Source organism: Homo sapiens, chromosome 1 (assembly GCF_000001405.40).
Source record: "Homo sapiens chromosome 1, GRCh38.p14 Primary Assembly".
Classification (NCBI taxonomy): Eukaryota; Metazoa; Chordata; class Mammalia; order Primates; family Hominidae; genus Homo; species Homo sapiens.
In genome coordinates, this window is record NC_000001.11 from 32,536,974 (window position 1) to 32,810,101 (window position 273,128).

General features: G+C 47.0%; 6 protein-coding genes and 2 long non-coding RNA genes across 63 annotated transcripts in view, besides 45 other annotated features; 3 read left to right on the forward strand and 5 right to left on the reverse strand.

Moving 5' to 3' along the window:
• Nucleotides 1-2,453: 2,453 nt before the first annotated feature.
• On the forward strand, nt 2,454-68,968 carry ZBTB8A (zinc finger and BTB domain containing 8A). 3 transcript variants are annotated; one of them, NM_001040441.3, is made up of 5 exons: nt 2,454-2,599; nt 16,486-16,567; nt 55,958-56,781; nt 58,081-58,250; nt 63,114-68,968. In NM_001040441.3, exons 3-5 carry the CDS (start codon nt 55,959-55,961, stop codon nt 63,444-63,446), a joined length of 1,326 nt encoding a protein of 441 aa, NP_001035531.2. In that variant the 5' UTR covers nt 2,454-2,599; nt 16,486-16,567; nt 55,958; the 3' UTR covers nt 63,447-68,968. The 3 variants fall into 3 exon arrangements, 2 of the variants coding, with proteins under 2 accessions (NP_001035531.2, NP_001278425.1); NM_001291496.2 differs by having other exon boundaries at nt 63,295-68,968; NR_111980.2 differs by lacking the exon at nt 55,958-56,781 and having other exon boundaries at nt 63,295-68,968.
• Nucleotides 2,817-3,186: a silencer, noted in NCBI's record as "silent region_601". NCBI's record gives its function as "represses an Ori minimal core promoter by ATAC-STARR-seq in GM12878 lymphoblastoid cells {active_cell/tissue: GM12878}" and the evidence as "EXISTENCE:reporter gene assay evidence [ECO:0000049][PMID:35858748]".
• LOC124903952 (uncharacterized) lies at nt 4,603-14,653 on the reverse strand. The gene is made up of 2 exons (XR_007065669.1): nt 14,615-14,653; nt 4,603-4,856 (listed from the first exon to the last, which is right to left on the reverse strand). It is a non-coding gene; the product is annotated as an uncharacterized LOC124903952 (long non-coding RNA).
• Nucleotides 10,629-10,813: a silencer, noted in NCBI's record as "fragment chr1:33013203-33013387 (GRCh37/hg19 assembly coordinates)". NCBI's record gives its function as "represses an EF-1alpha promoter that drives an FKBP-Casp9 reporter gene in an ReSE screen in K562 erythroleukemia cells {active_cell/tissue: K562}" and the evidence as "EXISTENCE:reporter gene assay evidence [ECO:0000049][PMID:32094911]".
• Nucleotides 12,821-13,021: a silencer, noted in NCBI's record as "peak165 fragment used in MPRA reporter construct". NCBI's record gives its function as "represses an SCP1 promoter by STARR-seq MPRAs in K562 erythroleukemia cells {active_cell/tissue: K562}" and the evidence as "EXISTENCE:reporter gene assay evidence [ECO:0000049][PMID:32103011]".
• Nucleotides 35,042-35,242: a silencer, noted in NCBI's record as "peak166 fragment used in MPRA reporter construct". NCBI's record gives its function as "represses an SCP1 promoter by STARR-seq MPRAs in K562 erythroleukemia cells {active_cell/tissue: K562}" and the evidence as "EXISTENCE:reporter gene assay evidence [ECO:0000049][PMID:32103011]".
• Nucleotides 69,607-70,107: an enhancer, noted in NCBI's record as "H3K27ac hESC enhancer chr1:33072181-33072681 (GRCh37/hg19 assembly coordinates)". NCBI's record gives its function as "activates a minimal SCP1, AML or CMV promoter by ChIP-STARR-seq in naive H9 embryonic stem cells {active_cell/tissue: H9 hESC(naive)}" and the evidence as "EXISTENCE:reporter gene assay evidence [ECO:0000049][PMID:30033119]".
• On the reverse strand, nt 71,576-75,517 carry LOC102723870 (uncharacterized). The gene is made up of 3 exons (XR_426677.5): nt 75,070-75,517; nt 73,124-73,175; nt 71,576-72,354 (listed from the first exon to the last, which is right to left on the reverse strand). It is a non-coding gene; the product is annotated as an uncharacterized LOC102723870 (long non-coding RNA).
• Nucleotides 75,033-75,534: an enhancer, noted in NCBI's record as "H3K27ac hESC enhancer chr1:33077607-33078108 (GRCh37/hg19 assembly coordinates)". NCBI's record gives its function as "activates a minimal SCP1, AML or CMV promoter by ChIP-STARR-seq in naive H9 embryonic stem cells {active_cell/tissue: H9 hESC(naive)}" and the evidence as "EXISTENCE:reporter gene assay evidence [ECO:0000049][PMID:30033119]".
• Nucleotides 75,303-75,412: a silencer, noted in NCBI's record as "silent region_602". NCBI's record gives its function as "represses an Ori minimal core promoter by ATAC-STARR-seq in GM12878 lymphoblastoid cells {active_cell/tissue: GM12878}" and the evidence as "EXISTENCE:reporter gene assay evidence [ECO:0000049][PMID:35858748]".
• On the reverse strand, nt 83,847-113,959 carry ZBTB8OS (zinc finger and BTB domain containing 8 opposite strand). Of its 41 annotated transcripts, NR_158779.1 has the most exons (9): nt 113,460-113,959; nt 97,795-97,819; nt 96,978-97,099; nt 96,672-96,754; nt 95,235-95,348; nt 94,854-94,906; nt 90,804-90,892; nt 90,535-90,571; nt 83,847-84,975 (listed from the first exon to the last, which is right to left on the reverse strand). NR_158779.1 is itself a non-coding variant. In NM_001366257.1 (7 exons), exons 3-7 carry the CDS (start codon nt 97,048-97,050, stop codon nt 84,889-84,891), a joined length of 333 nt encoding a protein of 110 aa, NP_001353186.1. In that variant the 5' UTR covers nt 97,051-97,099; nt 97,795-97,819; nt 113,812-113,959; the 3' UTR covers nt 83,847-84,888. The 41 variants fall into 41 exon arrangements, 29 of the variants coding, with proteins under 29 accessions (NP_001353186.1, NP_001353193.1, NP_001353194.1 ...); NR_158774.1 differs by lacking the exons at nt 90,804-90,892; nt 97,795-97,819 and having other exon boundaries at nt 95,235-95,372; NR_158778.1 differs by lacking the exons at nt 90,804-90,892; nt 94,854-94,906 and having other exon boundaries at nt 97,729-97,819.
• Nucleotides 86,736-86,805: an enhancer, noted in NCBI's record as "active region_694". NCBI's record gives its function as "activates an Ori minimal core promoter by ATAC-STARR-seq in GM12878 lymphoblastoid cells {active_cell/tissue: GM12878}" and the evidence as "EXISTENCE:reporter gene assay evidence [ECO:0000049][PMID:35858748]".
• Nucleotides 104,913-105,672: an enhancer, noted in NCBI's record as "OCT4-NANOG-H3K27ac-H3K4me1 hESC enhancer chr1:33107487-33108246 (GRCh37/hg19 assembly coordinates)". NCBI's record gives its function as "activates a minimal SCP1, AML or CMV promoter by ChIP-STARR-seq in naive and primed H9 embryonic stem cells {active_cell/tissue: H9 hESC(naive and primed)}" and the evidence as "EXISTENCE:reporter gene assay evidence [ECO:0000049][PMID:30033119]".
• Nucleotides 105,673-106,431: an enhancer, noted in NCBI's record as "OCT4-NANOG-H3K27ac-H3K4me1 hESC enhancer chr1:33108247-33109005 (GRCh37/hg19 assembly coordinates)". NCBI's record gives its function as "activates a minimal SCP1, AML or CMV promoter by ChIP-STARR-seq in naive and primed H9 embryonic stem cells {active_cell/tissue: H9 hESC(naive and primed)}" and the evidence as "EXISTENCE:reporter gene assay evidence [ECO:0000049][PMID:30033119]".
• Nucleotides 110,588-110,657: a silencer, noted in NCBI's record as "silent region_603". NCBI's record gives its function as "represses an Ori minimal core promoter by ATAC-STARR-seq in GM12878 lymphoblastoid cells {active_cell/tissue: GM12878}" and the evidence as "EXISTENCE:reporter gene assay evidence [ECO:0000049][PMID:35858748]".
• Nucleotides 112,174-112,313: an enhancer, noted in NCBI's record as "active region_695". NCBI's record gives its function as "activates an Ori minimal core promoter by ATAC-STARR-seq in GM12878 lymphoblastoid cells {active_cell/tissue: GM12878}" and the evidence as "EXISTENCE:reporter gene assay evidence [ECO:0000049][PMID:35858748]".
• Nucleotides 113,447-114,034: an enhancer, noted in NCBI's record as "NANOG-H3K27ac hESC enhancer chr1:33116021-33116608 (GRCh37/hg19 assembly coordinates)". NCBI's record gives its function as "activates a minimal SCP1, AML or CMV promoter by ChIP-STARR-seq in naive and primed H9 embryonic stem cells {active_cell/tissue: H9 hESC(naive and primed)}" and the evidence as "EXISTENCE:reporter gene assay evidence [ECO:0000049][PMID:30033119]".
• Nucleotides 113,447-114,623: a biological region, named in NCBI's record as "hESC enhancers GRCh37_chr1:33116021-33116608 and GRCh37_chr1:33116609-33117197".
• Nucleotides 113,914-114,483: a silencer, noted in NCBI's record as "silent region_604". NCBI's record gives its function as "represses an Ori minimal core promoter by ATAC-STARR-seq in GM12878 lymphoblastoid cells {active_cell/tissue: GM12878}" and the evidence as "EXISTENCE:reporter gene assay evidence [ECO:0000049][PMID:35858748]".
• Nucleotides 114,035-114,623: an enhancer, noted in NCBI's record as "NANOG-H3K27ac-H3K4me1 hESC enhancer chr1:33116609-33117197 (GRCh37/hg19 assembly coordinates)". NCBI's record gives its function as "activates a minimal SCP1, AML or CMV promoter by ChIP-STARR-seq in naive H9 embryonic stem cells {active_cell/tissue: H9 hESC(naive)}" and the evidence as "EXISTENCE:reporter gene assay evidence [ECO:0000049][PMID:30033119]".
• Nucleotides 114,235-149,238, forward strand: RBBP4 (RB binding protein 4, chromatin remodeling factor). Of its 3 annotated transcripts, none has more exons than NM_005610.3 (12): nt 114,235-114,349; nt 114,941-115,088; nt 120,454-120,599; nt 131,252-131,425; nt 131,766-131,881; nt 131,999-132,159; nt 132,258-132,384; nt 132,513-132,590; nt 135,477-135,553; nt 135,669-135,726; nt 135,818-135,928; nt 142,667-149,238. In NM_005610.3, exons 1-12 carry the CDS (start codon nt 114,334-114,336, stop codon nt 142,730-142,732), a joined length of 1,278 nt encoding a protein of 425 aa, NP_005601.1. In that variant the 5' UTR covers nt 114,235-114,333; the 3' UTR covers nt 142,733-149,238. The 3 variants fall into 3 exon arrangements, with proteins under 3 accessions (NP_005601.1, NP_001128727.1, NP_001128728.1); NM_001135255.2 differs by having other exon boundaries at nt 114,944-115,088; NM_001135256.2 differs by lacking the exon at nt 114,235-114,349 and adding an exon at nt 114,383-114,459.
• Nucleotides 114,784-114,883: an enhancer, noted in NCBI's record as "active region_696". NCBI's record gives its function as "activates an Ori minimal core promoter by ATAC-STARR-seq in GM12878 lymphoblastoid cells {active_cell/tissue: GM12878}" and the evidence as "EXISTENCE:reporter gene assay evidence [ECO:0000049][PMID:35858748]".
• On the reverse strand, nt 142,933-166,620 carry SYNC (syncoilin, intermediate filament protein). Of its 8 annotated transcripts, none has more exons than XM_047431210.1 (5): nt 166,578-166,620; nt 157,892-159,071; nt 147,285-147,409; nt 147,037-147,116; nt 142,933-144,887 (listed from the first exon to the last, which is right to left on the reverse strand). In XM_047431210.1, exons 2-5 carry the CDS (start codon nt 158,858-158,860, stop codon nt 144,877-144,879), a joined length of 1,185 nt encoding a protein of 394 aa, XP_047287166.1. In that variant the 5' UTR covers nt 158,861-159,071; nt 166,578-166,620; the 3' UTR covers nt 142,933-144,876. The 8 variants fall into 8 exon arrangements, with proteins under 8 accessions (XP_047287166.1, XP_047287186.1, NP_110413.3 ...); XM_047431230.1 differs by lacking the exon at nt 166,578-166,620 and adding an exon at nt 165,977-166,006; NM_030786.3 differs by lacking the exon at nt 166,578-166,620 and adding an exon at nt 165,635-165,797.
• Nucleotides 151,869-152,369: an enhancer, noted in NCBI's record as "H3K4me1 hESC enhancer chr1:33154443-33154943 (GRCh37/hg19 assembly coordinates)". NCBI's record gives its function as "activates a minimal SCP1, AML or CMV promoter by ChIP-STARR-seq in primed H9 embryonic stem cells {active_cell/tissue: H9 hESC(primed)}" and the evidence as "EXISTENCE:reporter gene assay evidence [ECO:0000049][PMID:30033119]".
• Nucleotides 157,710-158,448: an enhancer, noted in NCBI's record as "H3K27ac-H3K4me1 hESC enhancer chr1:33160284-33161022 (GRCh37/hg19 assembly coordinates)". NCBI's record gives its function as "activates a minimal SCP1, AML or CMV promoter by ChIP-STARR-seq in naive H9 embryonic stem cells {active_cell/tissue: H9 hESC(naive)}" and the evidence as "EXISTENCE:reporter gene assay evidence [ECO:0000049][PMID:30033119]".
• Nucleotides 165,265-166,030: an enhancer, noted in NCBI's record as "H3K27ac-H3K4me1 hESC enhancer chr1:33167839-33168604 (GRCh37/hg19 assembly coordinates)". NCBI's record gives its function as "activates a minimal SCP1, AML or CMV promoter by ChIP-STARR-seq in naive H9 embryonic stem cells {active_cell/tissue: H9 hESC(naive)}" and the evidence as "EXISTENCE:reporter gene assay evidence [ECO:0000049][PMID:30033119]".
• Nucleotides 166,031-166,796: an enhancer, noted in NCBI's record as "H3K27ac-H3K4me1 hESC enhancer chr1:33168605-33169370 (GRCh37/hg19 assembly coordinates)". NCBI's record gives its function as "activates a minimal SCP1, AML or CMV promoter by ChIP-STARR-seq in naive H9 embryonic stem cells {active_cell/tissue: H9 hESC(naive)}" and the evidence as "EXISTENCE:reporter gene assay evidence [ECO:0000049][PMID:30033119]".
• Nucleotides 166,157-166,206: a silencer, noted in NCBI's record as "silent region_605". NCBI's record gives its function as "represses an Ori minimal core promoter by ATAC-STARR-seq in GM12878 lymphoblastoid cells {active_cell/tissue: GM12878}" and the evidence as "EXISTENCE:reporter gene assay evidence [ECO:0000049][PMID:35858748]".
• Nucleotides 166,257-166,346: a silencer, noted in NCBI's record as "silent region_606". NCBI's record gives its function as "represses an Ori minimal core promoter by ATAC-STARR-seq in GM12878 lymphoblastoid cells {active_cell/tissue: GM12878}" and the evidence as "EXISTENCE:reporter gene assay evidence [ECO:0000049][PMID:35858748]".
• Nucleotides 175,245-175,484: a silencer, noted in NCBI's record as "silent region_607". NCBI's record gives its function as "represses an Ori minimal core promoter by ATAC-STARR-seq in GM12878 lymphoblastoid cells {active_cell/tissue: GM12878}" and the evidence as "EXISTENCE:reporter gene assay evidence [ECO:0000049][PMID:35858748]".
• Nucleotides 177,355-177,649: a silencer, noted in NCBI's record as "tiled region #2185; K562 Repressive non-DNase unmatched - State 7:EnhWF". NCBI's record gives its function as "represses a minimal TATA promoter and a strong SV40 promoter by Sharpr-MPRA in K562 cells {active_cell/tissue: K562}" and the evidence as "EXISTENCE:reporter gene assay evidence [ECO:0000049][PMID:27701403]".
• Nucleotides 180,697-181,452: an enhancer, noted in NCBI's record as "H3K27ac-H3K4me1 hESC enhancer chr1:33183271-33184026 (GRCh37/hg19 assembly coordinates)". NCBI's record gives its function as "activates a minimal SCP1, AML or CMV promoter by ChIP-STARR-seq in primed H9 embryonic stem cells {active_cell/tissue: H9 hESC(primed)}" and the evidence as "EXISTENCE:reporter gene assay evidence [ECO:0000049][PMID:30033119]".
• Nucleotides 187,318-188,146: an enhancer, noted in NCBI's record as "H3K27ac-H3K4me1 hESC enhancer chr1:33189892-33190720 (GRCh37/hg19 assembly coordinates)". NCBI's record gives its function as "activates a minimal SCP1, AML or CMV promoter by ChIP-STARR-seq in primed H9 embryonic stem cells {active_cell/tissue: H9 hESC(primed)}" and the evidence as "EXISTENCE:reporter gene assay evidence [ECO:0000049][PMID:30033119]".
• Nucleotides 188,255-188,549: an enhancer, noted in NCBI's record as "tiled region #8469; HepG2 Activating non-DNase unmatched - State 7:EnhWF, and K562 Activating DNase unmatched - State 1:Tss". NCBI's record gives its function as "activates a minimal TATA promoter and a strong SV40 promoter by Sharpr-MPRA in HepG2 cells, with weaker activation in K562 cells {active_cell/tissue: HepG2 | K562}" and the evidence as "EXISTENCE:reporter gene assay evidence [ECO:0000049][PMID:27701403]".
• Nucleotides 198,213-198,738: an enhancer, noted in NCBI's record as "H3K27ac-H3K4me1 hESC enhancer chr1:33200787-33201312 (GRCh37/hg19 assembly coordinates)". NCBI's record gives its function as "activates a minimal SCP1, AML or CMV promoter by ChIP-STARR-seq in naive H9 embryonic stem cells {active_cell/tissue: H9 hESC(naive)}" and the evidence as "EXISTENCE:reporter gene assay evidence [ECO:0000049][PMID:30033119]".
• Nucleotides 199,263-199,787: an enhancer, noted in NCBI's record as "OCT4-NANOG-H3K27ac-H3K4me1 hESC enhancer chr1:33201837-33202361 (GRCh37/hg19 assembly coordinates)". NCBI's record gives its function as "activates a minimal SCP1, AML or CMV promoter by ChIP-STARR-seq in naive H9 embryonic stem cells {active_cell/tissue: H9 hESC(naive)}" and the evidence as "EXISTENCE:reporter gene assay evidence [ECO:0000049][PMID:30033119]".
• Nucleotides 199,788-200,311: an enhancer, noted in NCBI's record as "OCT4-NANOG-H3K27ac-H3K4me1 hESC enhancer chr1:33202362-33202885 (GRCh37/hg19 assembly coordinates)". NCBI's record gives its function as "activates a minimal SCP1, AML or CMV promoter by ChIP-STARR-seq in primed H9 embryonic stem cells {active_cell/tissue: H9 hESC(primed)}" and the evidence as "EXISTENCE:reporter gene assay evidence [ECO:0000049][PMID:30033119]".
• Nucleotides 204,857-237,997, forward strand: NHSL3 (NHS like 3). 4 transcript variants are annotated; one of them, NM_020888.3, is made up of 7 exons: nt 204,857-205,216; nt 230,814-230,984; nt 231,089-231,144; nt 231,679-231,802; nt 232,700-232,813; nt 232,907-235,468; nt 235,892-237,997. In NM_020888.3, exons 1-7 carry the CDS (start codon nt 204,982-204,984, stop codon nt 235,912-235,914), a joined length of 3,285 nt encoding a protein of 1,094 aa, NP_065939.2. In that variant the 5' UTR covers nt 204,857-204,981; the 3' UTR covers nt 235,915-237,997. The 4 variants fall into 4 exon arrangements, with proteins under 4 accessions (NP_065939.2, NP_001356482.1, NP_001185901.1 ...); NM_001369553.1 differs by lacking the exon at nt 204,857-205,216 and adding an exon at nt 217,026-217,207; NM_001198972.2 differs by lacking the exon at nt 204,857-205,216 and adding an exon at nt 228,654-228,854.
• Nucleotides 216,809-217,068: a silencer, noted in NCBI's record as "silent region_608". NCBI's record gives its function as "represses an Ori minimal core promoter by ATAC-STARR-seq in GM12878 lymphoblastoid cells {active_cell/tissue: GM12878}" and the evidence as "EXISTENCE:reporter gene assay evidence [ECO:0000049][PMID:35858748]".
• Nucleotides 217,192-217,705: an enhancer, noted in NCBI's record as "H3K27ac hESC enhancer chr1:33219766-33220279 (GRCh37/hg19 assembly coordinates)". NCBI's record gives its function as "activates a minimal SCP1, AML or CMV promoter by ChIP-STARR-seq in naive H9 embryonic stem cells {active_cell/tissue: H9 hESC(naive)}" and the evidence as "EXISTENCE:reporter gene assay evidence [ECO:0000049][PMID:30033119]".
• Nucleotides 222,430-223,312: an enhancer, noted in NCBI's record as "H3K27ac-H3K4me1 hESC enhancer chr1:33225004-33225886 (GRCh37/hg19 assembly coordinates)". NCBI's record gives its function as "activates a minimal SCP1, AML or CMV promoter by ChIP-STARR-seq in primed H9 embryonic stem cells {active_cell/tissue: H9 hESC(primed)}" and the evidence as "EXISTENCE:reporter gene assay evidence [ECO:0000049][PMID:30033119]".
• Nucleotides 223,313-224,196: an enhancer, noted in NCBI's record as "H3K27ac-H3K4me1 hESC enhancer chr1:33225887-33226770 (GRCh37/hg19 assembly coordinates)". NCBI's record gives its function as "activates a minimal SCP1, AML or CMV promoter by ChIP-STARR-seq in primed H9 embryonic stem cells {active_cell/tissue: H9 hESC(primed)}" and the evidence as "EXISTENCE:reporter gene assay evidence [ECO:0000049][PMID:30033119]".
• Nucleotides 224,831-225,051: a silencer, noted in NCBI's record as "fragment chr1:33227405-33227625 (GRCh37/hg19 assembly coordinates)". NCBI's record gives its function as "represses an EF-1alpha promoter that drives an FKBP-Casp9 reporter gene in an ReSE screen in HepG2 liver carcinoma cells {active_cell/tissue: HepG2}" and the evidence as "EXISTENCE:reporter gene assay evidence [ECO:0000049][PMID:32094911]".
• Nucleotides 228,669-229,561: an enhancer, noted in NCBI's record as "H3K27ac-H3K4me1 hESC enhancer chr1:33231243-33232135 (GRCh37/hg19 assembly coordinates)". NCBI's record gives its function as "activates a minimal SCP1, AML or CMV promoter by ChIP-STARR-seq in primed H9 embryonic stem cells {active_cell/tissue: H9 hESC(primed)}" and the evidence as "EXISTENCE:reporter gene assay evidence [ECO:0000049][PMID:30033119]".
• Nucleotides 229,562-230,455: an enhancer, noted in NCBI's record as "H3K27ac-H3K4me1 hESC enhancer chr1:33232136-33233029 (GRCh37/hg19 assembly coordinates)". NCBI's record gives its function as "activates a minimal SCP1, AML or CMV promoter by ChIP-STARR-seq in naive H9 embryonic stem cells {active_cell/tissue: H9 hESC(naive)}" and the evidence as "EXISTENCE:reporter gene assay evidence [ECO:0000049][PMID:30033119]".
• Nucleotides 232,502-233,417: an enhancer, noted in NCBI's record as "H3K27ac-H3K4me1 hESC enhancer chr1:33235076-33235991 (GRCh37/hg19 assembly coordinates)". NCBI's record gives its function as "activates a minimal SCP1, AML or CMV promoter by ChIP-STARR-seq in naive H9 embryonic stem cells {active_cell/tissue: H9 hESC(naive)}" and the evidence as "EXISTENCE:reporter gene assay evidence [ECO:0000049][PMID:30033119]".
• Nucleotides 236,035-236,329: a silencer, noted in NCBI's record as "tiled region #15696; HepG2 Repressive DNase unmatched - State 25:Art". NCBI's record gives its function as "represses a minimal TATA promoter and a strong SV40 promoter by Sharpr-MPRA in HepG2 cells {active_cell/tissue: HepG2}" and the evidence as "EXISTENCE:reporter gene assay evidence [ECO:0000049][PMID:27701403]".
• YARS1 (tyrosyl-tRNA synthetase 1) overlaps nt 238,266-273,128 on the reverse strand; it is a 42,120-nt gene continuing 7,257 nt past the window's right edge. For both annotated transcript variants that reach the window (XM_011542347.3, NM_003680.4), the window contains 10 exons: nt 269,509-269,638; nt 260,790-260,870; nt 254,189-254,281; nt 249,967-250,102; nt 249,389-249,474; nt 245,431-245,566; nt 244,075-244,172; nt 243,112-243,305; nt 242,409-242,550; nt 238,266-239,118 (listed from right to left, as the gene is read on the reverse strand). In XM_011542347.3, coding sequence (XP_011540649.1) covers nt 239,008-239,118; nt 242,409-242,550; nt 243,112-243,305; nt 244,075-244,172; nt 245,431-245,566; nt 249,389-249,474; nt 249,967-250,102; nt 254,189-254,242 — 957 coding nt within the window. In that variant the 5' untranslated portion in view covers nt 254,243-254,281; nt 260,790-260,870; nt 269,509-269,638 and the 3' untranslated portion in view covers nt 238,266-239,007. The remainder of the gene's footprint in view (nt 239,119-242,408; nt 242,551-243,111; nt 243,306-244,074; nt 244,173-245,430; nt 245,567-249,388; nt 249,475-249,966; nt 250,103-254,188; nt 254,282-260,789; nt 260,871-269,508; nt 269,639-273,128) is intronic.
• Nucleotides 243,781-243,950: an enhancer, noted in NCBI's record as "experimental_6796 CRE fragment used in MPRA reporter constructs". NCBI's record gives its function as "activates a minimal promoter by MPRAs in K562 erythroleukemia cells, with activity observed for both the introgressed and non-introgressed 1:33246440 variant alleles {active_cell/tissue: K562}" and the evidence as "EXISTENCE:reporter gene assay evidence [ECO:0000049][PMID:34662402]".
• Nucleotides 249,355-250,554: an enhancer, noted in NCBI's record as "BRD4-independent group 4 enhancer chr1:33251929-33253128 (GRCh37/hg19 assembly coordinates)". NCBI's record gives its function as "activates an origin of replication core promoter dependent on BRD2, P300/CBP, MED14 and CDK7 cofactors, and independent of BRD4, by STARR-seq in HCT116 cells {active_cell/tissue: HCT116}" and the evidence as "EXISTENCE:reporter gene assay evidence [ECO:0000049][PMID:35650434]".
• Nucleotides 262,315-262,444: an enhancer, noted in NCBI's record as "active region_697". NCBI's record gives its function as "activates an Ori minimal core promoter by ATAC-STARR-seq in GM12878 lymphoblastoid cells {active_cell/tissue: GM12878}" and the evidence as "EXISTENCE:reporter gene assay evidence [ECO:0000049][PMID:35858748]".
• Nucleotides 267,045-267,719: an enhancer, noted in NCBI's record as "NANOG-H3K27ac-H3K4me1 hESC enhancer chr1:33269619-33270293 (GRCh37/hg19 assembly coordinates)". NCBI's record gives its function as "activates a minimal SCP1, AML or CMV promoter by ChIP-STARR-seq in naive H9 embryonic stem cells {active_cell/tissue: H9 hESC(naive)}" and the evidence as "EXISTENCE:reporter gene assay evidence [ECO:0000049][PMID:30033119]".
• Nucleotides 267,720-268,393: an enhancer, noted in NCBI's record as "H3K27ac-H3K4me1 hESC enhancer chr1:33270294-33270967 (GRCh37/hg19 assembly coordinates)". NCBI's record gives its function as "activates a minimal SCP1, AML or CMV promoter by ChIP-STARR-seq in naive H9 embryonic stem cells {active_cell/tissue: H9 hESC(naive)}" and the evidence as "EXISTENCE:reporter gene assay evidence [ECO:0000049][PMID:30033119]".

The window sequence follows — 273,128 nt, forward strand, 5'->3', positions numbered from 1 at the left end:
CTCTCCCATCTTATCTCTTGTCTCTCTCCCTCACGTTGCACTCCAGTCTCATCAGCCTTTCAGGCTATATTCCCATCTACCAAGCACCATTTTGCTCCTTCTATCTGGAATGCTCCTGACCACTCACACGCTTGCCTGTTAATTCCTACTCCAGATTTCCAGTCAAGATAACCTCCTCAAGGAAGTCCTCCTTACACAAACCCTCTCCCTCATGAGACGGGTCCCCACTTCATCAATATTCTCATCACACGACATACCTTTCCTTCAGACTTATCCAATTTTCAAATTATACATTTATTTGATTACCATCTGTCTCCCCCACTAGACTGCAAATCCCATAAAAGCAGGGACTTGGTGAATTTTTTGCTCACCACTGCATTCCAAGAGCCTAGAGCAAAAACTTTACCCTTAGCAGGCACTGTTAAAATTGGAATGGGACCAGGTGCGGTAGCTCATGCCTGTAATCCCAGCACTTTGGGAGGCCAATGAGGCTGGATCACGAAGTCAGGAGTTCAAGACCAGCCTGGCAACCTGGTGAAACCCTGTCCCTACTAAAAATACAAAAATTAGCCAGGCGTGGTGGCGGGCACCTGTAATCCCAGCTACTCTGGAGGCTGAGGCAGAGAATTGCTTGAACCTGGGAGGCGGAGGTTGCAGTGAGCCGAGATTGCATCATTGCACTCCAGCCTGGGTGACAGAGCAAGACTCCGTCTCCAAAAAAAAAAAAAAAAAAAAAAAAAAAAAGGAATGGATTATCTTCCTCAAGATTTGAACTGAATAGGTGGAAACAGGGATGGGGGTTGGGTGGGGTGGGAGACAGAGTTTAAGAGACTAGCACTGGTTAATGGTGGAGCTCTAGCATACAGAAACGTGCTCCCAAAGCTAGGAGAATGAAGGTGAGGGACAAAACTCTCATTACCTCTTCCTTGCAACAAAGAGGTTATTTTTGTTTGTTGTTTTTGTTTTTGTTTTTGAAATGGAGTCTTGCTCCGTCACCCAGGCTGGAGTGCAGTGGCACGATCTTGGCTCACTGCAAACTCCACCTCCTGTGTTCAAGCCATTCTCCTGGTTCAGCTGCCCCAGTAGCTGGGATTACAGGCGCGCACCACCATGCCCAGCTAATTTTTGTATTTTAAGTAGAGATGGGGTTTCACCATGTTGGCCAGGCTGGTCTCAACCTCCTGACCTCGTGATCCGCCCACCTCGGCCTCCCAAAGTGCTGAGATTATAGGTGTGAGCCACCACACCCGGCCTCAACAAAGAGTTTATCACCAACCTGATGTGCTCTCTTGAGGAATATGTTTGTGGAACTCTTTTGCATGTTTTAATTAACTAAGGCTAAAATAAAACCTTTGGCTAAAACCATGTCCAGGTCTTTCTGGGGGAATTCTCAATGGGGGCGCTAGCAGAGTAATCTGAGTACATCCAACACACCAGACACCTAATGGTTTTCAAATATGTTTCTACTTACCTGTTCAGAAGGTGAGGAAATGCAACTAAATAGCAAAGCACCTCTGCAGTGACACAGAAGTGACATTGAGACAATTGTGAATATCTTGTATCCTCAAAATGCATAGCTAATTATTCCTGAAATCAAAGTTACAAACTGTCCAATATGAATGATTTTGAACAGGAGAGGAATCCATTAAAAGCTAAACGCAAGTTTTGATAATTTGAACCTTTTCCCTCCAGTTTTACTATAACACAGTACTTTTCAGTACCTGACCCCAGCATAAGGAACTAGAAAACTAATTTATAGAAGTAATGCTTCTACAGTAACAGTGAAAATCCATTGATTTACTATTTTAGCAAATGTATAACCTGATATCTGTACTCTAAATATTAGAGACGTAAATTTGTCAGAGGAAGCTTGGTGTACGATGAATGCTTGCATTGGAAAAGACGCAACTTGCTATTTTTACTAATTTTATATTTCTCTGGACTTAACTAAGAATTATGTTCTCTTATCTCAGCCTCTCTGGGTTTTCCTATTCAAATGAAATGCTTCTGACCTGTACAGGTTTAGAAAAGGTTATCCTCAACTAAAATAACTGCTTCAGTACAAGGGAAAATTCTGTGGAAATCTTTTGCATTTGACGTTGCTAAACTTAAGTACAATAATGTCACATGTACTTATACAGTAATTGTGGGCACGCCTAAGTCCCTCCCTCTTTCCTAAACCAAATCCCCAGATCCTAGAAATCCAGCCCTTCTGCCCTCCGGAGGCGCCTTTCCCAACGTAAAGTACAATTTTAAATTTCAGCTCCTGACTAAAATCATGATCCGCAGTCAACTGCTAGAGAATCTGGGCACCCCGGTGTCTCTGGAGCGTGCAGCGAGTGTGGGCAAGGGCAGGGGGAGTGGGCGAAGCTGCTGGTTGGTGCCTGAAATCTGTGCGTTGCCCCTTTAATTGTGTCCCCAGCCCTCGGGCGTTTCTGTCCAACGCCCACGTCAGCAAATACCTTTTGTTTCTCTCACGTTGGGGCTACTTGTTTTAGGGCGCAAAGGAACGGCCTCGAAAGGGGGTCCTTCCCCAGCCGAGAACCAGGAATCTTCCCTCGGCCCGCGCGCGCGACCGGCCGGTGCGCCGCGGCCCGCGGTAAGTGGCTGCACGCGGCGCCGGCGGAGGGCGGGCGGGCGTCGGGGCTGCCCGGGACCCGCCGCGAGCCTGGCCGCGGGCTCTGACGGCCCGGGCGGCGGCAGTGCTGGGATGCGGGCCCCGGGCGCGCCTCCCCCAGACGTCCCCGGGCCGGGAGCGCGGCGGGAGGCGCCCGGGAGGGGCTGCGGGACAATGGCCGCGCCGTCGCCGCCCGCGCCCGCCTCGCCGCCCGGCCCGGCCCGGGGAAAGGCGGGAAGGCGCGCGGAGCCTCCTGGAGGCGGCGGCGGGAAGGCGGCGGGGACGGCGCCGGGCGTGTCTGGAGCCGTCGGGCGCCGCGGACTCTGGAGGGGCTCGGGCTGCGCGGAGCAAAGACGGGCGGCCGCCGCGGGGGCGCGCGGGGAGGGCAGGGCAGGGCCGGGGCCGGAGTCTCTGCGGGCGCGGCCAGGGGCGCTGCCGGGGAACCTGGCTCCCAGGGCAGTAGCCCGAGTTTCTCGGTGCAGCCTCCATCCTTGGTTTTATGTCAAGATGCGACATCTGGGCTTAGAACCGAGGGCGAACTCACCGCGCCTAACCAATGTTGAGCTCCCAACTATTTGCTTCTGGACGGAACCTTACATGCTCATCTCTACCCATGCGGACCGCCTCTTTTGTGAGTTAGTCAGCGGCTTGTTCCCTTCCCCTTCAGATGCGCTTATGTATCCCCGATTGTTCCAATGGCCCTACTCCACATCATTCTAAGACGCGTTTGGAAGCGGTAGATTCACACACACCTGGTGGGCTTCTAACCACACACGTCAATATCACCTCTATGCTTGATAAACCTTTATAGTTGCACAACTTTAAATGGAGTGCTTTCACCTATATGAATTATTTCACTTAATTTCACATAAAACAACCACCTAGTCAGGCTGACGGTAATTCCACTTTGCAGATGAGGGAACACGTATGAAGCATGGCGTTTCACCTCTAGGCTAGGGTGACCATAGCCGCCCAGGGCCTCCTGTTCCCGCCCTGCCTTCCCTCCTAAGGCACCTCCAGAGGAGTCTTTAGAAGGGCCAGTCTTAACACAGCGCTTCCCTGCTCTAAAAACCTTAACTGATCTTTTTCAGGAAAGCCTCCAAAATCCTCAACAAGCTTCTGCTCCAGTCTTATCTCCTCCATGCCTCAGGTATGGATGCGTTTGTAGACTGGAGCAAGAGCCCCTCACTGATAAGCAGGGATCAGATGTCTTTATTCCTGGGAACCTCTCTGGCCACACAAGTGGCAACTGGGAAGTGAGAATCTGGCTTAGGGCCCTTGATCAAATGGGTGTCTGGGTGGATTGTGCTCTAAAATGTCAGCAGGAGGCATAATGAGTAGGGACTCCAGGAAGGAGGCCACACCACTAACCCTTATCTCCTAGCCCTGAAATCACCAGCTTCGCTGTTGATAATGATTTGGGGCCATCAAAAACTTTGTAAGATAGAGTAATTTAATTCATCGTATGTCATTTAAATCTAATTTTTAGATAAAACTGTGTAATAGACTTAACTCAGTGACACAATGATATGTTAATCATATTTAAAGATTTGATGTGTTTGATTCCCTTGAATGAAGCTTTTGCCACTTTTCTGCTCAAAATTGGTCAGTGGCTCCCCATCTTACGCAGTTTAAAAGCCAAAAGCTCCATAATAGTCTATGCAGCCTTACAAGCACCTGGTCTCACCATGTCCTACTTCTCTCATGATCTGCTTTCCCTTTCTGACTCCATATCCCATTGCTTCCCCCATGCCTCCTTGCCTGCTCACCTCAGGGCCTTTGCACTTGCCGTTCCCTTTGCCTGAAATGCTCTTCCCCCAGACACCCACATGACTCTCTTACTTCCTTTGGACTTTACCCAAATGCCATCTTCTCAATGAGGCTTTCCTCAACTATAGTTTTGATTCTCTTAAGTGTTTTTATTAATTCTAAATCTTTTCTGTCTCAGGCCATTTGTGCAGCTATAAAAATACTTTGGGACTGGGTAATTATAAAGAACAAATTTATTTCTCACACTTCTGGAGGCTGAGAAGTTTAGGCAGTTTGGTGTCTAGTGAGGGCTGCTCTTTGCTTCCAAGATGGCACCGTGTTGCTGCATCCTCTGGATGGGAGGACTGCTGTGTCCTCACGTGGCAGAAGGAATGGAAGGGCAGAAGAGGCTAAACTCACTCCCTCAGGTGCTTTTATAAGGGCACTAATTCCATCCATGAGGGCAGAGTCTTCGTGGCCCAATCACCTCCTAAAGATGATACCGTTGCAATCGGGATGAAGTTTCAACATGAATTTTGGAGGGGACACAAATGTTCAAACCATAGCTCTTAAATGTTTTTAATACAGACGATCACTGACTTACAATGGCTTGACTTACGATTTTTTGACTTTACAGTGCGTTTAATGGGGTATTAAATGCATTTTAAACTTACAATGTTTTCAACTTAAAATAGGTTTATTGGAATGTAACCCCATCGTCAGTTGAAGAGCATCTGTACTTAATTCTAAATCTTCCAAAGCTGAAGGATCATTTATCCATCAAGGAATACAGTTACCACTCTAGTTAGCTGAAGTTCTTTATGACTCAGGAACGTTTGCTAAGCAGGCTAACAAGATTAGTTTTGCTGACCCTGGTGGGACACATTAAATTTTAGATTAATGACTATATATCTTAAAAGAGTTGATCTTCCCAGCCGAGTGTGGTGGCTCACACCTATAATTCCAACACTTTGGGAGGCCAAGGCCTCGGGGGTCGGGGGGGCGGGGTGTGGATCACGAGGTCAGGAGTTCGAGACCAGCCTGGACAAGAAGGTGAAACCCCATCTTCTTTACTAAAAATACAAAAATTAGCACACAGTGGCAGGCACCTGTAATCACAACTACTCGGGAGGCTGAAGCAGGAGAATCACTTGAACCTGGGAGGCAGAGGTTGCAGTAAACCGAGATTGCGCCACTGCACTCTAGCCTGGGCGACAGAGCAAGACTCCGTCTCAAAAAAAGAGAGTTGATCTTCTCAACGACAACCTTAGTTCAAGTTACACTCGCTACTTAAATCTTCAGTCTACTCATAGAAATACATGTCATTGGCTTCTATTCCAAAGACTTTCGAACTTAATGGTTCCTAAAATGTGTAATTGTCTTTCCCAACCACCTTTTTAAAGATCATTGAACTTGATGGAAATCTTGAATTCTGTTATATTCTTGGGACTATTATAATATTTAACTCTTACAGATATTTAAAATGTTTCCATTTGGATTTTGGATGTCCCATATAAATTGATCTAACTTGCTGTTTCAACGTATAAAGTCACTCTACTGAAAGAAGAAAATCTGAAATGCATTACCGATTTCCATGACCTAATCACATAATTCTGAAAATAACTTAAACCTTTTTTGATGACTCAAGAGTACTACTATGAATGCATGTTATGTTAAAATCCTTTCAATGTGAATATCAGGTTGTAACTGACCCCAGTGTATAGGACAATTCCTATTTTTTTTTTAGATATAACTTTTTTTGAGACGGAGTTTCACTCTTGTTGCCCAGGCTGGAGTGCAATGGTGTGATCTGGGCTCACTGCAACCTCCGCCTCCCAGGGTCAAGCAATTCTCCTACCTCAGCCTCTCAAGCAGCTGGGATTACAGGCACCTGCCACCATGCCCGGCTAATTTTTTGTATTTTTAGTAGAGACGGGGTTTCACCATGTTGGTCAGGCTGGTCTCAAACTCCTGACCTCAGGTGATCCACCCGCCTCAGCTTCCCAAAGTGCTGGGATTACAGGTGTGAGCCACTGCGCCTGGCCTGAGATATAACTCTTACGCCATAAAATTTACCCATTTTAAAGTGTACAATTCAGTTTTTTGATATGGTCACAAAATTGTGCAACCATCATGACCCTCTTAACTCCAGAACATTTTCATCATTTGCATAAAGAAACCCCATGCCTGTTAACAGTCACTCCTATTCCCATGTCTCCCTAGCTCCTGATAACCCCTCATCTACTTCCTATGTGGATCTACCCATTCTGGGCATTTCATGTGAATAAAATCATAAATAAAATATGTATTTTTTATGACTAGTTTCTGTAACTTAGCATCAGGTTTTTTGTTTTTTAGACAAAGTCTCGTTCTGTCACCCAGGCTGGAGTGCAATGGCGCGATCTCGGCTCACTGCAAGCTCCGCCTCCTGGGTTCACGCCATTCTCCTGCCTCAGCCTCCCGAGTAGCTGGGATTACAGGCACCTGCCACCATGCCCGGCTAATTTTTTGTATTTTTAGTAGAGACAGGGTTTCACCGTGTTCGCCAGGATGGTCTCGGTCTCCTGACCTCATGATCCGCCCGCCTCGGCCTCCCAAGGTGCTGGGATTACAGGCATGAGCCACCACACCCAGACTTGTTTGTTTTTTAGAGACAGGATCTCACTGTCACCCATACTGGATTGTGGTGGCGTAATCCTGGCTCACTACATCCTTGACCTCCTGGGCTCAACCAGTCCTCTGCCTCAGTCTCCCAAGTAGCTGGGACTACAGGCTCACGCCACCGTTCCCAGCCAGCATGAGGTTTTTAAGGTTCACCCATGTTGTAGTATATACAGTCATATGTCACTTAATGATGGGGATATGTTCTGAGAAATGTGTTGTTAGGTGATTTTTGTTGTTGTGTGAACATCATAGAATGTACTTACACAAACCTGGCTGATATAGCCTACTACACGCCTAGGCTGTATGGTATAGCCTATGGCTCCTAGGCTACAATCCTGTATAGCATAATACTATAGGCATTTGTAAAACAATGGTAAGTATTTGTGTATCTAAACATATCTAAACACAGGAAAGCTGGGCACAGTGGCTCACGCCTGTAATCCCAGCACTTTGGGAGCCCAAGGTGGGTGGATCACCGAGGTCAGGAGTTCAAGACAAGCCTGGCCAACATGGCAAAACCCCGTCTCCACTAAAAGTACAAAAATTAGCCAGGCATGGCGGTGGGTGCCTGTAATCCCGGCTACTCAGGAGGCTGAGGCAGGAGAACTGCTTTAACCCAGGAGGCGAAGGTTGCAGTGACCTGAGATGGTGCTACTGCACTCCAGCCTGGGGGATAGAGCAAGACTTTGTCTACAAAAATAAATAAACAAATAAATAAACACAGGAAAGGTACAATAAAAATATGGTATTATAATCTTATGGGACCACCGTCGTATATGTAGTCAGTTGTTGACCAAAATGTTATGCGGCGCGTGACCATATCAGTACTTCATTCTTTTTATGGCCGAGTTACATTCCATTGTATGGGTATACCACATTTTGTTTACCCACCTGTCCGTCAGTGGACATTTGGATTGTTTCCACCTCTTAGCTGTTGCAAATAATGCTATTATAAACATTCGTGTATCAGTTTCTGTGTAGACGTATGTGTTCATTACTCTTGAATATATACCTAGGAGTGAAATTGCTGGGTCATATGATAACTCCATGTTTAATCATTTGAGGAACTCCCAGACTGTTTTCCAAAGTCGCTGTACCATTTTATATTTCCACCAGCAGTGTGTGAAGGTTCTTACTTATCTATACTCTGGCCAACACTTAGTATTTTCATGTTTTTTAAAAAATTATTATATCTCTGGAAAAACATGGAAAAAAAAGAAAATATAGAAAAAGAAGAAGAAAAAAATTTTAAAAAATTATTGTAGCAAACTATCCTAGTGGGTGTGAGGTAGTATCTCATTGTGATTTTGATTTGCATTTCTCTAATGATTAATGATGCTAAACATCTCTTCATGTGCTTATTTCTATTTGTCTTATTTAATCTTATTTATTTTAGCGATTATCTTATTTAATCCTCTTAACAGACTTCCTTAGAGCCTCTAAACAGTCAATAACCTCATTTTACAAAAAGGAAACGAATGCTTAGAGTTAAGTAACTTGACAAAGTCACACAGCTAATGATTGGTAGACCTATAATCCTGTGTTTCTTCTTTTTAAAATCCTTCAGAAGTGCCTCAGAACCCCCAAAACTGGAGGGGCTTCCAAGATCTAGCTCTTACATACTTTTCTAGTTTCATCTTCTGCCATCCTTCTGTAGGCCCACAGTCTCTAGCTATAGCAAACTTCTTACCATCCCCTAGGAGGCCATGCTGTTTAATACGCTGTTTTTGCCTTCCCATTTGGTGCTCTCTCTGGCTAGAACGCCTTTTGCCCTCTTTCTCATGTATAAACTTCTTTTCATCCTTCAAGACCCAACCTAAACGTTGAGCCTTTTGGAAATGTTTCTCAATACTACCAGGTACAATCATTTGCTTTCTTTGTTTTACAGTTCCCTTCTACTATGAGTATTTTCTTCATTGTATTGTCACTTTGTCTAGAAGTCTCTTCTCTTCCTGTCTCTTCTCTGACTCTCTCTCTCTCCTACTAGACAGTGAGCTGCTTGAAAGTGAGCACTGACCTTTGACATTTCATCACCTCTATATTCTCAGGACCAGGTATAGTCTGGTATAGAGTAGTTGCTCAATAAATATGTCTTGAATAAAATGCGTTTCACCTGCCAATTTGAGTATCTGCCCTTCTCATAAAAATAGAGTAAAAGGGCCACATACAGTGGCTCACACGTGTAATCCCAGCACTTTGGGAGGCCAAGGCGGGCAGATCACTTGAGGCCAGGAGTTTGAGACCAGCCTGGCCAACATGGCGAAACCCTGTCTCTGTTAAAAATATAATAATTAGCCAGGTGTGGTGGTGCGTGCCTGTAATCCCAGCTACTCAGGAGGCTGAGGCATGAGAATCACTTGAACCCAGGAGTGGCAGGTTGCAGTGAGCCAAGATCATGCCACTGCACTCCAGCCTGGGTAACAGAGTGAGACTCTGTCTCAAAAAAAAAAATAAATAAATAAATAAAAGATTTTTCTGTTAAAATATAGAAAGAGCCAGACATGGTGGTACACTGTTATAGTCCCACCTATGTGGGAGACTGAAGCAGGATCACTTGAGCCCCGGAGGCCAAGGCTGCAGTGAGCCAAGATCGTACCACTGCACTCCAGGCTGGTGGGACCTTGTCTCAAGAATTTAAAAAAGGAAAATATACTTCTGTGGAGTTCAGAACAATGTAAAATTAATGATTGTATCAAAAGATGAAGTTGTTTTCTTTCGGCTGTTTTTCTGACCCTTCAGAAAACCTCCATTGCTTTGAATCCTGTGGCTCTCAGCAGCATGTGAAACACGGAGGGCATAGCGGATGCCTTATATCACCTTCAGTTCCCTCTGTCTCCCTGGCGCTGTTGGACTAGGTCCAACATAAAATTCTTACAGTTCCAGAATATCTGGGGGAAGTTTTTTGTTTTTGTTTTTGAGACAGGGTCTTGCCCTGTTGCCCAGGCTGGAGTGCAGTGGCACAATCACAGCTCACTGCAGCCTCAGCCTCTCAGGCTCAAGTGATCCTCCCACCTCAGCCTACTGAGTAGCTGGGACCACAGGCATATACTACCACACACCTGGCTAATTTTTTAATTATTTGTAGAGATGAGGTCTCGCCATGTTGCCCAGGCTGGTCTCGAACTCCTGGGCTCAAGTGATCCTCCTGCCTGGGCCTTCCAAAGTGCTAGGATTATAGATATGAGCTACCATGCCCGGCTGGGGGAAGTTTTATTCCAAAATCTGCAATGTATTTTTCATCACCAGAAGATACCTCAGCAAACCAAACTAAGCCATAATTTTATCCATGACTTTTTAAATATATACATTAGAGTAGTATTCTAAGTATAAACAAATTTTCTTTTCTTTCTTTTTTTTTTTTTTTAGTAGAGATGGAGTCTTGCCCTGTTGCCCAGGCTAGAGTGCAGTGGCATGAGCATTGCTCACTGCAGCCTCGAACTCCTGGGCTCAAGGGATCTTCCCTCCTGCCTTAGCCTCCTGAGTAGCTGGGACTACAGGTTCGAGCCACTGTACTCAGCAACATTAAAACATAAACTTTTAGGTTGCAAATCTTATTTTAGGTTATAGATCTCATTCTCAGGCCACTGCACTCCAGCCTGAGTGACAGAGCAAGTCTGTATCTCAAAAAAAAAAAAAAAAAGAAAGAAAAAAAGGCAAAAATGGTTTCTCAAGAATAATTTGGCACACACTTGTATTCAGAAGGCTGAGGTGGGAGGATCACCTGAGCCCGGGGAGGTCAAGGCTGCAGTGAGCTGTGATCTCACCACTGCACTCCAGCCTGAGCAACAGAGAAAGATTCTGTCTAAAACAAAAAACAAACAAAGCAAAAAAAAAAAAAAAAAAAAAAAGACCAGGCGCAGTGGCTCACACTTGTAATCCCAGCACTTTGGGAGGCCGAGGCAGGTGGATCATGAGGTCAGGAGTTCGAGACCAGCCTGGTCAAAACAGTGAAACCCCCATCTCTACTAAAAATGCAAGAATTAGCTGGGCATGGTGGCCGGCACCTGTAATCCCAGCTACTTAGGAGGCTGAGACAGTAGAATCACTTGAACCCGGGAGGTAGAGGTTGCAGTGAGCCGAGATTGCACCACTGCACTCCAGCTTGGGCGACAGAGCTAGACTCCGTCTCAAATTAAAAAAAAAAAAAAAAAAAAAAAAAGAATAATCCTTCCTTAAGGTGAGGTCTGCAATTGACTAGTTGGAGTCGAGGGTTGCTATTCCCAGGTACACATGTAGTTTTGAAATGATCGCTCTCACTCTCTCTAGGTACATGAATATGATGAAACCAGTCAAAAAACATTTTTTTTTTCTGTATCCACATTTTTTGTTTTTGTTTTTGTTTTTGTTTTGAGACAGAGTCTCACTCAGCCGCCCAGGCTGGAGTGGAGTGGTGCAATCTCGGCTCACTGCAACCACCGTCTCCAGGGTTCAAGCGATTCTCCCGTCTCAGCCTCCTAAGTAGCTGGGATTACAGGCACCCGCCATCATGCCCGGCTAATTTTTGTATTTTAGTAGAGATGGGGTTTTGCCATGTTGGCCAGGCTGGTCTTGAACTCCTGACCTCAGGTGATAAACCCGCCTCAGCTTCCCAAAGTGCTAGGATTACAGGCGTGAGCCTCCTTTCTGTATCCCCATTTGTATAAGACAAGAAAATGTGTGGCAATAAAACTCTAAAATGTTTACATTTTGTACTCATTGAAAGCAGTGTTTTTAAATGTTTAGATAATTAATAATAATAATAATAGCTGACATTTATCAAGGGCTTGTTATAAGCCAGGCACTGTTATAAGCACGTTTCTTGGATTAGCTTCTAATATTCTCCATCTCGCAGCTCTGTAAGCTATAGGTATTATTATTGTCCCTGTATTAGTCCATGCTCTCATTGATAAAAAGAAATACCTGGCCGGGGCCAGGCACCGTGGCTCATGCCTGTAATCCCAGCACTTTGGGAGGCTGAGGCAGGCCGATCATGAGGTCAGGAGTTTGAGACCAGCCTAGCCAATATGGTGAAACTTCATCTCTACTGAAAATACAAAAATTAGCCGGGTATGGTGGCCCGCACCTGTAGTCCTAGCTACTCCAGAGGCAGAGACAGAATCGCTTGAACCCGGGAGGCAGAGGTTGCCATGAGCCGAGATCACGTCACTGCACTGCAACCTGGAGGGCAGAGTCAGACTCTGTCTCAAAACAAAACAAAACAAAACACCTCGCTGGGTGCTGTGGCTCATGCCTGTAATCCCAGCACTTTGGGAGGCCGAGGCGGGCGGATCACCTGAGGTCAGTAGTTCGAGACCAGCCTGGTCAACATGGTGAAACCCTGTCTCTACTAAAAATATAAAAATTAGCCACGCATGGTGGGATGTTCCTGTAATCCCGGCTACTTGGGGGGCTGAGGCAGGAGAATCGCTTGAACCCAAGAGGTAGAGGTTGCGGTGAGCCAAGATCACACCGTTGCACTCCAGCCTGGGCAACGAGTAAAACTCCGTCTCAAAAAAAAAAAAAAAGACTGCCCAACAGGCCCCCCAGGGAGGGAATCAGGAGGCTGCCAATGACATTGCTAGTGTAATTTAAGGGTCGACTAACTGCTATAGGCCATGCGCAGTGTAATCCAGCACTTTGAGAGGCCAAAGTGGGAGGATCCCCTTGAGCCTAGGAGTTCGAGTTTACGGTGAGCTGGGAGTGCACCACTGCACTTCAGCACTTCATCCTGGATGACAGAGTGAGACCCTGCCTCTGAAAATAAATAAAAGGAAACAACCCTGCTACCCCTGAACTTCCCCTGAACTCCTACCAAATAGTGACTCCTGTCTTCACCATGTTTGTCTTTTGACAATCATGAAGCTTTTGACACTGGAATGCTGCTATGAGAAAAAAATACAATGTTTCCATAAATGTGCTTGCCAGCATTAACAGCCAAAACAGAAGAAAGATGGTTCCCACCTCATTTCTGCCTTCCGGATCTCACAGAACATCTCATTGATAGGCCACATTTCACATGGGGAAACTGAATTGTAAAGGAGTCTGGGAAATGTACTTTTTAGTTTCCAGAAGGAAGTTAGGAAAGGATGTTGATGCCGGTCGTGGTGGCTCATGCCTGTAATCTTAGCACTTTGGGAGGCCGAGGTGGGCGGATCTCTTGAGCCCAGGAGTTCAAGACCAGCCTGGGCAATATATCGAGACCCTTTAAAAAAAGGATCCTGAGTGTCCATCCACAGATCAACTCTAATATCTGCTAGAGTGGAACTTGGTGTCATCTGAAAAAAATAGCATTCCATCAGCATGTAAAAATTGTTTAGGGCACAGACCATGCTCAGAAATCAGTTCTTTTGGCCAGGTGCAGTGGCTCACACCTGTAATCCCAACACTTTGGGAGGCCAAGGTGGTGGGTGGATTGCTTGAGTCCAGGAGTTCGAGACCACCCTGGGCAACGTGGTGAGACCCCATCTCTACAAAAAATACAAAAAAAATAGCCAGGTGTGGTGGTACACGTCTGTGGTCCCAGCTCCTCGGAAGGCTGATGTGCAAGCATCAGCTCCCTTGAACCTGGGAGGCAGAGGTTGCAGTGAGCCAAGATCGTGCCACTGTACTCCAGCCTAGGTGAGAATGAGACCCTGTAGCAAAAACAAAAAGAAAAAGGAAAAAGAGATCAGTTCTCTTAAAAAGCCACAAATTAGGCCAGGCGTGTTGGGTCACGCCTGTAATCCCAGCACTTTGGGAGGCCGAGGCAGGCGGATCACAAGGTCAGGAGTTCGAGACCAGCTTGGCCAATATGGTGAAACCCCGCCTCTACTAAAAATACAAAAATTAGGCGGGTGTGGTGGCAGGCTCCTGCAGTCCCAGCTACTTGGGAGGCTGAGGCAGGAGAATCGCTTGAACCCGGGAGGCGGAGGTTGCAGTGAGCCAAGATCGCGCCATTGCACTCCAGCCGGGGCAACAGGAGCGAGACTCCGTCTCAAAAAAAAAAAAAAAAAGCCACAAATTACCACCGTACACACCCAGTACGCTGGACAGTAGTTAATATGCCCTTAAGTGGCAGTGTTGAAGCAGTGAAGCAATCCAAGTAAATGCCATTCTCTGAATGCCCTTCTAACTCATTAGGGCTAGGTGACAGATGAGCTTTTAGTGTGGCAACGGGTTGTTCTCAAAAATTATTAATTTTGGGCCAGGCACAGTGGCTCATGCCTATTATTCCAACAAGGTGGGAGGATCACTTGAGCCTAGGATTTCAAGACCAGCCTGGGCAACATGGAAAAACCCTGTCTCTACAAAAATACAAAATTTAGCCTGGTAAACCTCTAGTCTCAGCTACTCAGAAGGCTAAGGCTGGAGGATCACTTGAGCCTGAGAGGTCAGGGCCATAATGAGCCATGGTCACACCACTGCATTCCAGCCTGAGTGACAGAGTGAGACTCTCTCTCAAAAAAAAAAGTGCTGGGTATGGTGGCTCATGCCTGTAATCCCAGCAATTTGGGAGGCTGAGGCGGGTGGTTCACCTGAGGTTGGGAGTTTGAGACCGCCTGACTAACATGGAGAAATACCATCTCTACTAAAAATACAAAATGAGCCGGGTGTGGTGGTGCATACCTGTAATCCCGCTACTCGGCAGGCTGAGGCAGGATCACTTGAACCCGGGAGGCAGAGTTTGTGGTGAGCCAAGATCATACCATTGCACTTCAGCCTGGGCAACAAGAGCGAAACTCCATCTAAAAAAAAATAAAAAGTTATTTCAGTTTGTTTTCGTATTTATTTATTTAGAGATAGGTCTCACTATGTTCCCTACGCTGGTCTGGAATTCCTGGCTTCAGGTGACCTTCTTGCTTCTGCCTCCTGAAATGCTGGGATTACAGGCATGAGCCACTGGGCCCAGCTCCTCTTCTTTATACTTACCTGTACTTTCTTTTTTTTTCAAGATATGTTGAATTTTTAAAGCTATTCTGTTCAGTTTTCTTCTAAAACACATTGATGACATTTGGAGGAAAAGAGCAATAGGACTTACTATCTTGGTATCATCTGCTGGCCTGCCTTTGAATAGTGTTGTCTTAAGTTTATTTTCTTGTCAAAGTTAAAAAGTATGTTTGGTCCAGGGACAGTGGCTCATGCCTATAATTTCAGCACTTTTGGAGGCCGAAGTGGGGGGATCGCTTGAGCCCGGGAGTTTGAGACCAGCCTGGGCAACATGACGAAACCTCATCTTTCTAAAAAATACAAAAATTAGCCAAGCTTGGTGGTGGGTACTTGTAGTCCCAACTACTTGGTAGACTGAAGAGGGAGAATCACTTAAGCCTGGGAGATCAAGGCTGCAGTGAGCCGTGATTGTGCCACTGCACTCTAGCCTGAGTGACAAAGTGAGACTGTCTCAAAAAATAAACCAAATGGCCAGGCGTGGTGGCTCACGCCTGTAATCTCAGCACTTTGGGAGGCCCAGGCAGGAAGATTGCCTGAGGTCGGTCAGGATTTCGAGACCAGTCTGGCCAACACGGAAAAACTCCGTCTCTACTAAAAATACAAAAATATTAGCCAGGCGTGATGGTGTGTGCCGGTAATCCCAGCTACTCGGGAGGCTGAGGCAGGGGAATTGCTCAAACCAGGGAGGCGGAGGTTGCAGTGAGCCGAGATCACGCCATTTCACTCCAGCCTGGGCGACAGAGTGAGACTCCATCTCAAAAACACCAAAACGAAACGAAAAAAAGGATTGCTTTTGATTTGCCATAATATATTTTAATATTGGAAATCTCTTATAAACTTTAATATTAAGATTGAGGTTAAAAAGTTATATATATAAAACATAAAAATATGTATATAAAATGTATATATGTCTTTAAAAAGAGTTCCAAGCCAATTTGAAGCCAAATGATCATTCTATTATTAATAATATTAATGATTTATTTATATTGTATATTATATTTTAAATCATATATTACATATTTGTTCTATATTATATATTAATATTAATTATTAATGATTTTCTATTAACTATTATTAACTATTACTAATAATAATTTGTGCCAGATCATCTATTTTTACATGTTAAAAATTGTATCTGACAGAGGCTCTTATATAATTTTTTTTTTTTTGAGACGAAGTCTTGCTCTGTCACCCAGGCTGGCATGCAGTGGCACAGTCTCAGCTCACTGCAGCCTCCGCCTCCCGAGTTCAAGCAATTCTCCCTCCTCAGCCTCCTGAGTAGCTGGGATTACAGGCACCTGCCACCATGCCCAGCTAATTTTTGTATACTTAATAGAGATGGGGTTTCACCATATTGGCCAGGCTGGTCTCAAACTCCTGACCTCAGGTTATCTGCCCGCGTTGGCCTCCCAGAGTGTTGGGATTACAGGTGTGAGCTACTGTGCCTGGCCCTTATATAGTTTATTTAAATAAATATTATGTACCTTAGCAGATCTTTCTGCCTCTTATGACAAAAGTACATTATAAATATCTGTTTTCTCTCTCTACAGGACAATCCTCCAAACACAGACTGTTTGACTTAGAATCTTCCCTTTTTTACTCCATTCAAGAGCAGCATTCATAAATTTCCAGGTATGACAAATTTTAATTCTTCATCTACCTCACTTAAATGCATAGATAAAAAGTAGAATTCTGGGGCCGGGCGCGGTGGCTCACGCCTATAATCCCAGCACTTTGGGAGGTCAAGGCAGACAGATCACCTGAGGTCGGGAGTTCGAGACCAACCTGACCAAGATGGAGAAACCCTGTCTCTACTGAAAATACAAAATTAGCCAGGCATGGTGGCACATGCCTGTAATCCCAGCTACTTGGGAGGCTGAGGCAGGAGAATTGCTTGAACCCGGGAGGTGGAGGTTGCGGTGAACCAAGATGGCACCATTGCACTCCAGCCTGGGCAACAAGAGCGAAACTCTGTCTCAAAAAAAAAAAAAAAAAAAGGTAGAATTTTGGGCCGGGTACGGTGGCTCACGCCTGTAATCCCAGCACTTTGGGAGGCCAAGGCAGGAGGATCACCTGAAGTCTGGAGTTTGAGACCAATCTGGCCAACATGGCAAAACCCCATCTCTATTAAAAATACAAAAATTAGCCGGGCGTGGTGCTGGGCGCCTATAATCCCAGGTGCTTGTGAGGCTGAGACAGGAGAATCACTTCAATCCGGGCAGCGGACGTTGCAGTGAGCCAAGATCACACCAGTGCACTCCAGCCTGGGCAACAGAGCAAGACTGTCTCCAAAAAAAAAAAAAAAAAAAAGGGTAAAATTTTGTAGTTGTAGATTTTATATATCAGAGAATGGATTTATTTCTTGGAAATTCACTGTCTAAGATGTTCAGCGTTCTGATTTTTTTGGTCTCCCTGTTCACTGATTGCTAATTTTTTTTAATGACATCTTTATTTTGAATACTCTCTTAAGGAGGTGTAGTGTATCCTTATGAATGTGGGCCGAATTTCTTTTTTTAACACCCAGCATACATATTTGAACTACATTTTAATCTTTTATTTATTTATTTATTTATTTATTTATTTATTTATTTATTTATTTATTTATTTTTGAGATGTAGTCTGGCTCTGTCGGCCAGACTGGAGTGCAGAGGCAACCTCCACCTCCCAGGTTCAAGCAGTTCTGCCTCAGCCTCCAGAGTAACTGGGATTACAGGCACCTGCCACCAAGCCTGGCTAATTTATGTATTTTTAGTAGAGACTGGGTTTCACCATGTTGGTCAGGCTGGTCTCGAACTCCTGACCTCAGGTGATCCACCCACCTTGGCCTCCCAAAGCGCTGGGATTACAGGCCTGAGCCACCGCACCCGGCTTTATCTTTTTTTTAAACTGGGATCCAGGCAATTGTATGGAACTACATTTTTTAATTCACTGCCTCTCTTGTGTATGTATTTCTCCCATTCTAACTTAATCACATACTCGTATTATTAAGAACTGGAGATTATCTAGATCAGTCCTTTTAATTTGCAGAGAAGGATGTTAAGCCTAGAAACATGAGTTACTTGCCCATGGACATAATGCTAATTTAGTGGTAGAACCAGTGTCAGAATTCTGACCTCCCACAGCTGCATCGTGCAGCCTTGGCGTCACTGTCTGGGTTAAAGCCCTTTTCTGTAAAATGGGGATAATAATACCATCTCCCAGCTAGGTGTAGTGGCTCACGCCTGTAATCCCAGCACTTTGGGAGGCCGAGGCGGGCAGATCACAAGGTCAGGAGATCGAGACCATCCTGGCTAACACGGTGAAAACCTGTCTCTACTAGAAATAGAAAAAATTAGCCGGGCGTGGTGGCAGGCGCCTGTAGTCCCAGCTACATGGGAGGCTGAGGCAGGAGAATGGCGTGAACCCGGGAGACGGAGCTTGCAGTGAGCTGAGACGGTGCCACTGCACTCCAGCCTGGGCGACAGAGCGACACTCTGTCTCAAAAATAATAATAATAATACCATCTCCCCAATAGGTTGCATATGAGGATTAAATGAGACAATGCAGGTAGCTGCTTTATTACTGCCTGTTGGCCCTTTAACCCCTGTACTGCATCTGTCTTGAAATTCTCCACCCTTGGCTAATGTGTCACAAAGCTCTCTTCATTCTCCCTGTAATTTCTTGTCTGTAACACTGGCATCTTTTCCCCATCCTGCCGCACAATCATGGGCAATCCTCCAGGTTCCCCTCTCAGCCCATGCTTCCTCTGAGCCCCTTCATTTCTGCTAACAGCCTAATTGCTATTTGCAGATTCTCTTACTCCTCTATCTTCAACTCTGAGTGTCCCTGTGAACTTCAGACCAGCATTTCTAGTGGCCTCCTGTCCATATCTACCTGATTTCCCATTCCTCTGAAATCCAACATACATAAAACCAAAGTTGTTGCTTTTCTTCTAAACCAGTTATTTCTCTGGACTCTGGACTTCCCAATTTCTTGTTTCAAATTTAAAAAAAAATTTAATTTTAATTTAATTTTTTTTTTTTGAGACACTTGTCTGTGTGCCCAGGCTGGAGTGCAGTGGAGCAATCACTGCTCACTGCAGCCTCAACCTCCTGGGCTCAAGTGACGCTCCCACCTCAGCCTCCCAAGTAGCTGGGACTACAGGCACATGCAATTTTTTATTTTTATTTATTTATTTTTTTCTGAGACAGAGTCTCACTCTGTCCCCCAGGCTGGAGTGCAGTAACGTGATCTCAGCTCACTGCAACCTCCACCTCCCGGGTTCAAGCGATTCTCCTGCCTCAGCCTCCTGAGTAGCTAGGATTACAGGCGTGCGCCACTGTGGCTAATTGTTATATTTTTAGTAGAGACAGGGTTTCACCATGTTGGCCAGGCTGGTCTCGAACTCCTGACCTCGTGATCCACTCACCTCAGCCTCCCAAAGTGCTAGGATGACAGGTGTGATCTACCATGCCCGGCCACAATTTTTTATTTTTTAGAGACAGGGTCTTGCTCTGTTGCCCAGGCTGACGTGCAGTGGTATTACCATAGCTCACTGCAGCCTCCAACTCCTGGGCCTAAGCAATCCACTGTCTGTGCCTCCCAAGTAGCTGGGACCACAGGCATGCACCATCATGCCCAGCCAATTTTTAAAAATCTATTCTGCCATCCTGGTCTCAAACTTAATTTAAGAAAAAGCAAGGTATAGGGCCGGGCACAGTGGCTCACGCCTGTAATCCCAGCACTTTGGGAGGCCGAGGCAAGGTAGATCATGAGGTCAAGATATCAAGACAGTTCCAGCCAACATAGTGAAACCCTGTCTGTACTAAAAATACAGAAATTAGCCGGGCGTGGTGGCGGGCACCTCTAGTCCCAGCTACTCGGGAGGCTGAGGCAGAAGAATCATTTGAACCTGGGAGGCGGAGGTTGCAGTGAGCCGAGATTGTGCCATTGCACTTCAGTCTGGGGACAGAGCAAGACTCTGTCTCAACAAAAAAAACAAAAAAGAAAAAGCAAGGTATAGACCAATATATATAATACAAGGGAACTTAACTTTCTTAATTTTCCGTGTCAGTAGAGTGTTTTCTTATTTTTGAATCATACGCATTCAAGGGTGAAAGGGAAGGGGAAAAGACCAGTTGCGGTGGCTCACACCTGTAATCCCATCACTTTGGGAGTCCAAGGCAGGTGGATCACTTGAGGTCAGGAGTTCGAGAACAGCCTGGCCAACATAGTGAAACCCCGTCTCTACTAAAAATACAAAAATTAACCGGGCGTGATGGTGTGCGCCTGTAGTCCCAGCTACTTGGGAAGCTGAGGCAGGAGAATCACTTGAACCTGGGAGGCAGAGGTTGCAGTGAGCCAAGGTCATGCCATTGCACTCCAGCCTGGGCAACAGAGCCAGACTCCCATCTCAAAAAGATGATGTGAGAACTATATAAATAATTTGTGTTTCTCTGGGATTTTGTTTTTGTTTGTTTTTGTTTTGCCTTGGATTCTAGGGCAAATAATGCTAAATGTAAATGTATAGAAACCATCTCATTAACATTTAATTTAAATAAACATTAAATAACATTTAATTTAAATAAAATGTTGCTTGGTCTGTCCCTGAGGCTAAAGGGCTAAAGGGCAGTGGCATAATCCGAACTCGCTGCAGCCTCCAACTCCTGGGCTCAAGTGATCCTCCCACCTCAGCCCCCAAGTAGCTGGGACTACAGGCCCATGCCACCATACCCAGCTAGTTTTTATATTTTTTTTTGTAGAGATGAGGTTTCACCATGTTGCCCAGGCTAGTCTCAAACTCCTGAGCTCAAACATCTACCTGCTTCAGCCTCCCAAAGTGCTGGGATTATAGGTGTAAGCCACCGCGCCTGGTCCATTTTACCAAACTCTTATCATCAGTTATTAAAATCTTTCAAATGCCACCCTCTGTTGATGATTTCTAAATCTTTATCTCCAGCCTAGATTTCCTGAGCGTATATCCAGACATCCATAATATACTGACTTCATGCTCAGTGAGCAACATTTTGATGACTGACTTTCCACATCACTTCCTCATAAGGAAAGGAGAATATGTTGGTCAGTGGAAAACAAATATCTGTCCCTTTGATGTTTACATATTTCATCATAATTTGTAAAATGGCCTTGTGTCTTTCTTGTATATATGGTATATCTGACATATCACATACACATATATAACATATATAGACCTATATATAAACTCTGTGAGCTTGATTAAAGACAGAGGATGGGGGAAAAGGAGGGAAGTAGGGAAGTAGGAAGGCATTTGCCTCTAAGAAACAGATCATCTTTTTGTGGAACAAAATTACGTTTCTGATCAGTTTCTGAAAATCAAACCTTAAACAAGAGGTAACAGTGTAAATGCTACCAATCATTTATCTTAGCATCTAGCCACCTGGCCATTTTCTCTTTTTTTCTTCCTGTCTCACCCCTCCCTCCTTCTTATCTACAGTAGTTAGCTACTTAGAGAAAAATTTAGATCTTCTCATCACACAGTACACCAAATACTTTCTAGAAGAGCTAAGTATTAAACACACACACACACACACACACACACACACACACACAAATGGAAGTAAATTATTCATCAAACATCTGGAGGTGGGAAGATATCCTGAGAGTAGACCACATTGAAAAGAAATCATGTAGGGAGCTTTCAACATGTGCCATTCATTTACTTATTCGTTTGTTAGTCTCCAAGTCTGAAGGATATAGATATGGAGGCAGAGAAAGGAAAGGTTTGGCCTGGGATGGTTCCTGGGTCCTGGATTAGGCACTGGAGGAAAATAGTGGTACTAATTCCCAAGAAAGGAGACACAGATGAAGGAGTACATTTCAGCGGTTAAGAAAAGGCTGCAATAAGAAGTTTGGAATTCAGTAAGTTTGAGGTTATCTTCTGTATCTAACTGGTGATTGATGACAATGATGATAAGAATTATAACAGCGGTTCATATATTATTGAGCAGCTACAATGTCCCAGGCGCCTGCAGAGTTCTTGACATTTACAATGTTGCGTTGAATCTACAATTCCTTGAAGTAGGTACTGTACTCTTATAAACCCCCATTTATAGGTTAGGAAATGGATGTGTAAACCACAGCAGAGCCGGGGTTTAGATTCACTTTGATGGCATAGCCCATGTGTTTACCCACTGTTATTTATGCTGCTTCCAAGTCCTGCTGATTTTACCTCTGGCTTATCTCTGTCTACTTCTTTCTTTTTTTGAGATGGTGTCTGGCTCTGCCACCCAGGCTGGAGTGCAATGGCGTGATCTCAGCTCACTGCAACCTCTGCTTCCCGGGTTCAAGCCTTTTTCGTGCCTCAGCCTCCCTAGTAGCTGGAATTACAGGCACCCGCCACCACACCTGGCTAATTTTTCTATTTTTAGTAGAGATGGGATTTCACCAAGTTGGCCAGGCTGGTCTCAAACTCCTGACCTCCAGTGAGCCACCTGCCTTGGCCTTGTCTGCTTATTTTCATCACCACTACTGTGGTTTAAATGTTGGTCCCCTTCAAAACTCATGTTGGAACTTAATCCTCAAGGTGACAGTATTTTTTTGTTTTGTTTTGTTTTTTGAGACAGAGTCTTACTGTGTCACCCAGGCTGGAGTGCAGTGGCATGATCACGGCTCGCTGCAGCCTCAACCTCCCCAAGCTCAGGTGATCCTCCTACCGCACCCTCCTGAGTACCTGGGACTACAGGTACATGCCACCATGCCTGGGTAATTTTTGTATTTTTTGTAGTAATGGGGTTTCGCCATGTTGCCCAGGCTGGTCTCCAACTCCAGGGCTCAAGCGATTTGCCTGCCTTGGCCTCTCAAAGTCCTGGGATTACAAGCATGAGCCACTATGCGTGGCACAATGTGGCAGTACTGAGAGGTGGGGCCATTAAGAGGTGATTGGGTTATGAAGGATTAATGGGTTATCATGGGAGGAACTAGTGGTTTTATAAGAAGAGGAAGGGAGATATGAGCACGCTCAGCCCCCTTGCCACCTGTACTAGTCCGTTCTTGCATTGCTATAAAGAAATACCTGAGACTGGGTAATTTATAAAGAATAGAGGTTTAATTGGCTCACAGTTCTGCAGGCTGTACAGGAAGCATAGTAGCTTCTGCTTCTGGGGAGGCCTCAGGAAGCTTCCAGTTACGGTGGAAGACATAGGAGGAGCAGGCATCTTCACATGGCTGGAGTGGGCGGAAGAGAGGTGCCACACATTTTCACACAACCAGATCTCATGAGAACTCACTCACTATACAGTATCAAGGGGGGATGGTGCTAAACCATCATGAGAACTCTGCCCCAATGGTCCAATCGCCTCACATTAGGCCCCACATCCAACACTGGGGATTACAATTCGACATGAGATTTGGCCAGGGACACAGATTCAAACTATATCACTACTGATCCTTCTGCACTGTCCCAGGACTCCACAAAGAGTCTCCACCAGCAAGAAAGCCCTCGCCAAGTGTGGACCCTTGACCTGGGATGTCTCAGCCTTCAGAACTGTAATACATAAATTTCATTTATTTGTCTTCTTTTCCTTTCTCTTCTTCCTGATTTTTTTCTGCTTTTTTTCCTTTTCTTTATAAATTACCCAGTTTCAGCGTTTTTTGTTGTTGTTGTTGTTATAAGTAACAGAAAACAGACTCATACCACCATACCACTACCTACAACTACTTCCGTTCTTTCTTTTTTCTTTTCTTTTCTTTCTTTTTTTTTTTTTTTTTTTTTTTTGAGATGTAGTCTCACTCTCACCCAGGCTGGAGAAGTTCAGTGGTGCAACTTCAGTTCATTGCAGCCTCTGCCTACCAAGTTCAAGCAATTCTCCCACCTCAGCCTCCTGAGTAGCTAAGATTACAGTAGGTACATGCCACTATGCCTGGCTAATTTTTCTATTTTTAGTAGAGACAGGGTTTCACCATGTTGTCCAGGCTGGTCTCAAACTCCTGACCTCAAGTGATCTGCCCACCTTGGCCTCCCAAAGTGCTGGGATTACAGGCATGAGCCACCATGCCCAGCCCAACCTCTTCCATTTCTACCCCTACCATTTTGTCTAGATTACAACTGCCTCCTGCCTGGTCTCACTGCCAATGATGTTCTTACTGCTCTCTGATTTGATCAAATACTAAATCGCCTCTCTCCTTTGCATAGAACCCCTTAATGTCCCCCACCCCCACCCCAATGCTTACAGGGTCTAATCCAAACTCTTTAATGAAGCAAATAAGGTGCTCCACCCATTTCTCACCATCTCTTTTGCACCCTGTGCTCCAGCCATATTGAACAACTTACTTCCTATTTTGTGATTATACCAGTCTGTGCCTTGGCTCAAACTATATCTTCTGCCTAGAATGCTTTTCCTCTTCTTTTTTTCTGAGTGAAAACCTACTTGCCTTTCAAGCATCTACCCTAGCATCACATCACCTACGAAGCAACGTACGTTGATTCTTCTCCCACAGTTCTGGAGGCTAAACTCTGAAATCAACGTGTTGACAGCGCCATGCTGCCTCTGAAGGTTGTAGGGCAGAGTCCTTCCTTGCCTCTTCCTAGCTTCTGGTGGGTGCCAGCAATCCTTGGCATTCCTTCTGTTGTAGCTCCATCATTCCAGCCTCTGCTTCTGTCTTCACGTGGTGCTCTTCCTTCTGTGTTTGTGGTTTTGTTTTTGTTTTTGTTTTTGTTTTTTTGAGACCAGCCTGTTGCCTAGGTTGGTCTTGAACTCCTGGCCTCAAGCAGTCTGCCCTTCCTTGGCCTCCCAAAGTGCTAGGATTACAGGTGTGAGCCACCTCACCCAGCCCCTGTATGTGTCTTCTCAGTGTCCTCCTTTCTCCAGATCTCTCCTTATAATGATACCACCCTAATCCAGGATGACCTCATCTTAACTTGATTATATCTGCAAAGACCCTATTTGCAAATTAAGGTCTCCAGTGTAGGTACCAGGTTTAAGACTTCAGCATATAATTTTGGGGGGCACAACTCAATCCCATGTCTCACATGCGGGAGCAGGAGCAAGAGAGAGAGTGGAAGGAGGTGGTACATACTTTTTTATTTTTTATTTATTTTTATTTGAGACACAGTCTCAGTTTGCCATCCAGGCTAGAGTGCAGTGATGTGATCATGGCTCACTGCAGCCTCGAACTCCTGGGCTCACACGAATCTCCTGCCTCAGCCTCCAAACTATAGGAGGCCACCACACCCAGCCAATTTTTTAATTTTTGTTTGTTTTTTTTTTTTTTTGTAGAAACGGGGTCTCACTATGTTGCTCAGGCTGGTCTTGAACTCCTGGGCTCAAACAATCCTTCTACCTCAGTCTCCTAAAGTGTTGGGAGTATAGGCATGAGCCACCCTGCCCAGCCCCTGAGCTATTTTTTAAAATTATTTTTTGAGATGGAGTTTTGCTCTTGTTGCCTTGCCCAGGCTGGGGTGCCATGGTGTGATCTCAGCTCACCACAACCTCCGCCTCCTGGGTTCAAGCAATTCTCCTGCCTCAGCCTCCCGAGTAGCTGGGATTACAAGGATGCGCCACCACGCCTGGCTAATTTTGTATTTTTAGTAGAGATGGGGTTTCTCCATGTTGGTCAGGCTGGTCTCAAACTCCTGACCTCAGGTGATCCGCCTGCCTCGGCCTCCTAAAGTGCTGGGATTATAGGCCTGAGCCACCGCGTCCGGCTTTTTTTTTTTTTTTTTTTTTTGATGAGACGAGTCTTCGCTCTGTCACCCAGGCTGGAGTGCAGTGGCGTGATCTCAGCTCACTGCAATCTCCACCTCGCTGATTCAAGCGATTCTCCTGCCTTGCCTCAGCCTCCCATGTAGCTGAGATTATAGGTGCCCACCACCACACCCAGCTAATTTTTTTGTATTTTAGTAGAGACGGGGTTTCACCATGTTAGCCAGGCTGGTTTCAGACTCCTGACCTCAAGTGATCCACCCACCTCAGCTTCCCAAAGTGCTAGGATTACAGGCATGAGCCACCACTCCCAGCCTTGAGCTATTTTTAAGTACTGAAATGTTTTTATGTATAAACTGTTATTTTGGTATTATAAAATGTAAATCATTTATATTATAAGACATGTCCACAGAGTTATATACTGCATTTGGGATTTAGGTTTCATTTCAAACAAGGGTACATTTTTAAAGTAGGTATACTGAGTACCTCATTCTTTATTTCACATCCTTACAAGGTACTTTATTGTTTTAACTCTTATTTTCTGTTTCTTATAAGATTAGTTATCTTTTTCAGGGATTATTAGTTGTTTGCATTTCCCCCAGAGGCAAATCATCTACTGCCAGAGGCTCCTGATAGAATCACGTGAGAATGAGGTTGGGGGTGGGAAGACATTAAGAGAAGCAAGACCAGGCACGATGGCTCACCCTGTAATCCCAGCAGTTTGGGAGGCCAAGGCGGGAGGATCCCGTGGGCCCAGGAGTTTGAGGTTGCAGTGAGCTATGATCACACCAAGGAAAGGGAGTTAATGAGGAAAAGTTGTAAGACCTGATTCCCCACCCTACAGGATTTCTCTCCTTTTCCCCCCTAGGGCTGACACCTTCTTTTTCTTTTTCTTTCTTTTTTTTCTTTTTTTTGAAACAAGGTCTCACTTTGTCACCCAGGCTGGAGTGCAATGATGTGATCTCAGCTCAGTGCAGCCTCCGCCTCCTGGATTCAAGCAATTCTCTTGCCTTAACCTCCCAAGTAGCTGGTATTACAGGCGCCCGCCACCACACCCAGCTAATTTTTGTGTGTGTGTGTCTTTTTAGTAGAGATGGAGTTTCATCATCTTGGCCAGGCTGGTCTCGAACTCCTGACCTCGGGTGATCTGCCCACCTCAGCCTCCCAAAGTTCTGGGATCACAGGCATAAGCCACCACGCCCAGCCACCTTCTTCCTAAGGATAATTTATTTTAGACAGGCTCTTCTTCCCCAGTCACCTTACTCTCAAGCCAGAGGGGTTGAGGAAGCCCCATCATAGAACCTAGTCATCTCTTAGGTGGAATGGCCTCTGAGACAAAACATTAAAGAGGATGGGGAGTACATCTTGCTTCTTAATAATGTTATTGATACCAGAGCTGTATTTTGACATTATGCAAAATTGATACTGAGATGCCAGCAAGGTCATTTTATCTCAGTTTTGCAACAGCTAATTTGAAACCATGGGCACGGTGAGCAGACTGCATGCTGTCACTGGTCCTGAGGACATTGCAGTATTTGAATGGTGAGAAGTGACAGCACTCAGAAAGGGACACACCAGATTTCTATGGCTTCTTTACCCTAGGGTCTCAAAGGACATTACTGCTTTATTTCTCATTCCTTAGAAAATAGTGCACCAGAATAACTCATCCCTAAGAACTCAAGATGATTGGTATTTTACCATTTTTACTCCATCCCAGTGCCAAGCTTCAGTGTTTCTCTAGTGTAATTGATACATCAGAATTTTTACGTTATAAGCTGTGATAAAACCGTAATACTTTTGGGCCACTTTAAGTCTGGAGCTTTTATGATTTCACATTGAAAAAAAGTCTGGAGCTTTATTAGGTAAGTGGAAATGTAACACAGATGTCTGGGTAATGGAAGCCAATAGCCTGTTTTTAACAGAATTATTCTTTAAAAGCAGAATGAAATTCCCTCTCTAGAATTTAGGGGTATAAATTCTCTATCCTCAGCCTTTGACCTATAACCTCTTCAGGAAAAAGGATTCATCTCTCTGTCTCTAATCTTTCACCAAAATACCAAATAATTAAGCACACATGTTCAATAGCAAAATATACCTAAAACAATTAATACACAAAGTAGAACCAATAGTTTCTCTCATTTTTAGAGTATCTAAAAAAAAAAACCCAACAACTTATGCTGGCATTTTATAGTATAACTTGATTTATTTCAGGATCTCATTGTAACAAACAGGAACACATGTAGTATATCATTTAACTGCAGCAAAATTGTTTAAAAGTGTTGAAGTTGGAACAATCCTCAGAGATCATACAGTCCCACCTCCTACCAAATGCAGTCACCCAAAATCAATGACATTCCACCTCTGCTACAATGGTAGCATAGGAAGTGTTACTTTGCAAAGTGACTAATTCTGTTGTTCATCAGTTTGGCCCAGTGTTTCTCAAATTTTTCTTACCAAAACCCACAGTAAGAAATACATTTTGGCTGGGTGCAGTGGCTCATGCCTGTAATCCCAACACTTTGGGAAGCCAAGGTGAGTTGATTGCTTGAGCTCAGGAGTTTGAGACTGCCTCGGTAAGGTGGCAAAACCCCATCTTTACAAAAAAACACAAACATTAACCAGGCATGGTGGCATGTGCCTGGAGTCCCAGCCAGGAGACTGAGGTTGAAAGATTGCTTGAGCCCAGGACACTGAGGCTGCAGTGAGCCGTGATCATGCCATTGCACTCCAGGCTGGGCGACAGGGCAAGACCCTGTCCCCTCCCCCCAAAAAAAGAAAAGAAAAAAAGAAATCCGTTTTAAGGCTGGGCACAGTGGGTCATGCCTGCCCATAATCCCTGCACTTTGGGAGGCCCAGGCTGGAGGATTGCTTGAGGCTGGGAGTTAAAGATCAACCTGAGCAACATAGCAAGACCGTGTCTCTACAAAATAATTAAAAAATTAGCTGGGCGTGGTGGCATGCCCTGTAACCCCAGCTACTCAGGAGGCTGAGGTGAGAGGACCTCTTGAGCCCAGGAGTCTGAGGCTGCAGTAAGCTGTGATCACCTACTGCAGTCCAACCTGGGTGACAGATTGAGACCGTCTTTAAAAAATTTTTTTTAATTAAAAATAAATAAATAGCTGTTCTTTATGAGCTCAAATTCATTTCCCTTTAGTCCTATATTTTGGTCCATTTCCTTTTTAGTGAATATTTATTCATTCAACAAATACTGACTGAGCATCTGTATGCTGGACATTATGCACTGTGCTAGGGATGCTGAGGTGGAAAAAACAGAGACTCATACCTTTTGGAGCTTAGATTCTAGTGCTTAGTCTAGAAGCCTAGTCTGCTAGACCAATTAAGAGAATAATTCTGGCCGGGCACCGTGGCTCACGCCTGTAATCTCAGCACTTTGGGAGGCTGAGGCAGGCAGATCATGACGTCAGGAGATCGAGACCATCCTGGCTAACATGGTGAAACCCAGTCTCTACTAAAAATACAAAAAAATTAGCCAGGCGTGGTGGCGGGCACCTGTAGTCCCAGCTACTTGGGAGGCTGAAGCAGGAGAATGGCGTGAACCCAGGAGGCGGAGCTTGCAGTGAGCCAAGATCGTGCCATTGCACTCCAGCCTGGGCGACAGAGCAAGACTCCATCTCAAAAAAAAAAAAAAAAAAGAATAATTCTACAGCTGGGCGCAGTGGCTCATGCCAATAATCCCAGCACTTTGGGAGGCCAAGGTAGTTGGATCACTTGAGCCCAGAGGTTTGAGACCAGCATAGGCAAAATAGTGAGACCCTATATCTACAATAAAAAGAAAAAGAAAGAAAAAATTAGCTGGGCATGGTGGCGCATACCTCTAGTCCCAGTTACTCAGGAGGCTAAGGTGGGAGGGTCACCTGAGCCTGGGAAGTCAAGACTGCAATGAGCCGTGATAGTGCCACTGCACTCCAGCTTGGGCGACAGAGCAAGACTCTGTCTCAAAAATAATAATAAAAAATACATAATAATAAAAACAAAATAATTCTAGTTCTTCCACATAATTGCCTTTCAGTATTGGAAGACAACTATCATGTTTCTTAATCTATACCTCATATGGTGTAGTTTCTATGACAATAGCTATTGAGCCATAGTGATTAACTAAAGCTCCCCATACTAAAGATGGGGTTGTCAAGGAAACCTCTGATGAAGTGACATTTAAGCAAAGACTTGTGTAGAGTTGGGGAACAAGTTATGTGAAGATCCTTCACTCCTGGGTGAGGAATGTTGCAGACACAAGGGATGCCAGGAATGAGCTTGGCACCTTGGGAGGCATCAAAAGCAGTAAGATGAGAGCTGCAGGTAGGGGAGATCTTTCAGAGATCTGGCAGCACTTTTAGACCAGGGTAAAGACTTTGGATTTCTTTCTTAGTGAGATGGGAGCCACTGGAGGTCAAAGTATTTAACTTCATTTATTTTTGTGAAAGGGATTGTATTAGTCCATTCTCGCATTGCTATAAAGAACTCCCTAAGACTGTGTAATTTATACAGAAAAGAGGTTTAATTGGCTCACAGTTCCACAGGCTGTAAAGGAAGCATGACTGGGCAGGCCTCAGGAAACTTACAGTGATGGCAAAAGGCACAGGGGAAGCAGGCCCATCCTACATGTCTGGAGCAGGAGGAAGAGAGTGAAGGAGGAGGTGCTACACACTTTTAAACAACCAGATCTCGTAAGAACTCACAATCACAAGAACAGCAAGAGGGAAATCCGCCCGCATGATCCAGTCACATTCCACCAGGTCCTCTCTCTAACACTGGGGATTACAATTCAACATGAGATTTGGGCGGGGGACACAAATCCAAACCATATCAGGGATCTTCTCTTGTATCTGCCACCTAGCTATTTTTGTGTATTAATTTTATCATAAACTGGCTCTTTTACCAAATTCTTTTGTTTCTAGGTTTAATTGGCTTTATTAAGATGTAATTTAGGCTGGGCATGGTGGCTCACACCTGTAATCCCAGCACTTTGGGAGGCCGAGGCAGGCAGATCACAAGGTCAGGAGATCGAGACCATCCTGGCTAACACGGTGAAACCCGGTCTCTACTAAAATAGAAATATTATCCTGGTGTGATGGTGGGCGCCTGTAGTCCCAGCTACTCGGGAGGCTGAGGCAGGAGAATGGCGTGAACCCGGGAGGCGGAGCTTGCAGTGAGCCGAGATTGCGCCACTACACTCCAGCCTGGGTGATAGAGCAGGATTCTGTCTCAAAAAAAAAAAAAAAAAAAAAAAAAAAAAAAACAAAAACAAAACAAAACAAAAAAAAGATATAATTTAGCCTGGGCACAGTGGCTCACGCCTGTAATCCCAGCACTTTGGGAGGCCGAGGCAGGCAGATCATGAGGTCAGGAGTTTGAGACCAGCCTGGCTAACATGGTGAAACCCCGTCTCTACTAAAAATACAAAAAAATTAGCCAAGTGTGGTGGCACACACTTGTAATCCCAGCTATTAGGGAGGCTGAGGCAGGAGACTTGATCGAACCTGGGAGCTGGGAGGCAGAGGTTGTAGTGAGCGGAGATCATGCCACTGCACTCCAGCCTGGGCGACAGAGCAAGACTCTGTCTAGAGAAAAAATTAAGATATAATTTACATACAGTAAAATGCCCCCATTGTAAATGTACAATTTAATGTTCGACATATGTTCATATGTAATAATCACCATAAATAATACATGAAACATTTTCATTACCTACAATTTCCCTCATGCCTTTTTTTTCTTATGCCATTTTGTAGTAGAGCCTCCTGTTTCGTTCCCAGTTTCAGGCAACTGTAATCTCCCTTACGTGATTATAGATTAGTTCTGCCTATTCTTTTTTTTTTTGAGATGGAGTCTCGCTCTGTCGCCCAGGCTAGAATGCAGTGGCGTGATCTCTGCTCACTGCAAGCTCCGCCTGCCGGGTTCACGCCATTCTCCTGCCTCAGCCTCCTGAGTAGCTGGGACTGCAGGCGCCCGCCACTACGCCCGGCTAATTTTTTATGTTTTTAGTAGAGACGGGGTTTCACCATGTTAGCCAGGATGGTCTCGATCTCCTAACCTCGTGATCCGCCCGCCTCGGCCTCCCAAAGTGCTGGGATTACAGGCGTGAGCCACTGCGCCCGGCCCTGCCTATTCTTAAGATTTCATATAACTGGACTCACACAGTAGGTGTTCTTTGGTGTCTGGCTTCTTTCATTGAGCCTAATGATTTTGAGAGTCATTCACATCACTGCTTGTATCAGAAGTTTGTTGGCTCTATTGTTCAGTAGTGTTCCATGGTATGGATATACTACAATTTATTTATTCACCAGCAGACGCACATTTTATTTCCAATTTGGGGCTAATATGAACAAAGCTGCTATGAAAATTCTTGTATAAATTTTTTTGTAGTCATGTGTTTTCATTTCTCTTGTATAAATACCTAGGAGTGGAACTGCCAGGTCTTAGAGTAGGTATAACTTTATTAGAACTGCTAAATAATTTTCCAAAGTGACTGTAGCATTTTACATTTCCACCAGCAATACATGAGAGAACCAACTTCTCCACATCCTTGCCAACATTTGGTATTGTCAGTCATTTTGTCTTTAGCCATGATGGTGGGTGTGTAATGACATTTCCTCGTGGTTTTAATTGGCATTTCCCTGAAGTGACATCTTTTCATGTGCTTATTTTGTTTGTTTTCTATTATGAAGTGTCTGTTCAAATCATTTGCCCGTGGGTTTTTTGTCCTAGTGTTGAGTTCTTTATGTATTCTGGGTACAACTCTTTTGTCAGATATATATACTGCAAATATTTTATCCTGGTTTGTGGTCTGGTTTTCCTTTCCTTTTTTTTTTTTTTTTTTTTTTTTTGAGACAGAGTCTTGCTCTGTTGCCCAGGCTGGAGTGCAGTGATGCGATCTCAGCTCACTGCCAGCTCTGCCTCCCGAGTTCACGCCATTCTCCTGCCTCAGCCTCCTGAGTAGCTAGAACTACAGGCGCCCGTCACCATGCCCAGCTAATTTTTGTATTTTTAGTAGAGACGTTGTTTCACCGTGTTAGCCAGGATGGTCTCTATCTCCTGACTTCGTGATCCACCCGCCTCAGCCTCCCAAAGTGCTGGGATTACAGGCATGAGCCACCGCTCCCGGCCAGCTTTTCCTTTCCTTAATGGTATCTTTAAAAGAGCAGAATTTTGATAAAGCCATTTGTCAACTTTTTCTTATAGTTCATGCTATTTCTTTTTTTTTTTTTGTCTGTAAAAAATAGAGATAGGGTTTTGCTATGTTCCCCAGGCTACTCTTGAACTCCTGGTCTCAAGCAATCCGTCCACCTCAGCCTCCCAAAGTGCTGGGATTATAGGTGTGAGCCACTGCACTTGGTGTACTTCACACTTTTTGTGTCTTAAGAAATCTTTGTCCACCCCAAGGTCCCAAAGACTTTCTCCTTTGTTTTCTTCTGAAATTTAGCTTTTACCATGATGTTTTTCTATGAACTTTTTCTATGATCCTTGTCAAATGAAAATTTGTATGTTGTGTAAAGTAAGAATCAAGATTGTTTTTTCTTCTCTAATGGATATCCAGTTGTTCTGGCACCATTTGTTTGAAAACATGAACCTTTCCCCATTCAGTGACTGTGATATCTTTGTCAAAAGCCAATTGATAAAGTAAACCTGACTAAAAAATCAATTGATAATATATTCATGTGTCTATTTCTGGACTCTATTCCATTGATCTATGTGCCTGTCTTACTGCCAATAATACACTATCTTGGTTACCATAGTTATAGTAAGTCTTGTAATTACGTAGGTTAAGTTCCCTTTTCCTCTTCTTTTTCAAAATTGTTTTGGCTATTTTAGGTCCACTGAATTCCCTTTAAATTTTAGAAGCAGCTTGATACTTTCTACAGAGATAAATTTGCTTGGATTTTGTTGGGATTACATTAATCCTGTACGTCCACTTGAATAGAATTGACATATTAACTGTTTCTTCTAATTCATCTGCATGGCTTATCTTTCCACTTATTTAGATTGTTTATATTTCTCTCAAGTATTTTGTGGTTTTGAATACATAGAGTTTGCAAATAATTTAGTTATATTGACCCCTAAGCATTTTTGGTGCTCTTACGAATGCATTGTTTAAAATTTTTATTTTCCAACTGTTCATTGCTAACATATAGAAATAAAACTGATTTTCATATGTTGATCCTGTATCTTGTGACCTTGTTAAATTCAGTTATTTGTTCAAGAAGATTCTTTATAGGATTTTCTGTATACATAATTGTGTCATCTATAAACAATAACAGTTTTCTTTTTCCTTGTTACTCTTTATGCCTGTTATTTCTTTTTTTTTTTTTAAGACTGAGTCTCGCTCTGTCACCCAGGCTGGAGTGCAATGGTGCAATCTTGGCTCACTGCAACCTCCACCTCCCAAGTTCAAGCAATTCTCCTGCCTCAGCCTCCTGCGTAGCTGGGATTACAGGTGCCCACCACCACGCCCGGCTTATTTGTGTAATTTTAGCAGAGATGGGGCTTCACCATGTTGGTCAGGCTGGTCTCAAAGTCCTGACCTCAGGTGATCCACCCACCCCAGCCTCCCAAAGTGCTGGGATTACAGGCGTGAGCCACCACACCCGGCCTATGCCTGTTATTTCTTTAACATCTCTTACTGCACTGACCAACACCTCTAGTACAGTGTTGGATAGAAATAGTTGAGAGCACAAATCTTTGCCCTATTCCCTGCCTTAGGGGGAAAGCATTTGATCTTTCACAGTTAAGTAAGATATTAGCAGTTGGCTTTTTGTAGATGGCCTTTAGCAGCTGAGGAAGTTTCCTTCTATTTCTGTTTCACTGGAGTTTTTATTATGAATAAGTGTTGGATTTTTCAAATGTTTGTTCTGTGTCTGTTGAGATAGCCTTATTTTTTTTTGTTCTGTTAATGTAGTGGATTGTACTGATTAATTTTCAACTGTTAAACATCTTGTATTCCAGCGATAAACCTCACTTGGTATTATCCTTTCTTATATATTTGATTTACAAATATAATTTTTTTTTTTGAGACAACGTCTTGCTCTGTCACCCAGGCTGGAGTGCAATGGTGCGATCTTGGCTCACTGCAACCTCTGCCTCCTGGGTTCAAGCAATTCTCCTGCCTCAGCGTCCCAAATAGCTGGTATTACAGGCGTCCGCCACCACGCCCAGCTAATTTTTTTGTACTTTTAGTACAGATAAGGTTTTGCTATGTTGGCCAGGTTGGTCTCGAACTCCTGACTTCAGGTGATCCACCCGCCTCGGCCTCCCAAAGTGCTGGAATTACAGGTGTGAACCACTGCGCCCGGCCACAAATATAATATTAGGTTGGGGGTTTTTTTTGTTTGTTTTTTTTGAGACGGAATCTCATTCTGTCACCTGGGCTAGAGTGCAGTGGAACAATCTTGGCTCACTACAACCTCTGCCTCCCAGGTTCAAGTGATTCTCCTGTCTCAGCCTCCTGAGTAGCTGGGACTACAGGTGCACACCACCACGCCCAGCTAATTTAGGATTTTTGTGTCCATGTTTACAAGGGATATTGGTCTGTAGTTTTATTTTCTTATAATGTCTTTGGTTTAGGTATCAGAGTAATACTGGCCTCATAAAATGAGTTGAAAGTTTTTCTCCTTGTCTATTTTATGAAAGTGTTTGCATAGATGAGTATTATGTCTTTCTTAAATGTTTGATAGAATTCAACACTGAAGCCATTTGGGTCTGGAGTTTTCTTTGTGGGCAGTTTTTAAGTTATATTTTAAATTGATTTAATATAATTTAAATTTTAAGTTTGATATATGGCTATTCAGATTTTTAATTTTTTTCTTGTATTAGGTTTTTTTTTTCTTTTTTTGAGACAGAGTCTCACTCTGTTACCCAGGCTGGAGTACAGTGGCGTGATCTCACCTTACTGCAACCTCCGCCTCCTGGGTTCAGGTGATTCTCATGTCTCAGCCTCCTGAGCAGCTAGGAATATAGGCACACACCACCACACCTGGCTAATTTTTGTATTTTTAGTAGAGATGGGGTTTCGCCATGTTGGCCAGGCTAGTCTCAAAACTCCTGACCTCGGGTAATCCACCCACCTTGGCCTCCCAAAGTGCTGGGATTACAGGCATGAACCACTATGCCCGGCCTCTTATACTAATTTTGATCACTTATATCACTCAGGAAATTCATCTATTTCATTTAATTTGTTGAATGTATTAGCATAGAGTTCATAATAGTTTCTTTTTATTCTTTCAATGTTTGTAAAATCTGTAGTGATGCTTCCCTCTTTCATTCCTAATACTGGTAATTTATGTCTTCTTTTTTTTTTTCTTGGTTGATCTAGCTAAAGGTTAATCAATCTTTATTGATAATGATTAATTTATTGATACTGATACAGATAACCAGCTTTTGGTTTCATTGATTTTTCTCTATCATTTCTTTGGTTTCTATTTTGTTCATTTCCTTCCTTCTACATACATTGGGTTTAATTTGATCTCCTTTTCTCTAGTTCTCTAGATTCTTTTTTTTTTTTTTTTTTGAGACTGGGTCTCCCTCTGTCACCCAGGCTGGAGTGCAGTGGCATGATCTCAGCTAACTGCAACCTCCCCCTCCCAGGTTCAAGTGATTCTCCTGCCTCAGCCTCCTGAGTAGCTGGGATTACAGGTGCGTGCCACCACACCCGGCTAATTTTTTTTTTTTTTTTTTAGTAGAGATGGGGTTTCAGCACGTTGGTCAGGCTGGTCTCGAACTCCTGACCTCGTGATCTGCCCGCCTCGGCCTCCCAAAGTGCTGTGATTACAGGCGTGAGCCACCGCGCCTGGCCCTTCTCTAGATTCTTAAGTTGAAACTTAACTCATTAATTTTTTCAGAACTTTCTTCTTCTTTTTTTTTTTTTTAATTGAGAAAGGTCTCACTCCCATCACCCAGGCTGATGTGTGGTGGCATGATCATGGCTCACTGCAGCCTCGACTTCCTGGGCTCGGGTGATTCTCCCACCTTAGATACCCAAATAGCTGGGACTACAGGCGTAAGCCACCACATTTGGCTAATTTTTTGTATTTTTTGTAGAGACAGGGTTTCACTATGTTGCCCAGGCTGGTCTCGAACTCCTGGGCTCAAGTGATCTGCCCATCTCAGCCTCCCAAAGTGCTGGGATTACAGGCAAAAGCCACCACACCCAGCTAAAACTTTTTTTTTTTTTTTTTTTTTTTAATATAAGAATTTAAAACTATACATTTTCCTGGCCGGGCGCAGTGGCTCATGCCTGTAATCCCAGCACTTTGGGAGGCCGAGACAGGCGGATCACCTGAGGTCGGGAGTTCGAGACTAACCTGACCAACATGGTGAAACCCCATCTCTACTAAAAATCCAAAAAATTAGCCGGGTGTGGCAGCGCGTGCCTGTAATCCCAGCTATTCGGGAGGCTGAGGCAGGAGAATCGCTTGAACCCGGGAGGCGGAGGTTGCAGTGAGCTGAGATCGCACCATTGCATTCCAGCCTGGGCAACAAGAGCGAAAACTCTGTCTCAAAAAATAAAAAATAATAAATAAAATAATAAATGAACTATACGTTTTCCTCTAAACTGCTTGAACTGCAAACAACACATTTTGATTTGTGTAGAGTATTCTATAAATGTCTATTTATTTAGAAGTTTAATGTTTAATTTCCAAGTATTTCAGGATTTTCATGTGCTATTGACTTCTAGTTTGATTGTATATGGTCAAAGAACATACTCTGTGTGATTTTAATCCTTTAAATATACTAAAAACTTAGGCCAGGTGCGGTGGCTTACGCCTGTAATCCCTGAGGCTGAGGCAGGAGGATAACTTGAGGCCAGGAGTTTGAGACCAGCCTGGGCAATGTAGGCAGACCCCTGACTCTACAAAAAACTTAAAAATTAGCCAGGTGTGGTGGCATGCACCTGTGGTCCTAGTTACTTGGGAAGATGAGGCTGGAGGATTGCATGAGCCCAGAAGTTTGAGGTTATAGTGAGCTATGATTGCAGCCCTGCACTCCAGACTGAAAGACAGAGCAAGACCCTGTCTCTAAAATTAAAAAATAAAAATTTTTTAAAAAATTATAACATGTTTTATGGCTCAGGGTATGGTCTATCTTGATTAATGTTTGCTGTGTACTTAAAAAGAATGTATATTTTGCTCTTGTTGTGTAGAGTGTGCTGTAAATGTAAATTTGTCCAAGTTGGTTGATAGTATTGCTCAAGTGTTTTATTTATTTTATTATTTTGAGACAGGATCTCACTCTGTCACCCAGGCTAGAGTTGCAGTGGTGCTGACATGGTTCACTGCAGACTTGACCTCCTAAGCACAAGTGATTCTCACAACTCAGCCCCATCAGTAGCTGGGACCACAGGTGCATGCCGCCATGCCAAGCTAATTTTTATTTTGTAGAGATGGGTGTCTCTCTGTGTTGCCCAGGCTGGTCTTGAACTGCTGCCCCCAAGTAGTTCTCCCACTTTGGCCTCTCAAAGTGCTGGGATTACAGGCGTGAGCCACCATGCCTGGCCTGATAATGTCCTTTTTAAATGGAGTTCAGACTATTAACATTTAATGTAATTATCAATATAGTTGGATTTAAGTGTACTGTCTTGCTATTTGTTTCCTATTTATGCCAACTTTTTTTTAATGTCTTTTGTTCTTTTTGTTTTCTTTTCTTTCCTTTTTTTTTTTTTTTTTTTTGAGACAGTTTCGCTCTTTCCCCGAGGCTGGAGTGCAGTGGCACAATGTCAGCTCACTGCAACCTCTGCCTTCAGGTTTCAAGCGATTCTCCTGCTCCAGCCTCCTGAGTAGCTGGGATTACAGGTGCTTGCCACCACACCTGGCTAATTTTTGTATTTTTAGTAGAGATGGGGTTTCACCATGCTGGCCAGGCTGGTCTCAAACTCCTGACTTCATGATCTGCCCGCCTCAGCCTCCCAAAGTGCTGAGATTACAGGCGTGAGCCACCGCGCCCGGCCCATCTTTTGTTCTTTTGCTTTTCTTTATCCTGCCTCAGTTAAAGAATATTGAGGTGGCTCACGCCTATAATCCCAATACTTTGAGGGTCCATGGTGGGAGGATCGCTTAGGGCCGGGAGTTCAAGACCAGCCTGAGCAACACAGCAGGACCCCATCTCTGCAAAAAATTAAAAAAAAAAAAAATAGGCATGATGGTGGTCTCCTGTAGTCCCAGCTACTCGGGGGGCTGAGGTGGGAGGATCACTTGAGGCCAGGAGTTCAAGGTTACGGTAAAGCTATAATCATGCCACTGAACTCCAGCCTGGACAACAAACCCAGACCCTATCCCTGAAACAAACAAACGAAAAGAATATTGAGTACTTTTTTAGTATTCTGTTTCATCTCCACTATTGGCTTATTAACTTAATCTCTGTCTTATTTTTAGTAGTTGCTCTCAGGATTACAATATGCATTTTCCCTCATCACAATATGCATTTCACTTATTACTCATCACATATTATAGAGCTTCATATATAGCAGATTTCACAAACTACAGCCTTCAAGCCAAGCCTGAATGCCTACCTGCTTTTGTAAATAAGGTTTTATGGGAACATAGCCATGGTCATTCATTTACATATTTTTTCATCAAGTCCAAAATGTCTACATAAATATGACACATTTTGTGCTATAAGAACAGGGTTGAGTAGTTGCAATGGAGGCTACATAGCCTGCAAAGCCAAAAGTATTTACTGTGTGGCCTTTTAAGTAAAAGTTTGTCAACTTCTCATGTATATTATAAGAACCTTACAGTATATTTCTGTTTTTCCCTTTTTCTTCAAATGTTTTTTCTGTCCCCACCGTTTCTGGAACCTCAGTTACAAATATATTAGACTATTTGATATTGTTCCACATTTCACTAAAGCTCCGTTCATTTTTTTTTCTTTGAGACAGTTTCGTTCTTGTTGCCCAGGCTGCAGTGCAATGGCGCAATCTTGGCTCACTGTAACCTCCACCTCCCAAGTTCAAGCGATTCTTCTGCCTCAGCCTCCTGAGTAGCTGGAACTACAGGTGCCCACCACCATGCCTGGCTAATTTTTGTGTTTTTAATAGAGACGGGGTCTCACTATGTTGGCCAGGCTGGTCTCAAACTCCTGACCTCAGGTGATCTGCCTGCCTCGGCCTCCCAAAGTGCTGGGATTACAGGCCTGAGCCACCACGCCCAGCCTAATTTTTGTATTTTTGGTAGACACAGGGTTTCACCATGTTGGCCAGTTTGATCTCCATCTCCTGACCTCAAGTGATCTGCCCACCTTGGCCTCTCAAAGTGCTGGGATTACAGGCGTGAGCCACCATGCACAGACTCTTTTTTTTTTTTTCTTTTTTTTTTGAGATTGAGTCTCACTCTGTTATCCAGGCTGGAGTGCAGTGGCATGATCTCAGCTAACTGCAACCTCCGCCTTCCAGGTCCAAGTGATTCTCCTGGCTAAGCCTCCCTAGTAGCTGGGATTACAGGTGTGCACCATGACACCAAGCTAATTTTTTGTATTTTTTAGTAAAGACAGGGTTTCACCATGTTGGCCAGGCTGGTCTCGACTCTTGACCTCAGGTGATCTGCCCGCCTTGGCCTCCCAAAGTGCTGGGATTACAGATGTGAGCCACCATGCCTGGCCTTTGTTCATTTTTTGTCAGTCCTTTTTTGTTTTCTTTTTGAGACAGAGTCTTGCTCTGTTGCCCAGGCTGGAGTGCAGTGGCGCGATCTCAGCTCACTGCAATCTTCACCTCCCAGGTTCAAGCGATTCTCATGCCTCAACCTCCTCAGTAGCTGGGATTACAGGTGTGTTTCACTCTGTTGCCCAGGCTGGTGTTGAGCTCCTGAGCTCAGGCAATCCACCCGCCTCAGCCTTCCAAAGTGCTGGGATTACAGGCGTGAGCCACTGAGCCCTGCCGTCAGTCTTTTTTTTTTTTTTAACTTTAGTTCAGATAATTTCCACTTCATGTCTTCAAATTCATGGAGTAGTCTTCTGCAGTTTATAATCTCTTATTAAGCCCATCTAATGCATTTTTAATTTCAGATATTGTATTCTTTTTTTTTTTTTTTTTTTTTTTGAGACAGAGTCTTTCTCTGTCACCCAGGCTGGCACGATCTCAGCTCATTGTAGCCTCCACCTCCCAGGTTCAAATGATTCTCATGCCCTAGCCTCCCGAGTAACTGGGATTACAGGTGTTTGCCACCACCCCTGCTAATATTTTTGTACTTTTAGTAGAGAGGGGGTTTCACCAAGTTGTCCAGACTGGTCTCAAACTCCTGGCCTCAAGTAATCTGCCTGTTTCAGCCTCCCAAAATACTGGGATTACAGGTGTGAGCCACTTCACTTGGCCCAGATACTGTATTTTTTGATTTCTATAAATTTTTTTTTTGAAAGGGAGTGTTGCTCTATTGCCCAGTCTGGAGTGCAGTGGTGTGATCTCAGCTCACTGCAACTTCCACCTCCTGGGTTCAAGTGATTCTCCTGCCTCAGCCTCCCCAGCAGCTGGGATTACAGGTGCGTGCCACCATCCCCAGCTAATTTTTTTGTTTGTTTGTTTTTTGAGATGGAGTCTTGCTCTGTCGCCCAGGCTGGCACAACCCTAGCTTACTGCAACCTCTACCTCCCGGGTTCAAGCAGTTCTTCTGCCTCAGCCTCCCAAGTAGCTGGGATTACAGGAGCATGCCACCACTCCTGGCTAATTTTTTTTTTTTTTTTTTGTATTTTTGTAGAGATGGGATTTTGCCATGTTGGGCAGGCTGGTCTCAAACTCCTGACCTCAGGTGATCTGCCTGCCTCCGCCTCCCAAAGTGCTGGGATTACAGGCCTGAGCCACCACATCCAGCCTAATTTTTGTATTTTTAGTAGAGACGTGGTTTCACTGTGTTAGCTAGTCTGGTCTCCATCTCCTGACCTCAAGTGATCCGCCCGCCTTGGCCTCCCAAAGTGCTGAGATTACAGACGTGAGCCACCAGGCCCGGCCCTAATTTCTAGAAATTTTATTTGACTATTTTTATATCTTTCAATATGTTCATTTTTAAAAAAATCTTTGAGTATATGTATAGTTAATGCTTTTACATCCTTCTTTGCTAACTCTAGCATCTCTTTCATTTCTAGATCTGTTTCTATTGACGAATTTTTCCTTCTGATTTAAAAAAATATTTTATTTATTTATTATTTATTTATTTATGGAGACAGGCTCTCACTGTGTTATCCAGGCTGGAGTGCAGTGGCTATTTACAGGTGTGATCATAGCGCGCTACAGCCTCTAACTCCTGGACTCAAGCGATCCTGCTGCCTCAGCTTTTCAAGTAGGCGGGACTACAGCCTCATGCCATTGTGCCCAGCACTAATCTTTTTTTTATGGAATGGTGGACACTATAAATATATATTTTTGAGTGTCTGAATTTTGTTGTCTGTCTTTAATTGAATTTTGGTTTACTTGTTAATTTGTTAATGGATCAGCTTGATTTGGAGGCTTGTTTTTAAGCTTTGGGGCAGTTCTAGAGTTATCTTTACTGTTGTGTTAGGTTAGTCGTACTACTAAGATATTACTCTTCCAGGGTCTCTACTTTATGCCCTGGATGTTCAGCTTCAGCAAAGAATGTTTACTCTGGCTGGTCAAAACTTAAATATCAGCCAGGCGCACTGGCTCACACCTAAAATACCAGCACTTTGGGAGGCTGAGGCGGATGGATCACCTAAGGTTAGGAGTTCAAGACCAGCCTGACCAACATGGTGAAACCCCGTCTCTACTAAAAAATACAAAAATTAGCCGGGGCATGGTGGCAGACGCCTGTAATCTCAGCTACTCAGGAGGCTGAAGCAGGAGAATCACTTCAACCCGGGAGGCGGAGGTTGCAGTGAGCTGAGATCACACCATTGCACTCCAGCCTGGGCAACAGAGCAAGATTCCATCTCAAAAAAAAAAAAAAGAAAAGAAAAAAAACAACTTAAATATCTTCCAACTCTGTGTGAGCTCTGGGAATTTTTCTGCTCATAGAAACTCAGGACTCCTGTGAAGAGTTATTGATCTCTTTGCATAGTTGCTTCTTCTCTGGTACTTTGCCTCAAACTTCCAGGCACCTCATGTTCCTGAACACTGATCTCTGCTCCATTCAGTGTGATTTTCTCTTCCTGTATTCCAGTCCAGAAAGCCAAAGTGATAGTAGGACATACCTCACTTGGTTCCATTCTCTCAGGGATCACAGTCGCATACTCACTGATTTCATTGTCTGAAAACAATTTTTTTCATGTATTTTGTTCAGTTTTTCTAATTGTTTATAGCAGAAGGCCAAGTCTAGTACCAGTTACTCCAACATGTGAAAAGAATTTTACTTTTATAGTTTTCTGATTTTACATTTTTTACTTTATAGATATACAGTATCACCTGCAGTAATAATAACTTATTATTTCTAATATTCACACGTTGTAGTTAGTTATCTTGTCTAATTCATTGGCTAGTACTTCCAGGACAATGTTAAATAATAGTATTGATATTTTCCTGGTATTTTTCTGTAAGGGTAGATGGGACAACATTTTAAAGGGAGGCCGGGCATGGTGGCTCACACCTATAATCCCAGAACTTGAAGCTCAGGCAGGTGGATTGAAGAATCACTTGAGCCTGGGTGGTGGACGTTGCAGTGAGCCAAGATCGCACCACTGCATTCTAGCTTGGGCTACAAAGTGAGACTCCATCTCAAAAAAACAAAAACAAAAAAAATTTTTTTAAAGAGAGCATTGACTGGGCACAGTGGCTCATGCCTGTATATAATCCCAGCACTTTGGGAGGCTGAGGCAGGCAGATCACTTGAGTTCAGGAGTTCGAGACAAGCCTGGCCAACATGGTGAAACTCCGTCTCTACTAAAAATTAGCCAGGCATGGTGGCACATGCCTATAGTCCCAGCTATTAGGGAAGCTTGAGGCACGAGAATTGCTTGAACCTGGGAGGCAGAGGTTGCAGTGAACCAAGATCGCACAACTGTACTCCAGGCTGGGCAACAGAGTAAGATTCTGTCTGAAAAAAAAAAAAAGAGAATTTTCAGGGTTAATGACAATACTGGGGAAAAGGGCACTGTCCTATGGTGTTGATGGAGATACAAATTGATATAGTGTTTTCGGAAGGCCGTTTGTCAGTACCCACTTAACAACTGGACTTCTAGGAATCAAATTATGTCCTAAATGCTTGTCTTAGTCCGTTTCTGTTGCTATAACAGAATACCACAGACTGGGTAATTTATAAAGAGCAGAAGTTTATTTGGCTCACAGATCTCATGCCAGCATCTGGCAAGGATCATCGGATGGTGGAAGGCATCCCATGGCAAGGAAGCACAGGAGCAACACAGAGAGACAACAAGGGGGCCAAACTCTTAGCAGGAGCCCACTCCCATGCTAACTAACCCACTCCCAAGATAACGGCATTAATCCATGCATGAATGAGGTGTCCACACGACCTAATAACTTCTTTAATCTACCTCTTAATACTGTTACCTCTTAATACTGTTACATGAGTTTGTAGGGACATTAAAACCATAGCAATGCTCAAGGATTATATATAGATAATATATTAAATATATATAATATATAATATATATAACTATATTATATATATTTATATATATTAAATATATTATAACTATATTATAATATAGTTATATTATAAATATGTTATATTATATATTATATATAATATAATATAATATATTATATAATTGTAATATATAGATATATATTAATATAATAATACAATATTAATATATATTTATATATTATATAATAATATATAATATATAAGTATATATAATATATAAAAATATGTATTATATATATATTTTTTTTGAGATAGAGTTTCCCTCTTGTTGCCCAGGCTGGAGTGCAATGGCAAGACCTTGGCTCACTGCAACCTCCATCCCCCAGGTTCAAGCGATTCTTCTGCCTCAGCCTCCCAAGTAGCTGGGATTACAGGCGCACGCCAACATGTCTGGCTAATTTTTGTATTTTTAGTAGAGATGGGGTTTCGCCACGTTGGCCAGGCTGGTCTCAAACTCCTGACCTCAGGTGATCCACCCGCCTCGGCCTCCCAAAGTGCTAGGATTACAGGCGTGAGCCACCGTCCCCAGCCTGCAAAAGTATTTGTTGCAGCATTGTATTAGTTTGTTCTCACACTGATACGAAGAAATACCTGAGACTGGGTAATTCATAAAAGAAAGAGGTTTGATTGACTCAGTTCTGCATTGCTGGGGAGACCTCAGGAAACTTACAATCATGGCAGAAGGTGAAGGAGAAGCAGGCATCTTTACAGGGCGGCAGGATGGAGTGAGTGCCAGCAGAGGAAATGCCAGATGCTTACAACACCATCAGATCTCGTGAGACTCACTCACTGTAATGAGAATAGCATGGGCGGAGCTGCTCCTATCATTCAGTTACCTCCACCTGGTCCTACCCATGAGGATTACAATTCAAGATGAGATTTTGGGTGGGGACACAGCCAAACCATATTAAGCATTATTTATCATATCAAAAAAATGTAGTCATGACCCAACTACCTTGTTTCAAAGAGAACAGAGGAATTATTATATTTTAACTGAGAGGATATGCTAGTACAGGTTGAGTATCCCTAACCCAAAAATTCAAAATCTGAAATGCTCCAAAATCTAAAACTTTTTGAGTACTAACTTGATGCTCAAAGGAAATGCTCACTGGAGCATTTTGGATTTTGGATTTTCCAATTAGGGATGCTGAACCTAAGTATAATGGAAATATCCCAAAATCCAAAAAAATATAAAATTCAAAATGCTTCTGGTCCCAAGCATTTTGGATAAAGGATACTCAACCTGGCTGGGTGCAGTGGCTTACCCATGTAATCCCAGCACTTTGGGAGGCCAAGGTGGGCGGATCACCTGAGGTCAGGAGTTTGAGACCAGCCTGACAAACATGAAGAAACCCTGTCTCTACTAAACATACAAAAATTAGCTGGACATGGTGGCACATACCTGTAATCCCAGCTACTTGGGAGGCTGAGACAGGAGAATCGCTTGAACCCGGGAGGCGGAGGTTGCAGTGAGATCGTGCCATTGCACTCCAGCCTGGGCAACAGGAGTGAAACTCTCTCAAAAAAAAAAAAGAAGGATACTCAACCTGTAAAAGATTAGGCATTGATTTAATGCTTCTGTAGCAATATTCCCAGATGTCTTGTTCCGCACTTGTCTGACATAACCATGCATATATTATGTCTCTGTTAGCACAGTATCCCGGGTTTGTCTGTACTCCAGAAACAAGGTCATATAAGGACTCAGCAAAAGCTGGGTCTTTGGGCGCATAATGAGAATGTCCAATCCCTAGCTAAGTGACTCAGTCTTTTTTGTTTAATAATTTCTGGGAGATTTGGGATTTCGAAGCCCATTACTAGTAGAACCTGGCCTATATATTAAACATGGAAGAAACTTCATTATAGATAAAACTCCTTGAGAACTAATTCATTATAGGGTCTTCATCTGTATATATGTTCATATTTATAACTTTCATAGAGTACTGAGTAGAAGTTAATGTATTTTTTAAATAACTGCTTAGGCCAGGTGCAGTGGCTCACACCTGTAATCCCAACACTTTGGGAGACTGAGGCAGGTGGATTGCTTGAGCCCAGGAGTTTGGGACCAGCCTGGGAAACAGTGAAACCCCATCTCTACTAAAAATACAGAAAATTAGCCAGGCATGGGGGTGCAAGCCTGTAGTCCTAGCTACTCTAGAGGCTGAGGTAGGAGGATTGCTTGAACCTGGGAAGCAGAGGTTATAGTGAGCCAAGATTGTGCCACTGGCACTCCAGCCTGGGTGACAGAGTGAGACCCTGTCTCAAAAAAAAAAAAAAAAAAAGTCAGGTTAAGTGACTGAATCTGGGGTGGGAGTTCAGATGGTGAGGCATTAATATAGTCTCACTCATAGGTTAAGACTAGATTAGATTATTCCAGTAATACAAAGGTCATTCAACATCCAAGAAATCCATTAATGTAATATACCATTTTAATAGATTGTTATGGGTTAAATTTGTTCCCCCAAAATGATATGATTAAGCCCTAATCTGCAGTCTTTTATTTGGAAATAAGGCCATTGAAGATGTAATTAAATTAAGACATGGTCACTAGGGTAGGGTGGGCCCTTAATCCAGTATCACTGGTGTCCTTATGAGAAGACAGTGTGAAGATGTGAGGAGAGAATACTTTGGGTTTTTTGTTTTTGAAATGGAGTCTCACTCTGTCACCCAGGCTAGAGTGCAGTGGCGGGATCTCAGCTCACTGCAACCTCCGCCACCCAGGTTCAAGCGATTCTCCTCCCTCAACCTCCCGAGTAGCTGGAATTACAGAGGCCCGCCACCATGCCTGGCTCCTTTTCGTATTTTTAGTAAAGACAGGGTTTTACCATGTTGAGCTTACCATGGTGACCATGTTGGTCTCGAACTCTTGACCTTAAGTGATCCACCTGCCTCGGCCTCCCAAAGTGCTGGGATTACAGGTGTAAGCCACCACACCTGACCAAGGAGGAGAGAATACTTTGTAAAGATACAGAGACACACACGCAGGGAGAAGATGGCCATATGAAGACAGAGGCAGAGATTGGGGATAAGCTGCTTCAAACCAAGGAACACCTAGGGCCACCAGAAGATAGAATGAAATAAAGAAGGATTCCTCCCTTACAGGTTTCAGAAAAACCATGGTCCTGTTTGCAATTTAATTTTGGATTTCTAGCCTCCAGATTGCAAGACAATAAAATTATATTTTTTTAAGTTACCTAGTTTGTGGTACTTTGTTATGGCAGCCCTAGGAAACTAATATACAAAGACGGGAAAACGTATAAATGCAGAATAAACACTTAATACAATTTAGCACTAATTTACGATTTTTTAAGTTTTAGCAAATTGAAAACAAAAGGGCACCAATCAAACTCCTATACTAAACGTCATCATTCTTTTTTTCTTTCTTTCTTTCTTTTTTTTTTTTTTTTTTTTTGAGATAGAGTCTGTCATTGTTGCCCAGGCTGGAGTGCAGTGGCACAAACAAGGATCACTGCAGCCTTGAGCTCCTGGGCTCGAGGGGTCCTGCCACCTCAGCATCCCATGTAGCTGGAACCACAGGTGCATGCCACCATGCCCAGCTAATTTTTTTTGTTTTGTTTTGTTTGTAGAGACAGGATCTCACTTTGTTGCCTAGGCTGGTCTCAAACTCCTGGGCTCAAGTGATCCTCCCGCCTTGGCCTCCCAAAGTGCCGCGATTAGAGGTGTAAGCCACCATGCCCAGCCTAAACATCATTGTTAATAGTTAAATTTTAGCAGTGTTTCCATTCAGCAAATGACGCCTGCTGTCATAGCCTCTTTTCCACACTTTATGGGAGATCCTAGCACATGCAATAGGACAAACATAAGAAATGAGACAGAAAAATGGGACTACATGAAATAAAACTCCTTATTTGCAGACATATAATTATCTACGAAGAATGTTTCAGATTTCTTTTTTTTTTTTTTTTTTTTTTGAGAAGGGTCTTGCTCTGAGGCTCAGGCAGGAGTGCAGTGGCACCATCATGACTTACTGCAGCCTCAACCTCCTGGGCTCAAGCAATCCTCCTACCTCGGCCTCCCAAGTAGCCAAGACCACAGATATGTGCCATTTTCTTATTTTTGTAGAGACAGTCTCCCTATGTTGCCCAGGCTGCTCTTGAACTCCTGGGCTCAAGCGATTCTCCCAACTTGGCCTCCCAAAGTGCTGGGATTATAGGTGTGAGCTATAGCACCTGGACTCAGAAAATCTCTGGATAAACCATTAGAATAAGAGACTTTAGCTAATAAGAGAGGTTGCTACATACCAGATTAATATACAAATATGAATAGTATGCCTATAAACCAGTAATAATGCAATAGGAAAAAAAATGCCCATTCACTATAGCAATAAAATCCATGAGCAGTAGGAATAAATCTAACAAAAATATGTAAGATCTTAACAGAGCAAATAACATTGAAGAGTAGGAAAGACCTGAATAAATGAAGTATACCATGTTCACGGATGGTGAGACTCAACATTATAAAGATGTGAATTCTCCCCTAAATTAATCTATAAGTTCAATACAATAATGAAGCTTGTCAAACTGATGCTAATGTTTATGAGGTAGAAGGGTCGACAGCATTTTTGAAAAAAATGTTACTTGAAGCCAGCCCTGGTGGCTCAACACCTGTAATCCCAGCACTTTGGGAGGCCAAGGTGGGTGGATCACCTGAAGTCAGGAGTTCGAGACCAGACTGGCAAACATGGTGAAACCCCGTCTCTGCTAAAAATACAAAAATCAGCCGGGCGTGGTGGCGGGCTCCTATAGTCCCAGCTACTCAGGAGGCTGAGGCAGGAGAATTGCTTGAACCCAGGAGGTGGAGGTTGCGGTGAGCCAAGATCGCGCCATTGCACTCCAGCCTGGGCAACAGGAGTGAAATTCCGTCTCAAAAACAAAAACAAAAAAAAAGAACGATTTCTGGCCGGGCACGGTGGCTCATGCCTGTAATGTCAGCACTTTGGGAGGCCAAGGTGGGTGGATCACCTGAGTTTGGGAGTTTGAGACCACCCTGACCAACAGGGAGAAACCCCGTCTGTACTTAAAAAAATACAAAATTAACCGGGGTGGTGGTGCATGCCTGTAATCCCAGCTACTCAGGATGCTGAGGCAGGAGAATTGCTTGAACCCGGGAGGCAGAGGCTGTGGTGAACCGAGATCTCGCCATTGCATTCCAGCCTGGGCAGCAAGAGCGAGACTCCGTCTCAAAAAAAAGAACTATTTCCTTATGTGTTTTAACATTTTTGAATCATTCATTCAACAGCATTAATTGACTATCTGTTGTCTAAGAGCTGTTCAAGGAGCTGGAATACATAAGTAAGCAAAATAGGCAAAGTCTCTTCTCTCTTGGACTTTACATTTTAGTAGGAGAAGACAGATAATAAACAAATACATAAAGGTACAGAGAGTGAGAAGGAGTGCTTATAGATTGTTAAAGGAAAGCCTGTCTGATAAGGTGACGTTGGAACAGAAACCTATAGGAAGTGAAAATGTGAGCTCTGTTTATCTGGGGGAAGAATGTTCCAAGTAGAGAGACTGGCAAGTACAAAGGCTGTGTGGCAGGAACATACCTTGAATGTTCAGAAACAAGCAGAGGTCCTGGTAGCTAGAATGCAGTGAGTGAGGAGCAGAGCGGTGGAGATGAGGTTAGAGAAGTACTGGGATGGGGAGCATGCAGATCATATAGGGCCTTTTAGGTTATGAGAAGAACTTTGGAGTTGGATGATAAACCATTGGAAGGTTTTGTGCAGAGGAGTAATGTGATTTCACTTACGTTTTAGAAGGATCACTGTGGCTGCTGTATTCAGACTAGGCTGAAGTTGCAAGGAAGCTATTAAAATAGCCTTTAGGGTCAGGTGCGGTGGCTCACGCCTGTAATCCCAGCACTTTGGGAGGCCGAGGCGGGCGGTTGAGGTCAGGAGTTCGAGACCAGCCTGGCCAACATGGCAAAATCCGTCTCTACTAAAAATACAAAAATTAGCTGGGCGTGGTGGCAGGCGCCTGTAATCCCAGCCACTCGGGAGGCTGAGGTAGGAGAATCGCTTGAACTCTGGAGGCCGAGGTTTCAGTGAGCCGAGATCACACCACTGCACTCCAACCTGGGCAACAAGAGCGAAACTCCATCTCAGATAAATAGCCTCTAGATGATAAGTGATGGTGACTTGGATCAAGGTGGCAGCAGCAGTCTTGGAGAGAAGTGGTGGGATTTTGCTATTCTGAAGGTAAAACCAACAACATGGAGTCAAAGACGACTCAATGTCTTTGATCTAAACAGCTGGTAGAATGGAGATTACATTTCCTAAGATGGATAAGACTGTAGGAAAGGTAGATTTAGGATGGAGGTGAACAAAAAGTATGGTTTTGCACATGTTAAGATGCTGTGATTGGCTGGGCGTGGTGGCTCATGCCTGTAATCCCAGCATTTAGGGAGGCCAAGGCAGGAGGATCGTTTGAGCCCAGCAGTTTGAGACCAGGCTGGACAACATAGTGAGACTGTATCTCTATTTATTTAAAATAAATAATTTTTTAAAAAAGATGCTATGATATTATGAAATATGTGTTTGGTCCTCATCCCTCTTTCCTGGGATACAACTAAAATCCTTAGAATCTCCAAAGTGATATCTTTTTGTATGCTCGTGAATTGACTGCTGGCTGGCTGGCAGCCTCTAGGTAGCTTCAGGTTTGGGGCTGGTCACCAGAAAGATCAAGCAGGAGTAGAGAGGTAGGACTTTCAGCCCACCCCCCAGCCTCTGGGGAGGAGAGAGAGGCTAAAAGTTAATTTGATCACCAATGGCAAATGCTGTAATCAGTTATGCCTACATAATGAAGTTTCCATAAAACCCAAAAGGACTGGATTTGGAGTGCTTCCAGATAGCTGAACATGTGGAGGTTCCTGGAGGGTGGTGCACTTGGGGAGGGCGTGGAAGCTCCAAGCGCTTCCCACGTGCCTTGCCCTATGCATCTCTTCATCTGTATCCTTTGTAATATCCTTTATAACAAACCAAGAAACTTAAGTGTTTTCCTAAGTTCTGTGAGCTACTCTAGCAAATTAATCAAACTTAAGGAGGGCGTTATGGAAACCCCAGTTTATAGCTGGTTAGTCAGAAGCACACATAAAACAAGCTGGGGCCTGCATCAGAAGTTGGGGGATGCCTTATGGGACCGAGCCTTCAACCTGTGGGATCTGATGTTCTCTCCAGGTACATAGTATTGGAATTGAATTGAGTTACAGGACAACTCGCTGGTGTCGGTGCAGAGCTGATTGCTTGCTTGGTGCTTGAAACTATGAGCCTGGATGGGATCTAAATACTCCCTAGGGAATGATATAGGTAGAGAAGATGTTTGAGGCCTGAGACCCAATACATTCCAAAATTTGGAGATTAGGAAAATGGAGAAGAACCAGCAAAGGAGACTGAGAAGGAGTAGCCGGTGAGGTAGGAGAGCCATGAAGGGGTAGTGTCCTGGTGGTCAAATGAAGAAAGTGTTTTAGGATGAAGACAATGATCAACTGTGTAGGCAAAATGAAGATAAAGAAATTATCATTGGATTTGACAACATGTGAGTTACTAATAACCATAAAAATGGTTTTGGCCAGGCCCGATGGCTCACACCTATAATCCCAGCACTTTGGGAGGCCGAGGCAGGCAGATCACCTGAAGTTGAGAGTTCGAGACCAGCCTGGCCAACATGGTGAAACCCCATCTCTACCAAAAATACAAAAATTAGCTGGGTATGGTAGCATGCACCTGTAATCCTAGCTACTCAGGAGGCTGAAGCAGGAGAATCTCTTGAACCCGGGAGGCAGAGGTTGCAGTAAGCCAAGATCGCACCACTGCACTCCAGCCTGGGTGACAGAGTGAGACTCTATCTCAAAAAAAAAAGTGGTTTTGATGGATGGTGATGAAAACCTGATTGGAATGGGTTGATCAAGAGAGACAGGAGGAGACATGGAGACAGCAAATACAAATAAAACAAAGCAAAACTGTTCCAATGAATTTTGTGTAAAGGGAGTTGAAAAGAAAAATGGAATAGAGGCCAAAAGTAGATGTGAAATCAAGGGGAGGATTTTTTTGTTTTTTGTTTTTGAGACAGAGTCTTGTTGTGTCACCCAGGCTGAAGGGGAAGTTTTTGTTGGCACATGTGTTTGTTTGTTTTTGAGTTGGAGTCTTGCTCTGTCGCCTAGGCTGGAGTGCAGTGGCGCAATCTCGGCTCACTGCAACTTCTGCCTCCCAGGTTCAAGCGATTCTCCTGCCTCAGCCTCCTGAGTAGCTCGGATTACAGGCACCTGCCACCACACCCAGCTAATATTTGTATTTTTAGTAGAGATAGGGGTTCACCATGTTGCTCAGGCTGGTCTAGAACTCCTGACCTCAGGTGATCCGCCTGCCTCAGCCTCCCAAAGTGCTGGGATTACAGGTGTGAGCCACCGCGCCCAGCCTGTTTGTTTGTTTGTTTGAGGTGCAGTCTCAGTCTGTTGCCCAGGCTGGAGTGCAGTGGCGCAATCTCTGCTCACTACAGCCTCCACCTCTGGGGGTCAAGCAATTCTCCTACCTCAGCCTCCCGAGTAGCTGGGATTACAGGTAGGCACCGCCATGCCTGGCTGATTTTTTGGTATTTTTAGTAGAGACGGGGTTTCACCATGCTGGCCAGGCTGGTCTCAAACTCCTGACCTCAGGTGATCCGTCAGCCTCGGCCTCTCAAAGTGCTGGGATTACAGGTGTGAGTCACCACGCCCGGCCTCTGTTCATTTTTAAGATAGGAGATATTTGATATCATGTTTATACAATATTGGTAATTATCCACTTTATGTACAGAGGGGAATGATTTTGAGTTCAGCTTAAGCATAGTTTATTTCTGCCTGGCTTGGATTCAGAGACCCACCCTTCCTGAGCAATGTTGCATTTGCTTCTGCAAGGTGCCCTGAAGGCACCACCAGCCCAGGACCAATTTTCACGTTAATTTTTCTTTTTTTTTAACTTTATTTATTATTTATTTATTTTTATAGAGATGGGGATCTTACCATGTTGCCCAGGCTGGTCTCGAACTCCTGGGCTCAAGCGATCTGCCCACCTCAGCCTCCCAAAGTGCTGGGATTACAGGCATGAGCCACTGCGCCCTGCCCATGTTAATTTTTCAGGTTGAGATTTCCCACACCAAGCAGGTAAAGTAAATCTGGTCTCCAGAATCTCACAAGGCAAACCACTGGGCTTCAGTATCTCACCTAAGGCCTTTTTTTTCCCTACCCAGGGCCCTGCAAAGACAAACTTTTTTACCTTCTCCTTGGACATACGGTCAGAATTTTTAGTCCCTTTTCACTAAGGTTGTGGTCCTCAGAGGTTTCTAACTTCCCAGCTGTCAGTTCTAATAGATCAGAGTTTGGTACTGGTAAGGACCTAGTCCCTTAGCCATTACTGGCCCACACAGCTTGGGCTGTGCTGCCTCCGCTTAGCTGGCATCTAGGGATTTCTACATCTTTCTTGCAAGTCCAGCCACACATTTAAAAAACTTCAGCTGTATTTTATCCAGCGTCTCTAGGAATTCGTGGCAGGAAAGTTTTCACCTATCTTGCTGGAACCAGAAATTTTTCTCCTCACTCTACCTGGCTAATTCCTGCTCACCTTTGAGGTCTCAGTTTAAATGTTACTTCTAAAGAGGTATCCCTAACTTTGTCCATCTCAGTCTAAACTAGGATACTACTCATAGCCCCTTTATGCTACTCATAGCACCTTCTTTCTTTCTTAGCACTTGTCATTGTAACTTCATACAAGTCTTTGTTGAATTTAATTTAACTTTTTTTTTAATACGGAGTCTCACTTTGTCACCCAGGCTGGAGTGCAGTGGTGCAATCTCAACTCGCTGCAACCTCCACTTCCTGGGTTCAAGCAATTCTCCTGCCTCAGCCTCCCAAATAACTGGGATTACATGTGTGTGCCATGATGCCCAGCTAAACTTTTTTTTTTTTTTTTTTGTATTTTTAGTAGAAACAGGGTTTCGCCATGTTGGCCAGGCTGGTCTTGAACTCCTAACCTCAAGTGATCTGCCTGCCTCAGCCTCCCAAAGTGCTAGGATTACAGGTGTGAGCCACCACTCCCGGCCTAATTTAACTTTTTTAGAGACAGAGTCTCTCTCTGTGGCCCAGACTGGAGTACAGTGAGTGGCATGATCATGGCTCACTGCAGCCTTCACCCCCTGGGCTCAAGTGATCCTCCTGCTTCAGCCTCCCAAGGAGCTAGGACTACAGGTGTTCTCCATCACACCTGGCTAATTAAAATATATATATATATTTTGTAGAGACAGGGTCTTGCTATGTTGAACAGGCTGGTCTCACACTCCTGGGCTCAAGCTGTCCTCCTGCCTCTGACTCCCAAAGTGCTGGGATTATAGGCGTGAGCTACCACCCTGGGCTGGAGTCTTTGTTTAATGTCTGATAACACTTTTAGACTGAAAACAACATGAAGGCAAAAATCAAATGTGTTGGTTCAGCATATAGCAGAAGGCCTGATTTATTGAAGATGCTTGGCTGGATGCAGTGGCTCATGCCTGTAATCCTAGCATTTTGGGAGGCTGAGGCCAGAGGATCGCTTGAGCCTAGGAGTTCAAGACCAGCCTGGGCAACATAGACCTCATCTCTATATTTAAAAAATGAAAGAAGATGCTCAATAAATTTTGCTAATAAAACAAGTAATTTTCTAAAATCTAATAACGGTCTAGTTGTTTTTTTGTTTTTTGTTTGTTTGTTTGTTTGTTTTTTCAGACAGGGTCTCACTCTGTCGCCAGGCTGGAGTGCATGGCGCAACCTCGGCTCACTGCAACCTCTACCTCCCAGGATCAAGCGATTCTCCTGCCTCAGCTCCCGAGCAGCTGGGACTACAGGCACGCACCACCATGCCCAGCTAATTTTTGTATTTTTAGTAGAGACGGGGTTTCACCATGTTGGCCAGGATGGTCTCCATCTCTTGACCTTGTGATCTGCCCGCCTTGGCCTCCCAAAGTGCTGGGATTATAGGCGTGAGCCACCACGCCTGGCTGATAACAGTCTAGTATTAAGTGATATGTTGAAACCTATTATCTTCTGTGTCTTGGCGATTATATTCTCCAACAAGAAAGTGTTCTTAATGGAATAAAAGAGGCTTCTGATTATTATTTTAGTTGACTCACCTTAGAAAAGGATTGTTCATTTTGGGAGGCTGAGGCAGGAGGATTGCTTGAGCCCAGGAGTTGGAGACCAGCTCGGGTACGTGGTGAGACCTTATCTCTATTAAAAACAAAAAAACAAAAAAAAACAGGCATGGTGGTGCACACCTGTAGTCCCAGCTACTTGGGAGGCTGAGGTAGGAGGATCACTTGAAACCAGGAGTTCAAGGTTGCAGTGAGCTTTTTTTGTTTGTTTGTTTTTGGGGTGTTTGTTTTTTGAGATAGAGTCTTGCTCTGTGGCCCAGGCTGGAGTGCAGTGGTGTGATCTTGGCTCACTGCAACCTCCACCTCCCAGGTTCAAGCGATTTGTCTGCCTCAGCCTCCTGAGTAGCTGGGATTACAGGCACCCGCCACCACGCCCAGCTAATTTTTGTATTTTTGGTAGAGACAGGGTTTCGCCATGTTGTCCAGGCTGGCCTCGAACTCCTGACCTCAGGTGATCTCCCCCGCATTGGCCTCCCAAAGTGCTGGGATTACAGGAGTGAGCCACTGTGCCCAGCCACAGTGAGCTTTGATCACACCACTGCACTGCAGCCTGGGCCACAGAGCAAGATCCTGTCTCAAAACAAAATAAAATAATTGTAATGTAGGTTTTGGTAACCACATGTGTCTTTTCCTCTTCAGAATGGAGATCTCCTCTCATCAGTCTCACCTCCTGCAGCAACTGAACGAGCAGCGCAGGCAAGATGTATTTTGTGACTGCAGTATTCTAGTTGAAGGGAAGGTCTTCAAAGCACATCGAAATGTATTATTCGCTAGTAGCGGCTACTTTAAAATGCTTCTTTCTCAGAATTCAAAGGAGACGAGTCAGCCAACCACAGCTACATTTCAGGCTTTCTCCCCTGACACTTTTACAGTTATCTTGGACTTCGTATATTCTGGCAAACTGTCTCTTACTGGTCAGAATGTCATAGAAGTGATGTCGGCTGCTAGCTTCCTTCAGATGACTGATGTCATAAGTGTATGTAAGACTTTTATTAAATCTTCCTTAGACATTAGTGAGAAAGAAAAAGATCGCTATTTCAGTCTCTCAGATAAAGATGCCAATTCTAATGGTGTAGAACGTTCCTCTTTTTATAGTGGTGGCTGGCAAGAAGGAAGCAGTTCTCCACGTTCTCACCTAAGCCCAGAGCAAGGAACAGGTATAATAAGTGGAAAATCTTGGAATAAGTATAATTATCATCCAGCCTCCCAGAAGAATACTCAACAACCCTTGGCCAAGCATGAACCAAGGAAAGAGTCCATTAAAAAGACCAAACATTTGAGATTGTCACAGCCTTCTGAAGTTACTCATTATAAGTCAAGCAAACGAGAAGTACGAACATCTGATTCTTCCAGCCATGTTTCCCAGTCTGAAGAACAAGCACAGATTGATGCTGAAATGGACTCTACTCCTGTTGGCTATCAGTACGGTCAAGGATCTGATGTCACATCCAAAAGCTTTCCAGGTACCCAAAAAGAGCATAAGTCCCCTCATCCAGGTTCCAAACTGCTATATTAATCAGTCTACTGTCAAAACACCCTTAGTTTCAGGTGCTCTAAGCAGTTGAAGCAAGTGATTTTTTTCAAAAGTTCTATTTTTGTAATGAAATTTATTTAGTAAGGATAGGCGTGGTGGCTCACGCCTGTGATTCCAGCAGTTTGGGAGGCTGAGGCGGGCAGATCACCTGAGGTCAGGAGTTCGAGACCAGCCTGGCCAACATGGCAAAACCCCGTCTCCACTAAAAGTACAAAAAAATTAGCCGAGCATTGTGATGTGTGCCTGTAATCCCAGCTATTCAGGAGGCTGAGGCAGGAGAATCACTTGAACCCGGGAGGCGGAGGTTGCAGGGAGCTGAGATTACACCACTGCACTCCATCCTGGGCGATAGAGTGAGACTCTGTCTCAAAAAAACAAAAAAAGAAGAAATTCATTTCATAAAACGTGGATTTAAATTTTTTAATTCAAAATAATATTGAATAAATATAATGACAATCAAAATAATAAGAATACTAAGGGTCAAAACCCATGATTTTCCAAACCTGTATCTGTGGGTGGTTAGATTACTCTTAAATGTTTAAAGCTCTTTTCTAAATAGTTCAATCCCTGAGACACATATTTTCACTTTAAATAGTTTTTTTTTTTCCTGTGTACTTACTCAGAGGAGTATTTAGCTTATTAAGATACAAATACAGGCCGGGCACAGTGGCTCACGCCTGTAATCCCAGCACTTTGGGAGGCTGAGGCGGGCAGATCATGAGGTCAGGAGTTCAAGACCAACCTGACCAACATGGTGAAACCATGTCTCTACGAAAAATACAAAAATTAGCTGGGAGTGCTGGCGCATGTCTGTAATCCCAGCTACTCAGGAGCCTGAGGCAGAAGAATCGCTTCAGGAGAACCCAGGAGGCAGAGGTTGCAGTGAGTGGAGATTGCGCCATTGCACTCCAGCCTGGGCAACAGAGCGAAACTCTATCTCAAAAAAAAAAAAAAAAGCATAGCAGTCTGAATTTACCCAACTTTCTAAATATATCAAATACCGAAGTTAAAGTTCCATACTTAGGATTACATTGACAATCTAGTCTTAATAAAATTTCTTTCGTCTCTTACTTTTTGGGCTAACCAACTCCTTGTGAATTCTTTTTATTTCTTTTTTTTTAAGTTTATTTTTTTCTTTCCTTGTTTCCATTGGGCTTGGATTGGATTCTTTCTGTTATTAGAATTGTTATGAACTTTCCAGTGATTTAATCAAAGCGTCTCTTGACAGATGATCTGCCTCGGATGCGATTCAAGTGCCCGTACTGCACACATGTGGTGAAGCGGAAGGCAGACCTAAAGCGCCACCTTCGTTGTCATACAGGAGAAAGGCCCTATCCATGTCAAGCTTGTGGAAAAAGATTTAGCAGGCTAGACCATCTAAGTAGCCATTTTCGAACAGTATGTATGATTTTTTTTCATCGTTTTACTAATTCTTTTTTGGTTTTTGTTTTTGTTTTTTTGAGATGGAGTTTCACTCTTGTTGCCAGGCTGGAGTACAATGGTGTAATCTCAGCTCGCTGCAACCTCTGCCTCCCGGGTTCAAGCAATTCTCCTGCCTCAGCCTCCCAAGTAGTTGGGATACAGGTGTGTGCCACCACGCCTGGCTAATTTTTGTATTTTTAGTAGAGATGGGGTTTCACCACATTGGCCTGGCTGGTCTCAAACACCCAACCTCAGGTGATTCACCTGCCTCAGCCTCCCAAAAGTGCTGGGATTACAGGCATGAGCCACCACGCCCGGCCTTGTTTTGTTTTTTTTTTTTGAGACAGGGTCTCTCTCTATCGCCCAAGCTGGAGTGCAGTGGTGCCATCTCAGCTCACTGCAGCTTTTGTTTTTTTTTTTGAGACAGGGTCTCTCTCTATCGCCCAAGCTGGAGTGCAGTGGTGCCATCTCAGCTCACTGCAGCCGCGACTTCTCAGGCTCAAATTATCCTCCCGCCTCAGCCTCCTGAGTAGCTGGGACTACAGGCCTGCACCAACATGCCAGGCTAATTTTTGTATTTTTATATTTTTTGTAGAGATGGGGTTTCATCATGTTGCCCAGGCTGGTCTTGAACTCCTGGGGTCAAGTGATCCACCTGCCTCAGCCTCCCAAAATGCTGGGGTTACAGGCGTGAGCCACAGTACCTGGCCCATCATTTTACTTCTTAAGAAATATGTACAGTTGGCCAGGCACAGTGGCTCACACACGTAATCCCAGCACTTCGGGAGGCCAAGGCGGGCAGATTGCTTGAGGCCAGTTCAGTTCAAGACCAGCCTGGTTGGCTGGGCGCGGTGGCTCACGCCTGTAATCCCAGCACTTTGGGAGGCCGAGGCAGGCGGATCATGAGGTCAGGAGATCGAGACCATCCTGGCTAACATGGTGAAACCCCGTCTCTACTAAAAATACAAAAAAATTAGCCAGGCGTGGTGGCGGGCGCCTGCAATCCCAGCTACTCAGGAGGCTGAGGCAGGAGAATGGTGTGAACCTGGGAGGCGGAGCTTGCAGTGAGCCGAGATTGCATCACTGCACTCCAGCCTGGGCGACTGAGCGAGACTCCATCTCAAAAAAAAAAAAAAGACCAGCCTGGCTAACATGGTGAAACCCCATCCACCAAAAATACAAAAATTAGCTGGCATGGTAGCGCACACCTATAATCCCAGCTACTCAGGAGGCTGAGGCACGAGAATTGCCCAAACCCAGGAAGTGGAGGTTACAGTGAGCTGAGATCGCGCCACTGCACTCCAGCCTGAATGACAGAGTGAGACACTGTCTAAAACAAAAAACAAACAAAAAAAATACATTTATGGGCTTTAGGATCATCTCATTTGCTGAGGGAAATGTTTTCACACAACTCTACCATATTTAAAATTCTTCCAACTTAGTGTTTTTACTTTGCACGTAAAGCATAATTATGTATATTGATTTTTAATCTCCTTCAAGACCTTGAAGTGGGGTATATTCTTTTGATGGTAAATAGTTTTATATTTCCATTTTAATTCACTTAGTCTAATATGTTTTTATATACTGGTCTGTTCAGAGCCAAAGATAATATAAACTGTATAAATGCTTTAAGTGTCTAGGTCAGAATCACCACTGTAGATACTCAGCATCTACCAGTGATTACTGAATCCTTGTCTGGTAGGATTTCAGTCTAGTTGCGGCTGTCCAACCAAAGGAGGTCTCCACTACACCTGCTTTCTTTTTTCTTTTTTTTTTTGAGACAGAGTCTCGCTCTGTTGCCCAGGCTGGAGTGTAATGGCGTGATCTTGCCCCACTGCAACCTCTGCCTCCCAGGTTCAAACAATTCTCCTGTCTCAGCCTCCCGAGTAGCTGGGACTACAGGTGCCCACCTAGTTTTTGTATTTTTAGTAGAGATGGGGTTTCACCATGTTGGCCAGGCTGGTCTTGAATTCCTGACCTCAAGTGATCCATCCACCTCGGCCTCCCAAAGTACTGGGATTACAGGCGTGAGCCACCACGTCTGCTGGTCTTATATTTTTAGATATCATATGGTCTCAGGAATTTGAGGAATTGTATTGGTTTATTATGTTTGGATCCACAATTATTATTCCTTTTGACACTCAAATTTTTAGTTTTATCCAGTGAACAGTCTCTACCTTGATGCTGGCTCTTGTCTCCTTTTGTCACAACTCCATTAAATTTTGAAAGTGTCCTTGTTCTCTGGCTCCAAAAGAGGCCTAGACTCACTTTGTACTTTCCCTACCACAGAGCTGGAATCAGCCATTTCTCAATCCATTTCCTTTAGTGGAAAGTGAAATTAGAGCCCAAAGTCTGGGCAGTCATTGTTACGGAGGTGTCATTTCTTTTACACTATTTCAGTGGATAGAGTTAGAAGATACATATTTTGGAGGGATGGACATGAATCTGTATCAGAGCTTGTAACAAAAACAATACCACATTTGATACCCATAGTTTTGTTTGTTTGTTTGTTTGTTTTTTGAGACAGAGTCTCGTTCTGTCATCCAGGCTGGAGTGCAGTGGCACGATCTCAGCTTACCACAACCTCCACCTGCTGGGTTCAAGTGATTCTCCTGCCTTGGCCTCCCGAGTAGCTGGGATTACAAGCACATATCCGGCTAATTTTTTTTTTTTTTTTTGTATTTTTAGTAGAGATGGGGTTTCACCATGTTGGCCAGGCTGGTCTTGAACTCCTGGCCTCAAGTGATCCACCCACCTCCACTTCCCAAAGTGCTGGGATTACAGATGTGAGCTACTACGCCCAGCCTAATACGCATAATATTACTATCTCAGGAGAAATCAGAATTCATTCAAATCATGTACTTTTAATGTTTACTGATTAATATGTCAACAGTTACACACAGGATAATAACTGTACTAGTGGTAATTCCATACATTTTCCTACATATTTTACCAGACTGTATTAGCTTTCTTGGATTTTTTTTTTTTTTTTTTTTTTTTTTTGAGATGAAGTCTCACTGTGTCATCTAAGCTGGAGTGCAGTGGCACAATCTCAGCTCACTGCAACCTCCGCCTCCCGGGCTCAAGTGATTCTCCTGCCTCAGCCTCCCGTGTAGCTGGGATTACAGGCGTGTGCCACCATGCCCAGCTAAGTTTTGTATTTTTTTTTAGTAAAGATGGAGTTTTACCATATTGGCCAGGCTGATCTCAAACTGCTGACCTCAAGTGATCCACTCACCTCAGCCTTCCAAAGTGCTGGGATTACAGGTGTGAGCCACAGTGCCCAGCTTCTTGGAGTTTTTTACTGTGTTTGGTGCCCTACTTCTGCACTGTCCTGACTTTATTTAAATGAATATTCCATAAACATTGATTCAACATTATACAATTAATTTTTATAATTTTTAGATTAGAACCCATAATCTACTGTTCTGACAGCTATTGAACAAAATTGTTTATTACTAATTATAATACGTAATTATTCCTCACTACAACTGTTTACCAAAGCATTTCACACATGTTAACTCATTTGGTCCTCACATTAACCCTGTGAGTGATATTTCCATTAGCCAAAGGAAGCAAGCAAAGATAATACTAGGCTGATATATAGAAGCAGCACCATCGTAGTTGTTTATGATGAATGTCCAGTAGAATTAGTCAGGCTTCTCATCAGTCTGGGTGGTGCCCATATCTTACCAGTTAAATATTTTAACTGTCACCCTAAAGCAGGTTTATATAATGTTTTAAATTACTTGCTCCAAGAAGATAGTAAATAACTAGAACCCCAACCCTTCCAATCCCTGTGGTCCTCTTTCCACCAGATCTTTTATTAATAAAAATGGCAAGTTCTCCTTCTATCTAAAATATTAATAAATTTAAATTTATGCAATATTTTTCTTTCTCTAGTAAAATAACAAAAAATTAATACACAAAACAAGAGAGATTGCACCCCCCGCCCCCACCTCAAATTAAGATATGTTCAGCCTGGAAAACATAGTGAGACCCTTTCTCTATAAAAAATTTTTTTTTAATTAGCCAGGTGTGGTGGCATGCACCTGTAGTCCCAGCTCCTCGGTAGGTTGGGATGGGAGGATTGCTTGAGCCTGGGAGGCTGAGGCTGCAGTGAGCCATGGTCACCACTACACCGTAGCCTGGGTGACAGAGCGAGACCCTATTTTAAAAATAAAAAGTATGCTGGGCGCGGTGCCTCACACCTATAATCCCAGCACTTTGGGCGGCCGAGGCAGACAGATGACGAGGTCAGGAGTTTGAGACCAGCCTGACCAACATGGTGAAACCCCATCTCTACTAAAAATACAAAAATTAGCTGGGCGTGGTGGCACGTGCCTGTAATACCAGCTACTCAGGAGGCTGAGGCAGGAGAATTGCATGAACCCCGGAGGCGGAGGTTGCAGTGAGCCGAGATTGCACTATTGCACTCCAGCCTGGGCAACAGAGTGAGACTCTGTCTCAAAAATAAATAAATAAATAAATAAATAATAAAAATAATTAAATAAGTACATGGCACATAGTGTTTGCAATTATTATTATCATAGGAAGTTACCTCAGATACCAAATGCTATTGGATTAAGGGATAGGTGAAATTATTATGTCATATTAATAATAAAAAACATGATAGCCACTATTTAGAGAAAGCTGATGTTTAATATTTCTGTGACATCAATTCACCACTAAAACCCTTGATCTTTCTCTAAATAATAGATGTTAATTTGAGTTTAATGCATGGCTTTGAACATCTTAAGTTTATGAACTGGTACCTAAAATATCAAACTGTCCTGCTTTTGAAAAATCACTTTTATCACTATTTAAATCTCTACACAGATTCACCAGGCATGTAAACTCATCTGCAGAAAATGTAAACGTCATGTGACAGATCTAACAGGGCAAGTGGTACAGGAGGGAACCAGGCGCTACAGACTGTGTAATGAGTGTCTTGCAGAATTTGGCATAGACAGCCTCCCCATTGACTTGGAAGCTGAACAACATCTTATGTCCCCATCAGATGGAGATAAGGATTCCAGATGGCACTTGAGTGAAGATGAGAATAGATCCTATGTGGAGATTGTAGAAGATGGGTCTGCTGATCTGGTCATCCAACAGGTTGATGATAGTGAAGAAGAAGAAGAAAAAGAAATTAAGCCCAACATTAGGTAGCTGTAATGTGAACCAACAGAGCTGGCATGTCTGCAATTTACATTGACTTCCTGTATCTCTCTCTTTCTATGGTCGGAGTCTAGTTAACAAATTTATCACACTGACTTTAAAGAAATGATCTGATATAACTTGCATGCTTTCTGAACAGGCCATTGTATCCATTCTGAACTTTGTTGCCCTAAAATGTGTTGCTGCACTGGAAAGAAAGAACTAGCTTGAGTTGGCTTGATGGATGAACAATTATCCTCTTACTTTCATTACAATCCTCTTACTTTATTCCAGAGATACCTTTTTCTTTTAATATTGGAGGATCTACTTAGCAAACTTTTTTCAAAGAAAATACTTTAAATAAATTCACCACAACCAAACTTTATGTAAGACAATTTCAAGGTGTTTCAAAAACACATAACTACCAATGTTTAATTTCACAGGGAACCAGTTAAGAGCACATTTAAGGATCTGGCAACCCACCTTACTAAACAAATTAGTCTTTCTATTAATTTGAGATCTGAAACAACCTGTCATTACTCTGATATCCTGAACGTTTAAGGATTATGGAAGAAGACTAAAGTGTTTGAAATCATTCATATTTGAAATTTTTATCATTAGCTTAAAAATTACTCTCAGTATTGTTAAAAAAAAAAAAAAGTAGAGGCTGGCCAAAGATTATATACAGATATTTTCTTAAAGCAGGAAACTAATGTTGCCTAAAAGTCAAGGTAGTTTGTGAAGACAATCTGTCAATATGGTTGTCCATCTCTCTAAAGAAAAGCAGGCTGGGCGCTGTGGCTCATGCCTATAATCCCAATACTTTGGGAGGCCGAGGCAGGCGGATCACAAGGTCAGGAGTTTGAAACCAGCCTGGCCAACATGGTGAAACCTCGTCTCTACTAAAAAATACAAAATTAGCCGGGCATGGTGGCGGGTGCCTATAATCCCAGCTACTCGGGAGGCTGAGGCAGGAGAATCGATTGAACCTGGAAGGCAGAAGTTGCAGTGAGCCGAGATCACACCATTGCACTCCAGCCTGGGCAACAAGAGCGAAACTCCGTCTCAAAAAAAAAAGGAAAACAAACTAGGAGGTTCTTACCATATGTGAGTGATTTCTAACGTTTATGTAGTGCTATATTATTTATAAAGTACTCTCTCATGTATTTTCTCAGTGAGGTGGATACTATCTCCGATTTACAAATGAGGAAATTAAGGTCAGAAAGTCTGAGAGAGAAAACTGATGATTGGACAGGATCTGATTTTAAACAATCCTCTTTCAGCCTTCTCTCCCTGTATGTCTCCTGAAATGGCAAAGAATAGAAGTCAAACCTCACCAGTTGGCAGTCATTATAAAAATAAGCCAATCAGAATTAGAAAGTATGAAAGGAGGAATTGAATCATTTTCAACAACATACAATATCTTGATCTAGAGATTTTCAAATAATGCTAAGTAATGTCCCTACAGTACCTATTGGTATGTTTTTATGTCACGTTATTTATATGTAAATTTAAAGTATAAAACTATTTGAACAAATTATTCACTTAAATATGTTGAACATTTTTGCTTCTCTTGTTTATATAATATTTTCAAAACAAACTTTTCTCCTAGTATACAAAGTTTAAACTTCTCCCCTTTGGGCTGGGCCCAGTGGCTCACGCCTGTAATCCCAGCACTTTGGGAGGCTGAGGCAGGTGGATCACCGAGGTCGGGAGTTTGAGACCAGCCTGACCAACATGGAGAAACCCCGTCTCTACTAAAAATACAAAATTAGCCGGGCGTGGTGGTGCATGCCTGTAATCCCAGCTACTCAGAAGGCTGAGGCAGGAGGATAGCTTGAACCCAGGAGGCAGAGGCTGCGGTGGGCTGAGGTTGCGCCATTGCACTCCAGCCTGGGCAACAAGAGCGAAACTCCGTCTCAAAAAAAAAAAAAAAAAAAACTTCTCCCCTGCATAAATTATGAAACATTCCAAAATTACAGCTAAATTAGAGAAGCATTGTTTCAGTTCTAAAGGTAAAATCTAAATATCCGAAGTAAAGAACTGAGCTTCATAAAGGTCTCTTCTGCAAGTTATCACAGTGAAGCTTGATAGAATTTCACTGTATATGGAGAGGCTCCATCTATTTTACTGTTTTCTTTTTTGTTTTTGTTTTTTTTTCGAGACGGAGTCTCGCTCTGTCGCCCAGGCTGGAGTGCAGTGGTGCAATCTCAGCTCACTGCAAGCTCCACCTCCCGGGTTCTCGCCATTCTCCTGCCTCAGCCTCCCGAGTAGCTGGGACTTACAGGCGCCCACCACCACTCCCAGCTAATTTTTTGTATTTTTAATAGAGATGGGGTTTCACCGTGTTAGCCAGGATGGTCTCAATCTCCTGATCTCGTGATCCGCCCCCCTCGGCCTCCCAAAGTGCTGGGATTACAGGCGTGAGCCACTGCGCCCAGCCAATTTTACTGTATTTTTAAATGCCATGACATACCTCAAAATTATCCTTTTTATGTTACTATTTTCTCTTGTTCTTTCATTAATTATTGTCCTTGATACCAATTTCTAGGCTAAATTGGTTACTTTCTTTTAAAAAATTTAAAAATAGATGAATAACCACTTGTTTCATGGTACTTAATTGAGACTTTTTCAAGATTCCCCTGATGGCACATTTGCAGTTGCTTCAAGACTGGATGATGTGCATTGAGTTCTCTGTTCTCCCAACATGGCTGTTCCTAAATCAGGATTCTGGTTTTTTTGAGATGGACTCTCGCTCTGTTGTCCAAGCTGGAGTGCAGTGGCGTGATCTCGCTCACCACAACCTCTGCCTCCCGGGTTCAAGCGATTCTCCTGCCTCAGCCTCCTGAGTAGCCGGGACTACAGGCATGTGCCACCATGCCTGGCTAATTTTTGTATTTTTAGTAGAGACAGGGTTTCGCTATGTTGGCCAGGCTGGTCTCGAACTCCTGACCTCGTGATCTGCCCGCCTCAGCCTCCCAAAGTGCTGGGATTACAGGCGTGAGCCAGCACGCCCGGCCTAAATCAGGATTCTTAACAATTAAAGTGTATCTGAATGAGGAAGGAAACGCTTGTCATTCTCTAGTCTTACCCAATTAATACTGACACCTTTTGAAATTAAAACCTGATTTTTTAGTTGTTGGAGCCAGTAGGAAAAATGGCTGATTTGAACTTTTTTCCTATAAATGAAGTAGTGCTTGCATGTGTGTACTCTAATGCACTTTAGTCTATGATCTAAATGTCCTTTTATGCTATTATCTTCTGCATGCAAACTTTACATACATCAGCATGAATATCCAACATTCACTGAACACAGTGCCACCAGCACTTGTAATTGCCTTTTCAGAAATAATGCTTTCTCATAATTGTTTATAACGAGCATCAAACTATCCCCACAAAATGATCAAGTTCACCAAACTAGACAAAGAATCTGTTGTATCATTTTAACATCATAGAAGAACATTTAAGACATGTTTGTAAGTTGTAAATAATGACTCCAGTTATAGCATATATATCTAAGACGTTAGAGACCAGTTATTTTCTAGAGTGAAACTGTCTATTGATGATTGAGAAAATTGAATTCTTTGGTTTTTACATGTGGGCAAATGTTACATAGGGGTATAATCTGTTTAAATAAGCTTTATTTATGCCAAGGATTTTTTTTTTAATATCAAGACTTGGTTAGACCAAAGTTTGCTCTTGCAGGAATGCCATTTATCAGCTTCTGAATGCCCTTCTAACTCCATTACCCTCAAGAGTGTCTGGGTATAGGATGAAGCATTACAAAAAGAAAGCACCACTGCAGTCATGCCTAGTGTCTGGGAGAAACAAAATGGACTAGACCTGCAGTTTAAAATAATTTAACCCGAGAAACTCTTCAAATGAATTGTTTCCTAAAGATGCTCAAATTTAAGGGATAAACTCTAAAATCAGAGCTGCTGTGGTTAAAGTCCCCCACAAACCTTTCCCCAGACACCTCTGCAGAACTCAGGTGCACAATGTTGAAAACCATGGAATTAGACAACTTCCTGAATTCCCTTTGAGCCTTGCAGCCTCATTTCGTTACTCCTGTTACTCACGGTGCTTATAAGCAGGTAACCATATGGTCTCTTAGTGAAGCAAATCACATCCTTAGCACATGATGTTCCTTCTATGGGTATCAGATCTTAAGACTTTTTAAAATTTAGGAACAAATGTTTCAATATTATATTTTCAGTAATGCAATCAAAATAAGCATAGTTACTGTTTTCTGTACGGCTAAGTACTGCCTAATGGATGAAAGAAGTTTGGTGCTTCAATTATTTATGAGCTCAGAACTCAATTCATTAAAGTTATTTTGCCAAGTCATGCCAAGATATATTGAAATTTCCACTCATATTGGTTTTTAAAATTTTTTTTAGTCCTAAAATTAATAAGTATGGAAAATCACTAAAAGCAGTGTAGGATAAGGTGTGTTTAACTGGCCGGGCACGGTGGCTCATGCCTGTAATCCTAGCACTTTGGGAGGCCGAGGCGGGCGGATCACTTAAGGCCAGGTGTTCGAGACCATCCTGGCCAACATGGTGAAACCCCGTCTCTAGTAAAAATACAAAAAATAGCTGGGCATGATGGTGGGTGCCTGTAATCCCAGGTACTCGGGAGGCTGAGGCAGGAGAATCGCTTGAACCCGGGAGGTGGAGGTTGCAGTGGCCGAGATCGCACCACTGCACTCCAGCCTGGGTGACAGAGCGAGACTCCATCAAAAAAAAAAAAAAAAAAAAAAAAGATGTGTTTAACTGGGAAGGGTGATAATAATAGAATAATAGGTACAGGAGGACCAAACTTTAGATTATAAACCAGAAAGTTTTGTTATTTTATATAAGTGTATCAGTATTACTATTTATCATTTATATAGCATTTTATATTTGCAAAGTGTTTAATAATTTTTGTTATTCTTTACATATATATGAAATAGGACAGTTATCCCACATGAACGGTAAATAAATTGAGGCACAGAACAGTAAAAAAACCTCAGGGTCAGGCGTGGTGGCTCACACCTGTAATCCCAGCACTTTGGGAGGCCAAGGCGGGTGGATCACTTTAGGTCAAGAGTTGGAGACCAGCCTGGGGCAATATAGTGAAACCCCTTCTCTACTAAAAATACAAAAATTAGCCAGGCATGGTGGTGGGCACCTGTAATCCCAGCTACTCTGGGGGCTGAGACAGGAGAATTGCTTGAACTCAGGAGGCGGAGGTTGCAGTGAGCCAAGATCACGCTACTGCACTCCAGGCTGGGTGACAGAGCGAGACTCCACCTCAAAAAAAAAAAAAAAAAAAAAAAAAAGAACCTAAGACAACCCAGTGAAATGGTAGCAAAAAATAGGAAATATAATGATCACATTTTCTGAATCCTAGACCATCAGCCTAATTCACTGAGGTGTGTTGTGTATCACTCTATTTTATAGATGATTTTATATAAGTAACAGTGGATTGTTTTAAAGCTGACGTCATTGTATGTGGATACATTCTATATGGAATAAATGTTATGTAAAGGATGTGACTTTAGTTATGTCACAGGATCCTTAGGGTGTTGCTTTGCCACCAGCCAGAAACCTCTTGGCCGGTGGCTCCTCTGCTTGGGTTTTGCTTGTGCCTGCTGGGCTCATTCCACCCATGTGGACTGGCAGGCTGTGGTCCACTGGTGGTACCAGCCTGGATCTCATGCCTGCCGAGGGTGAGCCAGGCACGGAGTGACGGGTGTGTGAGTGAGCTAGCGTGGGGTCCGGCCACTGCACACAACCAGGCACACTGGCTGCAGTGGGGTGGACAGCTCTAGGCGCTGGCACAGGCACCAGCTCCATGCCAGGCTGCAGCGGGACCAGACGTACTGAAAGCGGCTTCCGCTGCGGGCATCAGCATTTGGACAAGTGGAACGCAGTGGTGCCCGAAAGCTCAGAGATGCCGGGAACTGCAGACCCCCAAAGAGGGTGTTACAGCATGTCACACCATGGCTCAGGGAGCCCCGAGGTCTGGGCTGCCAGAAGGGCTGCAGCTCTTCTCTCCTTCTCGTCGCCCACAACGTGGTGAGCAGGGAGCATGTTTCAGCCCTGCTTGTGTTACAGCTCTTTCAGTCCACCATTTGGTGGGTCCCGAGTTCTTTTCCTGCATCCGAGAAGAATGAGGTACGCAGACAACTGGAGGGTGAGCAAGGCCGAAAGGAGCTTCACTGAGCAACAGAACAGCTCTCAGGAGACCTGAAGTGGGTAGCTCCTTTCCACAGGGCAGAGAGGAGCTTCACTCTGCAACAGAACAGCTCTCAGGAGACCCGAAGTGGATAGCTCCTTTCCACAGGCAGGTCGACCTGATGAGTGTCCAGATGACCAGCTCTCACCCAAGAGGAGACCTGCAGGCAGGTCCTTTTAAGGAGACTCAAAGCGGGTAGCTCCTTCCTGCAGCTGGTAGTCCTGACAGCCGGCTGAGTCTGCTGAGACCAGGGGTTTTTATGGGCTCAGAAGGGAGGAAGTGCATGCTGCTTGGTCTGTGGGTGTCCATGGGCAGCCCAGAAAACACCACAAGTTCTTACTCTAGCCCTGGACTCCACCAGGAACTGCCAGACCAACCCCCAGGCTTCAGGCATTCCCTGGCTTGAAGGGGGGATTTCACTGGGAACCCACCCTTTTCCACCCAGGAACCTGTCTGCCTCCTGCCATCAACATGCCCTCCATGGTGCCCAGACTGTGCCAAGGGGCGCCTGCAGGCCCAAACCAAGCCACCGTCATCAACCCCCTGACTGGCTTCCCTCCCACGCACATGGGTGCCCAAAGTTTAGAGGGGGCTGAGGTGGCAGGGGGCTGGCGTGTCAGTGCCACCTCTAGCATGCTCAACCTGGCCAGGTCACGACAACACCTAGGTTTGGCCCAACTTTGCTCTGCAACAGAGCAGGTGCAGGAGCAGAAAGAGGCCAGGGAATGGGAGCAGGCACTTCTGAGCCTGTGGGCGCTGGGAGCTTCCCAAGCCCTGAAGAGTGCAGGGATGCCCAGGTCTGGAGCCGCAGCTGGGCGGCTGCAGCTGTGCCCAGAAGTGTGGGACTCCAGCCCTGCCGATTCAGTAGGGGCAGGGCTCCTGCCTGTAGCCAGCCCCTGTGGGCTTCGTGGAGCCGTGAGCCTCAGCTGCGTTTCCCTCACTGCAGCTGGCATCGCAGCAGCGGCTGTTACAGACGGGCCACTGGTGCCTTTAGTTACAAGAGTTTTAATGATAAAATTCAAGTTATCACAGAAATGGTAGTATATAGCCAGCTGTTTTATATATTGTGAAGTATAAGTAACATATAATTTTGATACAGGAGTTTCTTAACTATTCCTGCTAATGGACCTATGAATAGGCCAGAAAAATGAAATCCACCGAGAATCTGTAAACTTCATTTTCACGTCAGCCTTCTCCCCACAGAACTGTATTAATGCCACCAAAAAAGTAAAATATTTAAATATAATGTTAACAAGTAATGAACCACACAGCAATAGAAGCAAAGGGACTCTTGAAGTCAAAATATCTTGAAGTCAAAATATTTTGCAATTACTGAAATAGTATAACACTTTTCCCTACTCTTTCTTTTTTTTTTTTTTTCTTCAAACCATCAAAATCCGTTGCATACTTTCTCACCTTTAAATAGGAAACCAGAGGCTGGGTACAGTGGCTCACACCTGTAATCCCAGAATTTTGGGAGGCCGAGGTGGTCGGATCATTTGAGGCTAGGAGTTCAAGACCAGCCTGGCCAACATGGTAAAACCCCATCTCTATAAAAAATACAAAAATTAGCCTGGCGTGGTGCCGCATGCCTGTAATCCCAGCTACTCAGGAGGCCGAGGCACAATAATTGCTTGAACCTAGGAGGTGGAGGTTGCAGTGAGCTGAGATCACGCCACTGCACTCCAGCCTGGGTGACAGAGCAAGACTGTCTCAAAAAGAAAAAAGGAAACCAGAGACCAGGGAAATACCCTTTACCTTTACCTTTGCGCTTAGCTAGATCATTTGCAAGCAGAATTTTATACTTTGCCTGCTTTGCTCTTTCAGATTTCCAGATACACAATTCCATTATATAGTTTCTTGATTTTCCCCTTGGGAAAATCATTTATTTCCTTGTTGATATTACTTACAACTACTTATTTTCTTTATTAAAGAGAAACTTATTTTTATTCAGCCCATAAGGGAAAAAGGGAACAACATTTCTGCCTAGACCAGAGATCCTCAACTTTGGTTGCACATTAGAATCACCTGTGGATCTTTTAAAATACAGATGCCTAGGCAAATCAGAATCTCGGGCAGGTGGGGCTTGGGTGTAAGTATTTTTGCAAGCTAGGCTGGCTGGGCACGGTGGCTCACACCTGTAATTCCAGCACTTTGGGAGGCCAAGGCGGGTGGATCAGGAGGTCAAGAGATCGAGACCATCCCGGCCAACATGGTGAAACCCCATCTCTACTAAAAATACAAAAATTAGCTGGGTGTGGTGGCGCATGCCTGTAGTCCCAGCTACTCAGGAGGCTGAGGCAGGAGAATCGCTTGAACCCGGGAGGCGGAGTTTGCAGTGAGCTGAGATTGCGCCACTGCACTCCAGCCTGGCGACAGAACGAGACTCCGTCTGAAAAAAAAAAACCTAGGCTGGATACAGTGGCTCATGCCTGTAATCCCAACACTTTGGGAGACAGAGGTAGGAGGATTGCTTGAGCCTAGGAGTTTGAGACCAGCCTGGGCAACATAACAAGTCGCAGTCTCTACAAAAAATTTAAAAATTAGGTGGGCGTGGTGGCACATGCCTGTAGTCTCAGTTACTCAGGAGGCTCGGGTGGGAGGATCACTTGAGCCTTAGGATCACTGAGTGAAGGATGCAGTGAGCTATGATGGTGCCACTGCACTTCAGCCTGGACGATACAGCAAGATCTTGGCTCTAAAAATAAAAATAAATAAATAAATAAATAAATAAATAAATAAATAAATAAAAGCTTCCCAAAGTTTGTGACATGCAAAATAGGGCCCATTCAAGGTTTCCCTCTGTCCTCCCCATATAGATGCCAAGGAGAGGCAGTAGGACTATTTGACCTTACAGTCCACTGGTTCTCAACCGTATCATTAAGGAAAAATTTAAAAATAGAGGTGTCCAGTCCAGGAAAATATTTATTTTTGTAAAATTTCAAGACACACTGCATGTTCCATTATCTAAGGTTTTTAATAGAGACAAGTAATATCGACACTCTAATAAAATAATGAGTAGTCTTAAAATACCCCATTTTTATTTTGGGATGCATTTGCATTTTATTTGATTATGGGTATTGCATTCTGGGAATTCACACAGTATTTCAAACCAATAAAAGAACTATGTAATGAATACGTGACTGAAATACTACATACTGAAATTTTACAAGCTTTAATATTTTCTTTTTAAAGAAAGGAACCAGAACACTCCAAGCTCTGTAAAAGCTCAATTGCTACACTTTAGAATTCCATAAAATAATTGAATTAAGTCATTCTTTAGTTCCAGTTAAATGGAATACTAGAGAGGCAGGAAAATACTACTGTATTATTTAAAGAAGACTTCAGACGAATTTGGAAACAAAGCAAACTTCTCTTTTGCTTTATTTCTTCAAGAATTACCATTTTTAAAAAAAGCTTTAAAAATAAAACACAACTTTTAGATAGAGTACCATTTTCATTCCCACCTTGAAGGTTATGTTTGCAATCCATTCATGACAAGTATATCTCTTCAGTCTCCTGCAAAAAAGAATTTCTTCCAATGACAAAATGGTACTTTCTTGCATAATTTTTTTTTTTTTTTGAGACGGAGTCTTGCTCTGTCGCCCAGGCTGGAGTGCAGTGGTGTGATCTTGGCTCACACCTCCGCCTCCCGGGTTCAAGCGATTCTCCTGCCTCAGCCTCAAAGCAGCTGGGATTATAGGCATGGGCCACCATACCCAGCTAATTTTTGTATTTTTAGTAGAGATGGGGTTTCGCCATATTGGCCCGGTTGGTCTCAAACTCCTGACCTCAGATGATCCGCCAGCCCCGGCCTCCCAAAGTGCTAGGATTACAGGCATGAGCCACCATGACTGGCCCATAATTTTTTTTCTTTTTATTTTCTTGCATAATTTTAAAAGGTTACATGCTGAGTCCAGGCACTGTGGCTCACACCTGTAATTCCAGCACTTTGGGAAGCCGAGGCAGGTGGATCACTTGAGGTCAGGAGTTCAAGACCAGCCTGGCCAACATGGTGAAACCCCGTCTCTACCAAAAATACAAAAATTAGCCGGGCGTGTTGGTGCACACCTGTGATCCCAGCTACTCAGGAGGCTGAGGCAGGAGAACCGCTTGAACCCAGGAGGCAACGTTGCAGTGAGCTGAGATTGTGCCACTGCACTCCAGCCTGGGCAACAAGAGTGAAACTTCTCAAAAAACAAAAGAAAAGATACTGTGCCTTTTGTTGCCTATCTGAATTGATTTTAAACTTTTTCTGTATACTGAGGAAAAAGTCCACAAAAAACCCAGGAGTTGAAAACCCCAGCTGAAAGTATTAGCACCACGTGTTAAAAAATGAAGGCCTTGAGATATGGCCACATTGGTTCACTCCTGTAATATCAGCGCTTTGGGAGGCTGAGGTGGGAGAATCACTTGAGGCCAGGAGTTCGAGGCCAGCCTGGGCATCAGTGACATTCTACCTCCACCAAAAAAACCCAAAAAATTAAAATTAGGCGGGCATGGTGGCACAGGCCTGTAGTCCCAGCTATTTGGGAAGCGAAGCTGGGGCGGGAGGATCCCTTGAGCCCAGGAATTCAAAACTGCAGTGAGCTATGATTGCGCCACTGCACTCCAGCCTGGGCCACATTGTGAGACACTGTCTATTAAAAAAGTAACAAATAGATAAAAAAGCCTGGGTTTTTTCTCCCTAAACAATGGATATCACGTTCAAGCAAGTGAACCCTCTATAAACCATGACTTTATATATTATTTTCAGGGATGACTATGCCAGTGAGCGAGATTAAGGGGTAGAAACTCTTCCTTTTCAGTCCTGTTTTTCGTCACAACTACTTTTCCTGGAAAGTTATTCAGTCTAACAGCTAGACCCCCCTTCCCCCACCGCCCCCGTCGGAGAGGCCTGGGATTTACCAGACACTCCTAAAGCTAGATTAGCTAGACTCTGGGGGCGATAGGGGGAAATAGGCATTTTTCTGTCGTGTGTAGTGGACGCCTTATAAAAAGCCCACATTTGGCCCGGCGCAGTGGCTTACGCCTGTAATCCCAGCACTTTGGGAGGTCGAGGCCGGCGGATCACCTGAGATCAGGTCAGTCTGGCCAACATCGTGAAACCCCGTCTCTACTAAAAATACAAAATTAGCAGAGCGTGGTGGTGGGCGCCTGTAATCCCAGCTACTCGGGAGGCTGAGGCAGAAGAATCACTTGAACCCGGGAGGCGGAGGTTGCAGTGAGCCGAGATCATGCCATTGCACTCCAGCCTGGGCAAAAAGAGCAAAACTCCATCTCAGAAAAAAAATATAAAAATAAATTAAAAAATAAAAATAAAAAGCCCACATTTGCCAGGCACCGACTAGATCCAGCACCGTCCTCATTTAAAACAGTTGGACTTGGGGGGTTGTGCACTGGAATGACTAACCTGGAAGCCACGCCACGACTCAGGGGCGGAGGGGACTCGAATCCGCGCGATCAGATGCCGCCGCAGGTGCTTAAGACCTGCAGCCTACAGAGCAAGCCTATCTTATCCCCACTTTAGGAAAAGTTGTCTGGTGTTACTTAAGGTTATGACATTGTGCTCTGTGAAGTCACTTGCGTCCCCGACACCTCCCAACTCAGCTGGGACTGGCCAGTGCCCTGCTCCCTGACCTCGCCGCGGCGGCCAGTAGGAGGTGTCGGCGCCCCAGGAGTCCGCGGCCGAGCCAATGGGAGCCGCGAGAAGGGCCGGGGCGGAGCCTGGACGCGTGATGCCAGGGAACCACTCCCGTGGGATTTGGCCAGAGGCATCTCACTGGCGTCCTGTCGCCCAGGCTGGGGTGCAGTGGCTCGATCTCAGCTCACTGTGACCTCTGCCTCCCGGGTTGAAGCGATTCTTCCGCCTCAGCCTCCCTAGTATCTGAGATTATGGGCGTGCGCCACATGCCCGGCTAATTTTTTTGTATTTTTATTAGAGACGAGGTTTCACCATGTTGGCCAGACTGGTCTTGAACTCCTGGCCTCATGTGATCCACCCACCTCGCCTCCCAAAGTGCTGGGATTACAAGCGTGAGCCACCGCGCCTGGCCTGAAGTGCAGGCTTTTGAATATAGATGCTCAACGAAGATATGGGAGAAAGAAAGCTAGATTAGCACAGGAAAAAGCCACAGTAGATAAGTAGGAGACGGGAAATAAGTCTGGAGAAGAGAAAGGAGAGGGAAAAGCAGAAACGAGTGACTCAGCCTGCCCAGCTTAATAAACTAAGATTCTAGCTACCATGTCACTTGTGCAGATGGCACGGGCTCCCAGGGTTGTCTCTAGAATGATGACACCCCTTCACCAAGCACTGTGGACCTTCTTTAGAATTAAAGAGGGGGCTGGACACAGTGACTGACGCCTGTAATACCAGCACTTTGGGAGGAGGAAGTGGAAGGATTGCTTGAGGCCAGGAGTTTGAGACCAGCCTGGGCAAAATACTGCCTTTGCAAAATTATGACTGAGACAGTGGAAAGAGATCTAACCTGACTCCATCTTGCTTCTAACCTCCAAGCTATCCTTGTTCATTCCTGGGTGGAGGCTGAACTAACTTCGGGAGAAACTTATAGTTTATAGTTTAAAACAAAGATGATAACAGCCCTTTCCCAAAACAAACCTCCTTGCCTGGGGACTAGGCTGCCTTTGTAGGACTAAGAAATTAGCCACAAGATTAGAAATTATGGTTTAGGATTCATGCAGCTGGAGGTTACAAAATCTTGACCCTCCCTAAACTGCTCTTCAGATCAGTGTTTGAGATATTTTGCAGACCCTGCACTTGATGGATCAGCTGGGACCACCCAGATCGATAAACTGGCTCATCTGATCTTGTGACCCCCCCCCCCCCACACCTAAGAACTGACTTAGCGCAAGAAGACAGCTTCCACTCCCTATGATTTCATCTGTGACCTGACCAATTAGCACTCCCGGCTCACTGGTTTCCCCCCACCCACCAAGTTGTCCTTAAAAACTCTGATCCCCAAATACTGGGCAAACTTAATTGAGTCATAATATAACTCTGGTCTCCCGCAGAGCCAGCTCTGCGTGAATTACTCTTTCCCTATTGCAATTCCCCTGTCTTCATAAATCGCCTCTGTCTAGGCAGCAGGTAAGGTGAACCCACTGGGTAGTTATACTGTCTCCCAAAAAAACAGCAGTCAGGCATAGTGACACATGCCTGTAGTCCCAGCCACTCAGGAGGCTGAGGCAGGATGATCACCTGAGCCCAGGAGTTTAAGGCTGCAGTGAGCTATGATCATGCCACTGTACTCCGAGCAACAGAGCCAGACTTTCTTTCTGAAAAGAAGGCTGGGCACGGTGGCTTACACCTGTAATTCCAGCACTTTGGGAGGCCGAGGTGGGCGGATCACCTGAGGCCAGGAGTTCCAGACCAGCCTGGCCAACATGGTGAAACCCTGTCTCTACTAAAAATACAAAAATTAGCCGGGTGCGATGGCACATGCCCATAGTCCCAGCTACTTGGGAGGTGAGGTAGGAGAATCACTTAAACCCAGGAGGTGGAGGCTGCAGTGAGCCGAGATCGCACCACTGTACTCCAGCCTGGGTGACAGACTGAGACTGTCTCAAAAAAAAAAAAAAATGTTATGCCAGAGTCAGATTGGAAAGTAAGTCATGATATATAGGGTTAAATAAAACTCATCTGATGAAAATTTATGGTTTGTAGGGCATGATTCCCCAGACCCCTTAGATAGGAATTTGGGCAAGAAAAAAAATCAGAGCCTAGTCCTCAGAGCCCATGACTATAATGTCTTTAGTGTTTATACTGGGAGGTAGTTTATTATTATATTATGTTATATTATATTATATTATATTATATTATATTATATTATATTATATTATATTATATTAATTTCATTTTATTTTTTAGACGGAGTCTCGCTCTGTTGCCCAGGCTGGAGGGCAGTGGTGCAATCTTGGCTCACTGCAACCTCTGCCTCCTGGGTTCCAGCGATTCTCCTGCCTCAGCCTCCCGAGTAGCTGGGATTACAGGCGCGCACCACCATGCACGTTTGGGAGGCCAAGGCAAGTGGATCACGAGGTCAGGAGATTGAGACCATCCTGGCCAACATGGTGAAACCCCATCTCTACTAAAAATACAAAAAATTAGCCAGGCATGGTGGTTGGTGCCTGTAGTCCCACCTACTTGGGAGGCTGAGGCAGGGGAATCACTTAAACCCAGGAGGCGGAGGTTGCAGTGAGCCAAGATCACGCCATTGCACTCCAGCCTGGCGACAGAGTGAGACTCTGTCTCAAAAAAAAAAGAATCTTGTGTAAATACATTGACTAGAGTCTGAAGTCCCAAGTCTGCCTCTTATAGCCAGATAGTCTTAGTTGTCACTAATTTCCTCATTAATAAAAAGTAGAATAAATGTACTACATGTAAAATTGCCGGTATGACAAATGGGTAACATTTTCCAGATGGAAGCACCTAGAAAAATGTTTTGTACAGTGGAGACCTGGATATGCATTTATGACAAAATAAATGTTGGTTCATTCTTTTTTTGAGATGGAGTTTCGCTCTTGTTGCCCAGGCTGGAGTGCAGTGGTGAGATCTCAGCTCACCGCAACCTCCACCTCCCAGGTTCAAGCGATTCTCCTGCCTCGGCCTCCCTAGTAGCTGGGATTACAGGCATGTGCCACCACGCCCAGCTAATTTTGTACTTTTAGTAGAGACGGGGTTTCTCCACGTTGGTCAGGCAGGTCTCAAACTCCCAACCTCAGGTGATCCACCTGCCTCGGCCTCCCAAAGTGCTGGGATTACAGGCATGAGCCACTGCACCTGGCCATAATGTTGGTTCATTCTAAAAGCACACTCTTGCATGTCCAGAATTTAACATTAAGCAATTACTTATATGTAAATTTTTTTTTTTTGAAAAGGAGTTTCGCTCTTGTCGCCCAGGCTGGAGTGCAATGGTGTGATTTTGGCTCACTGCAACCTCCACCTCCCAGGTTCAAACAATTCTCCTGCCTCAGCCTCCAGAGTAGCTGGGATGACAGGCGCCCGCCACCATGCCCAGCTAATTTTTGTATTTTTAGTAGAGATGGGGTTTCACCACGTTGGCCAGGCTTGTCTCGAACTCCTGACCTTAGGTGATCCACCTACCTCAGCCTCCCAAAGTGCTGTGATTACAGGCATGAGCTATCGCGCCAGGCCACTTATAGGTAATTAAACAAAAAAAATGTACATAGCACATTAGGAAATCATACTGATACAGTAATACAGTCACTAAATTCTGACAGTTTGCTCTGGAAGAGCTTTTGGAGGATATCTTTTCCAATGTCCTCGTTTCTGAAGTGAGGAAACTAAATTCTCAGTCTCATAGTTTCTCTGCGGCAAAGCTAGTATTGTTGAAATCATTCAGGGCTTCTTACTGGGCAGAATCTGGTAATCCCCAAGCCTTCTGCAGGTCAGATTGGGTGAGGGAGTAGCCCCAGTAGTTCATGATGGCACTGCTCCTGTCTTGAGAAGGGTATGAATGGTTCTCCTTGAACATTCTCTTCCAAACTGGAAAGAACTGGCAAAAGAGGCTGTGAATACAACCACTTAGCCATCTTAGATGGGAGGTACCAGTGATAAGAGATCAGCTGGGTGTGGTGGCTCACACCTGTTATCCTAGCACTTTGGAAGGCCATGGCAAGAGGATCTCTTGATCCCAGGAGTTCAAGACCAGCCTGGGCAACATAGTAAGATCCCATCTCTAAAATAAAAATAAAAATGTTTAAAAAGATCATTGGCTGGGCGCGGTGATTTACGCCTGTAATCCCACCACTTTGGGAGGCCAAGGCGGGCGGATCACGAGGTCAGGAGATAGAGACCATTCTGGCCAACATGGTGAAACCCTGTCTCTGCTAAAAACACACACACACAAAATTAGCTGGGCGTGGTGGCAGGCGCCTGTAGTCCAAGCTACTCGGGAGGCTGAGGCAGGAGAATGGCATGAACCCAGGAGGCGGAGCTTGCAGTGAGCCGAGATCATGCCACTGCACTCCACACTGGGCGACAGAGCGAGACTCCATCTCAAAAAAAAAAAAAAAATCATACCACTATTGTTACCCATAATACATAGATAAGGACCAAGGTCATCAGTAGAGCAAGGATTAGGAATCAAGGCTTGTGACTTAAGATTCCTTTTTTTTTTTTTTTTTTTTTTTGGAGGCAAGATCTCACTCTCACCCGGGCTGGGGTGCAGTGGCATCATCATGGCTCACTGCAGCCTAGACTTCCTGGCCTCAGGTGATTCTCCCACCTCAGCTGCCCAAGTTGGGACTACAGGCCTGTGCTACCATCCCCGGTTATTTTTCTGTATTTTTAGTAGAGGTGGAGTTTCAGCATGTTGCCCAGGCTGGTCTCAAACTCCCAGGCTCAAGTGATCCACCTGTGTTGGCCTCCCAAGCCTGACTTGAGATTCGTAAACTCTTGAGATTTGTTCAAGAAGTTGACCTGCAGTCTCTGCCTAAGAGATTTAAGTAGCCCTAAAACGCTTAATCCATTCATCATTAAGTAGCCAATGACCATTATGTGATCTGGGGGCTTGCTTTCTATTCAGAGAGACAAAACTAGCAAACGTTCGACAATTATAAAATTGACTAAGCTGGCAAATCTTTAAAACTAACTAGACAGGTGCAATTCAGAGAAGACCACTAATGGCTGAAATGGTTGGCAAGGTTTCTTGGTGACAGGCTTTGATGTGGACTTTATTTATTTATTTATTTTTTGAGACAGAGCCTCACTCTGTCACCCAGGCTGGAGTGCAGTGGCACAATCTTGGCTCACTACAACCTCTGCCTCCCGGGTTCAAGCAATTCTCTGCCTCAGCTTCCCGAGTAGCTGGAATTACAGGCGCCCGACACCATGCCGAGCCAATTTTTGTATTTTTAGTAGAGACGGGTTTCACCATCTTGGCCAGGCTGGTCTTGAACTCCTGACCTCATGATCCACCTGCCTCGGCCTCCCAAAGTTTTGGGATTACGAACGTGAGCCACCACGCCCGGCCTGATGTGGACTTTAAAGCAGAACTTGCAAGATTTTTGCCCCTCATTGTGATGACCATAGTGTTTTGGTTTTTTTTTTCCAAAAAATTGGGAGCTTTCACATAAAAATCCCAATTTTTGAGGTGTCATGAAAAACTACAAAACTCAGCTTGTATTCCCACTACTGACAAGGGCTATCGCTGAGGCAGCTGACCTCTCAGACACTATAAGCCCTGGGCTCAACACATAGCCAATCCCATTACCCACCTGGCTCCTTAGGCAGTGGGTTTTCTTCCCTTACTTTAGGAGGAAGGATAAAGGCAGCCCAGAAAGGAGAACTGGACAGAGAAGTGAAGATGAGTGGGTATGTCATGAGGTGAGAGATAATGTTGAGACGTTTATAACTAGAACAGAGTTTTCATGTGAGGATAAGGTTCAGTCCCCATTTAAATCAATTAGCTCTGCAGTTGGGGGAGAATCTGCTCCCTAGGCCAAAACACCTATTTGAAATTAGCAGAAGAATCTGGTGACAGCCAGTGCAGCCATTTCAATAAATAAACCAAAAATAAACTGTGCATTGCTGCTGATGGACTTAAGATGCCAATTTTCTATATAAAGGGTGACACACTCAACTTCCTTCTATTCATTACATTTTGGCATACTTAAAAACTAACACACATTTTTCTTTCTTTTTTTTTTTTTTTTTGAGACGGAGTTTTGCTCTTGTTGCCCAGGCTGGAGTGCAATAGCGTGATCTCTGCTCACTGCAACCTCTGCCTCCCAAGTTCAAGCGATTCCCCTGCCTCAGCCTCCCAAGCAGCTGGGACTACAGGCATGTGTCACCACGTCTGGCTAATTCTGTATTTCTTAGTAGAGACGGGGTTTCTCCATGTTGGTCAGGCTGGTCTGGAACTCCCAACCTCAGATGATCTGCCCGCCTCAGCCTCCCAAAGTGCTAGGATTAGAGGCATGAGCGACTGTGCCCAGCCAAAAACACATATTAAGATTTGAAATTTACATTAAAATATAATAGATTATAAGTTTATCATAAATTATAATTTGTATTGCATAATTACATCTCACTTGTTTTTACTTAACTCCATTATGTAGTGCTGGTAGTAAGCAATATTGAGGCAGAATAGGGTCTGGAGGCGGGGAACCTAAGGCAGATTTGTGCTGACTTCCTAGAACTGAATCAAGAGGATCAGACTGTACTCCCTTTGGCTCCACAGTCTTCATTCAGAACTTTACTTCAGCCTCTGATTGGTCACCTCCTACAACCAATCAGACTGGTCGTGGGCCACTCCTTAATTTACATACAGTATAAGCAAGTAACCAATGGGAAACCTCTAGAGGGTATTTAAACCCCAGAAAATCCTGTAACCAGCACTCTTGAGCCCCTTGCTTGAGCCTGCTTACACTCTGTGGAGTGTACTTTTTGTTTCAATAAATGTGTGCTTTCATTGCTTCATTTTTTTGCTTTGTGCATTTTGTCCAATTATTTGTTCAAAACGCCAAGAACCTGTCAACTCATAGTCAAAACCTTTCACCGGTAACAATATGGTTGCCTCGCATGCTTTTTGTCCTAGGCAAGTCTGTGCCTCACTTAGTTTTTGTTTTGTTTGAGACAAGGTTTTACTCCTGTCGCCCAGGCTGGAGTGCAGTGGTGTGATCTCGGCTCACTGCAACCTCTGCCTCCGGGGTTCAAGAGATTCTCCTGCCTCAGCCTCCCAAGTAGCTGGGACTACCGGTGCATGCCACCACACCTGGCTAATTTTTATAGTTTTTGTAGAAACAGGGTTTCACCATGTTGCCCAGGCTGGTCCCAAACTCATGGGCTCAAGTGATCCACCCACCTTGGCCTCCCAAAGTGCTAGGATTACAGGCATGAGCCACTGTGCCCAGCTCTATTTGGTTTTATTGTATTCCAACTCTCACCCTCTTCTTGCTCTGGATTTGGCCTTCATTGCCTTCATGGTCTTCCATTGTTCATTTTCACAATTAAGCCCCAATTAGCCCACGATATGCAAAGGTTCTGTGAAAAAAAAGAGCCCCATCACAGCCTGGCAATCAACCCTAATAAAAGGTAAAAGGATTCTGAGGGATGTGTTTGGCTTGGAGAGTAACAATTTAAATTTGTAAAATGTGCCTGAGTACAAAGGAGGTTAAAAAGCACTACCCAGTGTTCCTAATATATATTCATTTGAAGAGCTGCTTTTCAAACCACAGGCTCTTGGCCTATTCTTCATTAACCCTATTTTCTTTTTCTGTTTTGAGTCAGAGTCTCACTCTGTCACCTAGGCTGCAGTTCAGGGGCACAATCTCAGCTCACTTGCAACCTCCACCTCCTGGGTTCAAGCGATTCTCATTGCCTCAGGCTTTCGAGTAGCTGGGATTATGGGTGCCTGCCACCAAGCCAGGCTAATATTTTGTATTTTTAGTAGAGATGGGGTTTCACTATGTTGACCAGGCTGGGCTTGAACTCCTGACCTCAGGTGATCCGCCTGCCTCAGCCTCCCAAAGTGTTGGGATTACAGGTGTGAGCCACTGTGCCCAGCTTTCATTAACCCTGTTTTCTGTTAAATACCCATAGAAAAATAATTGCTAATCCGTTCCTTTTAGTTCAAGTTCGCCATACTATGATGATATTTAGCACCACCCAGTGGCAATTTTTTCTTATGTTCTTGGGAATAAATAGCAACTTTGCAAACTCTTGATCCCAAAAGAGAATACCTCAATCAATAGAAACAAGAAAAAAGGTGCAAATCAAACTAAATTTCATTTTTAAAAAGTCATCTACTTTAAGAGTTCAGATCATTTTAAGGTTGTTTTCCTGGCCTCCTGTCTCCTTAAAGACAAATAGCTAGGCCTGGTGCAGTGGTTCACACCTGTAATCCCAGTACTTTGGGGGGCCAAGGTGGATCACTTGAGCCCAGGAGTTCAAGACCAGTTCAAGACAACATAGTGAGACCCTGTCTCTACAAAAAAATTTAAAAATTAGCCAGGTATGGTGGTGCATTCCTGTAGTTCCAGCAATTTGGGAAGCTGAGTTGGAAGGACTGCTCGAGCCCAGGAGTTCGAGGCCACAGTAAGCTATGATTGCACCACTGCATTCCAGCCTGGGGGACAGAGCAAGACCCTGTCTCAAAAAAAAGGACGAATAGCTTAAGTAGTTAAACAAAAACAACAATAAAGAAATTTTTCAAAAATTCTCCTTTTATTCTCTAGTTATAAACATGTACTCACTTTCAAATAAAATTCTATATTAGAAGGAAAGGTCTCTTTGTAAGGCATAGTATTGACTTTTTCTTATGAGAAAACAGGAAATATCATTAGTGCTTTTAAAAAACTGAAAGCGTGAGAGAAAAATCAGGGCTCTATCTAGAGAAGTCTAATTGTTTCTCTACAAAAACCAACTGGAATACAGGATAGCTCTGTCCTATAGCAACCTAAACCAGCACCTCCCTTGATGTGCATATAGAAAATCTATGTCTTGTGGCCGGGCATGGTAGCTCATGCCTGTAATCGCAGTACCTTGGGAGGCCAAGGTGGGCGGATCACAAGGTCAGGAGATCAAGACCATCCTAGCTAACACAGTGAAACCCCGTCTCTACTAAAGATACAAAAATTAGCCGGGCATGGTGGCGGGTGCCTATAGTCCCAGCTACTCGGGAGGCTGAGGTAGGAGAATGGCGTGAACCCGGGAGGTGGAGCTTGCAGTAAGCCGAGCTCACACCACTGCGCTTCAGCCTGGGCTACAGAGCGAGACTCCGTCTCAAAAAAAAAAAAAAAAAAGAAACAAAATATATGTCTTAACCAACTTGGAAGAAAAACAAAATTCTGTGTGTGGAAATATATTTTTTCAAGTTATTCTTCTTTCAACCTGGATTCAGCCTCAGGCTGCTGCTGACATCAGTGATCCTCTCTGGGGTGAGGCTGGAGGGCTTGCATTGCACTGGAAGGGCATGAGGCACACCTACTGCCACAGCAGAGAATCAAAGGACCATAACTGTCCCTTGGGGGGTTGAAGAATTCTTTAAAGTGTGAATATTTGGGGAACACAGACCAAGGCTGTGCCCTGATTTTCCCTTTCTGAAAGTCACACTTTAACTAAAATATTTCTGTTCTACAAATTTCCATATATCAAAAAAAAGCTGTAGAATTTAATTCATAGTGTCTTCTCAAAAGGAAGAGGAAAACAAAAACAGTTCTTCGTAGGAGTCTTTTATTTTTTGGTGTCTTAAATGTCAATGATCACAAAAACTTCCGGGTTCTCTTCATTATAGACCTGCATTGCTGAATATGTTATTGCTTTGACTTCTGTTCCCTAAAGTTGGGGTTAGAGAAAAAAAAAAAAAAAAGGAAAATAGGATATTGAAATCATAATCATTAACTCTAGCAACAATCAGCAGAAAGTAAAAATTTTAGTATTTTGAAAATGAAAAACTCACATGAAACAATTAGTTATCAAATTAGGAGAATATACAGGGATCCAAGAAAAATGAGAGGCAACACATGCACAATGGAGTTGGGACATGGAACTCTAATCCTGGCTTTGTTTCCACCTGGGTGTATAGAAATTGTCTGGCCTGTCTGGACATCAGTTTTTCATTTATAAAATGGGTTAAATCACATAAAGACACATCCATGGGTATGTTCACTGCAGCACTATTCACAATAGCAAAGACATAGAATCAATCCACATGCCCATCAATGGTAGACTGGATAAAGAAAATGTGACACACATACACCATAGAATACTACACAGCCATAAAAAAGAATGAGATCATGTTCTTTGCAACAACGTGGATGGAGCTGGAGGCCATTATCCTAAGTGAATTCATGCAGGAGCAGAAAATCAAATACCATGTTTCCATATATTTATTTGGGACATAAACATTGAGTACACATGAACACAAAGAGGGAAACAAGACACCGGGTCTATTTGAGAGTTGGGGGAGGGTGAGGATTGAAAAACTGCCTATCAGGTATTATGCTGATTACCTAGGTGACAAAATTATCTGTACACTAAACCCCCACAACATGCAATTTACCCATGTAACAAACTCGTATATGTACCCCATGAACCTAAAAATAAAAGTTGGAAAGAAAAAAAAGTAAAAAACTTTTGAGGATGATTAAAAAAAAAAAAAGAAAATGGGTTGAATCAAAGAACACAAGCTTTTCTACTATTTGGCTCAGGGCTCTTTCTGAAATCAAAACCACCTCCTTATACTCTGACCTAGGCCCTAGGAATTCAACTTATTCTCTTTTCCTCAGTTGACAACACTCACTTCACCTCTTGGGACTCTTCTCTTTCCAAGTCTAGCTGAAGAATAAGATATAGTTTCCCAGGTCAAAAGCTCTCCACACGTCTCTGATACATGACATTGCCCAACCCTGCCCCAGTTTAAAACCACAGAATTAGATGTTCTCTTAGGTTCTTTCCAGCTCCAAAAGGAATCTACAATAATTCTGTGCACCATAAAATGTACCAGGCAATAGGTAAATGGCATTTGCTAGCTCTACACCACACAAAAAAAGGAAGATTTCACAGAAGGATATAAGTGGCACTGCCACTGCTTTTTCTCCTCTGCCACAATCACCTGGCAAAACCACAACCTAATTCAAGTTCAACTGTCTGCTTATGGCAGCACACACCATGCTAACTGGTATCACCCTGAGTGTATGTCCACACATCTCAAACAGGAATTCAGTACTCGCAGTAAAATCTTACAATTACCAATAAATTCCCTTTTTCACTCTCTGAGACAATTCTTTCTCTTCTCCTCTAGTGATCATTCCTCCCTCATTCTCACTCTCAATCAACTGTGCTTCCTAGAGAAAGTAAGAGCAACTCAGTAAGAACTGACTCATTTTCCTACCACCAAATCTACCATCATGCTGTATCTGTACTCACCTTAGCCTGATTGCAATGAATGGCTTGTCCCTGGCTCCCATCAGAAGGCCAACTCCCATACGTGAGTACTTGATCCTATACTCCCCTTACCAAATTTTACCAAAGAGGCTGTGGCCCTATCTCTACAACCTTGTCTCCTACTATTACACCTTCACTCTCAGCTCCAGCTTGCTGTTCCCTGAACTTACCTCATTTCAGGGCCTTTACACCTGTTTCTTCACCTAGAAAGTTCTTCCTTATTTCTGCTCACTCCTCATCTCTCTTGCCTCTGCTCAAATATCACTTTCTCAAACATACTGATATATTTTGGCTGTGTCCCCACCCAAATCTCATCTTGAACTGTAGTGCTCATAATCTCCACGTGTTGTGGGAGGGAGGGAGCAGGTGGAGATCATTGAATCACGGGGGCGGTTTCCACCATGCTGTTCTAGTGATAGTGCGTGAGTTTTCAGGAGATCTGATGGTTTTCTAAGGGGCTTCCCCCTTCGCTCAGCACTCACTTCTCTTCCTGCCACAATGTGAAGAAGGAAGGGTTTGCTTCCCCCTCCACCATGATTGTAAGTTTCCTGAGGTCTCCCCAGCCATGCTGAACTATGAATCAATTAAGCCCCTTTCCTTTATAAATTACCCAGTCTCGGGTATGTCTTTATCAGCAGCGTGAGAATGGGTTAATAAACATATATTTTCTGACTACCCCCTCCCCTCCTCCAACCACTCTTACCTTATCCTGATGGCACTGTTCACTATCTGAAATTATATTATGTGTTTACATGTTTGTCTGGCTCACTTCTCCCACTACATTTTAAACTCAGTAAGGGCAGAGACTTCGCTTATCCTATTACATTTCTACCTCGAGTGCATAAAAAAAAGTCTGAAACACTGGAGGCACTTGATAAGTATTTGCTGAATGCATGCATAAATTCATGGATGGATGGCATATGGATTCATGGAGAGAAGGTAAAGACAGTATTAAAACCAGGAAGGTATTTTTAAACCAAGAAATATTCCAGGAACCAGATGTTTTAATAAGCTATTTGTAAAACATTCCTTTTTGCTTTGAAAAGTTGATTGGCTGGGCCCAGTGGCTCATGCCTGTAATCTCAGCACTTTGGGAGGCCGAGGCAGGTGGATCACCTGAAGTCAGGAGTTTGAGACCAGCCTGACCAACATGGTGAAACCCCACCTCTACTAAAAATACAAAAATTAGCCGGCTGTGGTGGCATACACCTGTAATCCCAGCTACTCAGGAGGCAGAGACAGGAGAATCGCTTGAACCTGGGAGGTGGAGGTTGCAGTGAGCTGAGATTACACCACTGCACTCCAGCCTGGGCAACAGAGTAAGACTCCATCTCAAAAAAAAAAAAAGAGTTATTTGATCATTCATTCAAAAAATAAGAAGTAGCTGGGTGCAGTGGCTCACGCTTATAATCCCAGCACTTTGGGAGGCCAAGGTGGGTGGATCACCTGAGGTCGGGAGTTCGAAACCAGCCTGGCCAACATGGTGAAACCCAGTCTCTACTAAAATACAAAAATTAGCCTGGCATGGTTGCATGGGCCTGTAATCCCAGCTACTCGGGAGGCTGAGACACGAGAATCGCTTGAACCTGGGAGGGGGAGGTTGCAGTGAGTAGAGGTCACGTCACTGCACTCCAGCCTGGGTGACAGGGTGAGACTGTCTCAAAAAAAAAAAGAAAGAATAATAATAATAAAAAAAACTGTTGGCTGGGCGCGATGGCTCACGCCTCTTTTGGGAGGCTGAGGTAGGTAAATCACCTGAGCTCAGGAGTTCGAGATCAGCCTGGCCAACATGGTGAAACCCCATCTCTACTAAAAATACAAAAAATTAGCCAGGTATGGCGTCATGTGCCTGTAATCACAGCTACTTGTGAGGCTGAGGCAGGAGAATCGCTTGAACCTGGGAGGCGGAGGTTGCAGTGAGCTGAGATCGTGCCACTGCACTCCAGCCTGGGCAATAGCATGAGACTCCGTCTCAAAAACAAAACAAAACAAAACAAAACAAAACAAAACAAAAACTGTTAGGAGTACCAAGCTGGAATTGGTGGTGTGCACCTGTAAGCTCAGCTACTCAGGAGACTGAAGTGGGGGGATTGCTTGAGACTAGGAGTTTCGGATCAGCCTGGGCAACACAGCAAGGCACTGTCTCACATAAACAAAAACTCTTAGGAATAAATGAAATTAATTTGCTCACAATCCATTCTGAACACTTCCAATGACAAATATGAATTTAGAATACAGTTATGTGCCGCATAACATTTTGGTCAATGACTAACTGCATATATGATGGTGGTCTGAGAAGATTATAATGCTGTTTCTTTTTTTTTTTTTTAGATGGAGTTTTGCTCTTGTCGCCCAGGCTGGAGTGTGCAATGGCGTGATCTCCGCTCACTGCAACCTCTGCCTCCCAGGTTCAAGCGATTCTCCTGCCTCAGCCTCCCGAATAGCTGGGATTACAAGCGCCCGCCACCGCACCCAGCTAATTTTTGTATTTTTAGTAGAGATGGGGTTTCACCACGTTGGCCGGGCTGGTCTAGAACTCCTGACTTCAGGTGATTCACCCACCTCGGCCTCCCAAAATGCGGGGATTACAGGCGTGAACCACCACGCCGGGCCTATAATACTGTATTTTTACTATACCTTTTTTTGGTATTTAGAAATATAAATACACAAATATTTACCAATGTGTAACAACTGCCTATAGTATTCAGTATAGTAACATGCTGTACAGGTTCATAGCCTAGGAGCAATAGGCTATACCATATAGCATAGGTTATAGCATCTAGGTTTGTGTAAGTACACTCCATGATGTTTGCACAATGATGTAATCGCCTAAAGATGCATTTCTCAGAATGTATCCCAGTAGTTAAGTGACCTGTCTGTATCTGGCCTAAACACAGGGGTCAGCAAAATATATATAGCCCACAGGCCAAATTGCCTCTTTTTGTACAGTCCCATAAAGTAAGAGTGATTTTTACATCTTTATTTATTTACTTTTATTTTATTTTTTTGAGACCAGTCTCGCTCTGTCACCCAGGCTGGAGTGCAGTGGCATGATCTCGGCTCACTGCAACCTCTGCCACCCAGGTTAAAGTGATTCTCCTGCCTCAGCCTCCTGAGCAGCTAGGATTACAGGCGCGTGCCACCACGCCCAGCTAATTTTTGTATTTTTAGTAGAGGCTAGGTTTCACTATGTTGGCCAGGCTGGTCTCAAACTCCTGACCTAAAGCGATCTGCCTGCCTTGGCCTCCCAAAGTGCTGGGATTACAGGTCTGAGCCACCATGCCTGCCCTGATTTTTACATTTTTAAATGGTTGGGGAAAAAAATCAAAACAATGACATTTTGTTACATTTGAAAATGATAAGAAATTCAAATTTCAATGGGCATAAATAAGTTTTACTAGAATACAAGTGAACTCATTCATTTAAGTATTATCTATGGCTACTTTGGTGCTACAACAGAAGCACTGAGTAGCTGCTCTTCTGTCATTCTGGGCCCACAAATCTTAAAACATTTATTATCTGTCCATTTTACAGAAAAAAACTGCCAACTCCTGTTCCAATAGATTTTCCTACCATAGAGTGAGGCCATACAGGTCGGCAAATACAGAATCTAGAGACACACAGAAAGTAGAAGGCACAATAGAGAACATCTAGTCCAACATCTTTATTATAGGAGAAGAAATAAAGGTCAAAAAGGCAAAGAGAATTTCAAATTCCACAATAATCTGAACAAACTTGACCCTAGAACCCAATGCTGACGCCTCATCCACTAAATCAGGTGTGTATAATCACAGTATTTTAACAAAATATATCCAGACAGGTCAGAGAAGCTTGAGAAAAACTTATCACTTTACACCAGTTAGAACTAACTGAAGTTGATTGTCACATATATGAACTTTATGGTAAGGAAATTTTTCATGTTCTTAATGGCTGGATTTTAAAACATACCTGAGGGTGCTTGGACAATGAAAATTCTTCTCCCCACCTTGAGAATACAAATTAAAACATGATTAAGATTTGTTCTCTCTTTATATGTTTTAAAATAAGCCTTGTAAATGTGGTTAACATGCTAGAAAGCCAAAAGAGACAGGAGGGGGTCAGGGAGCTGTTAAGTTTCATTTTCATTTGTCAGAAGATACAGCTGTTGAGGGACGTGTGTGCAGTGTCATCATTTGCTCTCAAGGTTGATAGTTAAGGCCAGGTGCGGTGGCTCATACCTATAATCCTGGCACTTCCGGAGGCCAAAGGGAGGATCGCTTGAGCCCAGGAGTTTGAGAACAGCCTGAGCAACATAGGGAGACCTCATCTGTACACAAAATTAAAAAAATAAAAAAAGTTAGCTGGGTGTGGTGGCACATGCCTGTGGTCCCAGCCACTCACGAGGAGGAGGCAGGAAGATTGCTTGAGCCCAGAAGTCAAGGCTGCAGTGAGCTGTGATTGCACCACCGCACTCTAGCCTGGGTGTCAGGGCAAGACTGTGTTTCAAAAGAATTTTTAATTATAGGCCAGGCGCGGTGGCTCATGCCTGTAACCCCAGCACTTTGGGAGGCCGAAGCAGGTGGATCATCTGAGGTCGGCAGTTGAGGTCGGCAGTTTGAGACCAGCCTGACCAACATGGAAAAACCCTGTCTCTACTAAAAACACAAAATTAGCCGGGCGTGGTGGCGCATGTCTGTAATCCCAGCTACTTGGGAGGCAGAGGCAGGAGAATCGCTTGAACCCAGGAGGTGGAGGTTGCAGTGAGCCAAGATCGCGCCACTGCACTCCACCCTAGGCAACAGAGCGAAATGAAAAAGGTCAGGCGCGGTGGCTCATGCCTGTAATCCCAGCACTTTGGGAGGCCGAGGTAGGCGGATCACCTGAGGTCAGGAGTTCAAGACCAGCCTGGCCAACATGATGAAACTCTGTCTCTACTAAAAATACAAAAATTAGCCAGGCGTGGTGGTAGGCACCTGTAATCCGAACTACTCAGGAGGCTGAGGCAGGAGAATCGCTTGAGCCAGGAGGCGGAGATTGCAGTGAGCTGAGATCATGCCACTGCACTCCAGCCTGGGCAACAGAGCGAGACTCTGTCTCAAAAAAAAAAAAAAATTTAATTCTAGTGGCCAGGCACAGTGGCTCCCACCTGTAATCCCAGCACTTTGGGAGGCAGAGGTAGATGAATCCAGGAGTTCAAGACCAGCCTGGCCAACATGGTGAGAACTCGTCTCTACTAAAAATACAAAAATTAGGCAGGCATGGTTCCATGCGCCCGTGGTCCCACCTACTCGGGAGGCTGAGGCACAAGAATGGTTTGAATCTGGGAGGCGGACATTGCAGTGAACCAAGATCACATCATTGCACTCCCAGCCTGGGCAACAGAGTGAGACTGTCTAAAAAACAAACAAACAAAAAATTAATTTTAAAAACTTTAAAAAAAGGTTGATAGTTGATCTCAAAATAAATGTGCCCCAATATAGTGTACCTATGGTGGAATCTCAATAAACATTGTTTAGTAAATATTGTTTCAAAACAGAGTAGTAACATATTCAAAATTTTTACTATCCTCAGTTATGAAACTAGTTAAGTAGGCTGGGTGCGGTGGCTCACACCTGTAATCTCAGCACTTTGGGAGACTGAGGCAGGAAGATAGCTTGAGCTCAGGGGTTTGAGACCAGCCTGGGCAATGTAGCGAGACCCTGTCTCTACAAAAGATTAAAAAAAAAAATTAGCCAGGCATGGTGGCATATGTCTGTTGTCCTAGCTAGGTGGGAGGTTGAGGTAGGAGGATTGCTTGAGCCCAAAAGGTCATGGCTGCAGTGAGCCATGATCATGCCACTGCACTCCAGGCTGAGAGACAAAGCAAAACCCTCTCTCAAAACAAAAACAACAAAAACAAAACAAAAAAGAAAAACAAAAACTAATTAAATAATACCTCCCACTGGAGAAAGCAAGTCTGAGTACCACAAAGGCAAAATACTAGACTCTATAATACAGTCCGAACTTGGTTTACACTTTACAACTTTTCCAAAAATATCCATGATCTGTATATAGAAGGCCCTAGAAAAGTAATCTAGAACTTAGGATCAGTCTCCTCTCTGTCTTTGACACTAATGTGAGTGAAGATCACAACGTGGTATAATAGAAAGAGCAAAGCTTTAAAATTCTGTTCAAACACTTATTAGCTAGTACTTTTGGACATGCTTGTTTCTTTTTTTTTTTTTTTTTTTTTTGAGCCAGAGTCTCGCGCTGTTGCCAGGCTGGAGTGCAGTGGCACAATCTTGGCTCACTGCAACCTCTGCCTCCTGGGTTCAAGCGATTCTCCTGCCTCAGCCTCCTGAGTAGTTCAGATTACAGGTGCCCACCACCACACCTGGCTAATTTTTGTATTTTTAGTAGGGATGGGGTTCCACCATGTTGGCTAGGATGGTCTCAATCTCTTGACCTCCTGATCTGCCCGCCTCGGCCTCCCAAAGTGCTGGGATTACAGGCGTGAGCCACTGCACCCAGCAAGCCTGTTTCTTTACTCATTAAAAAACAACAAAAAACAAAACAAAACAAAAACACAGAGAAGATAATAAAAGATCTCACTTTACAAAAAGAAGTGAATGAAATTCAATATAAAATGGGGCCACAGGAGTTAGAGACCAGCCTAGCAACATAGCAAGACCCCATCTCTATAAAAAATTAAAAATTAGCTGAGATTAGCCAGGCATGGTGGCAGGCGCCTGTAATCCCAGCTACTCAGGAGGCTCAGGCAGGAGAATCGCTTGAACTCTGGAGGCAGAGGTTGCAGCGAGCCAAGACTGCACCACTGCCCTCCAGCCTGGGCAACAGAGCAAGACTCTGTCTCAACAACAACAAATTAGCTGGGCATGGTAGTGCGCACCTGTAGTCCCAGCTACTTGGGAGGCTGAGAAAGGAGGATCACTTGAACCCAGGAGTTCAAAGCTGCAGTGAGCCATGATTACACCACTGCACTCCAGCCTGGGGGACAGGGCAAGACCCTGTCTCAAATCAATCAATCAATCAATCAAATTAAATTAAATTAAATGGAGCCGGGCGTGGTGGTATGCACCTGTTGTCCCAGCTACTCAGGAGGCCAAGGCAGGAGGATCACTTGAGCCCAGGAGTTTGAGGATGCCTGGGCAACATAGTGAATGAGAACCCATTTCTAAAAAAATAAATGAGGCCGGGCACAGTGGCTCAAGCCTGTAATCTCGACACTTTGGGAGGGCTGATGCGGGCAGATCACCTGAGGTCAGGAGCTTCAGACCAGCCTGGCCAACACAGTGAAACCCCGTCTATACTAAAAATACAAAAAATTAGCCAGGCGTGGTAGCAGGCGCGTATAATCTCAGCTACTCGGGAGGCTGAGGCAGAAGAATCGCTTGAACCCAGGAGGTGGAGGTTGCAGTGAGCTGAGATCACACACTCCAGCCTGAGCAACAGAGCGAGACTCTGTCTCAAAAATAAATAAATAAATAATAAATGAAAATAAAATAAAAAAGCTATATGTAAAAGTAACCTAGGAGGGCCAGGCACAGTGGCTCATGCCTATTACCTCAGCACTTTGGGAGGCAGAGGCCAGAGGACTGCTTGAGCCCAGGAGTTTGAGACCAGCCTGGGCAACATGGGGAGACCCCATCTCTTCAGAAAACAAAAAAGTCAGCCAGGCATAGTGGCACACTTGGTGGTCCCAGCTATTCAGGAGGCTGAGGTGGGAGGATCCCTTGAGCCCAGGAGGCTGAAGCTGCAGTGAGCCATGACCACACCACTGTACTCCAGCCTGGGAGACAGAACAAGACCCTGTATCAAAAAAAAAAAAAAAGAAAAAAAAGAAAAAACCTAAAAAATATAATTAAGTGACTAAAGAAACCTGAGAAACAAGTCCAATCAAAGTGACCTAATCAAGTGTTTGCAAACTCTGGAAGGAAAATAAAAGTACGATTTGTTAAAAGAAGGAATTGATTTAAATAGGTCTAGAAGTGAGAACATATGAGAAAAAAAGTGTCAGTGTTTCCCATCCACTAAGCTGGGCTTTATGCTGTGCCATTTAGCAATTACACATATTCTCTCCCTAAAAAATCAACAAATTGGGAATCAGATTTAACAATTAAAATCAACTTTATTTTGTTAAGTTTCTGGTCCTTCCAAGCCCTTAGACATCCCACAAAACTCAATCTGCAAGTGGCCCTCTGATTTATGTTTCCATCTGTTTCCTTGCTCATTGAATTCAATGAAGAATATAACTTTAACTCGGTACTTAAAAGACTTTCAAAACTTACCCAATTGATCGTAATTTGAAATTTCTTTGATCAATGCTAAGTACTTTCACTTCCTAGACAGGAAGAAAAATTTTTTAATTAAAAAAAGTTCATAATAGACTATCTACTAAAAATCTTTTTGTTCTGTTTTGTTTTTTTGGACCATCTACTAAAAATTGGTAAAACCTTTTTTTTTTTTTTTTTTTTTTTTTTTGAGATGGAGCCTTACTCCATCGCCCAGGCTGGAGTACAGTGGCGTGATCTCGGCTCACTGCAACCTCCACCTCCCAGGTTCAAGCAATTCTCCTGTCTCAACCTGCTGAGCATCTGGGACTACAGGCGCCTGCCACCACGCCCGGCCAATCAATTTTTTTTGTATTTTTAGTAGAGACGGGGTTTCACCTTATTGGTCAGACTGGTCTCGAACTCCTGACCTCAGGTGATCCACCTGCCTCGGCTTCCCAAAGTGCTGGGATTACAGGCGTAAGCCACCGCGCCTGGCCTTTACAACCTTTTCTAGAAAACAATAGCACACAACTTCTGTGAAGCAAAGAAAATTAAAATGTTAGCTAAAATAGGACAACAAATGAGATATATATGTATGCAGTTTTTTTTGTTTGTTTGTTTGAGACAAGGTTTCACTCTGTTGCCCAGTCTGGAGTGCCATGGCATGATCTTGGCTCACTGCAACCTTCACCTCCCGAGCTCAAGCAATCCTCCCACCTCAGCCTCTGGAGTAGCTGGGACCACAGGCATGTGCCACTGCGCCCAGATAATTATTGTTTTTTTGTTTTTTTTGAGACAGGGAGTTTCGCCATGTTGCCCAAGCTGAGTATTAAATATATTTCAAGGAAATAAGTTTTTTCTTACATATTCAAGGGAGGTATTCTAGAAAAATGTAAGATCTAAAAATATGAGTCAAAAGAATTTCTCTGCAAGATATATGGTAGAGAACTACTCTGGGCACACAGGGGCAGTACCTCTGCCGCTGCTGTACACTGCCACTTCAATAAAAGCTGTTGTTTAACGCTGGGGGAAAACAGATATATGGTGGAGGAGGACGACATAGGATTTCAATCACTCTGAGCCTAATAAACTACTGGTAGGCACTTGAATTCTGTAGGATGAGTGACTCAGTTGATAGAATGAGTATAAGTAGTGAAGCTGGTAAAGCAGAGAATGGAGGAATTATAAAAGCAGAGAGTGCCATCTCTATTAAATAACAATGACATTGCAGATGTGTTCCCTTCTAAAGGATGACAGCAGCAAGCAATCTCCATTTGGCTTTTCCTTTTTTCATGTTAAGGAAAACTAAAAGCTGCAGTTGTTTAACTTAGGCCAATGTGACAGGGCTACTAAATTTCATGGAACAAAAGGAAAAAATGGATGGACATAAATATAGCTCAAACTTGGGAAACATAAAAAGTGTGGATGAGGCTGCGTGCAATGCTCACACCTGTAATCCCAGCACTTTGCAAAATTGAGGCAGGAGGATTGCCGGAAGCTAGGAGTTCAAGACTAGCCTCGACAACATAGCAACACCCTGTCTCTATCAAAAACAAAAACAGAAAAAAATGTGGATGAAAACTGTAGGTACATTTTTATCACACAATCCTGATTAGTGACAAATACATGAGATCTAAATACGAAATGTTCCCACATAGGCAAATGCAGGTTAACCAGGAAGTGCCCGTGGTCATTATAATCTCTGCAAATCAGTATCATCTTATTTGTATGGATTGGTTTTGTTTCACATGTCCTATTTTAAATCATCTGTTCTATTTTAAAATATGAACTAAGAATCCATTTGCTCAGTAAAAAAGAAAAACCTTTGCTTACCCGGGGTATGAAGAATTCATCAGCACTGAACTTATAAAGCCATTCATCCAAAAAGTGAAACAGAAGAGACTGTAAGTCATCTCCTACACAAGATCAAATAGTATATTTAATAATTCTGGTCTCTAAAAACATACTTGAATTTAAAAGTGCAATAAATAAATGTCTTAGGTCAGTTTAAAGAGAAAGAAAAGACTCATCCTTAATTTTCTGGTTCTTTTTGTGAAAATATACTCAGATTATGTAGAATACTGCACAATTCTATACAGTACTGTATAACAATTTCTTCCTTGTGAATAAATCATTTACCTTGGGTTTCTACTTCTACTGTTTGGAGGGGCTCCACTGTCCCAGTATCTGTCATGTAACCAAACATGGCCATTGCACATTGCTCAAATGCTTCCTCCAGAGTATCTCCCCATGCGTGTAACCTAAAGAAGTATATTCATGCTCTGTGTAATACAATCCACTGCAAGAAAGAAAATTTGATAGCAGGCAAAGTCAAAATAAATTCAGTATGATAAATACAAATTTTAAGGCCTCAATCAATTTAACAGCACTGCAACCAGGTGCTTTTCTTTTTATTATTTATTTATGATTTTTTAGACTGAGTCTCACTCTGTTGCCCAAGCTGGAGTGCAGTAGTGCGATCTCGGGTCACTGCAACCTCTGCCTCCTGGGTTCAAGCAATTCTCCTGCCTCAGCCTCACAAGTAGCTGGGATTACAGGCAGGCACCACCAGACCCGGCTAATTTTTGTATTTTTAGTAGAGACGGGGTTTTACCATGTTGGTCAGGCTGGTCTCGAACTCCTGACCTCATGATCCGTCCGCCTCAGCCTCCCAAAGTGCTGGGATTACAGGCGTTGAGCCACCACACCCGGCCTTATTTTTATTTTTTATTTTTTGAGATGGGGTCTCTCTGTCACCCAGGCTGGGGTGCAGTGGTGCAATCTCGGCTCACTGAGCCACTGAACCCTGCAAAACTGAGTGCTTTCAAACCATCATTTTCATATTGTGAAGGAACCAAAATGAGAGGAGAAAAATTAAAGATAGGGATACCAAGATTGAAACATTCAGTCTTCCTACTGACGTGGTTTCAAAGGAATGAACTCCCGCTATACTCACTGGACATCTGCTGTATGATCCAAATCTGAGGGACAGAGGGAAAAACACTTATAAGACACTAAACTTGACTCTCAAATCACACACACAAAATAACTCTAGTCCATTATTATTAGGAATATCATCTTTAAAGAGCAAGAAAATGTGGGCCAGTCCATCCACACCTTTTGCTATCTATTCACTCAACAAAGCTAATTGCTTTGCTTTGTTGGAATCTTTTTTTTTTTGCGGGGACAGAGAGCCAAGATCGCGCCACTGCACTCCAGCCTGGGCAACAGAGCAAGACTCCATCTCAAAAATAAATAAATAAATAAATAAAATTCCAGGTTTCTGTCTCACCTTTTCTTTTACAGTGAACCTAATCCTAGATAAAATCAATTTAGAAAATAAACTCCACAATATATGAGCTTTTTCCTGATATTCCCACAGGAAAACCAGAAAGTAACAAACGGTACTATAGCACATTCCCATTGGATCTCTCCTCTCAACATTCTTCATCCATATCATGACTCTTTTTTTTTTTTTTAGTTGGAGTTTCACTCTGTCACCCAGGCTGGAGTACAGTGGCGCGATCTTGGCTCACTGCAGCCTCTGCCTCCAGGGTTCAAGTGATTCTCCTGCCTCAGCCTCCTGAGTAGCTGGGATTACAGGCGCACACCACCACACCCAGCTAATTTTTGTATTTTTAGTAGAGATGGGGTTTCACCATGTTGGCCAGACTGCTCTTGAACTCTTGACCTCAGGTGATCCGCCCACCTAGGCCTCCCAAAGTGCTGGGATCACAGACAGGCGTGAGCCACTGCGCCTGGCCCACAACATGACTTTCATCAATTCTTCCCACTTAGGATCATAGAATATTAGGGCTGGAAGGAATTCCTGGAGATCATGAATATGATTCCTTCACTTGGAACTGCCTTTGCAAAATTATAACTAAGGAAATTATGACAGTGAAAGAAATCGGACCTAACTGACTCCATCTTACTTCTAACCTGTAAATTGTCCTTGTTCATTTCTGGTGGGCCCAACTAACTTTGAGAAGGAATTCAGTTCATGGTTAGACTCTGAAACAAGATTAGTAACAGCCCTTTCCCGAAAAGACCCCCTTCTTGCCTGGGGACCAACCAGTCTGTCTTTCTGGGATTAACAAATTAGCTACAAGATTAGAAATTAGAGTTTAAGGGTCATGTAGCCTCTAGCTCTAACAGTCTGAACCTCCCCAAATTGCTCTCGTGGATAACATCACTATTGTAAAACCTAAGATCAGTACTTGAGATATTTTGCAGACCCTGCACTCAGCTGACACCACCCAGACTCGTTATCTGGCTCAACCAGTTTTGCCATCCCACCCAGGAAGAGAAGACAGCAAGAAAAACTCACTTCAATCCCCTGTGATTCCATCTCCAACCTGACCAATCAGTAGTATCCACTTCCCAAGCCCCTACCAGCCAAATTGTCTTTAAAAACTCTGATCCCCAAATGCTCAGGGAGACTGATTTGAGTAATAAAACTCCGGTCTCAAGCACAACCAGCTCTGCGTAAATTAGTCTTTTTCCACTGCAATTCCCCCATCTTGATGAATCGGCTTTGTCTGGGCAGCAGGCAAAGTTAACCCATTGGGCGGTTACACTTATAAGAAAAACTTGAGTCTGGGCGCAGTTGCTCACGCCTGTAATCCCAGCACTTCGGGAGGCCGAGGCAGGTGGATCACAAGGTCAGGAGATAGAGACCATCCTGGCCAACATGATGAAAGCTTGTCTCTACTAAAAACACAAAAACTTAGCTGGGCGTGGTGGCGCACACCTGTAAACCCATCTACTCAGGAGGCTGAGGCAGGAGAATAGCTTGAACCCAGGAGACGGAGGTTGCAGTGAGCCAAGATCGCGCCACTGCATTCCAGCCTGGGCAACAAGAGCAAAACTCAAAAAATGGAAAAAAAAAAAAAAGGTGGGGGGGAAGAAGAGGGTCAGGTCCCTAGGATGACCCTAACCCTCTGTCCGTCGTAGAAATGCCTGCCTGAGAAAGAGCATCATGGCCAGGAGAATATGTTTGTTCTAGCAAACACCTTATGTAGGCCCCCAAATTTCCTTTCTTAGAGCAGGTACTAAAAAGAGCTTACAAATGTGAATATCCATCTCTTACTACTTAGAAGTGTCTTTCTCTAAAACCCAAGAGCCATTCCATTGAAATGTAATCAACGGGAAGGATGGGCCTTTGTCTGTCTTCCAGCCTCTGTGGGAGGAAAGAATTCTAATTTCCACACTGTCAGCTGTCAGACACAGCTAGACTAATCACATTTACACTGATCAACTCTTTGTACTTTTTCACTTCTCTGACTCTACTAAGTCCCCCTCACTCCTCTCCCTTTAAAATGCCCAGTCATCCCCACACAAATCAGAATGGAGCTCAGCTCTTTTCCCACAGTAGTTATTAAATAAAACCTGTTTTCACTGCTCTGAGTAACGTCGAGTTGTATTTACCTTTCACACACGAGTGAAGAAGCCAGACATAAAAGAATCTGGCCGGGCGCGGTGGCTCACGCCTGTAATCCCAACACTTGGGGAGGCCGAGGTGGGTGGATCACGAGGTCAGGGGCTCGAGACCAGCCTGGCCAGTATGATGAAACCCCATCTTTACTAATAATACAAAAAAAAAAATGAGCTGGGCGTGGTGGCACCCGCCTGTAGTCCCAGCTACTCCGGAAGCTGAGGCAGGAGAACTGCTTGAACCCTGGAGGCGGAGGTTGCAGTGAGCCAAGATTGCACCACCGCACTCCAGTGTGGGTGACAGAGCAAGACTGCCTCAAAAAAAAAAAAAGAATCTAAACTGTGTGGTTCCATCTATATGAAAACTAAAATGGGCAAAATTAAGCTATGGTGGTAGAAAACACAAGTGTTTTTCTCAAGACAAGGAAGTGGAGGATTGACTGGAAAAGAGCAAAAGGGAACTTTCTCTGGTGATGAACACGTTCTATAGATTGGATGGAGTGTTGGTTACAGAGATGTATGCATCTGTTTATAAAAACTCACTGGACTTTACACCATAAGGTCTGAGCACCTTACTCAGGTAAAATATATAATTTTTTTTTGAGACAGAGTCTCTCGCTCTGTAGCCCCGGCTGGAGTGCAGTGGAGTGATCTTGGCTCACTGCAACCTCTGCCTCCCAGGTTCAAGTGATTCTCCCACCTCAACCTCCTGAGTACCTGGGATCACAGGAGTCCACCACCATGCCTGGCTAATTTTTTGTATTTTTTAAGTATAGACAGGATTTTGCCATGTTGGCCAGGCAGGTCTCAAACGTCTAATCTCAGGTGAACCACCTACACTGGCTTCCCAAAGTGCTGGGATTACAGGCCTGAGCCACCGCGCCCAGACTAAATTATATTTCAATTAAAAAAAAATCAATTTAAAAGACAGTGACACACTGCTATAGGGCAGTGGTTCTCAAATTTTGGAGTCTCCAGAATTCTTTTTTTTTTTTTTTTTTTTTTTGAGACAGAGCCTCGCTGCAACTTCCACCTCCCAGGTTCAAGTGATTCTCCTGCCTTAGCCTCCTAAGTAGCTGGGATTACAGGCATGCGCCACCATGCCCAGCTAATTTTTGTATTTTTAGTAGAGACGGGGTTTCACCATGTTGGCCAGGATGGTCTTGATCTCTTGACCTTGTAATCCGCCCACCTCAGCCTCCCAAAAGCTGGGATTACAGGCGTGAGCCACTGCGACCAGCCCAGAATTCTTTATTCTCCTAAAAATTATTGAAGACCCCAAAGAGCTTTTGTTAATATGGGTTATATCTGTCAATGACCATACTGCAAATTTTAAGTGAAAAGATTTTTAAATACGTATTAATTCATTTAAAAATAACAATAGGCTGGGTGTGGTGGCTCACAACTGTAATCTCAGCAGTTTGGGAGGCCAAGGTGGGTAGTTCACTTGAAATTAGGAGTTCGAGAACAGCCTGGCCAACATGGTGAAACGCTGTCTCTACTGAAAATAGAAAAAATTAGCTGGGGATAGTGGCACAACCCTGTAATCCCAGCTACTTGGGAGGCTGAAGCATGAAAATCGCTTGAACCCAGGTGGCAAAGGTTGCAATGAGTTGAGATCGCACTACTGCACTCCAGCCTGTGTGACAGAGTGAGACTCCATCTAAAAAATAATAATAACAATAATAATCATTCCATTTTATTGAACATAAATTGAGTATTTTTATCTTTTTGCTTTTATTTATTTATCTTAAAGATGGAGTTTCCTGGCCAGGCGCATTGGTTTACACCTGTAATCCCAATACTTTGGGAGGCTGAGGTAGGTGGATCACTTGAGGTCAGGAATTCGAGACCAGCCTGGCCAACATGGTGAAACTCCATCTCTACTAAAAATACAAAAATTAGCCCGGTGTGGTAGCATGTGCCTGTAGTCCCAGATACTCGGGAGGCTGAGGCAGAAGAGCTGCTTGGACCTGGGAGGTAGAGGTTGCAGTGAGCCAAGATCATGCCACTGCACTCCAGCCTGGGCAACAGAGCAAGACTCTACTCCCCCAAAAAAAATAAAAAAAAAAAAGATGGAGTTTCCCTATGTTGCCCAGGCTGGAGTGCAGTGGCTAGTCACAGGCACGACCATAGTACAATATATCCTAGTATTCCTGGGCTCAAGTGCTTACCACCATCCTGGCCTTGCATATTTTTATGAAAAAGTAACTATATTGTTAAAAGATTTAACTGGTCATGGTGGCTCATTCCTGTAACCCCAGCAACTGAAGAGGCTGAGGCAGGAGGACAGCATGAGGTCAGGAGTTCAAGACTAGCCTGGACAACATAGTGTGACTCCATCTCTTAAAAAGTTTTTAAAAAACCAGGCGTGGTAGTGCATGCCTGTAGTCCCAGCTACTTGGGAGGCTGAGATGGGGAGGACTGCCTGACCCTAGGAGCTTGGGCTGCAGTGAGCTAAGAGTGCAGTGAGCTGCATTCCAGTGTGGGCAACAGAGTAAGGTCCCAACTCTAAAAAAAAATAAAAGTTATTAATTAAAAAAAATTTAGTGAAGACTGGCACTGTTTTACATTTTTTCAAATATTTTAAATGTCTGGCAATATAGTCATTTACTTGGAGTGCATAAATAAAATCCAACCTCACAAATATGCAGAAGGAAAATACAGGAGCATTTTAATAGCTTTTTCAAATAATTGTGGCTAGGCTGGTCCAAGTGCAGTGATGTTTACAATTAATTCATCATAACCAGTTATACATTTCTTTGTTCCTTCTCCACTCCCACTGCTTTACTTAACTAGCCTTTTAAAAAAATTATGGATAATCTTTTTTTATGTTATACCAAAACTCAAAACATGGTATTTTTTTTTTGAGACAGTCTTGCTCTGTCGCCCAGGCTGGAGTGCAGTGGTGCAATATCAGCTCACTGCAACCTCCACCTCCCTGGTTCAAGCAATTCCCCTGCCTCAGCCTCCCGAGTAGCTGGGATTACAGGCGCACGCCACCACGCCTGGCTAATTATTTTTTTGTATTTTTAGTAGAGACGGGGTTTCACCATGTTAGTCAGACTGGTCTCGAACTCCTGACCTCAGGCAATCCACCCCTCTCGGCCTCCCAAAGTGCTGGGATTACAGGCATGAGCCACCGCACCGGCCAAAACATGGTAGTTTTTTCAACGTTAGTTGCAATGTGGATTCTGTAACCATCACAATGAACTTACCATATTGTAAAATTAAAATCCATTGATCTATTATGCACTTAGAATGAATCTTTTTGTTTTCTTTTTTGAGACGGAGTCTCACTCCGTCATCCAGGCTGAAGTGCAGTGGCACAATCACAGCTCACTACAGCTTAGACCTCCAAGGTCCAAGTGATACTTCTGCCTCAAGTCTCCCAAGTGGTAAGGACTACAGACACGCACCACCACACCTAGTTAATGTTTTGTAAGAGACAGGGTTTTGCCACGTTGCCCAGGCTGGTCTCGAACTTATGGGCTCAAGCCATCTGTCCCCCTTGGCCTCCCAAAGTGCTGAGATTAAGCTCATCAGGCCTGAAAATTTTAACTGGACTTGAATTTTACCATTATCAACAAATATTGTCAGCTATTTTCCTTGATGTGACAGATCACTGTTCACTTTCAAGGGTGTGGAGGCCCACACCTGTAATCCCAACACTTTGGGAGGCCGAGGTGGGCCGATCACCTGAGGTCAGGAGTTCAAGACCAGCCTGGCCAACACGGTGAAACCCTGTCTCTACTAAAAATACAAAAAAAAAAAAATTAGCTGGGCATGGTGGTGGGGCCTGTAATCCCAGCTAATCGGGAGGCCGAGGCAGAAGAATCCCTTGAACCTAGAAGGTGGAGGTTGCAGTAAGCCGAGATCGTGCCACTGCTCTCCAGCCTGGGCAATAGAGCAAGCCAAATACTGAAGTCTGAATAACAAAAGCATGTCTTTCATTCTTTCAAGAAAAAGTGTTCCATGAAAAACGGACCTAGTTCAGCTCACAACTCAATTACACAAGTTTTTTTTTTTTTTTTTTTTTTTTTTGAGACAGATTTTGCTCTTGTTGCCCAGGCTGGAGTGCAATGGCGCGATCTCAGCTCACCAAAACATCTGCCTACTGGGTTCAAACAATTCTCCTGCCTCAGCCTCCTGAGTAGCTGGGATTACAGGGATGCACCTCCACGCCGGGCTAATTTTGTATTTTTAGTAGAGATGGGGTTTCTCCATGTTGGTCAGGCTGGTCTCGAACTCCCAATCTCAGGTGATCCACCGCCTCGGCCTCCCAAAGTGCTGGGATTACAGGCATGAGCCACCGCGCCCGGCCAATTATTGTTCTTTTCCACAAGTAATCAACACTTAACATGCCACAAAAGTACTTTATACAGGCCGGGCACGGTGGCTCACACCTGTAATCCCAGCACTTTGGGAGGCCGAGGCGGGCGGATCACGAGATCAGCAGATCGAGACCATTCTGGCTAACATGGTGAAACCCCGTCTCTACTAAAAAATACAAAAAAAAAAAAATTAGCCGGGCATGGTGGCTGGCGCCTGTAGTCCCAGCTACTCAGGAGGCTGAGGCGGGAGAATGGCGTGAACCCGGGAGACGGAGGTTGCAGTGAGCCGAGATTGTGCCACTGCACTCCAGCACTCCAGCCTGGGTGACAGAGCGAGACTGTCTCAAACAAAACAAAACAAAACAAAACCTTTGTACATACTTCCAATTTTGTTACATAGAATATTATGACAACTAAACTCTGATTTTTTTTTATCTTGCCCAAATTCCTATCTAAGGGGTTTGGGGAGTCATGCCCTACAAATCACAAATTCTCTTCAGAAGTATTTTATTTAACCCTATACATCGTGACTTACTTTCTAACCTGAGTCTGGCATAAAATTACAAGATACAACACAAGGAAGAAAATCAAAATATTTTACCCCAAAGCATGTTTCTTTGCCATATTTTGAAATGGCCAGGGCCGGGCGCGGTGGTTCATACCTGTAATCCCAGCACTTTGGGAGGCCAAGGCAGGCAAATCACCTGAGATCAGGAGTTCAAGACCAGCCTGGCCAACGTGGTGAAACCCCGTATCTACTAAAAATGCAAAAATTAGCTGGGCGTAGTGGCAGGCACCTGTAATCCCAGCTACTCGGGAGGGTGAGGTAGGAGAATTGCTTGAACCCAGGAGACAGAGGTTGCAGTGAGCCAAGATGGTGCCACTGCATTCCAGCCTGGGTGACAGAGCGAGACTCTGTCTCAAAAAAAAAAAGAAAAAAAAAGAAATGGCCCGGCAAAGCTGTTCTTTCTGGGGGAGAATTTGCATCCGTAAAGAATCTCTATTAACATAGCTAGATCTTTTTCTTCCAGACCCTCCCAATCCTAAAGATGTTAACTAACATCTGAATAGGAAACATTTGTCTTCTATTGTCTCTAAGGGCAGCCACTATAGGACTTCAAAAGAACTTTGTTCTCCACAATCTTTTATCTTAACCAGAACATTCCCTTTCCATCAATTCTAGGTCTTTTTTTTTTTTTTTTTTTTTCAAATGGAGTTTCCTCTGTCGTCCAGGCTGGAGTGCAATGGTCCAATTTTAGCTCACTGCAACCTCCGCCTCCCAGATTCAAGGGATTCTCCTGCTCTCAGCCTCCGGAGTAGCTGGGATTACAGTCACGCGCCACCACGCACGGCTAATTTTTGTATTTTTAGTAGAGACAGAGTTTCACCATGTTGGCCAGGCTGGTCTCAAACCCTTGACCTCAGGTGATCTGCGGGCCTCGGCCTCCCAAAATGCTGGAATTACAGACGTGAGCCACCGTGCCTGGCCTTTTTTTTTTTTTTTTTGAGATAGAGTTTCGCTCTTGTTTCCCAGGCTGGAGTACAATGGCACGATCTCCGCTCACTGCAACCTCTGCCTCCCAGGTTCAAGCGATTCTCCTGCCTCAGCCTCCCAAGTAACTGGGATTACAGGGATGCACCACCACGCATGGCTAATTTTTTGTATTTTTAGTAGAGACGGGGGTTTCTCCATGTTTGTCAGGCTGGTCTCGAACCCCCGACCTCAGGTGATTCACCCGCCTTGGCCTCCCAAAGTACTGGGATTACAGATATTAGCCACTGCACTTGGCCTTTAGTTTTTGTTTTAGTTTTTGGTTTTTTTTTCTTTAAAGAGATGGGTTCTCACTGTCTACCAAGGTGGAGTACAGTGGCACAATCATGGCTCACAGCAGCCTTGACCTCCTGGGCTCAAGAGATCCCTCCTGCCTCAGCCTCTAGGTAGCTGGGACTGTGGCCCAGGCTGGAGTGCAGTGGCATGATCTCGGCTCACCACAACCCCTGCCTCCCGGGTTCAAGCTATTCTCCTGCCTCAGCCTCCCGAGTAGCTACGACTACAGGCGTGCACCACCACACTGGGCTAATTTTTTGTATTTTTAGTAGAGAGGGGGTTTCACTATGTTGGCCAGGCTGGTCTTGAACTCCTGACCTCGTAATCCGCCTGCCTCAGCCTCCCAAAGTGCTGGGATTACAGGCGTGAGCCACCATGCCTGGCCCCAGCTAATTTTTTTTACTTTTTTTTTTCTTTTTCTATTAAAAAGATGGGGGTCTCACTAGGTTGCACAGGTTGCTCAAACTCCTAGCTTCAAGTGATCCTTCCACCTTGGCCTTGTTGTACCCAAGCGAGTTAGAAAAACGCCACACTTTGAGACAAATTAAGAGTCTTTTATTAGCCGGCGACCTAGAGACGGCTAATGCTCAAAATTCTCTCGGCCCCAAGGAAGGGGCTTGATTAACTTTTATACCTTGGTTTAGGAAGGGGAGGGGGGGTCTAGTTAAAACAATTTTACGGAAGTAAAGTAGTCAAAAAGTTAAAAGGACAAATGGTTACAGGAAAGTAAACAGTTCCAGGTGCAGGGGCTTTAAGACTATTACAAGGTGATAGATCCGGGGCTTTGGGCGTTTATCAATCGGACGAATTCCTGGGAACTGCGGATATAGCTTGCCACAGTATCTTATCAGTTAATTGCATTCTTGGATGTGCTAGGAGTCAGCTTGCACAAGTTAAGTCCTTGAGGAAGGGGCTGCCAGTGAAAGAGCCAAGATGGAGTCTCTCTGGCTCTCTTAGCTAAGGGAGAGTCAATTCAGGTGGAAACAAGACTAGGTGATTAAGGGAAAAGGGAGAGTCTAAAAACAGAGTTAGTAAATACCAGGTTGGGCATTACAGCCTCCCAAAGTGTTGGGATTATAGGTGTGAGCCACTGCTTCTATCCTAAGAATGTTCTTTTCTTTTTCCTTTTTTTTTTTTTTTTTTGGAGTCAGGGACTCTGTCACCCAGGCCGGGAGTATAGTGGCATGATGATAACCCACTGCAACCTTGAACGCCTGAGCTCAAACAATCCTTCTGGCTCAGCTTCCCCAGTAGGTGCGACTACAGGACTACACACACATGCCACCACACCCAGCTTTTTTTTTTTTTTTTTTTTTTGTAGAGATGTGTTTCACTGTGTTGCCCAGACTAATCTGGAAATCCTGGGTTCAAGAAATCCTCCGGCTTAGGCCTCCCAAAGTGTTAGGATTATAGGCACGAGCCACCTCACCCAGGTGTTTAATTTACTACCACGCACTTAAAATTAAAAATAATATAATAATAAAAAGGCAGCCAGACACGGTGGCTCACGCCTGTAATCCCAGCACTTTGGGAGGCCGAGGTGGGCAGATCACGAGGTCAAGAGATTGAGACCATCCTGGCCAACATGGTGAAACCCCGTCTCTACTAAAAATACAAAAATTAGCTGGGCATGGTGGCGTGTGCCTGCAGTCCTGGCTACTCAGGAGGCTGAGGCAGGAGAATTGTTTGCACCTGGGAGGAGGAGGTTGCAGTGAGCCGAGATGGCGCCACTGCACTCCAGCCTGTCAACAGAGTGAGACTTCATCTCAAAAAAAAAAAGTCATTTTCATTCAAGAATGTCCTTAGGGCTAGGTGCAGTAGCTCACACCTGTAATCCCAGCACTTTGGGAGGCCAAGGCAGGACGATTGCTTAAGGCCAGGATTTCAAGATCAGCCTAGGCAACACGACAAGACCCCATCTCTATAAAAAATAACATAATTAGCTAGGTGTAGTAGCCAGGCATAGACAGTAGTCCCATCTACTCAGGAGGCTGAGGTGGGAGAACAGCTTGAGCCTAGGAGCTCAAGCTTGCAGTGAGCCATGACAGCGCCACTATACTCCAGCCTGGGAGACAGAGGGAGACCCTTTCTAGCATACAGTTTGGTGCTGCTGTCTCAATTTGTACTAAAGGGCCAAGAGATTTTGTTTTTGCTTTTTCTTTCACAGACAGAGTCTTGCTATGTAGCCCAGGATGGAGTGCAGTGGGGGCAATTATAGCTCCAAAAGATAGAGCCCAGCCTTACTCTGTAGCCCAGGATAGAGTGCAGTGGTACAATTATAGCTCCAAAAGACCAAGCCGAGTCTCAAACTCCTGGGTTCAAGTGATGCTCCCACCTCAGCCTCTGGAGTAGCTGGGACTACAGGCTGGGGCCAGTTTTACCAACCACTGATTTTGTACCACCAGTACAAATATCAACACAGTGAAAACAATAACACCTCAGTATTATTATGAAAATAGTTTTGACATCACAGACCCTCTGGAAGGATATAGGGAACCCCAGGAATACAGAGATTACATTTTGAGAACTATTATACTACTTATACAAGTGTACTCAGTTTCTGAAAATTCACTTATGACACGGGCACTCTTCTATAAGTACATCATACTTCAATAAAAGATGTATTTTGGCTGGGTGCAGTGCCTCACGTCTGTACTCCCAGCACTTTGGCAGGCCAAGGCAGACAGATCATCTGAGGTCAGGAATTCGAGACCAGCCTGGCCAACATGGTGAAACTCCATCACTACTAAAAATGAAAAATTAGCTGGGTATGATGGTGCACGCCTGTAATCCCAGCTACTCAAGAGGCTGAGGTTGGAGGATCACTTGAGTCCAGGAGGCAGAGGTTGTAGTGAGTCAAAGTCGCACCACTGCACTACTCCAGCTTGGGTGACAGAATGAGACTGTCTCAGGGAAAAAAAAAAAGATTTTTTTTTCTTGGTATCTAATTCCAGGTTATTCAATTAAAGTTTTTTATTTTATTATTATTTTTTTTTGAGAAAGAGTCTCACTCTGTTGCCCAGGCTGGAGTGCAGTGGTGCAATCTCGGCTCACTGCAAGCTCCGCCTCCCGGGTTCACGCCATTCTCCTGCCTCAGCCTCCCGAGTAGCTGGGACTACAGGCGCCCGCCACCTCGCCCGGCTAATTTTTTTGTATTTTTAGTAGAGACAGGGTTTCACCATGTTAGCCAGGATGGCCTCAATCTCCTGACCTCGTGATCCGCCGGCCAAAAGTTCTATTTTCAAATGTATAAAAAAAAAATTAGGAAAATTATTTTAAAATCTCAGTGGACAAGGCATTCCCTGAGTATGACTTCTTATCTTAGAAGCCATAAAAAAAAGGGTTGGCCGGGAGTGGTGGCTCATGCCTGTAACCCCAGCACTTTGGGAGGCTCAGGTGGGCGGATCACTTGAGGTCAGGAGTTCAAGACCATCCTGGCCAGCATGGTGAAACCCTGTCTCTACTAAAAAAAAAACACAAAAATTAGCCGGGTGTGGTGGTGGGCACCTGTAATCCCAGCCATACGGAAGGCTGAGGCAAGAGAATCACTTGAACCCAGGAGGCGGAGGTTGCTGTGAGCTGAGATGGTGCCACTGCACTCCAGCCTGGGAGACAGAGCAAGATACTGTCTCAAAAAAAAAAAAAAAAAAAAAAAAAAAAAAAATGCCAGGCGTGGTGGCTTACGCCTGTAATCCCAGCACTTCGGAGGCCGAGGCGGGCGGATCACCTGAGATTGGAAGTTCGAGATTGGAAGTTCGAGACCACCCTGACCAACATGGAGAAACCCCATCTCTACTAAAAATACAAAATTAGCCAGGCACGGTGGTGCATACCTGTAATCCCAGCTACTCTGTCTCAAAAAAAAAAAAAAAAAAAAATTAGCCAGGTGTGGTGGTGCATGTCTGTAGTCCCAGCTACTCAGGAGGCTGAGGCAGAAGAATTACTTGAACCTGGGGGGCAGAGGTTGCAGTGACTGGAGATCATGCCACTGTACTCCAACCTGGATGACAAAGCGAGACTCTGTCTCAAAAAAAAAAAAAAAAGAAAAGAAAGAAAGGGTCAATGCAGGGGGTCCCCAACCCCCTGGCCAGTACCAGTTGGTGGCCTGTTAGGAACCAGGCAGCACAGCAGGACATGAGCTCACAAAGCTTCTTCTATATTTACAACAGCTCCCCATTGCTAACATTACTGCCTGAGCTCCACTTCCTTTCAGATCAGGCACAGCATTAGATTCTCATAGGAGCTTGAACACTATTGTGAACTGCACATTGAGGGATCTAGGCTGTGTGCTCCTTATGAGAATCTAAAGCCTGATGATCTGTCATCCCCAGATGGGACCATCTAGTTACAAGAAAACAAGTTCAGGGCTCCCACTGATTCTATATTACAGTGAGTTGTATAATTATTTCATTATATATTACAACGTAATAATAATAGAAATAAAATGCACAATAAATGTAATGCGCTTGAATCATCCTGAAACCATCCTCCCCTACAACCCCCGTTGGTGGAAAAACTGACTTCCGTGAAACCAGTCCCTAGTGCCAAAAAGGTTGGGGACCGCTGGTTAATGAACTGCATTGCATAAAAACACTTTCTGCCTAGTAAGAAAAACCAACAACCCAAGACAAAAAAAAAATAACCCAAGAGAAAAAAGGGCTAAGAATATTAACATACACACCCCAGAATGGGAAATACAAATAGCTTCCAAAACAGTATAATATGTTCAACTTCACTTACAATAAGAAAAATACAGTAAGTATACTTTACAAATTAGAAAAGATAAAAAAGTATGGTAACAATTAGTAGAAGTGGGAGGAAAGAGGCACATTCACACAATACTAGTGAAAGTATAAATTGGTACAACTCCTATAGAGAGCAATTTGGCAATAACTGTCCAAGTTAAAATATCCTTTTAAAAAATGTAGGAGTCTTAGCAATGGAAACAAAAAAAACTTGGAGAACTTGATTCTACAGATTCACTTGCACATGTACAAAACAGTGGATGTACAAGTGTATTCACTGCTGCACTGTTTCTAATACCACAAGAGTAGAAATAGCCTAAACGTCCATCAACTGAAAATTGGTTAAAGCAAATGCTAGAACATCTAGGTATGTACATGTAAGAAAAAGGTAACGATGACTGCTCTACAGAGGGGGACTAGGTAGTTGAGGATGGGGGCTGCCAGAGTTACTTTTCACTGCCTATGTTACACTTTCTGAATTTCAAATCAATATATATGACCTATTAAAAATAATTTTTTTTTGAGATGGAGTCTGGCTCTGTCGCCCAGGCTGGAGTGCAGTGGTGCAATCTCGGCTCACTGCAACCTCCGCCTCCCAGGTTCAAGCGATTCTCCTGCCTCAGCCGCCCAAGCAGCTGGGATTACAGGCACCCACCACCATGCCTAGCTAATTTTTGTATTTTTAGTAGAGATGGGGTTTCACCATGTTGGCCAGGCCAGGCTGATCTCAAGCTCCTGACCTCAGGTGATCCACCCGCCTCAACCTCCCAAAGTGCTGGGATTACAGGCGTGAGCCACAGCACCAGGCCTTTTTTTTTTTTTTTTTTTTTTTGAGACAGTCTCACTCTGTTGCCCAGGCTGGAGTGCAGTGGTGTGATCTCGGCTCACTGCAGCCTCCACCCTCCTGGGTTCAAGCAATTCTCCTGCCTCAGCCTCCCGAGTAGCTGGGATTACAGGCGCCCACCATCATGCGCAGCTAATTTTTGTATTTTTAGTAGAGACGGGGTTTCACCATGTTGGCCAGGCTGGTCTGGAACTCCTGACCTCAGGTGATCCACCCACGTCAGTCTCGCAAAGTGCTGGGATTATAAGTGTGAGCCACCGCAAACGGCCTATAATATTTTAAAATTGTTTTTAAGTGAGAGAAGGGGATATGCTAGGAGGTATGCCAGCTCCAGAAAGCACATTGCCTAGAATACTATGGTAAATAAGTAGATTTTACAGAGAGGACAATGAGAAATTAATGAAAGATTTTAAGCAGATAAATAAAAGTCAGATTTGTGCTCCCCAAACCACAGCTACCTTTAGGGATGACAGCTTAACGTTTAATATAGAATTTAAGAGACAAAGATAGGTTATGTGATTTGCCTAAAGTCACTAAGCGAATAAATGGCAAAACCAGCTGGGCACTGCAGCGCGGGCTATGATCGCTCCATTGCACTCCAGCCTGGACGACAGAGCGAGACCCCATCTCTAAAAACACACACACACACACACACACACACACACACACATTTTTTTTTTTTTTTGAGACAGAGTTTCGCTCGTTGCCCAGGCTGGAGTGCAATGGGGCGATCTCGGCTCACCGCAACCTCCGCCTCCCGGGTTCAAGCGATTCTCCTGCCTCAGTCTCCCGAGTAGCTGGGATTACAGACATGCTCCACCACGCCCAGCTAATTTTGTATTTTTAGTAGAGACGGGGTTTTTCCATGTTGGTCAGGCTGATCTCGAACTTCCGACCTCAGGTGATCCGCCCGCCTCGGCCTCCCAAAGTGCTGGGATCACAGGCCTCAGCCACCGAGCCCGGCCTAAAATAATCATTTTTAAAAATCACAATCATAAATGGCAAAACCAGGTTTTTTGCTAATATGATCGAGGTGAAACATCAAGTTAGAAATCCCCTAATTAGCTTTCCGAGTCCTCTAACCTCGCACACTCTAATCTCACCGTTGGGAAATACATGGGGGTAACAACCCTGCAAACGCCTGAAAATATGGTTATCTTTAGAATTTACGAAGATAAATGTGATTAGGCACATGTGGAAGAAGTTCAAGAGACTGTAAATGAGGGAGGCCAGGTTTCGCGACTATTAAACCAGGTGGCTTTTTCCTTCAGCATCCCCAGGAGAAGTACGAACGCGACTACAACAGCCGGCACAAATGGGATCATGCCTGAAGTACCCATGGGGCACAGTAGAAAGAGCAGCAGGAAGCCGCGGGTAAGGAGAGGGGATGCCTGTGTGCTTACATGTAAAGAGAGAAGTAAGCCACCTACTCACACTCGTACTTCCTATTGACTGGCGGATACTTGGCCTTGATCGCCTTCTGTTCTTCAGTCAAATTGTAATCTCTAACATCTTCCTCTTCCTGCGCCATGACTGCAGGATTAGACACTCTACTTCCGCCCTTCATCCACCGGACTTCGGCCCGGAGTTACTACTTCCGCTCTAGACTCCGCCCCTTGGCGCACACCCTTAAAGGACCACACTCCTTTCTCGGAGTTGGCTGTTGACCTACTTTAGTCCCTACCCTGCCGCTTGGATCGCATATTTAAAAAGCCAAAACCCCATCTTCTGCGATTCCTTCATTACTAGTTCTTTCCAAAGACTAAGGAAAAACGTTGAAGGGCACCTTGAATGAAACCCGTCTGGGTCTGACTGGCGAGGTTCTTTCCCCCGCTTCACCCCCAAAATTGATAACTAGACCCGAAGGCATTCTAGATTTTTCATCTCAGTACTCTGAAAGGGTCGTAAGCTTAATAGCCTTCAAGAAAATGGCTGCCCTCTTGCCGCGGGAGTGTGCGGACCAAACCTCTCTCACGTGACCCTGACCGGGCGCAGTCCCGTCAACGCCGGCGCGCGCAATCGCTGGAAGTCGGCTCGGGGAGGCGTGGGGGGAGGGGCGGAGCGCGCGCCTCGGTCCCCGCGGAAAGCTACTCCGCGCGTCTGGATTGGTCGCGAACGCGGCTTCCCCGCCCATCCCGCCATTAGGAGCGCTCCCATTGGCTGATGTTGGCGCGAAGGTGCGCGAGTCAGCCCTCGCGCTGGGGGCGCAGGAAACAATAGAGGCCGCGCGCACAGAGCGAGCTCTTGCAGCCTCCCCGCCCCTCCCGCAACGCTCGACCCCAGGATTCCCCCGGCTCGCCTGCCCGCCATGGCCGACAAGGAAGGTGAGGGTGCCGGGGCCGACCCAGGAGGGCAGTGGGTGCCTGGGCTGAGCCGCGGCCTCGACATGGCCTAACAGTGAGGGCAGGCCCGAGTTTGCCGAGTGCAGTCCCCGGTACTGAAGGCGTGAAGAGGGAACTCCCCGCGGGGCGTGCTAACGGCTCGCCAGTTCCCTGGGACCGATTTCGGTCGCAGCTGGCGAAGCCAGCGGTGGGGCCCCCGGCCAGTGTTTGTTTCTCTTCCTGCCTCCGATATCGGTTTCTCGGCCTCTGTCCCGAGCGTGGGGACACCGCTTCCTACCCACAAGGCTCGGAGCTCGGGCCTCCTCGTCGGGCTTGTGAGTTTCGGCGCGCACGAGCGTGCTCCGAAGGCCTGGCTGGCCCCTTGGCCTGGAACGGGTAACGGAGTGTTTGGCGGGGATGGCCCGAGGAGTTTCGGCGCCGCGAAAGTGGAGAGTGTGGATGCCTCTGCCGTGGGGATTTAGACAAATCACCTCCATTTCATGGTTAGGCTGTAGGAGTCATGCAGGTGGCTTTGCAGAGGATTACTCGGTTTCCGTTTGTTTGCTAACTTAAATTTGTTTTTAAAAATTTTAGCAGCCTTCGACGACGCAGTGGAAGAACGAGTGATCAACGAGGAATACAAAATATGGAAAAAGAACACCCCTTTTCTTTATGATTTGGTGATGACCCATGCTCTGGAGTGGCCCAGCCTAACTGCCCAGTGGCTTCCAGATGTAACCAGGTGACATGACTCTCCCGAACGTTATTTTGATGTATTTTCAGTGTAGATTTCTCATATTGATTTTCTTTTTTCCGCTCTTCAGTCACCCGGAGAAGGCATGTGATCAAAACCTCTTGGTGACATTTTTTCTAGGCCACAAAGTAAGGCAAAATAACAAAATGATTTTGTAACTTACCTGACAAGAGAAAACATATTGGCGTTTTTTTCTCAATACTGAATTAAATAGCTGTAGCTGATGATAATACCTGTAATAATAGTGGCTGTACCAAATAATAGTACAAAACTTGTCAACTTTCAAAAAGTATTATGGCCAGGAGCAGTGGCTCACACTTGGAATCCGAGCACTTTGGGAGGCCCAGGCAGGAGACTTACTTGAGGCCAGGAGTTGGAGACCAGCCCTGGGAATACCCTCGTCTCTACTGCCCCCCACACAAAAAAAGAAAAAAGTATTACAATGAGTCTAGTCCTTACAACAAAAATTTTTTGTTTTTCTTTTTGAGACGGTGTCTCACTCTGTTGTCCAGGCTGGAGTGCAGTGGCGCGAGCTCGACTCACTGCAACCTCTGCCTCCCAGATTCGAGCGATTCTCCTGCCTAAGCCCTCCCAAGTAGCTGGGATTACAGGCACCTGCCACCACGCCTGGCTAAATTTTTTTGTATTTTTAGTAGAGACGGGGTTTTACCATGTGGGACAGGCTGGTCTCCAACCCCCTGACCTCTGGTGATCCGCCCGCCTCTGCCTCCCAAAGTGCCGGGATTACAGGCGTGAGCCACTGCACCTGGCCTCAACAAAACTTAATTTGAATTCTCGTAGTATGTCATGGTACCTGCCTTCAAGGAGCACATTGTCTAGTTGAAGTGGCAGATATAAACTAATAATTATAGTTATATATGGTGACAGCAGTTGTAGAGAGATAATTAGGGTACCTAGAAAACACCTGAAGGTGGAATGGCTTTCTTATAAGGGGTTTGGGCATAGTGAGGGCTAAAAGATTAATCCTATGTTTCTTACGTGTAGGTAGCTTATCTCTAGTAGAGGGGATAAAATAGCTTGCATTTATTGGGGCTGTATTTGGTGCTACATATCGGGGATCCAAATTAGTTATAATTAGCATAAAAGTGGTACAGATAAAATTATCAGAGGAAGGAAAATTTGCCTCAATTTGCCTCATTTCTTAGGAAGAAATGACAATGCAAAAAACAAAGAGGAGGGTAAATTTAGATGATATTAACATAGTTTTAACAAGACCATTGTGCCATTTGGAATAATGGATTTTCTGGTACAAAAGTAAGTTTTCTGAATTACATTCAAAAGCGATTGTATGCTAAGTAAATTCCTTCAAAACTTGGATCTTTAAAAGTTAAGATAATTGCAAAATGTTATTAGACTATGATGTAGCTCAACAAATGATAGAAATTTGGCAGAAATTATACTAGTAACTTAAGAATGAGGCTGCTACCTTTACAGTGGCATAAGGAAAAATAGGGAAATGTGTCCTAGGGATGTTACACAAAACCATAGTAAAAACCTAGAAATTGGGAGTTAGAAGCTGCTTTGTGTGTTTTTTGTTTTCTGGTTTTTTTTTTTTTTTTTTTTTTGTTTTTGTTTTTTTTTTTGAGACGGAGTCTCCTCTCTTGCCCAGGCTGGAGTGCAGTCACGTGATCTCCGCTGACTGCAAGCTCCGCCTCCCGGGTTCACGCCATTTTCCTGCCTCAGCTTCCCAAGTAGCTGGGACTACAGGTGCCGGCCACTACCCCTGGCTAATTTTTTGTATTTTTAGTAGAGCCGGGGTTTCACCGTGTTAGCCAGGATGGTCTCAATCTCCTGACCTCATGATCCACCCGCCTCGGCCTTCCAAAGTGCTGGGATTACAGGCGTGAGCCACCGCGCCCGGCCTAGAAGCTTCTTTATCATGACCAGGAGTTCCCACATGCAATTGATCATCAGAATTGCTTGGGGAATTCAGGATAATTGGAATCATTTCTGTCAAGAGTTTTCAGTGGTAATTCAAACCATTTAGGAACTTATGGGCTGGTCATGGTGGCTCACACGTGTAATCCCAGCACTTTGGGAGGCTGAGGCAGGCAGATTGCTTGAGGCCAGGAGTTCCAGACCAGCCTGGGCAACATGGTGAAAAGCCCGTCTCTACTAAAATTACAAATATTATCCGGGCATGGTGGTGCGTACCTGTTAGTCCCAGCTCCTCAGTGGGGGCTGAGGCAGGAGGATCACCTGAGCCTTGGGAGGTCAAGGCTGCATTGAGCTGTGATCCTGCTACTGCACTCCAGCCTGAGCTAGGGATTGCCACCCTGTCTCAAAGAAAAAGAACTTGTGGCAGAGTACTTAATGAGAAGTGTACTGGAATGGTGATTCCACATTTACTATAGTCATATGCTAAATTGTGCTTATTGGACTAGTGGATCACAAATATTGGCCATCCCATACCTACTAAACATTCTAGAACCCCTACTTTTCAGAAACTTCCCAAGTAATATAATAGAATGACTAGCTAGGTTTCGAAAGCAAGAATTAAAGACTTAATTCCCCAAGGCTGAAATCTGTACTGTCATCTTAGTAGTTTTCTGCATTAGCAAATCTAGATAAATAATGTGAGAATTGTTTTTTGTTGTTGTTGTTGTTTTGAGACGGAGGACGGAGTTTCACTCTTGTTACTCATACTGGAGTGCAGTGGCATGATCTGAGCTCACTGCAACCTCCGCCTCCTGGGTTCAATCGATTCTCCTGCCCCAGCCTCCCAAGTAGCTGGGATTACAGGCACCCGCCACCACGCCCAGCTAATTTTTTGTATTTTTAGTAGAGATGGGGTTTCACCATGTTGTCCAGGCTGGTCTTGAACTCCTGACCTCAGGTAATCCACCCGCTTCGGCCTCCCAAAGTGCTGGGATTACAGGCGTGAGCTAGTGCACCTGGCTGAAAATTGTTTTTGAGACAGGATCTTGCTTTGTTGCCCAGACTGTGTTGCAGTGGCACGATCAGAGTTCCCTGCAGCCTTGACCTCCTGGGCCAAGGAATCCTCCTGCCTCAGCCTCTGGAATAGTTGGGGCTACAGGCACACGCTACCATACCTGGCTAATTTTTGAAAAATTTTTTTGCTATGTTGTCCAGACTGTTCTTTAACTTCTGGGCTCCAGTGATCCTCCCACTTTGACCTCCCAAAGTGCTGGGATTACAGACATGAGCCACCGTGCCTGGCCCTGTTTTTGTTTTTTAAGATGAGGATTACTTACAAGCAAGCAGCCCTGATGCAGTGTTTACTTTTGTGTGTGTTCTTTTTCTGGTGTTTACCCAGATCCGTTTCCCCCCTTTAAAAAGAAAGAAAAACCACGGTTGTAGTTCTGTAACACTGTCCTCTCCTTCATTCTTTTTCTGGTTCTTGTCTAACCTTCTACATACAGGTAATTCCAATTTTCTGTTCATATCTCTCTTCATTTCTTTTCAGTGTAATGTAGAAGCTCTCAGAGCTTTGCCTGTGACATCTGTGCAGAAGAATTCCTATTGATATCTTTAGACCTCACTTCTCCAGAGCTTTTCCTGATTTTTCTTCTGCCTGCCCGTGTCTTCCCTGGTATATCTTACTGGCTTCCCCAGTTTGACATGTTGTAAATGGAATTATTCCTTACGTGAAGGCCTTACCCCAACTTTCTCTCCTGTTGTTCCTATTTCTTTTCATCATAATTGGCTTTAGTTTGACATTTTCTCTTTCTCCATTTTATAGGCAGTCAATTTATAAACCCCAATGAATTCTGGTTGTGTAGCATCTTTCCCATCTAGGCCAGGGGTTCTCAAAATTTTATATGCATCATAATCAGCTGGAGGTACTGTGAAACAGTTAGTTGTGCCCCACCTTCTAGAGTTTCTGATTCAATGGGTCTGGAGTAGATGTGAGAATTTGCGTTTCTAACAAGTTCCCAGATGATGTGGATGCCCTTGACCCAGTATGGAGTACAGAATGCCTTAAGACGGCATTCAGAACACTAAATAGTCAGTTTTAATCGGCCTTCTCTCCCACTGTGCTTTCCCATATCAGAAGTCAGATTTGGACTTCAGCATACTTGTTACTTAGTAGCTGTGTGATCTTAGGCAAATTGTTTAATTTTCTTTCTTTTATTTATTTTTTTCTTTTTTGAGACAGGAAGTAGTCTTTCTCTGTCACCCAGGCTGGAGTGCAGTAACACGATCTCTGCTCACTGCAGCCTCCGCCTTTCGGGTTCAAGCGATTCTTGTGCCTCAGCCTCCCAAGTAGCTGGGATTAGCCAGCCGCCGGTTTTTTTTGTTTTGTTTGTTTTTTGAGACAGAGTCTTGCTCTTTCGCCCAGGCTGGAGTGCAGTGGCACCGTCTTGGCTCACTGCAACCTCTGCCTCCTGGGTTCAAGCAGTTCTCCTGTCGCAGCCTCCTGAGTAGCTAGGACTACAGGCACCGCCACCACACCCGGCTAATTTTTGTATTTTTAGTAGAGACCGGGTTTCATCATGTTGGTCAGGCTGGTCTCGAATTCCTGACCTCAATTAATCCACCCTCTTCGGCCTCCCAAAGTGCTGGGATTACAGGTGTGAGCCACCATGCCTGGCCCAGCTGCAGGTTTTTTGAGGTCAGGAATCATGTCTTAATTGTCTTTGTACTTCCATCGCGTTTGGAGCGATGTGTCCATTGATAGGCGGTTAGTAAATGTTTGAAAAATTGGTTTATGTTATTTACTCTTCTTTCCCTTTTTTCATTCTTTTCAATTTCTTTGCACCCTTTCCCCTTCTTTCCTTTTTAATGAAAGTTTTAGTAAGCAAAATTATTAGCATACCCAACAATGGTTTGCTTTCCCTCCAACCTGTTGGTAGTGAGTGAGTAGTTAATTCACATTTTATTCCATAAAACGTTTTACTTTTTCTCCAGAGTAATTAAGTAGAAAATATGGCTCTTGGCCAGGCACGGTGGCTCTTGCCTGTAATCTCTGCACGTTGGGAGGCTGAGGTGGGTGGATAATTTGAGGCCAGGCGTTCGAGACCAGCCTGGCCAACATGGTGAAATCCCGTCTCTACTAAAAATACGAAAATCAGCCAGGCATGGTGGCAGGTTCTTGTAGTCCCAGCTACTCGGGAGGCTGAGGCATGAGAATCGCTTGAATCCGAGAGCCAGAGGTTGCAGTGAGCCAAGATCGCACCACTCCATTCTAGCCTGGGCGAAAGAGTGAGACTCTATTTATAAAAAAAGAAAGAAAGAAAAGACCCTTAATGACTTTTTCCCCTCTCTTAAAACCTGGTTGTATTAGTGACTTTGACATACATGTATATTGTTGACTTCGCCGTCTCCTGATGTTACTAATTTGAACAGTGACTATATATTGCCGTTACAGACCAGAAGGGAAAGATTTCAGCATTCATCGACTTGTCCTGGGGACACACACATCGGATGAACAAAACCATCTTGTTATAGCCAGTGTGCAGCTCCCTAATGATGATGCTCAGTTTGATGCGTCACACTACGACAGTGAGAAAGGAGGTAGGAATCTTAAAGGTGAAAGAAGTAAAGATGTGTGGGTCATATCTGTTATGTGCACTTTGATAAAGTAAACTCTGACTTTAGAAACAATATTTAAGGTTGAGGGAAAGCCTGAGTTTGCAATGGTAGGTATTTATATTTATATTAGAGTTTTAGGTATCAGAAGAAATACTTAACACATCCTTGGTTCTGTACCTTCACAATAAACTTTTCTCAGCTGGTGCTGGTGGGGAGGATTTCTGCAATTGAAAGAAGCAAAAATATATATTATTGCTGTACATTCTTGATTTTTTATTTTTTTACTCAGTCTCGCTCTATTGCCTAGGTTGGAGTGTAGTGGCACGATCTTCTCTCACTGCAACCTCCGCCTCCCGGGTTCAAGCGATTCTTCTGCCTCATCCTCCTGAGTAGCTGGGATTACAGGCGCCCGCCACCACGCCTAGTTAATTTTTGTATTTTTAGTGGAGACAGGGTTTCACCAAGTTGGCCAGGCTGGTCTTGAACTCCTGACCTCAGGTGATCCACCCACCTCAGCCTCTCAGAGTGCTGGAATTACAGGCGTGAGCCACTGCACCCATCCATATTGCTATACATTCTTAACACGGGAGATAACTACCCCTAAGGAGGTGAAAATTGGTTTGTGTATGTGAGTAGGTGTAAATAATCTTACTGGTTGATTGTTTAAAGCACAGATATGCACAGAGGACATAGGATATCTATGGTATTAAAATTTCATGGGACTGGTGGGGAGGGAATAGTTCTTAAAAGAGTTCTTAGAGGAGCAATAGTAAAAAAAAAAAAAAGGTTGAGAAACACTAACTTAAATTACCCTTTCTAGGTTTAAAGTGGTAGAAATGACTTAACCATGGCACTCTCTATGTGTATAGAAACTAAGTTCCAATGAGTTGTTTAATTATATCCTGTTTTTAGGCCATAACCTAAGGGTTTAACTGCTCATGAAATGCTTAAACGCTTTCCTTTTTTTTTTTTTGGAGATGGAGTCTCGCTCTGCTGCCCAGGCTGGAGTGCAGTGGCGCGATCTCAGTTCACTGCAACCTCCACCTCCCAGGTTCAAGCGATTCTCCTGCCTCAGCCTCCCAAGCAGCTGGGACTACAGGCATGCACCACCACGCCTGGCTAATTTTTTGTATTTTTAGTAGAGACAGGGTTTCATCATGTTGGTCAGGCTGGTCTCGAACTCCGGACCTCAAATGATCCTCCTGCCTTTTGTTCTTGTTACTGAGGCACAAATACTCTGATTGGTAGTGTGATAAATTGTAAAACTACATATATGTGTGTGTATATATTTATATTGTGTGTGTAAAATTATATGTGTAATTTTACACAATATAAATGTTATATTTATATATAAACATACGTATATATGTATGTATATGTAAAACTACATGCGTGTATATATTGTGTGTAAAATATAGTTATATATAATTTTAGATAATATAAATGTATTATATTTATATATAAATATATAAATTATATATGTAAAACTACATGTGTATATATTTATATTGTGTGTAATATATATAATTTATATATACATATAAATTTTATATATATAAAATATATGTAATTTTACACACACACAATATAAATGTATACACACACATATATGTGGTTTTACATATATATGTAATTTTACACACAATGTAAAAAACGCACCCCTTCTCCCATATAATAAACCTTTCCCTGGCCGGGTGCGGTGAGTCACTCCTGTAATCCCAGCACTTTGGGAGGCTGAGACCAGTGGATCACTTGAGGTCAGGAGTTCAAGACCAGCCTGGCCAACATAGTGAAACCCTGTCTCTACTAAAAATACAAAATTAGCCATGTGCAGTGGCACGCACCTGTAATCCCAGCTACTCAGGAGGCTGAGGCAAGAGCATCACTTGAACCCGGGAGGCAGAGATTGCAGTGAGCCGAGATCTCACCATTGCACTCCAGCCTGGGCAAAAAAAAAAAGGGAAACTCCGTCTCAAAAACAAAACAAAAGAAAAACCTTTCCCCTGGATATCACTTAAATGGATGTATTGTGATGTATTGTTTTCTGAAGGATTTATCCTGTGTATTGGATCACTCATTCAACAAATATGTTGAGTAATTTTGTATGCCAGGTATAGAATATGCAATATAGGTTCATAATTTGCTTTTATGGCCTAATATATCTGGGGCATGTATCTTTGTTAGTAGATGGAGACCTGCCTCCTTTTGATGGCTGTATAGTAGACCATAATTAACTATTCCTTACTGATAGACATTTAGATGGTTTCTAATTTTTTGACTTCAAAAGCATAGTTTTGCTATAGAAATACTTTCTAAGTAGAATGTTGTATCAAAGGGCAGGACCGTTTTTTAATATAATTGATACTGCTAAGTTGCACTCCAGAAAAAGATTTGAAGTCCCACAACAGCGTATGTATTTATGTCTGTTTCTCCATGCCTTTGCCAACACTGGACTCAGTAGAGTTCATTCTCAAGTTTACATTGCTTTTTTTATTTGTGATGTTGAGCTTACATCTCCTGTTTATTTATGTTTTTTGCCCGTATTTCCTTTTGAGTTACCTCTTCATATAAGGTAAATTATACCTTCTCCACCCAATAAATAGGTGCAGATCATTTTCTTGTTTAACTTAAAATCTTAAGTCCTGTTATTGGTTAGAAGCTGTAAGTTGCTTTTTTAATGGAGCCTTGCTCTGTCACCCAGACTGGAGTGCACTGGCATGATCTTAGCTGACTGCAGCCTCCTTATGGGCTCAAACGATCCTCCCACCTATGCCTCCCAAGTAGCTCTGGCTACAGACATACACCACCATACCTGGATTTTTATTTTATTTATTTATTTTTTTTGAGTCGGAGTCTGGCTCTGTCGCCCAGGCTGTAGTGCAGTGGCGCAATCTCTGCTCACTGCAACCTCCGTCTCCCAGATTCAAGCTATTCTCCTGATTCAGCCTCCCAAGTAGCTGGGATTACAGGCGCCCACCACCACACCCAGATAACTTAATTTTTTTTTTTTTTAAGAGATGGCATGTCACTATGTTGCTCAGGCTGATCTGGAACTCTGGCCTCAATCTTCCCACCTCAGACCTCCCATTCAATGATTTCATAAAGTATGTGTTCATCTATTGTTGTCTTCTGGGACTTTTATGTTTGGGCCATTAAAACTTTTGTCATTCTGGTATTTGGTATGGAATCAGAATCCAGCCTTTTTTTCCTAAATGATTGAGTTTTTGTTGTTATTTTGAGGCGGAGTCTTGCTTTGTCACCCAGGCTGGAGTGCAGTCACACAATCCCCGCTTACTGCAACCTCTGCCTCCTGGGCTCAAGCAGTCCTCCTGCCTCAGCGTCCTGAGTAGCTGGGATTGCAGGCATGCGCCACCATGCCCAGCTGATTTCCATTGTATTTTTTGTAGAGAGTAGGTCTCACCACGTTGCCCAGGCTGGTCTGAAAACTCCTGGGCTCTTGCAATTCACCCACTTTGGCTTCCCAAAGTTCTGGGCTTATAGGCATGAGCCACTATACTCAGCCAAAAAAATTTTTTTATTCAGTCAACCATTGATGGACACTTGGGTTGATTTCCGTATCTTTGGTATTGTGAATAATGCTACAGTGAACATACAAGTGCACGTGTCTTTTTTGTAGAACAATTTCTTTTCTTTTGGGTATATTCCCGGTAATGGGATTGCTGGGTTGAATGGTAGTTCTATTTTTAGTTCCTTTTTTTTTTTTTTTGAGATGGAGTGTCACTGTTGTTGCTGGAGTAAAGTGGCGCTATCTCAACTCACTGCACTCTCCGCCTCCCAGGTTCAAGCAGTTCTTCTGCCTCAGCTTCCCGAGTATCTGGGATTACAGTCATGCGCCACCATGCCCAGCTAATTTTGTATTTTTAGTAGAGATGGGGTTTCTCCATGTTGGTCAGGCTGGTCTCGAACTCCCAACCTCAGGTGATCCACCTGCGTCAGCCTCCCAAAGTGCTGGGATTACAGGCGTGACCACCATGCCTGGCCCTGTTTTTAGTTATTTGAGAAATCTCCACAGACTGCTTTTCACAGTTGTTGAACTAATTTGCATTCCCACCAGCAGTGTCTAAGTGTTCCCTTTTCTCTGCAGCCTCACCATGTTATTTTTCAACTTTTTAATAATAGCCATTCTGACTGGTGTGAGAGGCATCTATCTGTTTTGATTTGCATTTTTCTGATGATTGGTGATGTTGATCTTTTTTTTTTCACATTCGTTGTCTGCTTATATGTGTTTTGAGAAGTGTCTGTTCATGTCCTTTGCCCACTTTTTTTTTTTTTTTTTTTTTTTTTTTTTTTTTTTTGAGACAGTCTTGCTCTATCACCAGGCTGGAGTGCAGTGTGGCAATCTCGGCTCACTGCAACTTCCGCCTCTTGGGTTCAAGCGATTCTCCTGCCTCAGCCTCCCAAGTAGCTGGGACTACAGGTCTGTGCCACCACACCCAGCTAATTTTTGTGGTTGTAGTAGAGATGAGGTTTTACTATGTTGGCCAGGATGATCTCCATCTCCTGACATTGCGATCTGCTAGCCTTGGCCTCCCAGAGTGCTGGGATTACAGGCTTGAGCCACCGCGCCCGGGTTTTTTTGTTTTTTTGGGGTTTTGTTTTATTTTTTTAACAAACAGTCTCTCTCTGTCGTCCAGGCTGAGTGCAGTGGTGCGATCTCACTGCAGCCTCCGCCTCCTGGGTTCAAGTGATTCTCCTGCCTCAGCCTCCTGAGTAGCTGGGATTACAGGTACCCGCCACCACACCAGCTAATTTTTGTTGTTGTTGTTGTTGTTGTTGCTTTTTGAGACAGAATTTCACTCTTGTTACCCAGGCTGGAGTGCAATGGTGCAATCTCGGCTCACTGCAACCTCCACCTCCCAGGTTCAAGCAATTCTCCTGTCTCAGCCTCCCGAGTAGCTGGGATTACAGGCATGCACCACCACACCCGGCTAATTTTGTATTTTTTGTAGAGATGGGGTTTCACTACGTTGGCCAGGTTGGTCTCGAACTCCTGACCTCGTGATCCACCTGCCTCAGCCTCCCAAAGTGCTGGGATTATAGGCGTGAGCCACCATGCCCAGCCTAGTTTTGTTTTTTAAGGAAGTGATATCTCAGCCCAGGCGCAGTGGCTGGCGACTGTAATTCCAGCACTTGGGAGGCCGAGGCTTATGGATCACGAAGTCAGGAGTTCAAGACCAGCTTGGCCAACGTGGTGAAACCCCATCTCTACTAAAAATACAAAAATTAGCTGGGCGTGGTGGTGTGTGCCTGTAGTCCCAGCTACTTGGAAGGCTGATGCAGTAGAATCGCTTGAACCCAGGAGGCGGAGGTTGCAGTGAGCCGAGATCGTGCTACTACTGCACTCCAGCCTGGGTGACGAGCAAGACTCGTCTCAAAAAAACATAAAAATAAATAAAAATTAAAAAGTGATGTCTCTAGTCTTTAGTCCAAATTTATAATAAATTATTATATATTTTACTCAAGCTGGTAGATTCTTAGTTGTAAGGTTCATGGACTCAAAAAGTGGCTCAGTGGTAAAAATCACTATGGTGGTTACCTTGTTTGAGGACATAGTATTGACTGGGAAGACACAGTTCATACCTTCTGGTAAGATGGGAATGTTTTATATTTTGACCTGGTGCATACATATATAAAAATTCATCAAGCTACGACGATTTGTGCACCTTTACTATATCATGTTATACCTCACGTTTGTTTTAATAATATTTATATGGAGAGAAGCCAACAAAATAGGAAAGCAAGTTGATACTTCAGCCTTTCTTTTCTACTTCAGATTGGCCTTTTCGCATAACAGCTTCAACACCTATTTATTTATTTTGTATTATATTACTATATATGTATTTTTTCAGACAGGGTCTTACTCTGTTGCCCAGGCTGGAGTGCAGTGGTGTGATCACAGCTCACTGCAGCCGCAGCCTCCCAAGCAGCTAGGACTTATAGGCATGTGCCACCACAGTCAGCCCCTGAAATATTTTTTTTTTTTGAGACAGAGTCTCGCTTTATCGCCCAGGCTGGAGTGTAGTGGCATGATCTCCGCTTACTGCAAGCTCTGCCTCCCAGGTTCACGCCATTCTCCTGCCTCAGGCTCCCGAGTAGCTGGGACTACAGGCGCCTGCCACCATGCCCAGCTAATTTTCTGTATTTTTAGTAGTGACGGGGTTTCACGGTGTTAGCCAGGATGGTCTCAATCTCCTGACCTCGTGATCCGCCTGCCTCGGCCTCTCAAAGTGCTGCGATTACAGGCTTGAGCCACCACGCCTGGCCTTGAAATGTTTTTTAAATGCAATTTTCCATTTCTTTTTTTAACCTGTCAATTTTTTTTTTTTCTTTTTTGAGATGGAGTCTCGCTCTGTTGCCCAGGCTGGTATGCAGTGGCGCGATCTCGGCCCACTGCAAGCTCCGCCTCCTGGGTTCATGCCATTCTCCTGCCTCAGCCTCCCAAGTAGCTGGGACTACAGGCGCCCGCCACCACGCCCGGCTAATTTTTTTTGTATTTTTATTAGAGACGGGGTTTTACCGTGTTAGCCAGCATAGTCTTGATCTCCTGAACCCTGTCAAATTTAACAGTGAGGGATGTGTGCAACTTTGATAACACTGATGTTAATAAGTTCTGATAACCCAGTAACATTGGGCCGGCCCAATTTTCAATTTTGAATACGCTAAGTTCTTACTACTGTGGTTTTCTTTATGGTTTAGGAGGCCTACGTTTAATATCTACTCAATACTGAAATAACCAATGTTATGTAGTGGTTACCCCTTGCTCTGTGGGCTCTGTGCCAACTGTGGCTTCTCCTCCTTTGTTATTGGTGCCTCTTTTCTGGCAGCTATGCTTCTTTTTTTGTTTGTTTGTTTGTTTTTTGAGACAGAGTCTCACTCTGTCGCCCAGACTGGAGTGTAGTCGTGCAATCTTGGTTCAGTGCAACCTCTGCCTCCCGGGTTCAAGCAATTCTCTTGCCTCAGTCTCCTGAGCAGCTGGGACTACAGGCACGTGCCACCATGCCCAGCTAATTTTTGTATTTTTAGTAGAGATGAGGTTTCACCATATTGGCCATGCTGATCTCAAACTCCTGACCTTGTGATCCACCCGTCTCGGCCTCCCAAAGTGCTGGGATTACAGGTGTGAGCCACCGTGCCCAGCCACTTTTTTGGGGGTGGTGGTCATTGGCCTTTGCAGTTGTATATGTGCATATCTCAGAGATATGATGGGGGTTCAGTTCCCAATCACTGCAGTAAAGCAAATATATAAAGCAAACCACACAAATTTTTTGTATGTTTACACTATACTATAGTCTCCTAAACGTGCAATAGCATTATGTCTAAAAAACAATGTACATACCTTAATTTGAAAATACTTCATTGCTAAAAAAAATAATAATAATAATGCAGACACAGAGGCACCAACTGAACACATGTTGGGAAAATGCCACTAATAGACTTAGTGCAGGGTTGCTGTAACCTTCAATTGGGGAAAAAAACTTATGTGTGACGCACAATAAAACGAGCTATGCCTGTACTTAGACTGAAGTTTCTTGAGGTACGTACCATATATGCCTTGTTTTTTCATAGATTGTAGATGCTTGTGGGCTGGAGTTATGGAAAAAATTAGGGATTTTTTCTCCTTTAGAATCTATCTTGAATTTTTATTTTTAGGTTTTTAGCCTGTGTGAAACATTTTGCTTTTCAAAAGTTATTTTGAAGTTGAAAGTTATCTAATACGCCAGCCATACCACCCATGTATATCTTTGCTTTCTGAAAAGATGTTTGTCCTTCAAAGAATAACACTAGGCCCGGCCCAGTGGCTCTCTCCTGTAATCCCAGCACTTTGGGAGGCTGAAGCGGGTAGATTATCTGATGTCAGGAGTTCAAGACCAGTCTGGCCAACATGATGAAACCCCGTCTCTACTAAAAATGCAAAAATTAGCTGGGCGTCATGGCACATGGCTGCAGTCCCAGCTACTCAGGGGGCTGAGGCAGGAGAATCGCTTGAACCCAGGAGGCAGAGGTTGCAGTGAGCCGAGATCGTGCCATTACACTCCAGTCTGGGTGACAGAGCAAGACCCTGTCTTTAAAAAAAAAAAAAAAAAGCACTATATAGCAATGCAATTGACAGAATATTTTTATTTATTTTTAAGTTACTCTCACAACTTCTTTGCTTTGTGGATAAGGTATTTGATGCTCAGAGAAACTGAAGGCCTTCCCTGAATCACCAAACTAAGTAAGTGACAGAGCCACTTAGGGGCCTGGGTCTGACTCTTACTTTGGAACTTTTGCAACCGTACCATGCTGCCTTCTATTATTCTTTGATCATTAACTACCTTTATTTATATATTGCTTTGCCAAGATTTACATAATCACACATTATATTGTTATATATACTATAATGGTACTTGAGAGAACTCTCTAAGTGCACATAGTAGTCATGTGTGAATAAAAAATGTTTTCATCTAGTTGTTGCCTACCTGGTTTATTTCAACCAGGGACTTTTGTTGGCATGTGTAAGTGGGTGTAGCAAAATGGAACTGGCTGCTGTGGCTCTGTTTTTCCTCACTGAAATAAAAGAAACACTGTAAGGAGAAGATAAACGGCATGATGGTATTTCAGAACATTCATCCCAAGCTAGAGCTTCATACAAGCAATGCAAGAAGGGCACTTTAGTGTTTAGCACACTGTGTACTTAATATTCATTATAGTAGTAGCATTGGTTTTATTTATTCAGCATACTTATTTACACTTTGAAATTTGAAAACTTTATTTTTTTTTTTTTTGAGACGGAGTCTTGCTCTGTGACCCAGGCTGGAGTGCAGTGGCACGATCTCGGCTCACTGCAACCTCCGCCTCCCAGGTTCAAGCAATTCTGTCTCAGCCTCCCCAGTAGCTGGGGACTACAGGCGCCTGCCACGACGCCCAGCTAATTTTTGTATTTTTAGTAGAGACGGGGTTTTACCATATCGGTCAGGCTGGTCTCGAACTCCTGACCTCAGGTGATCTGCCCGCTTCAGCCTCCCAAAGTGCTGGGATTACAGGCGTGAGCCACTGCGCCTGGCTGAAAACTTTATTAAGATCTGTTTTTGAAGTATGTGGGCGAAGGATTACCCAGGTGCCGAGGCAAGAGACTGAAGGCACAAACTGTTTCAGTATAATAAAGAAAATAGTTAGAATAAGAATAGTTAAAATACAAAGTAGATATAGAGATGATCATGGACATTATCAATCATTAGTATAAACATTATTAATCATCAACTTTTAATATTACTCTTTGTTGTATTACTAATATAACCAAGGAATAACCGGCAGGTATAGGATGAGGTGCTGAAGGGACATTGTGAGAAGTGACCTAGAAGGCAAGAGGTGAGCCCTCTGTCACGCCCGCATAAGGGCCACTTGAGGGCTCCTTGGCAAGCGGTAACACCATTGCCTGGGAAGGTACCCATTACTTAGCAGACTGTGAAAGGGAGCCTCCCTTCCCTTGGAGTCAGGGAACACTCTGCTCCACCAACCAGCTTCTTGTGGGAGATTGGATATTATCCAGGCCTGCCCACAGTCATCCGGAGGCCTAAACCCCTCCTTGTGGTGCTGTGCTTCAGTGGTCATGCTCCTTGTCCACTTTCATGTTCCTCCCGTACTCCTGATTCCTCTTTGAAGTTGCTAGAGGATAGCAGTAGAAAAAATAGTGAAAGTCTTAAAGTCTTTGATCCTTCTGATAAGTGCATAGAAGAAAACGCTGACGTATGCTGCCTTACCTCTCTGCTTCAGCTGCCTGAAAGGGAAGGGCCCCTGTCCCATGATCATGTGACTTGCTTGACCTTATCAATCACTTGGACGACTCATCCTCCTTACCTCGCCCCCTTGTCTTGTATGCAATAAATATCAGCGCACCCAGCCATTTGGGGCCACTGCCGGTCTCTGCGTCTTGGTGGTAGTGGTCCCCCAGGCTCAGGTGTTTTCTCTTTATCTCTTTTGTCTTGTGTCTTTATTTCTTATGATCTCTCATCTCCGCACACGGGGAGAACACCCGCTAAGCCCCGTAGGGCTGGACCCTACATCAGTAGAATTCTAGTTTTCCTTAATTTCAGATAGTAATATAATACAGCCATCCCTCAGAATCCGTGGGGAATTGTTTCCAAGACCTCCTTTGGATACCAAAATTCACAGATGCTGAAGTCTCTGATACAGCATGGCATAATGTTTACACATAACCTATGCAGATCTTCTCATATACTTTAAAATGTCTCTAGATTACCTATAATACCTAATATAATGTAAATGTTATATAAATAGACTATATTGTTCGGGGATAATGATGAGGGGGAAATCTGTACATGTTCAATACATATGCAATGTTTTTCTGAATATTTTCAATTAATGGCTAGTTGAATTCATGGATAAAGAACCCACTGATATGGAGAGCTGACTGTATTTCTTATTAGTTATTTAACTACCTGGAGTCACGGGGGTAGGAAAGCACTTTATAGTGCTAGCAAATGTATAGATTACATCTAGTATTATGCCAGTTTGTTGCTAAGGAAAAAAAATCCTTTCCTGTGTTCTTATACTCTGGGTAACCTCTAGAGTAGCTCTTGTTTTGTCCTCATTTGCAATTAATTTATTCACAGAATTTGGAGGTTTTGGTTCAGTTAGTGGAAAAATTGAAATAGAAATCAAGATCAACCATGAAGGAGAAGTAAACAGGGCCCGTTATATGCCCCAGAACCCTTGTATCATCGCAACAAAGACTCCTTCCAGTGATGTTCTTGTTTTTGACTATACAAAACATCCTTCTAAACCAGGTATGTGCCCTTTTCTATTCAAATACAAATGAGTCACTATAGAAATACATGGTTCCACTCACTGTGAGTTTAATTGCATGTTACTCTGTGTAATTTAACATCTTGTGATTTGTATTGATATGTGTATATTTTTCTTCATTTTGCCTCCATGAAAAAATAATGCTTTTTTACATAGAACAAAATACTGGTGCTGTTTAAGCATTATCTATTTGATCATAACGGTTCCTATATCATTTATAAATGTTAAGAGCTTTAGACATCTTGACCAAAATTCCATTATGCTCAGTAGGCCCAGAGAGCCAGTGGACTGGGTAGTCTTGATGTGTCTGTCACTTTGCAGATCCTTCTGGAGAGTGCAACCCAGACTTGCGTCTCCGTGGACATCAGAAGGAAGGCTATGGGCTTTCTTGGAACCCAAATCTCAGTGGGCACTTACTTAGTGCTTCAGATGACCATGTGTGTATCCTTCCCATTTTGAAGCAAATCTGGGCTAGTTACCAGTTGGTTTCTTTTTTGGGGTGTGTGGGGAGGTGAGAATCTTCCTTTTATATAATGGTTAATTTTACATTTAAGACCATCTGCCTGTGGGACATCAGTGCCGTTCCAAAGGAGGGAAAAGTGGTAGATGCGAAGACCATCTTTACAGGGCATACGGCAGTAGTAGAAGATGTTTCCTGGCATCTACTCCATGAGTCTCTGTTTGGGTCAGTTGCTGATGATCAGAAACTTATGATGTGAGTAGAATCCATTCAGAGTTTCTAAATATCTTGTCTAAGTTTTATGTTTAGTCACCATTTCAAGGTTTTTTTCCTTTGTTTTTTTTTCACTGAAGTTGGGATACTCGTTCAAACAATACTTCCAAACCAAGCCACTCAGTTGATGCTCACACTGCTGAAGTGAACTGCCTTTCTTTCAATCCTTATAGTGAGTTCATTCTTGCCACAGGATCAGCTGACAAGGTCAGTTTCGTTTATTTTAATAGAAAACATAATTTCTCTAGGTTTTTTTGAATTGCAGAGATATTTTACTTACAGTATTTTTTTTTTCTTAAAAAATTGATTACTCTTGCTTTTCTTTTTGTACATAGACTGTTGCCTTGTGGGATCTGAGAAATCTGAAACTTAAGTTGCATTCCTTTGAGTCACATAAGGATGAAATATTCCAGGTAAGAGAAACTAATGCTACTATTTTGTTTGTTTTAAGAAAAACCTGCTGGGCGCGGTCGCTCACGCCTGTAATCCCAGCACTTTGGGAGGCTGAAGCGGGCGGATCACAAGGTCAGGAGATCGAGACCATCCTGGCTAACACGGTGAAACCCTGTCTCTACTAAAAATATAAAAAATTAGCCGGGCATGGTGGCGGATGCCCGTAGTCCCAGCTACTCGGGAGGCTGAGGCAGGAGAATGGCATGAAACCCGGGAGGCAGAGGTTGCAGTGAGCCGAGATTGTGCCACTGCACTCTAGCCTGGGCGACAGAACGAGAGTCCGTCTCAAAAAAAAAGAAAAAAGAAAAACCTGGATGTATGAGTGGGCACACATGTGCTTTATGCCGTTGCTAAAAATAGAAATCTATATGCCTATGCTACTTTCTGTGGGAATTGTTTTTTCTTTGTTATTTCTATACTTTCTCAAACTGGTTATTGACCACTTACATTCTTCAGATATTAAGAAAACTAGGCCAGGTATGGTAGCTTATGCCTGTAATCCCAGCACTTTAGGAGGCTGAGATGGGTGGATTGCTTGAGGCCAGGAGTTTGAGACCAGCCTGGCCAACCCTGTCTATTTTTTAATAAAAATTTACAAAGAAAGGAAAACTAGTGCCTGATTATTTTTTCAGCCTTGTTTCTGACACTTAGTGATCTCTTCCCTTCTTCCAATATATTCTTCATCCTTCATTACTTGCCACATGTGTTGATTTCTCAACCCAAGCCTCAACCTCTGGCTCCATATTTTCTACCTCATCAGTTTAAACCCATTTATGCCTAGTGTTCCATTATTGGAACGCTAAGCATGTGGGAGTTTATATCCTGCTCAAGGTTATCGCCCAGGTCTGATTGCAAAAATTAAAAAAAGAAATAATCACTGCACTATGTTCAAAGCTTGTTGCTACGGCACTATGAAAGATTACGTTATGTAGCCTTTGCTATCAAGGAGCCCCCAATTTTTTTATTTTTTTTTAATTAATTTTTTTGAGACGGCATTTTGCTCTTGTTGGCCAGGCTGGAGTGCAATGGTGCAATCTCGGCTCACTGCAACCTCCACTTCCCAGGCTAAAGGGATTCTCCTGCCTCAGCCTCCCAAAGTGCTGGGATTACAGGCGTAAGCCACCACGCCCAGCCGAGCCCAAAATTTTATAGTGAGGGAGGGCTTGTTTAGAAATTACTATAATAAAAGATTTTGTCAAGTGTTATGAACCTGAGGGTGGTAAAGATTAATTCTGGTGTGTGAAGGTGGCGTCTGAACTGGGCTTTAGGTGAGCCATACTCCTACATACTTAGTCTCTTATTTTCTACTTTTCAGCCCACCTTGGTGAACATTTTATCCTTACCCTATCTCTTTGCTTTGCTTGTGACGGTATTCTTGCCTGGACAGAATCCAAATTCTTCCTTAATTGCTGGTCACTAATGCCCTCTTTTTCTGTACCTTAAGGCTAGGTAGCACTTTTACCATATTTGGTAGCAAACTCTGATTGTTGGATATATAGTAGTAAATTTTTTGTCTGACTCTTTAATAAAATTATTGCATGGAGTCATTTTTAATCAGACTTATATGTAATACAGAACTCATAGTAAATACTTGGGGACATAGTTATTGTATATGTCATCTGTACTTTAGTTCTTAGGTCAGAATTGGATTGCATTTGGGTAGAGGCCAGAATTAGCAAATAAGAATAGACAAGATGTAGGCCGGGCACGATGGCCCATGCCTGTAATCTCAGCGCTTTGGGAGGCCGAGGCGGGTGGATCATGAGGTCAGGAGTTTGAGACCACCCTGACCAACATGGTGAAACCTCGTCTCTAATAAAAATACAAAAATTAGCCAGGCATGGTGGTGCACGCCTGTAATCCCAGCTACTTAAGAGGCTGAGGCAGGAGAATCGCTTGAACATGGGAGGAGGAGATTGCAGTGAACTGAGATCACCCCACAAGAACAGACAAGATGTGATGTTTCCAAAGATAAAATGATGCTGGGCACATGGCACACACCTCCAGCTACGCAGGAGGTTGAGGCAGCGAGATCCCTTGAGCCCAAGAGTTCAAGTCCAGCCTAGAAGCAATATAGCGAGGCCTCATCTCTTTTTTTTTTTGATACCAGCCTAACCCCATCTCTACACAAATACAAAAATTAGCTGGCCGTGGTGGCGGACACCTGTAATCCCAGCTACCTGGGAGGCTAAGGTGGGAGAGTCGCTTGAACCTGGGAGGTGGAGGTTTCAGTGAGCTGAGATCCTGCCATTGTACTCCAGCCTGGGTGACAGAGCAAGACTTCCGTCTCAAGAAAAAGTGTGCCAAAGGGGTGCTGTGGGAATGGAACAAAAGCTTATATCCTGGGTCTAGAAATGTCTAGTAATGGGTTGTTTTTGTAAACATTTTTTTTTTGTTTTTCTTTTTGTTTGTTTTTGAGAGAGTCTGTCACCCAGGCTGGAGTGCAGTGGCACGATCTCAGCTCCAACCTCTGCTTCCTGGGTTCAAGCAATCCTCCTGCCTCAGCCTCCCGAGTAGCTGGGATTACAGGCGCCTGCCACCACACCCAGCTAATTTTTGTATTTTTAGTAGAGACAGTGTTTCACCATGTTGGTTAGGCTGATCTTGAACTCCTGACCTCATGTGATCCACCCGCCTCCCAAAGTGCTGGGATTACAGGTGTGAGCCAACCGCGCCTGCCCATAAAATAAATTCTTTAGCTCTTAATTTTAACTGTAACGTGTATAATACCTTGACTTCCTCTTCCCTTTTATTTACAAAATTTTTAAATTGTTAAATATTTTGTGAATTTTTTCCCTTTATTTTCTAATTCATGGCTTTGCTCTTTTCTTCATTCCTATGTGTAGGTTCAGTGGTCACCTCACAATGAGACTATTTTAGCTTCCAGTGGTACTGATCGCAGACTGAATGTCTGGGATTTAAGGTAATTCTTGTATTCATTCCTCTCTCTACATAATTATTTCCTTTATTTACACTTTGCAAAGGTAGTTACTAAGGGTAAATCTGTTTTAACTTTTAAAATTATGCTTTTGTACTAGTAAAATTGGAGAGGAACAATCCCCAGAAGATGCAGAAGACGGGCCACCAGAGTTGTTGGTATGTTAAAAGCATTGGACAGTACTGAAATAGTCTGTAATTTAATGTCCTCTATCTGCATTTCACCTCTTTGTTTTCTTCCCTCTTTCAGTTTATTCATGGTGGTCATACTGCCAAGATATCTGATTTCTCCTGGAATCCCAATGAACCTTGGGTGATTTGTTCTGTATCAGAAGACAATATCATGCAAGTGTGGCAAATGGTAAGGGTTTAGTAATTTATTTTGGGGAGGTGAAATAAGTGAGACATAGAATCAATTTACATTTGTATATTTTATGATTACAGCTACCATCTCTGTTCATTTTACTCCCAGGTGTGATTTTAAGACTTGTCTATACATTATCATTTTCAGCTGCCTGCTCTTGACTGTATTTGGTCATACCACTGGTATTTTAAACTCTGCTAAACAAAACTGACCCTCTCTCCCACTTCTCCTTTTCCCTCTCCTCCTTCTTTCTTTCTTTTTGTATGACTCCAACATTTTCCTAGCTAACCAGACTTGAAAACTCAAGAATTTTCCATGTCTGTTTACTTCTAGTTCTAGTTCACTTCCAGATTTCATACCATCTATCTGCGGTGTTTCTCCCATCTTATCATCTTACAAGTACAAATTTACATACCCAAAGGAGGTATATCATATCACAGCATCAAATACTACTATTTCTCCATGAAAGCTGTCTAGATTTCAAAAATGTTCCCTATCTCTATCTCAAAGAATGTGAACACCCTCCTTAAATTTTCTCTTTTTTTTTTTTTGAGATGGTCTCTCACTTTTTCACCCAGGCTGGAGTGCAATGGTGCAATCTCGGCTCACTGCAACTTCCACCTCCCAGGTTCGATCGATTCTCCTGCCTCAGCCTTCTGAGTAGCTGGGACTATAGGTGCGTACCACCATGCCTGGCTAATTTTTTTGTATTTTCAGTAGAGACGGTTTCACTATGTTGGCCAGGCTGGTCTCAAACTCCTGACCTTGTGATCCGCCCACCTCGACCTCCCGGAGTGCTGGGATTGCAGGCATGAGCCACCGCGCCTGGCCTCTTAAATTTTCAAAGCACTTCAATTTAATAAAAATAACTGTGGTGTCTCATACATTAATATTTTTAAAATAGTTATATTCGGCCGAGCACGTTGGCTCACGCCTGTAATCCCAGTACTCTGGGAGGCCGAGGCGGGTGGATCACGAGGTCAGGAGATCGAGACCATCCTGGCTAACACAGTGAAACCCCATCTGTACTAAAAATACAAAAAAAAATTAGCCGGGCGTGGTGGCGGGCGCCTGTAGTCCCAGCTCCTCAGGAGGCTGAGGCAGGAAAATGGCGTGAACACGGGAGGCGGAGCTTGCATTGAGCCAAGATTGCGTCACTGCACTCTGGCCTGGGCGACAGAGCGAGACTCCGTCTCAATTAAAATATATATATGTATATATTCCGGAGATAGGTGGTGGTTATGGTTAATGCAGTGTGAGTGTACTTAATGCCACTGAACTGTACACTTAAAATGGCTAAGCTGATAAATTTTATGTTGTATGGAGTTTGCGACAATTTGGAGGTGGAAGACAGTTTCTTGCTCTGTTGTTCAGGCTACAGTGCAGTGGTGCGATTACAGCTCACTGCAGCCTCCAATTCCCGGGCTCAAGACATCCTCCTACCTCAGCCTCCCTAGTAACTGGGACCACAGGTGTGCATCACCAGCCCTGGTTAATTTTTAAAATTTTTTGTAGAGATGGGGTTTGCCATGTTGGCCAGTCTGGTCTTGAACTTGTGAGCTCAAGCGATTTGCCCACCTCCCAGAGTGCTGGGAGTACATGTGTGAGGCTGCCCACCCGCCCCCCACTTTTTTTTGTTTTTAAAGAAGTGCGTAACTTGGTGGTTGTCTGGTAAAGGAAAAGAATTCAGAAGAAACTTGGTGTCTCTCAGAGTAGATCTAGTACCAGGAATTAAGTTCCAGGGAATAGTTTTTGACTCATCATGAGGAGAGGGAGGATGTTTTCATCAGTACTTTCTTACTTTTTATTTCTTTATTTTTTTTTTAATTTTTTTTTTTTCTGAGACAGAGTCTCACTGCCTCACCCAGGCTGGAGTTCAGTAGAGCAATCTCAGCTCACTGCAACCTCTGCCTCCCAGGTTCAAGCAATTCTCCTGCCTCAGCCTGCTGATTAGCTAGGATTACAGGCATGCACCACCATGCCCGGCTAGTTTTTTTGTTGTTGTTTTTTATTTAGTAGAGACGGGGTTTCACCATGTTGGTCAGGGTGGTCTCGATCTCCTGACCTCATGATCCGCCCTCTTTGGCCTCCCAAAGTACTGGAATTACAGACGTGAGCCACCGTGCCCGGCATTTTTATTTTTGAGACGGAGTTTTGTTCTTATTTTCCAGCCTGGAGTGCAATGGTGCGATCTTGGCTCTCTGCAACCTCCGCCTCCTGGGTTCAAGCGATTCTCCTGCCTCAGCCTCCCGAGTAGCTGAGATTACAGGCATGCGCCACCACGCCTGGCTAAATTTTTGTAATTTTTTTTAGTAGAGACTGGGTTTCTCCATGTTGGTCAGGCTGGCCTCGAACTCCTGACCTCAGGTGATCTGCCTGCCTCGGCCTCCCAAAGTGCTGGAATTACAGGCGTGAGCCACCGCGCCTGGCGTAATAGCACTATTAATTGAAGACAGAAATAAAATAAGTTTGTGACCTGCCAGACTAACAGATTGTACTACATCCATACTTTTTTTTTCTTTTACCTCCAAATACCATCACAACATTCATACTTTGTAACATTACTTATCAAAAAGAAGGATGGGCCAGGTGCGGTGGCTCACGCCTGTACTCCCAGCACTTTGGGAGGCCGAGGCGGGTGGATCACAAGATCAGGAGATTGAGACCATCCTGGCTAACATGGTGAAACCCCGACTCTACTAAAAATACAAAAAATTAGCCGGGCGTGGTGGCGGGCGCCTGTAGTCCCAGCTACTCGGGAGGCTGAGGCAGGAGAATGGCGTGAACCCGGGAGGCAGGACTTGCAGTGAGCCGAGATCGTGCCACTGCACTCTAGCCTGGGTGACAGGGCGAGACTCTGTCTCAAAAAAAATAATAAAAATAAATTTAAAAAGTATGATTAGGGGCTGTGCTCAGTGGCTCACACCTGTAATCCAAATACTTTGGGAGGCCAAAGCCGGAGGATCACTTGAGCCCAGAAGTTCTAGACTAGCCTGGGCAATAAAGTGAGACCGTGTCTCTACCAAAAAAAAATTAGCCAGGCTTGGTGGTACGTGCCTGTGATCCCAGCTACTTGGGAGGCCGAGGCAGGAGGATACCTTGAATCCAGCGGGTAGAGGCTGCTGTGAGACATGGTGGCATGTGCCTTTAGTCCCTGCTCTTTGGGAGGCCGTGACAGAAGGATCCCTTGAGGCCAGGAGTTTGAGGCTACAGTGGGCTGTGATCACACCACTGCACTCCAGCCTAGATGACATAGCGAGACCCTGTCTCTAAAGGAAGAAAAGAAAGAAGTACGGTTAGGGTTATAAGATATTCATGACATGCTGTTAAAGGGGAAGCGCAGACTGAAGAATAGCATAATGGTATTCCTCATATTAAAATTTTGTGTATCTAGTCTATATTTAGAAAGCTGATTACTGGCCAGGTGTGGTGGCTCACGCCTGTAATTCCAACACTTTGGGAGGCCGAGGTGGGCAGATCACCTGAGGTCAGTAGTTTGAGACCAGCCTGGTCAACATAGTGAAACCCCATCTCTACTAAAAAATAAATACAAAAATTAGCCAGGCATGGTGACGGGCGCCTGTAATCCCAGCTACTTGGGAGGCTGAGGCAGGAGACTTGTTTGAACCCAGGAGGCGGAGGAGTTGCGGTGAGCCAAGATCGCACCATTGCACTCGAACATGGGCAACAAGAGCAAAACTCCATCTCAAAAAAAAAAAAAAAAGAAAAAGAAAAGCTGTTTGCTAAAATGTGCTTGGTACCTAGTTCTTGGTTTCTTTAGACCTTTCTGTATTATAATTTTTTTACAAAAAAGATGTGTAACTTGAAAACAGAAAATTCACCTCACTCTCTTTGTAATAAATCCCTTCAATATTAATACAGAAACTTAATAGCTGGGCGTGATGGCACGTACCTGTAGTCCCAGTTCCTTGGGAGGCTGAAGTGGGAGGCTAGCGTGATCCCAGGAGGCAGAGGTTGCAGTGAGCTAAGATGGCGCCACTGCACTCCAGCCTGGGTGACAGAGCGAGACCCTGTCTCAAAAAAAAAATACTGAAGAATTCAAGGTTAAACTAGATCCCTGCAAGGCCATCACCTCCATTCCAAGTTGTTACTTTATTTGGTGTTTTTAGCATTGTAATAGAGTAAGTAAATATTTGGTCTTTGTCCCAGTTCTTGGCACAGAGCTCTCCAAAAACACTCGGAGTTTGCAGAGTGCTAGGAGTGTCTTTGTCGTTCCTAGTGATCCACTTTGGACCACACCTGAGTTTGTTCTACTGTGAGGTGATTTTGGTGGGGCCCCTAGATAGCCTCATAGTTGGTTTAGTCAGAAAGGCCAATCACTTGATTTGAGGGTTAAAACTTGTCGGCCCACTTGCCAACCTTGGGGTTGCAGGGCCAGAGATTGAACTCTATAAAAACTCCTAATTTGATGTGCTTCTGGATTGGTGAACAACTCGACATACTGGGTGGGTAGCATGCCCAGAGACTTGATGGAAACTCTGCAGCCCCTCCCCACCTTGCCGTATGCATCTCTTCCATGTGGTTCCTCAGTTGTATCCTTTATTTAAAAAAAAAAACAAAACAAAAAACAAACAAAAAACAGTAATAGTAAAAAGCTTTCTTGGGTTCTGTGAGTCATTCCATCAAATTATCAGACCTGAGGAGGCAGTAGTGGGAACCCTGAAATTTGTAGTCAAGTGGGATAGAAGTGTGCAGGTAGCCTGGGACCAGGGAATTGCAACTGGCTTCTGAAGTAAGGACAGTCTTCTCCAAAGCTAACTTCAGATAGTGTCAGAATAGGATTGAGTTGTACACCCAGTTGGTGTCCTAAGAAAGGGTACCCCACATTTGGTGTTAGAAGTAACGTCAGAAAGCATCACACAATTGTATGTATTCTTTTCTCTGGGGTCAGATCACAAGCTCTTTGAAGGTAAGACTATCCTGTCCTCTGCAGTACCTATCATAGTGATATGTGCATGGTAGGTGCTAAGAGCAGTAAATTTTGCTCCTGTGAAAGTGGTTCCTGTATTTTAAGATTATGCCGTTGGATACAGGTATTCTGTCAAGCAGTAGAAGTAGAGTTTATTCTATACAAGAACAGTTTTTCTCTTCAATATATAGAGATTCGGAACATATTGTTTTGGAAGTTTTAAGTGTGCAGTTCAGCAGTCTTCAGTGTATTTACAGTTGTGCAACCATCAACCACAGTCAATTTGAGAACATTTTCATCATCTGAAAAAGAAACCCTGTACCCATTAGCCATCATTTCCTATTTTTCTCATAGTCCCCCAGCCCTAGGCAGCCACCAAGCTATGGATTTGCCTGTTTTGGACCCCTGTTTTTTTTAGACGAAGTCTTGCCCCCCAGGCTGGAGTGCAGTGGTGTGATCTTGGCTCACTGCAACCTCCGCCTCCTGGGTTCAAGCGATTCTCCTGCCTTAGCCTCCCAAATAGCTGGGATTACAGGCGCCTGTCACCACGCCTGGCTAATTTTTATATTTTTAGTAGAGACAGCGTTTCACCATGTTGGCCAGGCTGGTCTCGAACTCCTGACCTCAGGTGATACGCCTGCCTTGGCCTCCCAAAATGCTGGGATTACAGGCGTGTGCCACCACACCTGGCCTGGACACCTTATATAAATAAAATCCTAAAGTATGTGACAGCTTTTTTTTTTTTTTTTTTTTTTTTTTTTTTTTTTTTTTTTGGCACACAGTCTTGCTTTGCCACCCAGGCTGGAGTGCAGTGGTGCAATCTTGGCTCACTACAACCACCACCTCCCAGGTTCAATCAATTCTTATGCCTCAGCCTCCCAAGTAGCTGGGACCACAGGGGTGCACCCCCACACATGGCTGATTTTTGTATTTGTAGTAGAGATGCAGTTTCGCCTTGTTGGTCAGGCTAGTCTCAAACTCATGACCTCAAGTGATCTGTCTGCCTCAGCCTCCCAAGTGCTGGGATTACAGGTATGAGCCACCACACCTGGCCTGACTGGCTTTTTTATGCCAAATAATATTCCATCATATGGATTGGATATACCGTGTATCCATTTTAGTAGTTGATGGATATTTGGGTTGTTTTTACTTTTTGGCTATTATTAATAATGTCTGGTTAGGCTGGGCACAATGGCTTACTCCTATAATCCTAGCACTTTGAGAGGCCGAGGTGGGCAGATCACCTGAGATCAGGAGTTCGAGACCAGCCTGGCCAACATGGTGAAACCCCATCTCTATTAAAAATACAAAAATTAGCCAGGCGTAGTGGCATGTGCCTGTAATCCTAGCTACTCTGGAGGCTGAGGCAGGAGAATTGCTTGAACCTGGGAGGCATAGGTTGCAGTGAGCCGAGATGGTGCCACTGCACTCCAGCCTGGGAGACAGAGCAAGGCTCCATCTCAAAAGGAAAGAAAAATAATAATGCCTGGTTAAAGAACTCAAGAATGTTGGCTATCAAGACAAATAGTATCCACACTGCAGTTTTGTGGGAATGTCCTAATCAGGCGTCTGGGGATCAGCTGCTTATTTTTATTGGAACATGATCATGCTAATTAATATTTCATTACCCATTATAGGTTGTCTCCGGATACTTTCATCCAAGAGTTGAATAGTTGTAACACAGATTGTGTGGCCCAAAAGCTATAAAGTATTTACTCTCTGGCTTCCTGGCCTAATCTGTTGTTGAAACCTTGAGTTTTAGAAGAAGTCTTCATGTTTAAATTCTTTTTCTTGTTTTTGGGCAGGCAGAGAACATTTATAATGATGAAGACCCTGAAGGAAGCGTGGATCCAGAAGGACAAGGGTCCTAGATATGTCTTTACTTGTTGTGATTTTAGACTCCCCTTTTTTCTTCTCAACCCTGAGAGTGATTTAACACTGGTTTTGAGACAGACTTTATTCAGCTATCCCTCTATATAATAGGTACCACCGATAATGCTATTAGCCCAAACCGTGGGTGTTTTCTAAATATTAATAGGGGGGCTTGATTCAACAAAGCCACAGACTTAACGTTGAAATTTTCTTCAGGAATTTTCTAGTAACCCAGGTCTAAAGTAGCTACAGAAAGGGGAATATTATGTGTGATTATTTTTCTTCTTATGCTATATCCCCAAGTTTTTCAGACTCATTTAAGTAAAGGCTAGAGTGAGTAAGGAATAGAGCCAAATGAGGTAGGTGTCTGAGCCATGAAGTATAAATACTGAAAGATGTCACTTTTATTCAGGAAATAGGGGGAGATTCAAGTCATATAGATTCCTACTCGAAAATCTTGACACCTGACTTTCCAGGATGCACATTTTCATACGTAGACCAGTTTCCTCTTGGTTTCTTCAGTTAAGTCAAAACAACACGTTCCTCTTTCCCCATATATTCATATATTTTTGCTCGTTAGTGTATTTCTTGAGCTGTTTTCATGTTGTTTATTTCCTGTCTGTGAAATGGTGTTTTTTTTTTTGTTGTTGGTTTTTTTTTTTTTTTTTTTAACTTGGGACCACCAAGTTGTAAAGATGTATGTTTTTACCTGACAGTTATACCACAGGTAGACTGTCAAGTTGAGAAGAGTGAATCAATAACTTGTATTTGTTTTAAAAATTAAATTAATCCTTGATAAGAGTTGCTTTTTTTTTTTAGGAGTTAGTCCTTGACCACTAGTTTGATGCCATCTCCATTTTGGGTGACCTGTTTCACCAGCAGGCCTGTTACTCTCCATGACTAACTGTGTAAGTGCTTAAAATGGAATAAATTGCTTTTCTACATAACCCCATGCTGATGGGTTTTATTTAGTATAAAACATCCATCAAACACCAGTCTCTGGCTTCTAGAAGAGTCCTTCAGATGACAGTTGTTGTCCATGGTCTTTGACTATCAAGAGCAGAATTAAATGTAATAGTCCCAGAGCTGTAGAAAAGAACTTTACTCCTTCCCAGGGAAAGTGAAAGACATAAAACACTGAATCAGAGGTGGCACAGATTAGTCTTTGATAAGGTAACGTTTCTTTGAAGTCTATCTGTAGAGAACTACATGGACTTCCAAGAGTGTCAAAGGCAGTGTGGTAGAGAGAATTTAAGGCAAGATTTAAATTTGGAAAAGGTGCTTGAACCTTTTCTCAGAGGTTTTATTTCCCCAGTATGTTTTTCACTGGGGCCTTTACTTAGGTTAGAAATAATAGGCTTTGAAGGCCTCTATCACCAGATGCAATAACCAGATAAAATTCCTGTTTTTTCCCAATCGCTTAGTTTTTTGTTGTTGTTGTTTTTTAACTGAGTAGATCATTCTGACCCAGAACTACTTTCATGAGGTAAGATCTTTGGGAAAATCTGAATAGCGTTAACCATTAGATTCAAATCTCAAATGGTTTCTTTTCAAGTCTAGTTGTTTTAGAGTATAGTGAGAAATACCTTGACACAATTTTAAGAGTAAACTATATGGGTCAGCATATCCTTGAACAAAAAGTAGACTTTGTAAAAGTATTCATTTAAATTCTAACACTCGTGGCACAAAAGAATGGAAATTGTAAACCCATGTAATGGAAATTGGCTATCTTTTTGACCCCACATGTGCCCCTCAAAAATGTTTTTGGTTTGGGTCAACACAAGGCAAGATACATTCTTTAAAATACTCCCAGATGTGTCCATACATTCATCCTTCACTCAGTGCATATGTGAGGGTTGTTGCTGGAAGACAGGAGGCTCATCTTTCCTTTCCTTGGTGCATTGAGATCAGTATCAACAGCAGATGAAATAGAATCCAGCAAAGAGTTGACATGTTCTGCCTCCGGCCAACTCTAGAATCTTTTTAAGCAGGTCAGCCAGTATTTGCAACTTCCACAGGATGAATTGCTTGCCAAGTTTCTGGCACTCTTGTCTGGTTGGAAGAGTACATCCAAAGGGTACTTAGTGATCCTTTGCTAAGAAGTTTTTTGCTGTTTCCGGGTTACAGATTTGGCCATATATTTCTAAACAGCCCCTGTAAAGTTGAAAGAAAAAGTTTATAACAGTGAACTTCTGAGGTTTAGTTACTGCAGGCTTTGTTGAGAAGAGATTGTTACAGTGTGATTTATGGATGATCAGGGATGACTTTCCCCTAGCAAATATTTGGATGCCTCCTGTTTGTCAAATAGAATGAATGGTGATGGTGATGGGAGGGATAGTTAAACGTTTTCTCTGCTAGGTTAACTTCTTACAGGTATAATTACAATGCCTGAAATTCTGTAGTTTCATTTCTTTGGATTAGTCGTTGTCTTTTCCAGATTGTACACAATCTGATCAACACAAAGGTAGTTAGTAGATCATTAACCTCAATTGCAAGGTTATAATTTCTCAAACATTAAGCATATTATCAGTCATGTGGATTCAAACACAGTATAAGAAAATCCTCAAGGCTGGGTGTGATGGCTTATGCCTGTAATCCCAGCTACTTAGCAGGCTGAGGCAGGAGTATTGTTTGAACCCAGGAGGCAGAGTTGCAGTGAGCCAAGATCGTGCCACTACTCCAGCCTGGGCAAAATAGCAAGACCCGACCCCCCATCTCTACTAAAAAGAAATTTAAAAAAATAAAATCCTAGAAAATTAGAAAAAGCAACAATAGTTACTTGTGGGCCAGGCGCGGTGGTTCACGCCTGTAATCCCAGCACTTTGAGAGGCTGAGGCACGTGGATCACAAGGTCAGGAGTTCAAGACCAGCCTGGCCAAGATGGTGAAACCCCGTTTCTACTAAAAATACAAAAACTAGCTGGCCGTGGTGGCATGCTCCTGTAGTCCCAGCTACTCAGGAGGCTGAGGCAGGAAAATCACTTGAACCCAGGAGGTGGAGGTTGCAGTGAACTGAGACCGTGCCACTGCACTCCAGCCTGGGTGGCAGAGCGAGACTGTCTCAAAAAAAAAAGAAAGTTGTGAATTTGATGTAAGCTTAGGAAATGAATAAAATTTATAGGCATCTGTATAATGTACAACTTGACACGGACTTTCTTTTATCCTTAGTTTCTTTCACGGACTCTAGAACTTTTATCAGAATATACTGGTAAAACATTGGGGGAGGGATCCTGAGTAGGTGATTGGTCAGAAAGATGCCTTCAGTTTTGTCAGTGTCTAAAAGTTAAGTCTGTTTAGGCCAAGCATGGTGGCTCACACCTGAAATCCCAGCACTCTGGGAGGCCGAGGCAAGTGGATCACAAGGTCAGGAGATGAGACCATCTTAGCCAACATGGTGAAACCCCGTCTCTACTAAAATACAAAAAAATTAGCCAGGCGTGGTGGTGCGTGCCTATAATCCCAGCTACTTGGGAGGCTGAGGCAGGGGAATCGCTTGAACCCGGGAGGCAGAGGTCACGCCACTGCACTCCAGCCTGGCAACAGAGCAAGACTCCGTCTCAAAAAAAAAAAAAAAAAAAAAGAGTAAGTCTGTGTAACATGAACATCTCTGCTTCCACCCAAAACCACAGCCTTTGAATATTATATAAGGAACTTAATGGATAGATATGTTTATTATTTTTGATAGCACAACTGCTTTCTCTGCTATTATAAGGAAAACTGAGAATAGCAGGTGGGTAGGGTAGGATGAGGAAACAAGATGCCCAAAGCCTAGATGCCACAGAATTCATGGTGATAATCAGGGCATATTTTGAGTCCTACTAGAAACAAACATTCCAAATGAACTCTGAATGCCTGACTCAGGCGTTTTGGAGGTTTGGGTTATCCCCTTGTCATTAGGCACACAAGGGTTTTTTGTTGTTTTTGTTTTTTGGGTTTTTGTTTTGTTTTGAGGCAGTCTCACTCTGTTGTACAAGCTGGAGTGCTGTATTGTGATCTTGACTCACTGCAACCTCTGCCTCCTGGTTCAAGCGATTCTCCTGCCTTGGCCTCCTGAGTAGCTGGGATTATAAGTGCCTGCCACTATGCCCGGCTAATTTTTGTATTTTTAGTGGAGATGGAGTTTTGCCATGTTGGCCAGGCTGGTCTTGAACTCCTGACTCCAGGTGATCCACCCTCCTCAGCCTCCCAAAGTGCTAGGATTACAGGCGTGAGCCACCCCGTCCGGCCTGTTTTTAAGGCATTAATTAGTATTGTTAGGAAAGCAGTAACAATGCAAACACCACTCTTCTCTTCACAAAGATCACCTTGAGACTGTGTCTCCATTCCACCTGCCTGAGAAGTGGGAGCATCAGCCTGTTCCAGGCTCTTGGGTAGTAGCATAGCCCTTTAAAAAGAGAGAGCCATTTTCCATGTGTTTTTGGATAAGCACAATTTGAAAATCATTTCCCAAATCCTCTTTTTGTTTTTGATTCTAAGGTAAAATTTTCCCTAAGCCCTCCCACCATCCCCTCAGCCAGTATTAGATGAGATTTGTATAGCAGCAGAAACTGACTTATAAGTAGAGAGCTCTTCAGCAAGACTGAGCCTTAGCTGTTCCATCTCTTTGTTCTTCTGTTGCTGGAGTTGCACCCCATTTCTTAACTGCCTCTGGCGTTCTTCCATTTCCTCCAGCTGTTCCTGCATGAGATGGCCAAGAACATTTCTAATGAGCCAAACAATAAAAACTCACATTGTCCACTCTTACTTATAAAACACTTTTTTGTTCATTGTTTAATCTTGATAGCAGTATTGAGGCTGGTATTTATATGATAGGTTATGAAACAGGTTCAAAGAAGTTGTGTCTTGGAAAAAAAGTGACAATGCTTTTGAAAATGATGACGAAAAAGGCATCTTGTCTGTTAACCACAGCTTGCTTTAATAGAATCCTGGGAGGGTGATTGGGACTTTTTAGTATTACAACCTTAGTGTCATTGAGGAGGATTTTGGTCTAGTTAGTGGGCTGAGTTTCATATACCTCTCCCTCCATGTGCAGGTTTGTTAAGATAATTGGTAGTTTTTAATAATATAAAATACTTAAGTTGAAATACAAAAGTGTGGCAACAATTATTAAATATTGGCTAGAATTCTAGGAGAGTTACACAACTAGTGGAAGTCCATGTTTAGAAAATAAATGGCTTGTTTAAGGAAAAGTTTTTGTGTCCAAAGCTCCTTAAAGTCAGAGAGATTTCTACCTGGTACTTAACATCATATGGAAATTGATGCTTTAGTGAGGGTGTTGGCTATCCTATTGCTAATTTCCTGCATCCTTTTTTCTTCTTTATTTTTGTATAGAGACAGGGTCTCGCTATGTTGCCCAGGCTGGTCTTGTTCCTGGGCTCAAGCAGTCCTCCCGCCTCGGTCTCCCAAAGTGCTGGGATTACAGGTGTGAGCCACTGTGCCCAGCTTATCCTTTTTTCATTACACAAAAAGACTGAATTTGGTTAGTTCTAAGTTGGAAGATAAAGATGGTATGCACAGGAGGCCCTTGGGAGCCCTCAGATAACTTTCTCATTCTTCCAGAATCAGGCTGGGATGCATTCTGTAAATTTTCCCTGCCTAGGATGTATACCTGAGGAATAAGGTAAGGAAGATGTCAGCAAGTCAGTCTCTGGTTTACCTGCTAGCTGGCATGGATCCTTAAGGAAGCAGGAGGGAGTTGGGAAGAGAGGAAGGGGTGAAGTTGGTATCTTTTAAAGCGAGAGTGATTTTACCTCAGATTTTGAAGAATACTAAGGAATCCAGTTGTTGGGGTACATGCTATTATTAGAAGGATCTAGATAATTTGTCCTCTGAGTCATACTTGACATTGTACCTGTGGCACATCAATCCGCACTGTTTGATACTCTGGCTGAATCTCAGCTTTCACCAACATTGTCAAAGGACCTTTTTTAGTGCCCAGCCATGCCTAAGAGTGTGTCATCTGAAGAGGGAAGCATCTGCATACTGCTGTCCTGATTGCTCAGTCCTCACTACCTACCAGACCCGTTGGTAAGGTACAAAAGTACATGCTTGGAAAAGCAGTCTGCACCACCAGTGATAAGCTGTGACAGAGTGGAACAGCCTCAATGAAATGAAGGAAGGATTGCTACAGTGGCATTAAGGATGGTCTCTTAATCCTGTGTTAACCACTAGATTAACTTTACAATCAACTCAAAATCCTTCAAAGGCTTTCCACTTTCTTTAGTGGCATTCAGACCCCCTCTAGTTTGACCCCTACCTCCAACTTGAACCTCTGTTACTCTTCCGTATGAACATTTTCCTCTAGCCCTGGACTACTAGTACCGAAGTCACTAGTCACATAGGACTCATTTGAAATATGACTAGTCTCAATTGAGATGTAATGTAAGTGTAAAATACACAGCAGATTTCTAAGACAGCACACAAAATGTAAAATATGTCAAAAATATTTGATACTGATTACATGTTGAAATATATGTGTTGGGTTAAATAAAATGCATTAAAGTTAATTTCATCTGTTTCTTTTTTTAATAGAGCTACCAGAACATTTAAAATGACATCTGTGGCTTGCTTGCAGTGATAGACAGCACTACTCTAGCCTAACAACTCAGATCTGTGTGCCTGTGTTCCTGCCACTTTTTTCACCTAGACAGCCAGTCCCTTGTTTTCTGCTGCCTTCTACCTAGATACTAATTTCTCAAGGGCCAGGACATGTCTGTCTACAGTTGCCCCAGCACTTGCATTGACAGCATTGCCAGTTTTAATTTTCTACATAGGACAAAGACAAAGAAAGGATACATTCCCCAACTCAGGAAAAGGGGAACTGCTACAGCAATAGTAGTATAAAGTAACAGGTGCTGTGGAAACAGGAGGGTTATCTGTCGCACACTAAGGATATCGGGAAACTTCAGGAAGAAGGGAAATGGGTTTAAAGGATGAGTAAAGAGTTAAAGGGGAAGAAGAGGTCTAATCAATGTATAGTCATGGAATTGTGGGAAAGTGGCTTACTAGTTCATTCCTTGCAACCCTATGGATATGGGAGTATTATTAATCTCATGTTTCATGTGAGGGTGCTGAGCCACAGAGCTTAAGTAATTTGTCCAAAGTTTCCAACTTAGTGATAGAGCCAGGATTTGCCATTGGCTTAGAGCTCATACTCAAGGTAACAGGCTTTTTAGTGGTTCTCAAACTTTTCTGTGCAACCCCAAAAGCTGGCCAAATTGGAGTGCCCTTGGTACTTTTCCGTTAGAGAATAACTCCGCTTTTAACTGCTTTATATATTGCATTCTATGTAAAATTATCTGGGGGAGAAGGTCCACAGCTTTAGAGAAAACTTTAGTTTTGGAAACCACTAGTCTAAAGAATACATAAAACTGGCCAGGCACAGTGGCTCATGCCTGTAATCTCAGCATTTTGGGAGGTTGAGGCGGGTGGATCATCTGAGGTCAGGAGTTCGAGACCAGCCTGGCCAACATGGTGAAACCCAGCCTCTACTAAAAATACAAAAAATTAGCCGGGCGTGGTGGCAGGTGCCTGTAATCTCAGCTACTCGGGAGGCTGAGGCAGGAGAATTGCTTGAACCTGGGAGGCGGAGGTTGCAATGAGCTGAGATCGTGCCATTGCACTCCAGCCTGGGGGACAAGAGCGAGACTTCATCTCAAAAAAAAAAAAAAACCATAAAAGTGTTTAGTAGGCCAGGCACGGTGGTTCACGCCTGTAATCCCAACACATTGGGAGGCCAAGGTGGATCACGAGGTCAAGAGATCAAAACCATCCCGGCCAACGTGGTGAAACCCCATCTCTACTAAAAATACAAAAATTAGTTGGGCATGGTGGCACACGCCTGTAGTCCCAACTGCTCAGGAGGCTGAGGCAGGAGAATTGACTTGAACCCGGGAGGCAAAGGTTACAGTGAGCCAAGATTGCGCCACTGCACTCCAGCCTGGAGACAGAGCGAGGCTCCGTCTCAAAAAAAAAAAGAAAAAAATGTTTAGTCCCAGCTGGATCTAGTTAACATTCCTTGTGATTCCACCACTAAGCTCACTTCCCAAAACATGTCTTTTTGTGTTTCCATGCTTTTGTATGAGCTGTTCCCTCTGTCTGGAAGACCTCTCCCTTACCTGCCCAGTGAATTATTATTATTATTATTATTATTATTATTTTTTGAGATGGAGTCTTGCTCTGTCGCTCAGGCTGGAGTGCGCTGGCACCATCTTGGCTCACTGCAACCTCCAGCTCCTGGGTTCAAGTGATTCTCCTGTCTCAGCCTCCCAAGTAGCTGGGACTACAGGCGGCCTAATTTTTGTATTTTTAGTAGAGACGGGGTTTCACCATATTGGTCAGGTTGGTCTTGAACTCCTGACCTCAGGTGATCCACCTGCCTCGGCCTCCCAAAGTGCTGGGATTACAGGTGTGAGCCACTGCTCCTGGCATGAATTCATTCTTAAGGTTCAGCTCCAGCATCTTGAAGAGCCTGAGTATGGACTCAAGCTAGATTGTTCAGGAGTTACATCCTCGCTCCATCACTCTCAAGCTGCCTAACCCTGGGCAAATCACTGCTCTGCCTTACCTCTGTCTTCTTATTTTTCAAATGCCTTATACCTAACTCATAGAGATGTAAGGACTAAAGGAATTATTTTGTGTAAAGAACTTCAAGTACATACTAGCTATTGTTGATCTATGAAATGTCCCCTCTTTTGCCCAGGCTGGGGTAGTCATGCCTGTTTTCATCAGGACAGTGCCTTATCACTACAGCTATTACAGTGCTTATAACATTGAAATATGTTTAATTGATGCCAAGACTGCCACATTTTAACATCTCTGATCAGGATGCATGTTAAAATCAACAGTGCTTAGATTTTACGAAATACATTCATTTTGTCTGTTATGCTTCCTTCTGGAGTACAAACTTTTTTTAAGGCGGAGTCTTTGTCGCCCAGGCTGGAGTGCAGTGGCGCGATCTCAACCTCCACCTTGCGGGTTCAGGCAATTCTGCCTCAGCCCCCGAGTAGCTGGGATTACAGGCATGCACCACCACGCCCGGCTAATTTTTTGTATTTTTAGCGAGACAGGGTTTCACCGTGTTAGCCAGGATGGTCTCGATCTCCTGACCTCATGATCCACTCGCCTCTGCCTCCCAAAGTGCTGGGATCACAGGCATGGGCCACTGCACCCGGCCTCTGGAGTACAAACTCTTTGAGGGCAGGAGCATTACCCCCACCCCGCAACACACACACACTTTTTTTTTTCTTTTCTGAGACGGAGTCTTGCTCTGTTGCCAGGCTGGAGTGCAGTGGCGCAGTCTCGGCTCACTGCAACCTCTGCCTCCCGGGTTCAAGCAATTCTCCTGCCTCATCCTCCCGAGAAGCTGGGAACACAGGCACATGCCACCACGCCCAGCTAATTTTTGTATTTTTTAGTAGAGATGAGGGTTTCACCATGTTGGCCAGGATGGTCTCGATCTTTTGACGTGATCCGCCCGCCTCGGCCTCCCAAAGTGCTGGGATTACAGGCGTGAGGCACCTCGCCTGGCCTTTTTTTTTTTTTTTTTTTTTTTTTTTTTGAGGTGAGTCACTGTCACCCAGGCTGGATTGCAGTGGCACAATCTCAGCTCACTGCAACCTCTGCTGCCCAGGTTCAAGCTATTCTGCCTCAGCCTCCTGAGTAGCTGGGATTACAGGTGCCTACCACCATGCCTGGCTAATTTTTTTGTAGTTCTAGCAGAGACAGGGTTTCACCATCTTGGCCAGGCTGGTCTTGAACTCCTGACCTTGTGATCCACTGCGCCCGGCCACACATACTATTTCTAATTGCTATTGCCAGCACATAGCTCACTGCCTGGCCCACAGTAATTAGGCACTTAGAAACTGTTGAATTGATGAAGGTGATGATAGAGGCAACGTTAAGAGTGGAGTGCAGCCTAAGGATTAAAGGGACACCCTTAGGAAGTAAGCTGATGGGCCGGGCGTGGTGGCTCATGCCTGTAATCCCAGCACTTTGGGAAGCCGAGGCGGGCAGATCACAAGGTCAGGAGATCAAAACCATCCTGGCCAACGTGGTGAAACCCCATCTCTACTAAAAATACAAAAATTAGCTGGGCGTGGTGGCGTGAGCCTGTAGTCCCAGCTACTTGAGAGGCTGAGGCAGGAGAATCGCTTGAACCCGGGAGGCAGAGGTTGCAGTGAGCCAAGATTGTGCCACTGCACTCCAGCCTAGCAACAGAGTGAGACACCGTCACAAAAAAAAAAAAAAAAAAGTAAGTTGATGAAATAGAACTTTAGCAAACAGTTTAGGAAGCCATTTCAGAAAGAAAAATTAGGGACCTCAGACCTTGCTTCCTACTTTAATGATGGTATAGCAACAAGAGAAGCTATTATACTACCAAGAGTGTATCAGGCCAGATAAAGTGGCTCACACCTGTAATCTCAGCAACTCGGGAGGCTGAGGCAGGAAGACCAAGACTTCCTCTCAATAGAGAAAGATTCATTTGATAGAGATTAGATAGACTTCTGAATATTCTTTTTAAAACTTTGTGTCATAAGATTATCTTTGGAAAACAATCCTTGGGAAGATGCACAAATCGTCAAATCTGAAACCATCTTAACCTCTTCCTTAGAGTAGCTTTCTAATTATTCTCCATTGCTCTGCATCTCTAGCCCACTTTATATCCTGCCACCAGTACTTCTTGTAATCCCAGCACATTGGGAGGCCGAGACGGGTGGATCACGAGGTCAGGAGTTGGAGACCAACCTGGCCAAGATGGTGAAGCCCCATCTCTACTAAAAATACAAAAATTAGCGAGGCCTGGTGGCGGGCACCTGTAATCCCAGCTACTTGGGAGGCTGAGGCAGGAGAATCACTTGACCCGGGAGGCGGAGATTTCGGTGAGCCAAGATCATGCCACTGCACTCTAGCCTGAGTGACAGAGCAAGACTCCATCTCCAAAGAAAAAAAAAAAAAAAAGTAGAGAGGCAGGCAGTGGCTCAAGCCTGTAATCCCAGCACTTTGGGAGGCCGAGCCAGGCAGATCACCTGAGGTCAGGAGTTCAAGACCAGCTGGCTAACATGGTAAAACTTCATCTCTACCAAAAACACGAAAATTAGGGCCGGGCGTGGTGACTCATGCCTGTAATCCCAGCACTTTGGGAGGCCGAGGCAGGCAGACTGCCTGAGCTCAGGAGTTCAAGACCATCCTGGGCAATACGGTGAAACCCCGTCCCTACTATACAAACAATTGGCCGGGCTCAGTGGCTCACACCTATAATCCCAGTACTTTGGGAGGCCGAGGCAGGTGGATCATGAGGTCAGGAGATCAAGACCATCCTGGCTAACATAGTGAAACACTGTCTCTAATAAAAATAGAAAAAATTAGCCAGCTATGGTGGCATGCACCTGTAGTCCCAGCTACTCGGGAGGCTGAGGCAGGAAAATCGCTTGAACCCAGGAGGCAGAGGTTGCAGTGAGCCCAGATCATGCCACTGCACTCCAGCCTGGGTGACAGAGCGAGACTCCTTCTCAAAAAACAAAAAAAAACAACAAAAAAAATTTGCCAGGCGTGGCACTGTGCACCTGTAGTCCCAGCTACTCGGGAGGCTGAGGCAGGAGAACTGCTTGAACCCGGGAGGTAGAGGTTGCAATGAGCCGAGATCACGCTATTGCACTCCAGCCTAGGCAATAGAAGAGACTCCGACTAAAAAAAAATTAGCCACGTCCATGGTGTTAGGCGCCTGTAATCCCAGCTACTTGGGAGGCTGAGGCAGGAAAATTGCTTGAACCTGGGAAGTGGAGGTTGCAGCAAGGCGAGATCGTGCCACTGCACTCCAGCATGGGTGACAGAGGGAGACTCCATCTCAGAAAAAAAAAAAAAAGTAGCAAGGCAATCATGTTACTTCCCTGATTAAATCCCTTTAATGATGCAGCAGACTACTGAATAAAGTCCAAAACTCAAGCTTGTCACCTGCAGCCAAGTTACTAATTATATTTCAGATATGTTGAGTTAGATAAAATATATTTAAATTAATTTTACCTATATCTTTTCTCCCCTGCTCCCCTCAGGCTTAGCTCAGCTGAATTTTTGCCTATTTTAATGTGGCTATTAGAAAATTTGTAATTATTTATGTGACTTGCATTATATTTCTGTTGGGCAGCACTGGTCTAGATTCTCCCTATGCTTTCATACCTAGCTCAAATTCCACCTCTTTTTTCATGAAGAGTTCTCTGATTTAACCAGCGCCTAAAAATAATCTATCCCGGCCGGGCGCAGTGGCTCATGCCTGTAATCCCAGCACTTTGAGAGGCGAGGCGGGCGGATCACAAGATCAGGAGATGGAGACCATCCTGGCTAACACGGTGAAACCCCGTCTCTATTAAAAATGCAAAAAATTAGCCTGGTGCGGTGGCGGGCGCCTGCAATCCCAGCTACTCGGGAGGCTGAGGCAGGACAATGGCGCGAACCCGGGAGGCAGAGCTTGCAGTGAGCTGAGCGCCACTGCACTCCAGCCTGGGCAAGAGTGACAGACTCCGTCTCAAAAAATAATAATCATCATCATCATCATCATCTATCCCACAGCCCTTTTACCTGCACCTCTCATAAATCACCTATTACTTTCTTCTCTGAGATACAACTATTAATGTAATGTCTGTCTGAGTATTGGCTGTTAAGGATAGTATTGATGCTAAATAAATGACTTTTCACTAGACTGTGAACCAATTTTTTAAAAAATAGGGTAAGGGGAATATGAAGAGTTTAAAAACATTCAGTATTACTTCTGGGTGTGGTGGCTTACGCCTGTAATCCCAACACTGGGAGGCTGAGGCCGGTGGATCACCTGAGGTCAGGTGTTCGAGACCAGCCTGACCAACATGGTGAAACCCCATCTCTACTAAAATACCCAAATTAGCTGGGCATGGTGGCACAGGTCTGCAATCCCAGCAACTTGGGAGACTGAGGCAGGAGGATTGCTTGAACCCAGGAGGCAGAGGTTGCAGTGAGCTGAGATCATGCCACTGCACTCCACTGCACTCCAGCCTGTGTGACAGAGCGAGACTCTGTAAAAATAACTGGGAGGCTGAGGCGGGTGGACTGCCTAAGCTCAGGAGTTTGAGACCACCCTGGGCAACATGGTGAAACCCCATCTCTACTAAAATACAAAAAATTAGCTGGGTGCAGTGGCGGGCACCTGTAGTCCCAGCAACTCAGGAGGCTGAAATGAGAATTGCTTGAACCCGGGAGGTGGAGTTTGCAGTGAGCCGAGATTGGTTCAGTGCACTCCAGCCTGGGTGAAAGAGCAAGACTCTGTCTCAAAAATAAATAAATAAAGATAAAAATAAAAAACATTCAGTATTATGACCCCAAAAACCACAGTGTTTTTTTTTTGTTTGTTTGTTTTTGTTTGTTTTTGAGATGGAGTCTCACTCTGTCACCCAGGCTAGAGTGCAGTGGTGCAATCTCAGCTCACTGCAACCTCCGCCTCCCGGGTTCAAGCGATTCTCCTGCCTCAGCCTCCCAAGTAGCTGGGACTACAGGCATGTGCCACCATGCCCCCCTAATTTTTGTCTTTTTAGTAGAGACGGGGTTTCACCATATTGGCTATACTTGTCTCAAACTACTGACCTTGTGATCCACCCACCTCAGCCTCCCAACCAAAGTGCTGGGATTACAGGCGTGAGCCACCGCTCCCAGACAGAGTGTTTTCATAATACAAACTACAGAAAGCTTGACAAAATCTTCAGTGAAGTGAATGCAGCCATTTCAACAGGGAAACTTGTTCCCTTAAGGGCATATCACAATCTCTGGGAAGACATAGATTTCTAAGTTTATCCAAAGGAATCAGTGTTTCAAAAGATTAAAGTACTGCTTAGAGCACCACACTACAGTCTTCTCATTAGTGCCCAGCAGCACATGTGCTCTGAGCCTTGAGTAGCAGAGAGTAATACAACAATAAGTAAAATGTATTCCCTACCTTCTGAAAGTTCACAGTCTAGGAGGGACTACGTAATTGTTTATTCACTTAGTATTTATATCCCACTCTGTTCTAAAAAGGGATTAGAACTGGCTCACACTTAATCAGAAATAACTTGAATGCAAGAGAGATGGGGACAAATGCACATAAAAGGAAAGTGAAGATGAGAGGATTCTATTAAGGTTGGTGCAAAATTAATTGCAGCTTTTGCCATTAAAAGTACTTGAGCCCAGGATTTCAAGACCAGCCTGGGCAACATGGCAAAACCCTGTCTACAAAAAATACAAAAATTGGCCGGCTGCGGTGGCTCACACCTATAATCCTAGCTCTTTGGGAGGCCAAGGCAGGCGGATAGCTTGAGCTCAGGAGTTCAAATCCAGCCTGGGCCACGTGGTGAAACCCTGTCTCTACAAAAAATTAGCCAGGTATGGTGGCACACACTTGTAGTCCCAGCTGCTTGGGGGCTAAGGCAGGAGGATCGCTTGAGCCCAAGAGGTTTGAGGTGCAGTGAGCCCTCAAGATTGCACCTGTCTCAAAAAAGAAAAAATTAGCTGGGCATGTTGGTGCACAGTTGTGGTCCCAGCTACTCAAGAGGCTGAGGTGGGAGGATCGCTTGAACCTGAGAGGTCGAGGCTGCAGTTAGCTGTGATCATGCCACTGCACCAGCCTAAGTGACAGCAAGACCCTGTCGCAAAAAAAACAGAGTGCAGGCCGGGCGCGGTGGCTCACACCTGTAATCCCAGCACTTTGGGAGGCCAAGGCAGGCGGATCACGAGGTCAGGAGATCCAGACCATCCTGGTTAACAACAGTGAAACCCCGACTCTACTAAAAATACAAAAAAATAGCCGGGCATGGTGGTGAGCACCTGTAGTCCCAGCTACTCAGAAGGCTGAGGCAGGAGAATGGCATGAACCCAGGAGGCAGAGCTTGTAGTGAGCTGAGATCGCACCACTGCACTCTAGCCTGGGCGACAGAGCGAGACTCCATCTCAAAAAAAAAAAAACAAAAAACAGTGCAGATAACTTCTAGTCCCTAGCATGGGCCTGAATGAATGAAGAATGGAGAAAAAATTGCGTGGCCCCAAAGAACAAATTTTTCTTCCTACATGTGACACTATCTTTCAGCCCCAAAGACCTTGGACTCTGGCCACTCTTTCCCCAGGTTAAAAGACCTCAGTTCTTTTCATGCCCAATGGGCCTACCCTGTACTGCTGCACCTCTTCATCTCGTTTTTGCCTCACAAGTGCGATCTGGTCCTCCAGGTTCCTGTTTTGCAGGCGGAGCTGCCGGGCCTCTGCTTGCAGGGGTCTCAGAGCCTCCTTCATTTCCTGGATCTCAGCCTGGGTTCTCTGCAGAGCTTTGGTCCCAGCTTCTTTCCTCTCTAGGAGCCGCAGGAACTGAGGCTCATACTCCTCCTCCAGGTCCTGGCGGCTCTCTGCCATGAGATTTTCAAACTGGGCAGAGAGTCGCCGGCTTTCCTGGAGAAAGTGCCCATCCCTCTGGCTTGGAGGGGCTTCTAGTTGTTGCCGCAGCTGCTCCTTCTGCTTCTGATAGGCATCCCGGAGCTGGGCCAGTTCCTCTGAGAGCTGGGTTGCCCTTGTAGTCAGCACTTCCCGGAAATCGGCAAACTGAGCCACGTCCTGCTGGCGGCACTCCAGCTGGTATTGGTAGGCCACACATTCCTTTGTCACTTTGAAAAGCTTCTGCTTGACCAGCCGGATCTCCTCCCTTAGGCCATCTCTCTCCAGCTCTGCTTGGGCATGGAGCTTGTAGGCAGCCAGGATGTCTTGATGGACTTGCTGTACCTCCTGCAGGGCTGGTTCCCGGAGCAATACAAGCTCATGGATGAGCTGATCCCTCTCCTCTTCCAGCTGGGCCACAGCTTGGACACACTGCTGGAAACGCCCCTCTAGCAATTCCAGGTCCTCTATGCTCAGGTTCTCCTCCATGCTGGGGCTCTGCTCGGCTCTGAGGCTCTCCTCAGGGTTAGATTTCTCCGCCCTTGTGACTGTCTCTCCCTCATAAACAACGTGCTCTGGGCTTGTGGGCTTTCCTGGCTCCACGGGCCCCTCCACAAACTGTATCCGATCTGGCTCCGTGGTTTCCTCCACACACACTGTCTCCTCTGGATTCCCAGGCTCCTCCACATGCAGAGCCTCATCTGGCTGCATGGCCTCCTCAATATACAGGGCCTCCTCTGCCTTCTCAGTCTCTTGCACATAGAGTGTCTCATCAAGGTCACCTGTGTCCTCCAGGTAGAGAATGTCTTCGAGGTTTAAGGACCCCTCTGAAGATAGAGTAACTTCTGGGTTCAAGGCTTCTGCCTCATTTAGGGATCCAGAGTTCTTTGGAAGAGGAGAATTGGCCTCTACTCTTGTTTTCCTGCAAAAGAAATGATTGAAAGTGAAAGGGCAGCCACAATCCCAGGATGGTGCAATTCTGGAGCCAGCAGCCATGGGCCTAGACTACCTCAGGTTCTTAGATGTCAGCAGCCATTCGTCTGCTCCCTCCACTCTGTCAATCCACCCCTCCACACACCCAACCACGGTGTAGATCCCCTGCCAGCATCCCAGCGACATCACCATATGGTCTCTGCTTATGCAGCTCCAAGGACTCGACATACCTGAGGCACCACTGTTTGTTCCACAATTATAATAATTTTTTTTTTTTGAGATGGAGTCCCGCTGTATTGCCGAGGCTGGAGTGCAATAGCGTGATGTCGGCTCACTGCAACCTCTGTCCCCCAGTTCATGCGATTCTCTTGCCTCAGCCTCCCAAGTAGCACCACCACGCCTTTTTTTTTTGAGACGGAGTCTTGCTCTGTTGCCAGGCTGGAATGCAGTGGTGCGATCTTGGCTCACTGCAGCCTCCACCTCCCAGGTTCAAGTGATTCTCCTGCCTCAGCCTCCTGAGCAGCTGGGATTATAGGCACACATACCACCACGCCCGGCTAATTTTTGTATTTTTAGTGGAGATGGGGTTTCACCATGTTAGTCAGGCTGTTCTCAAACTCCTGACCTCATGATCTGCCCGCCTCGGCCTCCCAAAGTGCTGGGATTATAGGCATGAGCCACTGCGCCCAGCCCAGTTCTAATAAAATTATAATGTTGAGGTAAAACCTTCCTTATAACTTTTTTTTTTCTTTGAGATGGAGTCTTGCTCTGTCACCCAGGCTGGAGTGCAGTGGTGCCATTTCAGCCTCCACCTCCCAGGTAGGTGGGACTACAGACACGTGCCATCACACTCAGCTGATTTTTGTATTTTTAGTAGAGATGGGGTTTTACCATGTTGGCCAGGCTGGTCTCAAACTCCTGACCTCAAGTGATCCGCCCTCTTCAGCCTCCCAAAGTGTTGGGATTACAGGCATTGAGCCACCATGCCCAGCAATTCCTGGTAACTTTTAGCCACTGGATTTACCTGATTCTTCCTTCTAGGATCAGATATTTCTACCTTCTTTTCTGTGTAAGTTATCTAAACACTTAAAGAGAACCATGGTCGGCCAGGCGTGGTGGCTCACACCTGTAATCTCAGCACTTTGGGAGGCCGAATCAGGCGGATCACCTGAGGTCGGGAGTTCAAGACCAGCCTGACCAACATGGAGAAACCCCATCTCTACTAAAAATACAAAATTAGCCGGGCGTGGTGGTGCATGCCTGTAATCCCAGATACTCACTGAGGCAGGAGAATCTCTTGAACTTCAAAGAGGCAGAGGTTGCAGTGAGACGAGATTGCACCATTGCACTCCAGCCTGGGCAACAACAGCGAAACTCCGTCTCAAAAAAAAAAAAAAGATAACCGTGGTCAAGTGCGGTGGCTCATGTCTGTAATCCAGCACTTTGGGAGGCCAAGACCTCTTGAGTCCAGGAGTTTAAGGCCAGCGTGGGCAACATGGCGAAACCCCATCTCTACAAAAAAATACAAAAAATTAGCTGGGCATGATGGTGTACACCTGTAGTCCCAGATACTTGGGAGGCTGTGGTGGGAGAATCACCTGAGCCTGGGAGGTCGAGGCTGTGCTGAGCCATGACTGCACCACTCTGCACCCCAGCCTGGGCAACAGAGACCCTGTCAAAAAAAAAAACAAAAAAAACCCAGCTTATCTTTGTTATTCCATACATGTCCAGGTTTCCAGTGCCCTCTTCATTTGTGTCATATCCTTGTGACACAAATGACAGCTTTCAGACTGTCACTCTTTTGAGGATTTTTTTTTAATTTGCCTTTATTCTTAAGTTCCCCAAGAGCTAGAAATTGGGATGGGTATCAAAAACAGTGCCCCAGGGCTGGGCGAGATGGCTCACGCCTGTAATGCCAGCACTTTGGGAGGCCAAGACGGGTGGATCACCTGAGCTCAGGAGTTCGAGATCAGCCTAGCCAACATGGTGAAACCCCGTCTCTACTAAAAATACAAAACTTAGCAGGGCATGATGGTGCATGCCTGTAATCTCAGCTACTCGGGAGGCTAAGGCACAAGAATCGCTTGAACCTGGGAGGCAGAGGTTGCAGTGAGCCGAGATCACACCACAGCCTGGGCGACAGACCGGGACTCCATCTCAAAAAAAAAAAAAAAAAAAAAATGCCGGGCGTGGTGGCTCACGCCTGTAATCCCAGCACTTTGGGAGGCTGAGGCAGGCGGATCATGAGGTCAGGAGATCGAGACCATACTGGCTAACACAGTGAAACCCCGTCTCTACTAAAAGTACAAAAAAATTAGCCAGGCGTGGTGGCGGGCACCTGTAGTCCCAGCTACTCGGGAGGCTGAGGCAGGAGAATGGTGTGAACCTGGGAAGCGGAGCTTGCAGTGAGCCCAGATTGCGCCACCGCACTCCAGCCTGGGCAACAAAACCAAACTCTGTATCAAAAAAAAAAGTTTTTCATACCAAGTGCTTGTAAGCAACATTTCTTGTTTCTGTAAAAGTTCATCTTGTTAGAACTGGCCCACCCTTCTATCCTGTCAAACGCTCTTGAAGTCAGATTCCATCATTCTGACATCTGAGCTCTTTGACCCAGCTGCCTATTGCCTGCCAGCTCAGTCAGTTCCCACTGGGGAGTGTTCTCTTGCTGCTTTGCCCCTCAAATGCAAATAGCTTTGGTCTTTCCTGTTTCTGTTTTTTTGTTTTTGTCTTTTTTTTTTTTTTTGAGATGGAGTCTCCCTCTGTCGCCCAGGCCTGAGTACTGTGGCATGATCATAGCTCACTGCAGCCTCAACCTCCCCGGCTCAAGCCATCCTCCTGCCTCAGCCTCCCGGGTAGCCAGGACTACAGGCACGTAGCGCCACACCCGCTAATTTTTTAACTTTTTGTAGAGATGAAGTCTCACTATGTTGCTCAGGCTGGTCTCAAACTCCTGAGCTCAAGCGATCCTCCTACCTAGACCTCCCAAAGTGCTGGGATTACAGGCATGAGCCACCACATCCGGCCACAGGCAAGAAATCTTCAGACAGCTCTTTCCCTCCCCTGTATAGCCAGTTCACTGAGAAGTGACTTTTCTTTTCTTTTTTTTTTTTTTTTTTGAGATGGAGCTTCACTCTGTCGCCCAGGCTGGAGTGCAGTGGCGTGGTCTCAGCTCACTGCAACCTCCTCCTCCTGGGTTCAAGTGATTCTCCTGCCTCAGCCTCCTGAGTAGCTGAGACTATAGGTGCCTGCCACCACGCCTGGCTAATTTTTGTGTATTTAGTAGAGACAGGGTTTCACCATGTTGGCCAGGATGGTCTCAATCTCCTGACCTCGTGATCCACCAGGGATCATGGCCTCCCAAAGTGCTGGGATTACAGGCACGAGTCACTGCGCCTGGCCAAAAAGTGACCTTTCTATCTTAGAAAGACTACAGTCTCCATCCCCCTCTTCTGCATCCCACTATCAGGGCCCTACTCCAAGACATCCTGTCTCACTGGCACTTTTGTCCTGGTCTTCTAAAAGGACTTCCTCCTCTCCTCACCTCAATCTATTCTCTACACCACCACAGTTAACTTGCTACAACACAGAGTGAACTATTGCTCCACTTCACCAATAAATACCCAAATTGCTACGCATGGTTTCAAGGTCCTTAAAGATGTGGCCCAAACATACCTTTTTTTTTTTTTTTCTTTTTTTGAGCCAGAGTCTCGCTCTGTTGCCCAGGCTGGAGTGCAGTGGTGCAATCTCGGCTCACTGCAACCTCCGGCTCCTGGTTTCAAGCAATTCTCTACCTCAGCCTCCCGAGTAGCTGAGACTACAGGCGCCCACCACCATGCCTGGCTAATTTTTTGTATTTTTAGAAGAGACAGGGTTTCACCATCTTGGTCAGGCTGGTCTCGAACTCCTGACCTCATGATCCGCCTGCCTCGGCCTCCCAAAGTGCTGGGATTACAGGCATAAGCCACCACACCCGGCCCCAAACATACCTTTTTTAGCTTCCTCTCACATTATTCCTGCAACCCACCCAATGCTTGACATCCTAGAGCTTGCATTAACTTTTTACACCTCCTACTCTAAGCCCACGGTGTCCAGCTGAGAATTGCAGCTTCTCAAAAACCACCTAACTAGAGAACCCTGTACTACCTGGGAAGGCAGAGCTCCTAGAGCCAGGGCCAGGAAGGATGCACCTGCTCAGCCAGCCAAACTCACTCTGATATTCAACAGTCCCTGCTTTCCCAGCAGACGGCCCTTTCATCATTCTCGTGCCGAGCCGCCCACCTTGGAATGACTTCACCGTGTTCAAGATTATTCTAGGCATTTTACATGAATACTCATTTATAGAATCCTCATCATCTATTGGCTGGGTGCAGTGGCTCACGCCTGTAATCCCAGCACTTTGGGAGGCCGAGGCGGGTGGATCACCTGAGGTCAGGAGTTTGAGACCAGCCTGGCCAACATGGTGAAACTCCGTCTCTACTAAAAATACAAACGATTAGCTGGGTATGGTGGTGTGTGCCTGTAATCCTAGCTACTCAGGAGGCTGAAGCAGGAGGATTGCTTGAACCTGGGAGACAGAGGTTGCAGTGAACTGAGATTGCGCCATTGCCCTCCAGCCTGAGCAACAAGAGCAAGACTCTGTCTCAAAAAAAGAAAGAAAGAAAGAATCTTCATCTATTATCTCCATTTTATAGATGAGGAAGCCAATGCACAGAGTAAGAACTCACACAAGGTTCCACAACTGTTGTAAGTGGTGGAGGCTGGAGAAGGCCTGCAGTATTTACCACCCTCCTAGGATAGGCGTGAGGTCCAAAAGAGGTAACTACAGCACATATAAAAAGCCTGGCATGCAGCAGTCACAATATACTTTTTTTTTTTTTGAGATGGAGTTTCACTCTTGTTGCCCAGGCTGGAGTGCAATGGTGTAATCTCCGCTCACTGCAGCCTCTGCCTCCTGGGTTCAAGCAAGTCTCCTGTCTCAGCCTCCCAAGTAACTGGGATTACAGGCACACGCCACCACGCCTGGCTAATTTTTGTATTTTTAGTAGAGCCGGGTTTCACCATGTTGGCCGGGCTGGTCTTGAACTCCTGACCTCAGGTGATCCGCACACCTCGGCGTCCCAAAGTGCTGGGATTACAGGCGTGAGCCACCGCGCCGGGCCCACAATATACTTCTATCTATCTAACAAATTTCTACTCATCCTTCAAGCCCTGCTCAAACTTCATCTCTTCCGTAAAGTATCTCCCAGACAGCCCCATGTGTGTTCTCAGGGCACTCTGTATGCAGCACATCTTCACACTTATTGCTCCAGTTACAGAAGTACATGTGTCTGTCTCCCTGATAGTGAGTTTCCTAAGGACAAGCAGAGTTCTCATTCTGCTCTATATCCTAGGGTGGGGCTCTGTAAGGGCAGACAGGCAGAAACCAGATGAACTCCAAGGAGGAAATCTGCCCAAGGTCGAATGGCAAAGCTGGAAGTAAAACCCAGGCCTCCTGACCTCCAAGCTGTGCTGTTAGCACACATCGTGCTGCCTCCACCACCCCACCCATGGTGCCAGGCCTCTGCTGGGTGCTGCCCTCACACAGCCGCCTCTTTTAAACAGAGAGAGGAGGGAAAGAAGCAGATGACAGGAGGCTCAGAGGAGAGGAAGCCAGCTTAGTTGGGGCCCCTGACCTCGGGCTTCCTTGGGCCCTGGGCAGCCTGCCTCTGCCACTCTGTCCCTGTCCCCAGAGAACCGCAGAGCTCTCCAACCCTGTTCAGGGATGTGGCTGGGAGTCCATGTGACATTGTGCAGGCAAGAGTCCGTGTGTCTGACTGTAGCTGTAGGTGTGGACAGCAGTATGGGTGAGTGTGTGTGTGTAAGACCGCTCAGCTTTGTGCCCCTGTGTGACAGTGAAGGGGTGTCGGGAGCTATGTATTTGCACCCTCACCTCTTGGTACACTGGGAAGTCCCAGAGCCACAGTATGACCTGGGACAGAAATACACCTCACCCCAAACCCCTCAGCCACAGGTCCCTTCCCCCAATAATCAGCCGTGCCCTGCCAGGAGGGATAGTGGGGAGGGCCCCTGGACCCTTCCCCCACCCATCCCAGGCCAGACGGGAGAGAACAAGCCCTGACAGACTCTTAACTTCAAGCTGGCAGATGCCCAGCCTTGCACCAAGTGGCTTCCACACAGCCACTTCAGCAGGGGAGGCCTCTGTCTCCAACTGACATTTGCAGGGAGGAATGAAGGCTAGCGAGAAGTGTCTTTGGCTGCTATGGGCCAAATGGCACTTGAGCGGTGGATGCCCACTCGCCTGGAAGGGTTAATTTTCATGTAGTCCCGGGAGGGGGAGGGGTATTATAAAAAGCCACAGACAAACGGAGGTGCCAGGACCCCGGGACGGCCCGACTCCCCGATGTCCCCTCACGAGGCGGCTCCAGTGCCCCACCCCGGCTGGACCACTACCCCTAGACAGGCGAAAGACGCCCGCGGTCGGGGGGAAAGGGAACCCGTCCAGCAGCACCCCTTCCCCAGCGGGGCGGCGACGCGGGCCCGGCACTGTCCTACCTCGCGGCCTGGGCGGCGCCGTCCCCGCCGCGCCGGGGCTCCGGGCTGGCCATGGCTGCGCGACCCCGGGCTGGCGGCCGCGTTATTAATAGCCGGGCCCGCGGGCCCCTCGCTCCGGCGCCCGCGCCCGCCGCACTGCCAGCTGCAACCGACACCGGATCCCGGCCGGCCCCGGGCCGGGCGCGCCCACTTGGCCGGGGCTCCTGCCGGGGGAGGAGGGAGCGGCCGCGCGGACCTGGGGGCGGGGAGAGGCTGCCCCTCCCGGACCAGCCTGGGGCGGGGGTGGGAACGGGGGCCTGGAGCTGTCTTTCCAAACCTCCCAGCCCCCTCGTCTTCCCGAACCTTCTCTCCACCCTTCCTTTCGTGAGGTCCCGTTGCAGGGGGAGTCAGAAGGGGGGTCTGAAGCCCCAGGGAGCACCTTCCCTGTCCAGCCTGGGAGGGTGGAGGCAGGGTTGGGCGGGCTGCTCAAAGGGAGCCAGCACCCCTCTCCCGCGAGTGTTTGGGGGTGTCCGCTGCCGCTCAGCGCCCTCTGGTCCCCACCCAAGAGGGGAAGGGCCGCAGCCACCCTCTGGGCACTCCGGGCTGTCCCCGGCAGCTGTCGTGAAGGGCGGGGCAGGGCGCGGCCGGGGAGGAGGGTTCACGGCCACACCCCGCGCGTTTGGGGACAGCCTGGAGCCTGGGGGCGGGCTGGGTGGCTGGGGTTAGAGAGAACTGCGGAGGAGTTTACGCCTATCACATTGAGTCCATATTTAACCCCACTTTCTGCCCCACCCTTTGAGGCTTCCTGGGGTCTCTCTCCTGCTCCACCTGTCACCCCACTCAGCCCACTTCTGTCAACTTCAAGACATACCTCCCCCCACGTCCTCAGCCCACTAGTGTGAGGGTCAAACCAGCACTGACGTCTTTCTCCCCAAGAGAGAAGCTGCTGGGCCCCTTCCCAGACCTGGGCTTCAGGCGTTCTTCCTTCGGATTCCTTTTTCCACTTAGCTACCCTGTCTGGGGAGGTCTTTGACTCAATCGCAGAAGAATGCTGGCACCATAACAAGCCCCAGGGGCTGGGGTGCCTGGGAGGCCGGTGGGGGAAGCATGCCGTGGTGTTGAATGTGTGTGGGCTTGTGTGCCCCTGTGTGACTCTGCGGTGATTGTGGGGTACATGTCTGTGTGTGAGCATGTGGATGTGTGATTGTGTGATCTCAGGGTGAATGTGTGTGGTGATTGTGCCATGGTGGAGTGTCTTTGTGGGGCTGGCGGTTTTGACTCTGTGTGGGGGGCATGCATATGGTCCCGCTTGTGACTCTGACTGTGTGCTTGTGCGTGACTGGGGGTTGATAAATGTTCATTCATCCTCGCGTCTGAGTGTGCTGCCTGTGGCTGTATATTTATATTTCTCTGTCTAATGCAAGGGGGTGGAAGATTTAACACCCAGGGCAGCCAAATATACCCTTGTAAGGTACGCACGAGAAAAAGCCAGGTTTTGAGGCTGCTGGTCATTTTCTGACTTACCCCCGAACTATTCCAGGGGAGGAGGCTGGCGAAGCCTCAGCTGCTGGGCATTTGACATCTGCTGCCCGCCAGAGGAGAGCTAAGGCAGCAAGGGCAGGCCTGCCAGAGGCTCTGTTTGCTGTGGTACCAAGCAACAGGCGGCAAGGGTGGCATTCAGAAGAGCTGGCTCTGCCCCTCCAACCCCCAGCCCAGGACCTGGCCTTAGGCTGTCCCTAGGACTGAATTTCTGACCCGCTCCTACCCTCCTGCTCAGCGCTTCTTTAGGCTGAAACCCTGAATTCCCCAGGGTCCCAGAAACTTCCCCACCTCCAAGCCTTTGTTGTTGTTTTTTTTGTTGCTGTTGTTTCTTGCAGTCAGGGTCTCACTCTGTCATCCAGGCAGGAGTACGGTGGTGCAATCATGGTTCACGGCAGCCTCAACCTCCTGGGCTCAGGTGATCCTCCCATCTCAGCCTCCCGAGTAGCTGGAACTACAGATGCACACCACCACACCTGGATAATTTTTGTATTTTTTGTAAAGACGAGGTCTCACTGTGTTGCCTAGGCTGGTCTCAAACTCCTAGGCTCAAGCAGTCCTCCTACCTCAGCCTCCCAAAGTGCTGGGATTACAGGAGTGAGCCACCACACCCAGCCAGGCCTTTTCTGCTGCTCCCTCTGCCTAGAAAACCCTTTCCAGCTCTTCACAGCCCACCTTTTACTCTCCTTCAGGTCTCAGATCACATCTCACAGAGGCCTTCTCTGATGCCTCCCCACCCCCTGCCCATAATGTCCACCCATTTATTTTTTTGTTATGGGCTTTTTTGTTTTGTTGGGTTTTGTAAAATTTTATTTAATAGAGATGGGGTCTCACTATGTTGTTAAGGCTGATCTCAAACTCCTGGCCTCAAGGGATCCTCCAGACTCAGCCTCCCAAAGTGCTGGGATTACAAGCAGGAGCCACCATGCCTCACCCCATTTACTGTTTATCCCTGTCACCCTGTTTATTTTCTGTGCAGCACTTATCAATCTGCAACAATACTATTCATTTTCTTTCTTTTTTTTTTGAGACGGAGTCTCACTCTGTTGCCCAAGCTGGAGTGCAGTGGTGCAATCTCAGCTCACTGCAAGCTCCGCCTCCTGGGTTCAGGCCATTCTCCTGCCTCAGCCTCCGGAGTAGCTGGGACTACAGGTGCCTGCAATCATGCCCAGCTAATTTTTTTGTATTTTTAGTAGAGACGGGGTTTCACCGTGTTAGCCAGGATGGTCTCGATTTCCTGACCTCGTGATTCGCCCATCTCGGCCTCCCAAAGTGCTGGGATTGCAGGCATGAGCCACCGCTCCCGGCCAATACTATTCATTTTCAATTATTTTCTTCTCTGCTTCCCCACTAGAATGGAAGCCCCATGAGGGCAGAGACTTTATGTGTCTTGTTTACTGCTGTGTCTCCAGAGCCCAGCACAGGGACTACCACATAGTAGGACCTTAAAAAAATTGTTTGTTTTTGTTTTTTATAATAATAACAATCATTTATTTTACCCACAGATCTGTGATTTGGGCACGGCTTGGTGGAGGCAGCTCATTTCTGCTTCACGTGGCATCAGCTGAGGTGGCTTGCCCAGAGGTTGCAGAACTCGCGTCCAGGACAGCTCACTCATGTGGCTGGCAAGTTGATGCGGTCTGTCAGCTGGGAGCTCAGCAGGGTATTTGGCTGGGGGTCTTGGTTCTCCTCCACATGGGCTTTTCCACGGGTTGCTTGTGCTTCCTCATGGCATGGTGGCTAAGTCCCAACAGTAAACGTCCCAAAAGAACAAGGCAGAAGTGAAAGGCATTTTTTTTGAGCTAGCCTTGGAAGCTACACACTGTCACTGCTGACCTATTCTGTTGCTAAAGGCAGTCACAAAAACCCGGGCCTCCAGCTCATGGGGAGGGGACATAGATGCCACCTTTTAATGGGAAGGGTGTGTCAAAGTCACAGTATAAGAAGAGCTTATGGAATGGGATATAGTATTGCCTCTGTCTTGGGAAAATACAATCTGCCAAAGATGCAGAATCACAGCTTGGTCTTCCACCATCTCCAGACTGTGGCCCTAATCCACACCCATCCAAGACCAGTCCAAGCTCCCTTCTAATGCCTCATTCTATCCAATGAAAGTAAAAAGGAGGGGTCGCTCACCTCACACCACTTCTGATTGTGTCCTATTGCCAGAGCTCAGTCACATGGCCATATTTAGCTTTAGTGGCTTATTATAAAGGATATTGAAAAGGATACAGATGAAGAGATGAATAGGGCAGAGTTATGGAGGAAGGGGCATGAAGCTTCCATCCCCTCCCTGGGCACACCATCCTCCAGGAACCTCCATATGTTCAGCTATCTGGAAGCTCCAAAAAAATTGTTGAATGAATGAAGGGAAGGAGGATGGTTTTACTTAGGCTAATTTAGGCAATATTTGATGCCTGCTGTGTGCTAGGCCTGGGCCACTCACCTCTCAGGAGCCCCAGTCTACTCAGGGAGACAGACACACATGTGCCCAGATTGCATACAGCAAGGCAGTGTGAGGTATTTGAGCCCATAAGATTCAGCTCACTTGGCAAACATTGGCACTTGGGCTGTGCTGGGCCCTGTGTCAGAGCAAACAGCCTTATTTGGCCCAAGCCTGCAAGAAGCTTTCAGTGTAGAGGAAGCTAGAACCGTCTCCTGGGGAGAAAAACCTATGCAGAAAATAATGCCAAATCACTGGGCTGAGTGATGTGATAGACATTGAGAACCAGGGAAGCCAGGGATGGATGGGAGAAATTAACTCCGGGACTGGGGATGGCCTCGTGAACAAAGTACCTGGGCCTGGAAGGATGAGAAAAGCTGTTCTGGAATCAGGAATCAGGCACAGACTCTGCTTTGAAGGACAAGCGCAGCCACTCTTAACTCTCAGCCCCTCCACAAAGCCAAACCCAGGAGGAGGAGAGAGGCCCCTGGGCTGGCTACTCTTAGCCTAACCTTCCTTCTCAGAGCTTTGTGTCCAGGAGCTGACTCCTGCGGCCAGCGTCTCCTGGGCCCCCTTGCCTTCTGGTTTCAGGTGGGGTTTGGCCAAACTGGGGACCCTGGCAGGAGATCAGAGAGGGAGGAGAGTGAGATCAAGATATTTATTTTTATTTTATTTTTTATTTTTGGGGGGACAGAGTCTCGCTTTGTCACCCAGGCTGGAGTGCAGTGCCATGATCTCAGCTCACTGCAACCTCCACCTCCTGGGTTCAAGTGATTCTCGTGCCTCAGCCTCCCAAGTAGCTGGGACTACAAGCATGTGCTACCACACCCAGCTAATTTTTGTATTTTTACAAAATACAAAGAGACAGGATTTTGCCATGTTGGCCAGGCTGGTCTCAAACTCCTGACCTCAGGTGATCCACCCGCTTCAGCCTCTCAAAGTGCTGGGATTATAGGTGTGAGCCATCACACCCAGCCTAGATAAAGATATTTATTATGCCCCCTCCCTGCCTGTGACTTTGGCATTAACTATATTCCTCCCCCAAAAGCCATGGCTCCTGTTGGGTGGTTTGTACCCATGGGTACAGCTCTGGCCAGGTTCCTTAACAAGGCTCCCTCCCCTGCTCCTTCAGGCCCAGGGGTAATGATTCCATTCCACCATTGCGAGTCCCAGGTGCTCCGCCATTCCTGCCCACACCTCTGTGAATGGTCTCTTCATTAAATCCTCTTCTGGCAAACACTGAGTGTTTGAGTGTGCCGCTGTTTCCTGCTGAGATCCCTAAGATAAAAACTGAACCTTAGAAAGCTGGGCCCTGGACAGATAACTTAGGGAGACTTTCTTTCTAAATACCCCCCACAGCTGGGTGTGGTGGCTCACACCTCTAATTCCAGGTGTGAGGGAGGCTGAGGCAGGAATATTGCTTGGGTCCAGGAGTTCAAGGCTACGGTAAGCAATGATCACACTACTGCATGATGCCCTACTGCCTGGGCAACAAAGTGAGACCCTGTCTCCAAAAACATACATAAATAAATCCCCACCGGCTGGGCTCCGTGGCTCACGCCTGTAATCCCAGCACTTTGGGAGGCCAAGGCAGGTGGATCACCTGAGGTCAGGAGTTCAAGACCAGCCTGGCCATCATGGTGAAACCCGGTTTCTACTAAAAATACAAAAACTAGGCCGGGCGTGGTGGCTCACACCTGTAATCCCAGCACTTTGGGAGGCCGAGGCGGGCAGATCACGAGGTCAGGAGATCAATACCATCCTGGCTAACACGGTGAAACCCCGTCTCCACTAAAAATACAAAAATTAGCTGGGCATGGTGGCGGGCACCTGTAGTCCCAGCTACATGGGAGGCTGAGGTAGGAGAATGGCCTGAACCCGGGAGGCGGAGCTTGCAGTGAGCTGAGATTGCGCCACTGCACTCCAGCCTGGGCAGCAGAGCGAGACTCTGTCTCAAAAAAAAAATAAATAAATAAACAAATAAATAAATAAATAAAATAAAAATACAAAAACTAGAGCCACGCGTGGTGGCTCACGCCTGTAATCCCAGCACTTTGGAAGGCTGAGGCAGGTGGATCACCTGAGGCCAGGAGTTCGAGACCAGCATGGCCAACCTGGTGAAACCCTGTCTCTACTAAAAATACAAAAATTGGCTGGGTGTAGTGGCTCATGCCAGTAATCCCAGCTACTTGGGAGGCTAAGGCAGGAGAACTGCTCGAACCTGGGAGGTGGAGGTTACAGTGAGCCAAGATTGTGCCACTGTGCTCCAGCCTGGGCAACAAGAGCAAAACTCTGTCTCAAAAAAAAAAAAAAAAAAAAAAAAAACGCACCAAAAACCAGAATCAGAAAAGTTGTGAACAAATTTCATCTCGAGTGAAGACTTCTGGGTGCCACTCCAGGCAGGGTCCCCACCCAAGGGGTCCCTCTGTCTTAGGACTGTAGTTTCTGTGGCTGGTAGAATGGGGCAGGCAGGGGACTGTGAGTGAGTGGACATGCGTGTGGGAGGAATGGATGGATGAGCTGGGAAGTGGAGAGGCACCAGAGGGCAGCAGGGGAGGCATGGCCTTGGCAGCTGTCTCTACCAGACCCCAGAGCAGATCCTATAGGACCCTGGGAAACCAACCTCCCTGAACCTCAGCTCCCTCTCAGCAAAATGGGCAATTAACACCCTCTTCACAGGGTTGTTGTGAAATGCAATCAAATGTGAGGCTCAACACATGAGCCACTGGAAGTGGAGCTGCTCTCCAAGCTGAGAGTAGCACATTCCCCATTACTACTGATGCAGGTGGAGGCCATTCTGCTCACTTTTTTTTTTTTTTTGAGACGGCGTTCTTGCTCTTGTCCCCCAGGCTGGAGTGCAATGGCATGATCTTGGCTCACTGCAATCTCTGCCTCCTGGGTTCTCCTGCCTCAGCCTCCTGAGCCACCTGCCTCCACACCTGGCTAATTTTTGTATTTTTAGTAGAGAAGGGGTTTCTCCATATTGGCCAGGCTGGTCGTGAACTCTTGACCTTCAATCCGCCCTCCTGGGTCTCCCAAAGTGCTGGGATTACAGGCATGAGCCACCACGCCTGGCCTCTGCTCACTTTCTTTGTGCCAAGAGCTCCAGCAACCCGTCTAGAGGTGGGAGGAGGGTGGTACAGAGATGCCCTGGCAGGGCCCTCAGACCCACCACTTCTGTTTTTTGTTTTCAGACAGAGTCTTGCTCTTGCCCAGGCTGGAGTGCAGTGGTATGATCAGTGGGACCACAGGTGTGTGCCACCCCACCCGGCTAAATATTTTATTTTTTGTACAGATCACAGCCAGATAGAGGGGTATCTCACCATGTTGCCCAGGCTGGTCTTGAACTCTTGAACTCAAACGATCCTCCAGCCTTGACCTTCCAAAGTGCTGGGATTACAGGCATGAGCCACCGCACCCAGCCTTGACCTACTGCTTCTAGAGAGCCAGGGTATGAATCCAAGCTTTGGAGCGCTTACTTGCTGTGTGACCTTAGGAAAGTCACTCCACTTCATGGAAATTGTTTTCTTCTCTGTAAAATTAGATAACACAGCCAGGCGCGGTGGCTCACTCCTGTAATCCCAGCACTTTGGGAGGCCGAGGTGGGTGGATCACCTGAGGTCGGGAGTTCAAGACCAGCCTGACCAACATGGAGAAACCCCGTCTCTACTAAAAATACAAAATTAGCTGGGCATGGTGGTGCATGCCTGTAATCCCACCTACTCGGGAGGCTGAGGCAGGAGAATCGCTTGAACCCAGGAGGCGGAGGTTGCAGTGAGCCGAGATCGTGCCATTGCACTCCAGCCTGGGAAACAAGAGCAAAATTCTGTCTCAAAACAAAACAAAAACAAGAAATAATTAACTATTATTTTTGAAACTCCCCTTTCTCCTGCTTCCTCTCTCTGAAGCTGCAACCAGGGGCTGGCTGACTACAGCATGTGTTTTCACTCGCTCATTCATTCACTTCACCATTTGTTAGGCCAGACAATGTGTTAAACCCTAAGAACACAAAGACAGTAAGTCATTAAAGCAAGACCTATATCTGTATGACTTCATGGCTGTGTCCCTTGTCCCTAGGTTTTCAACAAATAGTGGCCAAATGATGTGTTCATGAAGAGTATAGTAATGAATAAGACAAATAGAAGAGAATAAAGAATGAAAAGAAAAAACAAATAGTGGCCAAATTAGTAAATGATGTTAGCTATATTCTTGAGCCCCTACTGCAAGCCAGATGCTAAACTAGTCTTTTTTTTTTTTTTTTGAGACAGAGTCTCGCTCTGTCACCCAGGCTGGAGTGCAGTGGCGCAATTTTGGCTCTCTGCAACCTCCACCTCCCGGATTCAAGCAATTCTCCTGCCTCAGCCTCCTGATTAGCTGGGATTACAGGCACCCACCACCATGCCTGGCTAATTTTTGTATTTTTAGTAGAGAGGAGATTTCGCCGTGTTGGCCAGGCTGGTCTCAGACTCCTGACCTCAGGTGATCTGCCTGCTTGGGCCTCCCAAAGTGCTGGGATTACAGGCCGGAGCCACTGCACCTGGGCTAGAAGGCATTTTATCTGCTTTAATGCAATAAATCTTCAGAACAGCCCTATAACATGGGGCCTGTAATAAAGCCCATTTACTGATGAGAAAACTGAGGCTTGGAGAGGTTATGCAACTTAGTTGACCAAAGTCACACAGAGAGGAAATGGTGGCACCCAAGATTCAATACACTGCCTCCACGAATAAATGATGTGTTATCCACATCATTGTCATTAACCTTGACTTTCAGAGACTTATAGTCTAGTGGGAATCTGGCAGCCTTTCCATCCTCAGACTTAGCCCCAAGGGGCCCAGGCATGGCCACAGACTTGTTTTGTGTCTCCGGGCAAATTACTTAACCTCTCTGGTTCTGCTTCCTTTTTTTTTTTTTTTTTTTTTTTTGAGACCAAGTCTTGCTCTGTCACCCAGGCTGGAGTGCAGTGGTGCCATCTCAGCTCACTGCAAGCTCCGCCTCTCAGGTTCATGCCATTCTCCTGCCTCAGACTCTCGAGTAGCTGGGACTACAGGCGCCCACCACCACGCCCAGCTAATTTTTTGTATTTTTAGTAGAGATGGGGTTTCACCATGTTAGCCAGGATGGTCTCGATCTCCTCACCTCGTGATCTGCCCACCTTGGCCCCCCAAAGTGCTGGGATTACAGACGTGAGCCACAGCGCCCGGCCACTTCTTTTTTTCTTTTTTTGAAACAAAGTCTCACTCTGTCACCCAGGCTGGAGTGCAGTGGCTGGATCTCAGCTCACTGCAACCTCCGCCTCCCGAGTTCAAGCAATTCTCCTGCCTTAGCCTCCTGAGTAGCTAGGATTACAGGCACTTGCCACCACGCCAGGCTAATTTTTGTATTTTTAGTAGAGACGGAGTTCCACTATGTTGGCCGGGCTAGTCTCAAACTCCTGACCTCAGGTGATCCACCCGCCTCGGCCTTCCAAAGTGCTGGGATTACAGGCGTGAGCCGCCGCGCCTGGCCCCCTGATTCTGCTTCTAGGAAATGAGATTGGGTGGGCGTTAAATGAGAAAATGTGCAGGAAATGCCCAGCCTTTTGCCCAGTATACAAGAGACACTTGATAAGTGTTCTTCTCTTTATTTCCTTCTTTCTCCCTGCCCTCTGGGACCGCTGTCTGGGAGCCATTGGGGCCTACCCGGTGCTGACCACCAGCCACCGCTTCAGAGGAAGCTGCGTTCAGGGTCGTTCCTCCCCAGGTCGGGCAATGCCGAGCACTGCCTCCAGGGGGCGCCGCCACGCCGACCCCGCGCCCCGGGGGTTGTCTTTTCCGCCGCAGCCGCGCGGGGCCGCCCGGGCCCTGAGTTTTCAGGACCGATGGCGCGCCGACAGTGGGGAGGTCGGCGTCCCAGCTGAATCAAGGACGTCCTTTAGCACCGCAGTGATAATGAACACACAACAATAATAGCCGCAGATCCACCCATAGCGAGCTGCTGGAGTTTAAAGGGCGCATGCGCTTGCTGGGAGGCTGTGGGACTCAGGGAAGGTGCCAGGCCTTAGACTCTGAGCTGGGTTCGAATCCAGAGCAGAGCAGTCTCTCACGTTTCCCCGCTCTGTACCCTTAGGCTTCTCTGAGCTTCTGCTTCCTTTTTTTTTTTTTTTTTTTTTTTTTTTTTTTTGAGACGACGGAGTCTGGCTGTGTCGCCCAGGCTGGAGTGCAGTGGCGCGATCTCCGGTCACTGCAAGTTCCGCCTTCCAGGTTCACGCCATTCTCCTGCCTCAGCCTCCCGAGTAGCTGGGACTACAGGCGCCCGCCACCACGCCTGGCTAATTTTTTTATATGTTTTTAGTAGAGACGGGGTTTCACTGTGTTAGCCAGGATGGTCTCGATCTCCCGATCTTGTGATCCACCGGCCTCGGCCGCCCAAAGTGCTGGGATTACAGGCGTGAGCCACTGCGCCCAGCCTCCTTTGTTTTCAAATGGGAAATGTATTATAGTTCTTGAGAGGAATAAATGAGCAACTTAGGAGAAGTGCATGTACCGTAATTCCCTCTGTCCTGTGAGGGAGCTCTGATTGAATTCCTTTGTGGAATGAGAACGCTGGGGACCCTTTCCCAGGCTCGCGGGCCTCCATGGGTCTCTCTCTCCCCTAGCACAGCCCAGAGGCCAGTCCAGGAGCTCTCTCCCTAAACCCCCTCTTCGGAGCTTCCCTACTCCTCTCTGGAGTTGGCAGCACCTTCAGCTCCTTGGACTCCTCTGGGAACTGCCCCTCCGTCCCCAGGTGCAGGCCCAAGCCAGCAATCTTCCCCTGGCCAATCCCACTACATCCCTCAAACTGAAGCAACGCCCCGTTTGTTCTCCTTACCGCTTCCAAAACCCCATCCAGCCATCTTCTCCAGAAAAACCTTTCCCCGTGTCCTCTCCCAGGTCCACAGCCTTTGCACATGCCACTCCTTGTATCTGGAACACCCTTTCCCCAAGCCCTAAAGCTTGTTACTCAGAACACAGCTTAAATATCACTTTTTCCAGGACGCTCCCTCCCTGTGGTCCTATGGTCGCCTGAGTTTCTTTTGCATTTCTTGTTTTTTTTTTTTTTTTTTTTTTTTTTTTGAGACAGTATCTCGCTCTGTCTCCCAGGCTGGAGTGCAGTGGCGCGCGATCTCGGCTCACTGCAAGCTCCACCTCCCGGGTTTTACGCCGTTCTCCTGCCTCAGCCTCGCGAGTAGCTGGGACTGCAGGCGTGCACCACCTACGCCCGACTAATTTTTTTTGGTATTTTTTTAGTAGAGATGGGGTTTCACCGTGTTAGCCAGGATGGTCTCGAACTCCTGACCTTGTGATCCGCCCACCTCGGCCTCCCAAAGTGCTGGGATTAGAGGCGTGAGCCACCGCGCCCGGCTGTTTTGTTTTGTTTTTTAAGATGCAGTCTCACTCTGTCCCCCAGGCTGGAGTGCAGTGGCGCGATCTCGGCTCACTGCAACCTCCACCTCCTGGGTTCAAGCAATTCTCTTGCCTCAGCCTTCTGAGTAGCTGGGAGGGACTACAGGTGTGCACCACCATGCCTGGCTACTTTTTGTATTTTTACAAAACTACTATATTGGCCAGGCTGGTCACTATATTGGTTTCACTCTATTGGTTTCACTATATTGGCCAGGCTGGTCTCGAACTCCTGACCTCAGGTGATCCGCCCGACTCAGCCTCCCAAAGTGCTGGGATTACATGTGTGAGCCACCATACCCAGCAGGATTTTTTTGTTTAGTGCCTAATCTCCCCTCATTACAGAGTGAAGCCCTCAAAAACAAGAACCTCATCAGTCAAGGGCTCCATGTTATGCCTAGGGCCCTGCCCTGTGAATGTTTGGTAAATGTGTGTCTAATGAATAAGCGATTCCACCCAACTGGGTCCACACTCACTAAGCTTTCTCAACAGCCTCGGCTCAAAGGCACATACACAGAGTCAACACAGCCACACACACACGCACACACATGCACAGAGTCACAAATGGTGCACAAATATGCAACAGGCTCACGCACAAAGCTGAATTCATCTGTGCTCACTACTCCTCTGTGTCCCAGGTCTGTTTTCTTTTGTGACTTGGGGTCCCTGAGAACAAGAGTGTTTTTTTTTTCTTTTTTTAGATGGAGTTTCACTCTTTCGCCCAGGCTGTAGTGAAGTGGCAAGATCTCGGCTCACTGCAACCTCTGCTTCCCAGGTTCAAGTGATTCTCCTGCCTCAGCATCCCGAGTAGCTGGGATTACAGGCACCCGTCAACATGCCCGGCTAGTTTTTGTATTTTTAGAAGAGACAAGATTTCCTCATGTTGGCCAGGCTAGTCTTGAACTCCTGACCTCAGGTGATCCACCTGCCTCAGCCTCCCAAAGTGCTAGAATTACAGGCATGAGCTACTGCACCTGGCAAGAGTTATGTTTTTTTGTCTTCGAGATGGAGTTTCACTCTTTTGCCCAGGCTAGAGTGCAGTGGTGCAATCTCGGCTCACTGCAACCTCCGTCTTCCGGTTTCAAGCGATTCTCCTGCCTCAGCCTCCTGAGTAGCTGGGATTACAGGTGCCCGCCACCACGCCTGGCTAACTTTTGTATTTTTAGTAGAGACGGGATTTCACCATGTTGGCCAGGCTGGTCTTGAACTCCTGACCTTGTGATCCACCCGCCTCAGCCTCCCAAAGTGCTGGGATGAGAGGCATGAGCCACCGCGCCCAGCCTTTTTTTTTTTTTTTTTTTTTTTTGAGTCGGAGTTTTGCTCTTGTTGCCCAGGCTGGGGTGCAATGGCACGATCTCGGCTCACTGCAACCTCCGCCTCCCAGGTTCAAGCGATTCTCCTGCCTCAGCCTCCCGAGTAGCTGGGATTATAGGCATGTGCCACCATGTCCGGCTAATTTTTAGTAGAGACGGGGTTTTTCCATGTTGGTCAGGCTGGTCTCGAACTCCCGACCTCAGGTGATCCGCCTGCCTTGGCCTCCCAAAGTGCTGGGATTACAGGTGTGAGCCACCGCGCCCGGAAAGAGTTGTGTTTTTTACCAGCCTAGGAGCCCCTAGGAGAGGGCAATTTGCTCCCATCAGACTGGGAATCCCAGGCGAATGCTCTATCTCCCCAACTAGTTTGAGGACCTGGGCTCAGGAGTGTCTCCCTTACCAGCCCAGGAGCTCCTGGACCAGGCTGCTTCTACTTCAGGCTTTGGAGCCCTTGGGCCATGCTAGATATGTTCACTAACTAGCCTTGGAGCCGCAAGAACAGAATGGGCCTTCCTTGCTTCAGCCAGGTACTCCAGGAGCAGAGCTGAGCTGGATCTCCCCCAGCAGGCTGGTGGCTCCCACAGGCATGGCTGTGTCTCCCTGACCCCTCTCCACCTCTGCCACTGTCCACCGGCCTAACCCTTCTACCTTGATACAGCAGTTAGGGCTGGGCTGGGCTGGGCTGCCCGAGCTTTGGAAGCAGCAGCAAACCACACTGTGAGACAGGTCCTTTGGAATTCCCTAGGAGGTGGCAGGATCAGTGAGGCTGCAGTAGGGGTGACCTGGCCTGCCTCAGTATGTTGGGCAACTCATCCATATATCTAGTCACTCACCAAACCAGTCCAGAGTTCTTGGGCCTGGGCCTACAGCGCTCTATCTGTATTATGTAGTTAAATTGTCTCATCAATCCTGTGAGGTGGGTGTGATCACGCCTCATTTACAGATGAGGAAACTGAGGGTCAGAGAACAGCAGTGACTTGCCCTAAGTCACAGAGCTGGGAAAGAGCTGGCTGGTTGCCTACTGCATCTTCTACCCAGGTTCAGGAAATGTTTAGGGATAGATTCCACAGGTAGAGAGAGGTGTGTGGCGGGATGCCCAGGTTTCTGGCTTGGGTGGCTTTCAGGAGAGTGCTGACTCCTGAGACAGGGACTGCAAGAAGGTGGGAGTGCCTGTCAGGGAGCTGAGGAGCAGTGGGGAGGCGTAGGTTGCCAAGCAGCTAACCAGGGCAGGCAAGAGGTGGGTCTGGAACCCAGGCTTCCCCATTCCCAGCAGGAGCATCCCCTGCCTACTCCCCACCCAGCTCTTGGCACTGGAGTCCTGGGTTCAAGTCCCATTCTCCATTTGACCCCATCTGAAAAACATGGGCACAGACCCTGTGAGGTCAACACCTGGGATTCCTGCTCCTTTAAGCCTTTCCCAGTGGAGGGCGTGGCCCTGGCTGCAGGTGAGCGCTGTTGCCACATCAGCCGGGTAAGCCCTGCCCTGTCCCCTCCCCCAGCTCTGGAGAGAGGCCCTAGAGGCCCCAGAGGACGGTGGGAAGTGGGCGGGGAGAAAAGGCGGAGCCTGCTTGGCTGGAGAGAAGGGGACAGCCCTGGGCTGGGTGAAGGCACCTGAGTGTTGAGAACACCTGACTGTGCTAGCCTCTGTGTGTCTGTGAGGGTGTCTCTGAATGTTCCAGAGTGCACAGGAGTGTGTACAAAATAAACGTGCACTTTGACTGTGAGGATACAAGGTTGTATGCAAGACTGCCTGAATGTCTCAAATACCTCTTTTGTGTGCCTTTGTTTCTGTGTGGCTGTCCCTGGGTGTGCAGGAGTAAGTATGAATGTGTTTGTTTGTCTCCAGCGTGCCTTTGTGTGGCCAAGTGTGTGTGTGACCCTCTGAATAAGTCTCAGAATAAACCTGAGCTTTTGTGAGTCCACATTTAGAAGTGCCCCTCCAACTGGCCCCAGGCTGATGGAGGCATAAAGCCTGCCCCATCCTTTAGAAAAGCCCAGCCCCTGTGCCCCCTCTCCCTTCCTGGTGACTCACTGCCCCCCGCACCTGCCCCCAACCTCCAGAGCCTCCTGCCTTAAAGAGCAGTCCCTCTCTTGCCCAGCTTGTCCTCTCAACACTCAAAGGAAGGCTCAGTCCCCTCCTCTAGGTGGACTTCTGTGACCAGGGAAGGGGGGCCTTACATTATTTGCTAAGCATCTTCTATTGTACCCCCATTTGACAGATGACGACACACAGCCCAAAGCAGTGCAGTGACCTGCTGCAGGTGGGCACTTGTGTTTGATTCCATGACTTTTTTTTTTTTTTTTTGAGACAGGGTCATGCTCTGTCACCTAGGCTGGAGTGCATTGGTGTAGTGTTGGCTCATTGCAGCCTCAACCTCCTGGGATCAAGTGATCCTCCTGCCTCAGCCTCCCATGTAGCTGGGACCACATGTGTGCACCACCACACCCAGCTAATTTTATTTCTTTGTAGAGACAGGGTCTCACGTTGTTGTCTAGGCTGGTCTCAAGCTTCTGGGCTCAAGTGATCCTCCTGCCTCAGCCTCCCAAACTCCTGGGATTACAGGTGTGAGCCACAGCGCCCGGCAATTCCATGACTCTTAAAGCCCCTGGTGGAATCCCTGGCCATGTCCAGCCCCGTCAGTGTCCCCAACCCAGGGACTTTGAACCTGGGAAAGAGAAAGGAAACTGACATTTAGTGAGCCCCTCAGCCGCTCGCTTGGCCTTTCCCATGTTGTCATTTTATTCCCTTCAGGCTTGCTCAGAGAGGGAGGCAGCTTGCCTAGGGTCACATGGTCAGAAAGTAGCCAAGCTAGGATTTGAACCCAGGCCTTTCTGGCTCTGGAGCTCATGCTGTTAGGTGTAGGGGGAGGTTGGGGATGGGCTGGTCCAGGACTGACTGACCTCTAGTTGCAGAGAGAAAGGAGGAAAGTATGACGAGACATGGGTGGAAATGGAGAGAAGGCTGAGGTGACACAGTCTCATGTGAGCTCCATCAACAGCCCCAGTAGGACTTCCTGTTCTAACCAGAATCCAGCTCCCTGTCCATTGCCCCTCTCCCCTAGATGGAGGGGGCTGGATTGGGGAAAAACGTGACTAAATCAGCCCAGGCTTGAACAACCTCTCTACTGGCTAGTCGCAAGTGTTTGGAATTCCACCATTCCAGTGATCTCTGTCCCCTTTCGGCCCTTCTTTCAGAACCACAGGCTCCCAGGATGTGTCTAGTCTCCAGCCCCACCTGGGGAAGTCTGGCTAGAGCAGGGGGCACCAGATTGATGGAAGTCCTGGATGCTCTTCTGGAATAAGGGTGGGGGGCAGTGGCGATGGGACAGGGCACTGGCAGGGAGTGGGAAGAGCAGGCCTCTGGGAGGCAGATCACAGCAAAAGGAGGACTTGAATCTCACCTTTGGACTTCAGGTCCAAGGCTCTTGCTACCATATGTGGCTTCCACTGGATACCAGGGCTGACTTTGGCTGGTGGAGGAGGCCACAGAAGCAAGGATGTGAGAGCCAGAGTTCATTTGGCTCTTCTGGGTGACAAGGACCAGAGAAATGCTCACCCAAATGCTTCAGGAGACAGGGCCTTGTTTGAGGCTGTTTGGAGAAGGCAGGCAGGCAGGGATGGTGTCCCTCACCTCCAAGCCTCAGGGAGTCTTCATGGATGTTCACAAAGCAGAGTAGCTCTACTGATCTGGATGTCTCCTCTTTGCCTCGTCTGCAGGCGCCTGATGCTCCCGAGTCTGAGGCTTAGTGGTCACAGAGACTGTCACGCTGAGACGTTGCTTCTGTCCTTCCTGCACATCTTGCCCGACCAGCGTCCTTGCTGCCCTCGGCTCCTGCTGCTTCATGGTCCTGCCCACAGCCTTCTCTGGGTACTCCCTCCTCCCTGACAGAGGATCTACTGATGGGGAGGAGGATCCAGTGAATCTGATTCTTAGGGGGCAGCTTCCAGCCAGACCATGTCATGGACCACTGGCCAGCTGAGAGAGGGCCAGGCCCTAGGTCAGGCCCACCTCTGATCTAGTTAGTGGCAGACCAGTTGGATCACCAGGTGATGTAAGAAATCCTTAGAAAGGATGGTGGGCAAGGCAGGCATTTAGAGCATAAACCACTCCCTTGAATCCAGACCCCGATTTCAGCCATTTCCATGAAGTATCTTTTGGTATCTTTGCCCCATGCCCAACACAAGGCTGGCAGAGTTAAACGTCAGTGACTGTGTTCGTGAACAACCAGGTGAGTGAAGTCCGCCAAGGAGCTCTGAGGCTCCGTTGAAGGCCGATGCTGTGCGGTGGGGCCTGGGACTCCAGTGTCCTTGTCCAGGGCTCTCCAGGAGGCCTGTGGGCTTGGGTCCCTCACATGGGTCTGCTTCTCTGTGTCCTGGAGATGCCAGGGCACTGGAGCTCTCTGGTGCCACTCCTGCCACGCCAGACGCTGGGGGGTAAACACACAGCCTCTCTCTGCTTGTAGGTCTGACTATACTATACATCCCTGACCCTGGATCTCACAGCCTCTCTGCCTTGCTCCCTCACTGCCTGGGTGTCCTTCTGTTTCCGGCCTTTATGGGTGGCCCTGCCTGACCCCCCTGACCCATGGCCAGGCCTGAGGGGCCGGGTGGGTGGTGGAAGGAGGGTGCACAGTGGAACTCTTGTGCAGGGTATCAGGGTGGGGCCAGTCCCTGCTCTGTGTTCCAGCCTGGCTTGAGTCCTGGCAGGCCAGAGGGTGAGCTGCTGCTCTGCCCACAGCATCATCTCAACATCTGTTCCACTGAATGGGTCTGGAGCTGCTGTGGAAGCTGCCCAAGAAAGCCCTTGGCTGGGCTCTCCTTCCAGGCTATTATTGATCCCTTTGCCTCTGGCTCCTCCATCTCTCAGCCTGTGCCCTGGGCCATGACATGACAAGGATGTGGCTGGTATGGCTATGGCATGTGAACACAATGCTGGTTCAGGGCTGCAGTTCAAAATGCTTCATCTGGGAACTGGAGGTTAATACCAATAAGGCTTGATGAGGGAGATGGGGAATCAGCGTGGGGACAGGGCTAGCTGAGGGGACCAGACTGAGTGAGGGGATTGGGGCTGAGTGAGAGGATGGGGACTCAGTGAGGAGATGGGGACCTAGTGAGGGGATGGGGCTTAGTGAGGGGATGGGGCTGAGTGAGGAGATGGGGACCTAGTGAGAGGATGAGGACCTAGTGAGGGGATGGGACTCAGTGAGGGGATGGGACTCAGTGAGGAGTTGGAGGTTCAGTGCGGAGTTGGAGGCTGAGTGAAGAGATGGGGCTCAGTGAGGCAATGGGGGTTCAGTGTGGAGTTGGAGGCTCAGTGAGGGGATAGGGGTTTGGTGAGGGGATGGGGCTCAGTGAGGGGTTCGGGCTCAGTGAGGGGATGGGGCTCAGTGAGGGGTTGGGGCTCAGTGAAAGCTTGAATTAGAGAAGGGGTAGACAAGCCTCTGGAACTCATTACCTTAATGATCTCTTCCCACCCCAGCTCTGGTCCTGGAGCCTACCCCTGGTCTATATTCAGCTTGACCCTAGAGGGACATGGCTGTGCACCTTGGTATCAGTGACCTGTATCTGGGACCAAGACAGGCAACACCAAACAGTCCTGAGTGGCAAACTGTGAGGCCTTAGGGGTTAGGGGGCCAGGGCTGGGAGGGAGCCACGGAAACCAGTGAGAGGGAGGCCTGGCCTTGGGTCCTGGAGGGCAAGGAACCTCTTATTTCCCAAAAGGTTCCTCCCACCTCTAGGGTCCTGTAGGCTGGAGGCAGCTTCCAGAAAGGCATTTGGAATGCTGGGAACAGAGGTGGCCCTATCCCAGGTTCTTGGGATGCCCCTTCCCTCCTCATCACTAAGCCCCCATCTCTTTTTTTTTTTTTTTTTTTTGAGACAGTCTTGCTCTGTCGCCCAGGCTGGAGTGCAGTGGCACGATCTCGGCTCACTGCAACCTCTGCCTCCTGGGACTCAGTGAGGCGATGGGGACCTAGTGAGGGGATGGGGCTCAGTGAGGAGATGGGGACCTCTCCTTAGTACAGACAGGGTTTCACCATGTTGGCCAGGCTGGTCTCTAACTCCTGGCCTCAAGTGATCCACCCGCCTCAGCCTCCCAAAGTGCTGGGATTACAGGGGTGATCCACCGCACCACAGCCCTCATCTCTTTTTACCAATAACCTCCCCTTGACTGAGCCCACCCTCTGCCATAGAGTCCCCACTCTCTCTGTCTCTGTCCTCTTACTGAGCCAAGGTGCCCCTCGAAGAACCCTCAGACCAGAACTGAGACTGTCTTTCAGCTGAAATGCTCAGGCACTGCCCTATCTCACCTTCAGTGAGGGCTGTCTACACTGGTCCCAGCCATTCTGGCTGGCCTAAGGCCTTATTGCCCAAAGAACTCACTGCTCATTTGCATTCATTTACATCTGATCATTTAACATTCAAATACCCAAGCCTGGACTGGTGAGGAATGGCTGCACATATGCATGCTATTTGTATATTCCCTTTTAGTGAGAAAATACTCAAACTCTCTTCCCTCTCCAGCTCCCCAAGGTCACCCTGTTTAGGGTCTGAGTTGAGGAGATCCTTGGTTGGGCTCCGCAGAGAAAGTGTAATAGTGCACAATGTTACATGGGAGCTAGTCTGTGTTCAGAACCCAGAAGTGCACTGAGAACATGGTGCTACCACTACTCATTTCTGCATTCATGGCAGACATGATTAACTGATCATGGTACTCTCTCCCTCTAACCCAGAACCATTTTGGGGGCATCAACTGGCATGTGAGATTAAATCTATTTGTCTCCCCTGATTAGTCCAACCATTTCCTTTCCAGACAGGGAAACTGAGGCCCAGAGAAGATGCAGAAAATACAGATCATATCCACCATCAATGCCACTTTCCAGCCTGGAAGCATATGGGCCATTCCCTTGGAGGATGGGGGAGGGCAGTTCTACTCTGTGTAATAAAATCTCCTGTGTCAGCACAGTGGCTCATGCCTATAGTCCCAGCGAGGTGGGAGGATTGCTTGAGGTCAGGAGTTCAAGGCTGCAGTGAGCTATGATCTCACCACTGCACTTCAGCTTGGGTCACAGAGTGAGACACCCCTCTCAAATAAAAAGAAAGAAAGAAAGAGATAAAGAGAAAAAGAGAGAGAGAGAGAGAAAGGAAGGAAAGAAGGAGAGACAGAATGGAAGGAATGAAAGGGAAGGGAAGGAGAAAAGAAGGAAGGAAGGAAAGAAGGAAGAAAGAAAGGAAGGAAGGAGAAAGGAAAGGAAAGGAAGGAAGGGAAGGAAGGGAAGAAAAAAAGAAATAAATAAAATATCCTAGGCTAGATATGATGGCTCATGCCTGTAATACCAGCACTTTAGGAGGCCAAGATGGGCAGATTGCTTGAGGTGAGGAGTTCTAGACTAGCCTGGGCAACATGGCGTAACCTCATTTCTACAAAAGATACAAAAATTAGCTGGGCATGGCCGGGCACGGTGGCTCACGCCTGTAATCCCAGCACTTTGGGAGGCCGAGGTGGGCAGATCACGAGGTCAGCAGATCGAGACCATCCTGGCTAATATGGTGAAACCCCAACTCTACTAAAAATACAAAAAATTAGCTGGGCATGGTGGCGGGTGCCTGTAGTCCCAGCTACTCGGGAGGCTGAGGCAGGAGAATGGCGTGAACCCGGGAGGCGGAACTTGCAGTGAGCTGAGATTGTGCCACTGCACTCCAGCCTGGGTAACAGAGCAAGACTCCGTCTCAAAAAAATAAAAACAAACAAACAAACAAACAAATAAATAAAAATTAGCTGGGCATGATGGAAGGTGTATGTAGTCCTGGCTAGCCAGGAGGCTGAGGTGAGAGGATCACCTGAACCTGGGAGGTTAAGGCTGCAGTGAGCCGTGCATGACACTGCACTCCAGCCTGGGTGACAAAGCAAGGCCCTGTCTCAAATATATATATTAAAAAAATAAAGAAAGAAAAATATCACAAAAAGGTACTTCTGGATGGAATTAGAGGTGACTTTTATTTATGACTTTGTGTTTCTCTGTCTGTAATCCCAGTTACTCAGTAGGATGAGGCAGGAGAATTGCTTGAACCTGGGAGGCAAAGTTTGTGGTGAACCAAGATCGCACCACTGCACTCCAGCCTGGGCGACAGAGCAAGACTCTGTCTCAAAAAAAAAAAAAAAAAAAAAAAAAGAAAATTGTCCCAAGATCACACAGCAAGTGGTACGGCTGTGACATCAGCCACATTACATACAATTTAAACCAGTCAAAAGTTAATATCAGGAGCTGGGTATGGTGGCCCGTGCCTGTAGTCTCAACTAGTCATGAGGCTGATGCAGGAGGATCACTTGAGCCCAGGAGTTTGAGTCCAGCCTGGGAAATATAGCAAGACCCCATCTCTAAAATAAATAAATGAATTATAACTAAAATTACAACTGGGAGGCCAGGTGCGGTGGCTCACGTCTGTAATCCCAGAACTTTGGGAGGCCAAGGCAGGCGGATCACCTGAGGTCGGGAGTTCAAGACCAACCTGACCAACATGGAGAAACCCCCATCTCCATTAAAAAAAAAAATACAAAATTAGCTGGCGTGGTGGTGCATGCCTGTAATCCCAGCTGTTTAGGAGGCTGAGGCAGGATAATTGCTTGAACTGGGGAGGCGGAGGTTGTAGTGAGCCGAGATTGTGCCATTGCACTGGGCAACAAGAGCAAAACTCCGTCTCAAAAAAAAAAAAAAAAGGCAAAATTAGCCGGGCATGGTGGTGCACACCTGTAATTCCAGCTACTTGGGAGGCTGAGGCAGGAGAATCGCTTGAACCCGGAACGCAGAGGTTGCAGTGAGCTGAGATCGTGCTCCAGCCTGGGCAACAAGAGCAAAACTCTGTCTCAGGAAAAAAAAAAAAAGCCCAGGTGCGGTGGCTCATGCCTGTAATCCCAGCACTTTGGGAGGCCGAGGTGGATGGATCACGAGGTCAGGAGTTCAAGACCAGCCTGGCCAAGGTGGTGAAATCCCATCTCTATTAAAAACACAAAAATTAGCTGGGCGTGGTGGCAGGCTCCTGTAATCCTAGCTCTCGGGAGGCTGAGGCAGAGAATTGCTTGAACCCAGGAGGCGGAGGTTGTAGTGAGCCAAGATCACGCCACTGCACTCCAGCCTGGGTGACAGAGTGAGACTCCGTCTCAAAAAAAAAAAAAAATTACTATTGGGGCTAGTCTGGCCTAGAGAAGAACAGTGATTTGCACGCTCTCCTGTATGATGTATGTGCAATAACCCATCCTGTGGGGAGTGAAGTGACTTGCCCAATGTCACACTGCATGTTGTATAAAAAACCAGCCTGGGCCCCAAGAAGGCTGCTTTGCAGCCTGGGAAGAGGTGACAGGCCCTGGCATGATCTGCCCTGCCCTCTCAGGACCTGAATGCCCCTCTCCACTCAGGACAATGGGAACGCCTCCTGCCAAAGCCACTGCTATTCCTCTCAGTGGGGAGGAGGGAGAAGACAATGAAAGAGGCTGGGGAATGAGGGGTGTGGGGGACTCCAAACAGAGCCAGCAACAAATGGGCAGGGCACAGAGTGGGGCAGGAAGGATGGCCCTCTCTCCACTGGGACTTTGAGAAGGGGCCATTTTGGCAGGAGGATGGGCGCAGTCTGCCTACTGGTATGCTTGAGCCCCTGGACAACTTCATTCACTGTCTCTTTACATCACTCCCTCCTGTGTGCCCAGAGCATAGGACGGGGACACCAATGCACCAGCGCGCCAAATCTGCGTGACCTCGTGCAAGCCACTTAGTCTCCTCACCTGTGAATTGGAGGTGATCGGCCCTACTTCCCAGGGCTGTTCGGAGCATTAAAGGCAATCACAGAAGTGAAGCACCCCAGCTGGAGTGGGCGAGGCAGTCCAGCAAAGGCTAGTTGTTACAGTGGCAGAGGCGCTCCTCTCCCAGACTGCCCCACACAGCTGGCAATGGTGGGGACTGGCCAGGAGAGCTTGTGGGGAGGAGCCCTCTTCCTTCCTGCCCCTTCCAGCTGGGTATCAAGATCTGAGACCAGATGTGTTGGTGAGTGACTCAGCGCTTTCCTGCCTGGAAACTCCTCCCTGCCTGTCTCACCAGGCTGGGCCAGGGAGGGTGAGACAGCAGACTGGGGGTGGGAGTGGCTGGTTCCGAAAAACCTCAGGGGAGCCATGGGGGCAGGAAGGGAGAGGGAAGGAGGGATGAGAATAGTGTGCCTTGGCCTGCAAGATGGGGATGGGATGAAGGAAGTGGGACACTTCCGAGACTGTCAAGGAAGAGCTAGGTTGAGGGTGTCCTTGTCTGTCTAGTCAACCTAAAATGACCAGGTGGGAGGAGGAAAGCTCACCCCTTCCTCTTCCCACCTGCATACATCCTAGCCCCAGTATTTCCAGGCCAGCCCAAACCCATTTGTCTTGCCCTCCTGGGCTGCATACCCACATGACGCTCCCTTCCTTCCCTTTCCTCTCCTCCTCTTCCCAGCCAACCACCTCCACTTCCCCATCTCCCACTCCACTGGATCTGTTACTAACTCCTTGGTGCCCACTCTCTCTGGAAGGTTGTCCTCTATTGCCTAATCCCTCACCCTGACAGCTTAAGCTGTCAGGGACAGTAAGCATGGTTGACCTGGTCCTTCTGGACCTTCATGGAGCTTTTGTTTTTGAGACGGAGGCTCTCTCTGTCGCCCAGGTTGGAGTGCAATGGTGTGATCTCGGCTCACTGCAACCTCTGCCTCCCAGGTTCAAGCGATTCTCCTGCTTCAGCCTCCCAAGTAGCTGGGATCACAGGTGCGCACCACTTGGCTAATTTTTAAATTTTTAGTAGAGATGGGGTTTCACCATGTTGTCCAGGCTGGTCTTGAACTCCTGACCTCAGGTGATCTGCCCACCTTGGCCTCCCAAAGTGCTGGGATTACAGACCCGAGCCACCATGCCCAGCATCTTCTTGGAACTCTTTTCTTCATCTCAAATATCACCCTGCTGGTTTCCCTTCTATCTTTTGGACAATTCCTTCTCTAATCTCTTCTTCCCACTCTCCCTTTTAAAGGTAGAGTGTTTTGTTTTGTTTTTTGTTTTTTGAGACGGAGTCTCGCTCTGTCGTCCAGGCTGGAGTGCAGGGGCGCGATCTCGGCTCACTGCAAGCTCCGCCTTCCAGGTTCGCGCCATTCTCCTTCCTCAACCTCCCGAGTAGCTGGGACTGCAGGCGCCCACCACCACGCCCGGCTAATTTTTTGTATTATTAGTAGAGACAGGGTTTCACCGTGTTAGCCAGGATGGTCTCGATCTCCTGATCTCGTGATTTGCCCGCCTCGGTCTCCCAAAGTGCTGGGATTACAGGCGTGAGCCACCAGGCCCGGCCTTTTTTTTTTTCTTTTGAGACAGAGTTGCTCTCGTTGCCCAGGCTGGAGTGCAATTGCATGATCTTGGCTCACTACAACCTCCACCTCCCATGTTCAAGCGATTCTCCTGCCTCAGCCTCCCAAATAGCTGGGATTACAGGCATGCGCCACCACATTCAGCTAATTTTTGTATTTTTAATAGAGAGAGGGTTTCACTATGTTGGCCAGGATGGTCTTGAACTCTTGACCTTGTGATCCACCTTCCTGAGACTCCCAAAGTGCTGGGATTACAGGGGTGAGACACCGAGCCCAGCAAAAGGTAGAGTGTTTTCTAAATTCAGTCCTTTCTTTTTTCTTTTTTCTTCTTTTTTTTTTTTTTTTTTTTTTTTTTTTGAGACGGAGTCTCGCTCTGTCGCCCAGGCTGGAGTGCAGTGGCGGGATCTCGGCTCACTGCAAGCTCTGCCTCCCGGGTTCACGCCATTCTCCTGCCTCAGCCTCCCAAGTAGCTGGGACTACAGGCGCCCGCCACTACGCCCGGCTAATTTTTTGTACTTTTAGTAGAGACGGGGTTTCACCGTTTTAGCCGGGATGGTCTCGATCTCCTGACCTCGTGATCCGCCCGCCTCGGCCTCCCAAAGTGCTGGGATTACAGGCGTGAGCCACCGCGCCCGGCCTCTTCTTTTTTTTTTTTTGAGATGGAGTTTTGCTCTTGTTGCCCAGGTTGGAGTGCAGTGGCATGATCTCGGCTCACTGCAACCTCCGCCTCCTGGGTTCAAGCAATTATCCTGCTTAAGCCTCCCGAGTAGCTGGGATTACAGGTGCCCACCACCACGCCCAGCTAATTTTTGTATTTTTTAGTAAAGACAGAGGTTTCACCATGTTGGCCAGGATGTTCTTGAACTCCTGACTTCAGGTGATCCGCCGGCCTCAACCTCCCAAAGTGCTGGGGTTACAGGCATGAGCCACTGTGCCCGGCCCTAAATTCAGTCCTTTCTAGTCTACCATATGGAGAAAGGATTAAGTGCATGGACCTTGGCATCATATAAACTTGGGTTCAAGTCCTGGCTCTCCTTTTTACGAGCTGTGTAACCTTGGGTAACTCCTCAGCTTCCTCCGCCATTAAATGTGTTGATCTTACCTACCTCCTGGGGATCTAATGCAATAATGCATATAAAGCATTCAGCACTGGGTCTGGTGCATAGTAAGTCAGGTAACGGCACCTGTAGATAATATCCTTTCTTTCTGGTCAGTTCCCCCCACCTCCCAACTCCTACCTCCTGGGCATGTTTTGCTGGATGTCCAAGTCAAATTCTAAGTAGCTAAAAGCAAAATTCCATCTCTTCTTTTTCCTCCCTAAACACCAGCTTCTCTTGCTGCCCTACCTCTATTAATGCCTCACCATCTTTCACTGAGGCCTGAGGCCTAGCCCTTAGGGATGTTGTACAAACAAGTACCAAAGCTATGTGCAGGGGAGGCTGACTTGAAAAATCATTGTCTTTGCCCTTAAGGAACTCACAGTCTGGTGAGAAAGTTAGACAGACAAACAAACATAATAAGATAATTGCTCTACTAGAGGTTTATATGGAGGAACTTCTATGCTTAGAAGGAATGCTGAGCCAGGTGCGGTGGCTCAAGCCTGTAATCCCAGCACTTTGGGAGGCCGAGGTGGACGGATCACCTGAGGTTGGAAGTTCAAGACTAGACTGACCAACATGGAGAAACCCCATCTCTACTAAAAATACAAAATTAGCTGGGCGTGGTGGTGCATGCCTGTAATCCCAGCTACTTGGGAAGCTGAGGCAGGAGAATCACTTGAACCCGGGAGGCAGGAGGTTGCAGTGAGCCGAGATCGCGCCATTGCACTCCACCCTGGGCAACAAGAGCGAAACTCCATCTCAAAACAATAAAAAATAAAAAGAGGGAGTGCTGAAGTGTGGCTGGATCAATCCAGGAAGACTTCCTGGAGATGATAGCATTTGAGTTGGCACCTGCAGGCTGAGTAGGAGCTTGAAAGGTAGACAAGTCAGGGAAAGCCAAAAAAATTACCCACAGACAAAGCTGTGGCCATGAGAAGGCAGGGACTGGAAGCTCACATGTGTTTTGGAGAGCTTCTCTAGGGCAGCACGGAGGATGCTGGAGGGGAGAAAAGCTGAGGCAGCAGACAGATCCAAGAGGAAGGTTTAGGATCTGAAAGTGTACTCATGCTTTGCCATGCAATGCTGTGCAACCTTAGGAAAGTCACTTGAGCTCACTGAGCTTCCATCCCTCATCTGTCAAATGGAGAGAATAATAGGTACCCATGGGGATGCTGGGGAGGGCTGAATGAGCTAATGGAAGGGAAAGTGCTGGATAAATGCAAGCTGTTGTTATTGTAGAGAATCCACCGGGGCAGGCCATGTTTCAGCTGCAGCCCCACCTCAGAAATGGCCTCCCTGAGCCTCATTCAAGTCAAGTCCACATCCTCCCAGGCTGGGGGGTGGGGTGGGGTGCAGGATGCAGGGGAAGGATGCACACACACCTGACTATGGATCTTGGCTCACTGGCTCTGTGACCTGGGACCAGTGTCTTCCCTCTCTCAACTTCATTTCATAGAGCTAAGAACCCAACTTACAGGGCTTCCGTGAATTCTGTGGGAACAGGTAAGTGATCATTAATTGTAGACAGTTAGTTCCCTGTCCCCTAGTCTCCAATTCCCTCCTCCAGGGCCTGGCACCAAGCTGAGCAGAGCGAGAAACAGTAAATATTTAATAACAGATGGGCTGAGAGCTCCTAACTGAAGGGAGATGTGGAGGAGCCGGAGGACACTTGCTTCCCCAGCAGGGGCAGCTGTGCAGACAGGCCGACCTGGGCTTCAGGGCTAGTGATAGCCAGATCCTGAAGGAGTTCTTGCCTTCAGTGACTTCCTGAGGGAGCCACAGCTACCAGTGGCCTTCCCAGGGTACCCTAGCCCCACAACACATCTCTCCTATTTTCTCACTTTGCTGCTCAGATGAACATCAAATGGATGTGGACCCCACTCAACAACCACCCACTGAATCCCTCTCCACTGCGCCAAGCCTCTCCTGGCACTATAAATTCAGAGAGGAAGGAGGCCAGCCCTTGCTCTTCAGGGCCTCCCATCTAGCTGCGAGAGTGATGGAAAACATGTTTGCTAAAATGTGATAGCTAGCCTGGGCAACGTAGGGAGACCCTGTGTCTACGAATAATTAGAAAAACTAGCCGGGCGTGATGGCACGTGCCTGTGGTCCCAGCTACTTGGGAGGCTGAGGTGGGAGGATGATCGCCTGAGCCTGGGAGGTCAAGGCTGCAGTGAGTCGTGATCATGCCACTGCACTCTATCCTGGGCAACACAGCAAGACCCTGTCTCAAAAAAAATAATAATAAAAAAAGCTGGGTGGCCGGGCGTGGTCCTGAAGGCTGCAGCTGTGCATGTCATCACTTAGTCACTTGCCTGGTGGTCACCTATGAGTCAATGATTCAAAGGTTTCCATCCCAGGGATACATCTGCTTCTTAATAGGAATTTACAGGGACAATCCTTTGACCAGGGGAGCCACCTAAGGGACTGAGACTTGATCCCAGAGCAATCAGGCAGAGACTCTGTGCAGCTTCCTTTCCCTTCCTGCCCAGACATGCTGCCCCTCCCTCCGACCCTGGGCCTCCCCTTTGTGAATTTAGGTCTCTGTGGTTGTCTGTGGGCTGAGGCAGCAAAAAGAGCATTTTGGAGTGAGCCAGAGCTAAATCCAAATCCTGGTTCTATTACTAACTAGCTGTGTGACCTTGGTCCAATTTCTTATCTGCTCTGAGTCAGTTTTGCAGAAAATGTTCAAATTTGCTGTATCTTTACGTACTTGTATACAAATGCGTAGAAAAAGGCCAGAGGGCAGTCAGGCGCTGTGGCTCACACCTGAAATCCCAGCACTTTGGGAGGCCGAGGTGGGCGGATCACCTGAGGTCGGGAGTTCAAGACCGCCTGACCAACACGGAGAAACCCTGTCTCTACTAAAAATACAAAATTAGCCGGGCGTGGTGGTGCATGCCTGTAATCCCAGCTACTTGGGAGGCTGAGGCAGGAGAATCGCTTGAACCCAGGAGGCGGAGGTTGCAGTGAGCCGAGATTGCACTATTGCACTCCAGCCTGGGCAACGAGAGCGAAACTCTGTCTCAAAAAAACAAACAAACAAAAAAAAGGCCAGGCGTGGTGGCTCATGCCTGTAATCCCAGCACTTTGGGAGGCCAAGGCAGGCAGATCATGAGGTCAGGAGTTCGAGACCAGCCTGGTCAACATAGTGAAACCCCGTCTCTACTAAAAATACAAAAAATTAGCCGGGCGTGGTGGCGGGCGCCTGTAATCCCAGCTACTTGAGAGGCTGGGGCAGGAGAATCACTTGAACCTGGAAGGCGGAGGTTGCAGTGTGCCGAGATTGCGCCACTGTACTCCAGCCTGGGTGCCAGTTCCAAAAAGAAAAGAAAAGAAAAAGGCTGGAGGGGTTTATGCTACCCTTCTCATTAATAGTGGATGGGGTGGGGTGGGAAAGGGGTATGTGATGGGGAACTTTCACATTGTATCCTATTTTCTCATGTATTATCTGGGCCTTTATAAGCATGTATATTATTGCATTTGTATGAAGCAGGGATAATCCTACCAACTTTACAGATTATTGGAAGGATTTTAAAAAGATCCTACAGGTAAAACTGTTCTCATGCTGTCTGCTGCAAAATTGGCTCTTACCAAGTATTAGTTCCCTTTTCCTCTCTTCTCCTTGCCTGGAACTGTGTTTCTACTTGTAAGTGTTTGCCTCTTTACATCTATGTTTGTTTACGGGGCCTGGTTGAATCTGTCTGTGGTTTTTTTTTTTTTTTTTTTGAGACGGAGTCTCACTCTGCCCTATCTCAGCTCACTGCAAGCTCCGCCTCCCGGGTTCACGCCATTCTCCTGCCTCAGCCTCCTGAGTAGCTGGGACTACAGGCTCCTGCCACAATGCCTGGCTAATTTTTTTTTGTATTTTTAGTAGAGACAGGGTTTCACTGTGTTAGCCAGGATGGTCTCGATCTCTTGACCTCGTGATCCGCCCACCTCGGCCTCCCAAAGTGTTGGGATTACAGGCGTGAGCCACCACACCCAGCCTGTCTGTGGTTTATGGGCTGCTAAGCGTCTGTGTGTATTCTTTTCTTATATTGGTGAATGTCTGTGCATCTGGAAATGTATGCATTTGTGTATGTGTGTCTGTGTGTCTCTGTATAAGTGAGTATATGCTTGGGTGTATTGGTGGTATGTATGTGTGTGGGGTGTAGCTGTGTATCTCAGCTTGTTTGTGTCTATTTATATGTGTTTATTTTATTTCATTTTTTATTTTTTTTGAGACGGAGTCTCACTCTGTCACCCAGGCTGGAGTGCGATGGCACGGTCTCAGCTCACCACAACTTCCACCTTCTAGGTTCAAGTGATCCTTCTGCTTCAGCCTCCTGCGTAGCTAGGATTACAGGCGCCCGCCACCACACCTGGCTAATTTTTGTATTTTTAGTAGAGACAGGGTTTTCACCACGTTGGCCAGGCTGGTCTTGAATTCCTGATCTCGTGATCCACCCACCTCAGCCTCCCAAAGTGGTGGGATTACAGGTGTGAGCCATCATGCACTGCCTATATGTCTTTATTATTATTATTATTATTTTGTTTTTTTGAGACAGAGTTTCGCTCTTGTTGCCCAGGCTGGAGTGCAATGGTGCAATCTCGGCTCACTGCAACCTCTGCCTCCCAGGTTCAAGTGATTCTCCTGCCTCAGCCTACCGAGTAGCTGGGATTACAGGCACTTGCCACCGAGCCCAGCTAATTTTTTTTTTTTTTTTTGAGATGGAGTCTTGCTCTGTCGCCCAGGCTGGAGTGCAGTGGTGCAATCTTGGCTCACTGCAAGCTCTGCCTCCCGGGTTCATGCCATTCTCCTGCCTCAGCCTCCCAAGTAGCTGGGACAACAGGTGCCCGCCACCACGCCCGGCTAATTCTTTGTATTTTTAGTAGAGACGGGGTTTCACTGTGTTAGCCAGGATGGTCTCCATCTCCTGACCTCGTGATCCGCCCGCCTCGGCCTCCCAAAGTACTGGGATTACAGTCATGAGCCACTGCGCCCGGCCGCTAATTTTGTATTTTTAGTAGAGACAGGGTTTCTCCACGTTGGTCAGGTTGGTCTTGAACTCCCGACCTCAGGTGATCCACCCACCTCCGCCCCACAAAGTGCTGGGATTACAGGCATGAGCCACCGCACCCGGCGTGTTTATTATATTTTTAATGCATATATATTTTTGAGACAGAGTCTCTGTTGCCCAGGCTGGAGTGCAGTGGCACGATCATGGCAGCTTTAACCTCCTGGGCCCAAGTGATCCTCCCACCTCAGCCTCTCAAGTAGCTAGGACCACAGGCATGCACCACGACACCCAGCTAATTTTTTTTTTTTGAGACGGAGTTTAGCTCTTGTTGCCCAAGCTGGAGAGCAATGGCGCTATCCCGGCTCACTGCAACCTCCGCATCCTGGGTTCAAGCGATTCTCCTGCCTCAGCCTCCCGAGTAGCTGGGACTACAGGCACGTGCCCACCACATCCAGCTAATTTTTTGTATTTTTAGTAGAAATGGGGTTTCACCATGTTAGCCAGGCTGGTCTCAAACTCCTGACCGCAGGTGATCCGCCTGCCTCAGCCTCCCAAAGAGCTGGGATTACAGGCGTGAGCCACTGTGCCCAGCCCAGATAATTTTTAAATTTTTGTAGAGATGGGGAGCTTCCTATGTTGCCCAGGCTAGTCTCGAACTGCCGAGCTCCAGCAGTCCTCCCACTTCAGCCCCCCAAAGTGTTGCGATTACAGGCGTGGGCCACTGTGGCCAGCTTATATGTGTTTAGATGTCAGTCTGCCTCAGCATATCTGAGTGTTTAAGGGTATCTAGGTGTGGCAGTGTGTATCTGGGCTTGTATATTGGTATATGTACCCACATGTTTGGATGTGCCACTGTGAAGTGGTGTGTAGGTAGGTTTGTCAACCTGTCTGTGTCTCAGTGTGTTTGTGTCTACATCTATGTAGATGTGGGGGTGGGAGCTGGGGTCTCTAAGAGTCCACATCCAGTTGTTCTCCTATCTGTGGGCGGAGAGCTCTGCCCACACATTTCAATCCCTCCCCCTGCTTCCAGAAGGCCCTGAGTGTGGGTGTTTCACTCGTAGCCCTGCTCCTGGGCACAGGGCTTGCTGCCGAGGACTGGTGGAGTGCATGTCTGCAAACACCTAGAGAGGGGCTCCAGCCAGCAGCCCCCGACATGTAGCCTTCCCAGCTGGCAGACCAGATTGATCATTTTCCTGTTTCTGAGAAGAACCAAGCCCCTCTCTTTGGAGAGCAGAGAGACCTCTGAATCTTGAGGTCAGGAAATCCCTGCTCTCTCAGCCTAGGTCAGTGTCCATCTGGCTGAGCTTGTCGTGTTTGTCAGATGCAGCCAGACAGCTGGGGAAACAAAACGTGTCTCCATGGCAACCCGCCTCCGCCTTCGAACTTGGGCAGTTCAGTGGTTTTGCAGGGCCCCCTTTGGGCCCAGTGCTGGGATGGGGTGGGTGGTGAGGATGAGTTAATAAGGCTTCTGCATATGTGCACTGCAGCCCCACACCCCAACATACTCAAATACCTCCACACACACTCCTTCCCTAGGTAAAACTGGATGTTCAGAATGGGGAAACTGGTTCCCAGAGAGGGCAATGTCTTGTTGCCCAAGTACACACTTAGCAAGTTAGTGGCAAGACCAAAATAATGAGAACCAGGTTAACTGTAGGGATTCTTTTGCCCCACGTAGTTTTCTCATTCTAGGATTTAATAATTACTTTAGAATATACATATGTAGGCCGGGCGCGGTGGCTCACTCCTGTAATTCCAGCACTTTGGGAGGCCGAGGCGGGTGGATCACGAGGTCAGGAGATCGAGACCATCCTAGCTAACACGGTGAAACCCCGTCTCTACTAAAAATACAAAGAATTAGCCGGGTGTGGTGGCGGGCGCCTGTTGTCCCAGCTACTCGGGAGGATGAGGCAGGAGAACGGGGTGAACCCGGGAGGTGGAGCTTGCAGTGAGCCGAGATCGCGCCACTGCACTCCAGCCTGGGTGACAGAGCAAGACTCTGTCTCAAAAAAAAAAAAAAAAAAAAAAAAAGAATATACATATGTATGTATGTTTTATGTATACTGTATATTTATAAAAACATTTTTTTTTGAGACGGAGTTTCGCTCTTGTTGCCCAGGCTGGAGTGCAATGGCTTGATCTCGGCTCACTGCAACCTCCGCCTCCCAGGTTCAAGCGATTATCCTGCCTCAGCCTCCTGAGTAGCTGGGAATATAGGCATGTGCCATCATGCCCGGTTAATTTTGTAGTTTTAGTAGAGACAGGGTTTCCCCATGTTGGTCAGGCTGGTTTTGAACTCCCAACCTCAGGTGATCTGCCCGCCTTGGCCTCCCAAAGTGGTGGGATTATAGATGTGAGCCACTGCACCGGCCAAAAACATTTTTTTGAGACAGAGTCTCGCTCTGTCACCGACGCTGGAGTGCAGTGGTGCAATCTCAGCTCACTGCAACCTCCACTTCCCCGGTTCAAGCAATCCTCCTGCCTCAGCCTCCTGAATACCTGGGATTACAGGCGCATGCCACCATGCCTGGCTAATTTTTGTATTTTTAGTAGAGATGGGGTTTCACCATATTGGTCAGGCTGGTCTCAAACTCCGGACCTCATGATCCTCCTGCCTCGGCCTCCCAAAATGCTGGGATTACAGGCATGAGTCACTGCACCCAGTCCCCAAAACATTTTCTAAAGTAGTGAAAAGCATGTACACACATATAGTTGAGTTCTATGCTAATTTTTTTTTTGAGGCGGAGTCTCACTCTCTCGCCAGGCTAGAGTGCAGTGGTGCAATCTTGGCTCACTGCAACCTCCGCCTCCTGGGTTCAAGCCATTCTCCTGCCTCAGCCTCCCGAGTAGCTGGGATTACAGGCACGCGCCTCCATGCCCAGCTAATTTTTGTATTTTTAGTAGAGACAGGGTTTCTCCATGTTGGTCAGGTTGGTCTCAAGCTCCTGACCTCGTGATCCGCCCGCCTAGGCCTCCCAAAGTGCTGGGATTACAGGTATGAGCCACCGTGCCCGGCTGATAACTTGTTTCTTTGCAGACCTGAGAATAAAGCTTCTCCTGACATTTTTACGAAGCTGTTAAAACTCTTACTACCGGCCAGGCACGGTGGCTCACGCCTGTAATCCCAGAACTTTGGGAGGCCGAGGCAGGAGGATCATGAGGTCAGGAGTTCAAGACCAGCCTGGCCAAGATACTGAAACCTCGTCTCCACTAAAAGTACAAAAAAATTAGCTGGGCGTAGAGGCATGCACCTGTAATCCCAGCTATTCGGGAGGCTGAGGCAGAAAATTTCTTAAACCCAGGAGGTGGAGGTTGCAGTGAGGCAAGATCACGTTATTGTACTCCAGCCTGGGCACAGAGTGAGACTCTGTTTCAAAAAAACAAACAAGGACCGGGTGTGGTGGCTCACACCTGTAATCCCAGCACTTTGCGAGGCCGAGGCGGCCAGATCACGAGGTCAGGAGATCGAGACCATCCTGTCTAACATGGTGAAACCCCGTCTCTACTAAAAATACAAAAAATTAGCGGTGCATGGTGGCAGGCGCCTGTAGTCCCAGCTACTCAGGAGGCTGAGGCAGGAGAATGGCGTGAACCCAGGAGGCGGAGCCTGCAGTGAGCTGAGATCTTGCCACTGCACTCCAGCCTGGGCGACAGAGTGAGACTCTGTCTCAAAAAAATAAATAAATAAAATTAAAAAAAAATAAAGTAAATCAGTGAGAACAGTGATGCCTTTTTTTTTTTTTTTCTTTTGAGACTGATTCTCACTGTGTTGCCCAGGCTGGAATGCAGTGGCATGCTCACGGCTCACTGCAACCTCCACCTCCCGGGTTCAAGCAATTCTGGTGCCTCAGCCTCCTGAGTAGCTGGGATATTTGTTGAAAGAACGAAGGGAAACACAACCCGTTGCATACTAGAGACTGGGTGGTGGCAATAACTACCTCTCTGCTCTCTACTTTTTCTCCTCTTTCCTCCCCCTGCACCCTCACCTCTTTCCCCTCCTCTCTTTTCTTAGGAGCTGGCACCAACTTAAAGATGGGAACGCATAAGACTCCATTTGATCTGGCCACACACCACTAACACCCTATGCGAGCCATTTCTCCTCTCAACTCAGCGGGAGGAAAAATGGGTGGAATTAGGCTTGGGGCTTGATTCTAAGAGATGCCTAGAGGATCAAAGAAGACCTCAGCAGGGAGGTTGTTTGAAATGTTAAGACGGCTGCCACAGATGCCAAGAGCCAGGGATTAGGGGACATAAGAATGCTGGCTGGGACCTACATCTCCCCCCTCCCAACTTTCAACTATGCAGGATTGCTCTGCCCTCTGGTACAATTCCGGCCCCTGCAATTGGTCTAAGAACTGAGGGAAGCCACAGGTGCTCCCATCCCAAGGCTGTCTGTCCCTTCCTGGTCTTCCCTGTAAAATGTAAGAGGCTCAGCCACACCTTTGGCCTGGCTGCCCTGTCTGGAGTGAGGAGTCTTTGTGGAAGGAGGCCAGGCCCAGCAGAGGACAAAGCTGGCTCCTGTGGAAGGCAGGTCTCCCAAGTGGAAAGGGGGATTGGTGTGTGTGAGGGCAACATCAGGGTGGTCCTGGGCTTTCCCCAAACAGAGGGGCAAAGTTGGAGGGCCCTTAGGATGCTGCCCCAAGCCTGGTTTTTGCTGGTTCCTCCCTGGGGACAGGCTGGAAGTTTCCTTCCTGGTCAGGTGACAGCCTGGCTCCAGGTTGAACTTTGGGCCCTATCCACAGGGACTGCTGGGAAGTCAGCTCCCTCCGCTGCCTGCAAGGCCAGCAAAGACATGTAGCTGAGCTGAGCAATCATTATTCCAGGGAGCCGGATCCAGCTACAGCTGAGACACAGGCTAGCTCTTCCTAGGCTAGCCCTCCCTGGGTGGCTCAGAAGCATGTCTGTCCTTTAGGCCAGGGGGCAAGAGGGAGAGCTGGGCCTGCTGGTCTGAAGGTGGTCCGGGCTGGGGATGAGAAGTGAGAGTCTCTGGGTGCTGGAGTCAGGAGCAGTGAAGGGAATATAACCCTGAACTCTCCTCATTTCCCTTCTTCCTCTCCCTACCTGCAAATCAGAGGATCCAATCTGTGGGTTGATTCCTGGAAATTCTAGTTTGAGGGGAATTTCCCTGAGGAATTATATGAGACACTGGCAGGGCTATCTTCAGAGGCATGCAAACTGTGTAGTTATGCATAGCCCATGCTCAGAAAGGCTCTGTGCTTGGTTGAATGTTTTGCTGTTGCCTCTTTTTTTTTGAGACAGAATCTTGCTCTGTCGCCCAGGCTGGAGTGCAGTGGCACAGTCTCGGCTCACTGCAACCTCCACCTCCCGGGTTCAAGCAATTCTCTGCCTCAGCCTCCCAGGTAGATGGGATTACAGGCACCCGCCACTATGCCCGGCTAATTTTTGTATTTTTTTTTTTTTTTGGGATGGAGTTTCGCTCTTGTTGCCCAGGCTGGAGGGCAATGGCACGATCTAGGCTCACTGCAACCTCTACCTCCCAGGTTCAAGCGATTCTCCTGCTCAGCCTCCAGAGTAGCTGGGACTACAGGCATGCGCCACTATGTCTGGCTAATTTTTGTATTTTTAGTAGAGACAGGGTTTCTCCATGTTGGTCAGGCTGGTCTCGAGCTCCCGACCTCAGGTGATCCGCCTGCCTCAGCCTCCCAAAGTGCGGGGATTACAGGTGTGAGCCACTGCACCTGGCCTAATTTTTGTATTTTTAGTTGAGACGGGGTTTTACCATGTTGGCCAGGGTGGTCTCGATCTCCTGACCTCATGATCCGCCCTCTTTGGCCTCCCAAAGTACTGGAATTACAGACGTGAGCCACCGTGCCCGGCATTTTTATTTTTGAGACGGAGTTTTGTTCTTATTTTCCAGCCTGGAGTGCAGTGGCACCATCTCGGCTCACTATAACCTCTGCCTTCTGGGTTCAAGCGTTTCTCCTGCCTCAGCCTCCCGAGCAGCTGGGACCACAGACAAGCACCACCATGCCTTGCTAGTTTTTTTGTATTTTTATTTATTTTATTGAGACGGAGTTTTACTCGTCGCCCAGGCTGGAGTGCAATGGCATGATCTCGGCTCACTGCAACCTCCACCTCCCGGGTTCAAGTGATTCTCCTGCCGCAGCTTCCTGAGTAGCTGGGATTATAGGCGCCTGCCAGCAAGCCTGGCTAATTTTTTTTTTTTTTTTTTTTGAGATGGAGTCTCACACTGTCACCGGGGCTGGAGTGCAATGGCGTGATCTTGGCTCACTGCAAACTCCGCCTCCTGGGTTCAAGTGATTCTCCTGCCTCAGCCTCTCGAGTATCTGGGATTACAGGCGCTTGCCACCTTGCCTGGCTAATTTTTGTATTTTTAGTAGAGACGGGGTTTCACTATGTTGGCCAGGCTGGTCTCAAACTCCTGACCTTGTGATCCACCTGCCTCGGCTTCCCAAAGTGCCAGGACTACAGGCGTGAGTCACCTTGCCCGGCCTGCTATTGCCTCTTGAAATTCTTTTTTTAAAAGACAAAGTCAGGCCAGGCACAGTGGCTCACGCCTGTAATCCCAGCACTTTGGGAGGCCGAGGCGCGTGGGTCACCTGAGGTCAGGAGTTCGAGACCAGCCTGACCAATATGGCGAAACCCCGTCTCTACTAAAAATACAAAAATTAGCCAGGCGTGGTGGCGGGCGCCTGTAGTCCCAGCTACTCAGGAGGCTGAGGCAGGAGAATCGCTTGAACCCGGGAGGTGGAGGTTACAGTGAACCGAGATTGTGCCACTGCACTCCAGCCTGGGCGACAGAGCAAGACTCAGTCTCAAACAAACAAACAAACAAACAACAACAACAACAAAAAGACAAGATTTCACTCTGTTTCGCAGGCTGCAGTTCAGTGGCGCGAACATGGCTCACTATAGCCTTGACCTCCTGGGCTCAAGGGATCCTCCCACCTCAGCCTCCCGAGTGAGTAGCTAGGACCACAGGCACTTGTCACCACACCTGGCTAATGAAAAACAATTTTTTTTTTGGAGAGATGAGCTCTTACCATGTTGCCCAAGGCTGGTCTCGAACTCCTAGGCTCAAGCAATCCTCCCACCTTGGCCTTCCAAAGTGTTGGGATTACAGACATGAGCCACTGTGGCAGGCCTTGAAATTCTTAATAAGTTTTTTTTTTTTTTTTTTTTTTTTTTTTTTGAGACAGAGTCTCGCTCTGTCACCCAGGCTGGAGTGCAATGGTGCAATTTTGGCTCACTGCAACCTCCGCCTACCGGGTTCAAGCAATTCGCCTGCCTTAGTCTCCCAAGTAGCTGGGACTACAGGCATGCACCACCACACCCAGCTAAGTTTTTGTATTTAGTAGAGACCGGGTTTCACCATGTTGGTCTGGCTGGTCTTAAACTCCTGACCTCAGGTGATCCATTTGCCTGGGCCTCCCAAAGTGCTGGGAATACAGGCCTGAGCCACCATGCCTGGCACCTGTAACACTTTTCTCTTGAAAACTGCATTCTCTACATTCCCTTTCCTCACCAACTAACAGAGGAAGAGGCTGGGTTCTTAGGAGTGCTAGGCTGGGCCAAGAGCACCCAGAGTACAGGGCTGGTTCCTGATCCAGAATGGGTGCTCTGGGATTGTGGGCTGGATCTGAATGAATGGTGGTTAGACAAGAAACTGAGGCCCAGCATGGACACTGGGTGGTCTGCCCCAGGGCCCCCAGGTGGGAGAGTGTCAATGATGTCCCAGGTTCACCACAGCTGAGCCCCTGGGGACATGCAGGGGGCTAAGGCAGGTTAGGGAGATCCCACTGCACTCTAGTAATCCTGCAATGTTATGGTGAGTGCTATCTACAGTGCGCCGGGGCTGACTGGGCTGGGTGGCCCAGACAAATGGGCCCCTGCCCTCGTGGAGACCAGGACCAAGAGAAAGCCGTGTGACCAGAGTCAGATTGGGTGATTCTGGCCACCCCACTGGTATGGACATCACAAGGCCCTTCTGGGGACTGACGGAGGAGGTTCAAGGGTGCTGAACCCACAGCTGGTCCCCAGCGCAATTTCTAGTCCTTAGGGTTTGAAGCCTTGGACCAGCCTGAGACAAAACCCAGATGACCATCTTGGCTCCTCTCCCGCTGACCACCTCTGTCCCCTTCTGGCCTCCATTTCCGTTGTCGTGGGATCAGATGATATAAAAGGGCTTGGTCAGCTGTAATAGACCCAGAGGCCTGTAGGCAATGAGTACAGCAATTTCAGGATTCTTAATGTTTCCTTTCCTACCAGCCTCCCAGTCACACCTCTCACCTGCCCAGAGTTCAACCCTAATTAGTGTTGAGCATCTCAGTGGGAACTCCTGGTCCAGGCAGGAGTGCCCTGGGGCCTCAAATCCTAGTCCAAGGGTAAACGGAGGAAGGGCTATCCTCATCTTGCCACCAAAGGGTGAGGCAGGAACACAGTGGACCTGGGCCCCCGCTGCACACCGAAGATGGTTGGAGCCTGGAAGGTGTGGTAAAGAGCGAGGAGGCGACCCCAGTCAGCAGATGGGAGGGAAATGCCCACTGCGGGTCACAGGTCTTGGACGTGTCTGAAGCCTCTATTCCTGGCGCAAGCGCCCCAACACTGTCGGGGCTTGGAAGGAATTCTCCAAATTCCCTTATTCCAGGAAAAAATATTCCAGAATCCCCTGTCTATTCCCAGCCCAAACTTGGGATACCAAGTCTCCTGGGGTCCAACCCCAGCCTCTCGCTCCTCCTTTCCTGCGCCCTTCCCCTTTCCGTCCCCACCCCATACCACCCTCTTCCGAACAGATCTCCCGCGGTGCCCCCTGCGGGACGGAACCTCAGTGCCGCCCCCTCCCGGGCGGCCCCACGACCCGCCCTCTCGGGCCCCAGCGGGGGGCACGACCCCGGGCTCCCGGGACCCCCTCCTCTCGGGACTGGACCTCGCCCTCCGCCGGGACCGGGGGAGGCGGGGAGGGGCCGCAGGCAGCGGCGCTCCCGCCCTGCGGCCGCTCCCGCCCCGCTCCTTCCCTCCCCGCCGGCCTGCGCCCCGCCCGCCGCTCGGCCGGCCCCTCCCGCGCCGCTCCCGCCGTCCGCTCTCCGCGCCCGCTCGGCCTCCGCCGCCCAAACTTTTCTCCGGGCGCGCGTCCCCGGCGGCCGCCCCCGGCATGGGCACCGCGCCGCAGGGGGCCTGACCCGCCGCCCGCTCCGCCCCCGCCTGCCATGGCGGCCCGCGCGCCCCCCGCCGCACCTGCGGCCGAGGAGCCGGGGAACCCGGGCGGCCCCCCGCGCAGGAAGAAGTCCCGCTCCGGCGCGTCCGGCCTCCGCCGCGCCTTCAGCTGGCTGCGGGGCAAGCGGCGCAAGAAGAAGGCGGCGGGGGCCGAGGGCGCCGAACCGGCCGCCCCCCGGGCCAAGAAGGCGGAGGACAAGGCCAAGAGGGCCAAGGGCAAAGGCCGAGGTAAGGCGGTCGGCACCTGGGCTGAGCGCGGGGGGGCGTCGAGGGTGCGGCCGAGGGGGCTCTGCCGGGGGTCCGCGCGCGGCGTGTTGGAGGGGGGTGACCCCCAGGAGCTGGTGCTGGAAAGCGAAGAGGCCAGGGCTGAGTCCGAACACTTCCACCCTGCGCTGCCTTCCGCAGTTTCCAGACCCAGTCCTGCCCCGCTGTGAGGGGAGGGGACCCCCGGCTGGGGCAGGGATCCCCTGGCAGAGCAGGAAGTGCTGGTAGCCCGACTCCAGGGCGGTGAGGCGATTCCCCCTCCCCCAGGCTCACCGAGGTTCTGCCCTCTGCTGAGTCAGGGGGTCAGAGACTTAACGCTGGCCTGTGGCCAATGGGAGAGACAGGTGGCCTTGGGTCTCTGGTGGGGACCCTCTGGGTCTGGAAGGTCAACCGCACTCACAAAGAGTTTCAGCTCCAGCTGGATCTGGATTTCCAGCCCCACAAAGGACCTCACATGGAGCACAGTGTGCCCTGCCTTAGCTTCTTAACAGTGCTGGCTTTTCCCACCTGGCCTCCCTCAACGCTCACCTGGGCCAGGCCACAAACATCACCTCCTGGGGTAGTGAGCTCACCAAGGTGAACCAACCCGCCCCTCCCTATCACTCCTTCTTCCAGCCCTGGAGAAACATGCCAGTGTCGGAAGTGTGCTTACAGATGGGGGAAACTGAGGCCCAAGCTCAGTGGAGAGGCTGTACCTGGGCTGGGGTGGGTACTTAAAATTCAACAGCTAATTCTCAGTCTTTCTGAATTTGAGTCCCTGGGCTCCTCCTCTGGCCTGGACGGGCAGCCTGAAAGGCGGGGAAGCCGACCTGGCCCATCCCTGCTGGGGTCATTTTCAGTTCCTTTCTTGGGCCTTCCCTCATTTTCCAGTTTCTGTCTTCCTTTTGATGGGGAGGGCTTGAGTCTTTGCAAGAGGGTGGAGCTCCCTTGGGGCTTGCTGTCCTGGGAAGTCCACCTTTCCTAGACTGCTGCTGCAGTGCTGGAGGTGAGGAAATGGCTGGGTGTGCGGGCCCATCCCATTCTGCCTGTGTTTACCCTCCCAGTGTCCTTTAACCACCTCTTCTGGGAGAGTTAGAAGGAACACTTTAGGGGTCAGGAAGAGGGTGGAAAGCCTCATGTGTGATTGTATCCGGCTTGATCTTCCTTTTGGATAAGGGCCCTGCTTCCCTGCGGCACAGCCACACATAGAAGTGAGGGTGCTGGGGCTGGGGTGACTGGGCCAAACCCTGAGGGAGGACTGGATTTGGGTGAGGGGTGTTTCCAAAGCCTCTGCAGTCCTAACAGGACATGGAGTCTGTCCCAGGGCTGCCCCACTGGGATTCAGTCTGAAGTCATCCCCGTCTCATTCAAGAGGGCATTGCAGCAGGATGTATTGTGGTCAGACTGTCAGGATTGGCAGGCAGAAGGCTAGTGGACTAGCAGTGTATACTCCAGGGCAATGGACCTTTTTCCTCTGGGAGACCAGCCTGGAAGGCAGGGGGCTGGAAAAGCTGAGCCTGTAGGTCACTGCTCCAACAGCCTGGGTTTGGGTTCATTGGGTCAGTGGCCAGGCCTCCCTCTTGCCTTGTGTTTGGTATCAGGTGGCTCTGGGCTTTCTGGGCAGCATGTCGGCCTGATTTGAGCCCACGTGCATGGGTAACACCTCCTTGCCCCTGGCTGTTGTTTCTCCAGGTCTGGAGGTGGCCCTGGGTATGACTGGAGGAAGTCCTGTTCCCTTTTACTCCAGCCTCCTATTATTGCAACTGTTTCCTTGTCACCTGCCTGGCCCAACTTCTTTTCTGTTTATTAAGAGAAATAAATCTGATCCCACTAATCTCCACTGGCAACGCTGGCCAGGAACGGGAAGCCTGCAGAAGGCTTAACTCTTTCAGGGAGAATGTTCAGAATGGAGATTGGGAGAGGTGGGGAGGAGGGATACACAGGAGATTCCTGGGAGGTCAGGGATCTTTGCTGGGGAAGTCATTATCTCCTCCATTCCAATCTCTGGCTCAAAGACCTATGAGAGGCAGGTCTTGATTCCTCTAATCTGACTCTCCTACTTTAAGATGGAAAAACTGAGCTTGTCATGGAGTTTTGAGCACCAGTCTTCCATGATTCCCTTGCTGACCTCACTACCCTGCACAAACTTAGAAGAAGAGAGGAAGTCTGACATTTATTGATTAGTCTGAATATGTCAAGATCTTACTTGCAGATGAAAAAATTGAGGCTCAGGGACAGTGAGTGACTGATTTGACCAAACGGATTTAAACTCAAATCACCTGCCTCAAAAATCGGGACTGTTTTCATGACTCTCCCAAGGACATAGAGCAGCAGGTAAGGCTTGAAGATCTTCTTGTTCAACTCACTTTACAGATGGGAAATGGCCCAGAGAGAGAAGTGAGGGAACTTGATAGAGTGGGGAGAGTATCAGAATCAGGCCAATGAGAGTTTAAATCCTGGCCCAGCTACTAGCAAGCCCCATGATGTAGGATGAGCAACTTCTCAGTGGGCTCCCTGATTCCACCACTGTCTTGTGGGGAAGAAAGGGGGAATCCTCTGGCTGGACATTGCCTTGATGGGCTGTGACCTTTCTGTCTCACCAAGATTCTCACAAGAGAGCATATGAAAATTATATTAAAGGCTGGGCGTGGTGGCTCATGCCTGTAATCCTAGTATTTTGGGAGACCGAGGCGGGCAGATTGCCTGAGCTCAGGAGTTCGAGACCAGCCTGGGCAACACGGTGAAACCCCGTCTCTACTAAAATACAAAAAATTTGCCAGACAAGGTGGCGTGCACCTGTAGTCCCAGCTACCCGGAAGGCTGAGGCAAGAGAATTGCTTGAACTCGGGAGGCGGAGGTTGCAGTTAGCCAAGATTGCACCGCTGCACTCCAGCCTGGGCAACAGAGCGAGACTCAGAAAAAAAAAAAAGAAAAAAAAAAGAAAATTATATTAAAGAGAAGTAACCATAGAAATGCAAGGGGTTGCTATGCCTGTGTTTATAAGTTTAGTCACCTGAGCTCTAACGACCCAGTCTGGAAGGAATGGGCTCTGGGCCTAAGAACAACTTTGCTTGACTGGGCGTGGTGGCTCACACCTGTAATCCCAGCACTTTGGGAGTTTGAGGTGGGTGGGTCATGAGGTCGCGAGTTTAAGACCAGCCTGACCAACATGGTGAAACCCTGTCTCTACTAAAAATACAAAAATTAGCTGGGCGTGGTGGCGCGTGCCTGTAATCCCAGCTACTCAGGAGGCTGAGGCAGGAGAATCGCTTGAACCCGGGAGGTGGAGGTTGCAGTGAGGCGAGATTGCACCACTGTACTCCAGCCTGGGCGACAGAGCGAGACTAGGTCTCAAAAAAAAAAAAAAAAAAAAATGGACAACTCTGCTTCCCTGGTCTGCCCCTCTCAAGCTACAAGATGCTGGCAGGTTATTCACCCCTCCAAGCCTCAGTATCCTTATCTGTAAAATAGGGATAATAAATCCTAGCTTTATAGGGGCCTTTCCAGGATCAAATGAGCTAACAGACATGCAAGTGCGTTGTGAACTGTGGAGCATGGTGCAGCTGGCAGCAGGTTTCTGCTGTTGTTATGCTGCTGAGGACTTGAGCATTAGTTAAGTTCACCCTGATCCATGTTTGGAAAACAGCCCATGATGATGATGATTATTGAGGGGGATTCACAGAGGATAGAGTCTCACCTTTGTCCCACAGGAGGACTCAGACATAAGAAAAAGTTAAAAAAACAGGCCAGGCACGGTGGCTCACGCCTGTAATCCCAGCACTTTGGGAGGCTGAGGCGGGCGGATCACAAGGTCAGGAGATTGAGACCATCCTGGCTAACATGGTGAAACCCTGTCTCTACTAAAAAATACAAAAAATTAGCCAGGTGTGGTGTCGGGCGCCTGTAGTCCCAGCTACTTGGGAGGCTGAGGCAGGAGAATGGAGTGAACCCGGGAGGCGGAGCTTGCAATGAGCCGAGATCGCGTCACTGCACTCTAGCCTGGGCGACAGAGCGAGACTCCAGCTCAAAAAAAAAAAAAAAAACAAAAAAGAACAAGTTAAAAAAAACAAAAACAAACAGGAATCCATATCTTCCAGAAATATCACCTGGACTCTAGACAAGTGTGTGGGTAGGAAGTGTTTCTGGGACAGATGCCAGGATTGGAGCCCAGCAGATAATCAGGGGAGGCTTTCTGGAGGAGGCGAGCGCCTATGGAAGGAGGGCAGGGTCCTGGCTAATCTGAATGGGAAGAGAAGTAACAGGAAGGCTGCTATGTGCTATATATACCCTGGCCAGGCATTTTCATCAAAGTCTTCCTATGTCCTTACAGCAACCTGGGAGGTGGACAGTTACCACCATTTGTAGGTGAGAAAAAAGGGGTGAGAGTAAGTAGCCCGAGGTCACTCAGCTTCATTTATTTGAAGAGGACATATTCTTTACTCTGGAGTGTAAGGCACTGTTCAAGGTGATGTGAATGCCAGAGGACCAGACAGGCAAGGTCCCCATCTATGTGGAAGTGAGGTTCACAGCATCACAATGACGGAGCCACTCAGTCTGCCTCCAGAGGCCACACTCTACAAAGAAAATTATATGATGATGGCTGTGTTTCTGACTCTGGAGGCAGGTAACCTCTCTAGAGTTTTAGACAAAACCAGTTTTGGGGAAAGGGGTATGTAGTCCTCCTGAGGGTTTCTCTTGTGCAGTGGGCAGCGGCTGAGGGGTGGGAGTAGGCATGGCTCTGATACTGAGAATTTGAGAGCTACCCTGCCAGGCCTAGCTGACTTAGCCCCATGTTAACTCCAGTCAGTTCACTGTGGCCTCTCCAAGTTCCCTCTGGCCACTCAGGGAGGACTGTCCTTTCATGGTGTGGAGTTGTGGAGAGAACCCTGAGTTTGAGTTCTGCTCTGTTGTATGACCTTGGGTAAGTCCTGCCCCTCTTTGGACCAGACATGCCCTGTCTTGACAAAGATGGTTTTTTTTTTGTTTTGTTTTGTTTTTTGAGACAGAGTCTCACTCTGTCGCCCAGGCTGGCGTGCAGTGGCGAGATCTCAGGTCACTGCAACCTCTGCCTCCCAGGTTCAAGCGATTCTTCTGCTTCAGCCTGGGACTACAGGTGAGTGCCACCGTGCCTGGCTAATTTTTGTATTTTTAGTAGAGATGGGGTTTCACCATATTGGCCAGGCTGGTCTCGAACTCCTGACCTCATGATCCGCCCGCCTTGGCATCCCAAAGTGCTGGGATTACAGGCGTGAGCTACCGCGACTGGCCGACAAAGATGGGGTTTAATGGCCTCTGAGACTCTTGCTAGTTCTAGGATTCTGTGAGTTTGAGAATGGGCTGAGGGAGCAAGCCTGTAGGGGCTGGGGGCTAGGCATGGAGATGGGAGCTGTGTCCAGGAAAGGAGAGCTGACCTCCAGCCAGCCAGATAAGACACTGAGACCCAGTGGCCTGGATGTCATAGGAAGGGGAGTAAGGTGGCTGGGCGTGGTGGCTCACACCTGTAATCCCAGCACTTTGGGAGGCTGAGACAGGTGGATCACTTGAGGTCAGGAGTTCAAAACCAGCCTGGCCAACATGGTGAAACCCCGTCTCTACTAAAAATACAAAAATCAAAAATTATGGCCGGACACAGTGGCTCACGCCTGTAATCCCAGTGCTTTCGGGGGCCAAGGCGGGAGGGGATCACCTGAGGTCAGGAGTTTGAGACTAGCCTGGCCAACATGGCGAAACCCCATCTCTACTAAAAATGCAAAAATTAGCTGGGCATGGTGGCATGCATCTGTAATCCCAGGCTACTCGGGAGGCTGAGGCAGGAGAATAGCTTGAACCCAGGAGGCAGAGGTTGCAGTGAGCTGTGATCACGCCATTGCACTTCAGCCTGGGCAACAAGAACAAAAAGCTCCGTCTCAAAACAAAAAACAAAAATTAGCCAGGCGTAGTGGCAGGCGCCTGTAGTCCCAGGTACTTGGGAGGCTGAGGCAGGAGAATCACTTGAACCCAGGAGGCGGAGGCTGCAGTGAACTGAGACCACGCCACTGTACTCCAGCCTGGGCGACGGGAGTTCAACTGGGCAACAGTTTCATTCAAAACTCAAAAAAAAAGGAAGGTGGGTAAGGAGAGTCCATTATGAACAATGTCATTTCTCTCTGCTGAGGAAGGGGCCTAGATAGTTCCAAAGCAGTCAGAGTCAAGTCTCTGGGGTCGTGGGCGCCTTGCCCTTCTGAGGTCAGGATGGTGTCTGTTTGCCCGTCAGTCAACACTCCCATGTGTTTTCCCCTTCTGTGTCAGTTCCTGTGCTGCTTCTCCTGCCTGGAATGTGCTCCCCTTCACTTTGCTATCCAGTGAACTCCTATTCAGCCCTCAGGGCCTGGTGTCAGTGTCATCTCTGTGATACTCCCAGGGGAAATTATTGTCCCCAGACCCTAGAGCAAGGTGCTTAAGAGAGTTGGGGTTGGGCAGTATATGCTTTTCCAGCCACTTTCTTCTTGGGTAAAGGGCACCTCAGTGTCCTTACCTGGGGCCTGGACCAATGTAATAGGGGCGGAGTTCCCTCTGCTATGGGATACCTCCAATAGGGGAGTGGTTTCCCAGAGGAGTTTGGGGTTTCTCAATAAGAATGTGACATTTTGGCTTCCCAGAAATGTAAAAAATAAAGAGTGTGACAGGGTGGCTGCTCTGTCTCCCCCAGACCCCTGTGAGAGGATAGACATTGTTTTCCTAGGGTCCAGACGGGAGAGGGAGCCTCACTCACTTATTTCACAGATATTTCCTAAGTGTTATATACCAGGCACTATCCTCGGGATGAATAAGAGAGACAAAGTCCTGGGCCTCATGAACCTCACGATGAGTGTGTGTATAGGGGGGAAAATACGCTGAACAAGTAATTAAGGGTTAACAAGTGTGACAAGGGGAAGCACAGCAATCTCTGAGGGAGGTCAGGGATGGCTTCCCCAGGGAGGTGGCGCTTGAGCTGAAATGGAAGGATGAAAGGAAGCTGGGATTGAAGGGTTTGTGGCACTGGCCTCAGGCAAAGCACGTGCTAGGGACTTGGGACCAGCTGGCTATCTGGGGTTCCGTGGGATCCAGGGATTGCTGTACCTCACTATTTTGAATACCCGAAGGGCAGAGACTGGGTTGACAGACTCTTCCCTCTGCCCTGGCCAGCACAAGGCCTGGCTAAGTGGCCTTGGATGATAGGTAATGCTCCAGTATGGGCCCCCAGAGATGGGCATCTCCGGATCCTAGACTCTCAGAGCTCATGGCCCGAGATGTCATAGGGAGCCCTCATGGTACATACAGATGGGGCAGCTGAGGCCCGGAGGAGGAAGTGACTTGCTCAAGTTCACATGGCCATCTAGTGTCAGAGGCAGAAGAAAAGCCCACAACTGCCAGGCCTTCAGCTTCTTCACTCCTTTCTTCAGACTTCAAATGGAAAATCGCATCCCAGAGAGGTGCCTCTGCTAGGGGTGTGAAGAGCTGAGAAGGAAGCAAGGCCAAGGGAGTCTTCCCTGCCCTCCCCTCAACACCTTCAGGGGCTCCTTCCAGCTCTCTCTCCCTCACCCTTCTCTTGGAAATTCCCCTTGGGCCTGAAAGGGGCTCTCAATCAGTGTGCTCTCCCCATACTGTACCCTCCCTGCAGTCCCTGAAGCAGGGCTCCTAGCAAGGGTTGAACTGTGGTGGCCAAGCCCTGTGACCCCAAAAATCTGCATTCTCTTGTCAGCAGAGGGCAGAGTGAGAGCCTCCCCTCAGCACTTGCTCCTTGGAAATCCCTCTCTCTCCAGACCCTCAAAGCTGTCTCAGCTGCTCATGGCCTGTCACATGCTAAAGAAAACGAATAAGAGGAAGCATTGTATGTTATTTGGGCCACAGTGAACATGGTGGGGTTGGAGGAGCAGGGACACACACCTTCCTTGTGCGGACCCAAAGGCCACCTCTAGCCCGTTGGCAGACTTGGGGAAGTCAGCCAAGTCCCTGCAGCTTCCTTGGTTAGGAGGAGTGAAATCTCTGTCCGCCTCCCCCATCGTTAGTTATACCCCACTGTACTCTATGCCCTTGTACTCCACTGTCCTGAGGGGCTGATTCATTAAAAGACTGTCAGCCCACTCACAGGGTGCCCATCTCTGTGCTTGGCATGGAAGGGGCGATAGAGACAGCTCAGCTCACAGAGGATTTAAACCCTGAATCTTGTAGCAAAGTGCGTGATTCCCAGGAGGCTCCTGGTAGGGAGATTACTAAGTGAGGCCTCCTGTCTGCTTAGGACACCCCCTCCTCCAAGTCTAGCCAAGTGAGGTCTTCCCCACCATTTTCATTTTTATTTTTTGAGACAGAGTTTCGCTCTTGTTTCCCAGGCTGGAGTGCAGTGGTGCGATCTCTGCTCACCGCAACCTCCACCTCCTGGGTTCAAGTGATTCTCCTGCCTCAGCCTCCCGAGTAGCTGGGATTATAGGCGCCTGCCACCATGCCCAGCAAATTTTTGTATTTTTAGTAGAGACGGGGTTTCACCATGTTGGCCAGGCTGGTCTTAAACTGCTGACCTTGTGATCTGCCCGCCTCAGCCTTCCAAAGTGCTGGGATTACAGGCATGAGCCACAGCGCCCGGCCCCTTTTATTTATTTATTTATTTTTTTGAGACAGTCTCGCTGTGTCACCCAGGCTGGAGTGCAGTGGTGTGATCTCAGCTCACTGCAACCTCTGACTCCCAGGTTCAAGCGAATCTCCTGCCTCAGCCTCCCAAGTAGCCGGGACTACAGGTGCCCGCCACCATGCCTGGCTAATTTTGTATTTTTAGTAGACACGGGGTTTCACCGTGTTGGTCAGGCTGGTCTTGAACTCCCGACCTCAGGTGATCTGCCCGCCTCTACCTCCCAAAGTGCTGGGATTACAGGCATGAGCCACCGTGCCTGGCCTTCCCCACCATTTTCTAAGAGGGTCACGAGGCATTCCAGCTCATTCTTGTGGTTCCTGGAGTTCTGGTCCATATGCCTTCCATACCACCTACTTCTTCCCACCAGTCCTAGCCTAGCCTGTCCTGTGTTCTTGGCAGTGGGCAGTACTCCTCCCACAGGATCCTGGAGCAAGCACTGCCTTTGCAGTGAAAGTATTTATGCGCTATCATCACTACCTCCGTCAGTATGCAAGCGTCACCGTTGCTACTACAGCTAATCTACAAGCCCCACCATCTCCACCTCCACCAGTTTCTATTAAACACATAGGTACACCTACTATGTGCTGAGCCTGGGGTTACTCAAAGGAGTCAGACAATCACTGCTCTTCAGGAAACTGTTCTGGTTGGAAAGGCAGACACTAAAACTATTGTCTGAAGGCAAGTTCTGGGATGGTGAACACGGGGTGCAGGGGAGCCCTGGGGTGTGATCAGTACTATATCAGAAGGCAGCACTAATGTCTGTGGGGCCTTCATTAAGGAAGCACTGAGCTGGGGGAAGAGGGGGTGCAAGGAAGACTTCATGGAGGAGCAGCATGTAGAGCAGGGCATTGAGAATGAAAAGGCACCTTTCAGGCCAAGGTGGAAGAGGGGATGGCAGGTGTGAACGCCTGGAGTTGTGTGCTGGAGGGTGGCAAGCAGTTTTGTGTGGTTGTAGCTCTGAGAAGAAGATTCTCATCTCAGAGATGAGGTCGGAGATGAGGCTGAACTGGTGGGCAGGGGCAGCTCCTCCAACGCTTCTTGTGAAGGCCAAGGAACCTGCCACACTTCAGAAATCCTTTGAGCCTCTTCACATACCTGTCCTCACTTAATTCATGCCAAGAAATTTAGACTTTATCCTTGGGTATTCCCTCTACTCCCCCATACTAACTGTTCTTTTTATGGGCCCCAGTTTCCCTATCTATATAAATTCAGGGAATTGGCTAGCTGATCTCCGAGGTCTTTTTCAGCTTTGACACTAGGACCATTTTCTCTGTGCAAAGTGTACACGCAGCTTGGTACACAGTGTATGCTCAATGAATATTTTCTATGGGTGAATAACTTGCCAGCCTTTCAAGGACTGCACTGTTGTCAACCTGAGACTCTAGCAAGAGAAGGGCCTCAGAGAGAGTTGGGTTTAGCTTTGACTCTCACATTTTGCAGGGAGGGAAGAGGGTTTGCTGGAGCCATCGGGCATAAGAGGTAGCACGGTATAGTGGAGGGGCTTGTTCTGGTGGCAGGAAGGATAAGCCATGTGGGGTCTAGAACTGAGGGCTCTAGACTTCCAGCCCAGTGCTCTCTCTGCTCTACCATGTTGCCTCTAGTTGGAGAGACAGGGCAGAAGTGATGGTAAAGAAGAGTTATTGCCCAGGCAATGGGGCCCTGGGCAGGTCCCTCAGCACAAGGACACCTGTGATGAGGAGACAGAGGTGGGAGCGCCAGGCAGCCTAGAAGGCTTTTCTTCTCTCTGTTTTTAATTTTTCACTCTGTCACCCAGGCTGGAGTGCAGTAGCGTGATCTTGGCTCACTGCAACCTCTGCCTCCCAGGTTCAAGCGATCCTCCCACCTCAGCCTCCCAAGTAGCTGGGATTACAAGCATGAGCCACCACGCCTGGCTAATGTTTTGTGTTTTTAGCAGAGATGAGGTTTTACCATGTTGGCCAGGCTAGTCTCGAACTCCTGACCTGAAGTGATCTGCCCGCCTTGGCCTCCCAAAATGCTGGGATTACAGGTGTGAGCCACAATGCCTGGCGTTTTTAAAGAAAAAAAAAACATGCACACACACACACACACACACACACACACACACACACACACACACACACATATATATATATATATATTTTGGTTTTTTTTTTTTTGAGACGGAGTCTTGCTCTGTCACCCAGGCTGGAGTGCAGTGGTGTGATCTTGGCTCACTACAACCTCCACCTCCTGGGTTCAAGCGATTCTCCTGCCTCAGCCTTCTGAGTAGGTGGGATTACAGGCATGTGCCACCAAGCCTGGCTAATTTTTGTATTTTTAGTAGAGACAGGGTTTCACCATGTTGGCCAGGCTGGTTAAAAAAATATTTAACAGGCCGGGTGGTGTGGCTCACGCCTGTAATCCCAGCACTTTAGGAGGCCAAAGCAGGCATATCACCTGAGGTCAGGAGTTTGAGACCAGCCTGAACAACATGGTGAAACCCCGTCTCTACTAAAATTACAAAAATTAGCCGGGCATGGTGGTGCGCACCTGTAGTCCCAGCTACTCGGGAGGCTGAGGCAGGAGAATCGTTTGAACCGGGCAGGTGGAGGTTGCAGTGAGCCGAGAGCGTGCCCCTGCCCTCCAGCCTGGGTGACAGCGAGACTTGGTCTCAAAAAAATAAAAAAAATAATAAAAAAAGGACCTACCTTACACAATTGTGGATAAAATGAAGTAATGCATGAAAGCGGTTAGCACAGAGCCTGGCACATAGTAAACACTAAGTAAAAGGGTGCTACTATTTTGAACACTGTAACTACAGAAATACAGTCAGTTCGATACATTTGTACACACAGGCACGTGACAGTCACGGGGAGGTGGCTGGTGGGCTCTAGCGGCAGCAGGGCTGCGGATCCGCGTTCTCCCAGCTCCATTGCACTCCTCAGAGCGGTAGCCTCTGGGCTGAGAGAGTGGGCAACCCGCCTGCCCCACCTGGACTGGCCAGGCCTTCCCCTGTGCGCCCTAGGCTGGGCGGCTCAGCCGGTCTCCCAGGTCCCGGGAGGGGCGGAGCCGACGGGATGCGCGCCAGGCCCCGCCCCTCCTCCGGGCCCGCCCCCGGCCTGGCCATTGGCCGCAGAGCTCGGGGGCGTGGTCGAGCTGGGGCTGGGGGCGCCCGCGGTGCCCGCCCGCGAGTCTCGCTGCCTCCCTCCCGGGGCTGCGGGCCCGGCGGCCGGGCTGGCTGGGCCGCGCTTGGGTTCCCGCGCCGGCTCCCGCACCCGCAATGGGGAACTCACACCACAAGAGGAAGGCCCCCAGCGGTCCCCGGGTCCGCAGCTTCTGGCGGTTCGGGCGGTCGGCGAAGCGGCCGGCAGGTAGGGGCCGGGGTGGGGGCGGGGCAGGCAGGGAGGAGGGTCCCTACTGCGGTCGTCGCCACCGCTGCTGCCCCCTCCCGGGGCTTGGAGGGTGTGAGTGTGGGGGGGTCGGGAATCCCCGCGCAGACCCCACCCCTCACAGGCACACGGAGACACACGTACACGGTAATACCTACGGGCGGGCACACGTACATGTTCGCAGTTTACACAGTCACACGCACAACACCCACTCAAATGTACGGACACGCAGACACAGGATCACATACACCATCACACCCACACTCTCGTACCATCGCAGTAGGACGCACACAGCCTGAGACATAGGTACATGTATACCTATGCATGCGGTTTACACAGCCACACGAACTACACCCACGCGCAGATCCAGACACACAGGCACACAGTCGTTCACACACATCGGTCATGTGGGTACAGTTGCCCAGCGTCTTAGGCACACAGATGTACACACAGGTTCATAACTGCACAACCAACCGGACTCGCATTCAGGCTCACAGCAGACCCTAAGGCACTCGGACACACACGCTTATTTCCCAGATCTTAGCCCCCAACAGGCTGAAGGCTGAAAGTTTGTAGGAGGGAGGGGAGACAAAGGTGGAAGGGAGAAGCTGGAAACCCGGGGCTGGAGTCTGGGGACCGCCTCCATCTGGCGCGATCGGGAGTCGGACTGGTTTTCTTGGCTCCCTCCCTACCCCCACCCGCGCCACCGCGACTTCTCCCCGCCTCCCCCCCTCCCCCGTCCCCACGGTCCCCGAGGTCGCCGCCGCATCTCCCCCTTTCAATGCAGCCACCGAGCTGGAACGCAGCCCTTGCCGGCTGCTGCGGGATCCCTCCGCGGGTCACATTCCAGGCTCCAATGGGGAGGGGAGGGAAAGGGGAAGGCCTCCAATCCCAAGAGATGGGATTCCTGTTTCCCCCAACAAGTGCGGCAGTTCAGGGTATCCCCGAGGGGCGCTGAAGGAGGGGCTATCGAGAGTGCCTAGTTACTGGTGAATCCAGAGATGGGGGAAGGGCAGGGTGATGGTACCATTCCCTCCTCCCCAAGATAGAGGGTCTTCAACATAGGCAGGCACTTTAGCGATACCTGTTGGTCTGGGGGAGTGAGGAAATCCCAGAGGAGGTGGAGTGAAGGGGGCCCTGCTGTGGTGGGAGAATCTACGGGTGTATTCCCAGGATGGCCCACATTCCTAGAGATTCCGAACCGGAGCTTGATGATCTCATCGCTCCATGGAGGGGGTGGTGGAAAGAGCCTGGGCTGGGAAGTGGGGGACCTCTCCTCTCAATGAGGCTGTGGAATAGGCCCTGGTGACCTTGAGCAGATTCCTTTCACTTGTCTGGACCACTCTGGCTCCTACAGGGGTTCTGTCTGTGAAATCAGGGGCCCTAGGTGACTTCTTGGGACACTTACTGTTCTGGCTAGCCATTTCATGGATGACGAGACTGAGGTCCAGGAAAGAGGGACTTGTCCAAGGTCATTTGCCTGTGGTGGTTTGAGGTAGTAATATAATCAAAATGACAATAAGAAAAGGGTTAACTAAGTTCAGTTAGGCTCTTTGAGGATTTCTCAGAAGGTAGGTGTTGATGAGAATCTCCAGGACCTTCCAGCACTCTCCCTGCCCCAGCAGTCCTGAAAGCCCTGTCTGTGCCTACCTGTCTCTCCTAGAATCTGCACTAAGGGGGCAGGGCTGGGGCTCTTCATCTGTCCTCTGATGGTCGCTCGGATCTGATGGTTTCCTAGGAACTAACTGTGGGCCCAGACTTGTGACCATTTGTGATGGAGGAGAGAGAAGATAAGAAGGCTGTGTTTATAGTCTCTTGCCTACTGGCCCTTGAGGAAGTGGCCTGGGGCTTCCAGCAACACTTGTGAGCTTCCAGTTCCTGCTGCAACTTATGGGTCAACTCAAGCTTTAAGGCGTTCTGAAAAAAATTAGAAAGCAATGTCAAGACAACACAGAAATTAAGTGTGAGGGGCTAGGAAATATTCTAGGCAATATATCAAAAGCCTTCTGGGTTGGGGTCAGCTTTAGAAAACTGAGGAGATGGTCCTAATTTGTCTTTGAAGTAATCACAGGATTGAAATTAGTCCTAAATTGTTGGTTAAATGAGAGAACCAGGGATTTGTTTCAGCTGTGGGGTATGGCCGTGAGTAAAGGCATGGAGTTGAGGTCAGGCGAGGTGGTTTATGCCTGTAATCCCAGCATTTTGGGAGGCCGAGATGGGAGGATAACTTGAGCCCAGGAGTTTGAGAGTAGCTTGGGGCAACATGACGAGACCCCCCCCCCCCGCCCATTTCTACAAGAAATAAAACAGTATCTGGGCGTGGTGGCACATGTGCCTTTGGTCCCAGTAGCTTGAGAGGCTGAGGTGAGGGGATTACGTGAGCCTGGGAGGTCAAGGCTGCAGTGAGCCGATCGTGCCAGTGCACTCCAGTCTGGGTGACAGAGTGAGACCCTGTCTCCAAAAAAAAAAAAAAAAAAAAAAAAGAATGGGCTGGATGCAGTAGCTCACACCTGTAATCCCAGCACTTTAGGAGGTTGAGGTGGGTGGATCACCTGAGGTCAGGAGTTTGAGACCAGCCCAGCCAACATGGTGAAACCCCGTCTCTACTAAAAATACAAAAACTAGCCAGGCGTGGTGGTGGGCACCTGTAATCCCAGCTACTTTTGAGGCTGAGGCAGGAGAATCACTTGAACCCAGGAGGTGGAGGTTGCAGCGAGCCGAGATTGCGCCACTGCACTCCAGCCTGGGTGACAAGAACTCGACTCCATTTCAAAAACAAAAAACAAATGGAGTTGAGACTGAGCATGGAGGTGGGAGGGAAAAGTAGCTGAGGGTCCTCTTGAGGTTCCATTGTGAATGTAAACCTCGGTACCTTTGGTTTTACTTGTGCTGAGGATCCTAAGTCATCCTCGGCCTCAGCCTCTGCTGTGACAAGCCCAGATGGGGACTGGAGCTTGAGTATAAGTACTCAAGTGCCAGTATAAGTACTCATTTCATTAGTCTGTGAGAAGAGGAAGGAGAGAATACAAGGCAGGGAGAGAGGTCTGGAGTCTGCAGGCCACAGGGAGCCAGTGAAGGTGTTTGAGCAAGGGAGGAGTCTACAAAAGTGGGGTGTTAGGAAGATGGCTCTAGGGTGGGGGCAGGTGCAGGCAGGACAGGTTGAGGGGTGGGGTGGTGAGAGTGGAGGCTCAGAGACTGTTGCAGTAATCCAGGGGAGAGGTGATGAGGTGAGGGCTGGGGACAGGGTGGGGGTTGTGGGAGTGGAGAGGAGTGGCAGCTGCAGAGACACTTCGGAGGAAGTGGCTGAATTGATAAGACCTGGGATTAACCAGATGTTGAGAGTAAGGGCCAGAGGGAGCTGTGTGGGCTTCTGTGCTTGAGGCTGCTTGGCTGGGAGATGGTAGCAGAGATAAAAATAAGTCCCTATGCTGTCCCTTTACATCAGTTAATTCATTTGTCCTTTGTCCTCCAACAGTCCCACAAGCCACAGGCTATTCTCCCATTTTAGAGATGAGGAAGCTGAGTTCGGAGAAGTGAAGTCACTTTCTCAAGGCCACACAGCAAGGAGATGGCTGAATCTGGATTAAAACTCAAGCCTGTCACATTACAAAGCCTGTGCCCTTAATCAGTTTAGGAATAGAAGGGTGTCATCTTATGACACCCTGCACGTCCTCTGGGCAGAGAAAGCCTGCGGCCCCGGCCCCGGGGGATTTGGACTATGTAAAGAGGACTAGTGGAGGAAGCACTGTGGGGAGGGTTAGGGGTTGAGGACTAAGCATTAAAGCCTCCAAGCGCTTAGAGAGGAAGCAAGTGGGAAGGGGAAATCAAGACTCAAGGAAGCGTTGATCCCGCAGATCAAATGCCCTTGTAAGGTAGAGAAGGGTGAAGGTGTATGAGGTGAGGCCTCCTGACTGCTGGAAAGATACTGTAACCTGCCGGGATTGTTTGGTCTTGGCACTCAGGGATCCACCCAACTCTCCCCTTCCCAGGCTAGCTGAGCACTCGGTCCTGGGTAGGTTGGGGAATGGTGGTGGATGTGAATTGGTAACCCAGGAAGACCCGCCCTCTTCCTTTTCCCATGCGTTGCACTGTCAAGCTCACACACATGGCCCTCCTTCTGGTTGGATTTATTGTTCCCATTGTGCACATGGGGAGACTGAGGGAAGGGACTGCTGGAGTCAGACCATCTGGAATTCTTTTCATCCTTCCCCCTGCCTGTAGACCTGGAGGTTTAACTTCTTGGAGTCTGGGGTCTTTGGTAGGTTCCACAGCTGGACAAGGCTCCCTCCTCCATTCCCCCCATGTCTCGTCCCCTTTCTTGTGGGGAGACTTGTGATCAACTGCTTGGGTGACTTGCTTGTGGGAGCCCCGGGCTTCCAGATAAGAGGCTGGTCCAGCTCTCTCTGATCCCAGGGATCTGAGATAAGCGGAATCTCCTTGCTGCCCCAGGCCCCGACTCAAGGAAGGGAAGCACTGACCCCCCTTCCTTCTAGGGGCAAAGTCATCCATGGTGAGGGCTCTTTGAAGATCATCTCTCCAACCCCTGCCACATCTCAGATGAAGAAACTGAGGCCCAGAAAAGCACAGTACCTGGCTCAGGATCATGTTGCAATTAAGGGGAAATGAAAGCTCCAACCTAGGAATCCTCACTCCAGGGCAGTGAGATCTGGTCTGGGCCTGGAATTCCCTTCCTTCCCAAACTGAGGGGTTAGGGCTGCCACATGGAGGGGTGTCACTAAGGAGAGATAGGGAGCTGATGTCAAGTGTTCCTTATCAGACCTTATCTTAATGGTCCTTAACCTTACTTGAGATTTGAAGAGAGCTGGAGTGGTGGGGAGAGGAGGCTGCTGGTGGCATAGGAAGAACATGATTTTGCAGCCAGTCAGAGTTGGGCTCACATCCTGCCTCTGCCATTTCTAGCAGTGTGACCTTGGGCAAGTCTCTGACCCTTGGGGTCAGGGTTTACACTAGATTGTGTGGCTTTCTTTAAGGTTCCCAGGCACTCTGTGATGTGGGTGTTAGTCCCACCTTACAGATGAGGGGACTGAGGCCCAGAGAGGCCAATTCCTTCATCCAAGGCCTGGAATCCAGACCTCCTGATTCCCAGCTCTTTCTTCTCCTTACTCTGTGGTGTCTGCCTCTGGCATCCATAAGATGGGGATAATCATGCCTTGAAGGAACTAAGGAAAGGGCTGTGGAAAGTTAGAATTGCGCCTTGGCTGAAAGGGATTATTATGTCATTGCTGGGAGCAAATACTGGCCCAGAAACTCATTAGGACATTTATTAATATTATCGTAGCTAATTCCTCCGTGCACTACTGCCTGTTCCCCCAGGGCACCCTGTGGGATGGGCTCCTCCCCTCCCTGCTCTGGGCACTCCCTGCCCCCCATTATTTACCTTAGAACCGGCCTGTCAGCTCTGTCCCTGCTGGGGTGGGGCTGGACACCAAGGGAAGGAAGGAGAGGGATTCCGGCACAGGTGGGGTGCAGAGCCCCTACTTTCTTTGGGCAGAGATTGAGGTCGTGCCCCTCCCCCAACTGCCCTTACCCATTAACTTTCTCAGACTTAGGATCACTAAGGTTGTTGGAGTGAGACCCAGGTTCAACCACTCCCTGGTTGGGTGACCTTGAGCAAGTTAGTCACTTTCCCTTGAGCCTCCTGGTGCTCATTTGTAAAAAGGAAACCACTCCTGCCTTTTAACTTTCTTGTTAGGTGTTCTGCGAGACAGTAGAAGAGAAAGTGTTTTGAGAACCGTAAAGTGCCTCCACCTGAAAGTTTGTTATGCTCATTTTCCTTTGTCTTGCCTCTTTGGGAATAAAATCTACATTCTGGTTTCTGCTTCTGCTTCTAGAATGTGTAATGGTTGGGGAGCGGGGGCCTTCGTTTGTCCACCTGTGCAGTGAGGGGTTGAGGCTAAGGGCCTCTGAACACCCAGCATTCTGGCTCATGGGCTGGCCAGGGACAGTTCAGACAGGAGTAGGGAGTTGGGGGCTGGGTTGGCTTCAGAGGGTTCGGCCTCCTGAGCAAGGCCACCTGGACAGCTGTGCCCTCCCCCTTCATTCCTCTCCCCTGAGTCAGGCCTGCCTGGCTGTGGGCGCGCCACCACCCCCGCCCCTTGCTCTGGAATGGGGCAGGTTGAGGCCTCACCCCATGGAGGATGTTGCCAAGACAGTGCGTGCGCATGCGCGTGGCCTTGGGAGGCAGTGGCTCCCTCCCCGATTCTTCCCTTTCCCCAGGCTTAGGAAAGCCCCTGAGTAGGGGCTACACACACCTGTTTTTCTGTACACACAGCCCCTTGGCAGGCCCTGTGTGGGTCTGTGCGGTCGCTCATGGGTGAGGAAGGCAGGGACTAGGGTGGCTTAGGTGTGCTTTATGGGTGTGTGTGTGTGTTTTTTTTTTTTTTTTGTTTGAGACCGAGTGTCACTCTGTCACCCAGGCTGGAGTGCAATGGCGTGGTCTTGGCTCACTGCAACCTTCGCCTCCTGGGTTCAAGCGATTCTCCTGCCTCAGCCTCCTGAGTAGCCGGGATTACAGGAGCTCGACACCATGCCCAGCTAATTTTTGTATTTTTAGTAGAGACGGGCTTTCACGGCGTTGGCCAGGCTGGTCTTGAACTCCTGACCTCGCGATCCACCCGCCTTGGCCTCCCAAAGTGCTGGGATTACCGGTGTGAGCCACCGCACCCGGCCATGTGGGTGTGGTTTTGAGAGTGCCCACCTGCGGAGGTGGCCCCAGTGGGACGCTGCCTGCTGCCTGAGTCTCTGCCCTGGTAAACTGTCTCTGAGTTGAGGAGCCCGCAGGTGTGCTTCCCGGTGTGCCCTCCGTGCTGGGGGCGTGGCCACCAGGAGCAAGGTGTCTTCTCAGATCCAGGAAGCCTCCTCCCCCAGGCATGTTGGGGATGGGGGTGTGGTATGGGATGCTTCCCTCATGGCCTCAGCCCTAGGCTGCACCTCTGGACTGCCAGGGGCAGAAATCCCTGGAACAAGGACTCTAAGCGTGGCTGTGGGCAAGGTCTTTCCACTCTCTGGACCTCAGTTTCTTTGTGAAGTACCCCTCCCAGTCACCTGAGACTCAGGTTGCTGAGCCCCTCCCCAAGCGAGCCACAGGTGTATAGATCTGGGGTGACTCGGAGAGGCTGCGAGCTCTGACTTGGGTGGGGAGGGGGAGGGGTGTCGCTGGGGCAACCAGATGTTATCAAGTGTAAGCCCTTGGATCTCTGGGAATTTGCAGCTGTGGCCCTGACTGCCAGCTGTGGGCCTGGGACCTTGATGAGCTGATGTTCCTCCACCCCCATCTTGGCAGGAGCTCAGCCCTTAGTTTCCCTGGTTAGAGGGTAGCTGAAGATGACTGTCCTGTGTGGTGAAAGGCTCCAGTTTTAGAGCCAGCCAGAGTTCAGGAAGTCACTTAGCTCTCTGAGCCTCGCAGGCCCATGATCAATTACTAGGAAAGTACCTTCCAGTACCTGCCTCGAAGAACTTTTGTAAGAGCCATGAGGACAGAGACTACGTTTTGCCTTTCACCACGACCTGGCATGGTGCCTGGCATGAATTAATCACCCTGCAAATGTCGGTCTACTGGTCTTTTCTGTTTGTGTGAGACTGATAAGAAGAGTGGGTGGGTGGGTGGATCTGGCCTAAGAGGGGAAGAGTGGGGAAGGTAGGTGGTCGAGAAACCTCCAATTTGTAGGGATGATGGGGTCCCATGACCCTTTTTCAGAGGGGAGATCAGGTTTGTAGCTGGCACAGTGCACAGAACGTGGCTTTTGGATTCAAGTTGTTCTGAGTGAGAATACTGCTTTGCCATTTACACCATGGAGGCCAGAGAGGGCAGCTTTATAATGCTTGCTCCCTCTGGTTTCCATTTCCTCATCTATAAAATGGGAATAAAAGTGCCTACTTCTTAGGATTATTGTTTAGATCTCATTGATTTGTTGATGTGACTATTCAGCTCCACAAATGTTTGTTCTCTGGAGAGCAAGATCTCAGCTTGTACTTGAGTAGTCTCCAAGAGGCCAGTGTTAGGGTGGCAGCAACTGGGGAAGGAACTGCAGGGGGGTCGTGTTGCTTGGGAGCCTCTGTGAATTTTTAGTTCCCTAGGGACTCAGAGAGAAAGATGCTATGACAGAGAGGTGTCCTTAGGCACGGCTGGTGGGATACTGCACAGATACATATATATAGTTCACAGACTCTCTTTCACAGTCTCTGCTATGTTTTTTAGAGTTATCAGGGGAATCTTTTTTTTTTTTAAGCTTTATTTTTATATATTTACTTTTTTTTTTTTAGAGACAGGGACTTACTGTGTTGCCCAGGCTGTAGTGCAGTGGTACAATTATAGCTCACTGTAACCTCGAACTCCTGGGCTCAAGCCCAGCCTCCCAGGAAATCTTTTATTTATTTTTTTTTTTGAGACGGAATTTTTTTGCTCTCTTGCCCAGGCTGGAATGCAATGGCTGCGATCTCGGCTCACTGCAATCTCTGCCTCCCGGATTCAAGCGATTTTCCTGCCTCAGCCTCCCAAGTAGCTGGGATTACAGGCGCCCGCCACCGCGCCTTGCTAATTTTTGTATTTTTAGTAGAGACGGGCTTTCACCATATTGACCAGGCTGGTCTCAAACTCCTGACCTCGTGATCCACCCACCTTGGCCTCCCAAAGTGCTGGGATTACAGGCATGGGCCACCACGCCCGGCCCGGTCTTGAACTCTTGACCTCAGGTGATCTGCCCACCTCAGCCTCCCAAAGTGCTAGGATTACAGGTGTGAGCCACAGTGCTAGCCTGGAATTTTTTTTTTTTTTTTTTTTGAGACGGAGTCTCTCTCTGTCACCCAGGCTGGAGTGCAATGGTGCAATCTCAGCTCACTGCAACTTCTGCCTCCTGGGTTTGAGCAATTCTCTCACCTCTGCCTCCTGAGTAGCTGGGACTACAGGTACACACCACCACCATGCCCGGCTCATTTTTGTGTTTTTAGTAGAGACAAGGTTTCACCATGTTGGTCAGGCTGGTCTTGAACTCCTGACCTCAAGTGATCCACCTGCCTCAGCCTCCCAAAGTGCTGGGGTTACAGGCGTGAGCCACCGTGCACGGCCAGAATATTTTTTAACAGTGTCACTACCCAGCTGAAACCCTCAAGGCTTATGGGGCCCAGCCTGACCTGTCGCCTGCTCTCCTCTGATTCCGTCTCCTACCATTCTTTCCATTGCTCAATCCTCCAGCCATACTGGCCTCCTCTCTCTTCCTTGAAATCCACCACTCCTGCCTCAAGGCCTTTCCACTTGCTGTAGCCTGTCTAGAAGACTCTTCCCCAGGTACCTGCCCTGACTGGCTCCTCAGTATTCAAGTGTCAGTTCCAATGTCCTTTTCTGTTTATTTTATTGTATTTTATTTATTTATTTTTGAGACAGAGTCTCACTCTTGCCCAGACTGGAGTGCAGTAGCGGGATCTCAGCTTACTGCAACCTCTGCCTCCCGGGTTCAAGCGATTCTCCTGCCTCAGCCTCCCGAGTAGCTGGAATTACAGGTGTGTACCACCACGCCCGGCTAATTTTTTTGTACTTTTAGTAGAGACAGGGTTTCACCATGTTGGCCAGGCTGGTCTCAAACTCCTGACCTCAGGTGATCTGCCTGCCTTGGCCTCCCAAAGTGCTGGGATTACAGGTGTGAGCCACCGCGCCTGGCTGATTTTATTTTTTAAAGATGCCTGTCACTCAGGCGGGAGTGCAGTGGCTCAAACATGGCTCACGGCAGCCCCAACCTCCCAGGCTCAAGCAATCCTCCTGTCTTAGCCTCCCAATATCTGGGACCCCAGCTGTGAGTCACCACGCCTGGGTAATTTTCAAAGTTTTTTGTAGAGATAGGATCTTGCCTTGTTGCCCAGGCTGATCTTGAATTCCTGACCACAAGCCATCTTCCTGCCTCGGCCTCCCATAGTGCTGGGATTACAGGTGTGAACCACCATGCCCAGCCTATTCTTTTCTTAGAGGGGCTTTTCTTGACAACCTAACTAAACCACTCTCCCCGCCCCCCGGCCCCACCAAAGCTTCCTGTTACAGCTCTGGAGTCTTCACTACCCAAAATTACATTGTTAGTTTACCTCATCCATGTATTCATCAAATATTTTTTGAACTCAACTCATAACATGTTCCAGGCACTGATTTAGCCTCTGGGGATAAACTGGTGAACAAGATAAAGTTCTTCTCCATTAACTATAGTCCCTAGTACTAGGTTAACACATGTTTGCTGATCAAGTGAATGGATACAACCATCTTGTTTTTTTCTTTTTTTTTTTTTTGAAATGGAGTCTTGCTCTGTCATCCAGGCTGGAGTGCAGTGGTGGGATCTTGGCTCACTGCAGTCTTCGGCTCCCAGGTTCAAGAGATTCTCCTGCCTCGGCCTCCCGAGTAGCTGAGATTACAGGCATGCACCACCACACCAAGCTAATTTTTAATTTTAATTTTAGTAGAGACAGGGTTTCACCATGTTGGGCCAGGCTGATCTCGAATTCCTGACCTCAAGTGATCTGCCCACCTTGGCCTCCCAAAATGCTGGGATTACAGGCGTGAGCCACAGCAATCTTAAAAAGAGGAGTTATTAGCCTTATTTTCATATGAGATCGTGACTTGTGTGATGGAGCTGGATTTGAACCTCGACCTGACTTCTTTTCCAGTACTTCTCCACCTCACCTCCTTTTTTACTGCCTTCACCCATGGACTGTTTCTTGGCTAATTCTGTTCTCCCTGCCTGGTGATCCAGGACAGAATCACTGACAGCGTGGGGCCAATGTGAAGAATTCCAGGCTAGGGGAGAAGGAGGTCTGCTTTGAAGTCTAGCCTCTGCAAGATTAAGTGTGATCTTGGAGAGTTTACTGTGTTTCTCTGGGCTTCTGATGTCACATTGCCAAAGTAGGAAGAAAGTCCTTTGGAAAGTGTGGGGCTGAACCTATGTATGAGGGGCTGTACTGCCAGCCACTGTGGTTCTGCTCTGGGCATCTCCCTGGCTTCCCAGGACTGTGTCCTGGGACTGGCCCCTGCCCCTCTGGGGGCCTCTGCCCACAGCCTTGCCATCCCACTAGCAGCTCTGGGCTCCTGCCTGGCTGCTGCAGGCTCCGAGCTCTTTCCCCAGGGAATTACGCTAGGCAGCCAGGAGGCTTGCAGGTGGGCACCCTGCCAAGTCTAGTCTGGTAGCCCCTCCACCTACCATCTGGCAGCTGGGACCCCTGCCTTAACTCTGGACTTGCAGGCAGGGTGAGTGATCTGCTGCTGGATTGAGTATCTTCGGTCCTCCTAATCATACTCTACTGGAGCAGAGCACCCACGGACTCCTGGCCTCAGTTGCCTTTCTGTGCCCCTGCACCCCATTTAAGGGGTGGGGTCGGCAGATGGGCGGGATCAGTGGCGAAGGTGGGAGGAGGACATGGAGAGCAGCCCCTCCCCCTCCTCTGTCTGGAGCCGGTGCTCTGCGGCGGGGCGGGAGGGCTCGCATCCCCATAGTGCTGGGTTACAGTGAAGGTACGCCCCGCGCTCTGCTCTGGAGAGGCAGGGTGGGATAGGGAACGTCTCGAGTGGCGCCCGCAGTCATGGTGGTGTTCGTTGGCCGCCGCCTCCCGGCGCTCCTAGGGCTGTTTAAGAAGAAGGGTGAGTGGGTGTGGCTTGGGGGGAGGGGAGGGATGCTCGATGCCTCCCTTTCCCAGACCCTTATGTAGAATGAGGAATCAAGGCTGGGCAAAAGTAATGGGGTGGGGCTGGGGGCTGATAATGAGGCCAGAATCTCCCATCCGGCTGTGCTTTTGTCCAGCCGCTTTGTTGCTGCCTTTGTCTGGGCCCTGCTTGTGGGTTGGGAGGATGGATCCAGGTGTCTCTGACCTTGAAGCCTGCAGCCCTCCCGTGAGACTTGCCTCCCTGCCGGGGTACCCACACTTTACTGGGTACAGCCTCCCAGTCAAGATGTACTAGCCTTTCCTAGTGTGCCGGGGAGGATGGGACGTGGGCGGCCCAGAAGAGAGGAGAGTAGTACCACTGGAAGTTGGGAAGCCTGCTCAGTGAAATCCTGTTTAGAGGCCTGGGAATGGAGAAGTTTTGGAGGGAGGGGCCTGTTCCTCCTTCCTTCTCCTAGGAATTGGGCTTTCAGACCTGGATTAAGACATAGGGACAAGAGTTTATTGGACTTTTGAGGGTTGGGGGCCCCTACTCTGAGTGTGATCCGGGAGTCCCCTCTGGGAACCTGGAGTTGAGTCCAGGGTCAGTCTGACTCCTACTGCTGGGTGACCTTAGGCAAGGCCTTGCCCCTTTGAACCGTTTCCCCACTTGTAAAATCTGGGGATCTCGGGCACTGGTCTGGTTGGATCTGTTGGGGGCCTCCTAGCTCTGACCTGTGGGATTCCTGCAGACTCCCTAGGGCAGGAGCTCTGGCTGTTGACGAATGGGCTGAGGGAGGAGGAAAGGCAGGTTTCTGAACTGAAGACCCTGCTCCTGGAGCATGGCCCTTTAAAGGGCTTGTTTTGTTCCCGTCCCTTTATAAGGTGTTACCAAGGTCACATGACCCTTCCAGCGCTTTTGCTTATGTTGTGGGTTTCATTTAAAGGGGGGGCTGGGGCTGCAAAGTGCTGACACAGCCCCCCATCCCCAGGATTAGATGGCCAGCCCCTCCACAGGCGGGGCTTGTAACAGGATCCTTTGTAATGGATCCCTGGCTCCTCTGCAACAGGGGCCAGGGCCAGGGCCAGGGCCTCCAGGAGAGGGGGATACCTGGGACTATTTCCCCAAGAGAGACTGGAGCTCCCTTGGGCGGGTGGAGGGGCCTGGGTCTTTCTTCTCCCCTCCCCTGCCCATCCTTCCACTAAGGGGCAGCCACATGGGTGAGTAGGGGACCCAGGAGGCTATCTCCTTGGTCTGCATCCCCCCTAGGATTTTCTGGGAATATGGTTGTAACTCATGCCAGCTGTCTCTCCTTCCTGATTTCCCGTGATATCTTCTTCCTGGACCTGGTTCAAGTGGTGGCATGAAAAGAGTGGTTTGTTTTCCTGTGAAGTGGGGTTTTGGGTATGGAGGCGAGAGCAATGTATTTACTATGGGCTATGTGTATACTCGGGATGTTTTTTGTGGGGCTCTGAGTGACGTGTGAGTACATAGTCGTGTGTATACTTGGTTACTGTTTGTGTATATACAGAGCAGGGACTGTGGGTGTTGTGTGTTTACGTGCGGGCTGGGTGTGCTTGGTGTGTGTACCTATGTGTGTTTATACTCGGATGCCCTTTGTTTATATACATGAATGACATCTGTGAGTGCTGTGTACGTACACAGTAGACCTGTGTACCTGTGTGCCCTGTGTGTGGGGCCTTATATGGGGCCCTTTGTGTGGTGTGGGTACTCAGATTTATGTACACTTGGGTGTAGTTTGTGTATATGGGGGCTGTGTGTGTTGAGTGTTTACTCCAGAACTGTGGGTTATGTGTCCAGACTGGGGAAGGGGGCATTGCTTGTATATGCAATGGCCGTGTGCAGTCTGGGGACCATGACTGCCCTTGCCGTGAGACCTGTGCCCCTGCAGGGCCCAGATGCCTTTACCTCATTTCCCTTCCTCCTCCCTCCTACTAGGCTCTGCCAAGGCTGAGAATGACAAACATCTAAGTGTAGGGCCTGGCCAGGGGCCAGGGTCTGCAGTGGATGAGCACCAGGACAACGTCTTCTTTCCCAGTGGGCGACCCCCCCACCTGGAAGAGCTGCACACTCAGGCCCAGGAGGGGCTCCGCTCCCTACAACACCAAGGTAAGCTTCCTCTCCACTCCCCTCCCCTCTCCTCCCTCCAGTGCTGCACTGTCAGCTGTCAAGGTCAGGGGCCTAACCCAACAGACCCTTCTGGTGTCTTCCAGAGAAACAGAAACTGAACAAGGGTGGCTGGGACCATGGAGACACCCAGAGTATCCAGGTGAGCCCTGCCTCCAGCTCAGTCCTGACTCTTCTCTACCTGCTTGACCCCTGGCAAGGATGTCTTGGAACATTTCTGGGTCTCAGTTTCTTTATCACAAAGGGCTACACTAAATGAACCCTGAGGGCTAGTTCAGGGTTGCTCAGTGCTAGGTGATGCTGGAGGGGATCTGTGACTCAAAAGTTCGAGTGGGAGGCTGGGCGAGGTGGCTTACACCTGTAACCCCAGCACTTTGGGACGCTGAGGTGGGCGGATCACTTGAGGTCAGGATTTTGAGACCAGCCTGGCCAAAGTGGTGAAACCCTGTCTCTACTAGAAATACAAAAATTAGCCAGGCATGGTGGGAGGGTACCTATAATCCCAGCTGCTTGAGAGGCTGAGGCAGGATAATCGCTTGAACTTGGGAGGCGGAGGTTGTGGTGAGCCAAGATTTCGCTACTGCACTCCAGCCTGAGCTGGATTTGTCTCAAAAAAAAGTTCCAATGGGGAGCCTTGAGGAGACAGCCCCACCCAGATCTCCTTCTACCCTGATAGTCCTCCCGGACGGGGCCGGATGAAGACAACATCTCCTTCTGCAGTCAGACCACATCCTACGTGGCTGAGAGCTCCACAGCAGAGGACGCGCTCTCCATCCGCTCGGAGATGATCCAGCGCAAAGGTGGATTCATGGGCAGGGGAGAGGGACAGTGGGCTCCATTGGGTCCCAGCATCTGTAGCTTCTTTTCCTCCTTATCCAGTGTTTCACCAGGCTCTCTGATTCAATGAATTCGGGAAACACAGTACCCTGTGTCCTCTTGCACATTCGTGATACACACTAACTATAAAGCAGTTAAGAGTTAGAAAATCTTGGCGGCCGGGTGCGGTGGCTCACGCCTGTAATCCCAGCACTTTGGGAGGTCGAGGTGGGCGGGTCACGAGGTCAGGAGATCGAGACCATCCTGGCTAACACGGTGAATGAAACCCCGTCTCTACTAAAAATACAAAAAATTAGCCTTGCCTGATGGCGGGTGCCTGTAGTCCCAGCTACTTGGGAGGCTGAGGCAGGAGAATGGCGTGAACCCAGGAGGTGGAGCTTGCAGTGAGCCGAGATTGCACCACTGCACTCCAGCCTGGTCGACAGTGTGAGACTCCATCTCAAAAAAAAAATAAAAAAAGAGTTAGAAAATCTTAACTGTTGGAAGCCTGGTGTAACTAACTAGTGCCAGCTGTGTGACCTTGGGAAAACCCTTAACCTCTCTGAACTTCTGTTTGATGTTCTATAAAAATGAGGATAAGTACCCTATTGGAATGAATGCCAAATGTTTAGAATGACGACTAACACGTAATAATATGTTTACTAAATAGTAAGCTATCACTAAAGGGAAATTACCATCATTGACTTAGTAGCCTTAGTCTTACAGAAAGAAGCCTCTAGCTTTGTTTAACCTAGCCTTGCCCATACCTACTTGACTGTGGAAACCATTTCTCGCAGAGCTCTTATTACAAAAGTAGTGCCCTGCAGAATGTGCCTGGAGTCCTTTGCTCTAACAGTTTTTCTCCCACGACTGGCCCCCAGGCTCCACCTTCCGACCCCATGACTCATTTCCCAAATCTGGAAAGTCAGGGCGGCGTCGGCGGGAGCGGCGGAGCACTGTGCTGGGACTCCCGCAGCATGTGCAGAAGGAGCTTGGTGAGGCCTGGGTTAGGAGGGCAGTGGTGGGGTGGGTGGGGAGCCTTGGTCATCCCCTCTCTGCTGACCCCACCTCCTCCCTGTCCCTTCCAGGCCTGAGGAATGAGCGTGAGGCACCAGGCACGCCCCGGGCTCCTGGTGCACGGGATGCCGTACGCATCCCCACAGTGGACGGCCGCCCCCGAGGCACCTCAGGGATGGGGGCCCGGGTGTCCCTGCAGGCGCTGGAGGCGGAGGCGGAGGCTGGCGCTGAGACAGAGGCCATGCTGCAGCGCCACATTGACCGTGTCTACCGGGATGACACCTTTGTTGGCCGGTCCACGGGTACCCGGGCCCCACCATTGACCCGGCCCATGTCCCTAGCAGTGCCTGGATTGACAGGAGGGGCAGGGCCTGCAGAGCCCCTGAGCCCGGCCATGTCCATCTCCCCCCAGGCCACCTACCTGTCGAAGTTGATTCCACATGCTGTGCTGCCGCCTACAGTGGACGTGGTGGCCCTAGGCCGCTGCAGCCTGCGCACACTAAGCCGCTGCAGCCTGCACTCGGCCAGCCCAGCCTCAGTCCGCTCGCTGGGGCGCTTCTCCTCCGTCTCCAGCCCACAGCCCCGCAGCCGCCACCCATCCTCCTCCAGTGACACCTGGAGCCACTCTCAATCCTCCGACACCATTGTGTCTGACGGTTCCACCCTCTCCTCTAAGGGTGGCTCTGAGGGCCAGCCGGAGAGCTCTACGGCTAGCAATAGCGTGGTACCCCCTCCCCAGGGAGGCAGTGGGAGGGGCTCTCCCAGTGGGGGCAGCACTGCTGAGGCCTCAGACACACTCAGCATTCGGAGCAGTGGGCAGTTGTCTGGCCGGAGTGTGTCCCTGCGTAAGCTGAAGCGGCCTCCACCCCCTCCCCGCCGGACCCACTCCCTCCATCAGCGGGGCTTAGCAGTGCCTGATGGGCCATTAGGGTTGCCCCCTAAGCCTGAGCGTAAGCAGCAGCCCCAGCTGCCTCGGCCACCCACCACTGGTGGCTCAGAAGGGGCGGGGGCAGCACCCTGTCCACCCAACCCAGCCAACAGCTGGGTACCTGGCTTGTCTCCGGGTGGTTCCCGGCGCCCCCCACGGTCCCCAGAACGGACACTTTCGCCCTCCAGTGGATACTCGAGCCAAAGTGGTACTCCCACCCTCCCTCCCAAGGGCCTGGCAGGTCCCCCTGCTTCCCCAGGCAAGGCCCAGCCCCCTAAACCAGAGCGTGTCACGTCTCTTCGCTCCCCTGGGGCCTCCGTCTCCTCTTCCCTCACGTCTTTATGTTCCTCCTCCTCTGACCCAGCCCCCTCAGACCGCTCTGGGCCACAGATATTGACCCCCCTGGGTGACAGGTTTGTCATACCTCCTCACCCCAAGGTGCCTGCCCCCTTCTCCCCACCTCCCTCCAAGCCCAGGAGCCCTAACCCAGCTGCCCCTGCTCTAGCCGCCCCTGCTGTGGTTCCTGGGCCTGTTTCTACCACTGACGCCAGTCCTCAGTCCCCTCCCACTCCCCAGACAACCTTGACTCCACTGCAGGAGTCTCCTGTCATCTCCAAAGACCAGTCACCCCCACCTTCCCCACCCCCATCTTATCATCCACCCCCACCACCCACTAAGAAGCCAGAGGTGGTTGTGGAGGCACCATCTGCCTCAGAGACTGCTGAGGAGCCCCTCCAAGATCCCAACTGGCCCCCTCCCCCACCCCCTGCCCCTGAGGAGCAGGACCTGTCCATGGCTGACTTCCCCCCACCAGAGGAGGCTTTTTTCTCTGTGGCCAGCCCTGAGCCTGCAGGCCCTTCAGGCTCCCCAGAGCTTGTCAGCTCCCCGGCTGCTTCGTCCTCCTCAGCTACTGCTTTGCAGATTCAGCCCCCGGGTAGCCCAGACCCTCCTCCAGCTCCGCCAGCCCCAGCTCCTGCTAGTTCCGCCCCAGGGCATGTGGCCAAGCTCCCTCAGAAGGAACCGGTGGGCTGTAGCAAGGGTGGTGGGCCTCCCAGGGAGGACGTAGGTGCGCCCCTGGTCACGCCCTCGCTCCTGCAGATGGTGCGGCTGCGCTCCGTGGGTGCTCCAGGAGGGGCTCCCACCCCAGCACTGGGGCCATCGGCCCCCCAGAAACCACTGCGAAGGGCCCTGTCAGGGCGGGCCAGCCCAGTGCCTGCCCCCTCCTCAGGGCTCCATGCTGCGGTCCGACTCAAGGCCTGCAGCCTGGCCGCCAGTGAAGGCCTCTCAAGTGCTCAGCCCAACGGACCGCCTGAGGCAGAGCCACGGCCTCCCCAGTCCCCTGCCTCAACGGCCAGTTTCATCTTCTCCAAGGGCTCTAGGAAGCTGCAGCTGGAGCGGCCCGTGTCCCCTGAGACCCAGGCTGACCTCCAGCGGAATCTGGTGGCAGAACTCCGGAGCATCTCAGAGCAGCGGCCACCCCAGGCCCCAAAGAAGTCACCTAAGGCTCCCCCACCTGTGGCCCGCAAGCCGTCTGTGGGAGTCCCCCCACCCGCCTCCCCCAGTTACCCTCGAGCTGAGCCCCTTACTGCTCCTCCCACCAATGGGCTCCCTCACACCCAGGACAGGACTAAGAGGGAGCTGGCGGAGAATGGAGGTGTCCTGCAGCTGGTGGGCCCAGAGGAGAAGATGGGCCTCCCGGGCTCAGGTACAGTGGGCAGTGCTAGGGTGAGGTCCCATTGCTGATGATGGGAAGTAGGAATCTGAAGTCCCGCCATGGGGGATTTGTTCTTGGATCTTTAACTTTTCTGGTCTGAGAATGCCTGGGAAGGGCAAGCTGTCACCCTTGCTGGGGCCCAGAGGAGAATGGTGTGTGAGTGTCAGGCCTACTGTGTTTGAATTCCAACTTTGCCTCTTTCCCTACCCTTCCTAGCTACATTGTAAAGTGTGGGGCAGTGACACCTACATTATAGTGTCTGAACATGTGTAGGGTGTCCAGCCCAGTGCTGCGGGCACTGTCAGTAAATCAAAGCGGTAAGAAGGTTGGGTGAGGGTATGCTTTGTTGGGCTCCTAGTGCCAGAACCAAGCCAGGAGGCCCCTTGCTAAGTGTCTCTTATTTTTCTCCCCCAGACTCACAGAAAGAGCTGGCCTGACCACCAGGCACCTCACTGGCACTGCTGACCCATCCCAGAAACACAATCTCAGGGACCCGAGCAGCTCCAAGGACGAGAGGATACAGCAGACACAACCTAATAGAGAGGGCGCCTGCAGCCTTAACCTCCACGGCCTTCGATACTTATGCAAGCCTGGTGTTGCTCCTGTCCTCAGAGTCATCCTGCGCTCATGCCTTTTCCCGAATGGGTTCACCTCTGGCAGTTGCCGCTTCAGTCTTGGCCTTAGCCTCATCTTGAAGTGGGTAGCTGGCGGGAGAGGGTGGCTGCGCCCCCTGCTGGCCCTGAGGCTGCAGAGTTGGGAGCAGGACACCTCACCTGAGTTTCATTTTTTTTCATGTCCAAACCATGCACATACTATAGTCCAGAATCAAAGCACTTTTGAAAAGTGGCTGCATGGCCATCCTCCAGGGCCCAGGAAGTTGCATTCCAAGGGCCTGTTTACATGGCAGCAGAATCCATCCCCGGCAGTCAGCCCATAGCTTGGGACCAGTCTGTGCCCTCCTGCCCAGTCCAGTTTACTCCTCTTGGTTCCTGAAGGTGGCCAAGTCATTGTGTTCCCACAGGCTTCTCTAGGCTGGGGGCAGGTGTGGGGCTGTGGAATTCCAAAGCACAAAAGGTGCAGAGGGGATTGGCCTTCCTGTGCCTCAACTCACCAACCACCCTCCTGCCTTCCAGTTCTGCCAGGTGCTCCATGCTGGGGACAAGTAGGAGACTGCCAGGGCCCAAAGAAATGGGTGAGCAGTAGAGTCATCTCGGGGCACTTGGCAGTGTCAAGCACCTGCCCCTTGCCTCCTTGACCACACTGGGGTGGGTGGGCCCCCAGCACTTCAGAGGCAGGAGCCTTTGGGCTGAGCAAGCACTGAGGAGGTGGATGGAAGGGAGCATCTGGAGGGGGGGAGCTTCCTTGAGCAGTGGGCCCAGGCCTGGCCCTCCACACTTCATTCTCTGACCTTTCTCTCTCCTCATTTCGGTGCATGTCCTTTCTGCAGCTGCCTTTCAGCACAGGTGGTTCCACTGGGGGCAGCTAACGCTGAGTGACAAGGATGGGAAGCCACAGGTGCATTTTACTCAAGTCTTCTCTAGTCAATGAGGGGCACCCAGTGCTTCTAGGGCAGGCTGGGTGGTGGTCCCCTAGGTATCAGCCTCTCTTACTGTACTCTCCGGGAATGTTAACCTTTCTATTTTCAGCCTGTGCCACCTGTCTAGGCAAGCTGGCTTCCCCATTGGCCCCTGTGGGTCCACAGCAGCGTGGCTGCCCCCCAGGGCCACCGCTTCTTTCTTGATCCTCTTTCCTTAACAGTGACTTGGGCTTGAGTCTGGCAAGGAACCTTGCTTTTAGCTTCACCACCAAGGAGAGAGGTTGACATGACCTCCCCGCCCCCTCACCAAGGCTGGGAACAGAGGGGATGTGGTGAGAGCCAGGTTCCTCTGGCCCTCTCCAGGGTGTTTTCCACTAGTCACTACTGTCTTCTCCTTGTAGCTAATCAATCAATATTCTTCCCTTGCCTGTGGGCAGTGGAGAGTGCTGCTGGGTGTACGCTGCACCTGCCCACTGAGTTGGGGAAAGAGGATAATCAGTGAGCACTGTTCTGCTCAGAGCTCCTGATCTACCCCACCCCCTAGGATCCAGGACTGGGTCAAAGCTGCATGAAACCAGGCCCTGGCAGCAACCTGGGAATGGCTGGAGGTGGGAGAGAACCTGACTTCTCTTTCCCTCTCCCTCCTCCAACATTACTGGAACTCTATCCTGTTAGGATCTTCTGAGCTTGTTTCCCTGCTGGGTGGGACAGAGGACAAAGGAGAAGGGAGGGTCTAGAAGAGGCAGCCCTTCTTTGTCCTCTGGGGTAAATGAGCTTGACCTAGAGTAAATGGAGAGACCAAAAGCCTCTGATTTTTAATTTCCATAAAATGTTAGAAGTATATATATACATATATATATTTCTTTAAATTTTTGAGTCTTTGATATGTCTAAAAATCCATTCCCTCTGCCCTGAAGCCTGAGTGAGACACATGAAGAAAACTGTGTTTCATTTAAAGATGTTAATTAAATGATTGAAACTTGGCTGTGGCTACTGCTTCTTAATGTGGGGGGGACAGGGCAGTGGTCTGGGCCCACATTTAGAAGGGAAAATGTTTTGCCTGCTGCACACATTGGACCCAAGTATGGGCCTCTTCTGCCTAGTACTGCCAAAGGGACTGTTAAGGTGTCTTGTCCATCTTCTACCCCCCACCCCCCATTACAGGGTAAAGGAACCCCAGACTAGGTGAGGGGCCAGCAGCTGCCTCACACTTGTGTTCTCTCCTGAGATGGTCCAGCTCACATCCAGACACCCTTGTTCAGACATTTTATTTGAATTTATGACAGTGATGGGGATTTGACTGAGATGCCTTATGGAGAAGTACCCCACCCTCTATGAAGACAGAATCACTCTCTGCCATTCATTCTGCCTGATGCTAACAACACGCAGCTGATTTAGGGAGTGTCCCAGCCTAGCTGGATCAAGGGAAATTCCAGGAGCCCTGGGGCAGGCCCTGGCCCCCAGTGCCAAGCCTCAGAGTAAGCAGACATTGGGAAAGTTGCCAACCACTTGGTAGACCACTAGGTTCTCTGTTTTCCCTTCCCTTTCCTTTTCAAATCCCACAGTTTCCTGTTGGGGAGAAGCTGTAATTAGCCTAGTCCAGGTACCAGATCCCAGCTAGGGGCGCAGCTGCTTGGATAACTCCAAGAAAACCTGGGCACCAGTATTTTTCCAATTATAAGGACTGTGGCATAAATTTTTAAATGAGTTATATTGAAACCAGATTTCTCCAGCTGCCAAGGGAAGAAGGTAGGGCTGGACTCCCTGCTGTGGCCCAGCCCTTGTTAGGGGTTGGTCTCTCACTGCAGCCAGACAGGATGATCCTGGGTTCTGGGGAGGGTAAGCTGCCCCTTGCCGAGTTCTGCACCGAATAAAGAGTCCAAACCCGCTGCTTCCGTGTCCTGAGAGATGGGTAAATGGGTGATGGATGGAGCAGACTGAAGAGACAGCAGATGACTCAGTGGTGGAAGAAGGGGGGAAGATGCTGGGCTGGCTAGCTAATGTTCCCCCCTTTCAGCGATTTACAGGAAATGGAGCCCAGCTTGGTCATGAAGTTGGTTTGCTTCCACTGTGCGATGCACTCCTCAGAAATTTTGAAGTCAGCCTGGACAAGACAGATAAGAGAGATTTTAATGATGGTGGTGGGACTGCAAGAAAACCCCCCCTTTTTTGGAGGGGGGGCAGAGTTTTGCTCTTGTTGCCCAGGCTGGAGTGCAATGGCGTGATCTTGGCTCACCGCAACCTCTGCCTCCCAGGTTCAAGCGATTCTCCTGCCTGAGCCTTCCGAGTAGCTGGGACTACAGGCATGCACCACCACGCCCGACTAATTTTGTACTTTTAGTAGACACGGGGTTTCTCCATGTTGGTCAGGCTGGTCTTGAACTCCTGACCTCAAGTGATCCGCCTGCCTCGGCCTCCCAAAGTGTTGGGATTACAGGCGTGAGCCACTGCGCCCAGCCTGAAAACTCTCTTATATACCAGTAGGGTAAGGTAAGCTGGCTCAGCTTTTCTAAGAAATGTTTGTCAAAAGCTTTCACATTCATCTTTTGACTCAAGTAAGTTCATTTTAGGGAGTTAGTTTAAGAAAATAAACCTAAGTGCAAAGGCTTATGCATGAAGACATCTGTCACATCTGTCACATCATTCTAACAGTGAAAAACCAAATAACCTCAATGTCTAATAAGAGTTTAGTTAGATTGCCGGGCGTGGTGGCTCACACCTATAATCCCAGCATTTCGGGAGGCCGAGGTGGGCGGATCACGAGGTCAGGAGATTGAGACCATCCTGGCTAATACAGTGAAACCCCGTCTCTACTAAAATTACAAAAAATTAGCCGGGTGTGGTGGTGGGGCGCCTGTAGTCCCAGCTACTCAGAAGGCTGAGGCAGGAGAATCACTTGAACCTGAGAGGAGGAGGTTGTGGCGGGCCGAGATCACGCCACCACACTCCAGCCTGGGTGACAGAGTGAGACTCCGTCTCCAAAAAAAAAGAGCTTAGTTAGATTTTGATAATTATGGTAGAATACTATACAGTGCAACCCCTCAATTTTTTTTTTTTTTGGGATGGAGTTTTGCTCTCATTGCCCAGGCTGGAGTGCAATAGCGTGATCTTGGCTCACTGCAACCTCCACCTCCCAGGTTCAAGCAATTCTCCTGCCTAAGCGTCTTAAGTAGCTGGGATTACAGGCATACGCCACTGTGCCTGGCTAATTTTGTATTTTTAGTAGAGACGGGGTTTCTCTATGTTGGTCAGGCTGGTCTCGAACTCCCGCCCTCAGGTGATCTGCCTGCCTTGGCCTCCCAAAGTGCTGAGATTACAGGCGTGAGAGAAATCATGGCCAGGAGGCTTGGAACAGTGGCTCATGCCTGTAATCCCAGCACTTTGGGAGGCCCAGGTGGGTGGAACATGAAGTTAGGAGCTTGAGACCAGCCTGGCCAACATGGTGAAACCCCATCTCTACTAAAAATACAAAAATCAGCTGGATGTGGTCGCAGGCACCTGTAATCCCAGCTACTCAGGAGGCTGAGGCAGGAGAATTGCTTGAACCTGGGAGGCGGAGGTTGCAGTGAGCTGAGATTGTGCCACTGCACTCCAGCTTGGGCGACAGAGCAAGACTCCATCTTGGAAAAATAAATAAATAAATAAAATAAAAATCATGGTCAGGTACAGTAGCTCATGCCTATAATTCCAGTGCTTTGCAAGGCTGAGGCGGGAGAATCACTTGAGTCCAGGAGGTTTACAGGCTTGAGGTTACAGGGAGCTATGATGGCACCACTGGAATCCAGCTTGGGTGACAAGAGTGAGACCCTGTTTCTAATTAATCAACAGCATTTAGTATGACTTAAACCATAAACGTATTATCACTCCAAGCATAGCAAAAGACCAGAAGGAAATAATCACTAATAACATTCTTTAATATCTCTATGTGGCAGGACTAGGATTTTTTTTTCTCCTATATTTTAGATGTTTTCTACCATGAAAATTTATTTTATAGCCAGAAAAAAAGAGATTCACAAAGTCAGCCTAGAAAACCAGGAAAGGAGGGAGTGGGCAAAGCAAATGGCCTCATGCAAGAGGATGGAGAGTAGAAATGACTCTCAGTGTCCTCCAGAAGCACTCCTCTATCTCACTGAAGAAACACGGTATTAACTAGAAAGAGTCACCCATGAGTGTTAGTTCCATGAGGAGAGTCAACTCCTGCTGCTTTATTCATTGAGGTAGCCCAAGCACCCAGAATACTGCCTGACAGCTATATTATGGAATCGGTATTTGTTAAATGAATGAGTGAATGAATTCAGGGATCACTGGGGCAGGCCAGATTTTCATTGTCCAGAAGGCAAGGAGACAATGAGTGCTCTAAACTCAAGATGGGCAGGAGGGACCCTGGGAAGGTTTTGATCCTGGCCTCATCATTTCTTTCTTTCTTTCATTTTTTTTTTGAGACAGAGTCTCACTCTGTCGCTTAGGCTGGAGTGCAGTGGCGTGATCTCGGCTCACTGCAAGCTCCACCTCCCAGGTTCATGCCATTCTCGTCTCAGCCTCCTGAGTAGCTGGGACTACAGGTGTCTGCCACCGCGCCCGGCCGATTTTTTTCTATTTTTAGTAGAGATGGGGTTTTACTGTGTTAGCCAGAATGCTCTCGATCTCCTGACCTCATGATCCTCCCGTCTTGGCCTCCCAAAGTGCTGGAATTACAGGCGTGAGCCACCACGCCCGGCCAATCCTGGCCTCATCATTTCTTTTCTTTTCTTTTTTTTTTTTTTTTTTTGAGACGGAGTTTCACTCTTGTTGCCCAGGCTGGAGTGCAATGGCGTGATCTTGGCTCATTGCAACCTCTGCCTCCCGGGTTCAAGTGATTCTCCTGCCTCAGCCTCCGGAGTAGCTGGGATTACAGGCGCCCACGACCACGCCTGGCTAATTTTTTGTATTTTTAGTAGAGACAGGGTTTCACCATGTTGGCCAGGCTGGTCTTGAACTCCTGACCTCAGGTGATCCGCCTGCCTCGGCCTCCCAAAGTGCTGTGATTACAGGCATGGGACACCATGCCTGGCCCTGCCCTCATCATTTCTGGTGACCCTATGTGGCCTTGTCAGGTATCCTGCCAGGTAAAATGGGGATAATCTCCTATTACAGACTGAAGATCAAATGAAGAAATGTCTGAAGTCCCTGACACAGGGCCTCAAATGATCTGTCGGAGATGTAATGCAAGGTCCTAAGACCCCCATGCTCCTTAGGCACCTTGAATTCAAAAAGGTCTGGAAAGAAGGAGGGAGAGAGGGGCTCAAATGCAGGAAGTCCCAACAGAGAGGGGCAGCTATGGCTTCAGTAACAGGACAGTCTGGGGACACAGTCCAGGCAGCCCAGCCAAGAAAGGGAACAATTACAGCTTTTTACCTGCAACTTCTCGAAGACTTTCTTCTTGGGCTTGAGCTCCTCATCTGGTTGGCCCTTTTCATAGCCCTTCACAAACACGTGCTCACCAGGAGCAGAGCCTGCCGGAGGGTCCAGAGGTTCAACCTGGCGGTTTATCCCTTCTCTGGGAAGACACAGGACAAGAGAAGAGTGAGGCTATGGATGGGTTCCAGTGACTGTGGAGGCCAAAGCAATCCGGGCCTTTACACAGGGGCCCTGATGGGATTTAGGGCATCCTCAGTACCAGAGCCCCAGGAGGTCCTCTTATCTTGCTACATCCCTGCATATCACCAGGGTTACATTAACCCAGGCTATACCAAAATTGTGTGTCAAGATACCAAAATCTGTGTTTCTAGGGGAGGAAGTATAAAATAACGTAGCGAGGACTTTATAGACATCAAAACTGGGATTTGAATCCCTGCTCCACTCCTTACTAGTAGTAAGACTTGGGTATGTACTGGTTTGAGCCCTCCATTTCTATTTTAACAAAATTAACTGTAGGTAAAATGCTTCATTAACAGTACTTGTACGATAAGTCCTTCATGCATCAACTTTTGGCATCAGCAAGGAAGAGGCACGTGTTCTCAGAGCTTCCACCTGGTGTGTGGAAGGACATCATATGGGCTGATTCCCTACTCTTCCTGGCCTCCCCAGGTCCTGTGCCCCACTCCAAGTCCTCACTCACATAGAAGCACACAGAAGCATGCCTTGGGACTCGACTCCTCTCATCTTCTGGGGTTTCAGGTTGCACAGCACCACTACCAGCCTGTCCTGCAGTTCCTCCTTGGGCACGAACTGTACCAGGCCGCTCACCACAGTCCGTGGTTCAGCTTCCCCCACGTCAATCTTCTCTACATACAGGCTGTCTGCATCTGGGTGCTGCCAGGGAGAGACGTCAGGAGGAAGAGGATCATCGTCCATTAGAGAAGCAGCCTGGTGAACTCTTGGATTCCGGAAAGGAGCATCCACTCCTTACAGAGGCCCCTGGAAAGACCCCCTAGAGCTAACTTTCTTTCCACGTCCCAGACAGCAGACAGGAGAATGGGCTCTGATGGTATACTCTGCTCTCAACTGAGGCCAGATTTGAGTAAAGTGGACCTAGATGCTTGTGTTAAGAGGTGGAAGGATCTCTAAGCCATCTGATGCAGGAGCACCAGCATTGATCTCAGGGTGGTTTTGGTGGTTGGGGTACACAGTGAGAAGCAAATCCATGTCGAAGGGAAAAAAAGCCCAGAACAATGGTCCCAGGCCACTGGGTGCATAACCTTCTGTCTCTGGGAAAAAGGAAGTCTTCCCTCCACCACTTTCTGAAGGGGGCAAAGTGGCCCATCCAAGATAAGGCCTGTAGCTAGTCCAGGCAAGCCGATAGGGATCAGGTGAGTCTATCAGACCAGATTTAACAGATAAACAAGTTCCCTCTGACTAACATCCGTCCCCCATGCTGAGTTCCTGGCTGTGTTTGGTTGCATAATATCCACAGGCAACAATCGCAACAGAAAGCCTGATGCCTGGAATTAGACACCTGCACTCTGACTTGCAATATGACCTCAGGATGTTACTTCCCATCTCCAGGCCACGTTTCCTCCGGATGGAAACAGACAAACCTGACCCCAATCTGCCTCTCTGAGATGTGGTGAAAAATGAGTACCTTCTCCACAGTGATGATTTTCCCCACACGGATATCCAGCCGGGATGGGATGACCTCCTCTGGTTCTGAATTCTTGGCAGGGCCTTTGGCCATTGGCTCTGGGAATGAGAAGAACCCCATGAGGTAGAATTCTTCCCTGTGGCAGGTCAGCTGCTGATCCCACCACGTTAAGACACTGAGATTAGGTAAGATTTAGTGTAGAATCCCCAGAGTCTAAACACTGAGTTGTAACTTCTTTAATACTGGGTTGGCAACCTTTCAGACATGACATACCTGATTTTCATCTGTTCTCTCCCTCAATTATTAGACTAGCGGGGAGGGAGCAGTAGTAGCTTTGCCTCCTTTAGGTATTTCCATTCATGCATTCCACATAGAATTTACTGAGTCTTGGCCAGGTGTGGTAGCTCACACCTGTAATTCTAGCACTTTGGGAGGCTGAGACGGGAGGATTGCTTAAGCCCAGGACTTCAAGACCAGGCTGGGCAACAGAGCCAGACTCTGTCTCTTTTAGAAAAAAAAAAAAAAAATTTTACTGAGTTACTGAGTTTTTTTCTGGAAGGGTCGCACAAAGCTATCAATGCCAATATCTTAGCATTACGCACAAGTGGATGGCCAACTAAGAGCCAGGCCCATGCACATAGAAGGAAACTGGGAGAATCTAAAGATAAGCTTCTCTAAGCTCTGCAGGCTCTGCCCAACAGCTGTGTAAGAAACTATCGATACCCTATATACCGGTTGGGTATAATAGGTCTAATCTAATTTCTATCATTTTTCTTTTTTTGAGACATAGAGTCTCACTCTGTTGCCCAGGCTGGAGTGCAGTGGTGCGATCATGGCTCACTGCAGTCTCAACTTCCCCATGCTCAGGTGATCCTCTCACCTCAGCCTCCCAAGTAGCTGGGACTACAGGCATGTGCTACTATGCCTGGCTAATTTTTTTTTTTTTTTTTTTTGGGTAGAGACTGGGTTTTGGTCTCTAACTTTTGGGCTCAAGTGATCCGCCTGCCTCAGCCTTCCAAAGTGTTAAGATTACAGGTGTGAGCCACTGTGTCTGGCCCCGGTCACTATCTTTAATGAAGAGGCAGATTTAACAAACAGACTAGAAGGACCAAAGTATACATCTTACACCAGCAGCTCTCAGCAATGCCGGTACAAAAGGATGTGATCACTTCCTGATGTTAACCAAACCCAAATCAAAATGACTCAAGTTCCATTCTAGGAGCCAGTAGGACATGACATTCCTGCACTTCAGACCCCCTGGGTTGTTGTGCCCTCAATTTAAGACAGGCATTTTTCCAAGGCTCATTGACAAGCTCTCTCTCCTGATGATGTCGGCCCCTCTCCAGCTGGCCTTACTCTGCTTTGAGGGATCTGGGTAGGCAGCGCTGGCCAGTTTTTTCAGGGCAGGGGTATTAAACTTTTCCCGGATTGGATCCAGCAACTTGTTCAGTGCGACTTCAACAGAATTCTTCAGGTCTCCAGGATGTACAACCTGCAGAATCGAACAAGACCTAGTGAGATAAAGTCTAGAACAGGGCACAGGACACCTGAATCCAAAAAAGTAGGATCAAGGGAGTTTTTCCCAACAGTCTTATTTGATCCTTGTGATAATCTTGTGAGGCAGGTAGGAGAAGGGAAAATACATTCAGAAAGACTAACGTGTCCAAAATCCAAGTCTTTTGATTCTGAAATCTATACTAACTTGAGGGTGTTTAGGAGCTGAATGTATTTGTTAGTCTAATTCTTCTAGTCCCTCCATTTATGCTTAGAGTAGGGTCACAGACCAACTGGTATTTACAAGCAGAGAAACATTCACATAGGTAACCCAAGGCCTAAAGATAACCTGAGGGAGACAGCTGAGTAAGAAGAAAGAGGAAGGGCTTTGGAGTTCGACAGACCCAGATTAGATTCCCAGCTAGCTGTGTGCGACTCCAAACTAGGCACATAACCCCTCTAAGCTTTGGCTGCTGCTTTTTCTCTTTTCTTTTTGTAGAGACAGGGTCTTGCTATGTTACCCAGGCTGGTCTTGAACTCCTGGGTTCAGGCAATCTGCCTGCTTCTGCCTCCCAAAGTGCTAGGATTACAGGCATGGGCCAACGTGCCGGGCCAGTGTTGGCTTTGTTACTTATAAAGTGAAGCTAACAACAGCTATATCTCACAGGATGGGGATGAGGGTTAAATCACTGAATGTGGGTGTGAAAATGATGAGAACGCTGCTCGTACATGGTAATAGTTCAGTAATTCCATTTTATTCCTTGTGTCCTGTGACTGCCTTTTCTTTGAGACGGAGTCTTGCTCCGTCGCCCAGGCTGGGGTGCAGTGGCGCAATCTCAGCTCATTGCAACCTCTGCCTCCTGAGCTCAAGCAATTCTCCTGCCTCAGCCTCCTGAGTAGCTGGGACTACAGGCGCATGCAGCCACGCCCAGCTAATTTTTTGTATTTTAGTAGAGACGGGGTTTCACCATGTTGCCCAGACTGGTCTTGAACTCCTGACCTCGTGATCCACCTGCCTCAGCCTCCCAAAGTGCTGGGATTACAGGTGTGAGCCACCACGCCCAGCTGACTGCCTTTTTTATATCTCAAATCTGGTCTGAAAGAATCTTCTAGATATTCTGAGGGGACATCCCTTAGGAATGAACACTTTTAATACAACAAAGCGAACATTTTTGTTTCTGATACTACTTCTTCATTTCCTTGGGAATATTTAATTTTAATAAAAGCTCTAGGGCTGCTGCTGTCCAATATGGTGGCTACTAGCCTTGTGTGGGTATTTAAATGTAAACTGAAATTCAGTTCTTCAACTGCACCTGCCACATTGCAAGTGCTCAACAGCCACATGTGGCTTCTGTATCAGGCAGTACAGATAGGACATATCCATCACCACAGAAAGTACTGTTGGATAACATGGCTGCAGACCTTTTTTCTGAGGAATTTCATCTATTCCTAATTCCCACAAAAGACTTTTTTTTTTTTTTTGAGACATGGTCTCGCTCTGTTACCCAGCTGGAGTACAGTGGCGCAATCATGGCTCAGTGCAGCTTTGATCTCCTGGGCTCAAGCGATCCTCCCACCTCAGCCTTCCCAGTAGCTGCGACTACAGGCATGCGCCATCATGGCTGGCCAGTATTTTGATTTTTTTTTTTTTTTTGTAGAGACAGAGTCTCACTATGTTGCCTAGGCTAGTCTTCAACTCCTGAGCTCAAGCAATTCTCCTGCCTTGGCCTCCCAAAGTGCTGGGATTACAGGTGTGAGCCACCGCACCTGGCGTACATTAACATTTCTAGCAGCTCCATTAAATTGGTTGGACCTGAATTCAGAGTCAATCACAAAACCCCCCATTTTATTCCTATATATGGTATTATCACATCTTCCCTTTGTGACCTGGCCCTGCCTATCTCTCCCATAATCCCCCTCCTCACCTTTTAGACTCTAGTCAGACCAAACCACCTGGAATTCCTCATACATCATGCTGCTTCATCCTACCATGTCTTTGTACAACTTATTCCCTCACAGATTTCCTTGTGAACTCCTATTCCTCAAGCAAAATAGTGCTTGGATAGTGTCTCCTCCACAAGCTTTTCTAGAGTCAGTTAATCATTTCCTCCTATATTATTTCTGGTATATATATATTCTTTTCATTATATATATTCACATATATATTTTCACACATATATTCACATATATACACACATACACACATATGTTAAAAAACACATATAGATATATATGTAAAATGCAGCCAATGAAATGTTTACAAGTCTGCCTCGCCTACTGGACTGAGCATTAGGAGGACTGAACCCTCTGTGTAATACCAGTCCCTAGCATAGTGCCTAACACATGGGCACCTAGTAAGTCTTTTGTTCAAGTGTCTGTTGAAATGAATAGGAGCCTCTATTCTGTCCTTTTATAATTATCTCTTGTTTTTGAATCCTGATTTTGCATCTGTTCCTGAAATACTTCATTTTTGCTGAGTTAGGTCCTTTATTCCAGCCTGCTAAGTCATTTGGAGAGTGATTAAAGCACCAGTATATTAGCATTGTACCATTTGCCTATCGAATCTGGGAACCACCTGAATCCTCATCAAAGCCATTAACAAAATATGCAGCCCTGGAGAGCATAAACAGAGCCCTGGCCGGGCACAGGGGCTCACGCCTGTAATCCCAGCACTCTGGGAGGCCGAGGCAGGCGGATCACCTGAGGTCAGGAGTTCAAGACCAGCCTGGCCAACATGGTGAAACCCCGTCTCTACTAAAAAATATGAAAATTAGCCGGGTGTGGTGGTGGGCACCTGTAATCCCGGCTACTCAGGAGGCTGAGGCAGGAGAATCGCTTGAACCTGGGAGGCGGAGGTTGCAGTGAGCCGAGATCGTGCCACTGCACTCCAGCCTAGGCGACAGAGTGAGACTCTGTCTCAAAAAAAAAAAACCCCACAAAAACACAGAGCCCTGTAGCATATAACTACAAACCTAGCGGGCCAAGATGGAGAGGTCTGGCAGAGTTGAGTGGGGATTATCTTTCTTTTTCTTTTCTTTTCCTTTCTTTTTTTCTTTTTGAGACGGAGTTTCACTCTTGTTGCCCAGGCTGGAGTACAATGGCGCGATCTCGGTTCACTGCAACCTCCGACTCCCAGGTTCAAGCGAATCCCCTGCCTCAGCCTCCCGAGTAGCTGGGATTACAGGTGCGTGCCACCATGCCTGGCTACTTTTTTGTATTTTTAATAGAGATGGGGTTTCTCCGTGTTGGTCAGGCTGGTCTCGAACTCCTGACCTCAGGTGATCCACCCACCTCGGCCTCCCAAAGTGCTGGGATTACAGGTGTGAGCTGCTGCACCCAGCCCATTTTCTTTTTTTTTTTTTTTTTTAGTATCTCATGTAATTTATTGAATACAGAAAGTGAAAAACAGAATGGTTGTATGGGTACTTGAAGAAGTATGGTTTCTACTGAATGAGTACTGCTTTTGTACATCCTAAAGGGACCACTCGTGTGTATAAGATTACAGACATTTACTGATAAGAAATGTTTCCTGAGAAGAGGTGAGACAGAGTCCCTGCCAGGTAAGGAAAGGGCCCCGAGGGATAGAAATCCATCTGTATTAACAAAATTCCTAAGTCAGAAAAGCTAACTGACAAGAAACTTTAACCAAAACTGCAATTTTGAAGGAAAATGGACACTAGTGAGATTACCAAAAGTAGAGCAAAAATAGCAGGCAGCTCACTTTTACACAGAACAAGTTGTTCTAAACAAGTTCTAACAGTCAGCAAAAAATAACAAAATACAGATCTTCATGAAAGGATTCCTTTTCCTTTCATGTTACCTCAGCAGCAAAGTCCTTTTCCAGGTCCACGTAAGCTGTGTAGGTTTTGTTTCCACCCCATTTCTCATCTCGTAGGATCACAAACTCTATAAGGAAAAGGATCCATGTCAACAAACTCATTGACAGCATTCCTAGCTCACATGCATGACTATTCCTAGCCCACATGCATGACTATTTGTAGTTTTTGCCATATATTCTGAACTTTATTGTATGGTATTATTCTTAAATTGGATGAGTGGCACTATTGTATACCCAGCTAGCATCTCAGCTGCTTCAGGGGAAGGCTTGTGGCTTATATCTATTTTGTTGTATTCCTCTAGTTCAACATGTCTGCCCCCACCCTTACTTCTAACACCTCTGCCCACTCCAGTATTCCCTCAGAACCTAGCCTGGTAACGAATATATGGACAATTAAATTACATCCCAACATCATTCATACTTTAATATATAAGAAATCAGAGCAGAGAATCAGGGCAGCCAGTCCCTGAAGGAAGAGTCTGTGACAAATCACAAGTATGATCACAGCACGAACTTTTCTATTCTAGCCTGGCCTCTAGGAAGAAAACAGAGAGTGTTACCGGACTTAAGGGGAAAAAGGACATGCTTGATGAAGGACAGAACCCCATTGTTCTCCACATTTCCTGGCTCACAGAAGGCCTTCTTCAGTTTTTTCTTCACATCCTCCTTCCGATCAAGGAGATCAATCTTGGACTCCTAGAAGTCATAGAACGGAAGAGGACCTCTTGTGGTTGAAAATGAGAATATGCTCAACTAATATAAGTTAAATTTTGTTTTTTCTTCTCTGTCACCCAGGCTGGAGTGCAGTGGCACAATCATGGCTCACTGCAGCCTCAGCCTCCTGGGCTCAAGAGATTCTCCCATCTCAGCCTCCTGGAAAGCTGGGACTACAGGAATGTGTCACCATGCCCAGGTAATTCTATTTTTTGTAGAGACAGGGTTTCATCATGTGGCCCAGGCTGGTCTCAAACTTCTGGGCTCAAGCAACTCTCCTGCCTTGGCCTCCCAAAAAGTGCTGGGATTAAAGGTGTGAGCCACTGTGCCTCGCTAAAAAAATTCTTTTTACAAAGATTTTAACATTAGGTACTTGCAGATATTTTCCTGTGGATGTGGTAAAAATAAATAAATAAAGATTTTTTTTTTTTTTTGAGACGGAGTCTCACTCTGTTGCCCAGGCTGGAGTGCAGTGGCGCCATCTGAGCTCACTGGAAGCTCCGCCTCCTGGGTTCACGCCATTCTCCCGCCTCAGCCTCCCGAATAGCTGGGATTACAGGTGCCTGTCACCACGCCCAGCTAATTTTGTTTTTGTATTTTTAGTAGAGACAGGGTTTCACCGTGGTAGCCAGGATGGTCTCGATCTCCTGACCTCGTGATCTGCCCCGCCTTGGCCTCTCAAAGTGCTGGGATTACAGGTGTGAGCCACTGCACCCGGGCAATAAAAATATTTTAACATTTGGCTGGGCACAGTGGCTCACACCTGTAGTCTTATCACTTTGGGAGGCTGGAGAGTCGCTTGAGCCCAGGAGTTCAAGACCAGTGTGGGCAACATAGAAAAACCTCATCTCTACTGAAAATAAAAAATTAGCTGGGTGTGGTTGTACGCGCCTGTGGTCCCAGCTACTCAGGAGGCTGAGGCAGGAGGATCACTTGAGCCTGAGGTTGAAAGTGCAGTGAGGCATGATCATGCCACTACACTCCAGCCTGGGCGACAGTGAAAAACCACTCACAATCCTGCCATCTAACAAATTAAACTATTTTATTTTTTATATTCTTCTCAGGCTTTGTTTATAGCACACAAAATTGTTATGAATTTGTAGTTGGAGAATAAATGTCTATCTTTTAAGTATTTCTGAGTGGCTACCTGGTCCTTACTTACAATTTTTTTTCTTTTCAGATGGTCTCGCTCTGTTGCTCAGGATGGAGTACAGTGGTGCAATTATAGTTCACTGTAACCTCGAACTCCTGCCATTAAGTGATCTTCTGACCTCAGCCTCAAGAGGAGTTAGGACTACAGGTGTACAAAACCATGCCTGGCTAATTTTTATTTATTTATTTATTTATTTATTTTTTGAGACAGTTTTGCTTTTGTTGCCCAGGCTGGAGTACAATGGCATGATCTCGACTCACCTCAACCTCCGCCTCCTGGGTTCAAGCGGTTCCTCCTGCCTCAGCCTCCCAAGTAGCTGGGATTACAGGCATGCACCACCAAGCCCAGCTAATTTTGTATTTTTAGTAGAGACGGGGTTTCTCCATGTTGGTCAGGCTGGTGTCGAACTCCCGACCTTAGGTGATTCACCCGCCTTGGCCTCCCAAAGTGCTGGGATTACAGGCGTGAGCCACCGCACCTGGCATGCCTGGCTAATTATTTGTTAAAATGGGGTCTCACTGTGTTGCCCAGGACAATCTCAAACTCCTGGCCTCTAGCAATCCTCCTGCCTCAGCTTCCCAAAGTGTTGGGATTGATAGGATCTTGCTTGCTCTGTTGCCCTGGCTGGAGTGTGGTGGCACAATCATGGCCCACTGCGACCTTTGCCTCCCAGGCTCAAGTAGTCCTCCTACCTCAGCCTCCCATGTAGCTGGAACTATTGGTGCATGCCACCATGCCTAGCTAATTTTTAAAATTTTTTATAGAGATGGGATTTTATCATGTTGCCAAGGCTGGTCTTGAACTCCTGGACTCAACCTATCTGCCCACCTTGGCTTCCCAAAGTGCTAGGATTACAGGTGTGAACCACAATGTGTGGCCTACTTATAGTTTTTATGCCATATTATATTCCCAATTATTAGTGGAAACATAATTTAGCAAACTCCAAACTGTTAGATTCTATCCTAATTTTTACAAATTATATATAATGCTACATTGGACATCTTTGCAGTCTTTTCCCTTCTCTAGAATCATTTCCTTAAGATGCCGAAAATTGCTAGGTTCAAAATTGTTTTTTGAAAGGTATCCTAATCAACATTGCTGTCGACAATGTGTGAGGATACTTGTTCACAGCAATCAGCCACACTAAGTATTATATATTATCTACAGCCATTTTTCCTTTTTAGGTAATAGGCTTTGTTTCTTATTTGGAAAGAGTGAGTTCATGGTCATTTGAGTTCAGTGGTTACCAAATTCTAGCTCACATGTGACAGTATATGAATCACCTTTTACTGGGTTCCACCCAAACCTAATGAATCAAAATCTCTTGGGATTGGGCCAGGCATTTTTTTTTTTTTTTTTTAAGACGGAGTCTCACTCTGTGGCCCAGGCTGGAGTGCAGTGATGCAATCTTGACTCAGTGCAACCTCTTTCTCCTGGGTTCAAGCAATTCTCCTGTCTCAGCCTCCCGAGTAGCTGGGATTACAGGTGCATGCCACCACACCCAGCTGAATTTTTATATATTTAGTAGAGAAGGGGTTTCACCATGTTGGCCAGGCTGGTCTGGAACTCCTGACCTCAGGTGATCCACCCGCCTTGGCCTCCCAAAGTGCTGGGATTACAGGTGTGAGCCACTGTGCCTGGCCCTTTTTTTTTTGAGAGGGAGTCTCGCTCTTGTTGCCCAGGCTGGAGTGCAACAGTGTGATCTTGGCTCACTGCAACCTCTGCCTCCTGGGTTCAAGCAATTCTCCTGCCTCAGCCTCCCTAGTAGCTGGGATTACAGGCGCCTGCCACCACGACTGGCTAATTTTTGTACTTTTAGTAGAGATGGGGTTTCACCATGTTGGACAGGCTGGTCTCGAACTCCTGACCTCAAGTATCCATCTGCCATGGCCTCCCAAGGTGCTGGGATTACAGGCGTGAGCCACCACGCAGGCCTTTTTTTTTTTTTTTTTTTTTAATTTGTATTTTTAAAAACTTTTTGGCTGGGTGCAGTGGCTCACGCCTATAATCCCAGCACCTTGGGAGGCTGAGGTGGGTGGATCACGAGGTCAGGAGATCGAGACCATCCTGGCTAATACAGTGAAACCCCATCTCTACTAAAAAAATACAAAATAAAATTAGCCAGGCATGGTGGCGGGCGCCTGTAGTCCCAGCTACTCTGGGAGGCTGAGGCAGGAGAATGGCATGAACCTGGGAGGCGGAGCTTGCAGTGAGCTGAGATCGCACCACTGCACTGCAGCCTGGGTGACAGAGTGAGACTCCATCTCAAAAAAAAAAAAAAAAAAAAAAAAAGGGAGAGAGAAAGGGAAGGAAGGAAGGAAATACAGATTCCTAAGTTCCTCCCAGAACTACTTTATCAGAATCTCTATGGACAAGGTCTAATCAACACTTTTTTTTTTTTTTTTAAATTCCCTAGATGATTCTGAAGGTAAGCCATGTTTGGGAACCCAGAACTCAACCTTTCACATCTTTGGATTTCCACGTTCTAATGATCAGAACCAAAGTGAACTTTCCCTCAAGTACACGAGCTCAAGAGGGACTCTTAAATATTAAAAGATATCATAATATTAGTGATATCAAGTATTACCCTAGGAATCAAAATGCTAATTAGTGAAATGCAACCATAGTGCTCTCATTAATAAGGCTGAATTTCATCACAGTCGTATGAACAAAGACATTACTTTTGCTTTTATTTTTTTATCAGCAGCAAAAACCATTAAGTTATGATTAGATCTCATCAGGACTGCTCTGGATCCTTTGATACTCAAGAACCACTAAACTAATTGAATGGTGTAAGGCTCCTTCTAACTCAAATATTGGAGAATTCTAGTTAGCCAGGTCACTGTTCTTTTCAGTCCTCAATCTCTCCATTGAGGCTGAAGATTTCTAAATTCAAGTCTCAGCTGGCAACTTACCTCTTCTGAAGAGCTCATTTTGCTGCCTGTTAATCCTGGAACCATAGGATTCATCAGATGGACCCGTTTTGAATAGCCAAGTGCAGGGAGGTACTGAGAGATTAGAGAAACACACAAAAGCCGATATTAGTCTAAGTTCCTCCTCAGTGCCCTGATCTCATCTGACTTGGCCAGCAACTGAGTAGTTGTTATATTGCTTCCAATCTTTTTATACTAAATATGTAGCTTTGACAGTGACTGTAATTCAAGCGAAGTTTTTTTCCCTACTGCTTTTCTATCAGTATTACATTGTGAGGCTATTGGACTTATGTCACCATAAACAACAATAAAAGCTGGAAATACATAAAACAACAGGGCAAGCCGGGCATGGTGGCTCACACCTGTAATCCCAGCACTTTGGGAGGCTGAGGTGGGTGGATCACCTAAGGTTAGGAGTTCAAGATGAGCCTGGCCAACATGGTGAAACCCCATCTCTACTAAGAATACAAAAATTAGCCAAGCGTGGTGGCAGGCACCTGTAATCCCAGCTACTCGGGAGGCTGAGGCAGTAGGATCACTTGAACCCGGGAGGCGGAGGTTGCAGTGAGCCAAGATCGTGCCATTGCACTCCAGCCTGGGCGACAAGAGCGAGACTCCATCTCAAAAAACAAAAACAAAAACAAAACAAACAAAAAACAAAACAAAACCCAACAGGGCAGCAAATCTTGAGCGAAGGGAAGTAAGGTGACCACACTTGCCTTGGGCTTTCTCACTGAGGGTATTTCTTTGCAAACCAGGTGCTGATAAAAAGAGACCAAGCAGACAGCGAAAGACTAAGCAGAGGAAACAGCTATTGGAGTTCAGGGCTGGAGGAGGCTAGGGATTGGGATGGGTTCCTCAGCCTATGTCAAAATTCCCCACTGATTTCTTGGCTGACTCATAGCTGTGTATGCACATAGTGAGATACCAGGAAGTCTGGCAGAGAACAGGTTCTGGGAGGCTGGAGACCTGGGCAGAGATTTTGGAGGCTGCACAGTATTGGGGAGACAGAGATGGAAGTTTAGCTCCAATCAAAGTAGAGAAGGCTTTGTGAACACCATGATATTTCAGTTTGAGTCTCTAGAAAGGCCATGCTCTAGGAACAAGGACCACACCACAGGAGTAAAGGCTAAGCTGAAGTAGACGTTCTAACAAAGCCTAAAACCAACCCCTGACAGAACCCAGGTGATAAGTCAGTAATTTAGCAATCTACAGAAAACATAGCATCCTACAAACACAATCCGGAGGGTCTACAATGCATCTATAATCCCTTTGATACACACATACAAAAAAATACTAGAAATGGGAAGCAGAGAAAAGTGGCTGACAGTTAAAATAGCCAATAGAAGCAGATTCAGAAACAATCCAGATATTGCAATAAATAGACCATGATGCCAAAATAACTGTGATTGGTAGGTTAAAGAAAATAAGCAGGGCATGGTGGCTCATGCCTGTAATCCCAGCACTTTGGGAGGCCGAGGCAGGCGTCAGGAGATCGAGACCATCCTGGCTAACACGGTGAAACCCCGTCTCTACTAAAAATATAAAAAATTAGCTGGGCGTGGTGGTGGGTGCCTGTAGTCCCAGTTACTCGGGAGGCTGAGGCAGGAGAATGGCATGAACCCAGGAGGCGGAGCTTGCAGTGAGCTGAGATTGCGCCACTGCACTCTAGCCTGGGTGACAAAGCGAGACTCCATCTCAAAAAAAAATAAAAATAAAAATAAATAAATAAATAAATAAAAGAAAATAAGAGTACATAGGCAGAATAGGCAGGAAAAACAAACCAAAAAGGAAATAAGAAAAGGCAGACAAAATGGATGAAAGAGAATTGTAAAAGACAATTGGAATCTATAAAAAGAATCAAATGGAAGTTCTAAAATGTCACAATACAATACTGGATTTAACAGAAGACACGATTGATAAACTTGAAGAAAGTTCAATAGAACATATCCAAAGTAAAGCACAGAGGGAACAAAGAAAGGAAAACAGCAGAACAGAATATGAGACATGAGTTTTATAAAGTCCCTAGAGGAGAAAGAGAATAAGAGAGAAGCAGTATTTGAGGAAATTATGGCAGACAATTTCCCAAATTTGATGAAAACAAATCCACTGATTCAAGAAGCTCAGCAAAATCTAAGCAGGATAAATACAAAGAAAACTATAGCTGAAAACATCATAGCTGGTCAGGCACAGCAGTTCACACCTGTAATCCTAGCAATTTGGGAGGCCAAGGCAGGCAAAGCGTTTGAGCTCAGGAGTTTGAGACTAGCTTGGCCAACATGGTGAAATTCCATCTCCAAAAAAAAATACAAAAATTAGCCAGGTGTGGTGGCACATGCCCATAGTCCCAGCTACTTGGGAGGCTGAGGTGGGAGGATCATCTGAGCCCAGGAAGTCAAGGCTGCAGTGAGCCAAGATCAATCACTCCAGCCTGGGCAATGCAAGCAAGACCCTGTCTCAAAGAAAACAACAACAAAAACATCATAGTAAAATTGCTGAAAATCAGAAACAAGAAAAAATCTTAAAAGCAGAGAAAAGACATATTATCTGTAAAGGAGAAACAATAAACTTAGAGGTGACTTTTCAGTCGAAACTATGGAAGCCAGAAGGCAATGCAATGATCCTTTAAAAGTGCCAAAAGAAAAATAATTGCAAACTTCCAATTTCATACCCAGTGAAAGAAATTGAAAGATGTTTTCAGATAAAAGAAAGCTGAAAGAACTCATTACTGAAAGAACTGCACTACAAACACATACTAAGTGGGGGCTCTTTAGGTTGAAGGAAAATGAACTCACACAGAAGCAAAGAACTGCAGACAAGAATCAAGAGTATCAGAAAGGGGAAGTAGGGGTAGATATAGATGAAAAGTGACTTAAAAAACAATTACAGGCTGGGCGCAGTGGCTTACGCCTGTAATCCCAGAACTTTGGGAGGCCAAGGTGGGTGGACAGCTTGAGGTCAGGAGTTCAAGACCAGCCTGGCCAACATGGTGAAACCCCATCTCTACTAAAAATACAAAAATTAGCCGGGCGTGGTGGCGGGCACCTGTAATCCCAGCTACTCAGTAGGCTGGGGCACGAGAATCCCTTGAACCAGGGAGACGGATGTTGCAGTGAGCCGAGATCATGCCGCTGCCCTTCAGCCTGGGTGATAGAGGGAGACTCAGTCTCAGAAAAATTAAAAAAAAAATGGTAGTAAAGTCTTTAAGATTTATTTTATTTTATTTTTGAGACAAGGTCTCTCTCTGTTGCCCAGCCTGGAGTGCAATGGTGCGATCTCAGTTTACTGCAATCTCTGCCTCCCAGGCTCAAACAATTCTCCTGTGTCAGCCTCTTGAATAGCTGGGATTATAGGTGCACACCACTGCGTCTGGCTAATTTTTGTATTTTTACTAGAGACGGGGTTTCATCATGTTGGCCAGGCTGGTCTCAAGCTTCTGACCTCAGGTGATCTGCCTGTCTTGGCCTCCCAAAGTGCTGGGATTACAGGAGTGACCCATTGCGCCCAGCCAAGGGATTTAAAATTTATGTCAAAAATGAGTTTTGAGGCTGGGTGCGGTGACTCATGCCTGTAATCCCAGCACTTTGGGAGGCCGAGGCAGGTGGGTTACGAGGTCAGGAGATGGAGACCAACCTGGCCAACATGGTGAAACCCCATCTCTACTAAAAATACAAAAATTAGCTGGACATGGTTGGGAGCCTGTAATCCCAGCTACTCGGAAGGCTGAGGCAGGAGAATGGCTTGAACCCGGGAGGCGGAGGTTGCAGTGAGCCAAGATCACGCCACTGCACTCCAGCCTGGTGACAGAGCAAGACTCTGTCTCAAAAAAAAAAAAAAAAAAAAAAAAAAGATGAGTTTTGCCAGGCGCGGTGGCTCACGCTTGTAATCTCAGCACTCTGGGAGGCCAAGGTCGGAGGATCATGAGGTCAGGAGACCGAGACCACCTTGGCTAACACGGTGAAACCCCGTCTCTATTAAAAATACAAAAAATTAGCAGGGTGTGGTGGCGGGCGCCTGTAGTCCCAGCTACTTGGGAAGCTGAGGCAGGAGAATGGCGTGAACCCGGGAGGTGGAGGTTGCAGTGAGCCGAGATGGCGCTATTGCACTCCAGCCTGGGCGACAGAGCAAGACTCCATCTCAAAAAACAAAAAACAAACAAACAAAAAATGAGTTTTACTCCAACTGTTGTTGGAGGAAAAATGTAGTAAAACTGTTTCTTGCATTGTTGGGCAGTGGTAAAAATATCTAACTTAAACTGTAATAAATTGCAAGGATATGTGTTGTAATCTCTAGGGCAGGGATGGGCAAACTGTTTTAGAAAGGGCCAGTTAATAAAGATTTTAGGGGCTGGGTGCAGTGGCTCACGTCTGTAATCCTAGCACTATGGGAGGCCAAGGCGGGCAGATCATGAGGTCAAGAGATCAAGACCATTCCTGGCCAACATGGTGAAACCCTGTCTCTACTAAAAATACAAAAATTAGCTGGGTGTGGTGGCACGCGCCTGTAGTCCCAGCTACTTGGGAGGCTGAGGCAGGAGAATTGCTGGAACCCAAGAGGCAGAGGTTGCAGTGAGCCAAGATTGTGCCACTGCACTCCAGCATGGGTGACAAAGCGAGACTCCCTCTCAAAAAAAAAAAAAAAAGATTTTAGGCTTTATGGGCCACATATGCTCTTTACTGCTTATTCTTCATCTTTTTTCACAATCCTTAAACAATGTAAAAACCATTCTTAGCTCATGAGTCATACAAAAACAAGGTATGGGCCAAATCCCTGCTTTAATAATAAAAGGAGGTCCAACTAAAAAGTTAATCAAGCAGATACAATGAAATAATAGGCCAGGTGCAGTGGCTCATGCTTGTAATCCCAGTACTTTGACAGGCTGAGATGGGTGGATCATGAGGTCAGGAGTTCGAGATCAGCCTGGCCAACATAGTGAAACTCCGTCTCTACTAAAAATACAAAAAAATTAGCCGGGTGTGGTGGCAGGCACCTGTAATCCCAGCTACTTGGGAGGCTGAGGCAAAGAGAGTCACTTGAACCTGGGAAACAGAGGTTGCAGTGAGCCGAGATCGCGCCACTGCACTCCAGCCCAGGCAACAGTGTGAGACTCTGTCTTTAAAAAACAAACAAAAAACAACAAAAAACAAATAATAAGAAATAATCAAAAAATGTATTTATTTTTTTCTTTTTTGTTTTTTTTTTCAGAGACAAGGTCTTGCTTTGTCACCCAGTTTGGAGTGTGATGGTGTGATCATGGCTCACTGCAGCCAGGATCACACCTCCTGGGCTCAAGCAATTATTCTGCCTCGGCCTCCTGAATAGCTGGGACTACAGAGGCGTGCCTGGCTAATTTTTTATTTTATTGTGGAGACAGAGTCTTGCTATGTGGCCCAGGCTGGTCTCAAACTCCTGGGCTCAAATGATCCTCCTGCCTCAGCCTCCCAACGTGCTAGGATTACAGGCATGAGCCACAGTGCCTGGCCCTCAAAAAATTTATATTGTGGCTGGGTGCAGTGGCTCACACCTGTAATCCCAGTGCTTTGGAAGGCTGAGATGGGTGGATCACCTGAGGTCAGGAGTTCAAAACCAGCCTGGCCAACATGGTGAAACCCCATCTCTACTTAAAAATATAAAAATTACCTAGGCATGGTGGCAGGCACCTGTAATCCCAGCTACTCGGCAGGCTGAGGCAGGAGAATCGCTTGAACCCGGGAGGTGGAGGTTGCAGTGAGCCGAGAGTGAGCCATTGCACTCCAGCCTGGGTGACAATAGCGAAACTCAGTCTCAAAAAAAAAAAAAAAAAAAAAAAAAAAAAAATATATATATATATATATATATATATATATATATATATATATATATATATATATAGTAAGCATTTCTGTATTCATTAACTATATCAAAAAACTAAGCCAGGCACAGTGGATCTCACCTATAATCCCAGCACTTTGGGAGGCCAAGGCAGGAAGACTGCTTGAGCCCAGGGGTTTGAGACCTGCCTGGGCAACACAGGGAGGCCTCATCCCTACAAGTAATTTTAAAACTACCCGGGTGTTGTGGCATGCACCTGTGGTCCCAGCTACTTGGGAGGCTGAGGTGGGAGAACTGCTTGAGCCCAGGCTGTCGAGGCTGTGATGAGCCATGACCGCATTACTGCACTCTGGCCTGGGCGACAGAGTGAGAACTTGTCTCAAAAAAAAGACAAGAAAAAGAAAAAGATGCTGGGAAATGCGAACCAAATGCTCTGTGAAAGGACAGTAGTTCCAACTGGTAATGCCTCTCCTTGGAAACTGGGCTATTAGGAAAGGAGTAAATCCAACAGGTGCGGGAGCAGCTTCCTGGTTGTCACCAGGCACATGGGCTCTGGAGTTTGAAAGATCTGGGTACTAATAATTCCTGCTCAGTTACTAACTGTGTGATATTGGACAACTTCTTATCTTCTATCCTCAGTGTTCTCATCTGCAAAACAAGGAGAATATTTACCATACACTATGACTAGTGGGACTGACACATCATAGTTCAATAAACACAGCTGCATACCTCTGAGGTGCAAGTGAAAAAAGACAGGAAAGCAGACACTCACCTTCTCTGCAAAGGTGAAAATCTTTCTCTGATCAATGCCTCCAAATTGGGCATCTACTTTTAAATACTCTTCATCCAAAGCCTGTGGAAAGAAACACATGAACATAAACATCTACTTTATTTTTTTGAGACAGAGTCTCGCTCTGTCGCCCAGGCTGGAGTGCTGTGGCGTGATCTCGGCTCACTGCCACCTCTGCCTCTCAGGTTCAAGTGAGTCTCCTGCCTCAGCCTCCCGAGTAGTTGGGATTACAGACATGCACCACCACGCCCGGCTAATTTTTTGTATTTTTAGTAGAGACAACGTTTTGCCATGTTGCCCAGGCTGGCCTTAAAATCCTGAGCTCACCTTGGCCACCCACCTTGGCCTCCCAAAGTGCTGGGATTACAGGCGAGAGCCACCATGCCCAGCCTAAACATCTACTTTATTTCTTCTATATGGGTCTGAGAAATCAGAAACTTTAGGAAATTACTAGATTTTTCAGAAGGTAAAGCCAAGAAGAAAATAAACAGCAGTCAGCTTCCCTCTTGGCCTCAAAAGCTGCAAAGACAGTTGCTGAGTGTTTGCGGTGAACATTACTCTATGTGGATGTCATGGGATAAAAAAATAAGAGTAGTCTCTGCCCTCAGGATATGCAGAATCCTGCAGGGAGGGAGAGAAGAAGAAAACAAACCATAGTCATGCCAAAGGTATTCTACTGAATAAGGTGGCCTGTGACAAATGAAATATAAGTAGCATAAAGAAGTCCTGTGAGAATTCGGGAAAAAGGTAAGACTGAACTAGAAAACAGTGACTGTCTGGGTGCGATGGCTCACGCCTGTAATCCCAGCACTTTGGGAGGCTGAGGTGGAAAGATCACTTGAGCCCGGGTGTCTCTCCAAAAATAAAAAACAAACAAACAAACAAAAAGAAATTAGCCAAGTGTGATGGTGCGCATCTATAGTCCCAGCTACTCAGGAGGCTGAGGTAGGAGGATCACCTAAGCCCAGAGAGGTCGTGGCTGCGGTGAGCCATGATCGTGCCACTGCACCCGAGCCTGGGAGACAGAGTGAAGCCCTGTCTCAAAAAATAAAATTAAATTAAAATAAATAAATAAAACAGTGACTGTCACTTATGACATGCCAGGCCTGCTGCCAGCTCCGTGGATGGTGAGATAAATCAGACCCAGACTCTCCCTTCAAGAAGCCCAATTATCCAGCTGGGGAGAGACATGTAAACAGATCATTTCAACTCAGCGTGCTAAGGGTTAACCCAGATGTTCATATAAGGAACAGTGTTGACATAAAAGAAGAAATTATCTCTATTTAGTAAGATGGGTGTGGAGAAGTCTTCCTAGAATCAGATTGTGGGCTAAGCTTGGTTTTGAACAACATATAGATGTTTTTCACCATGCAGAGGAAATAGAATGTGAGAAGGCACAGAGGTGTGAAGTGTTTAGGGAAATTTTGAGTGATTCAGTCTGCAAAAGTACGAACTTCAAGGGAGGTGGGAAGTAGTGACTGATGAGGTTAGAAAAGTAGGTAAAGACCATGAAATGTCATGCTAGGGTGCCTAGTGTTATCTTGGCCAATGAAAGGTTTTAAGGAGAGGAGAAATATGACCAGCACTGTAGGAAGATCTCAACAGTAACAGGGCAGGGCAGAGACTGGAGACTCATGGGTTGGAGACAAAGTGAATGCCTCAAAGGCTATTGTGAAAGTCTAAGTGAGAAATATCGATGGACAAAAGACAATGAGGACGCAGAGCAAGAATGAATTTAAGACATTTTAAAAAAGTAGAATCGATAAGATTTAGTGCATAATTGGCTGAAGGGAAGAGGAAGAGAAGGCTGAACAAGCAGGAACAGTCTAGAACAGCATTATCCAACAGAATCTTCTGTGGTGATGAATATATTATATGTCTGTGCTGTCCAATATAGTAGCTAACCAAGAACTTGATATATAGCCAATGTGACTAGAGAACAAAAATTTCCATTTTATTTAATAGCCACATATGACTAGGACTAGAGGCTACCACATTAGACAGTACAGACCTAGTTTTTTCTTTCTTTCTTTTTTTTTAGAGATGGAGTCTCACACACACAGAATAAAACAGAGATGGAGTCTTGCTACGTTGCCTAGGCTGGTCTTGAACTCCTGGCCTCAAGCGATCCTCCTGCCTTGGACTTGGGATTATAGGCATAAACCATGGCGCCCAGCCAACAGTGCAGAACTAGCATGTCTCCGGGTTTTCTTTTTTTAAGATAGGGTCTCACTCTGTCACCCAGGCTGGAGGGCAGTGGCATGATCTCGGCTCACTGCAACCTCCACCTCCTGCGTTCAAGCGATTCTCCCACCTCAGCCTCACAAGTAGCTGGGACTACAGGGGCATGCCACCACACCTGGCTAATTTTTGTATTATTTGGCAGAGATGGGGTTTCACCATGTTGGTCAGGCTGGTCTTGAACTCCCAACCTCAAGTGATCTGCCTGTCTTGGTCTCCCAAAGTGTTGGGATTACAGGTGCCAGCCACTGCGCCCAGCTCCAGGTTTAACCTTGGAAAATATCTCTTTGAGGTGACAAGGGAAAATTTTATTTTCTCATATCAAGCATTATAAAGGGCTAGACGTGTTGGCTTACGCCTGCAATTTCAGCACTTTGGGAGACTAAGGCAGGAGGATCACTTGAGGCCAGGAGTTCAAGACCAGCCTAGACAACATAGTGAGACCCTGTCTCTACAAAAAATTTAATTAAAAAAAATTATACAGATATACAAAGAAAAAGTGAAGTCTATCCATATTTTCATCCTGCCTTCACAAGGTAAACAGTATCAACAGCTTGGTTTGTACTTTTCTTTTTTTTTTTGGAGATGGAGTCTTGCACTGTCTGTCACCCAGGCTGGAGTGCAGTGGTGCGAGCTCCGCCTCCTAGGTTCATGCCATTCTCCTGCCTCAGCCTCCTGTGTAGCTGGGTCTACAGGCGCCCGTCACCACACCTGGCTAATTTTTTGTATTTTTAGTAGAGATGGGGTTTCACCATGTTAGCCAGGATGGTCTCGATTTCCTGACCTCGTGATCTGCCCGTTTTGGCCTCCCAAAGTGCTGGGATTACAGGCGTAAGCCACTGCACCCGCCTGGTTTGTATTTTTCTACCCTTCTCCTTGCTCGTACAAATATATGTGCACACAAAGGAAACAGAAGGATGTTTCTGTTAAAACATGTATTTGTTTTAACAGAAAATAGGATCATGCTCAAATTTATTTTCACATATCGCTCTGAAGTTTATTTCCTTTATTAAGATTATGATAAAAAGGATTATGATTAATATAAAGATGTATGAGATGAACAATGTCTTAAAGGACAGACAGGTAGAGAAGGAATTATAATGGAAGAAGTAAAAGAGCTTCCCAGGAAGCGGGGAAGGAAGACGAGAGACACACAGGAAGGCCTATAGGTTGGAGAAGGAATAGAAAATGCATATATTTAACTGGTGCCAGGAGAGAGGTTTGTGTACAGTACAGGCATACCTCAGCGATACTGTGGGTTCAGTTCCAGACAACCACAATAAAGTGACTCACTTGGATTTTTTTGTTTCTCGGTGCATATAAAAGTTGTGGTTACACTATACCGTAGTCTATTTAAAGTGTGTAATAGCGTTACATCTACAAAAACAACGTACATACTTTAATTTGGTTAAGGTATGGCTAAAAATGCTAACGATCATCTGAGCCTTCAGCAAGTCATAATCTTCTTGCTGGTGGAGGGTCTTGCCTCCATGTCTGATGGCTGCTGACTGATCAGGGTGGTGGTTGCTGAAGGCTGCAGTGGCTGTGGCAATTCCCTAAAATAAGACAACAATGAAGTTTGCCACATCAATTGACTCTCCCTTTCACGAAAGATTTATCTGGTGCAGGTGATGCTGTTTGATAGCATTCTGTCCACAGCAGAACTTCTTTCAATATTGGAGTCCATCCTCTCAGACCCTGCTGCTGCTTTATCAACGAAGTTTATGTAATATTCAAAATCTTTTGTTGCCATTTCAACAACGTTCACAGAATCCTCACCAGTAGTTTCCATTTCAAGAAACCACTTTCTTTGCTCATCCATAAGAAGCAATTCCTCATCTGTTCAAAATTTATCATGAGATTGCAGCAATTCAGTCACATCTTCAGGCTCCACTCCTAATTGTAGTTCTCTTGTTATTTCTTTTTTTTTTTTTTTTTTTTTTTGAGACGGAGTCTCGCTCTGTCGCCCAGGCTGGAGTGCAGTGGCGGGATCTCGGCTCACTGCAAGCTCCGCCTCCCGGGTTCACGCCATTCTCCTGCCTCAGCCTCCCAAGTAGCTGGGACTACAGGCGCCCGCCACTACGCCCGGCTAATTTTTTGTATTTTTAGTAGAGACGGGGTTTCACCGTTTTAGCCCGGATGGTCTCGATCTCCTGACCTCGTGATCCGTCCGCCTCGGCCTCCCAAAGTGCTGGGATGACAGGCGTGAGCCACCGCGCCCGGCCTGTTCTCTTGTTATTTCTACCCCATCTACAGTGACTTCCCTCACTGAAGTCTTGAACCCCTCAAAGTCACCCATGACAGTTACCATCCACTTCTTCCAAACTTCTGTTAATATGGATATTTTTACTTCCTCCCATGAATCACGAATATTCTTAATAACACCGAGAATGCTGGATCCTTTTCAGAGGTTTTCAGTTTACTTTGCCCAGATCCATCGGAGGAGTCACTATCTATGGCAGCTATAGCCTTTTGAAATATATTTCTTAAATAGTAGGACTTGAAAGTTGAAATCACTCCTTGATCCACGGGCTATAGAATGGATGTTGTGTTAGCAGGCATGAAAATAACATTCAACTCCTGAACATCTCAAGCTCTACAGAAGCTCTCCATCAGAGCTCTTAGGTGATCAGGTGCACTGTCAATGAGCAGTAATGTTTTGAAAAGAATCTTTCTTTTTGAGGAGTAGGTCTCAAAAGTGGGCTTAAAATGCTCAGTAAATCATACTGTTAACAGACGTGCTACTATCCAGGCTTTGTTGTTCCATTTATAGAGCTCAGGCAGAGTAGACTTAGCATAATTCTTTTTTGAGATGGAGTCTCACTCTGTTACCCAGGCTGGAGTGCAGTGGTGTGATCTCACCTCACTGCAATCTCTGCCTCCTGGGTATAAGTGATTCTCCTGCCTCAGCCTTCCGAGTAGCTGGGGTTACAGATGCGCGCCACAACGCCTGGCTATTTTTTTTTTTTTTTTTTTTTTGAGACAGAGTCTTGCATTGTTGCCCGGGCTGGAGTGCAATGGTGCGATCTCGGCTTACTGCAATCTCCACCTCCCGGGTTCAAGCGACTGTCCTGCCTCAGCCTCCTGAGTAGCTGGGACTACAGTTGCGCACCACCATGCCCGGCTAATTAATATTTTTAGTAGAGACGGGGTTTTACTATGATGGCCAGGCTGGTCTCGAACTCCTGACCTCGTGATCTGCCTGCCTCGGCCTCCCAAAGTGCTGAGTTACAGGTGTGAGCCATCATGCCTGGCCTAATTCTTCTTTTTTTTTTTTTTTTTGTAGTTTTAGTAGAGACCGGGTTTCACCATGTTGGTCAGGCTGGTCTCGAACTCCTGGCCTCAAGTGATTTGCTCACCTCGGCATCCCAAAGTGCTGGGATTACAGGCATGAGCCACCATGCCCGGCCTATTTAGCATAATTCTTAAAGGCACTAGGATTTTTGGAATGTAAATGAGCATTGGCTTCAACTTCAAGTCACCAGCTGCATTAGCTCCTAACAAGAGAGTCAGCCTGTCCTTTGAAGATTTGAAGCCAGGAATCAACTTCTCTCTAGCTACGAAAGTCCGAGATGGCATCTTCTTCCGAAAAAAGGCTATTTCATCTACCTTGAAAATCCATTGTTGAGTGTAGCCACCTTCATCAATGATCTTAGCTAGATCTTCTGGGTAACTTGCTGCAACTTCTACATCAGGGCTTGCTGCTTCACCTTGCACTTTTTTTTTTTAATAGTATTTATTGATCATTCTTGGGTGTTTCTCGGAGAGGGGGATTTGGCAGGGTCATAGGACAATAGTGGAGGGAAGGTCAGCAGATAAACATGTGAACAAGGGTCTCTGGTTTTCCTAGGCAGAGGACCCTGCGGCCTTCCGCAGTGTTTGTGTCCCTGGGTACTTGAGATTAGGGAGTGGTGATGACTCTTAACGAGCATGCTGCCTTCAAGCATCTGTTTAACAAAGCACATCTTGCACCGCCCTTTATCCATTTAACCCTGAGTGGACACAGCACATGTTTCAGAGAGCACGGGGTTGGGGGTAAGGTTATAGATTAACAGCATCCCAAGGCAGAAGAATTTTTCTTAGTACAGAACAAAATGGAGTCTCCCATGTCTACCTCTTTCCACACAGACACAGTAACAATCTGATCTCTCTTTCTTTTCCCCACATTTCCCCCTTTTCTATTCGACAAAACCGCCATCGTCATCATGGCCCGTTCTCAACGAGCTGTTGGGTACTCCTCCCAGACGGGGTGGCCGCCGGGCAGAGGGGCTCCTCACTTCCCAGACGGGGCGGCCGGTCAGAGGCACCCCCAACCTCCCTCCCGGACGGGGTGGCTGGCCGGGCGGGGGTTGCCCCCCACCTCCCTCCTGGACAGGGCGGCTGGCCGGGCGGCGGCTGCCCCCCACCTCCCGGACGGGGCGGCTGCCGGGCGGAGACGCTCCTCACTTCCCAGACGGGGCGGCTGCCAGGCGGAGGGGCTCCTCACTTCTCAGACGGGGCGGCTGGGCAAAGACGCTCCTCACCTCCCAGACGGGGTGGCGGTCGGGCAGAGACACTCCTCAGTTCCCAGACCGGGTCGCGGCCGGACAGAGGCGCTCCTCACATCCCAGACGGGGCGGCGGGGCAGAGGTGCTCCCCACATCTGAGACGATGGGCAGCCGGGCAGAGACGCTCCTCACTTCCCAGACGTGATGGCGGCCGGGAAGATGCGCTCCTCACTTCCAAGACTGGGCGGCCGGGCAGAGGGGCTCCTCACATCCCAGACGATGGGCGGCCAGGCAGAGACGCTCCTCACTTCCCAGATGGGGTGGCAGCCAGGCAGAGGCTGCAATCTCGGCACTTTGGGAGGCCAAGGCAGGCGGCTGGGAGGTGGAGGTTGTAGCGAGCTGAGATCACGCCACTGCACTCCAGCCTGGGCAACATTGAGCACTGAGTGAGCGAGACTCCGTCTGCAATCCCGGCACCTCGGGACGCCGAGGCGGGTAGATCACTCGCGGTCAGGAGCTGGAGACCAGCCCGGCCAACACAGCGAAACCCCGTCTCCACCAAAAAATACAAATTGCAGGCGTGGCGGCACGCGCCTGCAATCCCAGGCACTCGGCAGGCTGAGGCAGGAGAATCAGGCAGGGAGGTTGCAGTGAGCCAAGATGGCGGCAGTACAGTCCAGCCTCGGCTCGGCATCAGAGGGAGACGGTGGAAAGGGGAGAGGGGGAGAGGGGGAGAGGGGGAGAGGGGGAGAGGGGGAGAGGGAGAGAGGGAGAGAGGGAGAGAGGGAGAGCCACCTTGCACTTTTATGTTATGGAGATGGCTTTTTTCCCTTTAAATGTCATGAACCAATCTCTCAGCCTTCATAAAACTGAAGACAGGGCCTTTCTCTAGAGTAGGCTTTAGATTAAGGTAACATTGTGGCTGGTTTCATCTTCTATCCAGAGCACTACAATCTTCTCTATATCAGCATAAGTGAAACTTATGTCTGTTTCTATTTTTCAGGTGTTCACTGGAGTAGCACTTTGAATTTCCTTCAAGAACTTTCCCTATGGATTCACAACCTGGCTATTTGGTGCAAGAGGCCGAGCTTTCCGCCTGCCTCCGCTTTTGACATTCCTTCTTCACTAAGCTTAATCATTTCTAGGTGTAGATTTAAAGTGACAGATGTGCGGCCGGGCACGGTAGCTCACGTCTATAATCCCAGCACTGTGGGAGGCCAAGGTGGGTGGATCATGAGGTCAAGAGTTCAAGACCAGCCTGGCCAAGATGGTGAAACCCCATCTCTACTAAAAATACAAAAAAAATCAGCCGGGCATGGTGGCAGGCGCCTGTAATCCCAGCTACTCGGGAGGCTGAGGCAGAGAATTGCTTGAACCCGGGAGGCGGAGGTTGCAGTGAGCCGAGATTTCGCCACTGCACTCCAGCCTGGGCGACACAGCGAGATTCCGTCTCAAAAATAAATAAATAAATAAAGTGAGCTATGTGTGACTCTCCCTTTCAACACTTAGAGGCCATTGTAGGGTTATTAATTAGCCTAATTTCAATATTGTTGTGTTTTAGGAAATGAGGAGGCCAGGAGAGTGAGGAAATGGCTGGATGGTAGAGTAGTCAGAACACACACAATACTTATTAAGTTCGTTGTCTTATACGGGCACAGTTTGTGGTGCCCCAAAACAATTACAATATTTAACATCAAAGGTAACAGATCGCATATCACCATGCAGATATGATAATAATGAAAAAGCTTGAAATACTGTGAGAATTACCAAAATGTAGCACAGAGACACGAAGTGAGCACATGCTGTTGGAAAAATGGTGCTGGTGGACTTGCTGTACACAGGGTTGCCACACACCTTCAATTTGTAAAAAACACAATATCTGCGTAGTGCAGTAAAGCAAAGTGCAATAAGATATGCCTGTCATCAAACCAGAGCAGAAAAGGTCATCGGGCCACTCCATCCCCCTTAAGTACCTGCAGTCCGGGGTATAAGAGGCCACTCAGCAAAGGGTGCTCCACCTGCTTTACCACCTCAGCTCCAGCCTTCTTGGAATCGTGCTGTGTGACCACGGAGGAGAGTCTGTACACATCTAGTGTGTACTCTCTGAAGAGGAAAGGAAGAGGGGACAGCTGTAAACCTGGGCCTAGGCCTCAGTTTCCTAGGAAATCTAAAGCACATTAATTTACTTCCCTAACCTTAGTGTAACCAGGGATCTCGGTTTTAAAAATATATTTTAATCACCAACTTTCTTCTTCTTTCCCTCCCTTCTGGCAATGCATGCTTATTTAATTATGTTCTTGCTTAAGAAATTTCAGAGAGGAGGGTGAGGATTCAAAAACTACCTATTGGGTATTGTGCTGATTACCTGGGTGACAAAATTGTCTGTACACCAAACTCCTGTGACATGTAACAAACCTGCACATGCACCCCTTGAATCTAAAATAAAAGTTGGAAAAAAAGAAATCACAGAAGCTAATCTTGAAACAAACTAGGCATGGAGCCCAGACTGCAGAATCCTCCTGCTCAGAGGGAGTCTGGAACGATTAGTCCATCACCATCAGTCTGAAGTCAAGATAACACCAACCATACCTCCTGACAGGCAATTATGCAAGACAGCCATCAGAACAAAGACAGACAGACCCTGCATTCTCACCACTCCTGCATGTCTCCCACACCAAGTCTCCCTTTAAAAACACTATGGTAACATTTAGAATTTAAGATAGTACTTTAGAACACTAGTTCACCATCTTCTCGGTTTGTTGGCTTTCTGATCAAACCTGCTTTTCCTCCTACCAACCCATATCTCTTGTGTCGGGCTTTCAAGTGGCCGGGCAGCCAAACCTGGGTCCAGTTACATTAGGACATTCAAACAGAGCACTGCCTGGTAGCTTCTAAAATGTGATAGACCTATCTTCTCATCTAAAATATTACTTTATTTTTATGTTTTTCCTTTTATTTTTTTTTTTGAGACAGGGTCTCACTCTGTCACCTGGGCTGGAACACAGTGGTGTGATCACAGCTCATTGCAGCCTCAATCTCCCTGGGCTCAGGTGATCCTCCCACCTCAACCTCCAAAGGAACTAGGACTATAGGCATGTGCCACCACACCTGGCTAATTTTTCTATTTTTTGTAGAGACGTGGTTTCCCCCCATTGCCCAGGCTGGTCTGGAACTGCTGGGCTCGAGCAATCTGCCCACCCCAGCCTACCAAAGTGCTGGGAAAACAAGCCACAGTAGCGGGCTTGTTTTTCTTTTTAAAAGAGGGCTTCAATTAGTATTTTTCTTCACTTCTGGAAAACGTTCTGCCATTATCTCTTGAAACACTGCTTCTCTGCCATTCTCCTTCAGTCTCTTCATTTGGAATGCCTTTTCAACTGATATCAAAATTTCCCAATCTATTTCCATGTTTTTTTGTTTTTGAGACAGGATCTTGCTCTGTTGCCCAGGTTGCAGTATAATGGCACAATCATAGTCACTGAAGCTTTGATCTCAGCTCAAGTGATCCTCCCACCTCAGCCTCTCAAGTAGCTGGGATTACAGGTGCATGCCATGATGCCTAGCTAATTTTTTTGATTTTTAGTAGAGATGAGGTCTCGCTACGCCCACTCTGGTCTCGAATTCCTGAGCTCAAGTGATTCTCCTGCCTTGGCCTCCCAAAGTGCTGGGATTACAGGCATGAGCCACTGCATCCAGCAACCCCCACTCCCCCACCATTTTTTTTTTTTTTTTGAAACAGAGTCTCGCTCTGTTGCCCAGGCTGGAGTGCAGTGGTGCGATCTCGGCTCACCACAACCTCTGCCCCGTGGGTTCAAGCGATTATCCTGCCTCAGCCTCCTGAGTACTGGGATTACAGGCGTGCACCACCACACCTGGCTAATTTTTGTATTTTTAGTAGAGATGGGGTTTCACCATGTTGGCCAGGCTGGTCTTGAACTCCTGACCTCAGCCTCCCAAAGTGCTGAGATTACAGGCGTGAGCCACCATGCCTGGCCCTAAAGTCATTTTTGTATATAGAAAAGTATCAAGTGACTTTGAAGCAAGATAACTTTATTTATCCCACCTTCCCATATCCCAAATTTTCTTAAGTTCTTGGAGAATAAAAACCATGCCTGTGTTCTTCACAGGTATAACTCCAGTGCCTAGACTAGTGTCTCGCACATAGCAAGAATTCAATATATATTTGCAAGACTCACTCCCTCACCTTATTCAGGTTTCTGCCTAATGTCATTTTAGTAGAGAGGGCTTCCCTAACCAACTCATTCAAATTGAAACCCCCCGCTTCCTGAAAACTTTCGCTACCCTGGCCTGCCTGCTTTGTTTCAGCTATCGCCATCTGATACACATATAACTCATTATTTACTGTCTGTATTTCCTTGCTGGAATGTAAGCCCCATTAAGATAGGGACTTTTGTTTTGGCTTACTTTTGCATATCCAGTATCTAGAACAGTGCTTATCATATACCAGGGGTTCCATAAAGATCTGTAGATTAAGTGTAAAAATGAATAAAATTTCAGGTACTCTACGAAGGCTGTAGATTCAAAGATGTTCATATGCTTTATTTATTCATTTCTTTTTCTTTCTTTTCTTTTTTTTTTGAGATGGAGTCTCACTCTGTTGCCCAGGCTGGAGTGCAGTGGTATGATCTCCACTCACCGCAACCTCCACCTCCTGGGTTCAAGTGATTCTCATGCCTCAGCCTCCCGAGTAGCCGTGATTACAGGTGTATGCCACCACGCCCAGGTAAATTTTTGTATTTTTAGTAGAGATGGGGTTTCGCCATGTTGGCTAGACTGGTCTCAAACGCCTGGCCTCAAGTGATGTGCCCACCTCAGCCTTCCAAAGCATTGGGATTACAGGTGTGAGCCACCATGGCTGGCCCTATTTTTCTTTCTTTCTTTTCTTTTTTTTTAGAGATGAGGACTTGCCATGTTGGCCAGGGCAGTCTTGAACTCTTGGCCTCAAGCAATTCTCCCAGCTTGGCCTCCCAAAGTGCTCAGATTACAGATGTGAGCCACCCTGCCCAGCCTATATGCTTTATTTAAAGCCCTAATTGTATCAACAGTGAGGAATGGTAAAGAAAATTATATTAGATGCAGTAAAAAGAGAAAGTTACTAGTAAGCAAGAGATCTGGGTTCACATCCTGACTCATCTACTTACTAGATGTATAAACTCAGGAAAGTTAAATCTGAATTAATTTCCTTAGCAAAATAATGCTTACTTTAAAAAGTTGTTCTAAGGGTTTAAATGCAAAAGTGACTAATAGAGCGCTATGTACTTATAAATGCATATCTGAGGTTAAGAAAGAGTAAGTTAGGCTGGGCGCAGTGGCTTATGCCTATAATCCCAGCACTTTGGGAGACCGAGGTGGGCGGATCACCTGAGCTCAGGAGTTAGAGGTCAGCCTGGGTAACATGGTGAAACTCTGTCTCTACTAAAAATACAAAAATTAGCCGGGTGTGGTGGCGCATGCCTGTAATCCCAGGTACTCAGGAGGCTGAGGGAGGAGAATCTCTTGAACCCAGGAGGCAGAGGGTGCAGTGAGTCAAGATCGCGCCATTGCACTCCAGCCTGGGCAACAAGAGCAAAACTCC

Bases quoted from the DNA above. Each gene is read 5' to 3' on its own strand.
- ZBTB8OS (NM_001366264.1), bottom strand. From the start codon at position 113,592: ATGAAGGGCGGAAGTAGAGTGTCTAATCCTGCAGTCATGGCGCAGGAA. The intron at 90,893-96,671 runs GTAAGCAAAGGT...TTTTGTGTACAG, and splicing joins ATGAATTCTTCATACCCCGG to ATGAGGTCTCCCTATGTTGC. The intron at 84,976-90,534 runs GTATGTTTTAAA...CCCCAACTTTAG, and splicing joins CATTGTCCAAGCACCCTCAG to GGAACAGAAGTCAAAGCAAT.
- RBBP4 (NM_005610.3), top strand. The intron at 132,591-135,476 runs GTAAGAGAAACT...TCCTATGTGTAG, and splicing joins ATAAGGATGAAATATTCCAG to GTTCAGTGGTCACCTCACAA. The intron at 135,554-135,668 runs GTAATTCTTGTA...CTTTTGTACTAG, and splicing joins CTGAATGTCTGGGATTTAAG to TAAAATTGGAGAGGAACAAT.
- NHSL3 (NM_020888.3), top strand. From the start codon at position 204,982: ATGGCGGCCCGCGCGCCCCCCGCCGCACCTGCGGCCGAGGAGCCGGGG. The intron at 231,145-231,678 runs GTGAGCCCTGCC...CTACCCTGATAG, and splicing joins GAGACACCCAGAGTATCCAG to TCCTCCCGGACGGGGCCGGA. The intron at 235,469-235,891 runs GTACAGTGGGCA...TTTCTCCCCCAG, and splicing joins GATGGGCCTCCCGGGCTCAG to ACTCACAGAAAGAGCTGGCC.
- ZBTB8A (NM_001040441.3), top strand. From the start codon at position 55,959: ATGGAGATCTCCTCTCATCAGTCTCACCTCCTGCAGCAACTGAACGAG. The intron at 56,782-58,080 runs GTACCCAAAAAG...GTCTCTTGACAG, and splicing joins CACATCCAAAAGCTTTCCAG to ATGATCTGCCTCGGATGCGA. The intron at 58,251-63,113 runs GTATGTATGATT...ATCTCTACACAG, and splicing joins TAAGTAGCCATTTTCGAACA to ATTCACCAGGCATGTAAACT.
- SYNC (XM_024450010.2), bottom strand. From the start codon at position 165,687: ATGGCCAGCCCGGAGCCCCGGCGCGGCGGGGACGGCGCCGCCCAGGCC. The intron at 159,072-165,634 runs GTAGGACAGTGC...TTTCTTTTGCAG, and splicing joins GGCGCCGCCCAGGCCGCGAG to GAAAACAAGAGTAGAGGCCA. The intron at 147,410-157,891 runs GTAGGCCCATTG...CATCTCATGCAG, and splicing joins AAGAGGTGCAGCAGTACAGG to GAACAGCTGGAGGAAATGGA.